This window comes from Patella vulgata, chromosome 4, assembly GCF_932274485.2.
Source record: "Patella vulgata chromosome 4, xgPatVulg1.2, whole genome shotgun sequence".
Lineage (NCBI taxonomy): Eukaryota > Metazoa > Mollusca > Gastropoda > Patellidae > Patella > Patella vulgata.
This window is the reverse complement of record NC_065882.2, coordinates 39,204,178-39,492,535: the sequence shown is the minus strand read 5'-3', so window position 1 is coordinate 39,492,535 and position 288,358 is coordinate 39,204,178. Positions and strand designations below refer to the sequence as shown.

The window sequence follows — 288,358 nt, the reverse complement described above, 5'->3', positions numbered from 1 at the left end:
ACCAAATATGAAATTCAAAACCCTGCCACGTTAGATTTAATGTGTGAAGCTTTGAATTACAGACATCTTGTTAAATTATTCCAATTTAATGTGTGGGCGACGTTTAATTGAAAATGTCATTTTTTGCATGGTTTTCAGACCATATATTTTTTTAGAATAAAGCTAGATATAGAGTTTATTGTCTTGTGGCACAAATGCTTCGGAGCAGATTTTAAATAAAAAATCTTGAAAAACTCTGGGCTCTAACGCGTTCACAAGGTTTACCGGAAAATCGCAAAGTGTGGAGATACGCCCACGCAACAAATTATTCGAAAGGAAAACTTGGTTGTTTAATAAATTGAATAAGGATCTAGCATTCATCAAGAAATTTAATCTTTATCGTGTTCACGTGCTTGTTATATCTCTGGGACAGAAAACGTTATATTGCTGAAAATTAACAGGGGTCAGTCATCTTTGTCGCGGAACACTGAATATCGAAAATCCGTTAAAAACGAGGTTTTCAAAGAATGGAGAGTATAACTCCGGAACGGAAGATCGCTAACCATTGAATATGAATGACCCCAAAACTTCACACAAAATTGTAAAAGCGAAGCCTCTATGACGTGAACAAGGCTTCCAGGGAGGTGAAGGGTGTGTGTGTGTGGGGGGGGGGGGGGTATATTACGGAACAGAAGGTCAAAGAATGCTGTATATCGACAGGGTTCTTCCTCTCATCGTCACATTTGAAAAAAATACGAACAAAGAGGGTAACTCTCGAACAGAAGTTTGCGAAGTACTGAAAATCGAAAGGTCCTAGTGCTTCACACCACATTTAAAAAACAAAATCAGTTAAAAACTTTAGCCTCTAATGGGTTAACATTTTTTTCGGAAAAGGTGGACAACTCCAGAACGACAAGGTGCGCTAGAAGCGACAGGGACCACCCTCTCATGGCACCAATACTTTACACTAAATTTGAAACAAATCCGTTAAAATCTGTAGGCTCTATCGTGCTATTAAGGTTTTTGGGAAAGTGATGGGGGGGGGGGGGGTAAACTACGAAACAGCTGGTTGTGGGGCACTGAGAATACGTTAAATCTACGCGCACGCATAAAAACACCCGAGATCTCGAGAAAATTTACATATGATGGCAAGATCCCGAGAAAGTTAACTCGAATTCTCGAGTTCGTTAACACAGGATGGGAGATTCTCGAGAAAATTATTAGGGGATTTCGAGAACATTAAGTTGAGATCTCGAGAAAGTATCACAGGATCGCAGGATCTCGAGGTCTTCTACAAAATTTTGCGTGACCCCTATACGCTTCCGTATCAGTTTGATTAAATACATTTCATTTCTAACCTGCAAAAATATTATTACAGGTATTTGCTTCCACCTCTGATAAAGCAGCGCCAAATCAAAGGCTTATCGATATGCATCGAGAGGACAAGGAAGCTATTTATTCTACAAATAATACTCTTGCTCCGGAAAGAATAATTTAAATTGTATCAGATGTACCCCATTTGTTGAAAACGCTAAGAAATAATCTTGCCAACTCAGGATCTGGACTGAAGACACGTTACCTTTGGGTTTGTACTTTTTGAATTATTATATTTGCTATTGAAATGTATAATCTTAAATAATTTGTAAAATAGAAACATTTTTTTATAATTATGGCAAACATCTTTTTTAAAATGATGGCAAACATCTTTTATGGTCTCATGTAAGACAAGTATTTATGGAAGATAGCAAAACAGAATTACGAAGAACAAAACTAACCCCTGCTCATGTAGATCTCAATTCCTATTCTAGAATGAAAGTTAATCTTGCTGCTCAGGTAAGAATATTTTATAACTTTTGTGATTAAAAGTATTGTGCAAGCAGAAATAAATTTCTATTGTTAGGGTGGCCCATGCACCTACAAAAATACAGTCAACCGCTGATAGTTCGAGACTACCACTGAAGCGTGCACATTCGCCGTGTCGCACGTGCAGTTCTCTACAAATCTATCAACTATTACAGCCGTAAAAAATTTATTGTTGACGATTTTGAATAGCAGTAAAATTAAGCTTCTTGGTTATTACAGCAGATTTAGAAATTACGTTCGTTTCATTTTTTAAATCGCTTTATCATTAACTGTACCGTTAAGAGCGGCATCTTTTGGTTTAGTACAAATACTATCTCTGAAACACTCGGGTTAGACAGGAACATGATACTAGCAGTAGTTTCATTTTACTTTTACAAGCTTCTTAAAACAATTGTTGAGCTAGCTAACGTGCTCATTTCTTAATTCAATTTCTTGTTCTAGCTTTCTGTTATGTTTCGTAAAAAAGTAGTCTTGATTATCCCGACCTGTCAATCAGCTTTAGAATGGTCGATAGACTGGTTAAGCGACTCTAATTTCAAAACAAGGTCACGTAACCTATCTTTTACTCAAAAGTGTCTGGATGTTATGGACGACACATGGAACCAGTTTTCAGTTTATTATTTATAGATGATTAATGATCATAGCTTATTAAGTACAACATGATCGTTTATTTAGTGACTATAATTGTGTGAAACTGATTTGAGGCTTGGCATATATATAAATATTGTGGCGAAATTGTCGAGATATATGGAGATATTTATTTATGGTGGGTCACCCTACTATTGTGAACTTTTATAGAGATTGCGATACTGAAGTGTTTTTTTCACTATTGAATGGAATAATACTTTAGTAAAATATATAGTAGATCGCTACCAAGTACTGGTATTTTTTATGACTTATTTATCAGGTAATGAGCAAAACGGTCCTTAGAGTTATGAAGGCATACATGACAGAAGATACCTGGGAGACAGCTAACTTTATAGAAATTGTTGACAGACTTTTTGATTGCCTTAATGTAAGATCAAAGTCAGAAGGTAACAGGGTTAAAAAAACTGATTTAATGCCATATACAGATGTTGAAGATAAAAGATTTGAGGCAATTATTTTTTTTTTTTTTTTTTTTTTTTTTTTTGTAGTGGGGGGGGGGGGGGGATCGCCTGCTGGTCTAGAGTGTTGCACATCTTGTCTGCATGTATCATCATAAGTACCGTCCTGTGTTTGTGTGATGTTCATAACTGATAACCATCTTTGGCAGCATATTTCTGCTTGGTTTTTTTTACAGTTTCTGTTAAATGATGCATTGGACTATTTCAAAAACTGGAAATTTTCTGTTGAAAATAGAGAAGGCTTCGGCACATCGGAAAAATCGAAAATGTTTTTTTCAGCGCAGACATATAAAGGCCTTTTTGTAACAAGTAAGCATAAAATATTGTTATCATTAATATACTTAAGAATTATTCTAACAAAATATCTATCTTACATAAATGAGCAAAATTAGTAAACCTCTGATCAAAGATGGCGGGTGTAACACCGCAAAAAATTGAACTTCTTACAAAAGTGAAATTCTTCCATCAATGAAAGGACGGATTAATCAAGTATAGAGAAATGGTTACAATTCTCTAGAAAAATTAACATTTGTAGAATGTTTTAATACAACACTATCTGGAAGATGTAAGGAAAGCTCCTTAAAGTACATAATAATACCACAATATAAAAAATATAATCTAATATTGACAAAATTGAATGTGACACAAATAGTAAATTACATGATGGAATGCTCTTTGCTCTTACACCATGTGATTCGGAATGCTCATTGCCCTTCCATTAAACTATATGGAATGCTCATTGCCCTTCCATCCTATAACCATGTCAACATATAAACAATTCTAACGTTCTAAATCTAATGGCAGAACAACAGAATTCGTAACATGTATGAAAATATGAGAGAAAGCTCTTGCCCTTCCCTCGGACAACCTAATCACATCGTGACTCACAAATCTAGGTTTAATGTGGAAATTCGAATATATTTTTGAAATGCATTAGATCTCCAACGCCCCATTTGCTGTATATTATGACTGTTCATGCCCATGCTTGCAGCAGTTGTTGCTGCTCCAATCCTGAAACTGTGACCTTTGTATTTAGATGTGTCTAGACCTGCCCATTGCAATGAATAGTGAAGATGTGTATAAAAGAAACGTTTAGAAACGGGTCGACCATCAAGAAAAGAAAACAGTTGACCTGGAAATAAACCACGCAAATAAAGGAAATCTACTATGGCTGTTACTGGACATAAACACGGGTTTGATTGGTTAGGATAAATAATTAATTTTGCACAATGTTTACCTGCACTATGTTTAAAATGAGCAATGTCAAGATGCAGAGACAAAGGCTGATTACGTTTATCTGACACAACAGTAATATCTTGAAATTGCAAAGCATGACTATCTTTTCCTGTTGAAACTATTTCTCCCACCAGCAATAAACCATAGAATGCTAATAAAAACATAGCTTTCAAAAGTGTTCTTACAAACACTGTGTATTGAAAATGATCAAGGGAGATAATCAATATTGGAAGAGTTATTGGCAGTCTCTGGTCAACTGTTTGTTTCAGCTTATAATATCCCTGCATCATTTTCCTAATAAGGAAATGAGAAGAAAATGGGGGAAACCCTTTCATCTGCTGAAAATAAGCAATAGCCGATAAAAAAGTAGAGACTGTAGAGGGAGACAGTTTGTTTAGGTGACAATGAGAGATGAACAGCAATATATGGTCAACCTGGAGAGGAATAATTGGGATTCCAGGAAACTGTGTATTTATGAAAGACGAATAATTATCAACAGCCCTTTGATAAAGAATTGATGATGATGGTGCCAGAGCAGCTTTAATGATAGAAGATGCCTGCTGTCTTAAAAGCTGATGCTGTGGATTGTGTGATGTAATGGCGTTGGATGGGTGTCTGCATTTGGACACATTTCTTGAAACTTGGAAACCTGCAAACGAGACAGTAAATCAGCAGCTGTATTTTGTATACCTGGAATATGCAAACAACGGAAACAGATATAGTATTTCAGCATTTTGCTAACCAAGCGCCGAACCAATTGCATAATAATTTTGTCTTTAGATGTTTGTTTGTTTACTATGTAAACAACTGAAAGATTGTCAGTGTAGAATTCAACACAAGAATTTTTAAGGCAGTCGGCATACAGTTCCACAGCTACTACTATGGGATAAAGTTCACGTACATTAATATGATGCTTCAAGTCAGCTTTCGACCAAGGGATGACAAACCAATGATTGTTTAAAATTCCTGCACAAGCTTTGTCGCTAGCATCTGTGTAAATAGTCAAAGACTCAGAAGTTTCCCAAATATCAGACAGTATCAAAGCACGTCCATTGAAATTATTCACGAAAATTGACCAGGCCTGTAAATCTGCTTTTGCATCCAAATTGAGACGTCGTCTATGATGCGGTTTCTTTAAACCAATTGTAAGGTCAATCAATCGCCTAAGAAAAGCTCTACCTGGGCAAACTACGTAGCATGCAAAATTCAACAGATCTATGAGTGATTGAAGCTCTTTGAGTGTAACTTTGGTTTTATGATAAAGAAACTCTTCTAACAAAGAACGTAATTTCAAAAGTTTGTCATTTGGGAGTCGGATCTCCATTGAAATTGTATCTAATTCCAGCCCCAAGAATGTAATCGTAGTCGTAGGATAAACCGTTTTTTCCTCTTTTATTGGGACACCTATATCTTGACAAAGTTTATAAAAATTATTCAAAGCAGTAGAACAAGAATCACTGTTGGGTTGGCCAACAAACAGAAAATCATCTAGGACATGGACGCAATATGGAGCTTCCAATTTATTGCTTAATATCCAATGTAATGCAGAACTAAAGTTTTCGAATAAGTTACAAGAGTAGCTCAGGCCCATTGGCAAGGTTTTATCAAAATAAAATTTTTCGTCTATTTGAAATCCTAATAACGAATAATCATAAGGATGAATTGGTATTAATTTATATGCGTGTTCGGTGTCTGTTTTGGCGAGTAATGTCCCTTTACCTAGTGTTCTGATAAAAGTCACTGCATTATCAATAGTTTGATATGTTACCGTAGAATAGTTTTCAGGAATAAACTCATTTATAGACTTCCCAGGGGGATACGACAAATGGTGAATAACATGCCAGGCATTCTATTCTTTCTTGGGAACTAGTCCCAACGGAGACACTTGCAAGGAAGGAATTGGAAGTTTATCATATGGTCCAGCCGCCCTACCTGTCTCTTACTCTTTTTTGATTTTATCTTTTAAAATTGAAATATTCTGTACAGCCGATCTTAAGTTTTTCGATGTACGGAAAGTCCTAGAACCAGTAAATGGAATTCTAAATCCATTAGAAAACCCATCCACCAAAAACGGTTGATCCGCATGACCCACTAACCATTTTGTTAAACTACATGAATTAATTGGTGTAACAATTTTTTCATTTAACAATTGCAAAGCATATTTATCTGAATCAGTTATAGCTTGGAAATTAAATGTAAGATTATTTCCTGAATGAGAATTTTGTTGGCATTGAAGCAGGGGACTTGTTTGTAATGGAATTTGTTGCGTTAGATGGCAAATAGTTTGAAATTTTTGCCGGCTGGGATGATCCACTAGACTGTCGAGTTGATCCACGGGCGACGATGGGGCATAATGACTTGCTATGTGGTCCTCGACAGCGTTGGCAACAATGTCTATAGGAACATGTTGGTCCCCAAGGACAGGCCCCTGTGTTATTGTATTGCCAACAGATCTTACCAATTTCCTCCTTTCTACTGGAGCCAAATTGAAAGGTATTTGAACGAAATGACGTTTTGTTTACTGAAAACCTAAGTTTATACTCTATGCCTGAAGCCAAAGCAACCTGGTAAATTCAGGATGAATGACATTCCATGGAGTTCTAGTTGTTTGCCTTTGACGTCTGAATGACTCGTCATATGCAATGGCGGCCTGTTCGCATGTTTGATTTTTTAAATCAAAATAAGTGAACCATATTTCATCAGACTTGGGGTTTCAGCTGGATATCGTTCAGAATATATGCTCACAAAAGTAAAAAATGCCCTAACCCACTAAGTCATTCCCTCCAATGGCTTAGTTCTCTCCTCTTCCCTACAGAACGTCAACCCTTCACCAGATTGCTTCATTACAAATTTTTGGGCTTCTTGTTTACCCAATAAAAGATTAAAATCCACGTATTCATTTGTCCAAATCTGGGCCTTAATTTTTGGAGTAATTATTTTGCCATGGGACAAAGACTGTGTCGTGACCTGTGGATTTGTATATGTGGAAGGGAGATCAGAATGATGTAACAAGGGAAAGCCTGGCATCTGACCAACTGCATGGGTAGTTGGAAAATATGAACCAGGATTAGCATTAAAAGCCTGGACATCATCAGTATTATCACTAGCCTGATCGACAGAATGTCCGTCATCTGACAAATGTTCATTAGCCCAAATACCTTCCTGAACCTCTTGATTGTGATCCTCGTTGTTTGGGGTCTTTTCATTCGTTGCCAAATGTTGTTTTACAGCATCAAGTACCGAACTTGTGATGTCGGGTACAATACCACGAACTGTTTGCATAATAAAATTCTTCATTTGTGTCTCTATTTGTTGAGCATGATGGTACTGGCGACGAACCCAATGGTGATGATATATTCGGATCAGATGCCTTAGTTAAACGTGTGGCTGATTTTTTTAGCTTGAAGGGTGTTTTTTCTGCGGAAGGATGTAACTGTCTTTTTTACAGTTGGAGTTGGCCGACTGTCAGCAGCTCTTTGTGTCGGTATTCTAATTCGTTTAGCTGGGCTGGGCTCCGAATTTGTTACACATTCCATATTATTCTGAAAAATAAAGCGGATAAGGACAGTGTACCATATTGAAACATCTGTATAATAAGCAAAGGGACCACTACCCGGTACCTAAAGAAGAGTCAGCCACCCAAATGGCAATTTATTACTATGCAAAGCTCGGATATATGTGAGTCACCCACTGTGCAAGTCAACCACCAAACTCGCTATATAGATGTAAGGCACCTACCATCACTCTTACTCTGCATATACGAATCAACCACCGAACTCGCTTGATATATGTGAAGTAAACACAATTTACTGTGCGAGTCAACCACCAAACTCGTTTTATATGTGAGTCACCCGCCACTTTGCTTTGTATTCGAGTCAACCACCAAACTCGCTTTATATTAAGCAATTTACTGTGCGAGTCAACCACCAAACTCGCTTTATATATGTGAGTAACCCACCACTTTGCTTTGTATACGAGTCAACCACCAAACTCGCTTTATATACAGAATTAACCACAATTTACTGTGACTCAACCACCAAACCCCTTTTTTATATGTGAATCAACCATCACTCTTGCTTTGCATGAGGGAACAATTCTAACAGGAAATTTACGTAGGATAACATTCAATAGATGCTTACCTAAGCTAACATGCGTAATATGGCTCCCCGAATACACCTATAATACAGCTTTAAGCCAATATCATTGAAATGAATTCCATCACAGAACAAATGATTGGGTGGGTGTTCAGCCGACACTCCACGCAATCTAGCCAAAGCCCAATTAGGAAATTCAGTAATGCGCTCCTTTAAATAAATATTGCATTCACGCACCATAGAATTGTAATATGATGCACTTCTCGTGGAACTACTTGAGTACTTCAAGACAGATAACTCTAACGGGACGGCACTAGACAAATGTATTTTATTGGCTAAAATTTTTATATTTATTGTTACTGCCATTTTCGAGAATTATTAAAAATTGTCTGTCTTTGTTCAATTAAATTCAAAATAAAAGTAGGACATTAAACCCCATTAAGTTTGTTCATTGGTTTCATTTACATTGTTAGGATATTGTTATTTAGTCCGTTCTTTATAATTTGATAGATACCAGGAAAACAAGATTAGACTTCAAAGAAACCTTTCTTCTCTCTTTCAATCTAATAAGGGAAATATTGAGAAAGAAAGTGGTTCCATTAAAATAAATGCACAACCTCTGAAAAAGAGGAAACTGTGGTGAGATGTTTGACTTTTTATGCAAATAAATTAGGAGTATCTACACTTGGTAAAATTGCAATATTACACTTCTATATATTTATGAAATATGTAAACGATATAATCAGTGAATACTGTCATTTTACTCAATTGAAATACTAAACATTTTGTTAGATTGGATGTATCTGTTACATTTTTGTTTCAGATATTTGCACGGAGGAGATTTAAATCGAAAATGTCGACAATTACTAAAAAAATATATTACATAAAAATACACACCACAAGCACTATATTGAAATGCTTGGTTATATGATAATGTTCAGACAATTTCATAATAAATAAATAAAGACTGCTGTTAAAAAAATTATGTCACATAATAAATAAATAAATAAGGTACTTCTCATAGAATACACATATAAATATGCTAAATTGTTGGATGATGACTCGAGTAGAATTTATAGTTTTTTTAATGTTTTTCTAAGACCTTTAGACTTCTTCAGTTTCAATTTTTCAATAATAATTTTACATCTATGATGTATTCTTATATTAAAAAATAATTTTACTATATCTATTAAAATTAGATGTTGGATTTTATCATCAATAATTGGTTTATCAAAACAGTTTTAAAAATCTTGTTTACATTCAAATGTGCATTTGTTAATGAATTCATCTTTATCTACTTTGGTCGATAAAGGTGTAAATATCCCTACAAAATTCTTTTCCAATCTAATTAATAATATAAGAAAATGGCCATTTATATATTTTAACCCCCCTCTGTCCTTTAATTTAGTTAATTTGATAAATGCAGCTTGCCCCCCATCCACATTGCATGCAAGCATATGAACACATTCTTTTTTTTCAGCTTGCACATATCTAGAAACAAGTTTATTAATAATCCACCCCCCCAATATACGCAATTATTTCATAGTCTTTTTGATCAAGGTTTGGTTGGAAAATCAAATTAGCTTCAGCGGATATAATAATTCTATTTAAGAAAAAAGAAAACATTTTTACAATAAAAAAAAGAAGTATTAGTTAGGTATGAACGAAATAGTTTTATGTTCTAAAATAGATAGGCCTAAATGATATTTCCTTCAGGAATCTTGTTTATTAATTGATTGGTAGGAGTTCAAAAAGGCAACTTCATCCTTGATATCTGAAACTGAAAAATACAAAGATAATATTATAATAAATATAGCAATTACTTGACAATTATCACAATTTTCATCTGGCCCAAAATCAAGTTAGTGCAAACTTTGTGCTTGGATTGGAACTCTCTGGATTTGTCTTCCTGGTGTTATAAGCTTTCCAAAAATGTATAGTTTGTTTATTAGGGAAGACCTTGTAGCGGAACTTCGCGCTAGAATTTTTGTGGCTGCAGGCCTATTTTCAACAGTATGGAGGCATACTTTTGGTTTTCAAATACATGTAAGTATTTTTATACGCCCACATTTCCATGTAGATTGTGGACATTTGAAAATAAAATGTTTAACTTGGTTACCTCTAGATTTCAGATGTAATATTGTTTTCTCGTCCATCATATTAAATTTTAAAATTTCATTCAAAGCATTAATAATGTCCGTATTGTTGATTACTTGTGTATCCTGTAATATAATTGGGCAATACAAAAAATATATATCCTGTGCCAATAATCTGGGTTTATTTTATTTTTGTGTTTTTATTTTGTGAAAGGATAACTACTGGACTAAATGACTTTTCATGGCCATTAAATTTTAAGGCACTACATGTAGATTTATCTCATCATATTGCTTATATAAATAGGACTATTTGATTACCCAGTATCATCAATAGCATTACATTTATGAGGTTTTCATACTTGACAAATTAACCAGTGGATCCATTAAAATATTTTCATAGAGTTACTTCCTGTAACTTGGGTAAAATATTTATGTGGTGTTGTCAACAAGGTCTTTTTAAGTGAGGAAGGATTATCGAAGAACCAGAATATTTTTTTTATATGCCCTAAATAAAATGTAACAGTTAAAGATGCATTATGTAAGAGGTAAATTTGGCCTCAAATGTTGTATAAACAAATCATTAATTAGACATTTATTCACATGCAAAGCCCATAATCAACTCTCTATATCATCAGATGGTTGTTATTTGCAACTGATTTAAACATGATTTCCATTTAATAATTTATTTAAAAAATGGATAATCATAACAAGGGTAGAAATGACAATCAAAACCACACTATTCATCAAACAGCCATAACTTCATTCAGAATGTAGTAACTTGATTGAAATTTTTAACATACCAGTATTCCCTTTTGATTATTTATTTTTTAACTATTATTATACTGAAAACAGTCATCTCTTTATCTAAATCTTAAATAATGCATCTTTAATTAACAATAATTTTACGATAAATAAATAATAATTGTGTTTTTAAATAAAGAGATCAATGTTAATGTTACGTAGTTAAATGAATAATTAGACTATTTTAAAAAGGCATCTTATTATTAGCTTCCACCAATGCTGACTCCTCCTCAAATTCTTCCTACAATTCATTAAATGATGAGACTAAATTATTTACATCAAAAACTTCAATAGCCTTATTTTATAATATATTATTAAAATTAAATTATTTAATTAAAACAAAAATGTAGTTTATATTTCTAATGGTTAGGCTAATTTACTTACATTGAACAGAAACGCCATATCTTTAAACACAAGGTCAATATCAGCATCATCCTCATCATTGATTTTACTTATACTTATATCATTATTACTACCACCAGTATCTTCTTCCTTCCAGATTGAAGAATTCTGCAAGTTGAACATACAAATGATAAAGAAAAAAAAATATTATTTTAAAAATTAATGAATTGAAAACTCTGTGTTGACGGTTTTTAAGAAGTACTAAAAGTAGGTCACGGTTGTCAAAATTTGTCTACTAGGCCTAATACGTACTACTAGAGTAGTACTAGAGAGAGTACTAAACTAGTCTCTAGATACAAGAGCAAATACCAAAAAAAAAAAATATTTATTCTTACCTCGAACATCGCTTCTATTCATTGGTTCCATAAACCAGAATGATGATGCCATACCGTTTTAAATAGTGTGACAGTATTAGTTCTTTAATCAGGTTCGGATGACAAGACTAGTTTAACATCTTAAAATACTTTTATTCTCTGCTTCTTCTAACATATTATATACAAAACTTAAAGACTCCATAACTAGCTTGTGTTGAGAGAGCCATGCCCTAGCTCGGCTAGGCACGAGTGTGCCAACTCCCAACTCTTACATTACATGGCCGTTGTCCGTCGTAACTCTAGACATGCGTGGCCTGCCCTGGCCGTACCTCTCTGAGATTTCGTTTGTTAATCTGGGTTTATAAACCATTCCAGACAAAGGAATCTTATTAAACATCTGGCTAATGTATCATATCAAGTTTAACATTCGATACATGCTAATCAGACAAAGAAAGTTTAAATAAAACATGCCAGCAAGTTTACATAATCATTACATAATCACATAGACCAAGGACTCCAGGCATGTCGATAACGAACAGGTGTCAAGTTGGCAGGAAGCGTCTTTAACATCAGATAATCTGATTATGTAACATACCTTCCCTTTTTTTTGAATAAAGTTATGAATTATATGAAATAACTTTTAAAGACTATTACAAAATTAAATATAAATGGAGTCGATGGTAACTACCCTAATTAATATATAAACAAAAATACGAAAAATAACTATAAGCTGATTAAAAGTTATATAAACAAAAAGAAAAAATGCAAATGGCAAAAGAATAAAACACTGGTTGAAAAGTAATAAGATACTGGTTGAAAAGTTCATACATATATACTACAGTGTTCATACACGCGAGACATTGAAATCACATAATTATGTCGCAGATAATTTTACTGTTCACACACACGAGTTCCTGGAATCGCATATATAATGAAAAATATTTGAATTTGCACACACGCGAGTTATTTGATATTTGAATCACTAATAATTGTAACAAAAAAAAAAAACACTGTAAAACTATAATATTCTAATGTTCGCACACAATCACTAAAAATTATAAAAAAAAACCCAAAACACTGTAACTATTCTAATGTTCGCACACACTCGAGAAGCGCGAAATACAATCCTTGAAGCCAACTGTAGGGAGAGACAAATTCATTTTTTTCTTCTTCCTTCATTCCGTCGTCTTCTTGTATAAGTTTCCCGTAATGGCAAGGAGTCGGTGTCTTCCGGTAGTCTTATCTTTTCCATACCGCCTGGCCGGGACGGTGCGACATGTGCTATGAAGAGTATTATAACTGCCACCCATGTGAAGTTTTTTTCATCTGTTTATCATATCATGGAGTGAACTTAATTAATAGTTAATCAAAATAGCAAGTGGAACAGACTTTAATTAGCTATCTAACGATATTTACATTATTATTTACATGGATAGAATTGAAATTAGGATGTCATATTGTTTTGTTTTTTTCTGAACACATTTTACAATCTTTAATAAGATATTTTGAAAGAACGTATCAAAATTAATAACGGTTTATTTCTATAATTTTTGAAACACAACACAAAACAAGACAATACGGTCGCTCGTAATTCTGAGCACGACCCTCTCCTGGGGTTAAACCAATCCCACCTGACTGGGGTTTCACATAAAAAATTTTCCCGTAACATATCGGGACCTCCCAATTTCATAGTATTGAGGTATCACAAAATTAAAAAAATAATAAAAATCTCTCCCGTACATATCGGGTCATCCCATTATTAATATTAGGGGTATCACAAAAAAACCTCCCTCCCGTAAATATCGGGGCATCCCATATTAACATTAGGGGTATCACAAATAAAATTCTCTCCCGTAAATATCGGGGCATCCCATTAACATTTGGGGTAATAGACACATATAGACAAAACAACAACAAAAAAAACCTTAGAGATAAACGCGTTAATACTTTGTGAATGTTATTGGGTTAAATTCCAAATTACGATACTGTTAACCCAATTCTAGTTAAACAATCACAAAACATTTTACTTTTCGATATTAACCTGTTACTACTACTTTTAAATGCCAAAATATGTGTTCAAAAACAAACAATTATCATTTATAATCTTTTAAAAACAACATGACCTATTGTAAAACAAACAATATATATACAATTTTGTTTTAGTCATTTTCCTACAAATAGTTAAGGACTGTTCCACTACTAGCTAAGTAACTACACCATGATATTTAATAAAGCGTGATGATAAACTGCTGATTTCCCAGTTAAATTATAATACATTATAGCACAATGTCATTATTAACCGTGGCCATGGTAGGATCAGAAAAAGACTTACCTGTGAATACTAATTGCTGTGGCCTGTGATCTTCTATCTAGTGGTAGGACTTCAAAACGTTGGTCTAGTCTACGGCACCAATTAATATGTGACAGTATTAGTTCTGTAATCAGGTTCGGATGACAAGACTAGTTTAACATCTTAAAATACTTTTATTCTCTGCTTCTTCTAACATATTATATACAAAACTTAAAGACTCCATAACTAGCTTGTGTTGAGAGAGCCATGCCCTAGCTCGGCTAGGCACGAGTGTGCCAACTCCCAACTCTTACATTACATGGCCGTTGTCCGTCGTAACTCTAGACCTGCGTGGCCTGCACTGGCCGTACCTCTCTGAGATTTCGTTTGTTAATCTGGGTTTATAAACCATTCCAGACAACGGAATCTTATTAAACATCTGGCTAATGTATCATATCAAGTTTAACATTCGATACATGCTAATCAGACAAAGAAAGTTTAAATAAAACATGCCAGCAAGTTTACATAATCATTACATAATCACATAGACCAAGGACTCCAGGCATGTCGATAACGAACAGGTGTCAAGTTGGCAGGAAGCGTCTTTAACATCAGATAATCTGATTATGTAACAATAGGTACCACAAGTGAATTTTTTAAAGTGTTTTTAGGTGACTTCTGATTGTTTTATCTTATTGGGGTTGTTGTTACGAGTCCAACGACACCTCATTTGCTAAAATCGGACAAGAAATAAGAAAATGGGAACATTTTTACTGTTTCCATGGTTATGGGCGTGACGGGGAAGTATAAGGTACCATTTTTGGGACCCCCCTATTCAATAAGAAAGCATCCAGGTTTAGTTCTAATGCTATTTTCTACTAATATTTACCCCAGAGAAAGGGCACAAAGAGTTTCAGAGGCATGGGTGGCTTACTTTTTCTGTAATTGACCAACAAAAATGCCAAAAAAATCAATTTTTCACTGTATTGCGGAGGTCCCCAATAGGATTGCTTGCCTATTTGACGGCCATTTTTGAAAAATTTATTGACCCAGAAAGTCATTATTTCACATTTTCTGTGTCTATGGGAAAGGTTCTACCTCTCCAATTTTTTCTGGTGGTAGCAAAAAGTTGTAACACAGGGAAATTTACCCCCAAAAAGGCTCCGGGGCCAAAATCGCCATTTGATAAAAAGTGCCAAAAAGAGCAAAAAATGACCCAATTTCAGAAACCCATATAAAAACAACCATACAACAGAATTGTATCAAATTTTCAGCATTTATTCATCTAATAAAGTTCATTATTAAAAAGTACAGCTTTTTTAATTTTAGTTAATCTGAAATATCTCGGTAAATGCAAAAGTTATGGCCAAAAACGAAAAATTCTGCCAAAATTGCAGGTCGAAAATTATGGTCGAAAACACATTTTTGGTCGTAACTTTTTTGTTTACCGAGATATCCCCACAATACTTGAAGAACTTAATAAAAATACACTAACAGATGCACATGCCAAGTTTTAGGCCATTTGGAGAATAACATTTTAGTTAATCTGAAATATCTCAGTAAACAAAAAAGTTATGGCCAAAAACGAAAAATTCTGCAAAAATTGCAGGTCGAAAAATATGGTCGAAAACACATTTTTGGTCGTAACTTTTTTGTTTACCGAGATATCTCCACAATACTTGGAGAACTTAATAAAAATACACTAACAGATGCACATGCCAATTTTTAGGCCATTTGGAGAATAACATTTTAGTTAATCTGAAATATCTCAGTAAACAAAAAAGTTATGGCCAAAAACGGAAAATTCTGCCAAAATTGCAGGTCGAAAACACATTTTTGGCCATAACTTTTTTGTTCACTGTGATATCTCCACAAAACTTGGGGAACTTACTAAAATAGATGATGAACTTTGTTCTACATGCTCATCAATATCCTCCACCACAGGCCACTCTCTATAGACAATCTGTCGCCATTTTCAGACGGGCTTATCGGAATGAGTACAAACAGTATCAACAGCAAATATGCTTCAATTATTAATGCCTTGATGCTACGTAAACACTTGATTGATGACAATGGAAATCTTACTTTTTGTAATAGTAAAGGCTCAAGTTTAATAGATTATTTATTAGTTGATTATAAAGCTATTGATATTATTGATCATTTTGAATCTGGCAATTTTAATGAATTCTCAGACCATTCCCCACTTGTTTTTAATATTTTTAAAGAAATACAATTTGATCTATTAGTGGAAGAGTCAACTAGTATCAAAACTATATCAAATGTTTCAGTGGATTGGAGTAATATTGATAAGATTGAACAAATTCGTGTTGTACTGAGAAATAATCAAGATTTGTTGTTGCAGTCATGTGAAACAAACGATTCTAACCAGGTCACTATCGACTATAGTGTCGAAAAGTTCTCACTAGTCTTACAAGATTTGATGTGTGATCACACTGTGACTACAGTGCGCACCAATCGTACTAACAAGCGATACAGAATAGACAAGCCATGGTTCACGGAGGCGTGTCGAGCTAAATACAAAGAATACAAATCAATACATAATCCTTATAACAAGAATAAAACAAAAGAAAATAGATTAGATTTAGTACAAGCAAAGTATAAATATAAGCAAACAGAAATTAAGTTGAAATATTTATATAAAAATAAAACGGGAAATCACTTTGAGTTTATTAGAAAATCGAACCCGAAAACTTTCCACAAATTGTTTAATAAACGCAAATCTAGGATTAACTCCAATTTAGATATAAATGCATTCTATACCCATTTCAAGAGGGTATCATCGTCTAATCCTGTCCCAAATGCTATCGTCGATAACTTCCTAGATAACTATGTGAATAATGACGTATCGGACCTAGATCAACCGATTACTGAGACTGAAATAAGAGAAAATATTAAACGGTTACATTTAAATAAAGCATCAGCTAGTGACAACATTAAAAACGAGATGCTAAAATATTTTGAGACGGAACTAATACCATGTGTACTTAAAATATTTAATAACATTCTTGATTCTGGATGTTACCCGACGTCTTGGGCCGCAGGGAATATCATACCTGTTTTCAAAAAAGGGGACCCGAATAACCCCGATAATTTTAGAGGAATTACAATTGTATCTTGTTTGGGTAAACTCTTTACTTCGATTTTAAATAACAGATTGTTACAATTTGATAAAAACAATAACAAAATAAGCACGTGCCAGTTTGGATTTCGTAAAAATCAGTCAACAGTGGATGCTATATTTATTTTACAGGCTCTCGTTAATAGAAGTTTAAAAAATAAAAGGAGATTGTATTGTTGTTTTATAGATTATAGAAAGGCATTCGACTATGTTAACAGATCTAACTTATGGTATAAATTAATTCATGAGGGCGTTAAAGGGAATATACTTGCAGTTATCAGATCATTATACGATAAAGTTAAATGTTGTGTAAAATATAATGGAGATCTATCTGAATATTTTGAAAGTACAAATGGATTATTTCAGGGCGAGGTTCTCTCTCCGCTTTTATTTTCATTCTTTGTTAACGATTGTGAGTCTCTATTCATATCTGATAATTGTCCTTCAGTTAATATCCAAACACTTAATTTATTCCTTTTAATGTATGCAGATGATAAGGTCATATTTTCGGAAACGGTTGAAGGACTTCAAAACCTTTTAAATTATCTATACAATTATACTCAGACATGGAATATGATCGTTAACACTGATAAGACCAAAATTATGATTTTTAGAAATGGGGGAAAGATCAAAACCACTGAGTCCTGGACCTTTAATAACGTTCATGTCGACATTGTAGATAATTTTAACTACCTCGGACTATTATTAAATTTCAATGGTAAATTCAGCTCCACACAACGGAAATTAGCAGACCAGGGTAGAAAAGCTTTATTTTCAGTCCTAAAAGTTTGTAATGATAATTATTTCAATATTTTAACCAAACTTTCTGTATTTGATACATACATAGGTACTATTTTATCCTTCGGTTCAAAGATATCGGGTTCTCACAAAGCTGGGGAGGTCGAAAAAATTCATACTAATTATCTTAAAAGAATTTTGTGGACACGTAATTCTACGAATACCTGTATGTTATATTTCGAACTGGGCAGGTACCCATTAGAAATTACTCGTAAAATTAAAATATTTAAATATTGGATCCGCTTATGTAATACAGAAAACAATTTACTTCGCCAGTGTTTTAAGGATATGATTATAAATGACGACCCGTGGGTAATAAATGTTAAAAATGAATTATTTAAATTAGGGCTTGGGTATATGTGGGAAAACTCATTTCATAAGATTTGTAAATCCGATATTTTCATCATTAAAGGGAGACTACTCGACATATTTAGACAAGAGTGCTACGGGCAAATAAGACAATCATCTAAGGGAGTTATATATAAACAAATCATTGATACATTTTCCCTGCAATATTACCTAACAAAACAAATAAATATTAAATATCGTAAAGAAATAACTAAAATAAGATTATCAAGCCATAATCTCAATATCGAAAAGGGAAGATATAATAAAATTAAAAGATGCGATAGAATTTGCACAAACTGCAATCTAGATGATATTGAAGATGAATATCATTTTATCTTAATCTGCCCATTATATACGGATCTTAGGATTAAATATATAAAAAAATACTTTTATACCAACCCCAGTATCTATAAGTTAATCCAACTATTAAATACTGATAAAGCTAATGAATTAAGTAATCTAGGGAAATTTCTATACTTGGCAAACAAACAACGTGAATAGAAAAACGTTTGCTCTCCTATATTTCTAATTATATATTCAAATATCTAACCCTGTTTGATATGTGTTTTATATATGTGTTTGATATTGTTTTTGTACATATTGTATTTATTTATTTGTTTGTACTGTATGTTATACCTGATGAGTCTTTGACTTAAAGGAATAAAGTACTTGAACTTGACAATAAAATATTGACTGCAGTACAAAGATTTTTGTTATACCTAAATCATATTGCATTAAATCAAAGGTGATTTATCACAAATAATGCAGGTGGGAAGTGATAAAACAATAGCATTCGACCAATCAAAGAATTAGTCCATACTGTAATAACGGAGGTGTATTCAAAATCATGGTTTCATATGGCACCCAGACATGTGATCACAGGTGGAAATTAATAAAACAATAGCATTCGACCAATCAAAAAATTAATCTATACTGTAATAACGGACATTTATGACTTCACTGTATATTTAAAATAATTTAATTAGTACTCGTACTGATAACACCTAGTGCATCAGAGCTCCAAAGCTATTGCTGAGTTTATCATAGATAAAGTAGCCTAGCCAGACTCCAAAAGACTCCTCAAACCCAGGATTACTAGATCCTCCAGTCCATAAGTAATTTTAAGGTTGTCTTTATTTTTATACCATCACAAGGTATAAGCTGTTCTCATTTTTTTTCTTTTCTATCTACCTTATTTTATTTTATTTTGCTCTTCCACTTTTTTTTTGCTTCTTTTCTCTTTGATTTATTGTTAGGATACTATTTTTTCTTTTTATATCAGATATAAGCTTATTTCCTTAATTCCTCCTTCTATTTATTTTCTACATTTTTCATCTACTTTATTTAATCTACTTTATTTAGTTACCTTCCCCTCACTCTGTTTTACTTTTTGTTATTTGTTTTTTCATTCTCCCTATATACCAACTTCTTAACTCCATTTATTTATTTATTTATTTTTCTTTCTCATCCTTTCCCTATTTCCATTATTTTCCTTATCAGACTCTTCATTTATTTAACTATTCTACTCTTCTTTCTATCATCTAATAACCAAGAAGCTTAGTGTACAAGCCAATCAACTGATTGAACTCGTCACAAACCTCTTAAAAGAACACCAACAAGCTAAATCTCTTTTATAATTACCAAACCTGATAACTGTTAAGTAAACTCATACAAGCAATAGGAACCCATAGTTAATTAGTATTAATAACACTGATTGACTAGTGGCTTTTTTGTGGAAAGGGTTAACGACAGTTATACCAGCCTAAAACAACACTAACAATCTAAATTATTATTATAGTTACCAAACCTCATAACTGTTAAGTAAACTCATACAAGCAATAGGAACCCATAGTTAATTAGTATTAATAACACTGATTGACTAGCGGCTTTTTGTGGAAAGGGTTAACAACAGTTATATCAGCTTACGGCATTAATTAACAACAGCATACAACCTTAATCAACACTGTTCAGTCACTCCTTTTGTTTTTGATTTTACTTTTCGGCAGCATAAGAACGATGGCGACAGAGGCTAGCTCACACATGTCAATGGCTGACGCTTTTAAAAGCAGCCCTCCACCAAAGTTCTTTCCTGCGACAAAAAGGAGAGAAGAACAGACCCACGTCGTACTTGTGAGGCCACTGGAAGGTAAGTCCTTCCAAGGAGCCAAACTTACGACCGTGGGCAAGGAATTGAAGAGTAAGTGGGGTATTATCAACATACCCGACATAAAGATCACAGTGCCGGGACATGTTAGACTTGCCCTAAAAAATAGGTCTGACATGGACCTAGCGCTGGCCCAGAACCTACTTCTCGGTATGACCGTGACGGTGTCCGAACCGTCCACTTTGTCAATAGACAAGGTGATTGTTCATGGGATACCGGCCGGATATACCGGGGACGAAATTCTGGAGGATCTAATAGAGAGGGGGTACCAAGCAACCGAGGTATATCGGTTTAAAGTGGCCGAGGGGAAGGACCAGGGAAGTGTCGCCCTAACCTTCAAGAAAGGTACAGCGCCCGAGGCACTTAAAATCGTCTACCTCAACCGACGTACTCACCCCTATGTACAGAGGGTAAGGCACTGCACCAACTGTCAGAAGCTGGGGCACACAGTCAAGTACTGCAAAGGAAAGACTGTGTGCGCCCAGTGTTGGGGGAGTCATGCGGCGACCGACTGCAGGGCGGGCATTCAAAAAAAATGTTCAAACTGCAAAGGCGGTCACGCAGCGAACTCTCCCGAATGCCCGAAAATCCAGAACACCAAGGAAACTCTAAAGATCCAGGTAAAAGAGAAAGTAAGTTTCAATGAAGCCTCATTGATGCTGTAATGATAATTATTTCAATATTTTAACCAAACTTTCTGTATTTGATACATACATAGGTACTATTTTATCCTTCGGTTCAAAGATATCGGGTTCTCACAAAGCTGGGGAGGTCGAAAAAATTCATACTAATTATCTTAAAAGAATTTTGTGGACACGTAATTCTACGAATACCTGTATGTTATATTTCGAACTGGGCAGGTACCCATTAGAAATTACTCGTAAAATTAAAATATTTAAATATTGGATCCGCTTATGTAATACAGAAAACAATTTACTTCGCCAGTGTTTTAAGGATATGATTATAAATGACGACCCGTGGGTAATAAATGTTAAAAATGAATTATTTAAATTAGGGCTTGGGTATATGTGGGAAAACTCATTTCATAAGATTTGTAAATCCGATATTTTCATCATTAAAGGGAGACTACTCGACATATTTAGACAAGAGTGCTACGGGCAAATAAGACAATCATCTAAGGGAGTTATATATAAACAAATCATTGATACATTTTCCCTGCAATATTACCTAACAAAACAAATAAATATTAAATATCGTAAAGAAATAACTAAAATAAGATTATCAAGCCATAATCTCAATATCGAAAAGGGAAGATATAATAAAATTAAAAGATGCGATAGAATTTGCACAAACTGCAATCTAGATGATATTGAAGATGAATATCATTTTATCTTAATCTGCCCATTATATACGGATCTTAGGATTAAATATATAAAAAAATACTTTTATACTAACCCCAGTATCTATAAGTTAATCCAACTATTAAATACTGATAAAGCTAATGAATTAATTAATCTAGGGAAATTTCTATACTTGGCAAACAAACAACGTGAATAGAAAAACGTTTGCTCTCCTATATTTCTAATTATATATTTAAATATCTAACCCTGTTTGATATGTGTTTTATATATGTGTTTGATATTGTTTTTGTACATATTGTATTTATTTATTTGTTTGTACTGTATGTTATACCTGATGAGTCTTTGACTTAAAGGAATAAAGAACTTGAACTTGACAATAAAATATTGACTGCAGTACAAAGATTTTTGTTATACCTAAATCATATTGCATTAAATCAAAGGTGATTTATCACAAATAATGCAGGTGGGAAGTGATAAAACAATAGCATTCGACCAATCAAAGAATTAGTCCATACTGTAATAACGGAGGTGTATTCAAAATCATGGTTTCATATGGCACCCAGACATGTGATCACAGGTGGAAATTAATAAAACAATAGCATTCGACCAATCAAAAAATTAATCTATACTGTAATAACGGACATTTATGACTTCACTGTATATTTAAAATAATTTAATTAGTACTCGTACTGATAACACCTAGTGCATCAGAGCTCCAAAGCTATTGCTGAGTTTATCATAGATAAAGTAGCCTAGCCAGACTCCAAAAGACTCCTCAAACCCAGGATTACTAGATCCTCCAGTCCATAAGTAATTTTAAGGTTGTCTTTATTTTTATACCATCACAAGGTATAAGCTGTTCTCATTTTTTTTCTTTTCTATCTACCTTATTTTATTTTATTTTGCTCTTCCACTTTTTTTTTGCTTCTTTTCTCTTTGATTTATTGTTAGGATACTATTTTTTCTTTTTATATCAGATATAAGCTTATTTCCTTAATTCCTCCTTCTATTTATTTTCTACATTTTTCATCTACTTTATTTAATCTACTTTATTTAGTTACCTTCCCCTCACTCTGTTTTACTTTTTGTTATTTGTTTTTTCATTCTCCCTATATACCAACTTCTTAACTCCATTTATTTATTTATTTATTTTTCTTTCTCATCCTTTCCCTATTTCCATTATTTTCCTTATCAGACTCTTCATTTATTTAACTATTCTACTCTTCTTTCTATCATCTAATAACCAAGAAGCTTAGTGTACAAGCCAATCAACTGATTGAACTCGTCACAAACCTCTTAAAAGAACACCAACAAGCTAAATCTCTTTTATAATTACCAAACCTGATAACTGTTAAGTAAACTCATACAAGCAATAGGAACCCATAGTTAATTAGTATTAATAACACTGATTGACTAGTGGCTTTTTTGTGGAAAGGGTTAACGACAGTTATACCAGCCTAAAACAACACTAACAATCTAAATTATTATTATAGTTACCAAACCTCATAACTGTTAAGTAAACTCATACAAGCAATAGGAACCCATAGTTAATTAGTATTAATAACACTGATTGACTAGCGGCTCTTTGTGGAAAGGGTTAACAACAGTTATATCAGCTTACGGCATTAATTAACAACAGCATACAACCTTAATCAACACTGTTCAGTCACTCCTTTTGTTTTTGATTTTACTTTTCGGCAGCATAAGAACGATGGCGACAGAGGCTAGCTCACACACGTCAATGGCTGACGCTTTTAAAAGCAGCCCTCCACCAAAGTTCTTTCCTGCGACAAAAAGGAGAGAAGAACAGACCCACGTCGTACTTGTGAGGCCACTGGAAGGTAAGTCCTTCCAAGGAGCCAAACTTACGACCGTGGGCAAGGAATTGAAGAGTAAGTGGGGTATTATCAACATACCCGACATAAAGATCACAGTGCCGGGACATGTTAGACTTGCCCTAAAAAATAGGTCTGACATGGACCTAGCGCTGGCCCAGAACCTACTTCTCGGTATGGCCGTGACGGTGTCCGAACCGTCCACTTTGTCAATAGACAAGGTGATTGTTCATGGGATACCGGCCGGATATACCGGGGACGAAATTCTGGAGGATCTAATAGAGAGGGGGTACCAAGCAACCGAGGTATATCGGTTTAAAGTGGCCGAGGGGAAGGACCAGGGAAGTGTCGCCCTAACCTTCAAGAAAGGTACAGCGCCCGAGGCACTTAAAATCGTCTACCTCAACCGACGTACTCACCCCTATGTACAGAGGGTAAGGCACTGCACCAACTGTCAGAAGCTGGGGCACACAGTCAAGTACTGCAAAGGAAAGACTGTGTGCGCCCAGTGTGGGGGGAGTCATGCGGCGACCGACTGCAGGGCGGGCATTCAAAAAAAATGTTCAAACTGCAAAGGCGGTCACGCAGCGAACTCTCCCGAATGCCCGAAAATCCAGAACACCAAGGAAACTCTAAAGATCCAGGTAAAAGAGAAAGTAAGTTTCAATGAAGCCTCATTGATGCTGAAAAAGAAGGAAGGGAAGACAAAAGATGTCAGGAATAGGGCTCCGGTTGCAAAACCAATTCCGGAGCCGATTCCATCGACATCCCAAAAAACGCCGAAAAAACCCACCACGGCACCAACCAAAAAGACAAACCAACACCAAAGAACAAGACCAAATTCAAGAAGGAAGAGAAACCGAAAACGAATGTTCATGAATCACACTTCATTCCTAAATTTAAAACGGAAAGTGGCTTCATGAACTTCATAATCGAGTTCCTCAGGGTGGCCGTGTCCAATGAGGACCAAACTACCCTAAAGACAAACCTAATCGGCAAAATAAGGACAAACATGGTCAACCCCGATGTCCCGTGCGTCATGATTAATTCAATCAACACGGTAAAAAAAGATCAAGAGAAGAAGACGACGACGAAGAAACCACAAAACGCGATCAAACGGCAAACCTCGCACTCCGTAGAAGGATATCTCATGTTCGTCACTACAGCACTGGCGATATGCCCAGTTGCTTGCCGGTTTTAACACCAAAGACGAACACTAATGAGGTACCTCCTATGGAATGTGAAACGCCAATTGACCAATAAATAGACAAGACAGAGAGGCATCCATCCGGACAGTCATCATGGCGGGCCAGGTAAAAGTTCTACAACTAAACGTTAATGTATTGGCCCCCAGATGTGCTGAGCTGAGAAAATACATCACCCGCAACCCCAAAGATGTAATATGCCTCCAAGAAACCAAGCTACTACCAACCAAGAACGACATCTACTTGCCCGGATACACTTGTCAGAGAAGGGACAGACCGGACAGCACGACACGTGGCGGTGGTCTTGCCATCTACGTAGAGGATCCTCTAGAAGCAATGGGCATAGCCATCACATTGAGCAATAATACAAAATTGACAATAGTGAATGTCTATGTACCCCCAGATGTCACGAGAAAACCAGTTCACTTCCAGTCACTTCTCGGCCAGCTTCCGCAGGGCGAATTTGTGTTTTGCGGGGATTTCAACGCAAAACACGTCCTGTGGGGGTCACCGAGGAATGACTGTCGGGGGATTAGCCTATGCTCAATAATAGAAGAGAACGACCTATGCGTACTGAACGACGAGAGCCCTACTTTTGTTGGAGGAAATGCCCCACCTTCACATCTGGATCTCACGCTCTGTACGCTTGGTATGGCAAACCACTGCGACTGGCAAGTACACGAAGATGAAACACTTGGCAGCGACCATCTACGGATAGAACTCTGCATCCAATGTGAAACAACCAGGGAAGTCTATAACGGGAAACCCAGTTGGAAAATAAAAGAGGCTGATTAGACAATCAAGGATTAGAAAACCTTGGTGGTCACCAGAATGTCAGAAGGCGGTTAACGAAAGAAAGAAGGCACTACGCCTACGGAAACGCCACCACAATGAAGTCAATCGCCAAAACTACCTGAAGTTGAAATACGCCGCAAGAGACACCATCCGGAAGGCACAAAGCGGACACTGGATGACATTCTGTAATGCGTTGAATCAAAACACGCAAACAGGTGCCGTCTGGAAGAAGCTGAACGCCATGAACGGGAAGCGCAGATCATTCAACATACCAAACCTAAAGAATGGAGATGAGTACGTTACCAACGGCAATGAAAAGGCAGATCTACTTGCAAAAGCTTTCGCTGACGCAAGCAGGGACGAAAACCAATCACCAGAGTTTCTGAAGAGAAAGGAAATCTTTTACTCACAGCACCCTTCATTAGAAATTGAAACTAATGAAGGGGCTAAACCAATCAATCTACCCTTCTCCGAGGAGGAGTTAAATAAGGCTCTTTCCCTCAAGAAGGATAGTGCGGCTGGTGAGGACAAAGTAAAGTACTCGATGCTCAAACATCTGCCTAGAAATGCCAAAAGGATACTACTAAACTTCTTCAACACATCCTGGCTGGCAGGAGAGGTACCTAAAGAATGGCGGAAAGCCAACGTCATCCCTCTTCCAAAACCAGGTAAAGAGAGAACAAAGGCAGAGTCCTATCGACCAGTAAGTTTGACATCCACACTGTGCAAAACCTTGGAAACAATGGTTAACATAAGACTACAGTTCTATCTGGAGAGCAACCGACTGATCGACGAAAATCAAAGCGGGTTCAGGAAAGGGCGTTCAACAATGGACCACTTGGTGAGACTACAGCAAGTCATGTCGCAGGCACTCCTCTCTGGGAACCTGTTATGTGTCGTGTTCGTAGATTTAACTAAGGTTTTCGATTTAGTCTGGCTAGACGGGCTGCTCTTCAAGTTAGGACGTATTGGTATAGCGGGCATAATGTTTCGGTGGATCAAAAGCTTTCTGAGCGATAGAAAGATACAGATGAATGTTGGCAGATTCCTGAGTGCCGAGCAAACATTAGAAAATGGCACGCCTCAGGGATCGGTTATCAGTCCCACTCTCTTCAATATCATGATCAACGACATACAGAAATCTTCCTACCTCGACGCCAAAACTGAGTTAGGTAAATTTGCTGATGACAGTACCATATGGAGGAAAGGGAGGAACTTCTGTGAACTACAAAAGAAAATGCAGAAGGCCTTAGACAAATTCATGGCATGGGCAAACGAATGGGGATTCAAAGTCTCGGAGAAGAAAACAGTCGGCATGCTTGTAAGCAGGGATAGAGGGATAACAGAATGACTCTGTGTATGAACGGGAAAACCATCGAGTTTAAAGACCAAACCAAGTTCCTTGGCGTAATCTTTGACCGAAGGCTGACCTGGAAACCGCACATCGACGAGACTGTAGAAAGATGCACCAAAATCCTAAACTTAATGAGGAAAATAACGGGCAGCACTTGGGGGGCCAACAGAGTCACATTAATGATAGGGTGACCCATGCACTCTACAGAAATACAGTCCACCGCTGATAGTTCGAGACCACCAGTGAAGCGTGCACATTCGCCGTGTCGAGAACAAATTTCTGACAGTATGATACTATAAATAGCCATGGCACGTGCAATTCTCTACAAATCTATCAACTATTACAGCCGTAAAAAATTTATTGTTGACGATTTTGAATAGCAGTAAAATTAAGCTTCTTGGTTATTACGTTTCATTTTTTAAATCGCTTTATCATTAACTGTACCGTTAAGAGCGGCATCTTTTGGTTTAGTACAAATAATATCTCTGAAACACTCGGGTTAGACATGAACATGATACTAGCAGTAGTTTCATTTTACTTTTACAAGCTTCTTAAAACAATTGTTGAGCTAGCTAACGTGCTTATTGCTAAATTCAATTTCTTGTTCTAGCTTTCTGTTATGTTTCGTAAAAAAGTAGTCTTGATTATCCCGACCTGTCAATCAGACGTAGAATGGTCGATAGACTGGTTAAGCGAGACTAATTTCAAAACAAGGGCACGTAACCTATCTTTTACTCAAAAGTGTCTGGGTGTTATGGACGACACTTGGAACCAGTTTTCAGTCTATTATTTATAGATGATTAATGGTCATAGCTTATTAAGTACAACATGATCGTTTATTTAGTGACTATAATTGTGTGAAACTGATTTGAGGCTTGGCATATATATAAATATTGTGGCGTAATTGTCGAGATATTTGGAGATATTTATTTATGGTGGGTCACCCTACTAATGATGGTGTATCGTGCTCTAATACGATCTGTATTAGACTACGGCTCTCTGGCCTTCATGAACTGCGCGCCATTACTCTTAAGGAAGCTTGACACCATCCAATACAAACCTCTATGTATTGCGACTGGCGTAGGGCAAGGGACTGGGAGAGAGGCACTACTGCAGGAAGTCGGGGAGTTGCCCCTATCCCTAAGAAGAAAAGAACTAGCGACAAGGTACTGGGCTAAGATCTCGCAACTGGGCGAAAGATCCCCAACCTTTGTCAGTCTACAAAATACAAGATATGTGAGAGATCCTAGAAAGAAAAGCTTCGGCCAGGGTATCAGGGAAACAATCTGGGGGAGCTCGTGATAAATGAACACGACCCCCCAGTGATCGCCCCTTGGACGCTCCCTATACCGCCGGTTAATCTAGATCTACTGCAGAAAACCGACAAGAAAAACAACCCCACTGCTGCACGTGCTTTCTCTCTAGAACACCTGGAAGACAACTGGCCGTCTGATGACTGGGACCATGTGTACACGGATGGCTCACGCAATCCTATAAGGGACACCAGCTCGTTTGGAATATACCTGCCAAACGGGGAACAGGGAATAAGCAGGAAACTACCCAATAACTGTTCGGTGTACACTGCAAAGCTTGTGGCCATTCGTGACGCTATATCATGGATTTCCCATCAAAAGACTAGTAAGTTCGTCATTCCAAGCGACTCTCTGAGCAGTCTGATTTCAATCCAAAATGACAACTCGGACCAGAAGTCATTTTGGAAATCAGGCAGCTGTACCAGATGGTTTTAGAGAAGGGAAGCAAAGTAGAACTCGTGTGGATTCCATCACATGTCAACATTAGAGGAAACGAGGAGGCAGATCGACTCGCCAATGAAGGTCTCAAGGACACAGCACCACTCCGCACCAAAGACTACAGCACCACGGAAATCTACAGTATGGTCAAAAGACACGTCTGGGAATTAAATCTCGTTGAACTTAACACATACAGATTCCGGCTGGATGACAAGATCTACACAAAGACAACACTCAATCACCCTAGAAGGGATATTTGTAGACTTATATCGAAGCTAAGGGTGAAAGAGCGGCTGCGAGACTACAAACACCAAGCCATCATCTGTGAGTGCGGAGAAGAATGTACCGCCAACCATGTCCTGGTAGACTGCGAGGTATACGAGGAGGAGAGAAGGGAACTAGTGAGAACAATGGAGACCAACAACATACCATTCCACACTAAGAACCTACTCTTCCCGAAACCAGATCTGAAACTGCAAATCTTCGAACAAATCCACGCCCTAATGGACACAGTTGGATTAAGTAGAATAGTGAAGTAAGAGGGGGTCACAGTTAGACGGGCCCGGCATCTAAACACTAAACTACATAGGGGATTTATACCAAACTGGCAGGATAGTGGAGTAATGGGGAGTCACGATCAGACGGACTCGGCATCTAAACACTATTCCACCAAAAACAGACACCAAACCTACAGAGTGGGATAGTGGAGTAAGGGGAGGTCACGATAAGACGGGCCTGGCACCTAAACACAAACCCCACAAAGATGACATCTACCAAACTAGCAGGATAGTGGAGTAAGGGGGAGTTACGGTCAGACGAACTTTGCACCTAAACACTATTCCGCAAATAAAACCGATACCAAACCCAGAGAGTGGGATAGTGGAGTAAGGGGAGGCCACGATAAGACGGGTCTGGCACCTAAACACTAACCCCAAACGATGACATCTACCAATCCAGAAGCTGACGAGATCATCTACCAAACGATATGTTTTATATTAAATAAAGGGAAGAACTTCCCACTAAACCAAATCCATGGCCTAGGGCCAAATGGAAAGATTGCAAAATCATATTCTAAAAAACAGGAATCAGCTTCGGCTCTCCTATGTCTTGTCTGCGATATCACTTATGTGGAAGCAGACGTTAAACACCAAGAACGAACGAACGAACGAACGAAAAGTGAATGGCTCACAATGCCGTTTACAGGCCCTTTCTGTAATTAATGTGTATGGGGATATAGAATAAGAGGAGATTAATGACTAATATGATAACCTTTTTTAAAAGACGACTTTCGCAACATAGAAGTTGTATTTTATTTAATTTCTGGCTTGGCCCTTCAACCACTGATTTAAACAATAGTTTATTCAAATAAGATAGATTTTGTATACATACACAGCCAAAAGGTAAGGATTCAAAAACAAGCCAAAGATTTATATTAATTTGGGTTATAAACATGCATTTCAAGTTTCATCAAAATCAGATGAAAATTGTGACCTCCAGAGGGTCCACAACCCAGACACACAATAGTTTGACACTATTTGCGAACGAGGGGCGGCCATTTTGTCCGTCAGTTTGGGTCCGATTTTTACGAAATTCACACTCAACCATCCTTAGGGTGTAACGGTGATATATTCAAACGGTTTTTAAATCGGATAAAAATTGTGACCTCTATAGGGTCCACAAGCTAACAACGCGATTTTCGTACAATCAGTGGCCATTATTCAGGAAGTTAAGGTTCGATATGCGCGAATATCGAAAGGAACCGATATATGTGGATTATAAACACATTTCAAGTTTAAACCGAATCGGATAAAAATTGTGACCTCTACAGTGTTCACAAGCTAAAAACGTGATTTTTAGTACAATAAGGGGCCATAATCCATGCAGTTACAGTCCGATACATGCCAATATCGAAAGGAACCGAGATCTTACGGTGATAAACCTATATTTCAAATTTCATTGAAATCGGATAAAAAGTGTGACCTGTAGAGTGTTCACAAACAATTGCGGACGGACGGACGGACAGTGGCGACGACAATATACGTCCACATGAAAATATGGGCGTATAAAAACACAAAAATTGGGCGTGGCTCTTGTTGTATAATAACCCTGTCACCCTTAATTGGAGTTATCTCCCGGATTCTCATCCGGGGAAAGGGAAGCGAATAAAGAGCGGTTCTATTGTTCTTGTGTTCATGTCAATGCTTAGCCATATCTAGCCTGGGGTATTCAAGTAGATACGGTCAAAAAAGTATCGAACATGGTGTCAGAAGTGGCGAATTAACGCTAGACCGTAATTCATGCTTTATCACAGAAAAAGACATTTCTGAAATTCACCCAGACGTCAACAGACAACTGCTTCGATCACGCACGTAAACAAAATGGCGGACTCCATTCCCTTCGTCAAGCCACCAGAGCCGTTAGAAATAAGCGGTGGAAACCCATCTTATGCATGGAACAAATGGAAACAGAGATTTGATATTTATCTCAAGGCCACAGGTATGTCAACACGACCTGATGCTATGAAAGTGGGTTTATTGCTGAATCACATAGGAGATCGTTGTCTCGAAATCTTCTCTAATTTTGTTTTTCTGCCAGAACAGGAAGGTGACGATGATGTAATTCCAGCCGAAGATGAAGAAAATTTTGATACAGTTATTCAGAAATTTGATGCGTATTTTACACGCCGTGATCCACAATTGATGTTGCGTGAGAAATTTTGGTTCCACTTAACACGAGATCCAGCTCAATCATTTGATTCTTGGGTTGTAACAGTCCGAGAACAGGCCTCGTTGTGCAAATTCCCAAATAACTTTCTCGAACAGGCTATTCGAGATAAAGGATGATAGTGTCAAATTAAAGTTGTATGACCAAGGTGCAGAACTTAGTCTTGAAAAGACAATTCAGATTCTTTCAATGAAAGAAGCCACACAACGTGAACTTATGAGACAAAATCAGCAATGGTGGATTTTCTTCGTCACAAGCCACCAGATAATCGTCATTGGTCACACTCACACCACGAGAGGAACAAGTTCAAGTCTCGCCAAATAGACAGCCAACAACAAAGTCAAAGTCAGAGACACGCCCCACATTCAGACCACACTTCCTGTTACTACTGTAATGGTATACACCCACCGGGAAAGACAAATTGCCCGGCTGCTCAAGCTGTATGTTATAAGTGCAAGAAAGTAGGCCATGTTTCCTCAGCATGCATGAAGAATAAACAATGTTCCAAATGTAGGAAAACCGGGCATTTAGCTTCAATCTGCAAAAGCTCACAAACTGCTGGTGTTCATCACATTGCAGATGATTCACATTCAGAGACTGCTACATGTGCTAGTACATTTATTGGCGGAATTAATAGCGACATACCTACCATTCCAGATCCAGGATTTCACATTAGGTTAAAAACCGGTGATCATCAAAAAGAGCTTACATGGACCATTGATACTGGTGCGCAAGTCTCCGTCATGCCGTTTCCAGTGTACAATAACTCCTTTGGAAAATTGGTTCCAACCGACCGAAAACTTGTAGGACCTGGTGATAAATCCCTTGATACAAAAGGCTATGTATCTATGACTCTTCAGAATGATTCAACACAGATCCAAGAACAGGTCTATATTGTGGACGGACCTAAACTTTTATTAGGTTTACCTGCAATTCACAGTTTTGGACTCATCCATAATATACCAGGGACGTACAGTGTCAAAGCCGTTAAAATAGATTCAGACAATTCCAATCCATATAAACTTCCTTCTCATCCTGTCTTCAAGTCAAGAGATGAAATTTTGAAGAGGTACAGTAAGCTTTTCAATGGCTTAGGAAAACTGGATGGCACACATAAAATATGCCTTAGTGACAATGTTAAACCCTTCTGTTTGACAAGAAGAATTCCCTTACCCTTGATGAAAAAGGTTAAAGACAACTTGAATCAACTCGTTTCACGTGAAGTTATTGAACCAGTCGACGAGCCTACAGATTGGTGTGCTCCCATCGTCGTAGTTCCCAAACCAAATGGTGATGTACGCATTTGCGTGGACTTAACAAAGCTCAATAAGAGTGTCAAAAGAGAAATTTATTCAATCCCAAAAGTGGAAGAGACTATGGCTAATATTGTCCAGGGATCGGTTTTCTCTAAACTGGATGCAAATTCAGGGTTCCATCAACTCCAGTTGGATGAAGAAAGTACCCGTCTGACATGTTTCATCACACCCTATGGCCGTTATAAATTCAAGCGTCTTCCTTATGGAATATCCTCAGCGCCCGAAATTTTCCAAAAGAGAATGGATCAGATCCCAGCCGGATTACCTGGTGTCCTTTGTCACATGGATGACATATTGATAATTGGGCGTAATCAATATGAACATGATAGACGTCTCCACAGTGTTCTAGATCGACTGCAAGCCAGTGGTCTTACACTAAACCCTGACAAGTGTTTGTTCTCCAAGTCTTCACTCCAGTACTTAGGTCAAGTCATAGAGAACGGGGTCATAAAGAAAGATCCAGCTAAAGTTACAGCCATCATCGCCATAGCAGCACCAAAGAATATTTCAGAACTACGCAGATTTTTGGGCATGGTCAATCAGCAGATGAAGTTTTGTAATAATTTAGCAGAAACTACGAAACCCCTTCGTGATCTCTTGAAAAAGGAATCGTCATGGGCATGGGGAAATGTTCACAATCAAGCATTCCAGACAATCAAAAATGAACTTCTGTCCGATCGTAGTTTAGCACTCTACAGCACAGAGAAAGAAACCGTCGTCTCCGCTGACGCTAGTAATTTTGGATTGGGTGCAGTTCTTATGCAGAAACAGTCGCCAGGACATCTGAAAGCCGTAGCTTATGCTAGCCGTGCCATGACAGGTACAGAGTGTCGTTATGCTCAAATCGAAAAAGAGGCCTTAGCTATCACATGGGCCATGGAACATTGGTCCGATCTTCTCACTGGATTGACAAACATTAGAATAGAAACAGATCACAAGCCACTTGTCCCTTTATTTTCTACCAAACTGATAGATGAGTTGCCTCTTCGTATACAACGATTCAGAATGAGATTGCTGAGATTCAATTTCGCCATTGTACATGTTCCAGGGAAAAATCTGTATACACGCAGATACTCTGTCACGCTTGCCAGTTTCTCGTTCATACAGTATTCCGGAACTCAACCAAGAAGTTGATTGTTATGTCAACAGTATTCTAGTTACTCTCCCAGCCAGTGATGCACGTCTTGAACAGATTCGCATGGAAATTGACAAGGACGATACCCTTAAAACAGTCAAGCAATATATACAAACTGGATGGCCTACCCACTTTAATAATGCAGTTCCTATGAGGCCATACTGGACAGAACGGGGTACACTTTCACTCCATGACAATTTACTCTTTACGGGTAAACTTCTAGTAATTCCGTCATCTTTACAGCCAAACATATTAACTTACCTACATTATGGTCACCAAGGTGTTACCAGAACCAGACAGAATGCTGCATCAAGTGTTTGGTGGCCGGGAATTACAAGAGACATTGAAAAAGTTGTCAGGAACTGTGCTGTTTGTGAAAAATACCGAAGACGAAAAATTGAACCAATGAAAGGTACAGAGTTTCCGTCGAGACCTTGGTCACGTGTAGCGACTGATTTCTTTCAGTACAAACATAGAATGTATCTTTTAGTGGTGGATTATTTCAGTCGAGACGTGGAAATATGTTTAGTGTCCAACAGTGTTAATACCACTGAGACAATTCTGAAGCTGAAGAAAGTATTTAGCCGACATGGTATTCCTGACATAGTGTTTTCAGATAATGGGCCTCAATATGCCTCCGAACAGTTTAAGTGTTTTGCTTCTACGTGGGGATTCCAGCATATTACATCTTCCAGCATATTACCCCCAATCCAACGGGGAAGCCGAACGTACTGTCCAGACAATAAAGAATATGTTACAGAAAAGTGATGATGAGTATCTTGCACTTCTCACATACCGGAACACACCTCTTCAACTGGTTATTCGCCTGCTGAACTCAGTATGTGTCGCAGACTGAAAACACGTATCCCAGTTCACCCAGATGAACTAAAACCCAGAATCCCTGATTTTGAAATTCTACGAAAGAGGGAAAAGGATTACAGAGATAAAATGAAGTTAACATATGACCGTCGACATAAAGTTGTATCCGGTGATGTTTATACTTCAGGAGATAGAGTTTGGATACCCGATCTCAAAACTGAAGGAACAGTGATCAGTGATCATGAATCTCCAAGATCATACATTGTTGAAACAAGACATGGAAATGTGAAATAAAATGAAATGAAATGAAATGGAGTTTAACGTCCTACTGTTCTGCTCCTAACCTGGGCTAATGAAGACGGGCATACGCCATACAGTGTGCAATGAGGGAAATTTTGCCCGGACAGCGGCACTACGGCCTACTCTTATATCGAATTCCAACTGCCAAGGGATCTTTTACGTGCACGCCAATGTGTACACGGGACCTCGGTTTTTCGTCCCATCCGAACGACTAGACAGCTTTCCTTGTCAGCCCCTCCGTCCTGCATCACTGACAAGGGAGAATCACGCCGGAAAATCTGGATGAACTTTCTCGGCCAATGCAGGGATCGAACACCCGACCTCCAGGCTAGCGAGCCATGGAAATGTGAGGCGAAATCGAACCATGACACGTAAACTACTTCCATCAAAGCCTCCGGTGTTATCGTCGGCATGCCGTCCTCTGATTTCCCCTATTCCGGAAGTACGGTTATCAGACGTAGGTGAGAATACTGATCGTGGCCAACCGAGATTAAGGAAACTTACCAGTATGTTGCCAGTGCCCGAAGAGCGTCGGTCCACTAGAGTTAGACAAAAGACAAAACGTTACATCGAACAGTGTTGAAGGACTGATGTAATTTTAGTTCCTAAATTGTTGTCCATTAGTGAACTCGGGTCATTTCACATATTATGTTTTTGTCTTCTTAGAAAGAGGGATGTTGTATAATAACCCTGTCACCCTTAATTGGAGTTATCTCCCGGATTCTCATCCGGGGAAAGGGAAGCGAATAAAGAGCGGTTCTATTGTTCTTGTGTTCATGCCAATGCTTAGCCTTATCTAGCCTGGGGTATTCAAGTAGATACGGTCACAAAAGTATCGAACAGCTCTGGCCCTGGGGGTTGGACATGGACCAATATATACTCTTCAAAAAAAAGTAGGGGATATTGAAATGCAAAGACCTATGCAGGTTGTGATATGATAAATAGTCATGGACACTTGCCATGCTTTGAGAGTATGTTCACAGATGAAGAACTTATCGCCTCAACAGAACCACCGAGATGCACATGCGACACGCAATAGCGCCACACACGTGGGAGGGGTTCATTGTCAAATTTGACACTTCAAGGAAGGTTTAATGAAAACTGCCGCGTGCTGGTTTATCTATCAATGTTAACATTCCTATCGGTTCTTGGATAAGATTTACTGTTTAGCGTATCTTTGCATTAGTGTGTTACGTTTATTTTCACCGGGAGACGTGTTCGTCGACGTCAACCGACAACACTGCAAGAATTGGCCGTGGCACTGCAAGGGGAGTGGGTCAGATTTCCCCAAATCGTGATTGGACGGTTGATTAGGAGCATGCCACGACGAACTGCTGAATGTCTGAGGATTGGTGGAGCAATTACTCATTATTAAGACAAAAATCAAAAAAACATCCATTTTCACTTTTGACGGTGTATCTCTTTGCGAGTGAAATGGGGTCGCCAGATAAGCCGCCCATATGAACTGTTTATGTTCATGTGTAGGCAATTGGCCGGTTATTAACATACACTGGTTACCTCTAATATCCCCTACTTTGATTGAAGAGTATGTATAGGTACAACCCTATGCTGGATCATTCCGAATTGGATCCAAATCTGTTAATAATTGCAACCCGTATATCATTTACAGACAAAATAGCAACAAGAAGTGGGTGCGGCACCACCGTAAGGACAGGGCGTGGTGTGGAAGAGGGTGTCGTGCACCAACATCAATAGTTGATGCCCTTAGGCTATAAGGAATACATATGCCAAGTACCATGATGATCTATTCAGAATTGCGGCCTGTAAATAGACCGGAGGCTCAGTGCGGGAGCCTGTTTCAAAAATACGTATTCTACGCAAAAATTTACTCTAGAAAAGTTGGGTCTGGTTTTGTGCCCATTTGATGGTCACCCCCGCCCCCCTTCAGACTAAAACGATAAACACAAAAAATTGGATGTGGCTCTGCCCCTGGGGGTCGGGACATGCAGTTGTCGTCCTTAGGCTATAAGGAATACATATTCCAAGTTCAAAGACGATCCATTAATAATCGTGTGTAGGTAACACACAGAGACACAAAGAAAAAATGATTGTGGCTCTGCCCCTGAGGGGTGGGCAATCACCAAAAAACAATAGGGGTCATCCTTAGGGTATACGGAATAGGTATGCAAAAGTTTCAAAAGGGTCTGTTAAGAATTGCGGCCTGTAGGCGAAACACAAGATACACAAACATTGGGCGTGGCTCTGTCCTAGGGGGTTGGGCATGCACCAAATATGATACGCTGAGAAATGCGGTCTGTAGATGACAAACAAATACAAGAAATGAGCGTGGCTCTGCCACTGGGGTGAGTAAGCACTAAAAACAATATGGATGTTCTTTAGGATAGAAGGAATAAGTATGTAAAGTGTCAAGATGATACGTTAAGAAATGTGGTCTGTAGATGACAAACAAATACAAGAAATGGGCGTGGCTCTGCTACTGGGGGTCGGGCATGCACCAAAAACAACATGGATCATCATTAGGGTATAAGGAATTCGTCTGAAATTTTTTTCAAGACAATCGATATGATATGATAAAAAAAGTAGAGGATATGGAAATGCAAATACCTATGCAGGTTGTGATATTATAAATAGTCACGGACACTTGACATGCTTTGAGTGTATGTTCACGGATGAAGAATTTATCGCCCCAACAGAATCACTGAGCTGCATGTGCGACACGAAATAGCGCCATACACGTGGGAGGGGTTCATTGTCAAATTTGACACTTCAAGGAAGGGTTGGTGAAAATTGCCGCTTGCCGGTTTATCCTATCCATGTTTGCTTTCCTATCGATTCTTGCATAAGATTTACTGTTTAGCGTATCTTTTGCTTTAGTGTGTTACGTTTAATTTCATCGGGAGGCGCGTTCGTCGACGTCAACGTCAACCGACAACACTGCAAGAACTGGCCGTGGCATTGCAAGAGGAGTGGGTCAGATTGCCCCAAATCATGATTGGGCGGTTGATTAGGAGCATTCCACGACGAATTGCTGAGTGTCTGAGGATTGGTGAAGCAATTACTCATTATTAAGACAAAAATCATAAACGTCCATTTTCTCTTTTGACGGTGTATCTCTTTGTGAGTGAAATGGGACCGTCAGATAAGCCGCCCATATCAACTGTTTATGTCCATGTGTAGGCAATTGGCCTGTTATTAACATACACTGGTTACCTCTAATAAAAACAGCAGTGCATTTCCGCAGTTTTGTATTGTTTCTGAATATTCCCTACTTTTTTTGAAGAGTATATAATATTATATTATACTATTCCCTGGGAGAAGGTTCATAATTTTTATAAATTGTCCTAATCCCTTTGTAAATTATTTGCAATAAAATATGCTTAAACCACTCAATACTTGGCATGGAATGGAAGACTGTTTATTCCTCTTACATGTTGCAACATAGATTGTTGTTTAAAATCCTCGACATAGTCTGAAATACGTCCGAAAAGCTCCCCCAACCCCACCCCCTTCACTCTTTCTTTGTGAACTGTGCTTTACCAAACGACCACTGATATTTCGTTTTCTTGAGCCACGCAATACTTAGCATTGAATGGAAGAGTGTTTATTCCTATTTCATGTGGCACCATAGAATATTCATGAAAGTCCTCGGCATAGCCAGAAATCCGTCCCCGTAAAGCGCTAACACCAACCCGTCTTTTTCGTCAATTCTGTTTCACCAAACGGCCGCTGCTATTTTATTTTCTTGTGCCACTCAATACATGGCATGGAATGAAAGAGTGTTTATCCCTCTTTCATGTGGTACCATAGATTATTCCTGAAAGCCCTCCACTCAGTCTTAAATCCGTCCCAGGAAAGCTGCCCACCCCCCTTCTTTTATGTCAATAATCTTACCAAACGTCTGTTGTTTCATGTTCTTGAGCCACTCAATACTTGGCATAGAACTGAAGACTGTTTATCCCTCTTTCATACTGCAACATAGATTATTCTTTAAAATCCTCGACATAGTCTGAAATACGTCCGAAAAGCTCCCACCCCCATCGACTACACTCTTTCTTTGTGAACTGTGCTTTACCAAACGACCACTTCTATTTCGTTTTCATAACCCTTAACCGGTCATTGTCTACTATAATCACCACAACGTTATACAGCTAAGTGGTCACGGTCAACTAAAGTCGACCACAGCAAGAATCTTTTTTATAAGCCGCATTTGAGTATTTAGTTTCGTATTTAATTGATATGGCAATGCATGCGTGTCAGGGAGAAACTTGTCTTGTCAAGGGCATTGAGAAAAACATGTCTTCGTTCAACATTTTTGGACAAAAAACGTAATTTAACGATGTCGGGAAGACTCTCAAAGTGGTTGAAATGCTTATGAATGATTCCGACTTGATTCTGAAGACGATATTTCTGATGAAAATGATTTAGAATGATTTGCAAATTATAGAACAACTTATCCCCTTCAACTTTTTTATTGGTGTCAAGAGTCTATCACTTATAATTATCCGGCAGTAGTCGATTGAAATAGGCATACAAAATATTCCACTTTAGCCTTTATTTAGCCTGACCACTTGACGTCATGACGTCAAAATGACATCGACCGGTTAAGGGTTAAGCCACGCAATACTTGGCATAGAATGAAAGAGTGGTTATCGCTCTATCATGTGGCACCATAGATTATTCTTGAAAGTCCTCAGCATAATCTGAAATCCGCCTAGGAAAGCAGTACCTCCCAGCCCCATCTTGTTTGTCAATTCTGTTGTGCCAAACGTCCACTGCTTTTTTATTTTCTTGAGCCACCCAATACATGGCATGGAATGAAAGTGTTTATTCCTCTTTCATGTGACACTATAGATTATTCCAGAAAGCCCCCGTTTTAGTCTGAAATCCGTCCGAGGAATGTTGTAACCCCGCCCCTATCTTTTATGTCAATAATCTTACCAAACGTCCGCTGCTGTTTCATTTTCTTGAGCAACTCAATACTTTGCATGGAATGGACGACTGTTATCCCTCTTTCGTGTTGCAACATAGATTATTTTTGAAAGTCATCGACATAGTCCCCGAAGCCCCCCCCCCCCGCACTCTTTTTTATTTGTAAATTGGGCTTTACCAAACGTCCGCTGCTAATTCAGTTTCTTGAGCCACGCAATACTTGGCACATGGAGTGAAAGAGTGTTTATCCCTCATTCATGTTGTACCATATCTTATTCTTTAAAGTCCTCAGCATAATCTGAAATCCGTCCCAGGAAAGCTACCCCAACCCCTTTCTTTATTGTTAATTAATTCTGTTTTACCCAACGTCCGCTACCATTTTATTTGAGCCACCCAATACATGGCATGGCTTGAAAGAGTACTAATCTTCGTTCATGTGGCATCATTGATTATTCCTGAAAGCCCTGACTTTGTCTGAAATCAGTGACCAAAAAGCATTGTCCTCTCGTTTATGTCAATTATGTTTTATCAAACGGCAGCTTCTGTTTGATTGAGTCACCCAATACAAGAGTGTTTATGCCTCTTTCAAGTGGCACCATAGATTATTCCTGAGTTACAATATTAACACCTGCATCACACCCCTTTTAATACCATATCTGACTAATACATCACATGGTTCATTGAAACATAATAACTTTCATTATACCCATAGTTTTTCTCGACTCTTTGATGAAAATGGGAGGGTATACACCGATACACGGCCACTTTTCACGGCCACTTTTGAAAAGTGGCCGTGTATCAGTTGAAAAGTGGCCGTGTATCAGTTGAAAAGGGACAAAAATAACAAAATCATAATTTACATATTTATTTGAACATCTACAACCCGTTTTGAACATGTTATGGTAAAAGAGTCATCATTTTCAACTGTCTCAGCACTTTTCGAATGTGCGTCACTCTCAGTCATATTCTTACATTTTGTCTCACATTTCTTTACATTTTGATATCTAGTCGCACTTTCACATTTTGTCGCACCTTCACATTTTGTCGCGGCTTATGCTCATCCGCAGCACATAATCCAAATATTTTACTATTATAAATTAATTTCTTGGCATTTTCAACACTAAAAACTTTCACATTTTGTCGCGGTTCAGGCTCATCCGCAGCACGTAATCCAAATATATTACTAGTATAAATTAATCCATTGGCATTTTCTACACTACAAACTTGAGAACTCTACAATTCCAACTCGTCTTCATTTAATGGCTGTTCTTGTTTTTGTCTGTCAGTGGATGTCAATACCTCGCGAAGTTAATGAATTGATCTGTGCGGAAATTAGCAAATGTACCTTGCTTATCAAAAAAGTTAAAATCCAATCTTTTGTACTGATCTCGAAGTGTCACCATATTCCTATGCAATTGGTATTTTTCCTCGTGTTTGGCAGAATTCGACTCATCTGCATGGCTTTAATTTCTTGTTCTGTGATTGTGAAGGATCGGGCTTCTAAATCGTCGCGATCATTGAAATCTCTTGCAGAACTGATATTCTCGGTCTTAGAAATATATATCTGTGACACTATAAAGTAGGATTCTTCGACGAATTCCCGCATTCATTGGGGGGGTTGGATGGCTGAATGGTTAGCGTGCGCGCGCTGTATCATAAAGTCTGTCATTGAGTCGACTGGCGTGGTTTCGAATCCCCGGTTGTACGTGGCAAGGAGTAGGGTTGCCTGTCCAACCTCGTGGGTTTTCTCCGGGGCCTCCGGTTTCCTCCCACTGCTAAAGACCCCTACGCGCAAGCGAATTATGTAAATAAAATTAAACCATATGTTAGTCCCGAAATGACCTAGTTTGTGTCGAGTGGAAGTTAAACCCCATTTCTCTCTCTCTCTCTCTCTCTCCCGCATTCATTTCTGCCATCCACTACAATCGACGCAGCCAGGATGTTGGCAAAACAACAAGAAATGGCTATTGTACAAAAGGATTGGATGACGTTTGCTTTTCTCAACCAATCAATATCCCAGTTATGAACATTTTCCCTGACCTGATTGAAACCGTGAAATGCACGTGCGGTGTACGGACATCATTTACCTGACTAGAAATAAGCGTTTGCGATGAGATAATTGGGGGACTCTAAATGGGAAACTTTGATAAATTTGTGAAATGAAAAATGCTTTTGAAATTGGGAAAATAGAAAAAATCTCTATTTCTCGAAAAAGTATTTAGTATAAGTCAGTTATATACCTTGTTTTCTCGGTGTATGGGTTAATACACTGTCACTTACATATTATATAATACATAGTCCATCTGACTCCCTCGTCACATGATATTTGTATAGTTGTTTTGAAGGATAATAGCCTGGCGCCATTCCCTTCTTTACAACAATAAAGACGGGTGGATTAACGGATCGGCCAGGGAAGGGCATATGCGAGGGTGGGGTGGGGGTCTAGGTCGTCCCCCGGAATCGATGTAGATGGGTTTTAAAGCACTTTCCTGTGGGTTTAGATACAAATGTATGTCCATAAACAGATTTATAAATCTTTATAAAACAATGTGAATAAATGAGAACAGACTAAACGACCTATAAAGTTGTGAATTCATTATTGGATCATAATGCTGAGCGGACTATTCTGCTGAACAATGATAATGACACTGAATTTGCAAATAGTCTGAAACTCGTCCTGATAAAGCACTATTTTACTAATTCTTTTTTCTTTGAATGCCTTGACGAAATTCATTTTCACCTGCAATTTCAGATTTTCAAATTTCGAAAATTCGTCGCTGTAATTTCGTCCCGGAAGTTTTGACCAATTTGACAACTTCTTTAATATTTGCACGATTTTCATGGAATTTGGAATGTAAGTAGATCTTACTGATGCGACTTGAACGATTGCATTAGAAATTTCCTAACTTATCTCCCCTTGACCAATTTGACAACTTCTTTAATATTTGCACGATTTTCATGGAATTTGGAATGTAAGTAGATCTTACTGATGCGACTTGAACGATTGCATTAGAAATTTCCTAACTTATCTCCCCTTGGAGAAATTAAGGATCAAATTTTCCAAAAAAAATCGACAAAAAGTAGGCCAGATTGCGCTCAAAATTTATACTAGCTAAGACATCACTGATGCGTACACAAAATATGAAGTCTATCGATCGAATCGGAAGTGCCACCATCTTGAAACGTGAAAATACCTAAGGCTATTTTTGTATAGTTGAAGTCCGTGCGATTCCAGCAATATAAGTTTCATTTAGAGTTATCGCCCTTTATTTTTCGAATTTTCTGTCCATTTTGTAAGCTTCATTTTTCGAAAACTACTGCGGTTTTTTTTTCAACTTCCTCTATCGAGAGTCCCTTTGGGGACAATGTGCATGAAGCAGTCCAATACGATGGCGATATCAGGAGAATTGGACGAAAATGGGACTGAAAATAGAAAAAAGGCGAAAAATCGTTAAATTTTGGAAAATGCGCCATTTGGTTTTTTTATTTTTACAGAATTTCGAAAAAAGGTTTATATATTTAGATAGCTGGTCTAATGACGGTTCTAATGATGTACATGTATAACATGTATTGGTAGCTGGCCTAATTACGATTCTAACGATGTATAATATGTATTGAGACATTTTTGCATTTTTGGCACTTTGAACATACGATTTCTCAGGGTGATTTCATCTGATCAGATAATGTAGTATATCATTATAGAGCCCTGCTACCATTCAAGTACCCAAACCCGTTGTCCAAACTATCCAAACAATAATTCGTATACCGAAAGTAGTGCAAAAAAAGGGGAAAAAAGGTAAAAAAAAGTTGGTGCTCATGCGAAAAACTTTGTTTCTCGGTCAGATGTCAGCGGATCAAAACAACTAAAGTGTCGTTTGATAGTCCCATGACTATCATATGACATCCAATTGATACGTATTCGATAGTTAGGAAATAAATTATGGTAGGTCGAAAATCTACTATTTTTCAATAATTTGGAGCCTTTTGGGACGCCTTTATCTCGAAAACTACGCCAATTTTATTTCTTAAAATTCTCTAACTGAGGGTCTTATCGGTGGCCTAGGGTGTGAATCCAAATGTAAAAGTCCTGGAGTGATATAAATGGTCAAAAAATCTGTGAAAGAAGTTGAAAAATCGTTAAATTACTGAAGATGCTTTTCTATATTTCTTTTTTTTTTTCTTTTCTAAACTGCTCAATGGATGTTTCTGACACTTCTGGTACAGGAAGCTAAGTGCCAACGCCACGTGTTACGTGTTAAAACTGTCCCGAAAATGACGCGTAAACCGGAAGCAGTCGATAAAATATCCGATATTTTGAAAAAAAATAGCCCGGTGAATGGACTCTCGTATGATTCCTTCCGGTCTGTTTCCTGAAAGCCAGTTTAGCACTGCCCTACAGGTCTAGTTAGGTATTCAGACTTTCGTCTGAAAGACTATTGTTATTCCTAAAATTATTAGGCTTTCAGACTTTCGTCTTTCGTCTGAAAGACTATTATTACTAAAATTATTAAGCTTTCATATTTCATATGAAAGCTTATTGTTTTTGTTAAAGGTTATTATTAAGCTTTTATATTTCATATGAAAGCTTATTGTTTTTGTTGAGATTATTATTATTAAGCTTTCATATTTCTTCTTCATCTTTTATATTTCTTCTTCTTTTTATTATTATTATTATTATTATTATTATTATTATTAAAGGAGCTAACTCGCTAATATTTTGGATCTATAAATTGACACAAATGGGTCGCAACGTATATAATAATGTAATGTGAATGTATATAAACTGATTAACATTCAACCGTTTCTGTTTTTACTGCAATTTCTAATCAGTTATATTCGGTGAAATACGCCAGAAGTCTCAATCTAATGGCAATCTCTAGCGGCTGGTTATTCCACTCTATACCGATAGTATTTATTGCGCATGCTCTCTAGATAAGAATATGATGTCACCGTTTGACATGACTTATCTAGCCTCTTTCTACGAGTCCCTTGTTAAAAATGGCGCTGAAATGCACCATGGTACACCGTTCGTGTACCAACGGTAAAATGTTTATTTTGTCTAAAGTATTGGATATCAGAAGCCCACCTTTTCCCCTTAAGATCACAACATCAATGTTGATTTAAATTCGTGTTTTCAATGTCGAAGATTTTGGATGATATTGAGTTAGAGACTTGGCTACTTTAAGCTTTCATATTTATACTATTGTTTTTATTCGGATTATTAGTTTTTATACTTTTTTATTCGGATTATTATTATTTTTTTTTTATACTACTACGTAGTTTAACAACCATTGGAGACTTTTGGCAAGCCGAATTTTTTCAACTGTGTTACGTATTCGTATCGTCACGTGATACGTTGCGACAATAGAGACTTTTGGCAAGCGTAAATTTCTGGCCCGTATCGCGTATCCGTATGGATTTTGCGTGTGACGTCATCAATGTGTGTGCATTTCTCATACGAGATACGTCAAACGGATACGGCAGCACGTATCGAACAGCTTTCAAACGGAAAAGGTCCGTATTACATTGTGTCCTTTTACCGATTTTTTTTACTACTTTTAGACGCGGAATTGTTGTATCGTAGCGTTTTTATGAATCTTTGTGTATTCTAGAACACGAAGGTGTATATTTGACGCGATGTTAACCATGATGGTTGATCTACGTGCTAAATTTAGGGAACGGAACATTGCAATTCTGTAAATGATTTTATTCTGTGGTAAAGGGGTATAAACTTTCTGAAATGATACATTAGTGAACCAAAAATTGCAGTCGAGTCGAAGTCGAAGATTTTTAATAAGATTCGACATTATTTTTTTTAATAGCTCAGCGACTGTCGGGCGATTTTATTTCCTCCGGGAAATTGTCGGCTCTAATAGGCACTTGACTAGTACTGATGGTGATCTTGGTAGATATCTGCCATCACGCTGTAATAGAACTAAGTTCAGCTGATCGACGCACACGTACGCGACGCGAAAATTTGCCAAAACTCTAAAACTACATTGACGCAACGTATCACGTATACGATACGGATACGTGACACGGGTGGGAAAATTCCGCTTGCCAAAAGTCTCTAATGTATTTTTAGAGTTTTGGTACGTATGAGTAACTGAGCTGAGCTTAGTTCTATTACAGCGTGATGGCAGTTATCTACCAGGATCACCATCAAGTGTCTAGCCTACAAATTCCTGGAGGGAGTAAAGTCGCCCGACAGTCGCTGGGCTATTAAAAATAAATTCAATGTCGAATCTTATTAAAAGCAATTTTTGGTTTCACTATGGTATCATTTCAGAAAGTTTATACCCCTTTACCATAGAATAAAATCATTTACTGATTTGCAAGGTCCCGCTTCCCTAAATTTAGAAAGAATATCAACCAGCATGCAGACGGGAAACATATGAAAATTCAGAGAAAAACTCGTGAAAAATAATGATTAAATTCAAGTCTTTATCATGGTTTAAATCACATCAAATATACAACTTCGTGTTCTAAGATACACATAGATTCATAAAAACGCTATGGCACAACATTTCAGCGTCTAAAAGTAGCAATGAGGACAGTAAAAAACGACGATGTTATACGGATCTTTTCCGTATGGAAGCTGTTCGATATGAGCTGTCGTATCCGTGTGCCATATCACGTATGAGAAATACACACACATCGGTGACGTCAAACACAAAATCGATGCGGATACTCGATACGTATGGAAGTATAACGTTGCCAATATTATTTCATTGTTCATGGTGCAAACTGCAAATGCCAGTAGTTTAAAAATACGTATTTTAGTTTTACAATTTCCATTGCTCAACAATACCAATGCCACGGTGTTAAAATACAGAATACACTTTTCAATAATACAAAATACAGTAGAATAGTTATTTTGCACATTACACTTTTGCATTCTGCATTATGCATAATAGACAAATGCATAATAGAACCTTGCATTGTAGAACATATACCTTATATGGGATCTACGACGAACGTCATTTGCATACGGAAATAAGTCCGGACTATGACGGAAATTAATGAATTACGCGATAAAGCCATAAGGTCGCCTGGATACGAAACGAAGTTAGCACATATTCCTAGCGCTAATAAAAACCTAGATATAATTATCACGAAGATAATTGTTACCTTTATATTAGAAAACGACATATTAATGCAAAGTATATATGTAATAGACCCCCCCCCCCCCCATGAAAAAAAAATATACTATTACCGTAAACATACTAAAATATCGCACACTAGGCTAACTGAGCACGCAGAAAAGGGGTACGTCCACGTTGCATCAAAACGCACTGCAACCAGCTTTGGTGGCAAAATGTTTTTTTGTTTCATGGAATCAAGGGATGAATAAACTACTAGAATACAAATTTTCAGAAGCTTCCTAAGCTGGCTTTTAGAGAAATATCACCGTAAACATACTAAAACCATGGGGGGGATCGGGTTAGAGTAGGCTCATCGCGCACGCAATAACTTAGAAAATAGCTTTGGTGGCTCCAAGATCTTTATTTCACCAAATCAACAGATGGATAAGATATGAACAGGCCAATTTTCATTTACTTTCTATTTTGGCGTATCGAGTTATACCACCGCAAAGTTCCCAGCACCTGGATTCGAGGCGGGGTTCGCGGGGTGCAATAAACAAGGGGTACGTCCACTAAAAAGCACTCCAAACTGGCCTTGGTGGCAAAATGTTTTGTATTTCACAGAGTCAAGGGATGAATAAACTACTAGAATACAAAACCCCAGAAGCCTCCTATGCTGGCTTTTAGAGATATATTACCGTATACGTACTAAATATGTGAGGGAATCGGGATAGGGTAGGCTCGCTGCGCACACAATAATTTCTAAATTAGCTTTGGTGGCTGCAATATCTTTATTTCACCAAATCGACAGATGCATAAGGTGTGAACATGCCAAATTTCATTAACCTTCTATGTTGGCGTATCGAGATATACCACCGCAAAGTACCTAGCACCCGGATTCGAGACGGGGTTCGTGGGTTCAATAAATAAGGGGTACGTCCACGCTGCATCAAAAAGCATCCAAACCAGCTTTGGCGGCAAACTGTTTTGTATTTCACAGAGTCAAGGGTTGAATAAACTACTAGAATACAAAAATCCAGAAGCCTCCCATGCTGGCTTTTTGAGATATATTACCGTAAAAATACTAAAAATATGGGGGAATCGTGTTAGGGTAGACTCACTGCGCACGCAATAACTTCTAAACTAGCTTTGGTGGCTCCAGGATCTTTATTTCTCCCAATTGACAGGTGCATAAGGTATGAACATGCCAAATTTCAATAACTTTCTATGTTGGCGTATCGAGTTATACCACCGAAAAGTTCCTTGCATCAGGATTCGAGGCGAGGTCCGTGGGTACAATAAACAAGGGGTACGCCCACGCTGCATCAAAAAGCCCCCAAACCAGCTTTAGTGGCAAAATGTTTTTTGTTTCACAGAATCAAGGGGTGAATAAACTACTAGACTGCACAATTTCAGAAACCTCCTATGTACTAAACGTACTAAATATGTGGGGGAATCGGGTTAGGGTTATTTCAGCAAATTTCTTTGGGAGGGGGGGGGGGGTCCTATTACATATTATTATATACTTTGCATTAATATGTCTTAAAATGTTATTTTCTAATATAAAGGTTACAATTATTTTCGTGATAATTATATCTAGGTTTTTATTGGCGCTAGGAATATGTGTGCTAACTTCATTTCGAATCCGAGTGCTGGACTACGGGAGAGAGATTCCGCTCGGTTACTATAAGATTCTTTAACCTTACCCAAAAAAAGGGTTTTAGAGACCTGTCATTTAAATAAGATATTCAATTTAATTTTTAACAAGAAATTGATTCACTTGAAATATCTGTTTTTTTACCGATGAGAACAAATAAGAATAGTCTCGAACTGATTACATTATAGAGCCTGGACGTTGAAGACTAACAAAATCGAGTACTGACCCCTTCTAATGACCTCGGCCTTATGGCTTTATCGCGTAAATCATTAATTTCCGTCATAGTCCGGATTTTTTTCCGTATGCAAATGACGTACGTCGTACATCCCATATAAGGTATATGTTCTACTATGCAAGGCTCTATTATGCAGAATGCAGAAGTGTAATGTGCAAAATAACTATTATACTGTATTTTGTATTATTGAAAAGTGTATTCTGTATTTTAACACTGTGACATTGGTATTGTTGAGCAATGGAAATTGTAAATTGTAAAACTAAAATACGTATTGTGAACTACTGACATTTGCAGTTTGCACCGTGAACAATGAAATAATATTGGCAACGTTATCCTTCCATAGATACGTACCAGGAATTTACGCTTGCCAAAAGTCTCTATTGTTTTTGTTAGGATTATTATTAGTTTTTATACTACTACTACTACTACTACTACTACTACGTAATATCGTCATATTTTTGGAAATTCGCAATCAATTGATCGTATTGGAATTTTGATATTTGACCTAGATTTATTTTAAAGTGACATCATAAAATTGAAGTTGTTTTTAAAAAGTTGTTTTGAAATCAGGTAAAATGTCAATGATAAACGATAAATAGAGTTGGTGCTTATTCTGCAAGTCTCATCAAAATCGGTTTGTAAATAAAGGTTCTACACATAAAACAACTGATCTAAATCGTTTAAAGGGATATCTAAAACCGCTTATCCGGACTTGGTAAGCGCGACTATAATCCGGTAAGCATTTTTTTTTCCATCCACCGCAACCAGGTGGTATGCGCATGACTCAAATTTGCGTGTTTTACTGGATCACGTGTTGAAAATATTGTGTATTACGTCACATACCATGTGCCAAAATTATTTTTAGACTTTCTCTCCCTTTTACTTTTCCCCCCTATTGCATGGCAATTTTTGTTGACTTTTTGGTGTAGAATATATTCTCTGCCAGGTTTTGGTAAATATTCATGATTTTGAGGCGGAAGGATACGCGAGTTGAGAGGTTAGGTTGAAATGTAGGGCCGAAAATTGCATGTTGACTTGTCTCTACTTCCAGCTTGTGTATCTCAAGTTTTTCATGAAGAAATCAACACGTTGCTCCATTTTTGGCAGAAATCGTTCTACCCAACGAAAATTTGGGAAAAAGCTAGAGCCGATCTAAGAGACGAGAATTAACATTAAAGTCAACGGGGAAATCATTAGTGATCTGTAGCCATCTCGTTGTGCGTAGGGTTCATCGATGAACTAATTCGCTCGAATGTAGTCGTTTTTATTATATTTTCGTAAAGGAAAACTGTCGAGAATTATCACTTATATAAACAGATAATATTAGTGTGTATTCGGGATTGTATAGAACGCGGTTGATATTTTTAAGAAGGGATAATGGAGCCGAGGGTACTCAACACAAACGTCGTTTCGGACTCAGTTTGGCGACTTTTCGGACTCGAACTAGCGACGTTTCGGACTCAATAACGGACTCAATAAAAGCTGAACAATTCTATGTATATATTTGTAATAACTGTTTATTCTTTCGTTTTAGGTGAGGCTGAAGACAGACCATTCACAATAATAAAGAAATTAAACATTGTTAGTTGGGTTTTATTTATCCCATACAGACCTTTTTTTTAGTTTATTTACAGATGATATAAGTATACAAATATACATTTAAAGTTAATATTATACAATGTGCAATATAAATATGATAAATTATTTTAAAACTATATAATTATAATATACACACAAAATGGAACAATAATAATAATAATAATAAACTAGATCTGCATAGCAGATATCAAAGCTTTCATATAAACTTCAAAAGGGGTTATTAGAATCTATGAATCATCAACCACTCTGACGGATGTAGAAAGGAATATATTGTTACTAAATCTGTTGTACTGTTTCTTGTTATGGTAAAGAAAACATGAATACAACTATGAGATTTGTATAGAATTGGCATTAATCAATATATTTATTGTTTAATACTACATGTATATTATAGATACAAAGTGAATTAAATGAACCCAATTACATGTACTTTATATAAGCAATGTTTTTTTATTCATCGTTACTTTGAAATCACATTATTTTCATTGATGATAAAAAGGTTGTATTTGTACCGAATCCAAAAAGTATGTTGTATGACATTGCATTATCTGTACCAATTATTTATTTGCAAACCAATATACAATGTTTATTTCTACTCCAATATATTTGTTTCAACCCATGATAGTTTATTCACTCTTCTCACTTAAATACAAGAATAACACACGATTAAATTACTGAAACAAGTAATGCTGGTAGATTATAATTTGATATTGTATACCATTTACTCTCTGTTAGATAAGGCGACGTGGTAATCTGTTAGATAAACATACATGGAAGTATATGTTAGATAACTACAATTTATGATATATTTTAAACCAAGGAAGTGGCCTTTCTAAAAATAAAAAAAAATAAAGGAAAATATATTTCATACAATTGTTATACTGTTACTGTTATCGTGAAGAAACATGATTGTTTATTTAATGTTGTTTATGACAAACATGTAATCATGTACATTTTTTAAATAAGAACAATTATGCTACATGTATGAATAACTCTCAAAAATTATGTTTTCATCAATCCAAATATTTTTTTATTTGTATTACTTGATTTATACTGAATAAAGATTACACAAACATACAAAATGGTGTTGGCTGTGTGACTGAATTCCTCGTTGAGAAGTGGTATCGGGTGTCCCATAGAGAAGAAGCAAACCCTCCTTGTGATACACTTGTGAACATTTTAAAAGACCCATTTCGCTGTGTTCCAGAAAAATCCCCATTATAGCTAGTGCATTACATGGTTGTTGTTGGGGGAAAGGTGGGTCTTTTCTATTGGCAATGATTTACTTTTTATAGGCCCACATTGAAATGTGGTCGTATATTGTCGTCGCCCCCCTTTTGCTGTTAATATCCGATTGACTTTAAATTTATACGCAGTGTTTAAGGTCATAAGACGAAGAAGCCTTTGATTTGCTCTGCCCAGGCAACGTTCCTGTGCTCCGATTGCCTTCAAATATGCACAGAATGTACCTTGGGATTCTAGCTATCACATATTAAAAATAGAAGAGTGTTGGATTCCGAGAACGTTCAAAATAAATTCAAAACCCGCCCCCAACAATCAAAGGTTTTTTGCTTAAAAAATTGCCGTATTTTATCGAATTTTTATTGTTCTTGATATCTGAGGATTTTTCTCAATTTAGTATGTGATAAATATCATCGCGGCGCAGCCAACCGCTAGAAATTCCAGAGATTTGGACCACCGGAATGATGCCTCAGCAGTCAAAAAAGGTCAAAATAGGCGATTTCGGTTTTTAGTGTCGATACATCGTTACGGTCATTTTAAAAAATTGTCTTTTAAGGATAATGTGTATAGTACCAGTACCTATCACATACGGAAGAGGCGATAAAATCTCTTTGCATTTGCAATTTCAAAATTAATTAAAACCAATATTAAATTCCGAAAATCGTTTTTTTGCTAAAACATTTTTTTTTTTTAATCGGATCAAAATGGGAGTAAGGCACAGAGTCCGGGGTGGTATTGGGCGTATTGTGTCCAAATTTCATGGTTTTCGGACAATCGGTGCCGGTGTCACGGCGAAATTCCACTTTTTTCCCCTCATGGAAGCCGTAAATTGACTTGAAGCCAGGGTCCTTGAAGTTGTACAGCTGCACCCGGTGACCGATATTTATTTAACGGGGAATAAGTGATAATTCATATTATAGCAGTAAATAATTAAAATATTTCATAGGGATTATAATAATATCTATATCTTGTCTGGGTACAGGGTTAAAACCAATATTAAATTCCGAAAATCGTTTTTTTGCTAAAACTCTTTTTTTTAATGGGATCAAAATGGGGGTAAGGCACAGAGTCCGGGGTGGTAATGGACGTATTGTGTCCAAATTTCATGGTTTTCGGACAATCGGTGCCGGTGTCACAGCGAAATTCCACTTTTTTCCCCTCATGGAAGCCGTAAATTGACTTAGAAAAAAAACGACGAAAGGCAGGTGACAAGAACAAACGACTTGAACGAATGCAGGTATCACCTTGAAATTTTCAGGGTACCTAGGTACCAACGTGAAAAGTTGCTCGCCGGAATTTAGTACTCATGGTACCTTTGGTTCCAGCGTAGCGCATGCGCGAAGTCAAATCCAGCTAAACTCGAAAACAACCTTGTCGGCACGGAAAACATCAAAGGAGAAATTCGAATAAAAAATGATACAATGATTTCACACAACAGGCCAGCTATTAGCCTCTCGATTGACAAGAGTTTCATCGCCCTCCATTCATTATAACCAATGTCATCGTGCCCTAAAGAATCAACAAATCAGCTTGCTTATCTCTACTTACCCTAGGCAAAAAATGCTCATCTTTGAACTCAATCATGACATTGACCTAGTGAACGCCTACACCAAGTTTGAACATTCTAGCTTAATTAGAAGGAGAGTTCTTGTGTTCCAAAGTCCCGGCCCTTCAAATTGCTTCTATTTTTCATTTTCAATTCAAAATGGTGACCATCACGTGACCGAAATCAAAATTCTGATCCGATAGATTTTTAGGTATTCCTTCCAGGATTCCGAAAATATGACGCCCGAGTCTGTAAGTAAAATAACAAAAAAGCCTTTTTGATTTTTCACGTTTAAAGATGGTGACACTTCCGGTTCGATCGACAAACTCCATATTTTGTGTACGAATCAGTAATTACTTGTCTAGTATCGAATTTTTTTTTTAGGTCATTCTGACCTATATTTCGACGATTTTTTTGAAAACTTTGATCCTTAATTTCACCAAGGGGAGATAATTTAGAAAATTTCCAAGGACATCATTGAAGTCGCATTGGCAAGATCTACTAACATTCTAAATTTCACGAAAATCGCACAACTATTAAAGAAGTTGTCAAATTGGTAATAACTTCCGGTTCGAAATGACAGCGACGAATTTTCGAAATGAAAAAATCCGAAATTGCAGATTTGAAGTAAATGTTTCAAGATACTCAAAGAAAAAAGAATTAGTAAAATAGGTCAAATAGTCACAGAGTTACAGCATTGTAGGTCAAATGCATTCCTTCGTAAAATTCGGTGATTTCGGATTCGTAAAACGTTTTGAAAATATATTTAATCAACAGCCACCACCAATTTTTGGGGGGATAGGTAAAAGTTTCAGAACGATCCTATGGTTAGATTCTGAGAAATCCGATTTGTGGACAAAACACAAAAAAAAAATAACAATAACTAGATCTGCATAGCAGATATCAAAGCTTTCATATAAACTTCAAAAGGGGTTATTAGAATCTATGAATCATCAACCACTCTGACGGATGTAGAAAGGAATATATTGTTACTAAATCTGTTGTACTGTTTCTTGTTATGGTAAAGAAAACATGAATACAACTATGAGATTTGTATAGAATTGGCATTAATCAATATATTTATTGTTTAATACTACATGTATATTATAGATACAAAGTGAATTAAATGAACCCAATTACATGTACTTTATATAAGCAATGTTTTTTTATTCATCGTTACTTTGAAATCACATTATTTTCATTGATGATAAAAAGGTTGTATTTGTACCGAATCCAAAAAGTATGTTGTATGACATTGCATTATCTGTACCAATTATTTATTTGCAAACCAATATATACTATTCAAAAAAAGTAGGGGATATTTGATTTTTAAGTTTTATTAAAGTCACCTAATGAAACTGACGAAGAAACAAATGACAAAATGAAATGAAGTTCACATTCATCGATTTATTCCAAATGATCGTTAGACTAAGTAAGGCACAGACTGACCATTATAAGGGTAAAATGATACCCGGGGTCAAACAGCAAAGTTACCACAGCATCACAACCAAGTCAGTAACGGGTAAATCCTCCTCTGTTTGCCAAACAAGCATTGATCCGACGTGGCATACTCCTAATGAGACGTCTAAGGTCATTTTGGTCCAGATTGTCCCATTCCTGTTGCAACGCAGCAGCAAGTTCTTGGACATTGGCAGGACGTTGTTGACGTTGACGTAACCTCTGTCCAAGCATGTCCCAGACATGCTCGATGGGGGAGAGGTCGGGACTCAGTGCTGGCCAAGGTAATGTGGTGATGTTCTGTTGTTGGAGGTAACCTGTAACGATCCTGGCCCTGTGACATCTTGCGTTGTCATCCTGGAAGATGAAACGGCGGCCATGACGTCGTGCGAACGGCACAACATGGACTGCCAAGATGTTGTCCCGGTAGTACTGGCCTGTAACACGCCCTGCAACAACATGTAAAGCCGTTCTTCCAGCAACAGTGATGCCTCCCCACACCATAACAGAACCACCCCCAAATCGATCATGTCTGATGACGTTAACGTCTTGGAAGCGCTCGTTTCGACGACGCCACACCCTCCTACGTCTGTCCAAAAAATCAACAGTGAACCTTGACTCATCTGAAAACATCACATTGCTCCAGCGTCGATTATCCCAGTGTTGACGATCCCTACACCAACGACGTCTTGCCTGAATGTGATGATCTCTCAAACAAGGGATCACGCGAGGACGTCGGGCGCGAAGGTGACCCCTATGCAGTCGATTCCGAATCGTCTGGCCACTCACTCTCACACCAGTGTCTGTTTGAAGACGAGCGCTGATCTGATTTGCTGTGATGACACGATTTCTCAAGGCCAAGGTACGGATAAATCGATCCTGGGCTTGAGTTGTCGCCCTTGGTCGACCTGAGCGTGGTCTGTCCTGTACAGATTGTGTATCACGGTATCTGGACCATAGCCTGCTTATGACAGACTGAGAAACATTCATCGTCCGCGCCACAACCGCCTGTGTTGTGCCGATCTGTAGCATGCCAAGGGCACGTAACCTTTCATTTTGGGTAAGCCGACGCATATCAAAATTTGTTTTCTGGTCACTAAAACAATTAAACTGATGTTTCCATCCTGGAATTCAATGCCACAATGACTGTAAGATTCAAAGTCAGAGTCGTGCAAATCTTGGGTTGGACCCCCATGATGATCCCAAGCATCACCTGCATTCCATGCGGTAGCTATTGGTGCGTTTGGGCGTCACATGTAACTGGAAATGTTTCTTCTGTTAGGTTCTATAGTGACTTTTTTCGTAGTCATTTGCATATTTTAGTATTATGCCCCCAAAATCAAATATCCCCTACTTTTTTTGAATAGTATACAATGTTTATTTCTACTCCAATATATTTGTTTCAACCCATGATAGTTTATTCACTCTTCTCACTTAAATACAAGAATAACACACGATTAAATTACTGAAACAAGTAATGCTGGTAGATTATAATTTGATATTGTATACCATTTACTCTCTGTTAGATAAGGCGACGTGGTAATCTGTTAGCTAAACATACATGGAAGTATATGTTAGATAACTACAATTTATGATATATTTTAAACCAAGGAAGTGGCCTTTCTAAAAATAAAAAAAAATAAAGGAAAATATATTTCATACAATTGTTATACTGTTACTGTTATCGTGAAGAAACATGATTGTTTATTTAATGTTGTTTATGACAAACATGTAATCATGTACATTTTTTAAATAAGAACAATTATGCTACATGTATGAATAACTCTCAAAAATTATGTTTTCATCAATCCAAGTATTTTTTTATTTGTATTACTTGATTTATACTGAATAAAGATTACACAAACATACAAAATGGTGTTGGCTGTGTGACTGAATTCCTCGTTGAGAAGTGGTATCGGGTGTCCCATAGAGAAGAAGCAAACCCTCCTTGTGATACACTTGTGAACATTTTAAAAGACCCATTTCGCTGTGTTCCAGAAAAATCCCCATTATAGCTAGTGCATTACATGGTTGTTGTTGGGGGAAAGGTGGGTCTTTTCTATTGGCAATGATTTACTTTTTATAGGCCCACATTGAAATGTGGTCGTATATTGTCGTCGCCCCCCTTTTGCTGTTAATATCCGATTGACTTTAAATTTATACGCAGTGTTTAAGGTCATAAGACGAAGAAGCCTTTGATTTGCTCTGCCCAGGCAACGTTCCTGTGCTCCGATTGCCTTCAAATATGCACAGAATGTACCTTGGGATTCTAGCTATCACATATTAAAAATAGAAGAGTGTTGGATTCCGAGAACGTTCAAAATAAATTCAAAACCCGCCCCCAACAATCAAAGGTTTTTTGCTTAAAAAATTGCCGTATTTTATCGAATTTTTATTGTTCTTGATATCTGAGGATTTTTCTCAATTTAGTATGTGATAAATATCATCGCGGCGCAGCCAACCGCTAGAAATTCCAGAGATTTGGACCACCGGAATGATGCCTCAGCAGTCAAAAAAGGTCAAAATAGGCGATTTCGGTTTCTAGTGTCGATACATCGTTACGGTCATTTTAAAAAATTGTCTTTTAAGGATAATGTGTATAGTACCAGTACCTATCACATACGGAAGAGGCGATAAAATCTCTTTGCATTTGCAATTTCAAAATTAATTAAAACCAATATTAAATTCCGAAAATCGTTTTTTTGCTAAAACTTTTTTTTTTTTAATCGGATCAAAATGGGAGTAAGGCACAGAGTCCGGGGTGGTAATGGGCGTATTGTGTCCAAATTTCATGGTTTTCGGACAATCGGTGCCGGTGTCACGGCGAAATTCCACTTTTTCCCCCTCATGGAAGCCGTAAATTGACTTGAAGCCAGGGTCCTTGAAGTTGTACAGCTGCACCCGGTGACCGATATTTATTTAACGGGGAATAAGTGATAATTCATATTATAGCAGTAAATAATTAAAATATTTCATAGGGATTATAATAATATCTATATCTTGTCTGGGTACAGGGTTAAAACCAATATTAAATTCCGAAAATCGTTTTTTTGCTAAAAACTCTTTTTTTTTAATGGGATCAAAATGGGGGTAAGGCACAGAGTCCGGGGTGGTAATGGACGTATTGTGTCCAAATTTCATGGTTTTCGGACAATCGGTGCCGGTGTCACGGCGAAATTCCACTTTTTTCCCCTCATGGAAGCCGTAAATTGACTTAGAAAAAAAACGACGAAAGGCAGGTGACAAGAACAAACGACTTGAACGAATGCAGGTATCACCTTGAAATTTTCAGGGTACCTAGGTACCAACGTGAAAAGTTGCTCGCCGGAATTTAGTACTCATGGTACCTTTGGTTCCAGCGTAGCGCATGCGCGAAGTCAAATCCAGCTAAACTCGAAAACAACCTTGTCGGCACGGAAAACATCAAAGGAGAAATTCGAATAAAAAATGATACAATGATTTCACACAACAGGCCAGCTATTAGCCTCTCGATTGACAAGAGTTTCATCGCCCTCCATTCATTATAACCAATGTCATCGTGCCCTAAAGAATCAACAAATCAGCTTGCTTATCTCTGCTTACCCTAGGCAAAAAATGCTCATCTTTGAACTCAATCATGACATTGACCTAGTGAACGCCTACACCAAGTTTGAACATTCTAGCTTAATTAGAAGGAGAGTTCTTGTGTTCCAAAGTCCCGGCCCTTCAAATTGCTTCTATTTTTCATTTTCAATTCAAAATGGTGACCATCACGTGACCGAAATCAAAATTCTGATCCGATAGATTTTTAGGTATTCCTTCCAGGATTCCAAAAATATGACGACCGAGTCTGTAAGTAAAATAGCAAAAAAGCCTTTTTGATTTTTCACGTTTAAAGATGGTGGCACTTCCGGTTCGATCGACAAACTCCATATTTTGTGTACGAATCAGTAATTACTTGTCTAGTATCGAATTTTTTTTTTAGGTCATTCTGACCTATATTTCGACGATTTTTTTGAAAACTTTGATCCTTAATTTCACCAAGGGGAGATAATTTAGAAAATTTCCAAGGACATCATTGAAGTCGCATTGGCAAGATCTACTAACATTCTAAATTTCACGAAAATCGCACAACTATTAAAGAAGTTGTCAAATTGGTAATAACTTCCGGTTCGAAATGACAGCGACGAATTTTCGAAATGCCAAAATCCGAAATTGCAGATTTGAAGTAAATGTTTCAAGATACTCAAAGAAAAAAGAATTAGTAAAATAGGTCAAATAGTCACAGAGTTACAGCATTGTAGGTCAAATGCATTCCTTCGTAAAATTCGGTGATTTCGGATTCGTAAAACGTTTTGAAAATATATTTAATCAACAGCCACCACCCATTTTTGGGGGGATAGGTAAAAGTTTCAGAACGATCCTATGGTTAGATTCTGAGAAATCCGATTTGTGGACAAAACACAAAAAAAAAATAACAATAATAATCTTAACAGAAACAATAAGCTTTCATATGTAATATGAAAGCTTAATAATCTTAACAGAAACAATAAGCTTTCATATGTAATATGAAAGCTTAATTATATGGTTTCATAAACTTTAGCGTCTGGTTGGTTGAGATATACAGATAGTTGTCCGTGTTGTTACTAATAGTAAGTGCAGGAGGACCGCACTACGCGTAAAACAAAAATTCTACAAGATAAACCTGCGGACAAGACAGAAAATAGACATTGCACCAAATAAACAAATATCAAATCAACTATTTGATAAATAGTTTCCTTTTTTTTATACATTAAACTTATTTATTTATTTTTATTTACAATCGTTATATACAAAAGTCAATATGAATTAATATATACAAATGTTGATATACTACAATATAATATTTACATTCCTACATTTACATTCCTATTTTGGGGTATAGACAGTTAAACATATACATTTTAAGTTTTCATCGGTTCATTCATAGGATAGAGTGAAATATTTCAGACCAGTATATAGTAAGTGAGATAACTAATGTTACTTTGTGATCAACTGTAGATAATGTATAACATTCATCGGATAGAGTGAAATATTTCAAACCAATATATGATAAGGGAGGTAATCTATAACAGATTTCAACAAGCATCTCAATCCTAATATAAGTATAGTTTGTGATCTACTAGAGTTAATGTAATGTAGTGTCACGGATAAGGTAGTTAGTCTATAGTTTAGTCTATAATTATTGATCAGAGTATAGTATACTATGTCAAACAAAATATTTGAGAAGATAAATTTAACAATAATTATTGATCAGCTATAGGTGATGCATGCTAATATCAAAGTATAAACATTTCAAGACAAGTATAAAAGATAAGTTTATCTTTGTCTGTTTAATCTGATATAGAAATTTAGTGTTTTATTTATTAATGGTAAATATTTTAAGATATTCATCAATAATATCATTTTGCTACCGAGCCAAATATATCAGATAAATGTATCTATACTTTGTGATCAACCGTACCTAATGTATAACATTCCTAGATTTGAGTGAAATACTTCAAACCAATATATGATAAGTGAGGTAATTTTTTTATACTTTGTGATCAACTGTAGATCATATATAATAGTATTCATAGAATTGAGTGAAATATTTCAAACCAATATAAGATAAGTGAGGTAATTTTTATATACTTTGTGATCAACTGTAGATCATATATAATAGTATTCATAGAATAGAGTGGGATATTTCAAACCAATATATGATAAGTGTGTTAATCAATCTATAATTTGTGATCAACTGTAGATCATATATAGTAGTATTCATAGGATAGAGTGAAATATTTCAAACCAATTTATAATAAGTGTGGTAATCAATCTATACTTTGTGATCAACTGTAGATCATATATAATAGTATTCATAGAATATAGTGAAATATTTCAAACCAATATGGTAAGTATGGTAATCAATCTATAACGAAAGAAAAAACAGTTTTTACAAATATATACATAGAATTTTTCAGATTTTATTGAGTACGAAACGTCGCCAGTCCGAGTCCGAAATGTCGAGGACATATTTTTGGGAGTCCGAAATGACGTAAGTCCGAAATGATGCGGGACCGAAATGACATGTATCACGTCAATTCGGTCCCTCGTCATTTCGGACTCAACACAAACGTCGTTTCGGACTCAGTCAGGTGACTTTTCGGACTTACTCAGCGACGTTTCGGACTCGGTCAGGCGACTTTTCGGACTCGGACTGACGGGGTTTCGGACTGAATAAAATCTGAAAAATTATATGTATATATTTGTAATAACTGTTTTTTCTTTCGTTTTAGGTGAGGCTGAAAACAGACCATTCACAATAATAAATAAATTAAACATTGTTAGTTGTGTTTTATTTATCCCATACATACCTTACGCACGTTATTTATCCCATTTGCCTTTTGTGTTTTGTTTTATTTAACTGATCGGCGAACATCACAATAATAAAGAAATTAATACTTGCCTTTTGTGTTTTATTTATCCCATACAAACCATACGCAATTGAACTTGAAGTAAAATCAATATTATTGCTTAATTTAAATGATCGGCGACCATCACAATAATAAAGAAATTAATACTTGCCTTTTGTGTTTTATTTATCCCATACAAACCATACGCAATTGAACTTGAAGTAAAACCAATATTATTGTTTAATTTAAATGATCGGCGATCATTGCATTAGATCTGTATTTTGATGAGTGAGTTTACATTATTGACGATAATTGATCGCCAAAACACCGCTACTTACCTTTTGTTGATTAGTTAAACCAAGCCGAGATTCTTTAATCTATATTTAATTGATCGGCGATTTTTGTATTTAATCGAGTGATTAATTAAACCATTGTTGTTTTAAGAAATAAAAACACTTCAACTTGTATTTAATACAGAAAATAACAATAAATTATTTAAACTACAGGTTCAACGACATTTCAATGTTCGCCTATAGATTTATGTCAATATTCCTCTATTTATATTTATATTTTATTATTTCAGACGGTTTTTAATGAAAAGGGGGATGTTTTTAACTACCTACGTAAACTAATGGGTCTCCCCTCCCTATCAGAAGAATATATTGCTGGCATGTTTGCCCATCTATACGAAGGTGCCCGGAACAACTACAACCAATCTTACAGTATGTAGGGGAAACGTGGATAACATCGCGTCTCTTCCCTATAGAAGATTGGTGTGTTTTCATGAAACCAGTTCGAACAAACAACGACGTCGAGGGCTGGCACAACAGGGCCCGACTAATCACCGGAATACACCGGAATTCATTTACAATCACCGGAATGCACCGGAATTCACTTCGAAAACCCCTGATTCCTCCCACAAAACTAATTTATTTTAAATGTATAATACATTATAATGTAACGAATTACTATTTTGATATCTCCACAGGCCAAATAAAGGCCCTGTGTGTGTATTTATTTGAAAGACTACCGGAATTCATTTCAAATATATACATGGTTATGATAACGTAGGGCGCGTCGTGTTACCCAATAGGCCGAACTCCAAAATAACACTAAAAAACAATTTGCGCCGAGTTACCCTATAACTCAAAAATAACAACCAATAACTTCAAAAATATTGACTGGAAACACAAAATAACAATTTAGTATGAGTATAAGAAGCGTTGTTATTTTCTGTATTAAATACAAGTTGAAGTGTTTTTATTTCTTAAAACAACAATGGTTTAATTAATCACTCGATTAAATACAAAAATTATATAAGAAGCGTGACTGGTTTTTGTCCAAATCGGAGGTTCACGGGAGATAACTTGTGTATGTGATTTTTGTAGACAAGAAACTTATGTATACTTTCGTTGCAATTCGTTGTATAACTATAATGTATTGTAATTAGAGATTGATTAGTAGTTTATTAAAACAGTAATTATATGCATGAAACATATGGTATATATAGTGCAATAAACAATTTAATATTATAGCTATATTTATTTATTTATACTTGCAAATTGTGTCGATTGTCACTTTCTGTCATCGACATCGTAACTTGTTTTGAAATAAATAAATGAAATCAATTTAAATAAGTTCTGCTGACAATTAATTGTCTTTGTTCAGAGTATTCTCATGTTATGATACTAGTTTATTATGTTGTGATTGCATGTGATTTGTCACTTTATACAATGACAATATTTACATTTAATATGATTTGTAAATCCGATATTTTGACCATTAAAGGGAGATTACTCGACATGTGTGGAGAAAATCTCGTAACTCGTCAAATTTGAGATGTTTTAAAACAATTATGTTTAGAACCTATTTGTAATTCATCAAAAAGCCTCTTTTATCAGCATTTCAGTCCTAATTTTAACTTACAATATTATTTGACTAAATCCATACACCGGAATTCACTATGGAAATATCAGAATTCGCCCGTACAATCTTCCTATTTACTTATATTTTCCATTAATATTAATGTTGAATTTAAAACACATAAAATCACCGGAATTCACATTGAAAACACATAAACACTGGAATTCACATTGAAAACATATAAACACCGGAATTCACTTTCAACATATCTGAATTCGCACTGAAGACCTTCGTATTTACTAATATTTTACATTAATAATAAATTACTTTAAATCACCGGGATTCACTTTGAAAACATATAAACATCGGAATTCACTTTCAACATATCGGAAATCGCACTTAAGACCTTCGTATTTACTAATATTTTACATTAATAATAAATTACTTTTAAACACTGAAAATCACCGGAATTCAAATTGAAAACATATAAACACCGGAATTCACTTTCAAATATCGGAATTCGCACTTCAGACCTTCGTACTCGATCACAAATAAAATAAAACCAAGTACGAACAATCCAAACCATAAGACAGAATTCAAAGTCCTAAAAACGTTATAGGCAAAATAGTGTATTCAAGCAAAATAGTGTAATCAGCAAATGGACTGCTCCTCATGTACAAAATACACGACAAACAGTGGTAACAGGTGTCTGGAAGAGTAAGCTTACCCTGCCTGGCGCCACACCCGCCATAGCTGCATCCAAACTATTAGGCGAAATGTCGGTAAACTAGCGTGATTGGCCAATGATCTATCGGTAATAATAAATTACTTTAAAACACCGGAATTCACTTACAAAATATCTGAATTCGCACTTTAGACCTTCGTATTTACTAATATTTTACATTAATAAAAAATGACTTTAAAACACCGGAATTCACTTTGAGAAAATCGGAATTCGCCCCAAGACAATTGTATTTACTTATATTTTGCATTAATATTAATACTAGAATGTATCTGCTGGCAAACGATATTTCCAGATGGTCAACTCGGGGAAACACAATAAAAACACAGCAGTAATCCATGTAAAATGTCAAACCGAACATTAGTAATAATCAGCCAATCAAATAATTATAAAGTCTCATCAATAATGGTTTGGATGTTTTCATAGATAATCCGTTGTAGCATGAAGCAGTCCAGATTAAATGAAGTGTAATTTTAATAATATGCCAATAGTAGGCATATAGAATGTTCACCAGTTAATTGTCATTGTAAAAGGTGACAAATCACATACAATCACACCTCCAAAAAACATAACAAACTATGATAACATGAGAATGAGAATTTATTTATTTCTAAACAAGTAACGATGTCGATGACCGAAAGTGACAAACGGCGCAATATGTAATTATAAATAAATAAATATCGCTATAATATTAAATTGTTTATTTTAATAAACTATTATCAATTTTTTATAACAATACATTACAACGAATTGCAACGAAAGTATACATTAGTTTCTTGTCAACAAAAATCACATACACGAGTTACCTCCCGTGAACCTCCGATTTGGGCACAAATCAGCGAGGCTTCTTAAATTCAACTAAATTGTTATATTGTGTTTCCACAGTCAACATTTTTGGGGTTATTGGCTGTTATTTTGGAGTTATTGGGTAATTCGACACAAATTCATATTATGTAATACGACGCGCCCTACGTTATCATAATCATGATGCATATAATTGAAATGAATTCCGGTAGTCTTTCAAATAAATTCACCTACAGCGCCTTTTTCTGGCCTGCGGAGAGATCAAAATGTATTATACATTTAAAATAAGTGGGAGGAATCGGGGATTTTAGAAGTGAATTCCGGTGATTGTAAATGAATTCCGGTGATTAGTCTACCCAGCACAACAGACCTAATTCACGGGTGAACGCCAGGGTCCGGTGCCTTTTTATCTATTGATATGCGAATTGTTTACGGAAGCAGAAAAGATAGCAAGGGCCAACTGTTTAAGTTATGGGAAGAATAAAACAACAAAGATAACAGTACCAGTCGACTGTTGAAAAAAATCAGCCATTTGTATGGCCCGCCTTCCCCTTAACGACAGTGAAAAACTAAAATAATTGGAAAACTGAAATGGAAAACTGAAAAAAAAAAAATTTCATAAAATAAATGAATACCCGACTGAAGCTATTATTTCATCAAATAAATATTCCCGTTGTTATAAATGGTTGTTATCGTTATCGTTTTATGCTATGTTACTTTTTCTAAATAAAATAAAATTGTTTATAAAGTAAATTGACGTCAGTGTTTTAGAACGGCCAAACAGTTTGGTCATAACGCCCAATAAAAACTTTAGTCGTAACGGCTAAACATTTTTAATTTAATGAAAAACAATATATTTAAACAAAACATCGATGTGGTGCTACATTTATGTAAATCATGTGTCCTGGAGACATAACAACCCAAGCCAAACCGGAAAATTACATGCTGTAAAGTATAATTGTAATTCAAAGGAAAGAGGTGACTACTAATTAATCAATTGATTGGATAATCCCTAATAAGGTTTTTCAGCCCCTCTGATCTGATTAGGTAATATATGAGATAAACATTAATCATTTATTTTTTTATCAACTAAAGGTAAAAGAAATGGCCATCTCCAATCCATTCAGAGAAAATCCAGAGAACCTAATCAGAGCAACTAACAGAATAAGAGAAAAAACCTGTAAGTTATTTATTATGTTGAAAGTTATAATTACAAATTAACAATATCATGTTACCATATTACAAAATTTTTAATATTACAAAATATATTTTAGGTTAAGCTATATTTACAAATATATTTATAGGTTAAGCTATATTTACAAGTATATTTTACAGGTAAATGAAGATGCAATACCTGATGATTTTTTTACGTGCCGATATAAAAGTTAAAGGAGAAAGACATTTGATGTTTTCAACCACAAGATAGTTGGCTTCGCTTGCTAAATCCGGGCAATGGTTTATTGGTGGGACTTTTAAAATCATGCAAAAGCCCTTTTATCAATACTGTAAATTATATATTTAGATATAAATTTTATAGTTTGTATGTTTTATACAATGTATTATGTATGTGAAATATTATAGTTTGTATTATGTTAAATGTCTATGTAAATTTACGTATTAAATTAATGTTTATGTAATGTATGTATTTATATACTATTCAAAAAAAGTAGGGGATATTTGATTTTTAAGTGTTATTAAAGTCACCTAATGAAACTGACGAAGAAACAAATGACAAAATGAAATGAAGTTCACATTCATCGATTTATTCCAAATGATCGTTAGACTAAGTAAGGCACAGACTGACCATTATAAGGGTAAAATGATACCCGGGGTCAAACAGCAAAGTTACCACAGCATCACAACCAAGTCAGTAACGGGTAAATCCTCCTCTGTTTGCCAAACAAGCATTGATCCGACGTGGCATACTCCTAATGAGACGTCTAAGGTCATTTTGGTCCAGATTGTCCCATTCCTGTTGCAACGCAGCAGCAAGTTCTTGGACATTGGCAGGACGTTGTTGACGTTGACGTAACCTCTGTCCAAGCATGTCCCAGACATGCTTGATGGGGGAGAGGTCGGGACTCAGTGCTGGCCAAGGTAATGTGGTGATGTTCTGTTGTTGGAGGTAACCTGTAACGATCCTGGCCCTGTGACATCTTGCGTTGTCATCCTGGAAGATGAAACGGCGTCCATGACGTCGTGCGAACGGCACAACATGGACTGCCAAGATGTTGTCCCGGTAGTACTGGCCTGTAACACGCCCTGCAACAACATGTAAAGCCGTTCTTCCAGCAACAGTGATGCCTCCCCACACCATAACAGAACCACCCCCAAATCGATCATGTCTGATGACGTTAACGTCTTGGAAGCGCTCGTTTCGACGACGCCACACCCTCCTACGTCTGTCCAAAAAATCAACAGTGAACCTTGACTCATCTGAAAACATCACATTGCTCCAGCGTCGATTATCCCAGTGTTGACGATCCCTACACCAACGACGTCTTGCCTGAATGTGATGATCCCTCAAACAAGGGATCACGCGAGGACGTCGGGCGCGAAGGTGACCCCTATGCAGTCGATTCCGAATCGTCTGGCCACTCACTCTCACACCAGTGTCTGTTTGAAGACGAGCGCTGATCTGATTTGCTGTGATGACACGATTTCTCAAGGCCAAGGTACGGATAAATCGATCCTGGGCTTGAGTTGTCGCCCTTGGTCGACCTGAGCGTGGTCTGTCCTGTACAGATTGTGTATCACGGTATCTGGACCATAGCCTGCTTATGACAGACTGAGAAACATTCATCGTCCGCGCCACAGCCGCCTGTATTGTGCCGATCTGTAGCCTGCCAAGGGCACGTAACCTTTCATTTTGGGTAAGCCGACGCATATCAAAATTTGTTTTCTGGTCACTAAAACAATTAAACTGATGTTTCCACCCTGGAATTCAATGCCACTATGACTGGAACATTCAAAGTCAAATCGTGCAAATCTTGGGTTGGACCCCCATGATGACCCCAAGCATCACCTGCATTCCATGCGGTAGCTATTGGTGCGTTTGGGCGTCACATGTAACTGGAATTGTTTCTTCTGTTAGGTTCTATAGTGACTTTTTTCGTAGTCATTTGCATATTTTAGTATTATGCCCCCAAAATCAAATATCCCCTACTTTTTTTGAATAGTATATTATGGTATTATCTATTATGCAATATTTATATGAATAAATATCATTTTGTACATGTAATAAATGGTATGGGTTTTTGGGGTTTTTTTTTTGCAGTTACGACCAATTGGTATGGCCGTTATGACCAATTTGTTTGGCCATTATGACCAATTTGTTTGGCCGTTATGACCCAATTTGTTTGGCCGTTATGACCAATCATTTTGGCCGCTATGACCAATCATTTTGGCCGTTATGACCAATTATTTTGGCCGTTATGTCTATAACCCGTTTATCCGATCGGTTCATTTTGATTACGATTATTTACATATGAAGTGCGAATAAAAAAAAGGTGAATATAAAAAAAATGCACACCCATCTAGATGTTCACCTTACCGTGGTCGTAAGTATTATTATCCATTAAAAATAGTAATTCCACCATTGACAAATACATCAAAAATCGGTAAATCACGTCCCAGGTAATTATATGATCGGAAATCGGTAAATCACATCCCAGGTATAATCACAAATGAATTAACGTAGTCTTCCACTTGTACCGTCGCCAAAAGTCAACCTCGCAAAGTAATGTGGCAGGGCGACAATCTCGTGAGACTTCTGCACTCTCACGAAAAAGTCGCTATCTGCTAATCTCTATAGACAAGCTGTCGCCCATAGGCGCACGGGCTCGATGACAGTTAGGGGGGCAGAACCCGAAATGGCCGAAAAAATTTCGGTGCCGGTCTTCCTCGAGATAGGAAGAAGCGGAGCTTACCTTGTATCCCCTCCCCCCCCAAAAGAAGATTTTGGAATATTTGACGGCTGCAAACACGTTTTCTTGCTATTTCAGTCCGTGAACAAGCAATTTCAATGTGGTCTAATATAGCCTAATTACAATGGCTGACTCGAATTCCAATTAAAAGATCAACCAACCATTGGGAGAAAATTTTGAAAATTTAACTGCCGCAAACGCGTTTTCCTGTTATTCCAGCCTGTGAATACAGCAACTTTAATTCGGTCCAATAATATAGCCTACCTGGCTGACCCGAATTCCAAACAACCAATCAATCGTTGCGGGGTATGGGGGTATCACACTCCCAGAGAAAATTTTGAAAATTTAACCACCGTAAATGCGTTTTCTGCTATTCTAGCAGCACCAAAATGTTTTAATCCATAGTCAACTCAGTACAAATTCGTTGTATTCAATTAAAAGAAAAGTAAAATTAGTGTTTTATTAGGGATCGATGACAGTTAGGAAAGCAAAACTAGAAATGCCCGAAAAAATTTCAGGTTTACAGACAGCGGCGCCGGTTTTCTTCGAGAGGCGAAGAAGCGGAGCTGACCTTGTATTAGATAACAAACCTTAAACATGCATTATGCAAGAGCTAAATCTGTCTATTGCAGGTCTTTCTTTAAGCCTGAAATGTTATCTAAATTATCAATTAGACATTAATTAACTTATCCAGACCATAATAAACTCTCGATGTCAAGGCTAGTCTTCGATGTTGGCTGGATTAGATTCCTATATGCCGCTAACGGCCGTTGATAATTAAATCAGAAAAAGTGGATAATCGAGACTATGCTGTTTATATTAATGATTTTAGTAATGATGACCGAGACTATGCAAAAATTTCACCCGCTTCTTTCTCGGCTCATAGTGGATCAATTTGACTGAAATTTTCAGCAAATTACCTTTACACTATCTAGTTTTTAACTATTATAGCGAGAACTGCCATCCCTTTATCTTATCTACCATAATGTATCTTTAATCTCTCAACCCTCCGTGTTTCGAGATAAGAGATGAGGCCATTGCCTTCAACGTAGCACATGCGCGAGCGATTCGCACCCGGCATTTGTAAACAAAATTGACAATATTTTTAATCAAGATAGGTTGCCAGGCAACTAAACATACGCCCACAGCAGCTAAATCGTCCGAGCGGTCGACAAGAGTTGTCGTATATTTGTTCTTTTGTAGGTAATTAGGGGGCATTTAATAGACAATTTCATACAGATGACATTATAATTTTCGTCGTTTGAGGGTTCACAAGGTTCTAAAAACTAAAACAAGGGCTGTAACTCTGGAAGTAATCTACAGAAATTCGACAGACTTTTTCGTTTTACTAATTCAAATAATACATATCAATTTCATACAGATCGGATGATAACTTTTCTCGTTCGAAGGTTCACAAGGTCCAACAATGTAAAACAAGGGCCATAAGTCTAGAAGTAATTGACAGAAACTGCTGACATTCAATAGACTTCTTCATTTCACTAATTTAAATGATGCATATGAATTTCATACAGATTGGGTGATAACTTTTGTCGTTCAAGCGTTCACAAAATTCAACAATGTGAAACAAGGGCCATAACTCTAGATGTAATTAACGGAAATTTGCTGAAACTCAATAGGCTTGTTCGATTTACTAATTTAAACAATACCTATAAATTTCATACAGATCGGATTTTAACTTTTGTCGTTAAAGCATTCACAAGGTACAAAGTGAAAAAAGGGCCATTACTCACGGTGTAATTAACGGAAATTGTTGAAATTCAATAGGCATCTTCGTTGCACTAATTTAAATGATGCATATCAATAATTTCAAACAGATCGGATGATAACTGTTGTCATTAGAGCGTTCAAAAGATTCAACAAAGTGAAACAAGGGCCATAACTCTAGATGTAATTACGGAAATTGCTGAAATTCAATAAGCTTCTTTGTTTTACTAATTTAAATGATGCATATAAATTTCATACAGATCGGATAATAACTTTTGTCATTAGAGCATAAACAAGGTACAACAAAGTGAAACAAGGGCCATAACTCACGGCGTAATTAAAGGAAATTGCTGAAATTCAATAGGATTCTTCGTTTCACTAATTTAAATGATGCATATCAATTTCAAACAGATCGGATGATAACTGTTGTCATTAGAGCGTTCACAAGATTCAACAAAGTGAAACAAGGGCCATAACTCTAGATTTAATAAACGGAAATTGCTGATATTCAATAGGCTTCTTTGTATAACTAATTTAAATGATGCATATAAATTTCATACAGATCCGTTGATAACTTTTGTTGTTAGAACGTTCACAAGAAGCAACAAAGTGAAACAAGGGCCATAACTCTAGATGTAATTAACGGAAATTGCTGAAATTCAATAAGCTTCTTTTTTTTACTAATCTAAATGATGCATATAAATTTCATACAGATCGGATAATAACTTTTGTCGTTAGAGCATTCACAAGGTACAACAAAGTGAAACAAGGGCCATAACTCACGGCGTAATAAACGAAAATTGCTCAAATTCAATAGGCTTCTTCATTTCACTAATTTAAATGATGCATATCAATTTCAAACAGATCGGATGATAACTGTTGTCATTAGAGCGTTCAAAAGATTCAACAAAGTGAAACAAGGGCCATAACTCTAGATGTAATTAACGGAAATTGCTGAAATTCAATAGGATTCTTTGTTTTACTATTTTAAATGATGCACATAAATTTCATACAGATCGGTTGATAACTTTTGTCGTTAGAGCGTTCACAAGGTGCAACAAAGTGAAACAAGGGCCATAACTCCAGACGAAATTAACAAAGTTATTGAAATTAAATAGGCTTCTTCATCTCACTAATGCAAACAACATATATCAATTTCAAAAGAATCAGATGATAAATGTAGACTGTAAAGTGTTCACAAGAAATTGTGGACGACGGACGGACCGACAGACGGGCGGACGAGGGCGACGGCAATATACGAGCACATTTCCATGTGGGCGTATAAAAACAATGATTGGTTATTGTTATTTATAATATTTCTGCCACACCCAACTACAATTAAGCATATAATCCTACCTGAAATGGGTACAAATCCCCTCTTTTTAAATCAAAGCGACAGTAGATAGCTTTTCCCGACATTTTAAATTTACGTCTGTACACACATAAAGGCGGGGCCTCGTGTGCAATAGCCAATCAAAGTACCCATCTGATCAGAGTTGTGCAGTAGGTATTACGGCGTAATTATGAACGTCTGAATCAATTATGATAAAAACAACGCTTGATTTACTTTATTGTTCATATTTGCTGATAAATGAATGTTGTTTCAGTAGATTGGACTGCGTATGTGTAATAAGTACTAATAGTATAAAATTAACTTATTTTCAAGATGGTACATACATTAATAAAGAAATTGAGTTTGCCACTTGGAACTAAAGGCATCCAATCGTAGCTAAAAACAAGCACATCAGTATATCTCAGCGTTTTTAGTTACGTTCTCGTAGCTAACCTTGTATGGACCCCAAAAAACTTTTTGGAATATTTGACTGTCTCAAGTGCGTTTTACTGCTATTCCAGCCAGTAAAATTAGTGTTTTATTAGATTTCGGGAACTTTATTTTGCCAAATAGATGAAATAAATTTTTTTTTCACTTTACCCGTCTGCCCGAAAAGTCAGCTTCCCCGAAAGTTAGGGGGGCAGCTGACCCCCCCCACTCCCCCCCTGGCTCGTACGGCTATGCTGTCGCCATTTTCAGACGGGGTTATCGGAATGAGTTCAAACAGTATCAACAGGAAATATGCTTCAATGATTACTGCCTTGATGCTACGTAAACACTTGATTGATGACAATAAAATATTGACTGCAGTACAAAGATTTTTGTTATACCTAAATCATATTGCATTAAATCAAAGGTGATTTATCACAAATAATGCAGGTGGGAAGTGATAAAACAATAGCATTCGACCAATCAAAGAATTAATCCATACTGTAATAACGGACGTGTATTCAAAATCATGGTTTCATGTGGCACCCAGACATGGAAATCTTACTTTTTGTAATAGTAAAGGCTCAAGTTTAATAGATTATTTATTAGTTGATTATTAAGCTATTGATATTATTGATCATTTTGAATCTGGCAATTTTAATGAATTCTCAGACCATTCTCCACTTGTTTTTAATATTTTTAAAGAAATACAATTTGATCTATTAGTGGAAGAGTCAACTAGTATCAAAACTATATCAAATGTTTCAGTGGATTGGAGTAATATTGATAAGATCGAACAAATTCTTCTTGTCCTGAGAAATAATCAAGACTTGTTGTTGCAGTCATGTGAAACAAACGATTCTAACCAGGTCACTATCGACTATAGTGTCGAAAAGTTCTCACTAGTCTTACAAGATTTGATGTGTGATTACACTGTGACAACAGTGCGCACCAATCGTACTAACAAGCGATACAGAATAGACAAGCCATGGTTCACTGAAGCGTGTCGAGCTAAATACAAAGAATATAAATCAATACTAAATCACTATAACAAGAATAAAACAAAAGAAAATAGATTAGATTTAGTACAAGCAAAGTATCAATATAAGCAAATAGAAATTAAGTTGAAATATGAATATAAAAATAAAACGGGAAATCACTTTGAGTTTATTAGAAAATCGAACCCGAAAACTTTCCATAAATTGTTTAATAAACGCAAATCCAGGATTAACTCCAATTTAGATATAAATGCATTTTATACCCATTTCAAGAGGGTATCATCGTCTAATCCTGTCCCAAATGGTATCGTCGATAACTTCCTAGATAACTATGTGAATAATGACGTATCGGACCTAGATCAACCGATTACTGAGACTGAAATAAGAGAAAATATTAAACGGTTACATTTAAATAAAGCATCAGCTAGTGACAACATTAAAAACGAGATGCTTAAATATTTTGAGACGGAACTAATACCATGTGTACTTAAAATATTTAATAACATTCTTAATTCTGGTTGTAACCAGACGTCTTGGGCCGCAGGGAATATCATACCTGTTTTCAAAAAAGGAGACCCGAATAACCCCGATAAATTTAGAGGAATTACAATTGTATTTTGTTTGGGTAAACTCTTTACTTCGATTTTAAATAACAGATTGTTACAATTTGATAAAAACAATAATAAAATAAGCACGTGCCAGTTTGGATTTCGTAAAAATCAGTCAACAGTGGATGCTATCTTTATTTTACAGGCTCTTGTTAATAGAAGTTTAAAAAAATAAAAGGAGATTGTATTGTTGTTTTATAGATTATAGAAAGGCATTCAACTATGTTAACAGATCTAACTTATGGTATAAACTAATTCATGAGGGCGTTAAAGGGAAGATACTTGCAATTATCAGATCATTATATGATAAAGTTAAATGTTGTTTAAAATATAATGGAGATCTATCCGAATATTTTGAAAGGACAAATGGATTATTTCAGGGCGAGGTTCTCTCTCCGCTTTTATTTTCATTCTTTGTTAACGATTGTGAGTCTCAATTCATATCTGATAATTGTCCTTCAGTTAATATCCAAACACTTAATTTATTCCTTTTAATGTATGCAGATGATAATGTCATATTTTCAGAAACGGTTGAAGGCCTCCAAAACCTTTTAAATTCTCTATACAATTATACTCAGACATGGAATATGATCGTTAACACTGATAAGACCAAAATTATGATTTTTAGAAATGGGGGAAAGATCAAAACCATTGAGTCCTGGACCTTTAATAACGTTCATGTCGACATTGTAGATAATTTTAACTACCTTGGGCTATTATTAAATTTCAATGGTAAATTCAGCTCCACACAACGGAAATTAGAAGACCAGGGTAGAAAAGCTTTATTTTCAGTTCAAAAAGTTTGTAATGATAATTATTTCAATATTTTAACCAAGCTTTCTGTATTTGATACATACATAGGTACTATTTTATCCTACGGTTCAGAGATATGGGGTTTTCACAAAGCTGGGGAGGTCGAAAAAATTCATACTAATTATCTTAAAAGAATTTTGTGTACACGTAATTATACGAATACCTGTATGTTATATTTCGAACTGGGCAGGTACCCATTAAAAATTACTCGTAAAATTAAAATATTTAAATATTGGATCCGTCTATGCAATACAGAAAACAATTTACTTCGCCAGTGTTTTAAGGATATGATTATAAATGACGACCCATGGGTAATAAATGTTAAAAATGAATTATTTAAATTAGAGCTTGGTTATATGTGGGAAAACTCATTTCATAAGTTTTGTAAATCCGATATTGTCATCATTAAAGGGAGACTACTCGACATATTTAGACAAGAGTGCTACGGGCAAATAAGACAATCATCTAAGGGAGTTATATATAAACAAATCATTGATACATTTTCCCTGCAATATTACCTAACAAAACAAATAAATATAAAATATCGTAAAGAAATAACTAAAATAAGATTATCTAGCCATAATCTCAATATAGAAAAGGGAAGATATAATAAAATTAAAAGATGCGATAGAATTTGGACAAACTGCAATTTAGATGATATTGAAGATGAATATCATTTTATCTTAAATCTGCCCATTATATACGGATCTTAGGATTAAATATATAAAAAAAAAAATACTTTTATACCAACCCCAGTATCTATAAGTTAATCCAACTATTAAATACTGATAAAACTAATGAATTAATTAATCTAGGGAAATTTCTATACTTGGCAACCAAACAATGTGAATAGAAAAACGTTTTGCTCTCCTATATTTCTAATTATATATTTAAATATCTAACCCTTTTCGATATGTGTTGTATATATGTGTTCGATACTGTTTTTGTACATATTGTATTTATTTATTTGTTTGTACTGTATGTTATACCTGATGAGTCTTTGACTTAAAGGAATAAAGAACTTGAACTTGACCGAACGGTTGAGTTTACGATTTAACACAGGTGGGAATTAATAAAACAATAACATTCGACCAATCAAAAAATTAATCTATACTGTAATAACGGACATTTATGACTTCACTGTATATTTAAAATAACGGTCGGTAAACTGAAAAGTGAATGGCTCACAATGCCGTGTACAGGCCCTTTCTGTAATTAATGTGTATGGGGATATAGATTAAGAGGAGATTAATGACTAATATGATAACCTTTTTTAAAAGACGACTTTCGCAACATAGAAGTTGTATTTTCTTTAATTAATAAAACGATAACTCTGGCTTTGCCCTTCAACCATTGATTTAAACAATATTTTATTCAAATAAGATACATACACAGTCAAAAGGTAAGGATTCTAAAACAACCCAAAGATTTGTATTAATTTGGGTTAAAACATGCATTTCAAGTTTCATCAAAATCAGACGAAAATTGTGACCTCCAGAGTGTTCACAACCCTGATACACTATAGTTTGACACTATTTGCAAACAAGGGGCAGCCATTTTGTCCGTCAGTTTTGGTCCGATTTTTACGAAATTCACACTCAACCATCCTTAGGGTGTAACGGTGATATATTCAAACGATGTTTTAAATCGGATAAAAATTGTGACCTCTATAGGGTCCACAAGCTAAAAAAGTGATTTTTCGTACAATCAGGGGACATAATTCAGGAAGTTAAAGTCCGATATGCGCGACTATCGAAAGGAACCAATATATGTGGATTACAAACATACATTTCAAGTTTAAACCAAATCTGATAAAAATTGTGACCTCTACAGTATTCACAAGCTAAAAACGTGATTTTTAGTACAATAAGGGGCCATAATCCATGAAGTTACAGTCCGATACATGCCAATATCGAAAGGAACCGAGATCTTAGGGTGATAAACCTATATTTCAAATTTCATTGAAAACGGATAAAAAGTGTGACCTGTAGAGTGTTCACAAACAATTGCGGACGGACGGACAGGGGCGACGACAATATACGTCTATATGAAAATATGGGCGTATAAAAACACAAAAATTGGGCGTGGCTTTGGCCCTGGGGGTTGGACATGGACCAATATATACTCTTCAAAAAAAGTAGGGGATATTGAAATGCAAATACCTATGCAGGTTGTGATATGATAAATAGTCATGGACACTTGACATGCTTTGAGAGTATGTTCACAGATGAAGAACTTATCGCCCCAACAGAACCACCGAGATGCACATGCGACACGCAATAGCGCCATACACGTGGGAGGGGTTCATTGTCAAATTTGACACTTCAAAGAAGGTTTGATGAAAACTGCCGCGTACTGGTTTATCTATCCATGTTAGCATTCCCATAGGTTCTTGCATAAGATTTACTGTTTAGCATATCTTTACTTTAGTGTGTTATTTTATTTTCATCAGGAGACGTGTTCGTCAACGTCAACCGACAACACTGCAAGAATTGGACGTGGCACTGCAAGGGGAGTGGGTCAGACTGCCCCAAATCGTGATTGGACAGTTGATTAGGAGCATGCCACGACGAATTGCTGTATGTCTGAGGAATGGTGGAGCAATTACTCATTATTAAGACAAAAATCAAAACGTCCATTTTCACTTTTGACGGTGTATCTCTTTGCGAGTGAAATGGGGCCGCCAGATAAGCCGCCCATATGAACTGTTTATGTTCATGTGTAGGCAATTGGCCTGTTATTAACATACACTGGTTACCTCTAATAAAGATAGGTTGATACTCTGTGTATCAATCTGAAGTCAATCGGATGATAACTTTAGCCTTTAGAGCACCACAAAGTGATCAAGGGCCATAACTTTGGCAGGAATTATCGGAAATCATTGAAAATCAATAGGATTCTTTGTCTCATGACCTTAAACACTGTGTATAAATTTAAAGTCAATCGGATATTAACTTTGGCCTCTAGAGTGTCCACAAGATTTTTCAAAGTGATTAAGGGCCGTAACTCTGGCAGTAATTATCGGGAATCGCTGAAACTCAATAGGCTTCTTAGTCTCATGACCTTAAACACTGTTTATAAATTTAATGTCAATCGGATATTAACATTGGCCTTTAGATCGTCCACAAGGTTTTTCAAAGTGACCAAGGGCCATAACTCTGGCAGTAATTATCGGAAATTGCTAGAAATCAATAGGCTTCTTCGTCTCATGACCTTAAACACTGTGTATGAATTTAAAGCCAATCGGATATTAACTTTGGCCTCTAGAGCATCAACAAGATTTTTTGAAGTGATCAAGGGCCATAACTCTGGCAGTAATTATCGGAAATCGCTGAAAATCAATAGGCTTCTTCGTCTCATGACCTTAAACACTGTGTATAAATTTAAAGTCAATCGGATATTAACTTGGGCTTCTAGAGCGTCCACAAGATTTTGCAAAGTGATCAAGGGCCATAACTCTGGTAGTTATTAGCTGAAATTGCTAAAAATCAATAGGCTTCTTCATCTCATGACCTTAAACACTATGTATGAATTTAAAGTCAATCGGATATTAACTTTGGCCTCTAGAGCGTCCACATGATTTTTCAAAGTGATCAAGGGTCATAACTCTGGCAGTAATTATCGGAAATCGCTGAAAATCAATAGGCTTCTTCGTCTCATGACCCTTTAACACTGTGTATAAATTTAAGATAAATCGGATAATAACTTTGGCCTCTAGAGCGTCCACAAGATTTTTTGAAGTGATCAAGGGCCATAACACTGGCAGTAATTATTGGAAATTGCTGAAAATCAATAGGCTTCTTCTTTTCAAGACCTTAAACACTGTGTATAAATTTAAAGTCAATCGGATATTAACTTTAGCCTCTAGAGCGTCCACAAGCAATTGTGGACTTACGCCGGCCGGCCGGCCGGACGGGGGCGACGACAATATACGACCACATTTAAATGTGGGCGTATAAAAAATGAGTGTGGCTCTGCCCCTGAGGGGTGGGCAATCACTAAAAAACAATAGGGGTCATTCTTAGGGTATACGAAATAGGTATCCAAAGTTTCAAAAGGATCTGTTAAGAATTGCGGCCTGTAGGCGAAACACAATCATTGGGCGTGGCTCTGTCCTAGGGGGTTTGGCATGCACGAAATATGATACGCTGAGAAATACGGTCTGTAGATGACAAACAAATACAAGAAATGGGCGTGGCTCTGCCACTGGGGTTCGGGCATGCACCAAAGACAATATGGATGTTCTTTAGGATAGAAGGAAAAAGTATGCAAAAGGTCAAGATGATACGTTAAGAAATGTGGTCTTTAGATGACAAACAAATACAAGAAATGGGCGTGGCTCTGCCACTGGGGGTCGGGCCTGCACCAAAAATAATATGGATCATCATTAGGGTATAAGGAATTCATATGAAATTGTTTTCAAGACAATTGATTAAGAACTGTGGCCTATAGGCAACACACAAACACACAAAAGAAAAAGGGCGTGGCTCTGCACCTGGGGGTTGGGCATGCCCCACAAACGATAGGAGTGTTCCTTAAGGTAAAAAAAATAAGTATGCAAAGTTTCAAGATGATATGTTAAGAAATGCGGCCTGTAGACGACAAACAAACAAATACAAGAAATGGTTGTGGCTCTGTCCATGGGAGTCGGGCATGCACCAAAATCAATAGGGATCATCCTTAGGGTATAAGAAATAAGTATACAAAGTTTGAAGAAAATCCAGTAAGAATTGCGCCCTGTGGGCGACCCACAGACACACATAAACACACACAGGGGCGACGGCATAATGTATTATGAATGTGGGCGTATAAAAAGTACCATATCAATCAATCAAAGCTCTTGTTTTATTTTTACAGATTTGCAAAAAAAGGTTAAATATTCAGATAGCTAACCTAATTACGATTCTAACGATGTTATCAAAATTTAATTTTCAACATTTTGACATTTTTGCATTTTTCGCACCTTTTCTTTGCCTAAGCAGAAAATGTTCAGCATTGAACTTTGTTAAAGGGACAATAACACTCTTGCTGGCTTAACAGCTCCAGAAAATAAAAAAATAGCCTTATTCTAAGTACTAGATGTGTTAGTGTCCCACCTGTTGTGTAAATTATCCATTAAATCCTATTTTAAATGCTCATCATCGAACATAGTCAAGGTATTGATGTGATGAAACTATACACCAAGTTTCATCACTTTCAATGTTATCATGTCCCAAAGCATCAACCAATCAAATTGCTTATCTCTGCTTACCCTAAGCAGAAAATGCTCATCTTTGAACTCCATCAAGGAATCCACATAATGAATGCCTAGAACAAGTTTGAACATTCTACCTCAATTAGAAGGAGAGTTATTGTGTTCCAAAGTCTCGACCAATCAAATTGCTTATCACCCTGCTTACCCTGAGCAGAAAATGCTCATTATCAAACTCAGTCAAGGTATTGATAAAATCAAAGTATACACTAAGTTTCATCACTCTCACTAAATTAGAACTTAAGTTCTCGTGTCTCAAAGGATCAACCCTTCAAATTGCTTATCTCTGCTTGGCCTACGCAGAAAATGCTCATCTTCGAAGGCCATCAAGGTATTCACCTAATAAACACCTACACCAAGTTTGAACATTCTAGCTCAATTAGAAGGAGAGTTATCGTGTCTCAAAATATGTGACAGACAGACAGGCAGAAAGACCCATTTTAATAGTTCCCTGCTTTCTTTGAAAGGCTGGGGACAAAAATTGTTATTGAGCAAATATCTTAGGATGAACATATCTGAAAAATTCTTGTTGGTAGTGTATCAATGAAATTATAATTGTATACATATAACTCCAGTTCTAATCAAATAAATGTGAAATACATATTTGTGTATACAAAATTATACGTGTCTAACCACTTAATAGGGGATACAGGACAACTGTTAAAAATGTGTTAATCAACCCATTTTTAAACATATTACATTAAACTGTAGTGATAAAGATACTAAACAACACGAATGAGATAAAAGAAAAAAAGGTCCCAAAGTTTAAGAAAATAAGCAAGCTTAAGATAGAATGATAAATATGATACATTTACATAAATAACCATTGTGCCATTGTGTAATCTTGTTAATAAAAATAAGCCATCAGTTAGGCTCATGTCCTCTGCCGAAATCCCAAAATAAACAGATGACACATTAATTAATTGCACATTTATGTTTTTCAAATCAAACTGATTATCTATGCTTAGTCTAAGGATAAAATGTTCACAATCAAACTGTTAGATTTCGAAGTAGCTGGTAGTGAAACTATACATTAAAGGAGCTAAATCACTAATGTTTGGGATCTAGAAATGGATACAAATGAGTCGCAACGCATTTAATAATGTAATATGAATGTATATAAACTGATTTACATTCAATCGTTTCTGTTTTACTGTAATTTCAAATCAGTTATGTTATCGAAATACGTCAGAAATCTCAATCTAATGGCAATTTCTAGCATCTGGTTATTCCAGTCTACATCGATAGTATTTATTGCGCATGCTCTACAGATAAGAATATGGCATCACCGTTTGACATGACCTGTTGAATATGCCTAGCCACGTTCTTTGAGTCCCTTGTTACAAATGGCGCTGAAACGTATTATGGTACACGATTCGTGTACCAATGGTAAAGTGTTTATTTTGTCTTAATTATTGGATATCAGAAGCCCATCTTTTCACAGTAAGATCACAACATCACTGATGATTAAAATTGACAAATAATTTGTGTTTTCAATGTCGAAGACTTTGGATGATATTGGGTTAAAGACTTAGCTACTTTAAGTTTCGCCACTCTCCATCAGTTAATTAGAATCAAAGTTAGTTATCTTGTCCCAAAGCATCGACCAATGAAATTACTTAGCTTTAGCCTGAAAAAATAATCATTGAACTCGGTCAAGACATTTGCCTAATGAACATCTGTATCTCAATTAAAAGCGGAGCTATTATGTTCCAAAGTCTTGACCAATCATATTGCTTATTGCTACTTGGACTAAGCAGAAATTTCTTATCATCGAACTTAGTCAATGTATTGATATAATGAATCTATACCCAAGACTGTGAATCGCTCTCACCCAATTAGAACCAAAATTATCGTGTTCCAAAGTCTCAACCAATCAAATTGCATATCTCTGCTTAGCCTTAGTGGAAAATGTGCATGATCGTACTCTGTCAAGGCATTCACCTAATAGACAACTACACCAATTTTGAACATTCTATCTCAATTAGAAGGAGAGTTATTGTGCTCGAAATTCTCCACTAATCAGCATCGAACTTTGTTAAGGTATTGATGTAATGAAACTATACACAAAGTTTCACCATCACTCTGCTTACCCTGAGCCGAAAATTTTGAACATTCTGTCTCAATTAGGGGGGTTGGATGGCTGAATGGTTAGCGTGCACGCGCTGTATCATAAAGTCTGTCATTGAGTCAACTGGCGTGGTTTCGAATCCCCGGTTGTACGTGACAAGGAGTAGGGTCGCCTGTCCAACCTCGTGGGTTTTCTCCGGGTCCTTCGGTTTCCTCCCACTGCTAAAGACCCCTACGCGCAAGCAAATTATTGAAATAAAATTAAACCTTATGTTAGTCCCGAAATGACCTAGTTTGTGTCGAGTGGACGTTAAACCCCATTTCTCTCTCTCTCTCTGTCTCAATTAGAAGGAGAGTTATTGTGCTCGAAATTCTCGACTAATCAGCATCGAACTTTGTTATGGTATTGATGTAATGAAACTATACCCTGAGCCGAAAATGCTCATTATCAAACTTAGTCAATGTATTGATGTGATGAAACTATACACAAAGTTTCACCAATCTCACTTAATTGGAACCAAAGTTATCGTGTCCCAAAGCATCAACCAATCAAATTGCTTATCTCTGCTTACCATAAGCAGAAAATGCCCATCTTTGAACCCCATCAAGGCATTCACCCAATGAACGTCTACACCAAGTTCGAACATTCTACCTCAGTTCGAAGGAGAGTTATTGTATTCCAAAGTCTCGACCAATCAAATTGCTTATCGCTCTACTCACCCTGAGCAGAAAATGCTCATTATCGAACTTAGTCAAGATATTGATGTAGTGAAACTATACACCAAGTTTCATCACTCTCACTTAATTAGTAAGTTATCGTGTCCCAAAGCATCAACCAATCAAATTGCTTATCTCTGCTTACCCTAAGCAGAAAATGCTCATCTTCGAACCCCATCAAGGCATTCACCTAATGAACGTCTACACCAAGTTCAAACATTCTACCTGTATTCGAAGGAAGAGTTATTGTTTTCCAAAGTCTCGACCAATCAAATTGATTATCACTCTGCTCACCCTGAACAGAAAATACTCATTATCGAACCGAGTCAAGATATTGATGTAGTGAAACTATACACCAAGTTTCATCACTCCCACTTAATTAGAACTAAAGTTAAACACCTACATCAAGTTTAAACATTCTAGCTCAATTAGAAGGGACGTTATTATGTCGCAAAAATTGTGACGGATGGACGGACAGACTGACATACCCATTTTAATAGTCCCCAACTTTCTTCGAAAGGCGGGGGACAAAAAAAAACCCAACATATCCATAAGATTAAATTGTAATTACAGTTCAGATACAAAATGTGGATCTCTTCAGATCAGACATTCGAAAATCCGTTAAGTTGAATTTTCATTGATAAATTAAGGAGTATACGGTGGAGGAGCAGGACTAGTAGACTCCATTTTAATGGCATCTTCATACTTTGGAGGAAGAAGCATCTGTTAAAAGAAAATTAAATATTTATTCATGACTTTGCTCTAAGTTTGACTGGGTCCACACACAATCATTTTTGCTAATTTCCATCAATATATTTCAGCAGGGCCCGTGAGAGGAGGGGGGGCAGCTGGGACACTTGCCAACAGGCTAGGAGCCTAGAGGAGCCCAGCGGTATGCCGAGTAATGTTTTTTTAAATGTTGGTATAATTTAATAAAAAAAAATATTGTTACTTGATTGTAAGGTAGAAGAAAATCGGTGACTTTTCTACGTCCTGCTTGAGGACTTCGCCATCGTCACGATATCTGGTCCCATTCCGTTTGAATCAGTTCAACATGATTTTGAGTATTGAAAAAAAATAAACGAATAGTTTATATGATATTTTGGCATCTCATGGTCACGATTTTTGTTTGTTTGCTTGCTTGCTTAAAATGTCCTGTCAAAATTGTGTTCATCTGATTATTACTCCATCAGAAAAACTAAAACGTAGTACATGTATTTGGTATGTCATATGTTGTGTTAAATCTCAGTTACCCAGGACATACGCCAAAATGACGCTAGAGACGATGTATCTTTCACAAATTTCGAGTCTGGGCAATGTTGCGTGTACCTGTCACGGGCCCTATATCCCAGTTACTTCTTTGAGGAATGTAGAGTAACTGAATACAGAACTACACTTACATAAATATTTTCTATCATATTTAAACATTAAACGGATGAATATTATAACATACTATCTATCACTGAAACAAAATAATACATGTTGCTGTGGATACTTTAATACTATTCTAACCTCAGAGTCAGCGCCCACAGTATATTCTCTTACTACACTGCGATTAGCTAGCTTCATTTGCAGATATTTGTTACATGCCCATACAACCCCAATCAAATAAGCCTACAATGAAAAAAGTAAACACATTTAGCTAAAAATCCCATCTTTAAATTAAAGTTTTCACTATAATCATTACATTGAAAACAATATATGTGACTCGGGCTGGAAAATTGAGTTGTAATCAGGATATTTTGAAAATTCACTTGTTATTTTCACATTCTCCACCTCAATACCTTCAAAATGATGTATTGTTGGTATGGATTGGGCAAAAATTGACTAATCTATATATATATATCCGTTCGAAGAGGCCCAAGTCTGAAAAAATAGTTTTGGGAAAAAGCAAGTTAAAGATGTTGGCATGTTCTAAAACAAAATCACATAGTAACCACGCCCATATATTTGTTATTTTGTCGTCAATATTATTTCTTTTTACAGGTTTTCGGGGGTGTTGAAAACGAAAATCATACTATAAAGTCGATCCGACAATGCCCGCCAAAATGACAAACTTTGGAGTTTTCGTCAGTTATGTGTTTATTAATACCATTTTATATGTGTTTAGGGTGCTGAGCATCATAGTTTTTCACAATATATTTGTAACTGTTTTTTGTAGGTTTTTAAGGGTACTGAATATGAATGTCGTAGCATACAGGGTCGATCCGGATATATAAACCATCTTAGTTTTTCACTGTATATCTGTTACCCTAGCGCGTAATATGTCATTTTAGAGGTTTTCCGGACCGTTGAATACGAAAATCGTAGTTTAGAATCGTTTCAACGAATATTTGTCAGTCTACAAAGTCATTCAAAATTTAAATCGCCTGGAAGTAAAATTATTATTATTTTTTTACCATTGAATAAGCATTGAAATGACAATGTTATAAAAATCTGTAACATCATATGTAACGGCATTTAAGCGACATAGTATATCAGAACTGTCATAACGAGGACATTGACAACAAACACCCGGGAGGGAATAGAGAGCTATAAACAAAGACTATTTACTGTGGAAATATTGCATTACTAGAAATAATTTATTATTTACTGGGAGTATGGGTGACTGTTTAAAGTTCTAGAATGGAAAAGGTCGATGCAAATGCATTGCCATGCACTGATGTCTGCGAAGGTATCGACAAGGACGCAGCCAGGGCTCACCATGAATTTCAGTTTTTTTCCGCCAAAGTGGATAATAATTTCTATATAAGATAGGTTGCCAGGAAACTAAACATACGCCCACAGCAGCTAAATCGTCCGAGCGGGCGACAAGAGAGAGAGAGAAATGGGGTTTAACGTCCACTTGACACAACTAGGTCATTTCGGGACTAACATATGGTTTAATTTTATTTCAATAATTCGCTTGCGCATAGGGTTCTTTAGCAGTAGGAGGAAACCAGAGGACCCGGAGAAAACCCACGAGGTTGGACAGGCGACCCTACTCCTTGTCACATACAACCGGGGATTCCGAGCGGTCGACAAGAGTTGTCGTATATTTGTTCTTTTGTAGGTAATTAGGGGGCATTTAATAGACAATTTCATACAGTTGACATTATAATTTTCGTCGTTTGAGGGTTCACAAGGTTCTAATCTACAGAAATTATTGAAATTCGACAGACTTTTTCGTTTTAATAATTCAAATAATACATATCAATTTCATACAGATCGGATGATAACTTTTGTCGTTCGAACGTTCACAAGATTCAACAAAGTAAAACAAGGGCCATAAGTCTAGAAGTAATTGACAGAAATTGCTGACATTCAATAGTCTTCTTCATTTCACTAATTTAAATGATGCATATGAATTTCATACAGATTGGGTGATAACTTTTCTCGTTCAAGCGTTCACAAGATTCAACAATGTGAAACAAGGGCCATAGCTATAGATGTAATTAACGGAAATTTGCTGAAACTCAATAGGCTTGTTCGTTTTACTAATTTAAACGATACCTTTAAATTTCATACAGATCGGATAATAACTTTTGTCGTTAAAGCATTCACAAGGTACAACAAAGTGAAAAAAGGGCCATTACTCACGGTGTAATTAACGGAAATTGTTGAAATTCAATAGGCATCATCGTTGCACTAATTTAAATGATGCATATCAATTTCAAACAGATCGGATGATAACTGTTGTCATTAGAGCGTTCAAAAGATTCAACAAAGTGAAACAAGGGCCATAACTGGCTGAAATTCAAAAGCTTCTTTGTTTTACTAATCTAAATGATGCAGAGAGAGAGAGAGAAATGGGATTTAACGTCCACTCGACACAAACTAGGTCATTTCGGGACTAACATATGGTTTTTAATTTTATTTACATAATTTGCTTGCGCGTAGGGGTCTTTAGCAGTGGGAGGAAACCGGAGGACACGGAGAAAACCCACGAGGTTGGACAGGCGACCCTACTCCTTGCCACGTACAACCAGGGATTCGAAACCACGCCAGTCGACTCAATGACAGACTTTATGATACAGCGCGCGCACGCTAACCATTCAGCCATCCAACCCCCCCTAAATGATGCATATAAATTTCATACAGATCGGATAATAATTTTTGTCGTTAGAGCATAAACAAGGTGCAACAAAGTGAAACAAGGGCCATAACTCACGGCGTAATTAAAGGAAATTGCTGAAATTCAATAGGATTCTTCGTTTCACTAATTTAAATGATGCATATCAATTTCAAACAGGTCGGATGATAACTGTTGTCATTAGAGCGTTCACAAGATTCAACAAAGTGAAACAAGGGCCATAACTCTAGATGTAATTAACGGAAATTGCTGAAATTCTATAGGCTTGTTTGTTTTACTAATTTAAATGATGCATATAAATTTCATACAGATCGGTTGATAACTTTTGTTGTTAGAGCGTTCACAAGAAACAACAAAGTGAAACAAGGGCCATAACTCTAGATGTAATTAACGGAAATTGCTGAAATTTAATAAGCTTCTCTGTTTCACTAATCTAAATAATGCATATAAATTTCACAAAGATCGAATATGATAACTTTTGTCGTTGGAGCGTTCACAAGGTTCAATAACATGAAACAAGGGCCATAACTCTAGATGTAATAAACGGAAATTGCTGAAATTCAATAGGCTTCTTCGTTTCACTAATTTAAATAATGCATGTAAATTTCAGAAAGATTGGATGATAACTTTTGGAGTTAGAGCGTTCACAAGGTTCAATAAAGTGAAACAAGGGCCATAACTCTAGACATAATAAACGGAAATCGCTGAAATTCAATAGGCTTCTTCATTTCACTAATTTAAATAATGCATGTAAATTTCAGAAAGATCAGATGATAACTTTTGGAGTAAGAGCGTTCACAAGGTTCAATAAAGTGAAACAAGGGCCATAACTCTAGACGTAATAAACAGAAATTGTTGAAATTCAATAGACTTCTTCGTTTCACTAACTTAAATATTGCATATAAATTTCACAAAGATCGTATGTTAACTTTTGGCATTAGAGCGTTCACAAGGTTCAACAAAGTGAAACAAGGGCCATAACTCTAGACGTAATAAACAGAAGTTATTGAAATTAAATAGGCTTCTTCATCTCACTAATGAAAACAACATATATCAATTTTAAAACAATTGGATGATAACTTTTGGCGTTAGAGCGTTCACAAGAAATTGTGGACGATGGACGGACGGACGGACGGACCGACAGACGGACGGGGACGACGGCAATATACTTCCACATTTCAATGTGGGCGTATAAAAACCAGCGGTTGCCTGGCAAGTTCAAATATGCCCACATTTGGAAAGAAAGCAAGCTAAACAAAAAAAATATATGATTTTTCGTACCATCAGGGGCCATAATCCATTTGCGTTAATATCGAAAGGGGCTGAAATCTTTGGGATATAGAGATATATTGTAAGTTTCATCAGAATCAGACCTCTAGTCTCCAGCGGGTCCACAAACTTGTATTACATACATTTACACTATTTGCGTTTGCGTTAAAGGAGCGACCATTTTGTCGGGCAATTTCAGTCCAATTTTTACGACATTCGAACTCAATCATCATCAGGGTGTAACGATGATACATTAAAACGATTTTTAAAATTGGATCAAAATTGTAACTTCTAGAGGGTCTACAAGCTAAAATCGCGATTTTTTTCGTACAATACAGGGCCATTTTGTATATAAGTTTCGGCCCGATTTTCCTGAAATTCAATCTTGACCATCATTATGGTGTTACGGTGATATATTAGAACGTTTTTTTTTTTTAAATCGGATAAAAATTGTGACCTCTAGAGGGACCACACGATAAAAAATGTGATTCTTCGTTCAATCAGGGGCCATAGTCCACGGAGTTACGGTCCGATATGCGAAAAAATCGAGATTTTTTGTTATAAACAAACATTTCAAGTTTCATCAAAATCAGATAAAACAATTGTTACCTCTAGAGTGTCCACAAGCTAAAAACGTGATTTTTCATACAATCAGAGGCCATACCACAATCCATGAAGTTATGGTCAAATACAAAGGAACCGAGATCTTTGGGAGATAAACCTATATTTCAAGTTTCGTCAAAATCGGATAAAAATTGGGGGTACTCGATTGAACGTTCCGGAATTGAATTCTCTCAATCACAAAAATAGTGACAATCGAGTGAAAAGGTAGATTTCGAACTACAACACATGCGTCGACTGAATAAGTAAATATCTCAACTCATAGGCTGACTTTTCGGGCAGACGGGTAAAGTGAAAAAAAAAATTATTTCATCTATTTGGCAAAATAAAGTTCCCGAAATCTAATAAAACACTAATTTTACTGGCTGGAATAGCAGTAAAACGAACTTGCGACCGTCAAATATTCCAAAAAGTTTTTGGGGGTCCATACAAGGTTAGCTATCAGAACGTAACTAAAAACGCTGAGATATACTGATGTGCTTGTTTTTAGCTACGATTGGATGCCTTTAGTTCCAAGTGGCAAACTCAATTTCTTTATTAATGTATGTACCATCTTAAAAATAAGTTAATTTTATACTATTAGTACTTATTACACATACGCAGTCCAATCTACTGAAACAACATTCATTTATCAGCAAATATTGACAAAGTAAATAAAGCGTTGTTTTTATCAGACGTTCACAATTACACCGAAATACCTACTGCGCAACTCTGATCAGATGGGTACTTTGATTGGCTATTGCACACGAGGCCCCGCCTTTATGTGTGTACAGACGTAAATTTAAAATGTCGGGAAAAGCGATCTACTGTCGCTTTGATTTAAAAAGAGGGGATTTGTACCCGTTTCAGGTAGGATTATATGCTTAATTGTAGTTGGGTGTGGCAGAAATATTATAAATAACAATAACCAATCGTTGTTTTGATTAAAAATATTGTCAATACTATGAGCCGAGAAAGAAGCGGGTGAAATTTTTGCATAGTCTCGGTCATCATTACTAAAATCATTAATATAAACAGCATAGTCTTGATTATCCACTTTTTCTGATTTAATTATCAACGGCCGTTAGCGGCATATAGGAATCTAATCCAGCCAACATCGAAGGCTAGCCTTGACATCAAGAGTTTATTATGGTCTGGATAAGTTAATTAATGTCTAATTGATAATTTAGATAACATTTCAGGCCTAAAGAAAGACCTGCAAATAGACAGATTTAGCACTTGCATAATGCATGTTTAAGGTTTGTTATCTAATACAAAGTCAGCTCCGCTTCTTCGCCTCTCGAAGAAAACCGGCGCCGCTGTCTGTAAACCTGAAATTTTTTCGGGCATTTCTAGTTTTGCTTTCCTAACTGTCATCGATCCCTAATAAAACACTAATTTTACTTTTCTTTTAATTGAATACAACGAATTTGTACTGAGTTGACTATGGATTAAAACATTTTGGTGCTGCTAGAATAGCAGAAAACCCATTTGCGGTGGTTAAATTCTGGTCAGCCAGGTAGACTATATTATTGGACCGAATTAAAGTTGCTGTATTCACAGGCTGGAATAACAGGAAAATGCGTTTGCGGCAGTTAAATTTTCAAAATTTTCTCCCAACGGTTGGTTGATCTTTTGATTGGAATTCGAGTCAGCAATTGTAATTAGGCTATATTAGACCACATTGAAATTGCTTGTTCACGGACTGAAATAGCAAGAAAACGTGTTTGCAGCCGTCAAATATTCCAAAATCTTCTTTTGGGGGGGGGGGGCATACAAGGTAAGCTCCGCTTCTTCCTATCTCGAGGAAGACCGGTACCAAAATTTTTTCGGGCATTTCGGGTTCTGCCCCCCTAACTGTCATCGGCAATGGAAAAGTGTCATTGTAGCATTCATCATTGCGGGACTTGAAATTAAGTCGCCTTTTCTCCTGCTGTTCTTTAATGCCCCGAAAGGCATCCGAGGAGAAATTGGATGATGAATTAAATGAAAATGTAGAGAATTAGCAATGTTAGGAATTGTTGTTAGGGTGGTATTATCAACATTTAGATGATTAACTGATAACGCACTACTTTTACCTTTAATCCTTTGAATCCTTTCCCATACCGATTTTGATGTTGTACGGGAATTGATCCTAGAGACGTTACCTTGCCATGAAGATTTCTTTGCTTGACGCATGGTTCTTCGGGCCTTCGCCCGGACCGTCCGGTATGCGGCAATATTCTCCATGGAAGGATGGTTCTTTAGTCGTCTTATGATACTATCACGCTCTTTTAGAGCGAATTTGCAATCGTCATTATACCATGGTTTATTGAAACGTTTTGGTTCAGTCGTGGTTTTTGGAATCGCCTGCTCAGCTACATCTTAGAGCGTTTTGGTTCAGTCGTGGTTTTTGGAATTGCCTGCTCAGCTACATCTTAGAGTGGATTTGCAATCATCATTATACCATGGTTAATTGAAACGTTTTGGTTCAGTCGTGGTTTTTGGAATCGCCTGCTCGCCTACATCTTAGAATGTTTTGGTTCAGTCGTGGTTTTTGGAATTGAAGTGAATAAGGCCATGGGCTAATCTGCATCTTCTAACTCCTTTGTATCAAAAGAGAAGTGGCACAATGAATCAAATAGAGCCCAATCAGCCTTATGCAACTTCCAACTCTGGCGTCTTTCGACCGGAGAGGGACCATTATTATCAATCAAGATAGGAAAGTGGTCACTACCACATAGATCTTCATTTACTCTCCATGTAAAATCCTGAAACAGGACCGGAGAACAAATGGTGAGATCTAGGGAAGAAAAAGAAGCTGTGGCAGGATGTAGATAAGTAGCCGAGTCATCATTTAATAAACACAAATTATTAAGGTTAATGAAGTCCGCTATTTGTTTACCTCTGTTGTTATCATCTTGACTACCCCAGAGTGAATGATGACCATTGAAATCTCCCGTAATAATAAACGGGAGAGGAAGTTGTGCAACAAGGTCATCAAGATCTCTGGGATTGAGATGTAAGCTTGGTGGAAGATATACAGAGCAGAGTGTTATAGGAATGTGCAACGTCACCCTAACTGCAACTGCCTGTAAAGGCGAGTTGATGGTGACCTGGCTCTGCGGGATATCTCCATTTAGAATAATAGAAACACCCCCATGAGCTCTACCATCACCAACTGAGTGATGATGGTAACCGACAAAATGTCTAAAAGACAAAGTGTCAGAATTCTTTAAGAAAGTTTCCTGTAAACAAATAGCTAAAGGATTGTGCTTTTGAATTAATATCAAGTTGAACTTCATTAAAATTTGGTTTTAGACCATGACAATTCCATTGAATAATGGAATTGAGCATTGTCAGGGAAATTTTATTTTTGGCAGCTTACTGAGTGGGTCCACATGGACATCCCCTACAGTAATGTCATCCATCAGATCATCACCATATTTATTGAAGAGAGTGATAGGGTTTTTTGAACCCTTTGTATTTTTCTCTCGAAATTTAAAAGATTTTGATGTTTTTTGGAATGCACTATTTTCTCCTTTTCAGATGGAGTACCCTTAAACTGCACCCCTGACCCAGTTGAGGGAGGAGCCTTCTTGCCATTTTGGGTTGGAGTATTGGGAATCGTCCCAATAACTCCAGATGGCAGCAAGGAGGACACAATCTCATCAGGGAGAGAGTTAGTGCATTGACTCAAGCTCTCAGTGGAACTCGAGACCCCTTTAACATGATCTGATTGTGTAGGCAAAGTCTTCGGTTTTTTTCTGGTTAAAAGGCCAGGTTACGTCTGTCTGAACAGATATTGATTTAGTAGATACTTTAACTACACTCGAAAAAGATTTCCCCTGTGGTGCAATGGGAATGAGTGAAGTAAAACAATTTCCCCTGTGGTGCAATGGGAATGAGTGAAGTAAGTTCTACTTGCTTCCTAGCATCAAAATAAGGAATCTTCCGTTCAGACATTACCTGCTGAATTCTTTTCTTTTTCTGCCATATTGGACATTCGCGAGAATAAGCAAAATGCTTACCCTTGCAATTAACGCAGCAAAACAAGCCTGGCAGGCAGCGCTCTCGTGGCCGTCATGACCACAGCGAGCGCGGGTGTCTTTGCTCCTGCAGACGGTCTTACTGTGTCCAAATTTCCGACATTTATAGCAGCGAAGAGGGTTGAAACATAAGAATCAACAGGTATATTTAAATAACCTGCCTTGATTGACTTTGGTATGTCGGGACGATTAAAAGTGAGGATATAGGTGCTTGTGGGAATCACCTTATCTCCTTGGCGTACACTAATTCGTTTGACTTGTTGGACGCCTTGAGAAGAAAGGTATTCAACCATTTCATCCTCACTGCTGCCTTCAAGGTCCCGACATCGAATAACACCTCTACTAGAATTTAATGATCTGTGTGGAGACACCTTGATAGGAATGTCCATCAAATTTGTTGATTTGAGAAGCATGGTAGCATGCTGCTCCTTGACACATTCTATCAAGAGTTCCATTTTTCATTTTTTTTAAATAGCTTTGGGTTCACCGGCCAAGCCCTTAGCTATCAAAAAGGGTGAGACTTTAGATAAGTCAGTAGAGGGGCTCTCAATCAAGAGAAACCTCGGCCATGACTTTGCCATTTTATTTTTAAATATATTAGAAACGTCATCTGGATTAGGACGTTTCTGTTTTCGTCGTTCATTTGTTGGTGGGGTGGGGAATCCATGAACTTATTTTTTTTAAATTCACCCCTCGTCGTCTCCCAGGGGGAGGTCTAGCACGGATAACCAGCGCGTGGCCTCGGGGCTCGACAAGGGGTATACTCAAGCCAGAAAGTAAAAGTACTACTCCAACCAAAGCCGCCGCTCGGTAGAATGACCCAAGCCGCCGCTCTGTAGAATGCACTAAGGACACAAAGGTAGGTAATTGCTGAGTGAATAAACAACAGAGCATTAAACTGGAAAAGGTACATTCTACAGAGCTAAAACGACCATAGCCGATTGATCAGAGTGGGCCACTCTGACCTCCCGTCTACGTGAACCATGAGCCAAAGTAATGTTTTGCAGAGAAAAGGCTCGCAAGCCAAATCCCCACTCAATTACCAGGATATCACTCTCCACCAACACGGGTCGCAACGCACGGCAAACACGTTGCCCCATTTCAGGGATCCTTTTAGTCGCCTTTTACGACACGCAGGACATACGAAGGGTATATTCTTATCACCCCCTACACCCCAGGGGGGAGCTCAATTAGAAGGAAACTATTTATCGGTCTGCTTACCCTGAGCAGAAAATGCTCATTATCGAACTTAGTCAAGGTATTGATGTAATGAAACCATACACCAAATTTCATCTTTCTCGCTTAATTAGAACTAAAGTTATCGTGTCCCAAAGCATCAACCAATCAAATTGCTTATCTTTGCTTACCCTAATCAGAAAATGCTATCTTCGATCTCCATCAAGGCATTGACCTAATAAACACCTACAGCAAGTTTTAATGTTCTAGCTCAATTAGAAGGAAAGTTATTATGTTCCAAAGTCTTGGCTAATCAAATTGCTTATCGCTCTGCTTAGCCTGAGCAGAAAATGCGCATTATCAAACTTAGTCAAGGTATTATTGTAATGAAACTATACACCACATTTCATCCTCTCACTTAATTAGAACTAAAGTTATCGTGTCCCAAAGCATCAACCATTTAAATTGCTTATCTCTGCTTACCCTAAGCAGAAAATGCTATCTTCGATCTCCATCAAGGCATTGACCCAATAAACACCTACACCAAGTTTGAACATTCTATCTCAATTAGAAGGAGAGTTTTTGTGTCCCAAAACGTGTGACGGACAGACAGACAGATGGATGGACAGACAGACGGGCGAACCCATTTCAATAGTCACGTGCTTTCTTCGAATCTGCTCATTTGCACTACATCAAGTTGTGCCAGGCGACTAGAAGCTAAGGTACGAGCTGCTGAGCAAAAGATAAATTGCCAGGCAACGAAACATACGCCCACAGCAGCTAAATCGTCTGGGCAGTCAACATGAGTTGTCGCATATTTTTACTTTTTGTTGGTAATGAATCATTTATAATACACTAAAATCTGATTAAAAGTAACAACTCATTAAGTCATTATCAGAAAATCATTAGAATTTGTTTGCCCCAGGCTAACTTTTAGTATACAAAACAATTAATACAATGGATTTAGCTGTTCAAGTTACCAAAAATCAATACATTTGTTCGTCTCAAAACCTTAAATTATATATATATATATATATATATATATCATAGTATAAAATATAAATATATATAATTGTTTCGATTGATACACATAGTTTAACTCATTGAACCCTAGACCTAATTAAGTAACTACCCCTTAATCTCCCTGAGCCAATTAACTAGACAATAGCTTATCTCCCTGGAGCTAATTAAAGGATTATCCATTAATCTCATATACTGTAGATTATACAAAATAACACAAAAACTATTACTCCAATCAAAAAATGTTTATATTATCAAATGCAGATATAAAATCAGGCATTACAATGGTATAAAATTTAATCAATAATACAAAATAACTACAGAGTTATTCTTTAATAAAAAACATATAAGTAAAAAAACAGTCACATTACAAGATTATAAATTTTGGCAAGTAAATAATGATTTCTAAAATGTCTTTTTTAAGTCAATAATTTGAAAAAAATAATTAGTCCAAATATATACATAATATTATTAAAGGTTTACAATGATTAGCACTAATGATTAGTAAGTTCATCAATCAAGATGTCAATGGCACTGTTCTGTTTATCACATTTGTTTAGACTAGAGCACTCACAATAGCACTGTTATATTTTTAAGATCCATAGTGTGCTCTGAATCATGTAGCACACAAATGTACCAAATAATTATCACAATTTATCCATTTAGTTCACAATAAATTATAATTGATTAGCACAGTTCAATAATCCTACTGTTCTATTTAGCACAATTTAGGGCACTCACAAGAGTCACAAACTCACAATAGCACTGTTATAAAAGTTTTTAGTTTTCATGGTAAGATCTAAAGCATGTAGCACACAAATATACCAAACAATTGTCACACTGTAAGTTCGTTTCGGCACATTTTTTGGATTTGCTGCACTGTCTGCATCTTGCTCTTTTGGCCATTCTCATTGGGTAGTGTCCACCTGGCACTGTGGGTACATCTTTTCCGGATTCAACCCGTTTTCTTTTTCTTCCGTTCCGTTTGTTTCCGATCATATTCTTAAATAAATTAATTCTAAATTCAAGCAATGATATTGGAAGAATCTTGCCGTTTTTAGTTTTTTTTACGTGGTTTTTTGATTCCTTATATATCCCAAAGGCATTGGAAATACACAAGTCAAATAAAAAATAAAACAAATAAAGCCACCATTTTTTTGACATTCTGTACGTTGGATATTCCATACGTAACTGATCTGACCTATCAACTCCAGCCATGTTTGAATTATATTCTTTGATGGCTACTGGGCACTTGACAGTTTTTACCGTACCATCTTTTTGCTTTCGTTGTACTTCGACTGTGGATAAAGGTGAATCGGCAGTCGACATAAAATTGACAATCCTCTTGTCTTTCCACATGCCGGCTGTCAAATTTGAGGCTTGCATTATCTTATATTCCCCACTTGGCCATTTTTTTACGTCTTTGTCCTTGGGTTTCAGATTTTTAGGCCAATTCTTTCTGTTAGTCCTGCACATTCCACGGGCGAATATACCAACGTTTTCTAATTCCCTAAATAAGTTTGCACTAGTATAAAAATTGTCGACATTTACAATCATATTCTGAAATTGAACTTTTCTTGTCAAGTCTAAAACAACCCGAGATGTTAGACCAATTTCTGCAGTCAGGTTTTCCTTGCCGGTGTACACTTGGAATTCATTTACAAAACCATTGTTCGGGTCCGCCCCCACCCACACTTTTATCCCATATTTCACTGGCTTTGCAGGCATATACTGTTTGAAGCCTATTCTTCCTCTAAACGCCACCATTGCTTCATCAATTGAAGTGTTCTGATGTGGATTATATCGTTTGGAACAATTGTCTAAAACATGATCTAAAATAGGTCTTACATGATGTAACTTATCGTGGTTTATTTCACCTCTGGCGGGAATGGTTGAATTGTCATTTGTGTGGAAATTTTCGGATATTTTGTCAAACCGATCCCTGGTCATTATATCAGCAATTTTGTAATTACCGAAATAATAGTCTCGCGACCAGTACATATTAGTTCTTGGCTGGGTTGATATACTCATGAACACACGTAGGGCCAAAAAATCTCGTATTTCTTCCGGGGTCACGTTTCTCCAATTTTTCTCTCCATTTTGATATTTAGCATCGTGGTACCGATTCGTTTCATCAGCAATTAACGTGTATAAATTTAATCCAAAAAAAAAACTAAAAAAATCAAACTCGTTCTTCCCCTCTTCTAATATATCTGTTGGCCCAGGCTCAGGTCCTAAAAATGATGGACTGGTCACTGGATTTAGTGTTGTTTGCCAAATAAACTCGTTACTGCAAGACGGTCCGCCATGCTGGTTCTCGTCGGCCGTTGTTACATCAATATCTTCGTCTTCTCCGCTCGAAATATCGGAAAAATCACTTCCCACGGCATTACTATTATCGATATCAACATCCAAAATATCTTCAGGTAAAAACCCTTCGAACTCCGAGTCCGTATCACTTTCCATAATGAAGATATTGTAAAGTATGCATTTTTTATGACCATTCGTTAGCTAAAACTATATTTGATTGGATTAACTACTTTAAGTTAGCCAATTGGCTTTAATTTAACAATTTATGGTTCGAGGAAACAATGCAACACAGAGACCGCGAATTTAAGTCTCTCGGGGATGCCACTATTAATCAGTGGACCGCATATTCAAGCTATCGGTATAGGAGAGGTGTTTAATTGGCCCGCATATTCAAGCTATCGGACCCGATGAGTTAAGGTTTTGAGATGAACAAGTATATTGATTTTTGGTAACTAGAACAGCTATTTTCATCGACTTCCGATAATTACTGTTAGAGTTATGGCCCTTGATTATTTTGGAAAATCTTGTGGATGCTTTAGAGACCATAGTTATCATAATATATATATATTTTCGAAAATGATCAAGGGCCATAACTCTGGCAGTAATTATCGGAAATCGTTGAAAATAGGTTTCTTCGTCTGATGATCTTAAACACTGTGTATAAATTTAAGGTCAATCGGATGTTAACTTTTGCCTCTAGAGCATCCACAAGATATTCCAAAGTAATCAAGGGCCATAAATCTTAGACATAATTAACGGAAATTGCTGAAATTCAATTGGATTCTTCGTTTCACTAATTTTAATAATGCATTCAAATTTTATAAAGATTGGATGATAACTTTTGTCGTTAGAGCATTCACAAGGTACAACAAAGTGAAACAAGGGCCATAACTCACGGCATAATTAACAGAAATTGCTGAAATTCAATAGGATTCTTCGTTTCACTAATTTAAATGATGCATATCAATTTCAAACAGATCGGATGATAACTGTTTTTCATTAGAGCGTTCACAAGATCTCAATAGGCTTGTTTGTTTTACTAATTTAAACGATAAATATAAATTTCATATAGATCGGTTGATAACAAGGGCCATAACTCCAGAAGAAATTAACGGAAGTTCTTGAAATTAAATAGGCTTCTTCATCTCACTAATGCAAACAACATATATCAATTTCAAAACAATCAGATGATAAATGTAGTCTGTAGAGTTCTCAAGAAATTGTGGACGACGGACGGATGGACGGACGTTTCCAGTTGTGACAGCACCTAATCTTTGTAGTCTTTCACTATACAATGTCTTGAGATCAGTGAGTTTGAAAATATGACTCTGGTCCAGACCCTATTGGCCATATTCCTCAATATATGAAACCACCTCAGCAAATGCAAGAGCGTCTACATTAATTTGGTGAAACTTCTCAGTCGAATATCTTTTTTGAGATCTATGTTTGTTATAAAATGATGTCAAGCACTTAAAGTGATACACAGCATCAATTGCAATCATGTCTTGGAGTACGGTAGCGATTATTCGGAACCAGGTATCGAAGGACATTGTTTCTGCTTTGTAAAATTTTCCCTTGGTTCCATCACAGAAATGACAAGCAGGTTGATGTGGCTCGTCTGTATCCATGGAACATGCTTAAGTGGTTGAACTATGTAGGGTTTTTTTATGCGGTGATTGGGTCGTGTTTATACAAGCCTTTTCTTGCAGCTTCTTGGCTCTCTCCACTTTTACTGTATTACACAGGACATAACAACTTTATGCTTTACCATCGGTTTTTTTTTCATGCTATCACTGTCATATGTAAGGGCACTTTGTGCAATTCATGAAAGGCAGATAAATTAGTGGCCAGAGACGAGTAACCTATTGTTGATGGGTTTATGAGTGTTCCACGGCCATGTTCGTGACACAGAGCACAAATGTCCCAGTTGGTCGGTTGAACAGATGTAACTGTAGCACATACGCGAGGAGCGGTTTAAGTCTTTTTGACATGGTGGGTGATTGACTAGATGATCATCACTTGTTTCTCAAAAATAGAATGATACTGATACCTTGTTAAATGTATTTTCACTGAAAATATCGGGTTTTTACAACACTATCGTGTGCATATATAACATGGTGATTGACATGAAATGTGGACTGTTTGTGTTTGATGAGTAATAGCTAGTTGCCACTGAAATGGAACATTATGAATTCTTGACATCCGTTTAGCAAAAAAGAAGGGGCAAATAATACATCCGCTTGATTAGAATTATGACCATAATAAAGTTAACAAACACATGATGTCAAGACAATCTGATGATTATCCTCCATTTTCTTCCTTTGTTGAACTCATGCATAACATTGCTTTGAAACAAAACAACCCAGTTATCGTCAAAATGCCTGGAGTTGACTACGAATCTACATCGAAACTACACATTTGAACTTCTATTCGAATAAAGCAGGACATACCAAGTCATTGAAAACGGATATCAAAACTTCTGAAGACATTACTCCGGAAGTAGACATATTATGCCCTATTCATCCTGAAAGTAAAGATCATCACACCTTGCTTACTTGTCGTGTATTTGCAGATAAAGAACCCAGAGAGCGGGAGCAGATCGTGAGGAATGTTAACATTTGTTTTCGATGCCTCACCAAAAAACATTTCTCTACAAAATGCAAATAAGATGTCAAATGTGATAGCTGCGGACGTAGACATCCAACACTTTTGCATTACAGCGCATCTAACTCTTCATATAACCCTTCTCAGTTCTCAGTCAACTGGAGAGAACGTTGGAACAGTTTGCATGAACATACGTGGATCACCAGGCATCAAAGGGAGGACCTGTGGAAAGTTCTCGCTCATTGACATTATCCGTGGAGATGATTTTAGCGTAGTATTCCGAACGTATGCCACTCTCGACGACCAGGGTAGTGGAGCTCTTTTCGATGACCTTGGCATCACAGGAGATAGACACCTGTACATACTTGAGACCTGTCATGGCAAAGAAACTTGTCTCGGGCGACGAGGCACAAACTTGTATGCCCGTACTTTGGACAGCAAGACATTCAAGCTTCCAACAATCATCGAATCAGATAATATACCGGAAGACAAATCTGAAATTCCTACGAAGGAAGCTATACAGCAAATCCCACATCTTCGGCATATAGCTAAATTTCTTCTACCCCACGAAGAAGCCACAGGAATAAATTTGATAATTGGAAGAGATGCTCCAGAGCTTCTTAAAATTCGCGAATCCATCAACAGCCCCGTAGGAGCACCATGGGCTCAACGTCTAGACATAGGCTGGACAGTGTATGGAGATATTTGTTTGAACCGTCTTGGAGGTAGCGTGCACCTTTCATGTCGTAGAACCTTAGTTGGAACAGAATATAATTTAGAGGCTTGTAAATATGAAATTCGTTGTAAAGAACATATAGCAAAACCGCTTGAAGCAAAGACAAGGGGTGAGCTGTACACATCTGTTATTTGTGAAAAGACATCAGTTGACCAGAAAGGTTTACTGAACAATATTACTCAAGATGGATTCTTTACTTCAGAACATGATTCAGACGTTGGAACATCTCCAGATGACCGTCACTTTTTGAAAATTATGGAGGAAGGATTCCACAAGAACTATTTAGGAAATTGGGAGGCACCCCTTCCATTTTGTGAGACTAAATTGAACTTGCCAAATAACCGAGCTCAAGCAGAGAAGCGGTTCGAAAGTCTTCTACGAAACTTCGCAAGAAATAATCAACTTTAAATTGACTATCTTGAATTTATGTCAAAGATTCTCCAAAGAGGCCACACTTCACAAGTTGATTCGTCTCAAGGTGATACCAAGGACAGAATGGTACCTTCCCCACTTTGCAGTGTGAGAGAGAGAGAGAAATGGGGTTTAACGTCCACTCGACACAAACTAGGTCATTTTGGGACTAACATATGGTTTAATTTTATATACATAATTCGCTTGCGCGTAGGGGTCTTTAGCAGTGGGAGGAAACCGGAGGACTCGGAGAAAACCCACGAGGTTGGACAGGCGACCCTACTCCTTGTCACGTACAACCGGGGATTCGAAACCACATCAGTCGACTCAATGACAGACTTTATGATACAGCGCGCACGCTAACCATTCAGCCATCCAACCCCCCACTTTGCAGTGTAGCATCCTAAAAAACCTACACAAGTTCGAGTTGTTTTTGATTCGTCAGTAGAATACCATGGAACATCCCTAAATAAAGAATTACTCCAAGGTCATGACTTGATGAATGTACTTATCGGAAGGCTGCTCCTTATAAGTCAAGATTAAGTTGCGATAATGTGCGACATTGAGTAAATGTTTCATAGCTTTTATGTCAATCCCGAACATCGATGTTTCTTACGCTTTCTTTGGTTTGAAGGTAATGATCCAAATGCTCCAGTTGTTGATTACCAGATGAATGTACATCTCTTCTGAAATGGACCAAGCCCTGCAGTGGCTACATTTGGACTTCGGAAATCAGCTGATGATGCTCGTCACAAGTATGGAAATTCTGCACATAAATTTATCCACGAAGACTTCTACGTTGATGATGGCGTGTATTCTTGTTCAAGCTCAGGGAAAGCTACTGAACTACTCAAGTCAGTTCAGTCCATGCTAGCAGATTCGAACTTGCGCCTTCATAAAGTTGTTTCTAATAAACCAGAAGTTATGAAAGCCTTTCCAAATCAAGATCTCGCTAAAGGGTTGACAGATCACGATCTTGATCACGATAAGCTACCGAGTCAACGCACTCTAGGAGTACATTGGGATCTTGAAAAAGATGTCTTTACCTTCCGGGTAACATACAAAGATAAACCTTATACAAGACGTGGAGTTCTGTCAATAATCCATTTGCTGTACGACCCTTAGGTTTCGCCGCGCCATTCATCATAGTTGGAAAGAAGGTCCTTCAAAATTTGATTCATCTTAGTACTACTGAAGGACAACACCTCGATTGGAACGACCCATTACCGCCCAATTTATGGTCTGAATGGCACACATGGCATGCTTACCTCAAGCCTATTTGCGAGGTTGAGGTAAAACGTTGTTTTAAACCTGAAGACTTCGGCGTAGTCACTAATATTGAAATCCAACATATACTATTGAAAAAAAGTAGGGGATATTTGATTTTTAAGTGTTATTAAAGTCACCTAATGAAACTGACGAAGAAACAAATGACAAAATGAAATGAAGTTCACATTCATCGATTTATTCCAAATGATCGTTAGACTAAGTAAGGCACAGACTGACCATTATAAGGGTAAAATGATACCCGGGGTCAAACAGCAAAGTTACCACAGCATCACAACCAAGTCAGTAACGGGTAAATCCTCCTCTGTTTGCCAAACAAGCATTGATCCGACGTGGCATACTCCTAATGAGAAGTCTAAGGTCATTTTGGTCCAGATTGTCCCATTCCTGTTGCAATGCAGCTGCAAGTTTTTGGACATTGGCAGGACGTTGTTGACGTTGACGTAACCTCTGTCCAAGCATGTCCCAGACATGCTCGATGGGGGAGAGGTCGGGACTCAGTGCTGGCCAAGGTAATGTGGTGATGTTCTGTTGTTGGAGGTAACCTGTAACGATCCTGGCCCTGTGACATCTTGCGTTGTCATCCTGGAAGATGAAACGGCGGCCATGACGTCGTGCGAACGGCACAACATGGACTGCCAAGATGTTGTCCCGGTAGTACTGGCCTGTAACACGCCCTGCAACAACATGTAAAGCCGTTCTTCCAGCAACAGTGATGCCTCCCCACACCATAACAGAACCACCCCCAAATCGATCATGTCTGATGACGTTAACGTCTTGGAAGCGCTCGTTTCGACGACGCCACACCCTCCTACGTCTGTCCAAAAAATCAACAGTGAACCTTGACTCATCTGAAAACATCACATTGCTCCAGCGTCGATTATCCCAGTGTTGACGATCCCTACACCAACGATGTCTTGCCTGAATGTGATGATCTCTCAAACAAGGGATCACGCGAGGACGTCGGGCGCGAAGGTGACCCCTATGCAGTCGATTCCGAATCGTCTGGCCACTCACTCTCACACCAGTGTCTGTTTGAAGACGAGCGCTGATCTGATTTGCTGTGATGACACGATTTCTCAAGGCCAAGGTACTGATAAATCGATCCTTGAGTTGTCGCCCTTGGTCGACCTGAGCGTGGTCTGTCCTGTACAGATTGTGTATCACGGTATCTGGACCATAGCCTGCTTATGACAGACTGAGAAACATTCATCGTCCGCGCCACAACCGCCTGTGTTGTGCCGATCTGTAGCATGCCAAGGGCACGTAACCTTTCATTTTGGGTAAGCCGACGCATATCAAAATTTGTTTTCTGGTCACTAAAACAATTAAACTGATGTTTCCACCCTGGAATTCAATGCCACAATGACTGTAACATTCAAAGTCAGAGTTGTGCAAATCTTGGGTTGGACCCCCATGATGATCCCAAGCATCACCTGCATTCCATGCGGTAGCTATTGGTGCGTTTGGGCGTCACATGTAACTGGAAATGTTTCTTCTGTTAGGTTCTATAGTGACTTTTTTCGTAGTCATTTGCATATTTTAGTATTATGCCCCCAAAATCAAATATCCCCTACTTTTTTTGAATAGTATATATAAAGGAAAAGGTACGAATCAATTTGAGGTACAAATCATGTGTGTATTTATAAATTTAGCGCAGCCATTGGATTTACGAAAAAGAACTAATCAATTTGAGGTACAAATCTCGTGCATATTCTAATTCTGGTTTGTCATATTCAATTTCTTTCAACAACATAGGAAAAGTTACGAATCAATTTGAGGTACGAAATGAGGTACGAATGAACTAAGTACGAAACAGCCTGCCGGTAGACTAATCACCGGAATTCATTTACAATCACCGGAATTCATTTACAATCACCGGAATTCACTTCTAAAATCCCCGATTCCTCCCACAAAACTCACTTATTTTAAATGTATAATACATTTTGATCTCTCCGCAGGCCAGAAATAGGCGCTGTAGGTGAATTTATTTGAAAGACTACCGGAATTCATTTCAAATATATGCATCATGATTATGATACCCAATAGGCCGAACTCCAAAATAACACATAATAACAATTTGCGTCGAATTACCCAATAACTCCAAAATAACAGCCAATAACCCCAAAAATGTTGACTGTGGAAACACAATATAACAATTTAGTTGAATTTAAGAAGCCTCGCCGATTTGTGACCAAATCAGAGATTCACGGGAGATAACTCGTGTATGTGATTTTTGTTGACAAGAAACTAATGTATACTTTCGTTGCAATTTGTTGTAATGTATTGTAATAAAAGATTGATAATAGTTTATTAAAATAAACAATTTAATATTATAGCTATATTTATTTATTCATAATTGCATATTGCGCCGTTTGTCACTTTCGGTCATCGACATCGAAACTTGTTTAGAAATAAATAAATTCTCATTCTCATGTTATCATAGTTTATGTTTTTTGGAGGTGTGATTGTATGTGATTTGTCACCTTTTACAATGACAATTAACTGGTGAACATTCTATATGCCTACTATTGGCATATTATTAAAATTACACTTCATTTAATCTGGACTGCTTCACGCTACAACGGATTATCTATGAAAACATCCAAACAAGTATTGATGAGACTTTATAATTATTTGATTGACTGATTATTACTAAGTTAATTTTTGAATAAACTTAGCTCATCTACATTCGAGAAATGTTCGGTTTGACATTTTACATGGATTACTGCTGTGTTTTTATTGTGTTTCCCCGAGTTGACCATCTGGAAATATCGTTTTACAGCAGATACATTCTAGTATTAATATTAATGCAAAATATAAGTAAATACAATTGTTTTGGAGTTATTGGGTAACTCGACGCAAATTGTTTTTTAGTGTTATTTTGGAGTTCGGCCTATTGGGTAACACGACGCGCCCTACGTTATCATAACCATGATGCATATATTTGAAATGAATTCCGGTAGTCTTTCAAATGGAGATATCAAAATAGTAATTCGTTACATTATAATGTATTATACATTTAAAATAAATTAGTTTTGTGGGAGGAATCGGGTGTTTTCGAAGTGAATTCCGGTGAATATATGTGAATTCCGGTGATTGTAAATGAATTCCGGTGATTAGTCGGGCCCACAGCCTGCACCCATATACTAGTATGTACCTTTTAATTTTGGATAGTGCATTTCTTTAAATAAATGTATATGTGAGGCGCAATCTTCACCACTCGCGCAGATTGCAATTTGCGCTGTCATCCTACGCAGATTGCACTCCGCGCGCGCAGATTAGTAACAAAGTCTTAGAGACCCGTATGTAGGTTCACAAAGTATGTCATGTAGACCTCTCGACGGAAACTGCTTTATAACTCAAAACCCCTTCTACTACTTCCTCTTTTCTGGTAGTCAAATGTGGTGATACTTTTCTTTCCGTATCGATTTGCTCCGATTTGCTCGACCAGTAAACTGACGGTCACAAAATTCATTAAAATGTAATCATTAAAATGACTAAAACTAACGCAATGATAGTGAATACCGAGTAAGATTAGGCGGATTATCATCGCGGTAATTCATTTTAGTCCGGACAAAGTTCACTTCGCGCGCGCAGATTACTCATCGGAAATTAGACGGAGATTCGCGCATGCACAGGAGTAATCTGTCCGAGGAGGATAATCTGCGCTCAACATATGTGAGGAGTAATCTGTCCGAGGAGGGTAATCAGCGCTCAACATATATATTTGACCCCTGTTAAAATATGTCTATTGTTGTTTAGAAACAAGTATAATTGGTGCATGTACAGAGGTAGATGTTAGGTGTATCTTTATTAATATTCTGTTGTATCATTCAGCTCAGGATGGTATTATTATTTTTGTCTTTTTCTCAAAATTATATATAATTATAATACCGAACCAGTATTTCAATCATGAAAAAAACGTTTTCATCTGTATATTATAGTCATATTTCTTTCGGATATTGTTTCATTTAAATAAAATTGAAAAAATACTTGTTTCCAGGAAATATCACATTCATTGATACAATTTTGCTTTTGACCATATTTATGCCACAAATTAGGGGCTAGCCGTGTTAGCAGTGTCAGCGCAACATTTATCTGATGTTATTGTTCCTTAGTCCAGCCATATTTGCAGAGAAATTCTCTTTGACAAATGTAAACAAACCAACGTGTTTCGTCTCGTAAAGGGTATTCCCTTGTCTATTTATGGCTATTGACCCATGACCCAATGACGTTGTTTGCTTTTATGGTTGCTGATTGGCTTAGAATTTGATTTTTTCACCACATTATGGCTACACTTGACAAATGTAGTCTGAGACGTAATTCGAGTGCTAGACTGATTGTGCAATGCATCGCAAAAGAAATTTGTACTACAGTGACAGCTTACTTGTTAACTTATTCAACAAAGCGTCAGATTTTCACCCGAAATTTGCTGGGACGAGATGAAACGATTTTCGGGGTTAAATCACAGCATATGAGATATGCACTCGGCAAACCTTGGCAGATTCCGGTACCCTACATCTAACCTCGGCTGTATGATAGTAATTGATATGTACCTACGCCCATACATTTGCGATGCGGCTACCGGTTTACTTTAACAGGAAAACGTGCCGCTTTTACAAAAAAGTCCCAAAATGGCGTCTTTTGTTGAGTGTATATAACTAAACGAGCAGAGATATTGTCTCAAGGCTGCTGGTTTGATATAATTCCCTGGTAATTTCCCAAACCCAATGCCAAAATTGACATTTGTTGATATAATACACTCTCCACAGTAATCTCCTGGGTGCAGCCATTCTTCATCCGGGACCTTTAAAATAGTTCCAATATGGCGGAATTCGTCATACAGTCGAGATTAGATGCGTAGAATCTGTCGAGGTTTGCCGAATGATGAGATATGCTCTGGAACAGAGTTTGCAGTCATGCATTTTTATCAAAATAAACGCAAATATTGATGGACGCTGTGTAATTTACACGCAGAAAATTTCCCTGACGTGAGAATAATTAGATTATTCTATGTCGTAGTTTAATTGTACACTACATCATCAATTTCTGTGCTTCACACAGCATTTACATACCGCTACTGTACGTAGTCTCCGTAGGTTTTTATATTTCCCCATTTTCGTTCATAATCTGTATGTTCATGGCCTAAAATAGGGTTGTACACATAACGATTTTACTTGCTTCTATTGAGTATTTTGAAAGTTTCAAAACCAGCGGCTGCCAGGCAGGATACGCCCAGATTTTCGAGAGATGGATAGAGAGAGAGAGAGAGAAATGGGGTTTAACGTCCACTCGACACAAACTAGGTCATTTCAGGACTAACATATTTTTTAATTTTATTTCAATAATTCGCTTGCGCGTAGGGGTCTTTAGCAGTGGGAGGAAACCGGAGGACCCAGAGAAAACCCACAAGGTTGGACAGGCGACCCTACTCCTTGTCACGTACAATCGGGGATTCGAAACCACGCCAGTTGACTCAATGACAGGCTTTATGATACAGCACGCACGTGCTAACCATTCGGCCATCCAACCCCCCGAGATGGATAGAGAACAAGCTAAAAATAAAGTGATTTTTCGTACAATCAGGGGCCATAATTTAGGAAGTTACGTTCCGTTATGCGCGAAAAACGAAAGAAACCGATATCTTTGGGTTATTAACTTACATTTCAAGTTTCAACAAAATCGGATAAAAATTGTGACCTCTGTAGGGTCCCCAACGTTGATATACCATATTTTTACGCTATTTGAGAACGAGAGGTGGCCATTTTGTCTGTCAGTTTTGCCCGATTTTCACAAAATTTGAACTCAGCCGTCCTTAGGGTGTAACGGTGTTATAATAATACGTTTTTTTAAATCAGATAAAAATTATGACCTCTATAGGGTTCATAAGCTAAAAACGCAATTTTTCGTACAATCAGGGGCCATAATTCAGGAAATTACGGTCCGATATGCGCGAATATCGAAAGGCACCAAGATCTTAGGGTTATAAACTTACATTTCAAGTTTCAACAAAATTGGATGACCAGCGGCTGCCAGGCAGGATACGCCCACATTTTCGAGAGATGGATAGAAAACAAGCTAAAACGAAAGTGATTTTTCCTACAATCAAGGGCCATAATTCAGGAAATTAAAATTCGATATGCGCAAATATCGAAAAGAACCAAGATCTTTGGGTTATAAACTTACATTTCAAGTTTCAACAAAATCGGATAAAAATTGGGACCTCTATAGGGTCCACAACCTTGATACACCATATTTTTACGCAATTTGAGAACGAGCGGGGGCCATTTTGTCTGTCAGTTTTGGGTCGATATTTCACGAAATCCGAACTTAGACATCCTTAGGGTTTAACGTTGATATAATACAACGGTTTTTTAAATCGAATAAAAATTATGACCTCCATAGGGTCCACAAGCTAAAAACGCGATTTTTTGTACAATAAGGGGTCATAATTCATGAAGTTACAGTCCGATATGTGCGAATATCGAAAGGAACTGAGATCTTTGTGTTATAAACTTATATTTCAAGTTTCAACAAAATCGGATAAAAATTGTGACCTCTATAGGGTCCACAACCTTGATATACCATATTTTTACGCTATTTGAGAACGAAGGGCGGCCATTTTGTCTGTCAGTTTTGGGCCGATTTTCACGAAATTCGAACTCAGCCGTCCTTAGGGTGTAATGGTGATATATTAACACGGTTTTATAAATCGGATAAAAATTATGACCTCTATAGGGTCCACAAGCCGAAAAACGCATTTTTGCGTACTATCAGGGGCCATAATTCAGGAAGTTACGGTCCGATATGCGCAAATATCGAAAGGAACCAAAATCTTTGGGTTATTAACTTACATTTCAAGTTTCAACAAAATCGGATAAAAATTGTGACCTCTATAGGGTCCACAACCTTGATATACCATATTTTTACACTATTTGAGAACGAAGGGCGGCCATTTTGTCTGTCAGTTTTGGGTCGATTTTCACGAAATTCGAACTCAGTCGTTCTTAGGGTGTAACGGTGATATAATAATACGTTTTTTTAAATCGGAGAAAAATTATGATCTCTATATATATGGTCCACAAGCTAAACAGGCGATTTTTCATTCAATCAGGGCCCATAATTCAGGAAGTTACGTTCCGATATGCACGAATATCGAAAGGAACCGAGATCTTTGGGTTATAATCATACATTTTAAGTTTAAACTAAATCAGTTAAAAATTGTGACCTCTACAGTGTTCACAAGCTAAAAACGTGATTTTTCGTACAATCAGGGGCCATATTCCATGAAGTTACAGTACGATACATGCCAATATCGAAAGGAACCGAGATCTTAGGGTGATAAACCTATATTTCAAGTTTCATTGAAATCGGATAAAAATTGTGACCTGTAGACTGTTCACAAACAATTGTGGACAGACGGACAGGGGCGACGACAATATACGTCCACACGAAAATGTGGGCGTATAAAAATATCTTGAACGGCTTAAATGAGATATGCTCCGGAGCCCATTCAGCGCGGGATAATAAGCAGTGCTCTTAAAAACAGGATGAAAGTGGATAAGAAAACTCTACTCCTTCACCTTGTGTGGAATCAAATTCTCAGTTTGCATCCCGGTAATAACACAATTCTATCCTGTAGAGGATTGTCTTGCATGATTTAGATACCCAAGTGAAGTTTAAAACTTCAAAACGTTAAAAATGTATTATACATTTGTACCTTGATGCAAAGAATGATAATAAAGAAGGTAACAAAGCCCAGCATTAGCCAATTATTGTCCATTTTCATTAGCGTGTTCCAGCCTGGTAGATTAGCCTGTAAAAAAAAAAAAAAAAACACCATTGGATAACCCTGAATATGGAAATGGGTGTTATATGTATGCAATGCAAATATAAGTCATTATAAATAAACAGAAGTGAGATAAAGGAGACTGGGAAGGTGTTCAATGACCAGCAAACCACATGGCGAAAGAAGACTATCTCAGCATGGTTTGCAATTCATGCGTCTTCAACGCTCCGTATGAATTCCAGGTACCAGTAGATGTCAAAATAATAACTAGATCATACATTGATGAATCCACTGACCTGTTGTTAGTTAAATTTAAATCTTCATTAAATATAATGTCCTGATAGAACACCGAATACACCGAGAAATAGTCATTAATAATATATTTTCCCCGACAGAATCTCCAATGCTGAATTCCAATGACACGTGACATATCGGTTGGAATTAGGTGAATACACCAGTTTACTGTTATAATTTTTTATTTTATACACATATATGCTGACAGAGGCTTAATTTTGAAAATATTGTCTCTCAATCATTGAGGAATGAATAAAAAAGATAGGTTGCCAGGTAACAAAACATACGCCCACAGTAGCTAAATCGTCCGAGCAGTCGACAAGGGTTGTGGCATATTTATTCTTTTGTAGGTAATTAGGGGAATTTAATAGACAATTTCTTACAGATGACATTATAATTTTCGTCGTTTGAGGGTTCACAAGGTTCTAAAAACCAAACCAAGGGCCGTAACTCTGGAAAATGAAATGAAATGAAATGGGGTTTAACGTCCTACTGTTCTGCTCCTAACCTGGGCTAATGAAGACGGGCATACGCCATACAGTGTGCTATGAGGGAAATTTTGCCCGGACAGCGGCACTACAGCCTAGTCTTATATCGAATTCCAACTGCCAAGGGATCTTTTACGTGCACGCCAATGTGTACACGGGACCTCGGTTTTTCGTCCCATCCGAACGACTAGACAGCTTTCCTTGTCAGCCCCTCCGTCCTGCATCACAGACAAGGGAGAACCACGCCCGAAAATCTGGATGAACTTTCTCGGCCAATGCAGGGATCGAACACCCGACCTCCAGGCTAGCGAGCTAGCGTCTTACCCACTTAGCCACGTGATCCCCCCGTAACTCTGGAAGTAATTGACAGAAGTTATTGAAATTAAATAGGCTTCTTCATTTCACTAATTTAAAGGTCACCGGGAAAGGTACACAATGTTTTTAAATAATGCAAGTAATTATATCAACATATCCTATCCTTAAGTATAACACGAACCCAACAGGTAAATTTCAACATTAGCAATTTCCGCCATTCTCTGTGGGTAGTCGTAACTTTCCGTAAAAAACTCTGGAAGTAATTGACGAAAGTTATTGAAATTAAATAGGCTTCTTCATTTCACTAATTTTATAGGTCACCGGAAAAAGTACATAAACGGCGGAAATTACTAATGTTGAAATTTACCTTTTGCAGGTAATATTGACATTCGGGTTCGGGTTATACTTATGGAAAGGACATCTCCCCCTCCTCTCCCCCCGAGAAAATTTTTAAAATTTAACTTTAAATCGTGCACTTTGAAGACATTTGGATGGTAAATGCCTTGATTAAAGATAGGTTGCCAGGCAACAAAACATACGCCCACAGCAGCTAAATCGTCCGAGCGGTCGACAAGGGTTGTCGCATATTGATTCTTTTGTAGGTAATTAGGGAAATTTAATAGACAATTTCATACCGATGACATTATAATTTTCGTCGTTTGAGGGTTCACAAGGTTCTAAAAACTAAAACAAGGGCCGTAATTCTGGAAGTAATCTACAGAAACTGTTCAAATTTGACAGGCTTTTTAGTTTTACTAATTCAAATAATGCATATAAATTTTATACAGATCGGATGATAACTTTTGTCGCTCGAACGTTCACAAGGTTCAACAAAGAAAAACAAGGGCCATAACTCTAGAAGTAAATGACGGAAATTGCTGACATTCAATAGGCTTCTTTATTTCACTAATTTAAATGATGCATATGAATTTCATACAGATTAGGTGATAACTTTTGTCGTTCAAGCGTTCACAAGATTCAACAAAGTGAAACAAGGGCCATAACTCTAGAAGTAATTGATGGAAATTGCTGACATTCAATAGGCTTCTTTATTTCACTAATTTAAATGATGCATATGAATTTCATACAGATTGGGTGATAACTGTTGTAATTAGAGCGTGCACAAGATTCAACAAAGTGAAACAAGGGCCATAACTCTAGATGTAATTAACGGAAATTTGCTGAAACTCAATGGGCTTGTTCGTTTTACTAATTTAAATGATACATATAAATTTCATACAGATCGGATAATAACTTTTGTCGTTAGAGCATTGACAAGGTTCAACAAAGTGAAACAAGGGCCATAATTCACGGCGTAATTAATGGAAATTGCTGAAATTCAATAGGATTCTTCGTTTCACTAATTTAAATGATGCATATCAATTTCAAACAGATCGGATGATAACTGTTGTCATTAGAGCGTTCACAAGATCTCAATAGGCTTGTTTGTTTTACTAATTTAAACGATAAATATAAATTTCATATAGATCAGTTGATAACTTTTGTTGTTAGAGCATTCACAAGGTGCAAAAAAGTGAAACAAGGGCCATAACTCCAGAAGAAATTAACGGAAGTTCTTGAAATTAAATAGGCTTCTTCATCTCACTAATACAAACAACATATATCAATTTCAATACAATCAGATGATATATGTTGTCTGTAGAGTGTTCACAAGAAATTGTGGACGACAGATGAACGGACGGGGGCGATGGCAATATTCGACCACATTTCCATGTCGGCATATAAAAATGAACCTGGTGCAGCAAATTCCAGCAAAAATTAAAAATACAAAACAAAAACAGATTTGTTTAAACACAGTCTGGCTTTTTTGAGGCAGACTGGAAAAGTTCCTTTGATTTTTTTTTAGTTAAGGCTTTCCTTTTTATTTCTATGTATTCTTTCTTTTCTTTGCTTTCTTCTTTTTTTTTTTCTTTAATTTCCATCCCCGTGTCACGAGTGCAGTAGCTGATGTCTTTTTCACATACAATGCAAAAAGCTTTTTCCTGGTTGACGCAACTTTCAGATAGATAATCCAATGGCCTTTCCATTCACCTCCTTCTCCACCCAGCTCAATTTCCATGGATTTTTTAAGTTGTCAATCGTTTTTATGTCGTGAATATCGTCGAGTTGAACAATATTTTTAACGGTCGCCATTTTCTATTTTTGTACAGAATGCCGGAATGTGCGTTTTACTTTCACTTTTTACTCGGAATAGTTCGTACCAAAATATTTATATGGATATTAAATACGGTCTTGATCGTATATTTTTTTTTTTATTTCAATTACCTAAAAGAAGTTAATATTTTTTTTTACATCACTGATGACCAAAAAATATTATTAGAGCCACAGAAAATGACAATATATAAATTATAATAGAAACTGTGCAGTTACAAATAAGTGTGACGGTTTTTATTTCATAGCTTACCGTTGATACGGAAGTTTTATCCGTATCCACCCACATTCCCTAGTCTTTCGTCACATTTTCCTTTTAATATATATTCATTTGTCCATCCATAATTTAAATACATGTACTTAATTTATCCGGTGATCTCGATGTTGATGTTATTCTACTTTCGATTTATTTATAAATATATGTGAGTCTCGCGGAAGGGTGCCAGTGAAGTCGTCCACAAGCAAAGTCGTCCACAGTGAAGTCGTCCACATCCATTGGTGGAGTCGTCCACAAGGCATTGGTGATGTCGTCCACAACTATTGGTGATGTCGTCCACAACTAAGAATAAGACTCATACACAATTTACTCGTACTCAACTATTGGTGATGTCGTCCACAACTAAGAATAAGACTTGTACACAATTTACTCGTACTCAACTATTGGTGATGTCGTCCGAAACTAAGAATAAGACTCGTACACAATTTACTCCTACTCAAAACGGCAATGTTATTGTTTGTTTTGTTAGTTTGTTGTTCACCGATGTTTTTGCAATGAAGTATACTTGTATTTTGTATTGTTTGTTAATTGCCATATGGTTTTAGCATTTTTGATTGATTGATTAGTATTAAAGATGTTTTTTTAATAAAGTATATTCGCTTTTAATTGACGTTATGATTGTAACATTTTTGATTATTATTAACGATGTTTTTGTAATAAAGTTTATTGTATTGTTTGTTAATTGGTGTTATGATTTTAGCATTTCTGTTTGTTTGATTAGTATTATCGAGGTTTTGGTAATATAGTATTGATTATTATTTGGTGTTATGATTATAGCCACGATTTGTCTGAAGTTTAAGCACGCCGCCCATTGAAGATTAGCTAAATGCAACTCACTGTCATAATAATTGTAAAACGGCTTCATCAGAAGTTGGGTATATATTGACCGTAAAATTTAACATTCATTACCTTCATTAGTTCTTACTGATTTATATCATAAGCTCTAATTATTTACTATGGCTAGTTTCTGTGTAGTATGCTCCAAGGACGTGCGTCCCCGACAAGAGGCATTGCAATGCGATAGTTGTGATCGCTGGCAACATCGCATTTGCAATACCGCAGTGAGTCGAGAGACGTATCGTCAGATCGTTCAGATCGTTCGTGGAGAGTGTCCAGTTTTATTGTCAAGATTGTCCAATAGAACTGCCCAACGCTCCATCCTTCACGAGTGATCTGGAGGCTGATGTCGAGGTGAGAGGGGAAGAAATGGATGATGTGGTTGACGGTGGTATGGAGATGGATGATGTGGTCGATGGTAATATGGAGATGGATCAGAGTGAAATGGATGGCATGGATGAAAGTGAGATGAATATTGATGTCGCGGCCGTCGAATATGCGAGACCAACCCCAATATTAGAAGAGTGAGTTACTGATTTTATATAATAATGTCTTCTTGTTTTCAGGTCTATAGGTGATCCCGTGGCAACTAGTATTTAATTGGTATTATTATATATGTAGGTGACCCCGTGGCAGCTAGTATTTAATTTTATGTAAGTTTATATCAATGTATTTTCAGGTATTTATATATGTAAGTTTATATCAATGTATTTTCAGGTCTTTAGGTGATCCCGTTGCAGTAGACGATACGGCTCGTTGCCTGGTGTATTTAGAATCTAATCATTTAAAAAGTTTAAAACAATTTCCATAAATAAATAATTAGGTCGGAAAAATATTTCATATATAAATATAATTTGGAGTGTAAATATAGACAGGATACACTGTAGATCTGGTACTGTTTAACCTTGCGTAAACAGCGTTAATTTCTCTTCTGTGTTTAAATATTCATAACTATAGTTCAATTTCAGCAAATAGTGTTCAATTTGCACTGGTATCCAATTTAAATCTCAGTGTTTAATTTTGATTACCAAGCGTCTAATTAACTAGTGTTTAGTTTGTCGACACGTTTAATTATAAGCGTCCCGCATAATTATCACGACCGTTCAATTTCTCGAGCCATGATTAAATTAGTCAAGGTGTCCAATTACGCAAGGTGTTCAATTTTGTTGTCAATTTCACGTGCGATGTTCAGATATTACGATGTGTTTAGTTGTGAGTCATCGTTCAGTTTTGCTGCCGAATGCCTATTTTGCCGCACGATGTTGAAATGCTCTAATAAGTTTTAGTACTGACCTGTTGCAATACGGTGAAATATTATTTTTCAGGATTCATACGACGGCAGGTATCTGTAATGCCTGTCATTATCCGGGGATTATTTTTCAAGATCACTACGGTGAAACAGATGTTGGATTTTTAATGGCGACGGGTCGGTTCCAAAGCAAAGCTTTCTTGAGATGCACATAACGTTTCGTCCACAATCATAAAACGTGTATCTATATATCCATTTAAAACAATATTTCCCATACTGACAACACATCCACGATTGATAAATCTCACGCATCTGATTTACATGTGTACATTTCGACTCCCTACCCTGATTAAATCCTTTTGTTTAAATGTCTTCGCAATTAAGACTAACAGCATGGGTATTGCACCAATCATATATTACATGATATGTGATCTATAGAAAGCATTTTGGGTTGAAGGGTAGTGCGATTATCTGGGGCAATAAACACAGAACGCTTGTAGAATTAATACACGTGTCAGAAGCTAACAATATGTCTATTGTGTAAGATAAAACGTGAAAATAAACTAATAATTCGATCTCTTTATTAGGGCCTCACATTGCGTAGCTTGTGTGAAACACTATTGTTTTTGTTAAGATTATTATTCTTCTTCTTATTAGGGTTTCACTTTTAGCTTGTGTGAAACACTATTGTTTTTGTTAAAATTATTATTCTTATTATTATTCTTATGGATGTTGACTTTGGAATACATTTTTTTGAAACGCTTTACAAATCTGAAATCACCAAATGTTAATGAATATTTAATTTAAATCTGCTATTTCTGAACTTCAAAAATTACGTCACTGACATATTATTTCGGAAGTAAAAACGAATATGACAACTTCTTTAATATTAGCACGACTTTCATGTAATTTAGAATAAAAGTAGACCTGATTTATTTAACTTAAACAATGTCTTTAGAAATTTTCTAACTTATCTCCCCTTGGAGAAATGAGGGATCAAAGCACGATTTTCATCATATTTGGAATGAAAGTAAATTGATTCATTTAACTGGAAAAGGCTATTTACGAGTGAAAATCTGCATTAACGGCTTGGAAATACTCGGAATAAGCCGCCGTTTCCTGAATTGGTTTCCTATTTTCGAAGGTTGATTGCATGACATTTTGAATTGAATACCTGGCGTAATTGGACACCTTGACTAATTTTAATCACAACTCGGGAAATTGAACGGTCCAACTAATTATTGAACAGTCGTGAAAATTAAGCGGGACGCTTATAATTACACACGTGTCGACAAACTAAACACTAGTTAATTAACGCTTGGTAATCAAAATTGCACGTTGAGATTTAAGTTGTATACAAGGACAAATTGAATGCTATTAGGCCAAATTCAATGCTATTTACCGGTATGAATAATTCTACATAGATTAGATAATAACGCTATTTACCCGAGATTCCACGGTACCAGTCGTATAGTGTAAGGTCATGAGACAAAGAATCATTTTCAAAAATTTCCGATAATTACTGCCAGAGTTATGACCCTAGGTTACTTTAAAATCTTGTGGATGATCTAGATGCTAAAGTGAATATTTGATAGACTTTAAATTCATTCACAGTGTTTAAGGCCATGAGACAAAGAATCCTATTGATTTTTCAACGATATCTAATAATTACTGCCAGAGGTATGGTCCTTTGGGTGATGATGGTATTCAAACAGGAAGCCAAATCAGTTTTTATTAAAAAAATAATTAATTTTTTTTTTTTTTTTTTCAGAGTTTGTCATCTTCAGTATGCGGATAGTGTAAGTATATCTGACTCACTCAATGGTGTATTTGCTGATTACAACATAAATACCAAGAAGCACTTTGTTGCAGCGGCTGCTGATGGAGCCAGCGTAAATTTTGGAACAAGGAACGGGTAATGACACGTTTGAAGACTGTGAACCCATGGCTAGTAGCTATTCACTGTATGGCTCATAAACTCGAGTTAGCACTGAAAAATGCATTTAAAGACTCCTACATTTCTGAGGTGAGGATAGCTAATCTGACTGTTGGGGCTTGAGTTATCTAGTATTTATTGAAATAACCATGTAGGCGTAATTGAAGATATTATGTAAGCCTCTGAGATACTATCAAATACTAATAAAAATATTCTATTAATTTATTCTGCTGCTCATCTTAAACCAATTCTTGAAAATTATAGTTTATCATAACATTGATTCAGAATTGTAGCACAAATTAGAAATTTCCTTGATTCTGATTGGTCGAAAAGGTTTGAGCTACAATACGAAACAGGAAGTCAGCTGACGGAACGTGTTTATCTCCTAAATATTGGTTTACTCTTTTCTTACATTTGGATTATTAATTGATTTTTCAGATTGAGGAAATTCTGCTCTCCATTTATTATTTTTACCGCAATTCTCCAAAGAGATGGAGAGAAAAACAGTCTTTAGGGGATATACTTAAGATTCCAGTAAGAAAGCCAATCAGGTCTTGTGGGACACGATGGATAGAACACAAGCTGAAAGCTCTGAACATTGTACTTCAAGATTACCCTGTAATTATTTCTCATTTGTCAGATATTTCATCAGGTGAAAGGAGAGACATTCATAAAGAAAATGTGGCAAAGTGTAATGGTTATTTGAGGAAAATTAAATCACATAAATTTTTACTGTATAGTGCATTTTTTAAGGAAGCTCTTGAACACCTCCGTGTGTCACCACGCATATAATAATGTAATATGAATGTATATAAACTGATTTACATTCAATCGGTTCTGTTTTTACTGTAATTTCTAATCAGTTCTGTTCGGCGAAAATGCGCCAAAGTCTCAATTAAATGACAATATTTAGTTTCTGGTTATTCCAGTTTACACCGATGGTATTTATTGCGCAAGCTCTCCAGATAAGAATATAGCGTCACCATTTGACATGACTTGTGGAATATGTCTAGCTTCGTTCTTTGAGTCCCTTGTTCCAAATGGCGCTGAAAAGCCCTATGGTACACAATTCGTGTACCAATGGTAAAATGTTTATTTTATTTTATTGTTAAAAAAAGAAGAATTCTGCTTTGGCATATTATTTTCTACTCAGAAAATAAAAACATTGACCAATAAAAAATTATTCTCTAAAGTGTTAAAATAGGTTAGGCCTACTCAGTTACTGATAGGCTATGGTAGTCATGTTATAAAGGCCTGGAAGCTACATTTTGAAAAAGATTTGTTTTGTTTTTACTTCACTTTTGAATATTTTTATTATTCCTTCAAATCGGTATGTAGCCTATTATTGAGCAACTTTCTTTTTATTTTGTATATTTTCATCAATGCAAATATAAATCATACATGGCAAATATAAATCATGCATGGCAACTAGGCCTAAAGTAAAAGTAGGCCTTACATACAAAGTTGGTTCTTTCAATTTTAACTGACCAACAAATATATTAATACTTGAGGTGTTAAATATATTTTCCTAAAAAAACAAAGAATTAAAATTATAATAACTAGTATGACTACTGTTATATAATGCTAAATTATTTAATAAAACATTTTGCGAAAATTGGGTACGGTGTCCGTATCGACATATTCATTGACATGACTGACCTAATTCTAAACTATAAATAATCTATGTCGTTTCCATCATCTCAAATTCAAACGAAATGTTGTAAATCGCCAACAGCAAATTCAGAAACTGAGCCATTTTAGCTAGCGTTAATTCTTTTGTTGGTCGAACTTTATTCAGGTATAATTCCTTTTTAAGTGGATAGAAATCGTAGCTATCGTCCCTCACATCTGCGGTCAGTAACGTAATGCCAAATGGCTCTCCGAGACTCATGTGGATATTTTATGATTTTATTTCCATTCGTGTGCACAGTAAATGCTTTAAAATTGGGCTTGAATTATTCAGCTAACAGCGAATTTATTATTTCAGAGCAATGAAATATTCGTCAATGTTACGGAACTCCAATTCTTGAAAAATGTTTGGTGTTATAAGTAGAGACGTCTGGTAGCTGGGAGGAAATTTCCCTTCGATTTTATATCCTGTCACGTGGTTATAAAACCGCACGAATATGAGTCATGTGATGTAAACACAGTCGGCCCTGTTAAACGCGTGAATAAAATGGAATTACTATACTTATTTATTTTCAGGCAAGTTCTTTATTTATATAACATAACGATTTCTTCATAAATAAACATCGAGTAGCATTTCGACCCAATTTACAACGAATATGAGTCACAGGAACTTGGAATAGATTTTTCTTCTCGTGTAAAAATGACGTCATAACAAGGCAAAACTACGCAATTTATTTTTGAAAAAATTGCCCATTGTATACAATTTTCAAATGCTCAGCGGCGGTTCTTAAAATGCTCCAATTTTGTTGATTTTAATAGCATTGAAACGACAATAAAACTAACTTTCGATCTGTCAGGGGTGCTATATTGACAAATTGCCTCAAAAAAAGATTACGTGAATTGAAGCGTTCAACTTACAAAAAATGCATGGTATTTCGAAATGCCGACAAAGCACCCCGACCGATCGAAAGATCGTTCAATTATCTTTCTAATGATATTAAAATGAAAAAATAATATAAAAAATAGGAACCGCCGCCGAGCACTTGAAGTGGGGTACCCTCGTTTCAAAACGTGACAAAAATTTTGTCAAAACACAGGAAATTGACGTTTTTCAACTTACGTTTATGAAATTAATAAAATAAACACATATATAAAAATTATATCAAACAAAAAAATTATTACAAAAGATTAAATAGCCAATGTTTGACGTTAAGTTAAAAAAGGGTTAAAAATCGGGAAAAAACGACTTTCTTCCAACGCGGTCAATGGAGCTGTGACACCTACTCATATACGTATATAATTTCGAGTTTTGATCGATTTTAATAATTCCTTTTCCTTGTTGAGATTCTTTATATAACCCATGACATGTGACAGAAATTGACTGTGAATATGAAAGCTTTCATATCTGCCTAGCAGATCTAGTTATTATTTTTTTTATTATTCAAATTCCATTTTGATTAGATCTGAGCAACTGCTTGTCGCATCGTTTCAATTTCTTCGGTTTTACTGGGAAAGTGGGTTGTGAGTTAGAGGATAAAGCTATTTTGAACGTTCTGCGACAATGCGAAATGTCTGAAATCACCGAAGCTATCGTTTTTAAAAATATTGCAGTAATTTTTAAAATAATCGTTGGATTTTATCTTTCGATACATTTTGGCATAGCCGGAGACAGGGCACATAGCTACGCTACTTTTGATTTTTGATTTTCGGCAAATCTTCGCAGATATTAGGCGCCAAATTGAGAAAATTTAAATTTTTACAAAAAAACTTTTTTATTTATGAATATTTTATAGTCGCATTTTACACAAAATTAACGAGTCATCTGACTTGGGCAAAAATGTGAAATTTTTTAATTATTTATTGTTCGATTTGTCACTTTTTTTGTTACCTATAGAGTTATCTGTTGGCACCAAAGTGGCGAAATTTTACCAAAAACTGATATAATTAAAAGAATGTGCCCTTTAAAGGCACAAATTTTTTAATTGAGCTCAGATTTTTTAATTTCGATTTCATTTTCGAGCAAATTCAATTAAGAGGTGAAAAAAGGTGTAAAATTGACCTATTTACAACCCATTCAAGGTTTTTCAGATTTTAAAATATTTCTACGTAACTTTTATAAACTTGTAGCTATAATCCATATGAAGAAAATGTATGTTAAAATTAGTTTGTAATAGAACTTATAAGCAGTTACCTAGAAATGGGCAGTTTTGCATAAGTCACTGTTTTCGTTATTTTGCCTGTAGAATAGTCAATTATTATTGGATTTTCATAAAAGTGACACCATTTGATTCAAAAAGCAAGTATGCGTCGTATCAAATTGATTACAATTTAAAATTGACACCGGAAGTGACGCCATTTTGTCAAAAAATGCATTTTTAACTTTTAAAATCAATATTTTTTTCAACCAAGAATTATTTAATATGTATTAATAATTTTAACTTTTGATTTACATTCACATATTAATAAAATTCATACGGTCATATAGATTTCACAAAATTGTTTCTAACTTGTTCAGTTGCGGAGAAATAGGCAATTTTCAACAGGTCGCTTTTCAAGGTTTTTGGTCCATAAAAGTGTCAATTATTATTTGATTTTCATAAAATTTTCACTGTGTGATACAAGTATTTAAGATTTTCATTATCACCGGAAGTAAACGTCATTTTGGCAAAAACTGTATTTTTAGCCTTCAAAACAGATATTTTATTCAAATGAGTCTGATTTGTAATGGTTTTAAAATTATGATATTTGATTCCAATCAACAAATAGATTGAACCCATATGACCATACAGATACCAGAAAATGGTTTCTAACTTGTATGGTTGGAGAGAATTAGACGGTTTTCTACAAGTCACTTTTCAAGGTTTTTGGTCTATAAAAGTGGCAATTATTATTCGATTTACATAAAATTTTAACCATGTGATGCCTTATGCCATTTCTGATTTCATAAAACTAATTGAACATTTTCATTATCACCGGAAGTACTGTACACTTACATGTAACAAATGTATAAAATGAATTGATATTGCTGGATTTGGTTGATTCAGCGTCCAATTTATTTGATGTGTGCAATGCTTATGTGGAAACCTGTTTAATGCTTTCATTGGTACCGGAAGTGACATATGTTTAGGGTAACGTGGCACCGGTGAAACCCCGTCATTAATGCATTGCAGTTTTAGTTATTATTATTCCAATTCCATTTTGATTAGATCTCAGCAACTGCTTGTCACATCGTTTCGATTTCTTCGGTTTTACTGGGAAAGTGGGTGTGACTTAGAGGATAAAGCTATTTTGAACGTTCTGCAACAATGCGAAATGTCCAAAATCCCCAAAGCTATCATTTTTAAAAATATTGCAGTAATTTTAAAGATAGGTTGCCAGGCAACAAAACATAAGCCCACAGCAGCTAAATCGTCCGGGCAGTCAACAAGAGTTGTCGCATATTTTTACTTTTTTCGATAATGAAACATTTATAATACACTAAAATCTGATTAAGAGCAACAACTCAGAAAACCATTAGAATTTGTTTGGTTTTTATGAAGTTCGGTCCCATGCTAACGTTTTTTATACAAAACATTTAATATCATGGATTTAGTTGTTCCAAGTCATAAAAATTCATTGAAAATCAATATACTTGTTCCTCTCAAGATCTTAAACTCTGTGTATCAATCTGAAGTCAATCGGATGATAACTTTAGCCTTTAGAGCATCACAAGATTTTGCAAGTGATCAAGGGCCATAACTTTGGCAGTAATTATCGGAAATCGTTGAAAATCAATAGGATTCTCCTTCTCATGATCTTAAATACTGTGTATAAATTTAAGGTCAATCGGATATTAACTTTAGTCTCTAGAGCATCCACAAGATTTTTTGAATCAAGGATCATAACTCTGGCAGTAATTATAGGAAATCGCTGAAAATAAATAGGCTTCTTCGTCTCATGACCTTGATATACTTAAATGTTTTTTTTAAATCAGATAAAAATTATGAGCTCTATAGGGTCCACAAGCTAAAATCGTGATTTTTCGTACAATCAGGGGCCATAATTCAGGAAGTTACATTCTGAAATGTGCGAATATCGAAAAGAACCGAGATCTTTGGGTTATAAACTTACATTTCAAGTTTCATCAAAATAGGATTAAAATTGTGACCTCTATAGGTTCCACAACCTTGATATACCATATTTTTACGTTATTTGAGAACGAACGGCGGCCATTTTGTCTGTCAGTTTTGGGCCGAGTTTCACGAAATTCGAACTCAGTCGTCCTTAGGGTGTAACGGTGATATAAAAATACATTTTTTTAAATCGGATAAAAATTATGACCTCTATAGGGTCCACAAGCTAAAAACACGATTTTTCGTACAATCAGGGGGCATAATTCAGGAAGTTACGGTTCGATATGCGCGAATATCGAAAGGAAGCACGATCTTTGGGTTATAAACTTACATTTCAAGTTTCAACAAAATTGGATAAAAATTGTGACCTCTATATGGTCCACAACCTTGATATACCATATTTTTACGCTATTTGAGAACGAAGGGTGGCCATTTTATCTGTCAGTTTTGGGCCGATTTTCACGAAATTCGAACTCAGTCGTCCTTAGGGTTTAACGGTGATATAATAATAAGGTTTTTTAAATCGGATAAAAATTATGACCTCTATAGGGTCCACAAGTTAAAAACGCAATTTTTCTTACAATCAGGGGCCATAATTCAGGAAGTTACGGTCCAATATGCACGAATATTGAAAGGAACCAAGATCTTTGGGTTATAAACTTACATTTCAAGTTTCAACAAAATCTGATAAAAATTGTGACCTCTATAGGGTCCACAACTTTGATATACCATATTTTTACGCTATTTGAGAACGAACAGCGGCCATTTTGTCTGTCAGTTTTGGGCCGATTTTTATGAAATTCGAACTCAGCCGTCCTTAGGGTTTAAGAATGCGTTTGCGAGAGAACCATGCAGGGACCGGCACATGGTGGGTGACCGATTTTCACCATTTTTTTTTATGTATGATGGGTAACCCCTCCAAACCCCACTACCACAATTTTAGATCAATCAAACTATTTCTAGAGTGTAGAAAATATTTTGAAATTTTAAGACCGAAAAAAGACAAAAAAATCATCATTTTAAGGCCACTTTTCAATTATGGAGTACAACTAAACTACGGCGAGTAGATTAATGAAACTTTATAGGGTAGCAGATATGGTTAGTGAGTATAGATTCTGAAAGTTTGATGGACTTTCATTGAGTGGTTTTTGGTATAGGGACCTTGTGCTGCAAGGTACCAAAATAGCTCAATTTAGGTATGTCATTTTATTCTATCTATATCTCACCCACTGCGGGTTTAAGTATGTTTTTGGAATGCTGACTGAAAAGGCAATGATCTATAGTATTAAGATCAAGAAAAAAATTGGGTGGCACTCGACCCGTTTAGTAGTAAATAATTTCCATTTTTGTCCAAAAATAACGATTTTCAACAAAAATGATGAAACATAAACCGCTTTTTTACACACTGAAAAGTGTAACATGGCACTGGAAACCAAATTAAAGTGGGTTCTAGTTCCATTAAGACGAGCCATAATAGAAATAGAAATAAACAAATAAATATAAACGCATTATATACTTTCATCAAACAATTCACGTTTAAAAAATGTTCCATTATCAAAACTACAAATACTTATTATCAATAAGTATTTCAAATTAAAAAATATCGCTATACTTTACTATCTACCTAATCATCTATCTATCTATCTATCTGTCTGTCTAATAAGTATCTATCACGAAAACTGAGCTCACAATTACACCGTTAAAATTTTGAAAAGCTTAATTTACTGTAAATGCCAAAAGAGCTGTTCTTGGTAAATACAATTAATCTCTCTAGACTATTTTTCAACATTTTATTAATTCAGCAATATAATCTCTAGTAGAAGGATGATGAATTTTTGAACAGCAAATCGTGAAAACTAAATAGTGTAGTAGTCATGTACATCTGTCTATACTTGACAAACGAATCAAGCGATATTTCAAAAAGATAAAGATAGGTTGCCAGGCAACGAAACATACGCCCACAGCAGCTAAGTCGTCCGAGGAGTCAACAAGTGTTGTGGCATATTTTTACTTTTTTCGGTAATGAAACATTTATAATACACTAAAATCTGATTAAGAGTAACAACTCATGAAGTAATTATCAGAAAACCATTAGAATTTGTTTGGTTTTTATAAAGTTATAAAGTTATAAACTCTGTATCAATCAGATAATAACTTTAGCCTCTAGAGCGTCACAAGATTTTTCAAAGTGATCAAGGGCCATAATTCTGACAGTAATTATCATAAATCGCTGAAAATAAATAGGCTTCTTCGTCTCCTGACCATTAACGCTTGTATAAATTTGAAGTCAATCGGATATTAACTTTGGCCTCTAGAGTGTCCACAAATTTTTTTGAAGTGATCAAGGGCCATTACTCTGGCAGTAATTATCGAAAATCGCTGAAAATCAATAGGCTTCTTCGCCTCATGACCTTAAACACTGTGTATAAATTTAAAGTCAATCGGATATTAACTTTGGCCTCTAGAGCATCCACAAAATTTTTTGAAGTGATCAAGGGCCATAACTCTGGTAGTAATTATCAGAAATAGCTGAAAATCAATAGGCTTCTTCGTCTCATGACCTTAAACACTGTGTATAAATAAAAAGTCTATCGGATATTAACTTTAGCCTCTAGAGCGTCCACAAGATTTTTTGAAGTGATCAAGGGCCATGACTCTGGCAGTAATTATCGAAAATCACTGAAAATCAATAAACTTCTTCATCTCATGACCTTAAACACTGTATATAAATTTAAAGTCAATCGGATATTAACTTAAGCCTCTAGAGCGTCCACAAGATTTTTTGAAGTGATCAAGGGCCATAACTCTGGCAGTAATTATCGGAAATCGCTGAAAATCAATAGGGTTCTTCGTCTCATGGCCTTAAACTGTATATAAATTTAAAGTCAATCGGATATTAACTTTAGCCACTAGAGCGTCCACAAGATTTTTCAAAGTGATCAAGGGCCATAACTCTGGCAGTAATTATCGGAAATCGCTGAAAATCAATAGGGTTCTTCGTCTCATGGCCTTAAACTGTATATAAATTTAAAGTCCATCGGATATTAACTTTAGCCTGTAGAGCGTCCACAAGCAATTGTGGACACCGGACCGACAGACGGGGGCGATGACAATATACGACCACATTTCAATGTGGGCGTATAAAAACAAATAGTATATGAGCGTAAGGTCACTGTTGTAGCATACTCCCTGTAGTGTTTTGTTTGATTAGACCTAATCGCACTCAACACTACCGTAATGAAAGCAAATTTCTGTTCAAAATTATGACTGGTCAATAGTCCGATTAACAACCAAAACCTAACTGCGTAACAATATCATTCGGGTTTAAACAGAGCTCCAAATATGTTTACATAACGTTACGTCATGATTCACGAAATTTATTATCCCCATTGACCAGTGCATAGCAGAATATTGCAGAAAAACTAATTGCGTGACAAACGAGGCTATAAAAACGGCTACAATGTAAACAATACTGTTTGGAGATGAATAATACTTTCACCGTTTTTAATACCTTAAATCACTCTCCAAAGTTTTAGGGAAGACCCCAGATTAAACGAAAGACTGTACTTAGGAGCGATTTGATTGAACGGAAAGAATAGACACACTCCTCCAAAAACGTAAGTATTAGAAGTCAATCCAGCAATGATCAGAGTGGTACTTCTCGGGTTATTGCTTTAGGAATATGCTATTGTAGTGTCTTTCAGATAACTGGCTACTAAACCGCATTTTATTTGTGCAAAAGACGGGAAAATGAACGCCTGATTACAGCCGCCATCTTGGATGCTGCAGTCCAAATCTGGTCTGCCCTCTGTTTGCCCCCCCAATAATTTTATAAAATAAAAAAAAGTATTTGTGATACGTTTCGGTAATCAATACCTTCTACGGTGAATAAATCCCACATCCCCACTCAGTCATAAACTTGCATGTTGTAGAGCATTTCCGACAGTCTATTTTTCAAAATTTTCTTTGCAAGGTCCCCAATGGACTCGCTACTTTGGCGCTCACAAGGGGAATTCGTTGAAGTTCGCAAGTCCGTTCGTTTGACATTTTGTTCTCTAGTCGGATATAAACTAGTGATCAGGTTAGATAAGTATATTTGAACTAAGCCATTCACACACTGATACGTCAAAGACAGACTTTTGAAGATGATTATTTCATGAATTGGCAGCTAATGGAGTGATTTCAGAACAGGAGTAATATGAGAGTATTTTGATGATCTGGTAAGAATTCGAGCTGCGGTATTTTGTACAAGTTGATTTATTTTTAAATATTGGCACTAGATGTTTCTACTAACATGCTGTTACAGTAGTCAATCCTTGAAAATACTAAAGAACATAAAAGTGTAGCAGCTGCTTCCTGGCCAATGTTCCTGGACCGAAGATAACAGTTTCGACAAATTTCACTAATGTGACTGTCCATGCTCAAATTGGACCCTAAGAGGACTTCACAGCGTCTCATGGTACAAATATTGCATCTCGTACAACCACATCATTTGAACTTGTATTTTTCAGATGTGTATTTGGACCACATAAAATACATTCTGATTTACATAATTCAATTTAATTTCAACATATTTCTTGTCATCCTATCTTTAATCTTAGAACTAGTATTCTAGTTCTATGTTTCAATGTCATGTGTACAATTAGGGGATGGAACAGTTTTTGAAAGGGAGTAATTTGCAATCAGCTGTATATCATCTGCATAGTTGTCCTAAATTCTTAGTATACATTACAGAAAAGACAGGTCCAAGGATTGATCCTTGTGGAACTCCGAATCATCTGGAAGTCGGGTGCTTGGGGCATTATCTGGCCTAATAATCCCGACAATGAATGATTTTATTGGAAAAATGATGTCAAAAATGAAGTCATATTCTTTAAGTTTGACCATCAAATTTAATATGAAAGAAATCCGTGCCAGTCATTTTGTCAAAACCAAATATTAGTATTAGTAGTCCCCAACTTCCATTATTAATAGAATTGTCCTCAGACCCGCAGTGGGTGAGATACAGATAGCATCATGAAATTTATATGTTTTAGCATATAGCAAAAACTACATCTCAAAATAAATTCCTCATATCCTCAAATGGTTTCGGAAAAATTTAATAGTCATATATATTGAAGTAGTAGACAAGATCATTCATAAAAAAAATAATTTAAAACTAGAACTGCGACGCAGTAATGACGGGTTTCACCGGTGCCCCGTTACCCTTGAACATATGTCACTTCCGGTACCGATGAAACCGTTAAACAGGTTTCCATATAAGCATTGCACACATCAAATAAAATGTACGCAGAATCAACCAAATCCAGCAATATCAATTCATTGTATACATTTGTTACATGTAAGTGATACTGACAAAATTACATTACTTCCGGTGATAATGAAAATGTTAAATTAGTTTTATGAAATCAGAAATGGCATAAGGCGTCACATGGAGAAAATTTTATGCAAATCGAATAATTATTGCCACTTTTATAGACCAAAAACCTTGAAAAGGGACTTGTAGAAAATCATCTATTTCTCTGCAACCGTACAAGTTAGAAACCATTGTTTGGTATCTGTATGATCGTATGGGTTCAATCTATTTGTTGATTGGAATCAAATATCATGATTTTAAAAACATTACAAATTAGACTCATTTGAATAAAATATGTTTTGAAGGCTAAAAATACAGTTTTTGCCAAAATGACATTACTTCCGGTGACAGTAAAAGTGTTAAATTACTTGTATGAAATCGTAAATGGCATTAGGTATCACACGGTGAAAATTTTATGAAAATCGAATAATAATTGACACTTTAATGGACCAAAAACCAAGCAATTGTGGACGGACGGGAGTGACGACAATATACGACCACATTTCAATTTGGGCGTATAAAAATGAAAATAATGCCAATGATTGGCTACTTACAAATCCCTGTTGTTCTATCCATAGTTTGATGTCTGGAGCATAAGTGAAAAATCCAACTACAGTGATACATTTCAAGCAAAAATCAAACACTTGCAGACAGAAGAAGGGAAGTAGATATCTTGGTCGAGTCTGCAATACAGAATAATGTAAAATAATTTCATGGGCAGATACATGTTTGTTATATTAATCTACAATTGAACCTTATTGGTTCATATCGTCGACTAGGAGTCAAAACCATGTAAGTCAAAAATGTCAAGTTTTCAGGAGAGACAACCAGCGGCTGCCAGGCAGGATACGCCCACATTTTCGAGAGATGGATAGAGAACAAGCTAAAAAGAAAGTGATTTTCCCTACAATCAAGGGCCATAATTCAGGAAATTACAATTTGATATGCGCAAATATCGAAATGAACCAAGATCTTTGGGTTATAAACTTACATTTCAAGTTTCAACAAAATTGGATAAAAATTGTGACTTCTATAGGGTCCAAAACCTTGATATACCATATTTTTACGCTATTTAAGAACGAACGGCGGCCATTTTGTCTAATAAAAATTGTGACCTCTATAACCTTGATATACCATATTTTTACGCTACTTGAGAACGAATGGCGACCATTTTGTCTGTCAATTTTGGACCGATTTTCACGAAATTTGAATTCAACCTCCCTTAGGGTGTAACGGTGATATAATAATACGGTTTTTTAAATCGGATAAAAATTATGACCTCTATAGGGTCCACAAGCTGAAAAACGCAATTTTTCGTACAATCAGAGGCCATAATTCAGGAAGTTACGGTCCGATATGCGCGAATATCGAAAGGAACCAAGATCTCTGGGTTATAAACTTACATTTCAACTTTCAACAAAATCGGATAAAAATTGTGACCTCTATAGGGTCCACAACCTTGATATACCATATTTTAACGTTATTTGAGAACGAACGGCAGCCATTTCGTCTGTCAATTTTGGGCCGATTTTCACGAAATTCGAACTCAGTTGTCCTTAGCGTGTAACGGTGATATAATAATACTTTTTTTTAAATCGGATAAAAATTATCACCTCTATAGGGTCCACAAGTTAAAAATGCGATTTTTCATACAATCAGGGGCCATAATTCAGGAAGTTAGGTCCAATATGCGCAAATATCGAAAGGCACCAAGATCTTTGGGTTATAAACTTACATTTGAAGTTTCAACAAAATCGGATAAAAATTGTGACCTCTATAGGGTCCACAAGCTAAAAACGTAATTTTTCGTACAAACAGGGCCCATAATCCATGAAGTTTCGATCCGATACATACCAATATCGAAAGCAGCAGAGATCTTTTGGAGATAAAGCTATATTTCAAGTTTCGTCAAAATTGGACAAGAATTGTGACCAGTAGAGTGTCCACAAACAAATTGTGGACGGGCGGACAGGGGCGACGACAATATACGTCCACATGAACATGTGGGCGTATAAAAAACTGTACAATTTCATTAAAAATATTAATTGGACGATCTAATTGGCACATTGGATAAAACTGTAAGTTGAGTTTCTGCTAAGGCTTGATTTCTTGCCTAGTTTCAGACTTACAAGATTTTGAGTTACGATTTTCAAGTGGTTGTCGAGCTATGAGGTTTTACCTAATGCAGAACTATATATATACGAGATTTTGGGGAGCCGCGGTGGCCCCGTGTGTAAGGCGCATGATCACTAACAAGGAAGTCCAGGGTTCGAATCTGGTGTTGGCCGAGAAACAACCACGGGATTTTCCAGTGTATTATTTTCCCCTTTCAGTGGAACACGACAAAGTTCCTGGTAAGGATATGTTTAGTCTTTCGGGAGGGACGAAAAACCGAAATGTTGTGTACACGTTGGCCTGGCAAGTGACAGTGTATAGTCTTTCTGATGCGACGAATAACTGAGGCCCAGTGTACAAATTGGCGTGCACGTTAAAGAACCCTTAACAGTTAACTCTCTGGTGTGTAAAGATAGAAAGCACAATTAAATCATCTTTATTTCATTCAGAACAAATGGTACACATGACATTGTAAATCAACCAAGATAATTATATTATTATGCTTTATAACTTAACTTGTAGTTTATTTGAAATAATATTTCTTATCTACCGACCAGTGAAATAACGCAATCATGTAATTGACAACGTTTTGTTTAGTCATGTTTAAGACTATCGTAAAATCCATGATAATCGCGGGGCATAACAGCTTTAAGTTCTGACAAATGTTTAAACTTTGAAGCTTTGATCTTTAGACCGAATGTGTATAATGGTTGTATTTGTAAATTAGCACTGGTACTTTGTGACGTCCTATACTTGCGCAGTGATGGCAAGGACTCAAACTCGTCGGAATACTTTGTTTTAAACTGAATTGTCCCGACTGGTGTATATCTAAGAATGCGCAAGTCTGCTACATTTTTATCCCCAACGTTCATCCCGGGTCAAATTGACTTGTAATTCAGATTGGAAAAATCTCTGAAAAACGTATGATCTAGATATTTGACTGTATAAGGATGCGATAGTCTGGCTCGTTTGATGGCATCAACATAATCAGCTCGAACAAAAATTGGTTTGCGACGGATGGTTCTTTCAATCGTAGAGTGGATGGAGTCACACTCCATCTGTGTGTGGCCCTTTTCAAGTATTTTCTGATATATGATTATACCTCTAGAAATCGCAATATAGAGGAGCGTGTTGGCCAATATGAAATTTTTGTTTTGGTACAAACACCCGTCACTATAAATGATAAGTCGTTAACCGGCAGTCAATAATGTTGTTAATATAATCAAAGAGGCACGATGCAAAATGATTTGCTTCCAGACCCCCTTCTCCCTCGTGCCAAAAAAAGCAACATACATTTCCAGATGCCAGATCATTAATTGTATAATTATGGCATGCAAGTTTTGTTTTATAGTACATTGAACTTGCTTGTAAAGATGGAGCTAACAAAACTGCCTGTAAATCTAACATGGTCACTTTACACTCATTCTGAACAACTCTTTCCTTATCTCTAATCTTTTCTTCTCTGGCTTGTGTCTTCTTTTCAATATGCTATAAATATACTTCTTCAGTGACATTACCAGTGTCATGGCCACAACAAACATCACATTGATCTTTTCGAGGATGGAAGATCGACACTTTTTCTTCATCTATAACCTAAAAATACTCTCATGGAAACACTGGAGACACTTTTATCGCCACAATACTCAATATACCGCTCATATAATTTGGCAATTGATGGTATATCTGGTTGCATGTATAATCTAGATGTAGATGACCTGCAGTAGTGAGAAGGCAATTTTGGAAGATCTCCTATAAAGTCCTTTACAAACTGTCGGTTAATTGCATTCTTCTCGTGTTTTCTATTGGGGGTGGTTTGTAGCAAAGATGAGGTTTGAGTGCCAACACCATCTGAAGATTCTCGAGTCCACTGTAGCAACTGCCATTCTCCAATTCCAGTTGTTGATAGGAGCATAGATTTGCAAATACGAATTCGGTTATCTTCTCTTTTGAGATGGTATGTGAGGGTTCGTTTTCTTCTGGACTGTTCTGCCATTGTCGTTATTTCTGCAGGTTTATCGGAGTCAACATTACTGGAAATAAAAACTCTTTTTTGGTTCTAATCCATTTTCCAAACACCATCAAAAATAATCTGTCGGTCTTTAATGATGACTCTTCCCATAGCTTAGCTAGGCTGTAAGTTCTCGTAACTAGAATTATAAGACTCCAAAAATACCCAAAACTCCTTTAGCTGTGACTCTTTGTCTATCGCTGTGTAAACTCTTCCTTTGGGTGTTTTGGGGTTTTCTCTAGCTAGACTTGGTAAACCACCTTGTGTGCTTTGTGTGGTATGTGCGATGTAGAATAACCCAGTCAGTGATCATATTTTCCAGCTGTTTATTGTAAAACTAGAATGCGAGTTACTTCTCCTGACTGTTGTGTAGAATGTGGGTATTGGCAGTAGCCTAGCTGTTTATGTGATTAAATATTTGATTGATTATATTTGTGAACATATATCTATATATGATGTCGTCTGATACTGTTTCACTGTTTACTAATAATAATACTTATCATATAATAATCATGTTTATATGTAGACTCTAAAACCGTGACAATGTTCATTCACAGTTCAGGCTCCAGTTCGGGTCGGGACGGCGACGGATTGGGTCGACACCTCAGCTCCAGAGCATCATCTCTACGACACCAGGGAGGCTATCGCAAGAAGGACTCATCTGCCTCATTCATCGACCCAACTTTAGCGACTGTCAGAGACTTGTACACTACCAGAAGATACCGCGAAATTGGCAAGGAGGTAAAAATAGCTCCGAATCCTGTCAACGTTGCCGAAACGGTGAATTCATCACACCGGGTCTGCTTGTTCTTTTTGCAGGATGGTTTACAACCTCGAGGTAAAATAGCCTTGGGTTGTTTGACCGTAGAATAAGTGTGTTTTCCCTCTGTGGTTTTCTTTATACCCTTATACAACTGACCCTGCATCCTTGCTAAATAATTTATTCGTCTTTGGCTAAGTTTTGTACTTGAATTGTAGACATTCAAGGGATCATCGTCAGTAGAGGATCAAGAAGCATTCTCTAAACAGGTCATTTCAATACTTGGTGATTGCGCAGGGATTGTTTCGAATGGGAGGGTCCATTTCGATGATTTGGCTTCTGGAACCCATTCCGAGTCTTCAGCATCAGATACATCTTCGGAATCACCAGAGTTGTTCGGACTATGATTGATAGTAAAACAGCGACATTTACTTGTCAAAGGATTAGGATCGCTGGCCAACGAATAAAGATTAGATGTCCTACTCTGTGGTTGAAAATCAGGGCAGATGGTTCTTTTGTTGTAATAGCCTGTTGTAGAGCCATCCGGACACATGCTCCGCCTCTGGTAAATGTCCAGTTGCTGAATTTATTTGAGATCATTGTGATTCTGAAATTAAAAAAAAAATATGATGTCAATTGTTATAATCTATTCTTTCATTTGATTTACCGCAGCCAAGGTGGGTCAGTGAGTAAGGCTCCATCTCACTAATAGTAAGTGCAGGGGGACTGCACCACACAAAATTTACACAAAAACAAATACACGGACAGGACATTATACTCAGGAAAACACAAACATAATGACAATTCAAAAAAAGTGAATGGATCCGGGGGCTAGCCGTAAGCGTCCACTGCGCTGTACAGTCCCGGGTGTGTAGTGACACAGACTTCACTCAAATTTGAAAACAATTAGGAATACAACCCAAAGAACCCATTGTGTAATGCCAGCATGAGTCATGATCTGCTATATGCTACACGAAATACGAATGTAAGCATATGTAGTAAAATTCAACTATACAAGTAACCACATAGGTGAAAAGTATAAAAAAAGTAGTCTAAACTCTTAAATTCTATAAAGAAACGCATCAGTATTTAATACATATAGGGTACATGTTCCATAGTCACAAAAAACAAAAACAAAACTGAATACAGAGAAGCAAGTAGGAAATGTAGACTGTCTCGAGGGACAGCCGTCTGCTGACTGAGAATGACATCATATCTTAGAAGGTGATAAAAAAATCACAATAATAAGGGAGATAATCCAGATAAAATAACGTTAAAAGCTTAAAAAAACATAAGTTCTAGTGACTAATCGGAATTATTAAGTTATGTAATTGTACAATATATAATTATATATTAATATAATACCCCACACAAGAAATGCAAAACAGGTATGTTGAAGAAATCGTACTATGTAAGTGTATTTATAAAGGCATAATTCAGACAGGGTTAGGTAACTACAGAAACTCTAAAATAAAATTTAAATGCCTGGGGTTCGATGGTCTAGTCGTTAGGATGGGACGAAAAACAGAGGCCTTGTTTATAGATTGGTGGGCACGTAAAAGAACCATTTACAGTTGGAATTCTATTGATGTCCGGGCAAAATTTCCCTCGTAGCACATTGCATGTCAGATGCCTGTCTTCATTAGCCGTGTTGGAACAAAAAGTAGGACGTTAAACCCATTTTCTTTCATTCATTCTTTCATTTGACTTGTCGAGTGATATGTGCAAAACCACGTAAGTCGATATAATTAAAACAAATTAGGAGAATGCAAAAACATGAAACTGCAATTCAGACTCAAAATAGGACGTTGGCAAAGCGTTTTCTATTAGATTGTTCTCATATAACACATTTTATAAGACACAATTTACTTCTGTCAGTCATACAATATGCCAAATTTGAAAATTCCAAAATCTGACACAATTGTCCTCATTAAACAAATTAGGTGAAAAGTTTAATTCGAAACCAATTCATATCACACCAGAAGTAATATTTATCTTAGTTTATGTTTAAAATATCAAGCATATAGTAATAAAACTTACCAAAATACACCATTTAACTCTATTTGGATTTCGTCTAAGCCTTCCTTAGGCTAACACGTGGTCGAATGCGAGGTACGTGGTTTTGGCGTGCATCAGTTCTAACCAATCGAAATACAAGGTTTTGCTCATGTGACTTTTACGCCAAATTTTATTGGTGTAGACGTACAAGTTTTTTAGGCAGTATGTATCACGGCGGGAATTGTCGATTTAAGCAAAAATACGAAAATCGCAAAAACCCAAGTTACGCGGTTTTGACTCCCGATCGACGATATGTAGCCTAAGCATAACTCAGTTTATGAGATATCTTGTCAAGGAGCGAACTAGGCCTCCAAACGTCGGACATGGTCCGAGGGTCCATCTATCCCGATTGGAGAAACAAAAATTAACACATTTTTTTTCAAAATAAATTAAATTCTTTCTATGAATATTAATTATTAACTAAGTAGGTCAATATTCAAGTAAGTTTCTCCTATTGAAATGCCCTTGATTTTACAGACAAATAATTAAAAATATACCTTCAATTTTTGATATTGTGTAGGGCTAAATTTTTAATAAAAGGTCATCTCAAGGTCACATGGGCCACAGGGTCAAGTTCAAGGTTAAAGTAAAGTTTGGGAGAGAGAGAGAAATGGGGTTTAACGTCCACTCGACACAAACTAGGTCATTTCGGGACTAACATATGGTTTAATTTTATTTACATGATTCGCTTGCGCATAGGGGTCTTTAGCAGTGAGAGGAAACCGGAGGACCCGGAGAAAACCCACGAGGTTGGACAGGCGACCCTACTCCTTGCCACGTACAACCGATGATTCGAAACCATGTCAGTCGACTCAATGACAGACTTTATGATACAGCGCGCGCACGCTAACCATTCAGCCATCCAACCCCCCAAGTTTTTTGGGTAAAAACATGTTACAGAAGATTAGTTTTTTAAAGGAGTGAGTCAATATCCAATAGGTTTCTCCTTAAAAAATAATATTTTTATGTTTTAGGTTTAATTTTAGTGTTTTTTTTTTTTTTTATAAACGCGGGGCATCAGTGTGTTAAAGTGTTAAAATGGACACAAAATTTATTTTTGAATTGAAATATATCCAAAAGCCTTTCCCATTAATGTTTTTGTATATTACTATTAGAGACAGTTATGTAGGTAGTCTTGCAATATCACAAAAGAAAACTATGGGATACCCAAGGCTTTGGGAGAAAATGACCATTGAAAAAGCTCAAAAATTCATTTTAGCGCACTTTTGAGCCACGACACTTTGGTAAGCCAAAGGTATCCCACAGGTTTTTCACTATTTTTCATCTCTACTTATAGCAGTTAACAAGAACCACCCAAATAACCTATGGGTAATCATGTACTTTGCTGTAATTTTTCAGTTAAAGTTCTCCAAAAGCCGTTTTTGAAAATTTGGGTCAATTTTCAAGCTCCCATATCTCGGCAACCGACAAAAAATAACGATTTCTTTTTTAGTATTGTGATTGTAGTACTAAATGGTACATTATGTGGTCACTTAAGGGCCTTGCCTGAATCTTACAGAAAGTGGCTATTAATATAAATTTATACACAGTGTTTAACCCGTTAAGCGTGACGTTTTTAAAACGTTAACTACCACCTATTGTGTAATTAATTTGACGAAGTGACGAAAAACTATGTACTATGTTCTAAGAATAGGTTGGGGAAAATACCTCCAAGGGGTTATATTACGCCCTACACACAGTGAGTGGCAGTTGTCCAGGAAGTAATATAACGTCCTACACATGCTGCGATCGTGGGGAAATTCCCAAGGGATTCCCCCAAGTGACGAACTATGTTCTAAGAATAGGTTGGGGAAAATACCTCCAAGGCGTTATATTACGCCTTACACACAGAGAGTTGCAGTTGTCCAGGACGCTATATAACGACCTACGCACTTAACGGGTTAAGGTCATGACACAAACAATCGAAACAAATTCTGATAATTACTTAATGGGTTGTTACTCGTAATCAGATTTTCGGGTGTTGTAAATGTTTTCATTACTGTCTGGAACTGCTCGGGGCGTATGTTTCATTGTCTGGCAACCTATCTTTTTTCTATTGTAAAATAAAGTTTTTGAATGAGCATATTTCTTACCCTTATAACACCATAAAGAAGTGATACAGTGATTAAAATAGAGGCAACTGTTAGTCCATAGGCAACGCACATGTCTTCTGAAAAGGAGAAGATAAAAAATAATAACATACAGGTCACAATTCTATGGAATACAATTACTACTTATTAGTAATATTACTGTGCGACGTTTCGACTAGGATTTTCTAGTCATTATCATGCAATAATAAAATATGAAATATAACAAGACAATATATACATGTAAATAACACTACATGATTAATGACCAACCAGAGACACCTTTCTAATTACCTTGAAGGAAACCTAACTTAAAGATAGGTTGCCAGGCAACGAAACATACACCCACAACAGCTAAATCGTCCGAGCGGTCGACAAGAGTTGTTGCATATTTATTCCTTTGTAGGTAATTGGGGCAGTGATGGGATTTCAAAATTTTTCTTGTTGGACATTTTTACCGAAAATAAAGGGACATAACTCTTATTGTTCTTTAAGCAGGCAGTTTTAGACCACACACAAAAATCACGTGTCAACAAAAATATTTAAATTCGTACGGAATAAAAAGATAGGTTGCCAGTCAACGAAACATACGCCCACAGCAGCTATATCGTCCGAGCAGTCAACAAGAGTTGTCGCATATTTTTACTTTTTTCGGTAATGAAACATTTATAATACATTAAAATCTGATTAAGAGTAACAACTCATTAAGTAATTATCAGAAAACCATTAGAATTTGTTTGGTTTTTATAAAGTTCTGCCCCATGCTAATGTTTAGTATACGAAACTTTTAACATCATGGATTTAGCTGTTCAAGTCATAAAGATTCATTGAAAATCAATATACTTCTCGTCTCAAGACCTTAAACACTATGTATCAATTTAAAGTCAATCGGATATTTACTTTAGCCTCTAGAGCGTCTACAAGATTTTTCAAAGTGATCAAGGGCCATAACTCTGGCAGTAATTATCGGAAATCGCTGAAAATCAATAGGATTCTTCGTCTCATGACCTCAAACACTGTGTATAAATTTAAAGTCAATTGAATATTAACTTTAGCCTCTAGAGCATCCACAAGATTTTTTGAAGTGATCATGGGCCATAACTCTGGCAGTAATTATCGGAAATCAGATTTTAACTTTAGCCTCTAGAGCGTCCACAATTGCTTATAAAAATGACATCTCGATATTTATTTGGCAGTAAACATCGCTCTACCACAACGAGCGAGTGACACCATCTGCCAAATAATCGCATTTGACTCTAGCACGCGCTATCATCTAAAACAATTAAGTACTTACACTATTCCAATCGACATATTTTTCAACATTTCCTAGCGTACTTATTTCTTTATTTAAAAACGTAACCCTCATTCAAAATATGATCATAAATCCGAGAATATGCCATCAAAATAGAATCTTTTCTTTAGCATTAGACGGTGAAATTTGTCACGTATTCATTTCATAGTTTCACGCGTCTTGCGAGATTTCTACTTCCGTTTCAGTTATCATACTATAACTGATCATAAACATAGTTAGCATTGTCTAGAATTTTTCGGATATGTGTTTGAAATAGCTTTATTTAAAGTTCACTTCCACCGAAGTGATATCTCAGACGAGTTTTCAGATACATATTGATTTGGGGTGTTATGTACTATTACTGGAAAAGGTGATTTTGAGATTATGATCATACATTTGATTTTATTAGTTTTTCAAGTAGATCTCATCATTCTTCTCACAAAACTTTTTACAGATTCAAAATCAGATTAATTTTCTTTTATGGAGGCTCAAAGTTGTGATTTTTTACTTTTGGCGGAAGACAAGTTTTTCAACGCTTTGAAAATTGAAAGATAGGTTGCCAGGCAACGAAACATACGCCCACAGCAGATAAATCGTCCGGGCAGTCAACAAGTGTTGTCGCATATTTTTACTTCTTTCAGTAATGAAACATTTATAATACACTCATGAATTAATTATCAGAAAACCATTAGAATTTGTTTGGTTTTTAATATCATGGATTTAGCTGTTCAAGTCATAAAAATTCATTGAAAATCAATATACTTGTTCGTCTCAAGCTCTTAAACTCTGTGTATCAATCTGAAGTCAATCGGATGATAACTTTAGCCTCTAGAGCGTCACAAGATTTTTCAAAGTGATCAAGGGCCATAACTGTGACAGTAATTATCGAAAATCACTGAAAATGAATAGACTTCTTTGTCTCATGACCATAAACACTGTGTATAAATTTAAAGTCAACCGGATATTAACTTTGACCTCTAGAGCATCCACAAGATTTTTCAAAGTGATCAAGGGCCATAACTCTGGCAGTAATTATCGGAAATCGCTGAAAATCAATAAGATTCTTCGTCTCATGACCTTAAACACTGTGTATAAATTTAAGATCAATCGGATATTAACTTTGGCCTCTATAGCGTGTACAAGATTTTTCAAAGTGATCAAGGGCCATAACTCTGGCAGTAATTATCGGAAATTGCTAAAAATCAATAGGCTTCTTTGTCGCACGACCTTAAACACTATGTATGAATTTAAAGTCAATTGGATATTAACTTTAACTTCTAGAGCGTCCACAAGATAATTTGAAGTGATCAAGGGCCATAACTCTGGCAGTAATTATTGGAAATTGCTGAAAATCAATAGGATTCTTCATCTCATGACCTTAAACACTGTGTATAAATTTAAGATCAATCGGATATTAACTTTGGCCTCTAGAGTGTCCACAAGATTTTTTGAAGTGATCAAGGGCCATAACTCTGGCAGTAATAATCGGAAATTGCTGAAAATCAATAGGCTTCTTCGTCTCAAGACCTTAAACACTGTGTATAAATTTAAAGTCAATCGGATAATAACTTTAGCCTCTAGAGCATCCACAAGCAATTGTGGACGCCGGACCGATGAACGGACAGAACGATGGGCCGACGGACGACAATATACGACCACATTTAAATGTGGGCGTATAAAAAGAATTCCCAGATTACTGACCTAATCCCAACCGATGTCACGTGTCATTGGGGGATTCGGCATTGGAGATTTTGTCGGAAAAATATATTATTAATGACTGTTTCTCGGTGTATTCGGTGTTCTATCCGAAGATAATATATATTCAACTAAGATTTAAATTTAACTAACAACTGGTCAGCGAAACCATTAAATGTACGATTCAATTATTATTTAAAAATCTACTGGTACCTGGAATTCATACGGAGCGTCAAAGATGCACAACGGAAGAAAATGTAAACATCCGAGTGGTGGATATGGTACCCAGAGTAGGTCCTATGCCGGGTGTTTTTATTTTAGGGACTATTGAGGGATTAAAAAAATTCAGTATTCCTGAAGAAAAAGAGCTCAGTCTACGTCGCGTCGTCTGCTACGAGTATAGTCCAGGAGATATACTCTAAATAAAGCCAGAACCTCAAACAAATTGCAAAAGAAATGTTTTTACCGTTAATATATTGTTTGGACTTTGTTGTTCATCCTATCAAAAGTCGCCACAGATCCCTTGATCCATAATGCAATTTTTCACCTGTCTAAGCTACTATATTTAGAACAACACCTGAGAGTTAAAAAAATGTGGGTGGGGATCTTGAAATTGCTTTTGATAAAATACTTGTAAATCGATTGTGTAAAAAAGACGGATCACGCATCCACTTATGAACATATTTGGTTTTTTATATCTTAATTAGGTCATTGTGCATAATTAGTGACGTTAATTAGGGCATTATGCATAATGACGTCATAAGATCATGACCTCAAAAATGTTGTTCTGAATTACATAAATCCATACATACAACTATTTATTTTTATCTTCGAACTTTGGGACAACGAAAATAAGGGACATTTTGTCAATTCAGTTTGGGCATAAAAAAGTTGTTTTCTAGGATTTTGATAAAAAAAAAGGAACACAATTAGGTGCAATAACAAATACAAATATTTAATTTGGTATAGCGCGTTTTAGGATAAAAATCATCAAAAGTGCTTTACAAGCAATGTAAACACAGAGAATGTCTGGGGAGGAGAATTTAAAATTGATCAAACAGTATTGTTTTTAATTTGATTTTATAAACATCTTCACTGTCTGTTTGATGATGTTTGGTAGTCTATTCCACCATATAGGTCCTTGAAAACTGAAAGAACGCTTCGCAAACGTTTTTTTCCGAATTGTTGGAACTTCAAGCTTTTAGTACATGCTGCTAGATCTGAGAGTTAGAGAGGGGTTGCTTAGAGTCAACATGGATCGTATGTATTCGGGGGGGTGTTGTGTAGTGCCTTGTATACCAGAACTCGAATTTTGAACTGTATTCGTAACTGAATTGGAAGCCAGTGCAGTTTCTTTAAACATTCTTTGTTCCGCAGACCCTCAGCTTCTCTACCCAGTACTACCCTTGCAACTATATGTTGAACTCTGTTCAATTTGGCGATGGCTGTCTGTGGGAGACCAATGAAGATGGCGTTGGCATAATCGAGATGTGAAATTACAATTCCTAATGCCAGTGTCTCTGCAGCATCTTTGGTAATGGTTGATCTGATAGACTTAATTCTATGGATCCCATACATCGCGGTTTTACATTTCTGTTTAATGTGGTGATTGAGTGTTAACTCTTCATCCAGAGTCACACCCAGGTACTTGATACTTGGTGATGGATGGACGGTGTTCCCGTTGACGTTGATAGATGAAGTTGTGCATTTCTGTAGCTGTTTCCTGTGACCAAATAATATATATTCAGTTTTAGATGAATTCATTTTTAACCGATTCGCATCCATCCATAGTTTAATAGAAGATGCATTGTCTTCAAGACTTTGTATCGCTATTCTTTCCTGATCTATGTTGCTTGTACAGAAAGATTTCCGAAGTGCATGGTCATCTGCGTATCCATGTATCTCTATGTCACCACTCACTTCCTTTTCCATTGTTGATGCATACGCTAGATACAGCACAGGGCCTGTACACGATCCCTGGGGAACAGAAAATGGGAGATCTCTTGTAATTGAGTACTGATCTCCGACATTTACAACACAGCTTCTAGGTCTTAGATAGCTGTCGAACCATTGTAGCGCGTCTGACTGGATTCCAAAGTTTACCTTGAGGACATCAAGTAGCACCTCATGATCCACTGTGTCGAATGCGGCACGGAGGTCCATCGCCATCAATGCAGTGACTTCCTGTTTTTCTTTGGCCCATAGCAGGTCGTTCTTAAGCTTGACCAGTGCAGTCTCACAACTGTATCCCGTTCTGTAAGCAGATTGGTAATCAGGCATTAGGGAGTGACTTTCACAGTGTCGTATGAACTGGATAAGTACAACTTTCTCCAGAACTTTAGAGAGAAAAGTGAGGTGGCTCACAGGTCTATAGTTACTGCAGATTAGGCCTAACCCTGATTTTTTAAGCATTGGACGGATGATTGCTTTTTTCCATGATGACACAAAAGCGCCCCGTCGAAGCGAGCAATTAACAATTTTGGTGATGATACATAACACAGAATCCAACACTTCTTTCAGAATCTTGGTTGGCATTACGTCGATTTCACATGATTTGGTTGACAGTGATGTGATGGTCTTCCGGACATCCTTTTCTGACAGCTCCTCCCAGTGATCTAAAATGGGGATATCTCTTTCGCTACTTGGTTGGTACAATGGAACGTTATTTAGATTGTCTCTTATTGTGTCGATTTTGTTCAGGAAAAAGTCTGCGAATTCATCCGCCTGTTCGTTGTCAGTCTTACCCTCCGGTAGAGGATTTAATTTAACAACTCCTGTAAGTTTATTGAATGTTTGGTAGAGCTTTTTGGTGTCACCTTTACATTTTGTAATAAGTTCAGATTGAATTTCTTTCTTCTTCTCTTTAAGTTTAAAGTTGTAGCTGTTCCTGACTTTCTTCAGTGCAGTCCATTGATGATCTTCTCGATAGTGTCTGTAAATCCTTTCTCTCCTTCTGACTCTCGATCTCCACTCTCTTAGTTCATCCGTGAACCAATCTTTGTTTTGCCTAATAGTGATAGTCCTGGTCTTCTCAGGAACAAGAACGTCTAAGGACTGTTTCACAACGGAGTTGAAATCTGACACTAGGGATTCAAGGTCCTCTGTATTGGAATCAAAAACAATCATTTAGCTCAAGGCATTTACATCTAGTTTCTCGTAGTTACAATTAGTGATGGTTTTTCTTCGCATGTTGTCCTTCTCTGCTTCCAGTGTTATTAAAACTAAACAATGGTCTGAAATGAAAGCACCGGTCTCACAGTTCTGAACTTTGATAGTACTCTGTGCTTCTGTCAGGATGTGATCCAGGATATGCCCTGCTTTATGAGTGGGCAATTCAGCATGTTGAGTGAGTCCCAAAGCCTCGCAGGTATCAGCATATATGTTGACGTCAGGATTATTAGTATTGTCATATTGAATATTAAAGTCACCGCAGATAATGATGTTTGTCATTGATGCAAGAACTATGGCCAAAAATTCTGTGAAATCATCCAGGAACTGGGGTATTGTTGCTGGGTGCTTTGCTGAGTAGGGTGGTCGATAAATGCCTATTGTGCATGTTGTTACATTATTTATTATTAATTGCCATATTTCAAATTCGAATGTCCGTGTTTGACCCTTTCAAATTTCCTTGACTTTCTTCACCTTCGTACAGATTGCTAGACCCCCTCCCTTGCGGTCTGTCCTTGGAGCCGAATAGAACGTCCACCCCTCATTGTTGAGTTCAGATTGATTAATCCAGTGATCATCGCCTTCATTTAGCCATGTTTCACTCAGGACGACAATGTCAGTTTTGAGGTGGTCAATATGTGTTCTCACCAGATGATCTTTGTTCTTGATTGATTGAACATTTATAGTTGTCATTTTAATGAGCTCAGTTGTTTTTGGTATGGTCCTATTAATTTGGATGTTCACTTTACACCGATTGTTGGGATTTATGCACAAGAAGAAATTTGATTTATTTTTAACGTGGCTTCCCCCTCTTGAGCCTCTTTTTCGCCGAGTTGTTTTGTATCTGTTGTTAAGTCTAAGTCGCCGAATTAGAGCACATGTCCACGGGTCAATAGTGTGTCTATTGTTCTTGCACTGAGCTTGGTTTCGTAACTCAATTAGTGCTTGCCTGCTATACACTATCAACAGTGACCTACTTCGCAGTTGAGCGATTTCAATGTCCACTGTAGTTTGGCAGTTGATAGAGATGAGATTTCTATCATTCTTCATTTCTCCAAGAATACACAGTAATCCGAGGAGTATGTTTAAGATTCCAATAGTCCAGATGTTCATTTTCCTGCTACACTATTTTAAAGGATCTTGCAACATGTAAAACACACACAAAAAGCCTGAAAGTTTAGAGCTGACTAGCAAGTGTCACTACATTCAGCGCCACCTATCCCAGCAAGCTTTTAGTGCTGAAGTGTTCTGATTTTGGAACACATAAATTGGTATTCACAACAGTAGTAAAATATAGTTTGTGGAATCGAATAGTCAATAGTTCAAATAAGTTCAATCATGACTAAAGTCAATTGCCGGTGAATTAGAGCAACTTAGTCCCTTGCATTCCTTACATGATATGGAGCATTCAAGTCTGTGTTTTCGGCAAGAAAACCGCTTACTGTCACAGTTCACTTTGCACTTACATCTTATTATAGAAAGAATGGCTGACGGTGCAGGATCAATGTCAGTTTGGGTGGGTAGATATAAATCGTTTTCAACTTTCCATCCCCATAAAGTTGCATCGATGACCGAGTCGCTTGTCCAATCTTTTATTTGAAGAAAAGCTCGCATACAGTGAAACTTCGCAGCAGACGAGGTTGGTGGCAGGGTATGGATTTCAACTGTTGAAGTATTACAAATGGACTTTTCCTTGAATAAACGATATCTTAGCTGATTGAGATTTTCGTCTCTTGATCCATTATATAGCTTTACAATAATATTTTCACCGAATCACGCCACATCATCAGAACTAAGACACTTTTGGAATTTGTCGAATTCACCTTGGGAGATAAACACTTGTTCGCACTTTCTTAAATACGTTAGCCTTTCCAACACCAAAGATTCTTGAGGTGGTATCACATCCTGTGAGCGCATGAACTGTGGGAAGAATTGAACAGATCTGTCGCCCAACAACATCTATTGTCTTTTGCATGCTCCAAACTTTAGCTTTATGAATTAAACCTGTACTTTTACCTGAACGGAACTTTAGTTCGTGACTATTTGGTATTGTACATGCATAATAACACAACAAGATTAATAAGTCTGTGTCTTCACCGATTAATGTTGTGGGGAAATTTACGGTAGATTCCACAGCAGTTTTAACTAAACACATCTGCATCGGAATTTGCCTGGATAACTTTGCAGCCTATACTTCAAGGGTTAAAGATAACATATCGATGAAGGATTGCTTGTTTAGAGAATTAGCTAGAAAGTGGTCCTTTTTCAAACGAAAGGGCATATCACCAGTAAATAATACATTTGTGCTCATTATGCCTTTAGATCAACGTTGGTGCGTTACATCCTTCGCTGAAGGGCTGGACATGTATCCGTCAAATGCAATAGTTGGATATATATATCTTGTATTAACATAGTTGGCATACAGTTGACAAATTTCAGAGAATGTCAATCCCCTAGACCAAGGAAGTTGATGTAAAAGTGAACCACCATCTACAACATACTTCATATCAGCGTCAGTTCTCTCATCCGCTGAACAATCACCCAAAGACCAGATAACATCTGCTAATGTAGACTTATGGGCTTCCCTCATACACCCACTGTTATCAAATAACGCAGAAGGAACAGAACTGAGTTCATATGAAAATACTTGGTGCATATCTTCAGTAACGCCTGTAGCAGCAACCAACAAGCGCTGTGTGCTAACTCGCACCGTTTCATTTTCTATTTTGAGAAAAGAATGTTGATCCATAGTAATAACTTGCCAAGTGAACATTTACATTGTCTTTAGCAGTTACCCCAGTCTCGATATTACGCAACATATCCATTTTTTTCAAATGGATTTCTCTCGTTCAAAAAGTCGAAAACTGTAATTAAATCTTCTCTGTCTCTTTTTTGTCTTGAACCAAACATTTCCTTGTGTTGTTCACTGGACGAAAATGAAATCACTGTGAGGGTTTGCATACTCGAATTAACTGCAGCACACATAGGCATAGTAAGCAACCATTGAACGCGTTGAGTCTCTGTCATTCCTTTGCCCCTCTTCATTCCACCTGTGGATTTTAAGCTTCGCATTAAAGTCTGCTCAATAGTTAGGTCTGTAGACAAACCTGCCCAGAACCGATCACTTCTGCACACTACATGATGTCCATCCATGAACTCCGTATATACTTTCGGGTGGTTCCTAGGAAGTTCATACATTTGTTGCAGATATAGATAGGCTGACTTTACGTATAAATTGTGACCTGTAGCTGCCAGGTAAGGAAGCATATCAGCAACTGTTTTGAGGTGTAACTCCCAATTTCCTGTTCTTTCGGCTTTAATAAACCTTCGTAATATGTCAACAGTTTCCATATATTGAATCCACATACCTGCAGTAGGATATTGCAGAAGTTCTCCTTTGCGTCTTTCAAGCTTCGATCTAACGTTGTCAAAGACAGGGTGACTGCTTATGTCCTCCATACCAATAGCCTTGCTCAACAGTTGATCGTACAAAGAAGCAATAACACCAACGTCTTTATCTACATGGTCTTGTGAATCTTCTAGTTCTCTGTCTTGGGGGGGGGGGGGGTAACAGATAAACCATATATATCTGAAACAATCAGCATATTTAGTGCTGAATCAACTAGAAAATGTCCTCGGACAGCTCGAGAGATTGCATTTCCACTAAACATGTGCTGTACAGCATTTGTAGCGTAAACTGTTTCCATTGCCTCTTGCAAGCCAGAAGACTGCATTAGATGCCCAACACTGCCAACAGTCTGCATAAAACCGGACCAAACGGGACACGTAGACTTGATAGGTCGAATTACTTTTAACATCAGTTCTAAGTTATCCGTTTTGTCAACTACTGGCTTGTGAATTAAACACTTGAACTTTAAAGATGGTTGTTCTTTTGGTGATTTGTAGAATTTTATGTTAATTCTACCCTAAGCTAATAGAAGGTCTGGAGAAACTGTTAGGTGTTCCAGTTTGGATTCTTCTGACAAACCAGGAGTTACTGTTGCGATAATCCTCATACCATGGAATGTGTTGTGACCATCTAATGTCCTGATATAATGATCCACATAGTCGGCGACGAATTGTACAGATTGGGTTTCATTTAACTTTGAAATGTGAGCACTGTTTCCAACAGCTGCACTACATTCAAACCGCATTACTTCTTTGTAATTAGAGCAAAATCCAAACTTATTAAGTGTGTCGATGAGGAATTGTGACGAAAATTGATTATGTAGTTGAACTGCAAGACCTAATTGGATGGGGGATAAAGATACTTTGGTTCTTACAGCTTGCATAATTGACTGTCCTAAAGAGGCAATTTTGACAGAATTTGTCTTTGGTGGACACATTAAAGAAAGAAAAGTCTTGAGTGACTGGGGTAGGTAATCTAGCTGACCTTGCACAGACGACAAATCATGTGGAGATGGATATTTGTCTTTACAGGCAGGAAGATCTTTGATGTCACTTTGAATAAGTTTAGCCGCTGCTTTAATTATAAACATTTTTGCCTCATTTTCATCTTGATTTTTAGGCTGATTGTAAATTTCATTCAGTATGGTAGAAGCAGTTGCTTTGAAGGTTACAACATTAGGGATGCCATTTAATTCAGTAATAATTATTTGATCTTTAAAATATTCCAATATTTTTTTCTTCATACATGTAGAACTGTATGTATCACTAGGGCACAAATCATCCATCCGTTTTACAAGATCACCTATAGTTATTTGTTCATCATCATTCTCTTGTAGAAACTTGGCGACGGCGATTTTTGATATATTTTAGATACATCCATACAGGGTTGAACAGCGCAAAATTTATTTCTTTTGCAATTTGTTTTGGGTAATTTAACTGATATCTCCTGGACTAGGAAGATACGAGCCATCATCGAGTGCTAGGCCTACTGCCTAGTGCTATATGTGACCCCCCATGGCATACTGAGTCGCAATGAGGAAATTTTGAAAATTGAGTTATTGTTATTTTCACATTCTCCGACTCATTACCTTCAATTTGATGTATAGTTTGTTTGCATCGGGTGAAAATTAACCGAGTTGTGACTGCTTAAAGCCACCCAACTCACCAAAGTAAGTTTTGAGAAAAATCAAGTTAAAGATTTGGTATGTTTCAAAACAAAATCCCATAGCAACCAAGCCATTTATTTGCTGTTTTGTTTTCTAGGGGTTTTCAGGGGTGCTGAAGACGAAAATTGTAGTAACAACTTGATCCGACAATTTCCGCCATCTTTTTTTTTCAAAATGGACGCCAAAATGACAAATTTTCGAGGTTTTCATAAGTTAGGTGTTTATTAATGTCATTGAATGGGGTTTTGGGGGTGCTACATCAAACAATTGCAGTATAAGAATAAATCCGATAATACCCGCCATTTTGTTTTTCATAATGGTGACCAAAATGATAATCGTAGTAGTAAAATTAATCCGTCAATATCAACCATTTTGTTTTATCAAAATGGGGACCAAAATGACAATTCTGGGGTTTTTTTATCACCGTATATTTGTAACCGTGTCATTTTATATGTTTTGTTAGGCATAAAGGTTGTAGCATCAGGGGTCGACTGGACTGTATCCTCCATCTTGTCTTTCAAAATGGCCACCAAAATGGCAATTATTGAAGTTCTTATACTTGGTACTCGTGTAATATATCATTTTAGAGGTTTTCTGGGGTGCTGAATACGAAAAACATGGTGTTGGGTCGATCCAACGAATATTTATCATTTTACATATTCGATGATTTTATTGTCATCCATCAGTTATGGTCACACTTTGCAGGCTAGGGTATACCAATGAAACGACGGTATTCAACACCTTATGCTATCAAGTATAAGAAAAGACAACAGTTTTCAAAAGACAACAGTATGCTAAAAACTCTCATAAATTTAATAAAATAATTATAATAACAAATTGTATTATAATACATCACAAATTACTAGTATTTTTTTTAATAAAATATAATAACAAATGGAATAATAATAGCACTTGAAATAGGATGATTTGTAAAAGAAAAGTAACTCAAGCACTGGAAATGTGGCCATTTAGATGAGCCAGTTCATTTTGCTACGATACGGTGGGGTGCGGAATCATTTAGCTATTGGGTGTTTTATATGATTACTAATTTAATGTTCCGCTGGTGGTGGAACAATATCACTATTCGTGGTTTGACCACGATTGCCGAGTTCTAATTAAAAGAGTTGGTACTAGGCCTTATGATCAAAGATACATTATTAACATGGTTTGACTATACACCTTAATTGAAACTAGTTTCGTTGTATATACTATGGAGTTTTCGTATGGCACGGTTACGATGCCAGTGTATAGAAAGCTGTAAACAAACGCTATTTACAGTGGATATAATTGCATTACGAGAATTTAATTTATTAATTCATCGGGCATGGGTTACTGTTTAACGTTCGAGAATGGAAAAGGGCGAGCTCTCAGTTGCAAATGCATTGAATGCACTGACATCTGCAGTTTTTAGAAAAAAGCAAGTTAAAGGTGTCGGTATGTTCTAAAACAATATCACACAGCAACCATGCCATTAAATCTTTCGTTATTTTGTCGTTTAATATTAATATTTTCTTCTTTAGGTTTTCAAGGGTGCCGATAACGAAAATCGTAGTAAATGCGCTCTTTTCATAGTAAAACATCCACAACACATGCGGCATATTCACATTTCCTATGATAGCGTTATAATTTAGAACAGTGTATACATTAGTAGTCTAAGTATGTATATTATAACTTTGGTGAGATTAACTTCAGTTCAGTTAATCTCATCAATTATTTAGCACCTTGGTGCCAGTGGTCAGAAGATTAAAGTTGTTGATTGGGTAATCAAGTTTAGTAGCCTATCTTAATCATCAAAGAAGCCGCCACAGCAGACGATAGAAATTAGATTTGGGCAATGTTATGGTGTATCTACATGCGATTCACTCTGAGAAGTGGCAGAAAACAACTGTTGTTGTTGTTGTTTATTAAAGATTTAACGTTCAATACAATGAATATGATATTATGGACAGGTTGATTTAATTAAATTATTTACGCTTGAAAACTGTTAAAAACACAAAATAAAAAGCTCCTCGGATACCAACAACTTAATTCTGATCATATATAGATAGCCGTTGAGTGTTAATCAAAACATTGTAAATCAATCAACAAGCCGTTTGTATCATTGAGTAATACTAATCTGTAATCACTTTTCACGGATTAATGATTAGTTGATTGATAATTAACAATGATAAGGCCACGACAATTCATTATTTACTCTGAATAACTAATCAAAGCGGCGATGATTTAATGTCTCGTTTGGTGTGTTAGAAAATAATTTATAGTCCTTAAATGGAAATAAACAAAATAGCCAATAATTTTCTTTCCGAAGAGAATTTTATTGATAGGTGAATTCCGTTTACTGTCGCTTCATACGGCATGCAAAGTTAAGAATGCATATTGGATATTATTATTGTTTAAAATTCTATTATCACCATGGGTCGGGAAAATGAGAACGACCAATGAGTCGAAACGCGACGATTATCGAGTGGGAAAAATAATCTGCCATTATTTAATTACACCGCTTCCAAAATGAACGTAAGCATTTCATGGAAATGAAATTGAGATTTCTATTCTATTATGGACTCATATTTTGATACCGTTACGGTACCTCAGGCTTAAATTAACAACAGACTTATTGTACACGCAAAATCTTAATTCAGGCATGCTGCTGTGGCTGCTTCTTTGATGATTAAGATAGGCTACTAAACTTGATTACCCAATCAACAACTTTAATCTTCTGACCACTGGCACCAAGGTGCTAAATAATTGATGAGATTAACTGAACTGAAGTTAATCTCACCAAAGTTATAATATACATACTTAGACTACTAATGTATACACTGTTCTAAATTATAACGCTATCATAGGAAATGTGAATATGCCGCATGTGTTGTGGATGTTTTACTATGAAAAGAGCGCATTTACTACGATTTTCGTTATCGGCACCCTTGAAAACCTAAAGAAGAAAATATTAATATTAAACGACAAAATAACGAAAGATTTAATGGCATGGTTGCTGTGTGATATTGTTTTAGAACATACCGACACCTTTAACTTGCTTTTTTCTAAAAACTGCAGATGTCAGTGCATTCAATGCATTTGCAACTGAGAGCTCGCCCTTTTCCATTCTCGAACGTTAAACAGTAACCCATGCCCGATGAATTAATAAATTAAATTCTCGTAATGCAATTATATCCACTGTAAATAGCGTTTGTTTACAGCTTTCTATACACTGGCATCGTAACCGTGCCATACGAAAACTCCATAGTATATACAACGAAACTAGTTTCAATTAAGGTGTATAGTCAAACCATGTTAATAATGTATCTTTGATCATAAGGCCTAGTACCAACTCTTTTAATTAGAACTCGGCAATCGTGGTCAAACCACGAACAGTGATATTGTTCCACCACCAGCGGAACATTAAATTAGTAATCATATAAAACACCCAATAGCTAAATGATTCCGCACCCCACCGTATCGTAGCAAAATGAACTGGCTCATCTAAATGGCCACATTTCCAGTGCTTGAGTTACTTTTCTTTTACAAATCATCCTATTTCAAGTGCTATTATTATTCCATTTGTTATTATATTTTATTAAAAAAAATACTAGTAATTTGTGATGTATTATAATACAATTTGTTATTATAATTATTTTATTAAATTTGCTGGATAGCCCCATTAATGGACTATCATATGACATCTGAATGATACGATTTAGATGGCTAGAAAATAAATTATGGTACGCCGAAAATCTAGTATTTTCCTTTTTGGAGCATTTTGAGAGGCCTTTTTCTCAAACACAACAACTACGTTTTTTCTTAAACTTTTTTTTACTCAGAGTCCTATGGGTGGACTATGGCGTGAGTCCAAAAATAAAAGCATTGAAATAACATAAGTTGTCCAAAAAGAGCCTCAATCTTGGAAAAAATGAAATGAAATGAAATGAAAAAGGGTTTAACGTCCTACTGTTCTGCTCCTATGCTGGGCTAATGAAGACGGGCATACGCCATACAGTGTGCTATGAGGGAAATTTTGCCCGGGCAACGGCACTATCGCCTACTCTTATATCGAATTCCAACTGCCAAGGGATCTTTTACGTGCATTCCAATGTATACACGGGACCTCGGTTTTTCGTTTCATCTGAAGGACTAGACAGCTGTCCTTGTCAGGCCCTCCGTCCTGCATCACTGACAAGGGCGAACCATGCCGGAAAATCTGGATGAACATCTTTGAAAAAAGTTGAAAAATCCTTAAATTACTGAAAATGATCTTCTAATTTTCTTTCTTTGGAAAACAGCTGAATGGATTATTCTGAAACTTCTTGTACAGAAGGTAAGGTAACCAACAACTTGTTAAAGCTATCCTGACAATGATCCAAAAACCGGAAGTAGTCGTAAAAATTTCCGATATTTTGAGAAAAAAAAAACGTAAAAAGTGAAAAAATGGTGATCTTGCGAAAAAAGTGATTACTACGCCAGATTTCACCGAATCAAAACAACTAAAGTGTCATTGGATAGTTCGAACAATGGATGATCTTATGACATCTAAATGGTAAAATTTCGCGGATTAGGCAATATATAATGGAACGCTGAAAATCTATTATTTTCCTTTTTGGAGCCTATTCAGACGCTTTTATATCGAAAACTTCTCTTATTTCCTTTCTTAAACTTCTGTTACTTAGAATCCTAACGGTGGTCTATGGTGTGAATCCAAATTTAAAAGCCTCAATATAGTATAAATGGTCCAAAAGGGCCACAATCTTTGAAAAAAGTCGAAAATCGTTATATATGTAAATCTGCTCCTAATGGTATAAGGGAGGTAAAACTGTCTAATGGATTTTTCTGAAACTTTTGGTACAGGAAGTTAAGTTCCCATACCACTTGTTAAATCTATCCCGATAATGATCCGTAAACAGGAAGTAGTCAAAAAAATATTTGATATTTTAAAAAAAAAAGACAGTATAAAAATCTGTGCCCTTCCAACAATCGGGATTTCACCGTCGGGTGTGACCGGATCAAAACATGATAAATGAGCTATTGTATGACACACTTCCTGTCTGATTACTGAAAGCCGGTTAAGTGCTGCCTGCAGGTCTAGTTATTATCATTATTATTATTCCAATTACTTTTTGATTAGATCTCAGCAACTGCTTGTCTGATCGTTATGATTTCTTCGGTTTTACTGGAAAAGTGGGTGTGACTTAGAGGATAAAGCTATTTTGAACGTTCTGCGACAATGCGAAATGTCCGAAATCACTGAAGCTATCGTTTTTAGAAATATTGCAGTAATTTTAACAATATTCATTGGATTTTAACTTTCGATACATTTTGGCATAGCCGGAGACAGGGCACATAGCTTTCGGCAAATCTTCGCAGATATTAGGCGCCAAATTTCGAAAATTAAAATTTTTACAAAAAACTTTTTTATTTATGAATATTTTTTACCAAAGTGTTTTACACAAAATTAACGAGTCATCTGACTTGAGCAAAAATGTGAATTTTTTTTGTCTCAGTTATTTTCCTTGGCTGCCATTTGCTAATTCAGTTTTTCAGTCCTAGATTAATTATTTATTGTTCGATTTGTATAAAACAAAATCGTATCTGGGTCATCTTCTTCTCCGTTTATAATCCCGGAAAAAACAATTTCACGAACACTATTAAAATTAATATTCACATCTAAAATACCCTTTGATAAAAATCCTACAAATTCTGATTCGGAATCACTTTCCATAGTGAAGAAATTATTAAAAGAGTGAGCGCTGGGATATTACAATTCGACGAAGAGTGGCTGCCATTTTTGGTACGCCGTATATCACGTATATCTTCTTCTCTGTTTCATATCTCAGAAAAATCACTTTCCCTGGAACATTTGTCATTACTGAGATTAATATTCACATGTAAATAAATATCCTTTGATAAAATTCCTTCAAATTCTGAATCGGGATCACTTTCCATAGCAAAGAAATTATTAGATGAACGAGCGAGAAAATATTAAACTTGCGTACAAAATGGCGCCCTATGACACAAATTTTCTCGAGAGTCCGCGACCTTATAACCCCGAAACCATTGATGTGACGTATATGTTTCATGATTTCAATCATTAGTTCAAACTATACGCTTATTGGATAACTACTTTTGGAAAGCCAATCGTCTTTTTTTATACTTTTATTGATCAATAAAACAATACATCAAAGATAGGTTGCCAGGCAAAGAAACATACGCCCACAGCAGCTATATCGTCCGGGCAGTCAACAAGAGTTGTCGCATATTTTTACTTTTTTCGGTAATGAAACATTTATAATACATTAAAATCTGATTAAGAGTAACAACTCATTAAGTAATTATCAGAAAACCATTAGAAATTTGTTTGGTTTTTATAAAATTCTGTCCCATGCTAATGTTTAGTATACAAAACTTTTAACATCATGGATTTAGCTGTTCAAGTCATAAAGATTCATTGAAAATCAATATACTTGTTCGTCTCAAGACCTTAAACTCTGTGTACCAATCTGAAGTCAATCGGATGATAACTTTAGCCTCTAAAGCGTCACAAGATTTTTCAAAGTGATCAAGGGCCATAACTCTGGCAGTAATTATCCAAAATCGTTGAAAATCAATATGATTCTTTATCTCATGACCTCAAACACTGTGTATAAATTTAAAGTCAACTGGATAATAATTTTAGCCTCTACAGCATCCGCAAGATTTTTCAAAGTGATCAAAGGTCATAACTCTGGCAGTAATTATCGGAAATCGCTGAAAATCAATAGGCTTCTTCGTCTCATGACCTTAAACACTGTATATAAATTTAATGTCAATCGGATATTAACTTTAGCCTCTAGAGCGTCCACAAGATTTTTTAAAGTGATCAAGGGCCATAACTCTGACAGTAACTATCGGAAATCGCTGAAAATCAATAGGCTTCTTCGTCTCATGACCTTAAACACTGTGTATAAATTTAAAGTCAATCGGATATTAACTTTAGCCTATAGAGCGTCCACCAGATTTTTCAAAGTGATCAAGGGCCATAACTCTTGTAATTGTGGACGCCGGACCGACGGACCGCGGCGACGACAATATACGACCACATTTCAATGTGGCCGTATAAAAAGGCTGGCAGCAGCCGTTGATAGGCAAATTGTCTTGCGAGTTTACGACCTTTATAACCCCTAAACCTTTGATGTGACCTACAAATTTTATGATTACAGTAATTAGTTCAAACTATATATTTATTGGATAACTACTTTTTGGAAGCCAATTAGCCTTTTTTGATAACTTTCTTGATCAATGAAACTTTACATCAAAGAGGCCGACAACAGTCGTCGTTAGGAAAAGTGACTAGACATTAGGCAGTCGACAAGTGGCGTAAGTCGGTGAAATTCAGTAGCTAATTAGGTGGACCGAATGAATTAAGTAAATCTACCTTGATGTCAAAAAGAATACTATGGGCAACAGGCAAGATTCTGAAAATACAACCTCTTAAACGACGTCGTATAACAGAACACGTGCGCAATTCAGTAACAAATTTTCTTTTTCGTCAAGATAATAGTCGTATACAACCTGGCAAGAAAGATGCAAAATCATCAGGTAATGGAGAGAAGCAGCAAATTTCCATATTGACTGATTACATGTCTAACCTTCACCAGAAATATCTCAGTGAGAATCCTGAAACAAAAATCTCTCTTTCGTCATTTTGTCGTATGAGACGAAAGTACATTTTACTGGCATCATTTCTCAGCAGAACGGCCTGTCTGTGTACGAAACATCAAAATATGGCTCTGAAGTTACATTGTTTAAAACGTTATGGATTTAATGTTTCAGAAAACCCTGAGTCTTTCTTGAAGAACAAGTCAGAAGCTTAAATGAAGTTTTGCCAGACACTGTGGAATATTCTTTGTGGAAGCGAGTTAACATTGACGACAAATTTAAAATGAAAATTGTTCAGGAGAAGGTTTCAACGGAGCAATTCATAGAAATTTTCAATGTCGAGTATACTAAAAGAGAGTCTTCCTGATGAAGAGATGATATTTTGTATGGATTTTTCTGAAAATTACACTTGTAAGAGCGTGAACGAGATCCAAAGCACATATTGGAATAAAAGTGCTGTAACCTTGCATCCTATAGTGGTATAGTAGAATCTGTATGAGCAGCCACTCCTATTCAGCGATATCTCCTTGTAAGCGGTCACGATAAATTCCCCCCGTAAAAATTCTATTGTTGATCTCTTTATTCAACGGTCACTCCTCTAACGCAGCCGGCGGTCACTATTATACTAATAAATTCAACAAAACATCGCCCATTCAACGGCCATTGTTGAATGATACCATCTTGTTGTTCTTTGTAACACCCCCGCTAATCCCGTGAGTAGTAGTTAATTAACTGGACCCCCACTGATCAGGTAAAAACAAATGTAAACATAACAATCAACCCGGGATTATCTATCTGTTAATTAATCTTTTGTTTTATTAAACGACTAACCTGATCATTGTTTTCAGGCGTAACGACACATTATTTGATACTGATTTAGTAAAATAAAAGTACCGAGTTTTGTCACGATCATCTAGTGTCTCTTTTCCATTGCCACGTTGTTGTAAAACAGACGTTTTAGCGCCTCCTATAATATTACATACAGAGTTACACCCCCTGTAAATAGGTAATAAAATCAGCGATGGTTTTTTGTTCATGTGCTTTTTTGATAAAATAAAATTAATTCATCGATTTTCTTCACAAAAATGGATAAATATTATCGAATGCATTACAATGGTAAACAGTAGTATCGAAGGTTGGTACAAAATGACAAGTTTACAGAAGTTACAGTATGTACGAGACTGGAGTAAAGAATTTTCGTTCGTCGCAAGATTTAGCGACGGTCAAATTTACCGATGCAAGTATTGATGTTCGGGTCCAATGCATCCAAGCGTAATATTTAATTTATTTCAGCACAAAAAGCACCAAGATTTTATAAAGAGGTCACTCCCATTAAGCGGTCAGTCGTGAAAACTCCCTTGGGTGGCTGCTTAATGCAGATTCTACTGTATATTATAGAGATTATCAAACCAAAACCCTACGTCATAGAAGCTACGTGGCAGTATCTGATGAATTAGCACATAATGCAGTCACCATTAAATCTATAATTGAAAAGCTGTACACTCAACTAGATTACATTGATCACATTAAGAGAACACACTACTGGACTGACAGCCCTACAAGCCAATACAGAAATAAATTTATATTTAACTTCATTGCAAATCACAAAACGAGTTTCAATTGCGAAGGAACATGAAGCTATTTTGAAGCGTGTCATGGCAAAGGGCCATGTGATGGGTTAGGTGGTACCTCAAAACGTATGGCAGATGATGCTGTTAGAACAGGCAAGGCAGTAATTCAGGATGCCGTGGACTTCTTTGATTGGGCTAAGAACTCCAGTATGAAAGCCGTTACATTTTTCTTCGTGTCTAAGACCGATTGTAAGAAACAGTAATCTTCACTGGAGATCAACCCAGTTAAAGGAACAATAAAGTTACATGCTGTTTCCTCCCGTGGGTGTCCGTCTGTCATATATACATGGGAAACATCATGCTATTGTCCTGAATGCTTGAGTGGACAGCACTGTGATACTCGGTCACGTGTACCTATCATTACTGCTAAGGCTAACCCTGATGCAAACCCTTCAGCTGCTACCGGTGAAAGTGTCAATGTTGACAGTGGTGCCAAGTTAGATGTTGATGACAATTTGCCTAACAAGGTGTTATCTTCCAGTGATTTTGTTGCAGCCATGTATGATTAGGATTGGTTCATAGGTCAAGTAATATCCGTAGATATAGAAGATGGCGAATATGAAGTATCATTCATGCAAAAGCGGAAGTCTCTATTTCAATGGTCAAATCCGCTCCATCAAAACTTATTCTTAATATTCGTATCAATTTCTTTCAAACGTTCATCCGATTCCTCACTTTGAATTATGGCTGCCATTTTCGCGCTTTAGTGAACTACCACAATCGTTGATGTACGACAACAATATGTAGAAGCTTAATGCCCATTCGGCAAACCTCGGCAGATTCTACGATATATCTAACTGTAGGGCATAGATATCCTATAAGATATCTATGCTGTAGGGTACCGGATGCTCCGAGGTCCGAATGGTTTAATGGCGAGAAGGCGGCACGTTGGGTAACCTCAGTCAAGCCTACTACGTATACTGTAGACTGGGGTAACAGATAGTTTGTTTACATTTTTACCGAGCGTACTGAAAACGATCGCTCGGCAGATTGTGAAATTTGAGACCTCACCCCCCTTGAAAATTTTTATTGCATTTTTGTATTGATCTCAAAATCAACCAAAATGAAAATAAAAACACGGAATTCCGCGATTCCGCGGAAAATTCTCATGCCTGTTTAACGTCCACTCGACACAAACTAGGTCATTTCGGGACTAACATATGGTTTAATTTTATTTCAATAATTCGCTTGCGCGTAGGGGTCTTTAGCAGTGGGAGGAAACCGGAGGACCCGGAGAAAACCCACGAGGTTGGACAGGCGACCCTACTCCTTGTCACGTACAACCGGGGATTCGAAACCACGCCAGTCGACTCAATGACAGACTTTATGATACAGCGCGCGCGCTAACCATTCAGCCATCCAACCCCCCACTGAATAATGTCAACACTTATGCCCAATATAATTTATAAGCATGGTAACGTATGTACAAAAAGATGAAATACTGACCTTACGAAAACCAACGTGAAAAAAATATCTTAAAAGTTAACTTGAAATCCTTTTTGACGGACAATCTGGACACATTGAACTATGATTTGAATGCATAATTAGTGGCTAATGAGAAGTTTAATTTTTAAATATTTCCATTTTTCAAAATGTACCCTTTTATTGAGAATAGGCGTATAATCAATGATGGGATTTCAAAATTTATCTTGTCGGACATTTTTTTCCCGAAAATAAAGGGGCATCACTCTTATCGTTATTTAAGCAGACGTTTTCAAACCACAATTAAGAATCATGTGTCAACAAAATATTCAAATTAATACGTAATAATAAAATATCTTCACCTCGTTATTTTTCATGCTTAATTCCCGTACGGTATTAAAATTTATGTCAATAATATTCTTAAAAAATTACATGACATCGTAATACCATAGAATGAAAGTGTGACGACTACTGTCGATCGGTACCTGTTTCAAATTCCCCCCAAATTACCGTATTTTTCGGGTCATATTTCGATACATTTTTCAGCAAAGACCGACATTCATCTCATACTCCGTTTCGATTTATATACGAAAGGAAAAATATGACATCCCGAAATTTATTTCGTAGTAAACGTCGCTCAAAAACTAGCAAGGGACACCTAACTGCAGCTAAATAATCGCATTCGTCTGTAGCACGCGCTATCGTCTAAAACAATTAACTAACCTTATTCCAATCGACATAGTCGTCAACATGAAGTTACAGTCCGATACATGCCAATATCGAAAGGAACCGAGATTATAAGGTGATAAACCTGTATTTCAAGTTTCATTGAAATCGTCAACTCAGATAAAAACTGTGACCTGTAGACTGTTCACAAACAATTGTGGACGGACGGACGGACGGACAGGGGCGACAACAATATACGTCCACATGAAAATGTGGGCGTATTAAAACAAGTTTTTGTACAAGCAGGGGTCATAATCCAGAAAATTGTGGTCTGAAATGTGCAAATATCAAAAGGGACTGAGATTTTTGGAATATAAAGATATGTTTTAAGTTCCATCAAAATTGGATAAAAATTGTGACCTCTAGAGGGTCCATAACCTTTGAATTACATACTTATTATACAATTTGCATACAAAGAGCGGCCATTTTGTCGGCAGTTTTATTTCGATTTTTCCAAAATTCCAATTCAACCTTCATTATGGTGGAATAGTGATCTTTGGGTTATAAACATGCATTTCAAGTTTGATTAAAATCGGATCAAAATTGTAACCTCTTGAAAGTCCTCAAGCTAAAAATGCGACTTTTTGTACAATCAGGGGCCATATCATGAAGTTTCGATCCAATATGCGTGAATATCAAAAACAACCAAGATCTTTGGGGTTATTAACATGCATTTCCAGTTTCATCAAAATCGGATTAAAATTGTGACCTCTACAGGGTCCACAACCTTGATACACCATATTTTTACACTATTCGATTACAAGCAGCGGCCATTTTGTCCGGCAGTTTTGGTCCGATTTTCAGGATATTTGAACTCTACCTTCATTACGATGTAACAGTGATATAATCAAACGTATTTTTAAATCGGATAATAATTGTAACCTCCAGAGGGACCACAAGCTAAAACGAGAGCATCACTTACGCTGCAATATACGTCCACATTCCAGCTATGATTGATATGGTACTTTTTAAGATGAAGAGAATAAAATATGAAATGGCTGCAACAGTGTTTAGAATTTACGTCGGTCCATCGCCGATAAATAACTGGACGGGCCGACATCTTTTTATTTTGAAGATGGTGGGTCGGCCCTGTGAGCCGACTTTTTTTGTCATGGATATTTTGTTCATGGTTCTATCAAATTCTTCTTTAAGAATATTTATATTGCCCCTATTTAAATCCGAAATATATTTCATCCAGATATTTAACAGTACTTCATTACCGGAAATAAAAATAAAATTGTCCACCGAAAGAAATTATCCTTGTAGGAGTGAGGTCGTGCTTGCAAATATCAGCACGCTCCCAGAGTTTGGGAGGATATTATTAAACCATTTTGATCAAGTGTTGAATAGATGAGTGTGTGTTCCGATGGTATGCCTTACTTACTGTCTTATTTGTCTATATCCGATATTGAATATAATCTGGCATATTATTCATTCCTTCAATGGAGAGATCCAAACACGTATGCTACTAAACTAGGTCAGTCCATCTAGTGTACTGTCATGAATTCAAGAATAAATATTCACGTGATATAAAACATTTGTCTTGTAAAAATAAAATTGTAAAACCATAGCTGAAAATTCCCTGAAAGCCTAACTACGGGTACATGTAACAATATAATTCCAGCGAGGTAAAACGAGTGACCTTTCCCGCCATTATTTCCAACTCTCGTGATTTAATAGCAGACTTGATTATCAAGTCTATTTCTTTAATGAAAATTTCACTACTGTACTGCAGACCCAAGTCTTCGAAATCAGGTACGTGCAATATGTCATAGGAAGAATAACAAAGAGTTTATCGTTCCATAAATATTGGCTATCCCAACGTGTGACATCAGGTCAGTTTTAATAATGAAAAACCAGCAGCTGCCAGGCAGGATACGCCCACGTTTTCGAGAGATGGATAGAGAACAAGCTAAAAAGAAAGTGATTTTTTCTACAATCAAGGGCCATAATTCAGGAAATTACAATTCGATATGCGCAAATATCGAAAGGAACAAACTTACATTTCAACAAAATCAGATAAAAATTGTGACCTCTATAGGGTCCAAAACATTGATATACCATATTTTCACGCTATTTGAGAACGAACAGTGGCCGTTTTGTCTGTCAATTTTGGGCCGATTTACACGAAATTCGAACTCAGCATTCCTTAGGGTGTAACGGTGATATAATAATACGTTTTTTAAATCGGATAAAAATTATGACTTCTATAAGGTCCACAAGCTAAAAACGCGATTTTTCGTACAATCAGGGGCCATAATTCAGGAAGTTACGGTCCAAACTGCGCGAATATCCAAAGGAACCAAGATCTTTGGGTTATAAACTTACATTTCAAGTTTCAACAAAATCGAATTAAAATTGTGACCTCTATAGGGTCCACAACCTTGATATACCATATTTTTACGCTATTTGAGAACGAACGGCAGCCATTTTGTCTGTCAATTTTGGGGCGATTTTCACGAAATTCGAACTCAACCGTCCTTAGGGTGTAACGGTGATATAATAATAGGTTTTTTTAAATCTGATAAAAATTATGACCTCTATAGGGTCCACAAGCTAAAAACGCGATTTTTCGTAAAATCAGGGGCCATAATTCAGGAAGTTACGGTCCGATATGTGCAAATATCAAAAGGAACTGAGATCTTTGGGTTATAAACTTACATTTCAAGTTTAAACAAAATCGGATAAAAATTGAGACCTCTATAGGGTCCACAACCTTGATATACCATATTTTTATGCTATTTGAGAACGAACGGCGGCCATTTTGTCTGTCATTTTTGGGCCGATTTTCACGAAAATCCAACTAAGCCATCCTTAGGGTGTAACGGTGATATAATAATATGGTTTTTTCAAATCGGATAAAAAGTATGACTTCTATAGGGTCCACAAGCTAGAAACACGATTTTTCGTACAAACAGGGGCCATAATTCAAAAAGTTACGGTCCGATATGCGTGAATATCAAAAGAAACCAAGATCTTTGGGTTATAAACTTACATTTCAATTTTCAACAAAATCGGATAAAAATTGTGACCTCTATAGGGTCCACAAGCTAAAAACATGATTTTTCGTACAATCAGGGGCCATAATCCATGAAGTTTCAATCTGATACATACCAATATCGAAAGCAGCCGAGATCTTTTGGGGATAAACCTATACAAGTTTCGTCAAAATCGGATAAGAATTGTGACCTGTAGAGAGTCCACAAACAATTGTGGACGGACGGACAGGGGCGACGGCATAATAGTAATAATACGTCCACATGAAAATGTGGGCGTATAAAAATTGTGACCTCTACAGGGTCCACAACTTTGATATACCTTATTTTAACACTATTCGGTAATGAAACATTTATAATACACTAAAATCTGATTAAGAGCAACAACTCATGAAGTAATTATCAGAAAACCATTAGAATTTGTTTGGTTTTTATAAAGTTATGCCTAATGCTAACGTTTTGTATACAAAACTTTTAATATGGATTTAGCTGGCAAGAAATAAAAATCAATATACTTGTTCGTCTCAAGATCTTAAACTCTGTATCAATCTGAAGTCAATCGGATGATAACTTTAGCCTTTAGAGCGTCACAAAGTGATCAAGGGCCATAACATAGGCAGTAATTATCGTGAATCTTTGAAAATCAATAGGATTCTTCGTCTCATGACCTTAAACACTGTGTATAAATTTAAGGTCAATCGGATATTAACTTTGGCCTCTCGAGCGTCCACGAGATTTTTCAAAGTGATCAAGGGCCAAAACTCTGGCAGTAATTATCGGAAATCGCTGAAAATCAATTAACTTCTTCGTCTCATGACCTTAAACACTGTGTATAAATTTAAAGTCAATCGGATATTAACTTTGGCCTCTAGAGCGTCCACAAGATTTTTCAAAGTGATCAAGGGCTATAACTCTGGCAGTAATCATCAGAAATCACTGAAAATCAATAGACTTCTTCGTCTCATGACCTTAAACACTGTGTGTAAATTTAAAGTCAATCGGATATTAACTTTGGCCTTTAGAGCGTCCACAAGATTTTTTGAAGTGATCAAGGGCCATAACTCTGGCAGTAATTATCAGAAATCGCTGAAAATCAGTAGGCTTCGTCTCATGGCCTTAAACACTGTATATAAATTTAAAGTCAATCGGATAATAACTTTAGCCTCTAGAGCATCCACAAGCAATTGTGGACGCCGGCTGGATGGACGGACGGGGGCGACAACAATATACAACCACTTTTCAATGTGGGCGTATAAAAATCACAGTGACCGAAACAACAGGGTGGAACTGTATTGTGTCCGACATATACATCTTTCATTAACCTGTACTTACTTTACAAAACACATCAAGAAATAAGACATCATAAATCGATAACGCCCAATGAAAACACATAAATATGTCCTTTCACAGTACCTAACAAAAAGAACGATTCTATGAAATCTGAAATAGATTATCATTAACAGTCAGTACAAACCTTTGCTGAATTTTCTACTGGCTAACACTGTGTATGTATCAATATGTGTTCCATCTTCATTTTCAGTCACAAATATCCCACCAGACATCATAGAGCTTCCAGGTTTAGGTACCAAGATATCTGGACGTATTGAAAACATGATCAGTAACCCGACACAGAATAACTGTACCAGCTGAAAATAAGATTTGGCCATTTATCAAATTACAGTATCGATGGTAGTCAGACAATGAATTTTAGTATTTGTTATAAACAATCTGACTGGACAGTGTCAATCGAGATCGATGTGAGAGCAGCGTATCCTCAAAGATTTGTAGAAGGTCTGAGAGTGAAAAAAGATTGTGAACCATTGCTGTATGGGCCAACATAATCATTGTTGTACTGTAGTGCAAACATTTAGTGCTCAATAACCTCTGTGACTAACTAAATAGAGACCAATTGGCAGCTTTAGAGGCATTTAGTCAATCTGTTTCACAGAGTTAATGCGAAAGCCTTCTTCGAACTAAGATGACTGACCTTTAAAAGTTCAAATGCATTCTACGTGTGATGGGGGGTCTATGACATTTTCTGTGGGATGAAATTCTATAGTGTTTTATATAATTTGGGGGGCCTGTAGGAAATAACGGCCGCAAATACTCTACAGTTTCTGAAGTGCAAATCCTATAATTTTTCCTGCAGATTTATGCAAAAATTTCTAAAGGAAAATACTCTAGTTCTATAGTTTTTTTATAGTGTTTTCTGTAGTCAATTTTACAGTTATCTTTTTGTCTTTAATCAGGTTTGGTGAACAGACTGCACAATTGTCCCACACTCCCACTGTCTTCAATTTCTTGTAAATACTAACTTCTATCTTCTATGAAGTTGTTATACATGTACATTGAATTTAACCAGCGGCTGCCACGCAAGATTTTGCAAAGGTGGATATAGAACAAGCTAAAAAAAAGAAACAAAACGATTTTTCGTACAATCAGGGGCCATAATCCAGGAAGTTATATTCTGAAATGTGCGAATATTGAAATGGATTGAGATATTTGGGATATAAAGATATCTTTCAAGTTTCATCAAAATCTGATAAAAATTGTGATTTCTAGAGGGTCCATAAGCTAAAAACGTGATTTATCGTACACTCAGGGGGCATAATCCAAGAAGTTATGGTCCGATATGCGCAAATACTGACAGGAACCAAGATCTTTGAATTATAATCATACATATCAAGTTTCATCAAAATCGGATACAAATTGTGACTTCTAGAGGGTCCACAACCTTGGTTTTACATACTTTTGCACTACAGTAGAATCTGTATGAGCAGCCACTCCTATTCAGCGACATCTCCTTGTAAGCGGTCACGATAAATTCCCCCCGTAGAAATTCTGTTGTTTCATCTCTTTATTCAACGGTCACTATATTACTAATAAATTCAACAAAACATCGCCCATTCAACGGCCATTGTTGAATGATACCATCTTGTCGTTCTTTGTAACACCCCCGCTAATCCCGTGAGTAGTAGTTAATTAACTGGACCCCCACTGATCAGGTAAAAAGAAATGTAAACATAACAATCAACCCGGGATTATCTGTTAATTAATCTTTTGTTTTATTAAACGACTAACCTGATCATTGTTTTCACGCGTAACGACACATTATTTGATACTGATTGAATAAAATAAAAGTACCGAGTTTTGTCACGATCATCTAGTATCTCTCTTAGCGCCTCCTATAATATTACATACAGAGTTACACCCCCTGTAAATAGGAGATAAAATTAGCGATGTTTTTGTTCATGTGCTTTTTTGATAAAATAAAATGAATTCATCGATTTTCTTCACAAAAATGGATAAATATTATCGAATGCATCACAATGGTAGACAGTAGTATCGAAGGTTGGTACAAAATGACAAGTTTACAGAAGTTATGTCCGAGATTTGAGTAAAGAATTTTCGTCCGGCGCAAGATTCAGCGACGGCCAAATTTACCGCTTCCAATGCATCCAAGCGTAATATTTAATTTATGTCGGCACAAAAAGCAACGAGATTTTATTAAGAGGCCACTCCCGTTAAGTTATGTCCGAGATTTGAGTAAAGAATTTTCGTTCGGCGCAAGATTCAGCGACGGCCAAATTTACCACTTCCAATGCATCCAAGAGTAATATTTAATTTATGTCGGCACAAAAAGCAACGAGATTTTATTAAGAGGCCACTCCCGTTAAGCGGTCAGTTGTGAAAATTCCCTTGGGTGGCTGCTTAATACAGATTCTACTGTATTTGCATACAAGGAGCAGCCATTTTGTCCAGCAGTTTTGGTCAGATTTTTACGGAATTTGAACTCAACCATCAGTAGAGTGTAATGGAGATATATTCAAACGTTTTTTTTTTTCAAATCTTTAAATCTAGTAAAAATTGTGAGCTCTAAAGGGACTACAAGCTAAAAACACGACTTTTCACAAGGACCATAATAAGGAAGTTACAATCTGATATGCGCTATTATCGAAAGGAACCAAGATCTTTGGGTTATAAACATGTATTTCAAGTTTCATCAAAATCAGATAAAAAATGTGGCCTCTAGAGGGTCCACAACCTTGATATACCATACATGTATATTTACACTATTTGCAAACAAGGGGCGGCCATTTTGTTCACGAAATTCTAACTCAACCATCATTACGGTGTAACGATGATATATTAAAATGGTTTTTTTTTAAATCGGATAACCAGCAGTTGCCAGGCAATATACGCCCACATTTTGCAAGAGATGGATAGAGAACAAGCTAAAAAAAAAAAAGGGAATTTTCGTACATTCAGACGCCATAATCCAGGAAATTATATTCTGAAATGCGCGAATATCGAAATGGACTGAGATATTTGGGACATAAACATTTATTTTAAGTTTCATCAAAATCGGATCAAAACTGTGTCCTCTACAGGGTCCACAACCTTGATGTACCATATATTTACAATATTTGCGTATGAGGGTCGGCCATTTTGTCTGGCAGTTTTGATCCGATTTTCAACCATCATAAGGGTGTAACGGTGATATATATTTTGGTCCCATTTTCACAAAATTCGACCTCAACCATCATTACGGTGTAACAGTGATATATTCAAACGATTTTAAAAAAACCGATAAAATTTTTTACCTCTAGAGGGACAACAAGCTAAAAATGAGATTTTTCTTACAATCAAGAGCCATAATTCAGGAAGTTACAATTTTATAAATGCTAATATCCAAAGGAAACTAGATCTTTTGGAGATAAACCTATATTTCAAGTTTCGTCAAAATCGGATAAGAATTGTGAACTGTAAAATGTCCACAAACAAATTGTGGATGGACAGACGGACAGGGGCGACAAAAATATACGTCCACATGAAAATGTGGGTGTATAAAAATTGTTATCTCTAGAGCGACCACATGCTAAAAACGTGATTTTTCGTACAATCAAGGGCCATAATTCAGGAAGTTACGATACGTTTGTTGGCAGTAAGATATAATTTGAGAAAAGAAATCTGATTGGATGTTTATTTTTAAACAACCAATTGCTATAATTTACCAGTACATCTGCCTAAAAAGTGAATCTTTCGGGTCAAATTGAAAGTTCAGAGTTTTATCTTGTTCAATTCATCATGGATAATTCTCAAAAGTGTCAAAGAGAGCAAATAGATACAGATACTGCAAAGAAACGAAGAAGAAAAGAGTATATGTGAGGTTACAGAGCACAGAAAATAGACGAATGTGTGTATTTATGCGGAGAAATAGCTAGATGGAAATTGGAATGATTTCAAAGCCAATTTTGATTGCAAGGATGGTGAAGTCATTGCCAAAATGTTACTTGAAGGTCGACAACCTTCGTATTACACACTTTTACACAACTTAAGTACAAAGAGCGGCCATTTTATTTTCTCAAGTTATCGCTTACCACCAACAATCAGACTCAGTCAAAACTCTCTATGGATTAAGTTTAGAATAGGTATCAAATATAGTCGCGCTTATCAAGTGGCCAACGAAAAGTTTGACCCGAACTATTTAAAGATAGGTTGCCAGGCAACGAAACATACGCCCACAGCAGCTAAATCGTCCGGGCAGTCAACAAGGGTTGTCGCATATTTTTACTTTTTTCGGTAATGAAACATTTATAAAACACTAAAATCTGATCAAGAGTATCAACTTATGAAGTAATTATCAGAAAACCATTAGAATGTGTTTGGTTTTTATGAAGTTCTGCCCCATGCTAACGTTTAGTATACAAAACTTTTAATATCATGGATTTAGCTGTTCAAGTCATGAAAATTCATTGAAACTCAATATATTTGTTCGTCTCAAGATCTTAAACTCTGTGTATCAATCTGAAGTCAATCGGATGGTAACTTTAGCCTCTAGAGCGTAACAAGATTTTTCAAAGCGATCAAGGGCCATAACTTTGACAGTAATTATCGAAAATCACTGAAAATGAATAGAATTCTTCGTCTCATGACTTTAAACACTGTGTATGAATTTAAAGTTAATCGGATATTAACTTTAGCCTCAAGAGCGTCCACAAGATATTTCTAAGTGATCAAGGGCCATAACTCTGACAGTAATTATCGTAAATCGCTGAAAATCAATAGGCTTCTTCATCTCATGACCTTAAGCACTGTGTATAAATTTAAAGTCAATCAGATATTAACTTTGGCCTCTAGGGCGTCCAGAAGATTTTTTGAAGTGATCAAGGGAAATAACTCTGGCAGTAATTATCGAAAATAACTGAAAATGAATAGACTTCTTCGTCTCATGACCTTAAAAACTGTGTATAAATTTAAAGTCAATCGGATATCAACTTTAGCCTCTAGAGCATCCACAAGATTTTTCAAAGTGATCAAGGGCCCTAACTCTGGCAGTAATTATCTGAAATCACTGAAAATCAAAAGGGTTCTTCGTCTCATGACCTTAAACACTGCGTATAAATTTAAAATCAATCGGATATTAACTTTGGCCTGTAGAGCGTCCACAAGATTTTTTGAAGTGATCAAGGGCCATAACTCTGGCAGTAATTATCGAAAATCGCTGAAAATCAATAGGCTTCTTCGTCTCATGGCCTTAAACACTGTATATAAATTTAAAGTCAATCGGATATTAACTTTGGCCTGTAGAGCGTCCACAAGATTTTTTGAAGTGATCAAGGGCCATAACTCTGGCAGTAATTATCGAAAATCACTGAAATTTAATAGACTTCTTTGTCACATGACCTTAAACACTATGTATAAATTTAAAGTCAATCGGATATTGACTTTAGCCTCTAGAGCGTCCACAAGATTTTTCAAAGTGATCAAGGGCCTTAACTCTGGCAGTAATTATCTGAAATCGCTGAAAATCAATAGGCTTCTTCTTCTCATGACCTTAAACACTGTGTATAAATTTAAAGTCAATCGGATATTAACTTTGGCCTGTAGAGCGTCCACAAGATGTTTTGAAGTGATCAAGGGCCATAACTCTGGCAGTTATTATCGGAAATCGCTGAAAATCAATAGGCTTCTTCGTTTCATGGCCTTAAACACTGTATATAAATTTAAAGTCAATCAGATATTAACTTTAGCCTCTAGAGCGTCCACAAGCAATTGTGGACGCCGGCCGGCCGGCCGGACGGGGGCGACGACCATATACAACCACATTTCAATGTGGGCGTATAAAAATGCTAGTGCCCAGATAAGCGGTTTTGACGTTCACGTCCAAACGACTCAATATTTTGAACTGAACTTTTCAGACAAGGTAAATACATAATTCCTCTATATTTTGGCGTTTAAAATTCATACATACACGAACTTGTAATTCTCAGATTCTATGAAATTCGGGAATATCCCTTTAATAGTCTTAAGTGATATTTTTGGTTTCCTGACTAGTTTTAGACTTTGTTTCGGGTATGGTTAATTACAGTCACTAATGAGTGACCTTTGAACCAGTCTTAAAGATACATTATGGGAGATTTTAATAGAGAGTTGGCCATTCTTGCTATAACAGTTCCAAAATAGATGATGAAAGAAGAATATATTGAAAATTTCAGTCAAATTACTTTATTCTGAACAAAGTTATCACCATTGTAATTTTTGACTAGAAATAGGAGTCAACTCTCTCTTTACCGTCTCCGAGAATGGCCGATCGTTTGATTGACAGGCGTTAACTCCACCTACATAATCTCGATTATCAAGTAATGTTTTCAATGGCTGTGGTACCGTTAGCCTGTTCGGTTTGAGACGGGGTTGCAATTCAATTTGTATCACATTTATTTTTAATACAAATTAAGACTTTTAATATATAGATAAGAAGCGAAAGTTTGAAAGGACTGGACCAAATCAATGAGGCATAATTATAGCCGACTTCTTCAATCTTGTTAGCCTGTGTGTACTCCCGAAGCAGACAAATATAGGAAACAGTGATCCAATGGGGCTGCAATTCAACTGGGGTGATGTTAGCTGCGATGTTTTTCAAGTGACAAAAGTGTGTATAATACTGACATCCAAACTCTCATTTTAACCACAACTAAACATAATATCAAGGCCGTATATATCGAACTTTCATTCAAATTGACTGACATGCGGTCTCGCTCAACAGCGGCCTCGCTTCGTACACTCTATCATTTAGCCTCGATCTAAAATTTTCAGGAGTATGACGTCAACGTAACAGTTAATCTCCGCTTACGACACCATTTAAAAATTTAATCAATCAATGAAATCCTGTTTAAAACCAAGCCGAATCCAAGCCATCCATGGGTCTACAGAGTTGATTTAGTGCTTGTTGTGTAAATAAAGATCTAATTTATAATTTCTATGACATCTGAAGCCTAAATAAAGACTTGCAATAATCAGATTTTTCTCTTGCATAATGTATGTTTAAGCAAGTGTAGTGTCCTATAACAAGAGGTCTATAAGTGAAGGTAATTCTGTAACCAGTGACTACTTCCGGTGAGTCACGGACCAAGCTCTTCGGACGAGCCAAAAGGTAATCTTCTCTTGCTCAAAATCGAACAACAACTTGTAATTTAAATTACTATATATCTATTCGTAAAGGACTTCTAAACTCAGGAGTCTTAGTTACAAATAATGTTGCTATGTTTTTTATACCTATACTCTAAATTTTAATTACAGTCATTAATTAGTGACCTTTGAAACAGTCTTAAGCAAGTGTAGCATCCTCTAACAAGAGGTCTATCAGTGAAGGTAATTCTGTCACCAGTCACTACTTCCGGGGAGTCACGGACCAGGCTCTTCGGACGAGCCAAAAGGTAATCTTCCCTTGCTCAAAAACGAACAACAATTTGTAATTTAAATTACGCCGTAGCGTAAACAAAGCCTGAAATTGCATGGCTACGGAATTTCCCGTAGCGTTTTTAACAGTTTGAATATACCGCGCATTTTGTTTAGATCAAAAACATTTGATAAAGCATTACATGTACTCAGTTTGTCTCAACATTTCTAAGCAAAATAAAATGTGAAACAAATTGACATTCTACCCAAATACCGTATACCATGGAAAAACGACCTTGGTTGATGCAGCACAAAATGCACAGTGCATACTTTCTTTTGGACATTAGCCTAGTATAATTAAATAAACACCTACGGCTACACCAAGTTTGAACATTCTAGCTCAATTAGATTTAGAAGGAGAGTTATTGTGTCACAAAAAGTGTGACGGACAGACAGACAGATGGGACGAACCCATTATAATAGTCCCCGGCTTTCTTCGAAAGGTGGGGGACAAAAAGGTACTATTTCAGTAACATACCTCTACCAGTTCCCATGATCGTTAGAGACTTGAAATTTTTAGGGGGTGTTCATGGGGCCTAGCCATGACCTCACACCAAATTTCAGCCGAATCGGTCAATAACTTTTTATTTTACCGTAGTTTAGCTTATAACGAGAGAAAGTTTATCCAATTTTGACGCCATTTTGTTTGTTGGCTATTTAGACTTGAATAACAAGACACTAAGACGGGTTCCGACATGACACGCATAAGGAGAACGCTAGATCGGAGACAGTCCTGTGCATTTTATGACGTCTTATGTGGATTATGGGTTAGGGTAAGGGTTAGGCTTCACCCAGGGTTAGGGTTAGGGCTATAGCCCTGTCTACATCTTGAGACTATGATGAAATCTACAGGTCCTAGCCCTTACCCTAACCCACATAATATGACGTCATTCGAGCCTAAATAGTCAACAAACAGAATGGCGTCAAAATCGGATAAACTTATCTCTTAGTTTACAGAAGCTAAACTACGGTAAAATAAAAAGTTATTGACCGATTCGGCTGAAATTTGGTGTGAGGTCATGGCTAGGCCCCATGAACACAAGTCTCTACGATCACAGGAACTGGTAGAGGTACGTTACTGAAATAGTACCGACAAAAATTAAGGAACACCATTACCATATTATAGGGCCTATAGGCCTAATAATAATATATAAACAAACACCGTAGGCCTACCAAGTAAAAAAGACCAAGAAACAGAGTTCCTGTTCGAACATGACAACAAATACAACATCTGTATGATTCCGGGTTGTGTACTTCAAACTTTAATCGGTTCATTTTTGCTGTTTATAATAAATTCAACGTCAACGTATTTAATATCTTCTCTGTGCCGATTTTGTTCAGCTCATAAATTAATGGCCGAATGTTGGAAACTAGACTTCCTGTTGTTGCTCATAAAAAAAAAATAATACGCCTCATCAAAACATATTATTTTGTTGATACCGTCGAAATCGAAATAATGTAATTTCAATAATGTAGCAAAATAAAATGTCACTGCGATATTTCTGGGATTATAACCATACATCACTACAAGAAGAGCAAAGTTCATAAAAAGGTTTATTTCTTCTGCGGATGAATAATTCCGGGTAAACTAATTCACTTACAATCACTGGAACACACTAACAAATATTGGAATTCACTTTGACTAAGAAATACCGGAATTAACTTTGAAGATATCAGAATTCACCGGAATTCAATTTGAAGATATCAGAATTCGCCCGTAAAATCTTTCTATTTACTTATATTTTACATTAATATTGAATTACTTTAAAACATACAAAATTACCGGAATTCACAATGAAAACATAACAATAATAATAACTAGAACTGCGAAGCAGTAATGACGGGTTTCACCGGTGCCACGTTACCCTTGAACTTATGTCACTTCCGGTACCAATGAAACCGTTAAACAAATTTCCACATAAGCATTGCACAAATGAAATAAAATGGACGCAGAAACAACCAAATCCAGCAATCAATTCATTTGCTACATGTCAGTGATCCTGTCAAAATTACATTACTTCCGGTGATAATGAAAATGTTAAATTGGTTTATGAAATCAGAAATAGCATCATCACATGGTGAAAATTTTATGTAAATCCTATAATAATTGCCACCTTTATAGACCAAAAACCTTGAAAAATGACTTGTAGAAAATCGCCTATTTCTCTGCAACCGTACAAGTTAGAAACCATTTTGAGGTATCTGTATGATCGAATGAGTTCATTCTATTTGTTGATTGGAATCAAATATCATAATTTTAAAAACATTACAAATCTGATTCATTTGAATAAAATATCTGTTTTGAAGGCTAAAAATACAGTTTTTGCCAAAATGACGTTACTTCCGGTGATAATGAAAATCTTAAATTACTTGTATGAAATCGTAAATGGCATTATGTATCACACAGTGAAAATTTCATGAAAATCGAACAATAATTGACACTTTTATTGACAAAAAACCTTAAAAAGTGACCTGTTGAAAATTGCCTATTTCTCCGCAACTGAACAAGTTAGAAACCATTTTGTGATATCTATATGATCGTAAGGGTTCATTGTATTAGTTGATTTGAATCAAATATCAAAATTTTAAACAAATAACAAATATGACTCATTTGAATAAATTACTGGTTTCGAAGGCTATAAATACAATTTTTGCCCAAATGACGTCATTTCCGGTGATATTGAAAATGTTAAATTGGTTTGACCTAGTTAAAATTGACATTACACATCAAATGGTGTCACTTTTATGAAAATCGAATAATAATTGACTCTTTTACAGGCAAACTAGCGTAAAAAGTGACTCATGCAAAATTGCCCATTTCTCGGCAACTGCGCATATTACAAATTAATTTTCACATACATTCTCTCCGTATAGATTATTGCTACGAGTTTATGAAAGTTACGAAGTAATATTTTAAAATATGAAAACGCTGGATGGGTTGTAAATAGCTTAATTTTACACCTTTTTTCACCTTTTAATCGAAATAGCCCGAAAACGGAATCGAAATTAAAAAAAATGGTCCCAACATTTTGTGCGCCTTTAAAGGGCGCACAATTTCAGTTATACCAGATTTGAAAAAAATAATATTTGCTTTCGAAAAATGGTACCTAACTGTCAAAATTGTAGTTTTTTGTCAATTTACGCCACTTCCGGTGCCGACAGATAACACTATTGGTAATAAAAAAAATGACAATTGAGACAACGCAGCATATGAACTTTGTTTTATACAAATCGAACAATAAATAATTAATCTTGGACTGAAAAACTGAATTAGCCAATAGCGGCCAAGCAAAATTACTGAGACAAAGAAAATCAGATTTTTGCTCAAGTCAGATGACTCGTCAATTTTGTGTAAAACACAACTAAAAAATATTCATCAATAAAAAAGTTTTTTGTAAAAATTTACATTATCTAAATTTGGCGCCTAATATCTGCGAAGATTTGCCGAAAATCAAAAATCAAAAGTAGCGTAGCTAGGTGCCCTGTCTCCGGCTATGCCAAAATGTATCGAAAGTTAAAATCCAATGATTATTGTTAAAATTGCTGCAATATTTCTAAAAACGATAGCTTCGGTGATTTCGGACATTTCGCATTGTCGCAGAACGTTCAAAATAGCTTTATCCTCTAAGTCACACCCACTTTTCCGATAAAACCGAAGAAATCGTAACGATCCGACAAGCAGTTGCTGAGATCTACTCAAAACAAAAGAAGAATAATATTAACTAGAACTGCGAAGCAGTAATGACGGGTTTCACCGGTGCCACGTTACCCTTGAACTTATGTCACTTCCGGTGCCAATGAAACCGTTAAACAGGTTTCCACATAAGCATTGCACACATGAAATAAAATGGACGCAGAAACAACCAAATCCAGCAATCAATTCATTTGCTACATGTCAGTGATCCTGTCAAAATTACATTACTTCCGGTGATAATGAAAATGTTAAATTGGTTTATGAAATCAGAAATAGCATCATCACATGGTGAAAATTTTATGTAAATCCTATAATAATTGCCACCTTTATAGACCAAAAACCTTGAAAAATGACTTGTAGAAAATCGCCTATTTCTCTGCAACCGTACAAGTTAGAAACCATTTTGAGGTATCTGTATGATCGAATGAGTTCATTCTATTTGTTGATTGGAATCAAATATCATAATTTTAAAAACATTACAAATCTGATTCATTTGAATAAAATATCTGTTTTGAAGGCTAAAAATACAGTTTTTGCCAAAATGACGTTACTTCCGGTGATAATGAAAATCTTAAATTACTTGTATGAAATCGTAAATGACATTATGTATCACACAGTGAAAATTTCATGAAAATCGAATAATAATTGACACTTTTATTGACAAAAAAACCTTAAAAAGTGACCTGTTGAAAATTGCCTATTTCTCCGCAACTGAACAAGTTAGAAACCATTTTGTGATATCTATATGATCGTAAGGGTTCATTGTATTAGTTGATTTGAATCAAATATCAAAATTTTAAACAAAAAACAAATATGACTCATTTGAATAAATTACTGGTTTCGAAGGCTATAAATACAATTTTTGCCCAAATTACGTCATTTCCGGTGATATTGAAAATGTTAAATTGGTTTGATCTAGTTAAAATTGACATTACACATCAAATGGTGTCACTTTTATGAAAATCGAATAATAATTGACTCTTTTACAGGCAAACTAGCGTAAAAAGTGACTCATGCAAAATTGCCCATTTCTCGGCAACTGCGCATATTACAAATTAATTTTCACATACATTCTCTCCGTATAGATTATTGCTACGAGTTTATGAAAGTTACGAAGTAATATTTTAAAATATGAAAACGCTGGATGGGTTGTAAATAGCTTAATTTCACACCTTTTTTCACCTTTTAATCGAAATAGCCCGAAAACGGAATCGAAATTAAAAAAAATGGTCCCAACATTTTGTGCGCCTTTAAAGGGCGCACAATTTCAGTTATACCAGATTTGAAAAAAATAATATTTGCTTTCGAAAAATGGTACCTAACTGTCAAAATTGTAGTTTTTTGTCAATTTACGCCACTTCCGGTGCCGACAGATAACACTATTGGTAACAAAAAAAATGACAATTGAGACAACGGGGCATATGAACTTTGTTTTATACAAATCGAACAATAAATAATTAATCTAGGACTGAAAAACTGAATTAGCCAATGGGGACCAAGGAAAATTACCGAGACAAAAAATTTTCACATTTTTGCCCAAGTCAGAGGACTCGTTATATTTGTGTAAAACACGACTAAAAAATATTCATAAATAAAAAAGTTTTTTGTAAAAATTTAAATTTTCTAAATTTAGCGCCTAATATCTGCGAAGATTTGCCGAAAATCAAAAATCAAAAGTAGCGTAGCTATGTGCCCCGTCTCCGGCTATGCCAAAATGCATCGAAAGTTAAAATCCAATGATTATTGTTAAAATTACTGCAATATTTCTAAAAACGATAGCTTCGGTGATTTCGGACATTTCGCATTGTCGCAGAACGTTCAAAATAGCTTTATCCTCTAAGTCACACCCACTTTTCCGATAAAACCGAAGAAATCGTAACGATCCGACAATCAGTTGCTGAGATCTACTCAAAACAAAAGAAGAATAATAATAATAATAAGAACTAGAACTGCGAAGCAGTAATGACGGGTTTCACCGGTGCCACGTTACCCTTGAACTTATGTCACTTCCGGTACCAATGAAACCGTTAAACAGGTTTCCACATAAGCATTGCACACATGAAATAAAATGGACACAGAAACAACCAAATCCAGCAACCAATTCATTTGCTACATGTCAGTGATCCTGTCAAAATTACATTACTTCCGGTGATAATGAAAATGTTAAATTGGTTTATGAAATCAGAAATAGCATCATCACATGTTGAAAATTTTATGTAAATCCTATAATAATTGCCACCTTTATAGACCAAAAACCTTGAAAAATGACTTGTAGAAAATCGCCTATTTCTCTGCAACCGTACAAGTTAGAAACCATTTTGAGGTATCTGTATGATCGAATGAGTTCATTCTATTTGTTGATTGGAATCAAATATCATAATTTTAAAAACATTACAAATCTGATTCATTTGAATAAAATATCTGTTTTGAAGGCTAAAAATACAGTTTTTGCCAAAATGACGTTACTTCCGGTGATAATGAAAATCTTAAATTACTTGTATGAAATCGTAAATGGCATTATGTATCACACAGTGAAAATTTCATGAAAATCGAATAATAATTGACACTTTTATTGACAAAAAAACCTTAAAAAGTGACCTGTTGAAAATTGCCTATTTCTCCGCAACTGAACAAGTTAGAAACCATTTTGTGATATCTATATGATCGTAAGGGTTCATTGTATTAGTTGATTTGAATCAAATATCAAAATTTTAAACAAATAACAAATATGACTCATTTGAATAAATTACTGGTTTCGAAGGCTATAAATACAATTTTTGCCCAAATTACGTCATTTCCGGTGATATTGAAAATGTTAAATTGGTTTGACCTAGTTAAAATTGACATTACACATCAAATGGTGTCACTTTTATGAAAATCGAATAATAATTGACTCTTTTACAGGCAAACTAGCGTAAAAAGTGACTCATGCAAAATTGCCCATTTCTCGGCAACTGCGCATATTACAAATTAATTTTCACATACATTCTCTCCGTATAGATTATTGCTACGAGTTTATGAAAGTTACGAAGTAATATTTTAAAATATGAAAACGCTGGATGGGTTGTAAATAGCTTAATTTTACACCTTTTTTCACCTTTTAATCGAAATAGCCCGAAAACGGAATCGAAATTAAAAAACATGGTCCCAACATTTTGTGCGCCTTTAAAAGGCGCACAATTTCAGTTATACCAGATTTGAAAAAAATAATATTTGCTTTCGAAAAATGGTACCTAACTGTCAAAATTGTAGTTTTTTGTCAATTTACGCCACTTCCGGTGCCGACAGATAACACTATTGGTAACAAAAAAAATGACAATTGAGACAACGGGGCATATGAACTTTGTTTTATACAAATCGAACAATAAATAATTAATCTAGGACTGAAAAACTGAATTAGCCAATGGGGGCCAAGGAAAATTACCGAGACAAAAAATTTTCACATTTTTGCCCAAGTCAGAGGACTCGTTATATTTGTGTAAAACACGATTAAAAAATATTCATAAATAAAAAAGTTTTTTGTAAAAATTTAAATTTTCTAAATTTAGCGCCTAATATCTGCGAAGATTTGCCGAAAATCAAAAATCAAAAGTAGCGTAGCTATGTGCCCCGTCTCCGGCTATGCCAAAATGCATCGAAAGTTAAAATCCAATGATTATTGTTAAAATTACTGCAATATTTCTAAAAACGATAGCTTCGGTGATTTCGGACATTTCGCATTGTCGCAGAACGTTCAAAATAGCTTTATCCTCTAAGTCACACCCACTTTTCCGATAAAACCGAAGAAATCGTAACGATCCGACAATCAGTTGCTGAGATCTACTCAAAACAAAAGAAGAATAATAATAATAATAAGAACTAGAACTGCGATGCAGTAATGACGGGTTTCACCGGTGCCACGTTACCCTAAACATGTTACTTCCCGTACCAATGAAACCATTAAACAGGTTTCCACATAAGCATTGCACACATCAAATAAAATGGACGCCGAATCAACAAAATCCAGCAATATCAATTCATTTTATACATTTGTTACATGTAAGTGTACTGTACTTCCGGTGATAATGAAAATGTTCAATTACTTTTATGAAATCAGAAATGACATAGGGCATCACATGGTGAAAATTGTATGTAAATCGAATAACAATTGCCACTTTTATAGACCAAAAACCTTGAAAAGTGACTTGTAGAAAATCGCCTATTTCTCTGCAACCGTACAAGTTAGAAACCATTTTCTGGTATCTGTATGATCGTATGGGTTCAATCTATTTGCTGATTGGAATCAAATATCATAATTTTAAAAACAATACAAATAAGACTCATTTGAAAAAAATATCTGTTTTGAAGGCTAAAAATACAGTTTTTGCCAAAATGACGTTACTTCCGGTGATAATGAAAATGTTAAATTAGTTCTATGAAATCATAAATGACACAAGATATCATATGGTGAAAATTTTATGAAAATCGAATAATAACTGACACTTTTATAGACCAAAAACCTTGAAAAGTGACTTAAGGAAAATCGCCCATTTCTCTGCAACCGTACAAGTTAGAAACCATTTTGTGGTATCTGTATGATCGTATGGGTTCAATCTATTTGATCAATAGAATCAAATATCATAATTTGAAAAAAATAACAAATACGAATCATTTGAATAAAATATTGTTTTTTGAAGGCTAAAATTTAAGTTTTGAGCAAATGACGTCATTTCCGGTGGCAGCGCAAGGGGTAAAATGGTTTGACATAGTCCACTATGGCATTAGGCATCCAATGGCGAAAGAAAATTGAAAATCGAATAATAATTGATTCTTTTACAGCCAAAATTACGTGAAAAGTGACTCATGCAAAATTGCCTATTTCTCGGCAACTGCTTATATTACAAACTAATTTTCACATACATTCTCTTCGTGTGGATTATAGCTACAAGTTTATAAAAGTTACGTAAAAATATTTTAAAATCTGAAAAGCCTGAATGAGTTGTAAATAGGTCAATTTTACGCCTTTTTTCACCTCTTAATCCAATTTGCTAGAAAATGAAAAAGAAATTAAAAAAACTGCTTCCGACATTTTTTGCGCCTTTAAAGGACACACTCTTTGAGTCATATAATTTTTCAAAAAAATAATATTTGTTTTCAAAAAATGGTACCTAACTGTCAAAATTGTAGTTTTTGGTAAAATTATGCCACTTCCGGTGCCGACAGATAACACTTTTGGTAATAAAAAAAATGACAATTGAGACAACGAAGCATATGAAATTTGTTTTATACAAATCGAACAATAAAAAATTAAGCTAGGACTGAAAAACTGAATTAGCCAATGGAGGCCAAGGAAAATTACTGAGACAAAAAATTTTAACATTTTTGCGCAAGTCAGATGACTCTTTAATTCTGTGCACAACACGAGTAAAAAATATTCATCAATAAAAAAGTTTTTTGTAAAATTTTAAATTTCCGAAATTTGGCGCCTAATATCTTCGAATTTTTGCTGAAAATCAAAAATCGAAAGTAGCGCAGCTATGTGCCCTGTCTCCAGCTATGCCAAAATGTATCGAAAGTTAAAATCCCATGATTATTGTTAAAATTACCGCAATATTTGTAAAAACGATAACTTCGGTGATTTCGGACATTTCGCATTGTCGCAGAACGTTCAAAATAGCTTTATCCTCTAAGTCACACCCACTTTCCCAGTAAAACCGAAGAAATCGTAACGATGCGACAAGTAGTTGCTGAGATCTACTCAAAACAAAAGAAGAATAATAATAATAATAAGAACTAGAACTGCGAAGCAGTAATGACGGGTTTCACCGGTGCCACGTTACCCTTGAACTTATGTCACTTCCGGTACCAATGAAACCGTTAAACAGGTTTCCACATAAGCATTGCACACATGAAATAAAATGGACGCAGAAACAACCAAATCCAGCAATCAATTCATTTGCTACATGTCAGTGATCCTGTCAAAATTACATTACTTCCGGTGATAATGAAAATGTTAAATTGGTTTATGAAATCAGAAATAGCATCATCACATGTTGAAAATTTTATGTAAATCCTATAATAATTGCCACCTTTATAGACCAAAAACCTTGAAAAATGACTTGTAGAAAATCGCCTATTTCTCTGCAACCGTACAAGTTAGAAACCATTTTGAGGTATCTGTATGATCGAATGAGTTCATTCTATTTGTTGATTGGAATCAAATATCATAATTTTAAAAACATTACAAATCTGATTCATTTGAATAAAATATCTGTTTTGAAGGCTAAAAATACAGTTTTTGCCAAAATGACGTTACTTCCGGTGATAATGAAAATCTTAAATTACTTGTATGATATCGTAAATGGCATTATGTATCACACAGTGAAAATTTCATGAAAATCGAATAATAATTGACACTTTTTTTGACAAAAAAACCTTAAAAAGTGACCTGTTGAAAATTGCCTATTTCTCCGCAACTGAACAAGTTAGAAACCATTTTGTGATATCTATATGATCGTAAGGGTTCATTGTATTAGTTGATTTGAATCAAATATCAAAATTTTAAACAAATAACAAATATGACTCATTTGAATAAATTACTGGTTTCGAAGGCTATAAATACAATTTTTGCCCAAATTACGTCATTTCCGGTGATATTGAAAATGTTAAATTGGTTTGACCTAGTTAAAATTGACATTACACATCAAATGGTGTCACTTTTATGAAAATCGAATAATAATTGACTCTTTTACAGGCAAACTAGCGTAAAAAGTGACTCATGCAAAATTGCCCATTTCTCGGCAACTGCGCATATTACAAATTAATTTTCACATACATTCTCTCCGTATAGATTATTGCTACGAGTTTATGAAAGTTACGAAGTAATATTTTAAAATATGAAAACGCTGAATGGGTTGTAAATAGCTTAATTTTACACCTTTTTTCACCTTTTAATCGAAATAGCCCGAAAACGGAATCGAAATTAAAAAAAATGGTCCCAACATTTTGTGCGCCTTTAAAGGGCGCACAATTTCAGTTATACCAGATTTGAAAAAAATAATATTTGCTTTCGAAAAATGGTACCTAACTGTCAAAATTGTAGTTTTTTGTCAATTTACGCCACTTCCGGTGCCGACAGATAACACTATTGGTAACAAAAAAAATGACAATTGAGACAACGGGGCATATGAACTTTGTTTTATACAAATCGAACAATAAATAATTAATCTAGGACTGAAAAACTGAATTAGCCAATGGGGGCCAAGGAAAATTACCGAGACAAAAAATTTTCACATTTTTGCCCAAGTCAGAGGACTCGTTATATTTGTGTAAAACACGATTAAAAAATATTCATAAATAAAAAAGTTTTTTGTAAAAATTTAAATTTTCTAAATTTAGCGCCTAATATCTGCGAAGATTTGCCGAAAATCAAAAATCAAAAGTAGCGTAGCTATGTGCCCCGTCTCCGGCTATGCCAAAATGCATCGAAAGTTAAAATCCAATGATTATTGTTAAAATTACTGCAATATTTCTAAAAACGATAGCTTCGGTGATTTCGGACATTTCGCATTGTCGCAGAACGTTCAAAATAGCTTTATCCTCTAAGTCACAACCACTTTTCCGATAAAACCGAAGAAATCGTAACGATCCGACAATCAGTTGCTGAGATCTACTCAAAACAAAAGAAGAATAATAATAATAAGAATAATAATTTTAACAAAAACAATAGTGTTTCACACAAGCTACGCAGTGTGAAACCCTAATAATTTTAACAAAAACAATAGTGTTTCACACAAGCTACGCAGTGTGAAACCCTAATAATAATTTTAACAAAAACAATAGTGTTTCACACAAGCTACGCAGTGTGAAACCCTAATAATAATTTTAACAAAAACAATAGTGTTTCACACAAGCTACGCAGTGTGAAACCCTAATAATTTTAACAAAAACAATAGTGTTTCACACAAGCTACGCAGTGTGAAACCCTAATAATAATAATAATAATAAGAACTAGAACTGCGAAGCAGTAATGACGGGTTTCACCGGTGCCACGTTACCCTTGAACTTATGTCACTTCCGGTACCAATGAAACCGTTAAACAGGTTTCCACATAAGCATTGCACACATGAAATAAAATGGACGCAGAAACAACCAAATCCAGCAATCAATTCATTTGCTACATGTCAGTGATCCTGTCAAAATTACATTACTTCCGGTGATAATGAAAATGTTAAATTGGTTTATGAAATCAGAAATAGCATCATCACATGTTGAAAATTTTATGTAAATCCTATAATAATTGCCACCTTTATAGACCAAAAACCTTGAAAAATGACTTGTAGAAAATCGCCTATTTCTCTGCAACCGTACAAGTTAGAAACCATTTTGAGGTATCTGTATGATCGAATGAGTTCATTCTATTTGTTGATTGGAATCAAATATCATAATTTTAAAAACATTACAAATCTGATTCATTTGAATAAAATATCTGTTTTGAAGGCTAAAAATACAGTTTTTGCCAAAATGACGTTACTTCCGGTGATAATGAAAATCTTAAATTACTTGTATGATATCGTAAATGGCATTATGTATCACACAGTGAAAATTTCATGAAAATCGAATAATAATTGACACTTTTATTGACAAAAAAACCTTAAAAAGTGACCTGTTGAAAATTGCCTATTTCTCCGCAACTGAACAAGTTAGAAACCATTTTGTGATATCTATATGATCGTAAGGGTTCATTGTATTAGTTGATTTGAATCAAATATCAAAATTTTAAACAAATAACAAATATGACTCATTTGAATAAATTACTGGTTTCGAAGGCTATAAATACAATTTTTGCCCAAATTACGTCATTTCCGGTGATATTGAAAATGTTAAATTGGTTTGACCTAGTTAAAATTGACATTACACATCAAATGGTGTCACTTTTATGAAAATCGAATAATAATTGACTCTTTTACAGGCAAACTAGCGTAAAAAGTGACTCATGCAAAATTGCCCATTTCTCGGCAACTGCGCATATTACAAATTAATTTTCACATACATTCTCTCCGTATAGATTATTGCTACGAGTTTATGAAAGTTACGAAGTAATATTTTAAAATATGAAAACGCTGGATGGGTTGTAAATAGCTTAATTTTACACCTTTTTTCACCTTTTAATCGAAATAGCCCGAAAACGGAATCGAAATTAAAAAAAATGGTCCCAACATTTTGTGCGCCTTTAAAGGGCGCACAATTTCAGTTATACCAGATTTGAAAAAAATAATATTTGCTTTCGAAAAATGGTACCTAACTGTCAAAATTGTAGTTTTTTGTCAATTTACGCCACTTCCGGTGCCGACAGATAACACTATTGGTAACAAAAAAAATGACAATTGAGACAACGGGGCATATGAACTTTGTTTTATACAAATCGAACAATAAATAATTAATCTAGGACTGAAAAACTGAATTAGCCAATGGGGGCCAAGGAAAATTACCGAGACAAAAATTTTTCACATTTTTGCCCAAGTCAGAGGACTCGTTATATTTGTGTAAAACACGATTAAAAAATATTCATAAATAAAAAAGTTTTTTGTAAAAATTTAAATTTTCTAAATTTAGCGCCTAATATCTGCGAAGATTTGCCGAAAATCAAAAATCAAAAGTAGCGTAGCTATGTGCCCCGTCTCCGGCTATGCCAAAATGCATCGAAAGTTAAAATCCAATGATTATTGTTAAAATTACTGCAATATTTCTAAAAACGATAGCTTCGGTGATTTCGGACATTTCGCATTGTCGCAGAACGTTCAAAATAGCTTTATCCTCTAAGTCACACCCACTTTTCCGATAAAACCGAAGAAATCCTAACGATCCGACAATCAGTTGCTGAGATCTACTCAAAACAAAAGAAGAATAATAATAATAAGAATAATAATTTTAACAAAAACAATAGTGTTTCACACAAGCTACGCAGTGTGAAACCCTAATAATAATTTTAACAAAAACAATAGTGTTTCACACAAGCTTCGCAGTGTGAAACCCTAACTAGAACTGCGAAGCAGTAATGACGGGTTTCACCGGTGCCACGTTACCCTTGAACTTATGTCACTTCCGGTACCAATGAAACCGTTAAACAGGTTTCCACATAAGCATTGCACACATGAAATAAAATGGACGCAGAAACAACCAAATCCAGCAATCAATTCATTTGCTACATGTCAGTGATCCTGTCAAAATTACATTACTTCCGGTGATAATGAAAATGTTAAATTGGTTTATGAAATCAGAAATAGCATCATCACATGTTGAAAATTTTATGTAAATCCTATAATAATTGCCACCTTTATAGACCAAAAACCTTGAAAAATGACTTGTAGAAAATCGCCTATTTCTCTGCAACCGTACAAGTTAGAAACCATTTTGAGGTATCTGTATGATCGAATGAGTTCATTCTATTTGTTGATTGGAATCAAATATCATAATTTTAAAAACATTACAAATCTGATTCATTTGAATAAAATATCTGTTTTGAAGGCTAAAAATACAGTTTTTGCCAAAATGACGTTACTTCCGGTGATAATGAAAATCTTAAATTACTTGTATGATATCGTAAATGGCATTATGTATCACACAGTGAAAATTTCATGAAAATCGAATAATAATTGACACTTTTTTTGACAAAAAAACCTTAAAAAGTGACCTGTTGAAAATTGCCTATTTCTCCGCAACTGAACAAGTTAGAAACCATTTTGTGATATCTATATGATCGTAAGGGTTCATTGTATTAGTTGATTTGAATCAAATATCAAAATTTTAAACAAATAACAAATATGACTCATTTGAATAAATTACTGGTTTCGAAGGCTATAAATACAATTTTTGCCCAAATTACGTCATTTCCGGTGATATTGAAAATGTTAAATTGGTTTGACCTAGTTAAAATTGACATTACACATCAAATGGTGTCACTTTTATGAAAATCGAATAATAATTGACTCTTTTACAGGCAAACTAGCGTAAAAAGTGACTCATGCAAAATTGCCCATTTCTCGGCAACTGCGCATATTACAAATTAATTTTCACATACATTCTCTCCGTATAGATTATTGCTACGAGTTTATGAAAGTTACGAAGTAATATTTTAAAATATGAAAACGCTGAATGGGTTGTAAATAGCTTAATTTTACACCTTTTTTCACCTTTTAATCGAAATAGCCCGAAAACGGAATCGAAATTAAAAAAAATGGTCCCAACATTTTGTGCGCCTTTAAAGGGCGCACAATTTCAGTTATACCAGATTTGAAAAAAATAATATTTGCTTTCGAAAAATGGTACCTAACTGTCAAAATTGTAGTTTTTTGTCAATTTACGCCACTTCCGGTGCCGACAGATAACACTATTGGTAACAAAAAAAATGACAATTGAGACAACGGGGCATATGAACTTTGTTTTATACAAATCGAACAATAAATAATTAATCTAGGACTGAAAAACTGAATTAGCCAATGGGGGCCAAGGAAAATTACCGAGACAAAAAATTTTCACATTTTTGCCCAAGTCAGAGGACTCGTTATATTTGTGTAAAACACGATTAAAAAATATTTATAAATAAAAAAGTTTTTTGTAAAAATTTAAATTTTCTAAATTTAGCGCCTAATATCTGCGAAGATTTGCCGAAAATCAAAAATCAAAAGTAGCGTAGCTATGTGCCCCGTCTCCGGCTATGCCAAAATGCATCGAAAGTTAAAATCCAATGATTATTGTTAAAATTACTGCAATATTTCTAAAAACGATAGCTTCGGTGATTTCGGACATTTCGCATTGTCGCAGAACGTTCAAAATAGCTTTATCCTCTAAGTCACACCCACTTTTCCGCTAAAACCGAAGAAATCGTAACGATCCGACAATCAGTTGCTGAGATCTACTCAAAACAAAAGAAGAATAATAATAATAAGAACTAGAACTGCGATGCAGTAATGACGGGTTTCACCGGTGCCACTTTACCCTAAACATGTTACTTCCCGTACCAATGAAACCATTAAACAGGTTTCCACATAAGCATTGCACACATCAAATAAAATGGACGCCGAATCAACAAAATCCAGCAATCAATTCATTTGCTACATGTCAGTGATCCTGTCAAAATTACATTACTTCCGGTGATAATGAAAATGTTAAATTGGTTTATGAAATCAGAAATAGCATCATCACATGGTGAAAATTTTATGTAAATCCTATAATAATTGCCACCTTTATAGACCAAAAACCTTGAAAAATGACTTGTAGAAAATCGCCTATTTCTCTGCAACCGTACAAGTTAGAAACCATTTTGAGGTATCTGTATGATCGAATGAGTTCATTCTATTTGTTGATTGGAATCAAATATCATAATTTTAAAAACATTACAAATCTGATTCATTCGAATAAAATATCTGTTTTGAAGGCTAAAAATACAGTTTTTGCCAAAATGACGTTACTTCCGGTGATAATGAAAATCTTAAATTAATTGTATGAAATCGTAAATGGCATTATGTATCACACAGTGAAAATTTCATGAAAATCGAATAATAATTGACACTTTTATTGACAAAAAACCTTAAAAAGTGACCTGTTGAAAATTGCCTATTTCTCCGCAACTGAACAAGTTAGAAACCATTTTGTGATATCTATATGATCGTAAGGGTTCATTGTATTAGTTGATTTGAATCAAATATCAAAATTTTAAACAAATAACAAATATGACTCATTTGAATAAATTACTGGTTTCGAAGGCTATAAATACAATTTTTGCCCAAATTACGTCATTTCCGGTGATATTGAAAATGTTAAATTGGTTTGACCTAGTTAAAATTGACATTACACATCAAATGGTGTCACTTTTATGAAAATCGAATAATAATTGACTCTTTTACAGGCAAACTAGCGTAAAAAGTGACTCATGCATAATTGCCCATTTCTCGGCAACTGCGCATATTACAAATTAATTTTCAAATACATTCTCTTCGTATAGATTATTGCTACGAGTTTATGAAAGTTATGAAGTAATATTTTAAAATATGAAAACGCTGGATGGGTTGTAAATAGCTTAATTTTACACCTTTTTTCACCTTTTAATCGAAATAGCCCGAAAACGGAATCGAAATTAAAAAAACTGGTCCCAACATTTTGTGCGCCTTTAAAGGGCGCACAATTTCAGTTATACCAGATTTGAAAAAAATAATATTTGCTTTCGAAAAATGGTACCTAACTGTCAAAATTGTAGTTTTTTGTCAATTTACGCCACTTCCGGTGCCGACAGATAACACTATTGGTAACCAAAAAAATGACAATTGAGACAACGGAGCATATGAACTTTGTTTTATACAAATCGAACAATAAATAATTAATCTAGGACTGAAAAACTGAATTAGCCAATGGGGGCCAAGGAAAATTACCGAGACAAAAATTTTTCACATTTTTGCCCAAGTCAGAGGACTCGTTATATTTGTGTAAAACACGACTAAAAAATATTCATAAATAAAAAAGTTTTTTGTAAAAATTTAAATTTTCTAAATTTAGCGCCTAATATCTGCGAAGATTTGCCGAAAATCAAAAATCAAAAGTAGCGTAGCTATGTGCCCCGTCTCCGGCTATGCCAAAATGCATCGAAAGTTAAAATCCAATGATTATTGTTAAAATTACTGCAATATTTCTAAAAACGATAGCTTCGGTGATTTCGGACATTTCGCATTGTCGCAGAACGTTCAAAATAGCTTTATCCTCTAAGTCACACCCACTTTTCCGCTAAAACCGAAGAAATCGTAACGATCCGACAATCAGTTGCTGAGATCTACTCAAAACAAAAGAAGAATAATAATAATAAGAACTAGAACTGCGATGCAGTAATGACGGGTTTCACCGGTGCCACTTTACCCTAAACATGTTACTTCCCGTACCAATGAAACCATTAAACAGGTTTCCACATAAGCATTGCACACATCAAATAAAATGGACGCCGAATCAACAAAATCCAGCAATATCAATTCATTTTATACATTTGTTACATGTAAGTGTACTGTACTTCCGGTGATAATGAAAATGTTCAATTACTTTTATGAAATCAGAAATGACATAGGGCATCACATGGTGAAAATTGTATGTAAATCGAATAACAATTGCCACTTTTATAGACCAAAAACCTTGAAAAGTGACTTGTAGAAAATCGCCTATTTCTCTGCAACCGTACAAGTTAGAAACCATTTTCTGGTATCTGTATGATCGTATGGGTTCAATCTATTTGCTGATTGGAATCAAATATCATAATTTTAAAAACAATACAAATAAGACTCATTTGAAAAAAATATCTGTTTTGAAGGCTAAAAATACAGTTTTTGCCAAAATGACGTTACTTCCGGTGATAATGAAAATGTTAAATTAGTTCTATGAAATCATAAATGACACAAGATATCATATGGTGAAAATTTTATGAAAATCGAATAATAACTGACACTTTTATAGACCAAAAACCTTGAAAAGTGACTTAAGGAAAATCGCCCATTTCTCTGCAACCGTACAAGTTAGAAACCATTTTGTGGTATCTGTATGATCGTATGGGTTCAATCTATTTGATCAATAGAATCAAATATCATAATTTGAAAAAAATAACAAATACGAATCATTTGAATAAAATATTGTTTTTTGAAGGCTAAAATTTAAGTTTTGAGCAAATGACGTCATTTCCGGTGGCAGCGCAAGGGGTAAAATGGTTTGACATAGTCCACTATGGCATTAGGCATCCAATGGCGAAAGAAAATTGAAAATCGAATAATAATTGATTCTTTTACAGCCAAAATTACGTGAAAAGTGACTCATGCAAAATTGCCTATTTCTCGGCAACTGCTTATATTACAAACTAATTTTCACATACATTCTCTTCGTATGGATTATAGCTACAAGTTTATAAAAGTTACGTAAAAATATTTTGAAATCTGAAAAGCCTGAATGAGTTGTAAATAGGTCAATTTTACGCCTTTTTTCACCTCTTAATCCAATTTGCTAGAAAATGAAAAAGAAATTAAAAAAACTGCTTCCGACATTTTTTGCGCCTTTAAAGGACACACTCTTTGAGTCATATAATTTTTCAAAAAAATAATATTTGTTTTCAAAAAATGGTACCTAACTGTCAAAATTGTAGTTTTTGGTAAAATTATGCCACTTCCGGTGCCGACAGATAACACTTTTGGTAATAAAAAAAATGACAATTGAGACAACGAAGCATATGAACTTTGTTTTATACAAATCGAACAATAAAAAATTAAGCTAGGACTGAAAAACTGAATTAGCCAATGGAGGCCAAGGAAAATTACTGAGACAAAAAATTTTAACATTTTTGCGCAAGTCAGATGACTCTTTAATTCTGTGCACAACACGAGTAAAAAATATTCATCAATAAAAAAGTTTTTTGTAAAATTTTAAATTTCCGAAATTTGGCGCCTAATATCTTCGAATTTTTGCTGAAAATCAAAAATCGAAAGTAGCGCAGCTATGTGCCCTGTCCCCAGCTATGCCAAAATGTATCGAAAGTTAAAATCCCATGATTATTGTTAAAATTACCGCAATATTTGTAAAAACGATAACTTCGGTGATTTCGGACATTTCGCATTGTCGCAGAACGTTCAAAATAGCTTTATCCTCTAAGTCACACCCACTTTCCCAGTAAAACCGAAGAAATCGTAACGATGCGACAAGTAGTTGCTGAGATCTACTCAAAACAAAAGAAGAACTAGAACTGCGAAGCAGTAATGACGGGTTTCACCGGTGCCACGTTACCCTTGAACTTATGTCACTTCCGGTACCAATGAAACCGTTAAACAGGTTTCCACATAAGCATTGCACACATGAAATAAAATGGACGCAGAAACAACCAAATCCAGCAATCAATTCATTTGCTACATGTCAGTGATCCTGTCAAAATTACATTACTTCCGGTGATAATGAAAATGTTAAATTGGTTTATGAAATCAGAAATAGCATCATCACATGGTGAAAATTTTATGTAAATCCTATAATAATTGCCACCTTTATAGACCAAAAACCTTGAAAAATGACTTGTAGAAAATCGCCTATTTCTCTGCAACCGTACAAGTTAGAAACCATTTTGAGGTATCTGTATGATCGAATGAGTTCATTCTATTTGTTGATTGGAATCAAATATCATAATTTTAAAAACATTACAAATCTGATTCATTTGAATAAAATATCTGTTTTGAAGGCTAAAAATACAGTTTTTGCCAAAATGACGTTACTTCCGGTGATAATGAAAATCTTAAATTACTTGTATGATATCGTAAATGGCATTATGTATCACACAGTGAAAATTTCATGAAAATCGAATAATAATTGACACTTTTATTGACAAAAAAACCTTAAAAAGTGACCTGTTGAAAATTGCCTATTTCTCCGCAACTGAACAAGTTAGAAACCATTTTGTGATATCTATATGATCGTAAGGGTTCATTGTATTAGTTGATTTGAATCAAATATCAAAATTTTAAACAAATAACAAATATGACTCATTTGAATAAATTACTGGTTTCGAAGGCTATAAATACAATTTTTGCCCAAATTACGTCATTTCCGGTGATATTGAAAATGTTAAATTGGTTTGACCTAGTTAAAATTGACATTACACATCAAATGGTGTCACTTTTATGAAAATCGAATAATAATTGATTCTTTTACAGGCAAACTAGCGTAAAAAGTGACTCATGCAAAATTGCCCATTTCTCGGCAACTGCGCATATTACAAATTAATTTTCACATACATTCTCTCCGTATAGATTATTGCTACGAGTTTAAGAAAGTTACGAAGTAATATTTTAAAATATGAAAACGCTGGATGGGTTGTAAATAGCTTAATTTTACACCTTTTTTCACCTTTTAATCTAAATAGCCCGAAAACGGAATCGAAATTAAAAAAACTGGTCCCAACATTTTGTGCGCCTTTAAAGGGCGCACAATTTCAGTTATACCAGATTTGAAAACAATAATATTTGCTTTCGAAAAATGGTACCTAACTGTCAAAATTGTAGTTTTTTGTCAATTTACGCCACTTCCGGTGCCGACAGATAACACTATTGGTAACAAAAAAAATGACAATTGAGACAACGGAGCATATGAACTTTGTTTTATACAAATCGAACAATAAATAATTAATCTAGGACTGAAAAACTGAATTAGCCAATTGGGGCCAAGGAAAATTACCGAGACAAAAATTTTTCACATTTTTGCCCAAGTCAGAGGACTCGTTATATTTGTGTAAAACACGACTAAAAAATATTCATAAATAAAAAAGTTTTTTGTAAAAATTTAAATTTTCTAAATTTAGCGCCTAATATCTGCGAAGATTTGCCGAAAATCAAAAATCAAAAGTAGCGTAGCTATGTGCCCCGTCTCCGGCTATGCCAAAATGCATCGAAAGTTAAAATCCAATGATTATTGTTAAAATTACTGCAATATTTCCAAAAACGATAGCTTCGGTGATTTCGGACATTTCGCATTGTCGCAGAACGTTCAAAATAGCTTTATCCTCTAAGTCACACCCACTTTTCCGATAAAACCGAAGAAATCGTAACGATCCGACAATCAGTTGCTGAGATCTACTCAAAACAAAAGAAGAATAATAATAATAAGAATAATAATTTTAACAAAAACAATAGTGTTTCACACAAGCTACGCAGTGTGAAACCCTAATAATAATAATAAGAACTAGAACTGCGAAGCAGTAATGACGGGTTTCACCGGTGCCACGTTACCCTTGAACTTATGTCACTTCCGGTACCAAAATTACATTACTTCCGGTGATAATGAAAATGTTAAATTGGTTTATGAAATCAGAAATAGCATCATCACATGGTGAAAATTTTATGTAAATCCTATAATAGTTGCCACCTTTATAGACCAAAAACCTTGAAAAATGACTTGTAGAAAATCGCCTATTTCTCTGCAACCGTACAAGTTAGAAACCATTTTGAGGTATCTGTATGATCGAATGAGTTCATTCTATTTGTTGATTGGAATCAAATATCATAATTTTAAAAACATTAAAAATCTGATTCATTCGAATAAAATATCTGTTTTGAAGGCTAAAAATACAGTTTTTGCCAAAATGACGTTACTTCCGGTGATAATGAAAATCTTAAATTACTTGTATGAAATCGTAAATGGCAATAGGTATCACACAATGAAAATTTCATGAAAATCGAATAATAATTGACACTTTTATTGACAAAAAACCTTAAAAAGTGACCTGTTGAAAATTGCCTATTTCTCCGCAACTGAACAAGTTAGAAACCATTTTGTGATATCTATATGATCGTAAGGGTTCATTGTATTAGTTCATTTGAATCAAATATCAAAATTTTAAACAAATAACAAATATGACTCATTTGAATAAATTACTGGTTTCGAAGGCTATAAATACAATTTTTGCCCAAATTACGTCATTTCCGGTGATATTGAAAATGTTAAATTGGTTTGACCTAGTTAAAATTGACATTACACATCAAATGGTGTCACTTTTATGAAAATCGAATAATAATTGACTCTTTTACAGGCAAACTAGCGTAAAAAGTGACTCATGCAAAATTGCCCATTTCTCGGCAACTGCGCATATTACAAATTAATTTTCACATACATTCTCTCCGTATAGATTATTGCTACGAGTTTATGAAAGTTACGAAGTAATATTTTAATATATGAAAACGCTGGATGGGTTGTAAATAGCTTAATTTTACACCTTTTTTCACCTTTTAATCGAAATAGCCCGAAAACGGAATCGAAATTAAAAAAACTGGTCCCAACATTTTGTGCGCCTTTAAAGGGCGCACAATTTCAGTTATACCAGATTTGAAAAAAATAATATTTGCTTTCGAAAAATGGTACCTAACTGTCAAAATTGTAGTTTTTTGTCAATTTACGCCACTTCCGGTGCCGACAGATAACACTATTGGTAACAAAAAAAATGACAATTGAGACAACGGAGCATATGAACTTTGTTTTATACAAATCGAACAATAAATAATTAATCTAGGACTGAAAAACTGAATTAGCCAATTGGGGCCAAGGAAAATTACCGAGACAAAAATTTTTCACATTTTTGCCCAAGTCAGAGGACTCGTTATATTTGTGTAAAACACGACTAAAAAATATTCATAAATAAAAAAGTTTTTTGTAAAAATTTAAATTTTCTAAATTTAGCGCCTAATATCTGCGAAGATTTGCCGAAAATCAAAAATCAAAAGTAGCGTAGCTATGTGCCCCGTCTCCGGCTATGCCAAAATGCATCGAAAGTTAAAATCCAATGATTATTGTTAAAATTACTGCAATATTTCTAAAAACGATAGCTTCGGTGATTTCGGACATTTCGCATTGTCGCAGAACGTTCAAAATAGCTTTATCCTCTAAGTCACACCCACTTTTTCAGTAAAACTGAAGAAATCGTAACGATCCGACAATCAGTTGCTGAGATCTACTCAAAACAAAAGAATAATAATAATAATAATAAGAACTAGAACTGCGAAGCAGTAATGACGGGTTTCACCGGTGCCACGTTACCCTTGAACTTATGTCACTTCCGGTACCAATGAAACCGTTAAACAGGTTTCCACATAAGCATTGCACACATGAAATAAAATGGACACAGAAACAACCAAATCCAGCAACCAATTCATTTGCTACATGTCAGTGATCCTGTCAAAATTACATTACTTCCAGTGATAATGAAAATGTTAAATTGGTTTATGAAATCAGAAATAGCATCATCACATGTTGAAAATTTTATGTAAATCCTATAATAATTGCCACCTTTATAGACCAAAAACCTTGAAAAATGACTTGTAGAAAATCGCCTATTTCTCTGCAACCGTACAAGTTAGAAACCATTTTGAGGTATCTGTATGATCGAATGAGTTCATTCTATTTGTTGATTGGAATCAAATATCATAATTTTAAAAACATTACAAATCTGATTCATTTGAATAAAATATCTGTTTTGAAGGCTAAAAATACAGTTTTTGCCAAAATGACGTTACTTCCGGTGATAATGAAAATCTTAAATTACTTGTATGAAATCGTAAATGGCATTATGTATCACACAGTGAAAATTTCATGAAAATCGAATAATAATTGACACTTTTATTGACAAAAAAACCTTAAAAAGTGACCTGTTGAAAATTGCCTATTTCTCCGCAACTGAACAAGTTAGAAACCATTTTGTGATATCTATATGATCGTAAGGGTTCATTGTATTAGTTGATTTGAATCAAATATCAAAATTTTAAACAAATAACAAATATGACTCATTTGAATAAATTACTGGTTTCGAAGGCTATAAATACAATTTTTGCCCAAATTACGTCATTTCCGGTGATATTGAAAATGTTAAATTGGTTTGACCTAGTTAAAATTGACATTACACATCAAATGGTGTCACTTTTATGAAAATCGAATAATAATTGACTCTTTTACAGGCAAACTAGCGTAAAAAGTGACTCATGCAAAATTGCCCATTTCTCGGCAACTGCGCATATTACAAATTAATTTTCACATACATTCTCTCCGTATAGATTATTGCTACGAGTTTATGAAAGTTACGAAGTAATATTTTAAAATATGAAAACGCTGGATGGGTTGTAAATAGCTTAATTTTACACCTTTTTTCACCTTTTAATCGAAATAGCCCGAAAACGGAATCGAAATTAAAAAACATGGTCCCAACATTTTGTGCGCCTTTAAAAGGCGCACAATTTCAGTTATACCAGATTTGAAAAAAATAATATTTGCTTTCGAAAAATGGTACCTAACTGTCAAAATTGTAGTTTTTTGTCAATTTACGCCACTTCCGGTGCCGACAGATAACACTATTGGTAACAAAAAAAATGACAATTGAGACAACGGGGCATATGAACTTTGTTTTATACAAATCGAACAATAAATAATTAATCTAGGACTGAAAAACTGAATTAGCCAATGGGGGCCAAGGAAAATTACCGAGACAAAAATTTTTCACATTTTTGCCCAAGTCAGAGGACTCGTTATATTTGTGTAAAACACGATTAAAAAATATTCATAAATAAAAAAGTTTTTTGTAAAAATTTAAATTTTCTAAATTTAGCGCCTAATATCTGCGAAGATTTGCCGAAAATAAAAAATCAAAAGTAGCGTAGCTATGTGCCCCGTCTCCGGCTATGCCAAAATGCATCGAAAGTTAAAATCCAATGATTATTGTTAAAATTACTGCAATATTTCTAAAAACGATAGCTTCGGTGATTTCGGACATTTCGCATTGTCGCAGAACGTTCAAAATAGCTTTATCCTCTAAGTCACACCCACTTTTTCAGTAAAACTGAAGAAATCGTAACGATCCGACAATCAGTTGCTGAGATCTACTCAAAACAAAAGAATAATAATAATAATAATAAGAACTAGAACTGCGAAGCAGTAATGACGGGTTTCACCGGTGCCACGTTACCCTTGAACTTATGTCACTTCCGGTACCAATGAAACCGTTAAACAGGTTTCCACATAAGCATTGCACACATGAAATAAAATGGACACAGAAACAACCAAATCCAGCAACCAATTCATTTGCTACATGTCAGTGATCCTGTCAAAATTACATTACTTCCAGTGATAATGAAAATGTTAAATTGGTTGATGAAATCAGAAATAGCATCATCACATGTTGAAAATTTTATGTAAATCCTATAATAATTGCCACCTTTATAGACCAAAAACCTTGAAAAATGACTTGTAGAAAATCGCCTATTTCTCTGCAACCGTACAAGTTAGAAACCATTTTGAGGTATCTGTATGATCGAATGAGTTCATTCTATTTGTTGATTGGAATCAAATATCATAATTTTAAAAACATTACAAATCTGATTCATTTGAATAAAATATCTGTTTTGAAGGCTAAAAATACAGTTTTTGCCAAAATGACGTTACTTCCGGTGATAATGAAAATCTTAAATTACTTGTATGAAATCGTAAATGGCATTATGTATCACACAGTGAAAATTTCATGAAAATCGAATAATAATTGACACTTTTATTGACAAAAAAACCTTAAAAAGTGACCTGTTGAAAATTGCCTATTTCTCCGCAACTGAACAAGTTAGAAACCATTTTGTGATATCTATATGATCGTAAGGGTTCATTGTATTAGTTGATTTGAATCAAATATCAAAATTTTAAACAAATAACAAATATGACTCATTTGAATAAATTACTGGTTTCGAAGGCTATAAATACAATTTTTGCCCAAATTACGTCATTTCCGGTGATATTGAAAATGTTAAATTGGTTTGACCTAGTTAAAATTGACATTACACATCAAATGGTGTCACTTTTATGAAAATCGAATAATAATTGACTCTTTTACAGGCAAACTAGCGTAAAAAGTGACTCATGCAAAATTGCCCATTTCTCGGCAACTGCGCATATTACAAATTAATTTTCACATACATTCTCTCCGTATAGATTATTGCTACGAGTTTATGAAAGTTACGAAGTAATATTTTAAAATATGAAAACGCTGGATGGGTTGTAAATAGCTTAATTTTACACCTTTTTTCACCTTTTAATCGAAATAGCCCGAAAACGGAATCGAAATTAAAAAACATGGTCCCAACATTTTGTGCGCCTTTAAAAGGCGCACAATTTCAGTTATACCAGATTTGAAAAAAATAATATTTGCTTTCGAAAAATGGTACCTAACTGTCAAAATTGTAGTTTTTTGTCAATTTACGCCACTTCCGGTGCCGACAGATAACACTATTGGTAACAAAAAAAATGACAATTGAGACAACGGGGCATATGAACTTTGTTTTATACAAATCGAACAATAAATAATTAATCTAGGACTGAAAAACTGAATTAGCCAATGGGGGCCAAGGAAAATTACCGAGACAAAAATTTTTCACATTTTTGCCCAAGTCAGAGGACTCGTTATATTTGTGTAAAACACGATTAAAAAATATTCATAAATAAAAAAGTTTTTTGTAAAAATTTAAATTTTCTAAATTTAGCGCCTAATATCTGCGAAGATTTGCCGAAAATAAAAAATCAAAAGTAGCGTAGCTATGTGCCCCGTCTCCGGCTATGCCAAAATGCATCGAAAGTTAAAATCCAATGATTATTGTTAAAATTACTGCAATATTTCTAAAAACGATAGCTTCGGTGATTTCGGACATTTCGCATTGTCGCAGAACGTTCAAAATAGCTTTATCCTCTAAGTCACACCCACTTTTCCGATAAAACCGAAGAAATCGTAACGATCCGACAATCAGTTGCTGAGATCTACTCAAAACAAAAGAAGAACTAGAACTGCGAAGCAGTAATGACGGGTTTCACCGGTGCCACGTTACCCTTGAACTTATGTCACTTCCGGTACCAAAATTACATTACTTCCGGTGATAATGAAAATGTTAAATTGGTTTATGAAATCAGAAATAGCATCATCACATGGTGAAAATTTTATGTAAATCCTATAATAGTTGCCACCTTTATAGACCAAAAACCTTGAAAAATGACTTGTAGAAAATCGCCTATTTCTCTGCAACCGTACAAGTTAGAAACCATTTTGAGGTATCTGTATGATCGAATGAGTTCATTCTATTTGTTGATTGGAATCAAATATCATAATTTTAAAAACATTACAAATCTGATTCATTTGAATAAAATATCTGTTTTGAAGGCTAAAAATACAGTTTTTGCCAAAATGACGTTACTTCCGGTGATAATGAAAATCTTAAATTACTTGTATGAAATCGTAAATGGCATTAGGTATCACACAATGAAAATTTCATGAAAATCGAATAATAATTGACACTTTTATTGACAAAAAACCTTAAAAAGTGACCTGTTGAAAATTGCCTATTTCTCCGCAACTGAACAAGTTAGAAACCATTTTGTGATATCTATATGATCGTAAGGGTTCATTGTATTAGTTCATTTGAATCAAATATCAAAATTTTAAACAAATAACAAATATGACTCATTTGAATAAATTACTGGTTTCGAAGGCTATAAATACAATTTTTGCCCAAATTACGTCATTTCCGGTGATATTGAAAATGTTAAATTGGTTTGACCTAGTTAAAATTGACATTACACATCAAATGGTGTCACTTTTATGAAAATCGAATAATAATTGACTCTTTTACAGGCAAACTAGCGTAAAAAGTGACTCATGCAAAATTGCCCATTTCTCGGCAACTGCGCATATTACAAATTAATTTTCACATACATTCTCTCCGTATAGATTATTGCTACGAGTTTATGAAAGTTACGAAGTAATATTTTAAAATATGAAAACGCTGGATGGGTTGTAAATAGCTTAATTTTACACCTTTTTTCACCTTTTAATCGAAATAGCCCGAAAACGGAATCGAAATTAAAAAAACTGGTTCCAACATTTTGTGCGCCTTTAAAGGGCGCACAATTTCAGTTATACCAGATTTGAAAAAAATAATATTTGCTTTCGAAAAATGGTACCTAACTGTCAAAATTGTAGTTTTTTGTCAATTTACGCCACTTCCGGTGCCGACAGATAACACTATTGGTAACAAAAAAAATGACAATTGAGACAACGGAGCATATGAACTTTGTTTTATACAAATCGAACAATAAATAATTAATCTAGGACTGAAAAACTGAATTAGCCAATTGGGGCCAAGGAAAATTACCGAGACAAAAATTTTTCACATTTTTGCCCAAGTCAGAGGACTCGTTATATTTGTGTAAAACACGACTAAAAAATATTCATAAATAAAAAAGTTTTTTGTAAAAATTTAAATTTTCTAAATTTAGCGCCTAATATCTGCGAAGATTTGCCGAAAATCAAAAATCAAAAGTAGCGTAGCTATGTGCCCCGTCTCCGGCTATGCCAAAATGCATCGAAAGTTAAAATCCAATGATTATTGTTAAAATTACTGCAATATTTCTAAAAACGATAGCTTCGGTGATTTCGGACATTTCGCATTGTCGCAGAACGTTCAAAATAGCTTTATCCTCTAAGTCACACCCACTTTTTCAGTAAAACTGAAGAAATCGTAACGATCCGACAATCAGTTGCTGAGATCTACTCAAAACAAAAGAAGAATAATAATAATAATAAGAATAATAATTTTAACAAAAACAATAGTGTTTCACACAAGCTTCGCAGTGTGAAACCCTAATAATAATAATAATAAGAACTAGAACTGCGAAGCAGTAATGACGGGTTTCACCGGTGCCACGTTACCCTTGAACTTATGTCACTTCCGGTACCAATGAAACCGTTAAACAGGTTTCCACATAAGCATTGCACACATGAAATAAAATGGACGCAGAAACAACCAAATCCAGCAATCAATTCATTTGCTACATGTCAGTGATCCTGTCAAAATTACATTACTTCCGGTGATAATGAAAATGTTAAATTGGTTTATGAAATCAGAAATAGCATCATCACATGTTGAAAATTTTATGTAAATCCTATAATAATTGCCACCTTTATAGACCAAAAACCTTGAAAAATGACTTGTAGAAAATCGCCTATTTCTCTGCAACCGTACAAGTTAGAAACCATTTTGAGGTATCTGTATGATCGAATGAGTTCATTCTATTTGTTGATTGGAATCAAATATCATAATTTTAAAAACATTACAAATCTGATTCATTTGAATAAAATATCTGTTTTGAAGGCTAAAAATACAGTTTTTGCCAAAATGACGTTACTTCCGGTGATAATGAAAATCTAAAATTACTTGTATGATATCGTAAATGGCATTATGTATCACACAGTGAAAATTTCATGAAAATCGAATAATAATTGACACTTTTATTGACAAAAAAACCTTAAAAAGTGACCTGTTGAAAATTGCCTATTTCTCCGCAACTGAACAAGTTAGAAACCATTTTGTGATATCTATATGATCGTAAGGGTTCATTGTATTAGTTGATTTGAATCAAATATCAAAATTTTAAACAAATAACAAATATGACTCATTTGAATAAATTACTGGTTTCGAAGGCTATAAATACAATTTTTGCCCAAACTACGTCATTTCCGGTGATATTGAAAATGTTAAATTGGTTTGACCTAGTTAAAATTGACATTACACATCAAATGGTGTCACTTTTATGAAAATCGAATAATAATTGACTCTTTTACAGGCAAACTAGCGTAAAAAGTGACTCATGCAAAATTGCCCATTTCTCGGCAACTGCGCATATTACAAATTAATTTTCACATACATTCTCTCCGTATAGATTATTGCTACGAGTTTATGAAAGTTACGAAGTAATATTTTAAAATATGAAAACGCTGGATGGGTTGTAAATAGCTTAATTTTACACCTTTTTTCACCTTTTAATCGAAATAGCCCGAAAACGGAATCGAAATTAAAAAAAATGGTCCCAACATTTTGTGCGCCTTTAAAGGGCGCACAATTTCAGTTATACCAGATTTGAAAAAAATAATATTTGCTTTCGAAAAATGGTACCTAACTGTCAAAATTGTAGTTTTTTGTCAATTTACGCCACTTCCGGTGCCGACAGATAACACTATTGGTAACAAAAAAAATGACAATTGAGACAACGGGGCATATGAACTTTGTTTTATACAAATCGAACAATAAATAATTAATCTAGGACTGAAAAACTGAATTAGCCAATGGGGGCCAAGGAAAATTACCGAGACAAAAAATTTTCACATTTTTGCCCAAGTCAGAGGACTCGTTATATTTGTGTAAAACACGATTAAAAAATATTCATAAATAAAAAAGTTTTTTGTAAAAATTTAAATTTTCTAAATTTAGCGCCTAATATCTGCGAAGATTTGCCGAAAATCAAAAATCAAAAGTAGCGTAGCTATGTGCCCCGTCTCCGGCTATGCCAAAATGCATCGAAAGTTAAAATCCAATGATTATTGTTAAAATTACTGCAATATTTCTAAAAACGATAGCTTCGGTGATTTCGGACATTTCGCATTGTCGCAGAACGTTCAAAATAGCTTTATCCTCTAAGTCACACCCACTTTTCCGATAAAACCGAAGAAATCGTAACGATCCGACAATCAGTTGCTGAGATCTACTCAAAACAAAAGAAGAATAATAATAATAAGAATAATAATTTTAACAAAAACAATAGTGTTTCACACAAGCTACGCAGTGTGAAACCCTAATAAGAACTAGAACTGCGAAGCAGTAATGACGGGTTTCACCGGTGCCACGTTACCCTTGAACTTATGTCACTTCCGGTACCAATGAAACCGTTAAACAGGTTTCCACATAAGCATTGCGCACATGAAATAAAATGGACGCAGAAACAACCAAATCCAGCAATCAATTCATTTGCTACATGTCAGTGATCCTGTCAAAATTACATTACTTCCGGTGATAATGAAAATGTTAAATTGGTTTATGAAATCAGAAATAGCATGATCACATGGTGAAAATTTTATGTAAATCCTATAATAATTGCCACCTTTATAGACCAAAAACCTTGAAAAATGACTTGTAGAAAATCGCCTATTTCTCTGCAACCGTACAAGTTAGAAACCATTTTGAGGTATCTGTATGATCGAAGGAGTTCATTCTATTTGTTGATTGGAATCAAATATCATAATTTTAAAAACATTACAAATCTGATTCATTTGAATAAAATATCTGTTTTGAAGGCTAAAAATACAGTTTTTGCCAAAATGACGTTACTTCCGGTGATAATGAAAATCTGAAATTACTTGTATGAAATCGTTAATGGCATTATGTATCACACAGTGAAAATTTCATGAAAATCGAATAATAATTGAGACTTTTATTGACAAAAAACCTTAAAAAGTGACCTGTTGAAAATTGCTTATTTCTCCGCAACTGAACAAGTTAGAAACCATTTTGTGATATCTATATGATCGTAAGGGGTCATTGTATTAGTTGATTTGAATCAAATATCAAAATTTTAAACAAATAACAAATATGACTCATTTGAATAAATTACTGGTTTCGAAGGCTATAAATACAATTTTTGCCCAAATTACGTCATTTCCGGTGATATTGAAAGTGTTAATTTGGTTTGACCTAGTTAAAATTGACATTACACATCAAATGGTGTCACTTTTATGAAAATCGAATAATAATTGTCTCTTTTACAGGCAAACTAGCGTAAAAAGTGACTCATGCAAAATTGCCCATTTCTCGGCAACTGCGCATATTACAAATTAATTTTCACATACATTCTCTCCGTATAGATTATTGCTACGAGTTTATGAAAGTTACGAAGTAATATTTTAAAATATGAAAACGCTGGATGGGTTGTAAATAGCTTAATTTTACACCTTTTTTCACCTTTTAATCGAAATAGCCCGAAAACGGAATCGAAATTAAAAAACATGGTCCCAACATTTTGTGCGCCTTTAAAAGGCGCACAATTTCAGTTATACCAGATTTGAAAAAAATAATATTTGCTTTCGAAAAATGGTACCTAACTGTCAAAATTGTAGTTTTTTGTCAATTTACGCCACTTCCGGTGCCGACAGATAACACTATTGGTAACAAAAAAAATGACAATTGAGACAACGGGGCATATGAACTTTGTTTTATACAAATCGAACAATAAATAATTAATCTAGGACTGAAAAACTGAATTAGCCAATGGGGGCCAAGGAAAATTACCGAGACAAAAAATTTTCACATTTTTGCCCAAGTCAGAGGACTCGTTATATTTGTGTAAAACACGATTAAAAAATATTCATAAATAAAAAAGTTTTTTGTAAAAATTTAAATTTTCTAAATTTAGCGCCTAATATCTGCGAAGATTTGCCGAAAATCAAAAATCAAAAGTAGCGTAGCTATGTGCCCCGTCTCCGGCTATGCCAAAATGCATCGAAAGTTAAAATCCAATGATTATTGTTAAAATTACTGCAATATTTCTAAAAACGATAGCTTCGGTGATTTCGGACATTTCGCATTGTCGCAGAACGTTCAAAATAGCTTTATCCTCTAAGTCACACCCACTTTTCCGATAAAACCGAAGAAATCGTAACGATCCGACAATCAGTTGCTGAGATCTACTCAAAACAAAAGAAGAATAATAATAATAACTAGAACTGCGAAGCAGTAATGACGGGTTTCACCGGTGCCACGTTACCCTTGAACTTATGTCACTTCCGGTACCAAAGAAACCGTTAAACAGGTTTCCACATAAGCATTGCACACATGAAATAAAATGGACGCAGAAACAACCAAATCCAGCAATCAATTCATTTGCTACATGTCAGTGATGCTGTCAAAATTACATTACTTCCGGTGATAATGAAAATGTTAAATTGGTTTATGAAATCAGAAATAGCATCATCACATGTTGAAAATTGTATGTAAATCCTATAATAATTGCCACCTTTATAGACCAAAAACCTTGAAAAATGACTTGTAGAAAATCGCCTATTTCTCTGCAACCGTACAAGTTAGAAACCATTTTGAGGTATCTGTATGATCGAATGAGTTCATTCTATTTGTTGATTGGAATCAAATATCATAATTTTAAAAACATTACAAATCTGATTCATTTGAATAAAATATCTGTTTTGAAGGCTAAAAATACAGTTTTTGCCAAAATGACGTTACTTCCGGTGATAATGAAAATCTTAAATTACTTGTATGATATCGTAAATGGCATTATGTATCACACAGTGAAAATTTCATGAAAATCGAATAATAATTGACACTTTTATTGACAAAAAAACCTTAAAAAGTGACCTGTTGAAAATTGCCTATTTCTCCGCAACTGAACAAGTTAGAAACCATTTTGTGATATCTATATGATCGTAAGGGTTCATTGTATTAGTTGATTTGAATCAAATATCAAAATTTTAAACAAATAACAAATATGACTCATTTGAATAAATTACTGGTTTCGAAGGCTATAAATACAATTTTTGCCCAAATTACGTCATTTCCGGTGATATTGAAAATGTTAAATTGGTTTGACCTAGTTAAAATTGACATTACACATCAAATGGTGTCACTTTTATGAAAATCGAATAATAATTGACTCTTTTACAGGCAAACTAGCGTAAAAAGTGACTCATGCAAAATTGCCCATTTCTCGGCAACTGCGCATATTACAAATTAATTTTCACATACATTCTCTCCGTATAGATTATTGCTACGAGTTTATGAAAGTTACGAAGTAATATTTTAAAATATGAAAACGCTGGATGGGTTGTAAATAGCTTAATTTTACACCTTTTTTCACCTTTTAATCGAAATAGCCCGAAAACGGAATCGAAATTAAAAAAAATGGTCCCAACATTTTGTGCGCCTTTAAAGGGCGCACAATTTCAGTTATACCAGATTTGAAAAAAATAATATTTGCTTTCGAAAAATGGTACCTAACTGTCAAAATTGTAGTTTTTTGTCAATTTACGCCACTTCCGGTGCCGACAGATAACACTATTGGTAACAAAAAAAATGACAATTGAGACAACAGGGCATATGAACTTTGTTTTATACAAATCGAACAATAAATAATTAATCTAGGACTGAAAAACTGAATTAGCCAATGGGGGCCAAGGAAAATTACCGAGACAAAAAATTTTCACATTTTTGCCCAAGTCAGAGGACTCGTTATATTTGTGTAAAACACGATTAAAAAATATTCATAAATAAAAAAGTTTTTTGTAAAAATTTAAATTTTCTAAATTTAGCGTCTAATATCTGCGAAGATTTGCCGAAAATCAAAAATCAAAAGTAGCGTAGCTATGTGCCCCGTCTCCGGCTATGCCAAAATGCATCGAAAGTTAAAATCCAATGATTATTGTTAAAATTACTGCAATATTTCTAAAAACGATAGCTTCGGTGATTTCGGACATTTCGCATTGTCGCAGAACGTTCAAAATAGCTTTATCCTCTAAGTCACACCCACTTTTCCGATAAAACCGAAGAAATCGTAACGATCCGACAATCAGTTGCTGAGATCTACTCAAAACAAAAGAAGAACTAGAACTGCGAAGCAGTAATGACGGGTTTCACCGGTGCCACGTTACCCTTGAACTTATGTCACTTCCGGTACCAATGAAACCGTTAAACAGGTTTCCACATAAGCATTGCACACATGAAATAAAATGGACGCAGAAACAACCAAATCCAGCAATCAATTCATTTGCTACATGTCAGTGATCCTGTCAAAATTACATTACTTCCGGTGATAATGAAAATGTTAAATTGGTTTATGAAATCAGAAATAGCATCATCACATGTTGAAAATTTTATGTAAATCCTATAATAATTGCCACCTTTATAGACCAAAAGCCTTGAAAAATGACTTGTAGAAAATCGCCTATTTCTCTGCAACCGTACAAGTTAGAAACCATTTTGAGGTATCTGTATGATCGAATGAGTTCATTCTATTTGTTGATTGGAATCAAATATCATAATTTTAAAAACATTACAAATCTGATTCATTTGAATAAAATATCTGTTTTGAAGGCTAAAAATACAGTTTTTGCCAAAATGACGTTACTTCCGGTGATAATGAAAATCTTAAATTACTTGTATGATATCGTAAATGGCATTATGTATCACACAGTGAAAATTTCATGAAAATCGAATAATAATTGACACTTTTTTTGACAAAAAAACCTTAAAAAGTGACCTGTTGAAAATTGCCTATTTCTCCGCAACTGAACAAGTTAGAAACCATTTTGTGATATCTATATGATCGTAAGGGTTCATTGTATTAGTTGATTTGAATCAAATATCAAAATTTTAAACAAATAACAAATATGACTCATTTGAATAAATTACTGGTTTCGAAGGCTATAAATACAATTTTTGCCCAAATTACGTCATTTCCGGTGATATTGAAAATGTTAAATTGGTTTGACCTAGTTAAAATTGACATTACACATCAAATGGTGTCACTTTTATGAAAATCGAATAATAATTGACTCTTTTACAGGCAAACTAGCGTAAAAAGTGACTCATGCAAAATTGCCCATTTCTCGGCAACTGCGCATATTACAAATTAATTTTCACATACATTCTCTCCGTATAGATTATTGCTACGAGTTTATGAAAGTTACGAAGTAATATTTTAAAATATGAAAACGCTGAATGGGTTGTAAATAGCTTAATTTTACACCTTTTTTCACCTTTTAATCGAAATAGCCCGAAAACGGAATCGAAATTAAAAAAACTGGTCCCAACATTTTGTGCGCCTTTAAAGAGCGCACAATTTCAGTTATACCAGATTTGAAAAAAAAAAAATTTGCTTTCGAAAAATGGTACCTAACTGTCAAAATTGTAGTTTTTTGTCAATTTACGCCACTTCCGGTGCCGACAGATAACACTATTGGTAACAAAAAAAATGGCAATTGAGACAACGGAGCATATGAACTTTGTTTTATACAAATCGAACAATAAATAATTAATCTAGGACTGAAAAACTGAATTAGCCAATGGGGGCCAAGGAAAATTACCGAGACAAAATTTTTTCACATTTTTGCCCAAGTCAGAGGACTCGTTATATTTGTGTAAAACACGACCAAAAAATATTCATAAATAAAAAAGTTTTTTGTAAAAATTTAAATTTTCTAAATTTAGCGCCTAATATCTGCGAAGATTTGCCGAAAATTATAAATCAAAAGTAGCGTAGCTATGTGCCCCGTCTCCGGCTATGCCAAAATGCATCCAAAGTTAAAATCCAATGATTATTGTTAAAATTACTGCAATATTTCTAAAAACGATAGCTTCGGTGATTTCGGACATTTCGCATTGTCGCAGAACGTTCAAAATAGCTTTATCCTCTAAGTCACACCCACTTTTCCGATAAAACCGAAGAAATCGTAACGATCCGACAATCAATTGCTGAGATCTACTCAAAACAAAAGAAGAATAATAATAATAAGAACTAGAACTGCGAAGCAGTAATGACGGGTTTCACCGGTGCCACGTTACCCTTGAACTTATGTCACTTCCGGTACCAAAATTACATTACTTCCGGTGATAATGAAAATGTTAAATTGGTTTATGAAATCAGAAATAGCATCATCACATGGTGAAAATTTTATGTAAATCCTATAATAGTTGCCACCTTTATAGACCAAAAACCTTGAAAAATGACTTGTAGAAAATCGCCTATTTCTCTGCAACCGTACAAGTTAGAAACCATTTTGAGGTATCTGTATGATCGAATGAGTTCATTCTATTTGTTGATTGGAATCAAATATCATAATTTTAAAAACATTACAAATCTGATTCATTTGAATAAAATATCTGTTTTGAAGGCTAAAAATACAGTTTTTGCCAAAATGACGTTACTTCCGGTGATAATGAAAATCTTAAATTACTTGTATGAAATCGTAAATGGCATTAGGTATCACACAATGAAAATTTCATGAAAATCGAATAATAATTGACACTTTTATTGACAAAAAACCTTAAAAAGTGACCTGTTGAAAATTGCCTATTTCTCCGCAACTGAACAAGTTAGAAACCATTTTGTGATATCTATATGATCGTAAGGGTTCATTGTATTAGTTCATTTGAATCAAATATCAAAATTTTAAACAAATAACAAATATGACTCATTTGAATAAATTACTGGTTTCGAAGGCTATAAATACAATTTTTGCCCAAATTACGTCATTTCCGGTGATATTGAAAATGTTAAATTGGTTTGACCTAGTTAAAATTGACATTACACATCAAATGGTGTCACTTTTATGAAAATCGAATAATAATTGACTCTTTTACAGGCAAACTAGCGTAAAAAGTGACTCATGCAAAATTGCCCATTTCTCGGCAACTGCGCATATTACAAATTAATTTTCACATACATTCTCTCCGTATAGATTATTGCTACGAGTTTATGAAAGTTACGAAGTAATATTTTAAAATATGAAAACGCTGGATGGGTTGTAAATAGCTTAATTTTACACCTTTTTTCACCTTTTAATCAAAATAGCCCGAAAACGGAATCGAAATTTAAAAAACTGGTTCCAACATTTTGTGCGCCTTTAAAGGGCGCACAATTTCAGTTATACCAGATTTGAAAAAAATAATATTTGCTTTCGAAAAATGGTACCTAACTGTCAAAATTGTAGTTTTTTGTCAATTTACGCCACTTCCGGTGCCGACAGATAACACTATTGGTAACAAAAAAAATGACAATTGAGACAACGGAGCATATGAACTTTGTTTTATACAAATCGAACAATAAATAATTAATCTAGGACTGAAAAACTGAATTAGCCAATTGGGGCCAAGGAAAATTACCGAGACAAAAATTTTTCACATTTTTGCCCAAGTCAGAGGACTCGTTATATTTGTGTAAAACACGACTAAAAAATATTCATAAATAAAAAAGTTTTTTGTAAAAATTTAAATTTTCTAAATTTAGCGCCTAATATCTGCGAAGATTTGCCAAAAATCAAAAATCAAAAGTAGCGTAGCTATGTGCCCCGTCTCCGGCTATGCCAAAATGCATCGAAAGTTAAAATCCAATGATTATTGTTAAAATTACTGCAATATTTCTAAAAACGATAGCTTCGGTGATTTCGGACATTTCGCATTGTCGCAGAACGTTCAAAATAGCTTTATCCTCTAAGTCACACCCACTTTTTCAGTAAAACTGAAGAAATCGTAACGATCCGACAATCAGTTGCTGAGATCTACTCAAAACAAAAGAAGAATAATAATAATAATAAGAATAACTAGAACTGCGAAGCAGTAATGACGGGTTTCACCGGTGCCACGTTACCCTTGAACTTATGTCACTTCCGGTACCAATGAAACCGTTAAACAGGTTTCCACATAAGCATTGCACACATGAAATAAAATGGACGCAGAAACAACCAAATCCAGCAATCAATTCATTTGCTACATGTCAGTGATCCTGTCAAAATTACATTACTTCCGGTGATAATGAAAATGTTAAATTGGTTTATGAAATCAGAAATAGCATCATCACATGGTGAAAATTTTATGTAAATCCTATAATAATTGCCACCTTTATAGACCAAAAACCTTGAAAAATGACTTGTAGAAAATCGCCTATTTCTCTGCAACCGTACAAGTTAGAAACCATTTTGAGGTATCTGTATGATCGAATGAGTTCATTCTATTTGTTGATTGGAATCAAATATCATAATTTTAAAAACATTACAAATCTGATTCAGTTGAATAAAATATATGTTTTGAAGGCTAAAAATACAGTTTTTGCCAAAATGACGTTACTTCCGGTGATAATGAAAATCTTAAATTACTTGTATGAAATCGTAAATGGCATTATGTATCACACAGTGAAAATTTCATGAAAATCGAATAATAATTGACACTTTTATTGACAAAAAACCTTAAAAAGTGACCTGTTGAAAATTGCCTATTTCTCCGCAACTGAACAAGTTAGAAACTATTTTGTGATATCTATATGATCGTAAGGGTTCATTGTATTAGTTGATTTGAATCAAATATCAAAATTTTAAACAAATAACAAATATGACTCATTTGAATAAATTACTGGTTTCGAAGGCTATAAATACAATTTTTGCCCAAATTACGTCATTTCCGGTGATATTGAAAATGTTAAATTGGTTTGACCTAGTTAAAATTGACATTACACATCAAATGGTGTCACTTTTATGAAAATCGAATAATAATTGACTCTTTTACAGGCAAACTAGCGTAAAAAGTGACTCATGCATAATTGCCCATTTCTCGGCAACTGCGCATATAACAAATTAATTTTCAAATACATTCTCTCCGTATAGATTATTGCTAGGAGTTTATGAAAGTTACGAAGTAATATTTTAAAATATGAAAACGCTGGATGGGTTGTAAATAGCTTAATTTTACACCTTTTTTCACCTTTTAATCGAAATAGCCCGAAAACGGAATCGAAATTAAAAAAACTGGTCCCAACATTTTGTACGCCTTTAAAGGGCGCACAATTTCAGTTATACCAGATTTGAAAAAAATAATATTTGCTTTCGAAAAATGGTACCTAACTGTCAAAATTGTAGTTTTTTGTCAATTTACGCCACTTCCGGTGCCGACAGATAACACTATTGGTAACAAAAAAAAAGACAATTGAGACAACGGAGCATATGAACTTTGTTTTATACAAATTGAACAATAAATAATTAATCTAGGACTGAAAAACTGAATTAGCAAATGGGGGCCAAGGAAAATTACCGAGACAAATTTTTTTCACATTTTTGCCCAAGTCAGAGGACTCGTTATATTTGTGTAAAACACGACTAAAAAATATTCATAAATAAAAAAGTTTTTTGTAAAAATTTAAATTTTCTAAATTTAGCGCCTAATATCTGCGAAGATTTGCCGAAAATCAAAAATCAAAAGTAGCGTAGCTATGTGCCCCGTCTCCGGCTATGCCAAAATGCATCGAAAGTTAAAATCCAATGATTATTGTTAAAATTACTGCAATATTTCTAAAAACGATAGCTTCGGTGATTTCGGACATTTCGCATTGTCGCAGAACGTTCAAAATAGCTTTATCCTCTAAGTCACACCCACTTTTCGGATAAAACCGAAGAAATCGTAACGATCCGACAATCAGTTGCTGAGATCTACTCAAAACAAAAGAAGAATAATAATAATAAGAATAATAATTTTAACAAAAACAATAGTGTTTCACACAAGCTACGCAGTGTGAAACCCTAATAATTTTAACAAAAACAATAGTGTTTCACACAAGCTACGCAGTGTGAAACCCTAATAATAATTTTAACAAAAACAATAGTGTTTCACACAAGCTACGCAGTGTGAAACCCTAACTAGAACTGCGATGCAGTAATGACGGGTTTCACCGGTGCCACTTTACCCTAAACATGTTACTTCCCGTACCAATGAAACCATTAAACAGGTTTCCACATAAGCATTGCACACATCAAATAAAATGGACGCCGAATCAACAAAATCCAGCAATATCAATTCATTTTATACATTTGTTACATGTAAGTGTACTGTACTTCCGGTGATAATGAAAATGTTCAATTACTTTTATGAAATCAGAAATGACATAGGGCATCACATGGTGAAAATTGTATGTAAATCGAATAACAATTGCCACTTTTATAGAGCAAAAACCTTGAAAAGTGACTTGTAGAAAATCGCCTATTTCTCTGCAACCGTACAAGTTAGAAACCATTTTCTGGTATCTGTATGATCGTATGGGTTCAATCTATTTGCTGATTGGAATCAAATATCATAATTTTAAAAACAATACAAATAAGACTCATTTGAAAAAAATATCTGTTTTGAAGGCTAAAAATACAGTTTTTGCCAAAATGACGTTACTTCCGGTGATAATGAAAATGTTAAATTAGTTCTATGAAATCATAAATGACACAAGATATCATATGGTGAAAATTTTATGAAAATCGAATAATAACTGACACTTTTATAGACCAAAAACCTTGAAAAGTGACTTAAGGAAAATCGCCCATTTCTCTGCAACCGTACAAGTTAGAAACCATTTTGTGGTGTCTGTATGATCGTATGGGTTCAATCTATTTGATCAATAGAATCAAATATCATAATTTGAAAAAAATAACAAATACGAATCATTTGAATAAAATATTGTTTTTTGAAGGCTAAAATTTAAGTTTTGAGCAAATGACGTCATTTCCGGTGGCAGCGCAAGGGGTAAAATGGTTTGACATAGTCCACTATGGCATTAGGCATCCAATGGCGAAAGAAAATTGAAAATCGAATAATAATTGATTCTTTTACAGCCAAAATTACGTGAAAAGTGACTCATGCAAAATTGCCTATTTCTCGGCAACTGCTTATATTACAAACTAATTTTCACATACATTCTCTTCGTATGGATTATAGCTACAAGTTTATAAAAGTTACGTAAAAATATTTTAAAATCTGAAAAGCCTGAATGAGTTGTAAATAGGTCAATTTTACGCCTTTTTTCACCTCTTAATCCAATTTGCTAGAAAATGAAAAAGAAATTAAAAAAACTGCTTCCGACATTTTTGGCGCCTTTAAAGGACACACTCTTTGAGTCATATAATTTTTCAAAAAAATAATATTTGTTTTCAAAAAATGGTACCTAACTGTCAAAATTGTAGTTTTTGGTAAAATTATGCCACTTCCGGTGCCGACAGATAACACTTTTGGTAATAAAAAAAATGACAATTGAGACAACGAAGCATATGAACTTTGTTTTATACAAATCGAACAATAAAAAATTAAGCTAGGACTGAAAAACTGAATTAGCCAATGGAGGCCAAGGAAAATTACTGAGACAAAAAATTTTAACATTTTTGCGCAAGTCAGATGACTCTTTAATTCTGTGCACAACACGAGTAAAAAATATTCATCAATAAAAAAGTTTTTTGTAAAATTTTAAATTTCCGAAATTTGGCGCCTAATATCTTCGAATTTTTGCTGAAAATCAAAAATCGAAAGTAGCGCAGCTATGTGCCCTGTCTCCAGCTATGCCAAAATGTATCGAAAGTTAAAATCCCATGATTATTGTTAAAATTACCGCAATATTTGTAAAAACGATAACTTCGGTGATTTCGGACATTTCGCATTGTCGCAGAACGTTCAAAATAGCTTTATCCTCTAAGTCACACCCACTTTCCCAGTAAAACCGAAGAAATCGTAACGATGCGACAAGTAGTTGCTGAGATCTACTCAAAACAAAAGAAGAATAATAATAATAATAAGAATAATAATTTTAACAAAAACAATAGTGTTTCACACAAGCTTCGCAGTGTGAAACCCTAATAATAATTTTAACAAAAACAATAGTGTTTCACACAAGCTACGCAGTGTGAAACCCTAATAACTAGAACTGCGAAGCAGTAATGACGGGTTTCACCGGTGCCACGTTACCCTTGAACTTATGTCACTTCCGGTACCAATGAAACCGTTAAACAGGTTTCCACATAAGCATTGCACACATGAAATAAAATGGACGCAGAAACAACCAAATCCAGCAATCAATTCATTTGCTACATGTCAGTGATCCTGTCAAAATTACATTACTTCCGGTGATAATGAAAATGTTAAATTGGTTTATGAAATCAGAAATAGCATCATCACATGGTGAAAATTTTATGTAAATCCTATAATAATTGCCACCTTTATAGACCAAAAACCTTGAAAAATGACTTGTAGAAAATCGCCTATTTCTCTGCAACCGTACAAGTTAGAAACCATTTTGAGGTATCTGTATGATCGAATGAGTTCATTCTATTTGTTGATTGGAATCAAATATCATAATTTTAAAAACATTACAAATCTGATTCATTCGAATATAATATCTGTTTTGAAGGCTAAAAATACAGTTTTTGCCAAAATGACGTTACTTCCGGTGATAATGAAAATCTTAAATTACTTGTATGAAATCGTAAATGGCATTATGTATCACACAGTGAAAATTTCATGAAAATCGAATAAAAATTGACACTTTTATTGACAAAAAACCTTAAAAAGTGACCTGTTGAAAATTGCCTATTTCTCCGCAACTGAACAAGTTAGAAACCATTTTGTGATATCTATATGATCGTAAGGGTTCATTGTATTAGTTGATTTGAATCAAATATCAAAATTTTAAACAAATAACAAATATGACTCATTTGAATAAATTACTGGTTTCGAAGGCTATAAATACAATTTTTGCCCAAATTACGTCATTTCCGGTGATATTGAAAATGTTAAATTGGTTTGACCTAGTTAAAATTGACATTACACATCAAATGGTGTCACTTTTATGAAAATCGAATAATAATTGACTCTTTTACAGGCAAACTAGCGTAAAAAGTGACTCATGCATAATTGCCCATTTCTCGGGAACTGCGCATATTACAAATTAATTTTCAAATACATTCTCTTCGTATAGATTATTGCTACGAGTTTATGAAAGTTATGAAGTAATATTTTAAAATATGAAAACGCTGGATGGGTTGTAAATAGCTTAATTTTACACCTTTTTTCACCTTTTAATCGAAATAGCCCGAAAACGGAATCGAAATTAAAAAAACTGGTCCCAACATTTTGTGCGCCTTTAAAGGGCGCACAATTTCAGTTATACCAGATTTGAAAAAAATAATATTTGCTTTCGAAAAATGGTACCTAACTGTCAAAATTGTAGTTTTTTGTCAATTTACGCCACTTCCGGTGCCGACAGATAACACTATTGGTAACCAAAAAAATGACAATTGAGACAACGGAGCATATGAACTTTGTTTTATACAAATCGAACAATAAATAATTAATCTAGGACTGAAAAACTGAATTAGCCAATGGGGGCCAAGGAAAATTACCGAGACAAAAATTTTTCACATTTTTGCCCAAGTCAGAGGACTCGTTATATTTGTGTAAAACACGACTAAAAAATATTCATAAATAAAAAAGTTTTTTGTAAAAATTTAAATTTTCTAAATTTAGCGCCTAATATCTGCGAAGATTTGCCGAAAATCAAAAATCAAAAGTAGCGTAGCTATGTGCCCCGTCTCCGGCTATGCCAAAATGCATCGAAAGTTAAAATCCAATGATTATTGTTAAAATTACTGCAATATTTCTAAAAACGATAGCTTCGGTGATTTCGGACATTTCGCATTGTCGCAGAACGTTCAAAATAGCTTTATCCTCTAAGTCACACCCACTTTTCCGCTAAAACCGAAGAAATCGTAACGATCCGACAATCAGTTGCTGAGATCTACTCAAAACAAAAGAAGAACTAGAACTGCGAAGCAGTAATGACGGGTTTCACCGGTGCCACGTTACCCTTGAACTTATGTCACTTCCTGTACCAATGAAACCGTTAAACAGGTTTCCACATAAGCATTGCACACATGAAATAAAATGGACGCAGAAACAACCAAATCCAGCAATCAATTCATTTGCTACATGTCAGTGATCCTGTCAAAATTACATTACTTCCGGTGATAATGAAAATGTTAAATTGGTTTATGAAATCAGAAATAGCATCATCACATGGTGAAAATTTTATGTAAATCCTATAATAATTGCCACCTTTATAGACCAAAAACCTTGAAAAATGACTTGTAGAAAATCGCCTATTTCTCTGCAACCGTACAAGTTAGAAACCATTTTGAGGTATCTGTATGATCGAATGAGTTCATTCTATTTGTTGATTGGAATCAAATATCATAATTTTAAAAACATTACAAATCTGATTCATTTGAATAAAATATCTGTTTTGAAGGCTAAAAATACAGTTTTTGCCAAAATGACGTTACTTCCGGTGATAATGAAAATCTTAAATTACTTGTATGAAATCGTAAATGGCATTATGTATCACACAGTGAAAATTTCATGAAAATCGAATAATAATTGACACTTTTATTGACAAAAAACCTTAAAAAGTGACCTGTTGAAAATTGCCTATTTCTCCGCAACTGAACAAGTTAGAAACCATTTTGTGATATCTATATGATCGTAAGGGTTCATTGTATTAGTTGATTTGAATCAAATATCAAAATTTTAAACAAATAACAAATATGACTCATTTGAATAAATTACTGGTTTCGAAGGCTATAAATACAATTTTTGCCCAAATTACGTCATTTCCGGTGATATTGAAAATGTTAAATTGGTTTGACCTAGTTAAAATTGACATTACACATCAAATGGTGTCACTTTTATGAAAATCGAATAATAATTGACTCTTTTACAGGCAAACTAGCGTAAAAAGTGACTCATGCAAAATTGCCCATTTCTCGGCAACTGCGCATATTACAAATTAATTTTCACATACATTCTCTCCGTACAGATTATTGCTACGAGTTTATGAAAGTTACGAAGTAATATTTTAAAATATGAAAACGCTGGATGGGTTGTAAATAGCTTAATTTTACACCTTTTTTCACCTTTTAATCGAAATAGCCCGAAAACGGAATCGAAATTAAAAAAACTGGTTCCAACATTTTGTGCGCCTTTAAAGGGCGCACAATTTCAGTTATACCAGATTTGAAAAAAATAATATTTGCTTTCGAAAAATGGTACCTAACTGTCAAAATTGTAGTTTTTTGTCAATTTACGCCACTTCCGGTGCCGACAGATAACACTATTGGTAATAAACAAAATGACAATTGAGACAACGGAGCATATGAACTTTGTTTTATACAAATCGAACAATAAATAATTAATCTAGGACTGAAAAACTGAATTAGCCAATGGGGGCCAAGGAAAATTACCGAAACAAAAAATTTTCACATTTTTGCCCAAGTCAGATGACTCGTTATATTTGTGTAAAACACGATTAAAGAATATTCATAAATAAAAAAGTTTTTTGTAAAAATTTAAATTTTCTAAATTTAGCGCCTAATATCTGCGAAGATTTGCCGAAAATCAAAAATCAAAAGTAGCGTAGCTATGTGCCCCGTCTCCGGCTATGCCAAAATGCATCGAAAGTTAAAATCCAATGATTATTGTTAAAATTACTGCAATATTTCTAAAAACGATAGCTTCGGTGATTTCGGACATTTCGCATTGTCGCAGAACGTTCAAAATAGCTTTATCCTCTAAGTCACACCCACTTTTCCGATAAAACCGAAGAAATCGTAACGATCCGACAATCAGTTGCTGAGATCTACTCAAAACAAAAGAAGAATAATAATAATAAGAACTAGAACTGCGAAGCAGTAATGACGGGTTTCACCGGTGCCACGTTACCCTTGAACTTATGTCACTTCCGGTACCAATGAAACCGTTAAACAGGTTTCCACATAAGCATTGCACACATGAAATAAAATGGACGCAGAAACAACCAAATCCAGCAATCAATTCATTTGCTACATGTCAGTGATCCTGTCAAAATTACATTACTTCCGGTGATAATGAAAATGTTAAATTGGTTTATGAAATCAGAAATAGCATCATCACATGTTGAAAATTTTATGTAAATCCTATAATAATTGCCACCTTTATAGACCAAAAACCTTGAAAAATGACATGTAGAAAATCGCCTATTTCTCTGCAACCGTACAAGTTAGAAACCATTTTGAGGTATCTGTATGATCGAATGAGTTCATTCTATTTGTTGATTGGAATCAAATATCATAATTTTAAAAACTTTACAAATCTGATTCATTTGAATAAAATATCTGTTTTGAAGGCTAAAAATACAGTTTTTGCCAAAATGACGTTACTTCCGGTGATAATGAAAATCTTAAATTACTTGTATGATATCGTAAATGGCATTATGTATCACACAGTGAAAATTTCATGAAAATCGAATAATAATTGACACTTTTTTTGACAAAAAAACCTTAAAAAGTGACCTGTTGAAAATTGCCTATTTCTCCGCAACTGAACAAGTTAGAAACCATTTTGTGATATCTATATGATCGTAAGGGTTCATTGTATTAGTTGATTTGAATCAAATATCAAAATTTTAAACAAATAACAAATATGACTCATTTGAATAAATTACTGGTTTCGAAAGCTATAAATACAATTTTTGCCCAAATTACGTCATTTCCGGTGATATTGAAAATGTTAAATTGGTTTGACCTAGTTAAAATTGACATTACACATCAAATGGTGTCACTTTTATGAAAATCGAATAATAATTGACTCTTTTACAGGCAAACTAGCGTAAAAAGTGACTCATGCAAAATTGCCCATTTCTCGGCAACTGCGCATATTACAAATTAATTTTCACATACATTCTCTCCGTATAGATTATTGCTACGAGTTTATGAAAGTTACGAAGTAATATTTTAAAATATGAAAACGCTGAATGGGTTGTAAATAGCTTAATTTTACACCTTTTTTCACCTTTTAATCGAAATAGCCCGAAAACGGAATCGAAATTAAAAAAAATGGTCCCAACATTTTGTGCGCCTTTAAAGGGCGCACAATTTCAGTTATACCAGATTTGAAAAAAATAATATTTGCTTTCGAAAAATGGTACCTAACTGTCAAAATTGTAGTTTTTTGTCAATTTACGCCACTTCCGGTGCCGACAGATAACACTATTGGTAACAAAAAAAATGACAATTGAGACAACGGGGCATATGAACTTTGTTTTATACAAATCGAACAATAAATAATTAATCTAGGACTGAAAAACTGAATTAGCCAATGGGGGCCAAGGAAAATTACCGAGACAAAAAATTTTCACATTTTTGCCCAAGTCAGAGGACTCGTTATATTTGTGTAAAACACGATTAAAAAATATTTATAAATAAAAAAGTTTTTTGTAAAAATTTAAATTTTCTAAATTTAGCGCCTAATATCTGCGAAGATTTGCCGAAAATCAAAAATCAAAAGTAGCGTAGCTATGTGCCCCGTCTCCGGCTATGCCAAAATGCATCGAAAGTTAAAATCCAATGATTATTGTTAAAATTACTGCAATATTTCTAAAAACGATAGCTTCGGTGATTTCGGACATTTCGCATTGTCGCAGAACGTTCAAAATAGCTTTATCCTCTAAGTCACACCCACTTTTCCGATAAAACCGAAGAAATCGTAACGATCCGACAATCAGTTGCTGAGATCTACTCAAAACAAAAGAAGAATAATAATAATAAGAACTAGAACTGCGAAGCAGTAATGACGGCTTTCACCGGTGCCACGTTACCCTTGAACTTATGTCACTTCCGGTACCAATGAAACCGTTAAACAGGTTTCCACATAAGCATTGCACACATGAAATAAAATGGACGCAGAAACAACCAAATCCAGCAATCAATTCATTTGCTACATGTCAGTGATCCTGTCAAAATTACATTACTTCCGGTGATAATGAAAATGTTAAATTGGTTTATGAAATCAGAAATAGCATCATCACATGGTGAAAATTTTATGTAAATCCTATAATCATTGCCACCTTTATAGACCAAAAACCTTGAAAAATGACTTGTAGAAAATCGCCTATTTCTCTGCAACCGTACAAGTTAGAAACCATTTTGAGGTATCTGTATGATCGAATGAGTTCATACTATTTGTTGATTGGAATCAAATATCATAATTTTAAAAACATTACAAATCTGATTCATTTGAATAAAATATCTGTTTTGAAGGCTAAAAATACAGTTTTTGCCAAAATGACGTTACTTCCGGTGATAATGAAAATCTTAAATTACTTGTATGAAATCGTAAATGGCATTATGTATCACACAGTGAAAATTTCATGAAAATCGAATAATAATTGACACTTTTATTGACAAAAAACCTTAAAAAGTGACCTGTTGAAAATTGCCTATTTATCCGCAACTGAACAAGTTAGAAACCATTTTGTGATATCTATATGATCGTAAGGGTTCATTGTATTAGTTGATTTGAATCAAATATCAAAATTTTAAACAAATAACAAATATGACTCATTTGAATAAATTACTGGTTTCGAAGGCTATAAATACAATTTTTGCCCAAATTACGTCATTTCCGGTGATATTGAAAATGTTAAATTGGTTTGACCTAGTTAAAATTGACATTACACATCAAATGGTGTCACTTTTATGAAAATCGAATAATAATTGACTCTTTTACAGGCAAAGTAGCGTAAAAAGTGACTCATGCATAATTGCCCATTTCTCGGCAACTGCGCATATTACAAATTAATTTTCACATACATTCTCTCCGTATAGATTATTGCTACGAGTTTATGAAAGTTACGAAGTAATATTTTAAAATATGAAAACGCTGGATGGGTTGTAAATAGCTTAATTTTACACCTTTTTTCACCTTTTAATCGAAATAGCCCGAAAACGGAATCGAAATTAAAAAAACTGGTCCCAACATTTTGTGCGCCTTTAAAGGGCGCACAATTTCAGTTATACCAGATTTGAAAAAAATAATATTTGCTTTCGAAAAATGGTACCTAACTGTCAAAATTGTAGTTTTTTGTCAATTTACGCCACTTCCGGTGCCGACAGATAACACTATTGGTAACAAAAAAAATGACAATTGAGACAACGGACATATGAACTTTGTTTTATACAAATCGAACAATAAATAATTAATCTAGGACTGAAAAACTGAATTAGCCAATGGGGGCCAAGGAAAATTACCGAGACAAAAAAATTTCACATTTTTGCCCAAGTCAGAGGACTCGTTATATTTGTGTAAAACACGACTAAAAAATATTCATAAATAAAAAAGTTTTTTGTAAAAATTTAAATTTTCTAAATTTAGCGCCTAATATCTGCGAAGATTTGCCGAAAATCAAAAATCAAAAGTAGCGTAGCTATGTGCCCCGTTCCCGGCTATGCCAAAATGCATCGAAAGTTAAAATCCAATGATTATTGTTAAAATTACTGCAATATTTCTAAAAACGATAGCTTCGGTGATTTCGGACATTTCGCATTGTCGCAGAACGTTCAAAATAGCTTTATCCTCTAAGTCACACCCACTTTTCCGATAAAACCGAAGAAATCGTAACGATCCGACAATCAGTTGCTGAGATCTACTCAAAACAAAAGAAGAACTAGAACTGCGAAGCAGTAATGACGGGTTTCACCGGTGCCACGTTACCCTTGAACTTATGTCACTTCCGGTACCAATGAAACCGTTAAACAGGTTTCCACATAAGCATTGCACACATGAAATAAAATGGACGCAGAAACAACCAAATCCAGCAATCAATTCATTTGCTACATGTCAGTGATCCTGTCAAAATTACATTACTTCCGGTGATAATGAAAATGTTAAATTGGTTTATGAAATCAGAAATAGCATGATCACATGGTGAAAATTTTATGTAAATCCTATAATAATTGCCACCTTTATAGACCAAAAACCTTGAAAAATGACTTGTAGAAAATCGCCTATTTCTCTGCAACCGTACAAGTTAGAAGGAGTTCATTCTATTTGTTGATTGGAATCAAATATCATAATTTTAAAAACATTACAAATCTGATTCATTTGAATAAAATATCTGTTTTGAAGGCTAAAAATACAGTTTTTGCCAAAATGACGTTACTTCCGGTGATAATGAAAATCTGAAATTACTTGTATGAAATCGTAAATGGCATTATGTATCACACAGTGAAAATTTCATGAAAATCGAATAATAATTGAGACTTTTATTGACAAAAAACCTTAAAAAGTGACCTGTTGAAAATTGCTTATTTCTCCGCAACTGAACAAGTTAGAAACCATTTTGTGATATCTATATGATCGTAAGGGGTCATTGTATTAGTTGATTTGAATCAAATATCAAAATTTTAAACAAATAACAAATATGACTCATTTGAATAAATTACTGGTTTCGAAGGCTATAAATACAATTTTTGCCCAAATTACGTCATTTCCGGTGATATTGAAAGGGTTAATTTGGTTTGACCTAGTTAAAATTGACATTACACATCAAATGGTGTCACTTTTATGAAAATCGAATAATAATTGACTCTTTTACAGGCAAACTAGCGTAAAAAGTGACTCATGCAAAATTGCCCATTTCTCGGCAACTGCGCATATTACAAATTAATTTTCACATACATTCTCTCCGTATAGATTATTGCTACGAGTTTATGAAAGTTACGAAGTAATATTTTAAAATATGAAAACGCTGGATGGGTTGTAAATAGCTTAATTTTACACCTTTTTTCACCTTTTAATCGAAATAGCCCGAAAACGGAATCGAAATTAAAAAAACTGGTCCCAACATTTTGTGCGCCTTTAAAGGGCGCACAATTTCAGTTATACCAGATTTGAAAACAATAATATTTGCTTTCGAAAAATGGTACCTAACTGTCAAAATTGTAGTTTTTTGTCAATTTACGCCACTTCCGGTGCCGACAGATAACACTATTGGTAACAAAAAAAATGACAATTGAGACAACGGAGCATATGAACTTTGTTTTATACAAATCGAACAATAAATAATTAATCTAGGACTGAAAAACTGAATTAGCCAATGGGGGCCAAGGAAAATTACCGAGACAAAAAATTTTCACATTTTTGCCCAAGTCAGAGGGCTCGTTATATTTGTGTAAAACACGACTAAAAAATATTCATAAATAAAAAAGTTTTTTGTAAAAATTTAAATTTTCTAAATTTAGCGCCTAATATCTGCGAAGATTTGCCGAAAATCAAAAATCAAAAGTAGCGCAGCTATGTGCCCTGTCTCCAGCTATGCCAAAATGTATCGAAAGTTAAAATCCCATGATTATTGTTAAAATTACCGCAATATTTGTAAAAACGATAACTTCGGTGATTTCGGACATTTCGCATTGTCGCAGAACGTTCAAAATAGCTTTATCCTCTAAGTCACACCCACTTTCCCAGTAAAACCGAAGAAATCGTAACGATGCGACAAGTAGTTGCTGAGATCTACTCAAAACAAAAGAAGAATAATAATAATAATAAGAACTAGAACTGCGAAGCAGTAATGACGGGTTTCACCGGTGCCACGTTACCCTTGAACTTATGTCACTTCCGGTACCAATGAAACCGTTAAACAGATTTCCACATAAGCATTGCACACATGAAATAAAATGGACGCAGAAACAACCAAATCCAGCAATCAATTCATTTGCTACATGTCAGTGATCCTGTCAAAATTACATTACTTCCGGTGATAATGAAAATGTTAAATTGGTTTATGAAATCAGAAATAGCATCATCACATGTTGAAAATTTTATGTAAATCCTATAATAATTGCCACCTTTATAGACCAAAAACCTTGAAAAATGACTTGTAGAAAATCGCCTATTTCTCTGCAACCGTACAAGTTAGAAACCATTTTGAGGTATCTGTATGATCGAATGAGTTCATTCTATTTGTTGATTGGAATCAAATATCATAATTTTAAAAACATTACAAATCTGATTCATTTGAATAAAATATCTGTTTTGAAGGCTAAAAATACAGTTTTTGCCAAAATGACGTTACTTCCGGTGATAATGAAAATCTTAAATTACTTGTATGATATCGTAAATGGCATTATGTATCACACAGTGAAAATTTCATGAAAATCGAATAATAATTGACACTTTTATTGACAAAAAAACCTTAAAAAGTGACCTGTTGAAAATTGCCTATTTCTCCGCAACTGAACAAGTTAGAAACCATTTTGTGATATCTATATGATCGTAAGGGTTCATTGTATTAGTTGATTTGAATCAAATATCAAAATTTTAAACAAATAACAAATATGACTCATTTGAATAAATTACTGGTTTCGAAGGCTATAAATACAATTTTTGCCCAAATTACGTCATTTCCGGTGATATTGAAAATGTTAAATTGGTTTGACCTAGTTAAAATTGACATTACACATCAAATGGTGTCACTTTTATGAAAATCGAATAATAATTGACTCTTTTACAGGCAAACTAGCGTAAAAAGTGACTCATGCAAAATTGCCCATTTCTCGGCAACTGCGCATATTACAAATTAATTTTCACATACATTCTCTCCGTATAGATTATTGCTACGAGTTTATGAAAGTTACGAAGTAATATTTTAAAATATGAAAACGCTGGATGGGTTGTAAATAGCTTAATTTTACACCTTTTTTCACCTTTTAATCGAAATAGCCCGAAAACGGAATCGAAATTAAAAAAAATGGTCCCAACATTTTGTGCGCCTTTAAAGGGCGCACAATTTCAGTTATACCAGATTTGAAAAAAATAATATTTGCTTTCGAAAAATGGTACCTAACTGTCAAAATTGTATTTTTTTGTCAATTTACGCCACTTCCGGTGCCGACAGATAACACTATTGGTAACAAAAAAAATGACAATTGAGACAACGGGGCATATGAACTTTGTTTTATACAAATCGAACAATAAATAATTAATCTAGGACTGAAAAACTGAATTAGCCAATGGGGGCCAAGGAAAATTACCGAGACAAAAAATTTTCACATTTTTGCCCAAGTCAGAGGACTCGTTATATTTGTGTAAAACACGATTAAAAAATATTCATAAATAAAAAAGTTTTTTGTAAAAATTTAAATTTTCTAAATTTAGCGCCTAATATCTGCGAAGATTTGCCGAAAATCAAAAATCAAAAGTAGCGTAGCTATGTGCCCCGTCTCCGGCTATGCCAAAATGCATCGAAAGTTAAAATCCAATGATTATTGTTAAAATTACTGCAATATTTCTAAAAACGATAGCTTCGGTGATTTCGGACATTTCGCATTGTCGCAGAACGTTCAAAATAGCTTTATCCTCTAAGTCACACCCACTTTTCCGATAAAACCGAAGAAATCGTAACGATCCGACAATCAGTTGCTGAGATCTACTCAAAACAAAAGAAGAATAATAATAATAATAAGAATAATAATTTTAACAAAAACAATAGTGTTTCACACAAGCTACGCAGTGTGAAACCCTAACTAGAACTGCGAAGCAGTAATGACGGGTTTCACCGGTGCCACGTTACCCTTGAACTTATGTCACTTCCGGTACCAATGAAACCGTTAAACAGGTTTCCACATAAGCATTGCACACATGAAATAAAATGGACGCAGAAACAACCAAATCCAGCAATCAATTCATTTGCTACATGTCAGTGATCCTGTCAAAATTACATTACTTCCGGTGATAATGAAAATGTTAAATTGGTTTATGAAATCAGAAATAGCATCATCACATGTTGAAAATTTTATGTAAATCCTATAATAATTGCCACCTTTATAGACCAAAAACCTTGAAAAATGACTTGTAGAAAATCGCCTATTTCTCTGCAACCGTACAAGTTAGAAACCATTTTGAGGTATCTGTATGATCGAATGAGTTCATTCTATTTGTTGATTGGAATCAAATATCATAATTTTAAAAACATTACAAATCTGATTCATTTGAATAAAATATCTGTTTTGAAGGCTAAAAATACAGTTTTTGCCAAAATGACGTTACTTCCGGTGATGATGAAAATCTTAAATTACTTGTATGATATCGTAAATGGCATTATGTATCACACAGTGAAAATTTCATGAAAATCGAATAATAATTGACACTTTTATTGACAAAAAAACCTTAAAAAGTGACCTGTTGAAAATTGCCTATTTCTCCGCAACTGAACAAGTTAGAAACCATTTTGTGATATCTATATGATCGTAAGGGTTCATTGTATTAGTTGATTTGAATCAAATATCAAAATTTTAAACAAATAACAAATATGACTCATTTGAATAAATTACTGGTTTCGAAGGCTATAAATACAATTTTTGCCCAAATTACGTCATTTCCGGTGATATTGAAAATGTTAAATTGGTTTGACCTAGTTAAAATTGACATTACACATCAAATGGTGTCACTTTTATGAAAATCGAATAATAATTGACTCTTTTACAGGCAAACTAGCGTAAAAAGTGACTCATGCAAAATTGCCCATTTCTCGGCAACTGCGCATATTACAAATTAATTTTCACATACATTCTCTCCGTATAGATTATTGCTACGAGTTTATGAAAGTTACGAAGTAATATTTTAAAATATGAAAACGCTGGATGGGTTGTAAATAGCTTAATTTTACACCTTTTTTCACCTTTTAATCGAAATAGCCCGAAAACGGAATCGAAATTAAAAAAAATGGTCCCAACATTTTGTGCGCCTTTAAAGGGCGCACAATTTCAGTTATACCAGATTTGAAAAAAATAATATTTGCTTTCGAAAAATGGTACCTAACTGTCAAAATTGTAGTTTTTTGTCAATTTACGCCACTTCCGGTGCCGACAGATAACACTATTGGTAACAAAAAAAATGACAATTGAGACAACGGGGCATATGAACTTTGTTTTATACAAATCGAACAATAAATAATTAATCTAGGACTGAAAAACTGAATTAGCCAATGGGGGCCAAGGAAAATTACCGAGACAAAAAATTTTCACATTTTTGCCCAAGTCAGAGGACTCGTTATATTTGTGTAAAACACGATTAAAAAATATTCATAAATAAAAAAGTTTTTTGTAAAAATTTAAATTTTCTAAATTTAGCGCCTAATATCTGCGAAGATTTGCCGAAAATCAAAAATCAAAAGTAGCGTAGCTATGTGCCCCGTCTCCGGCTATGCCAAAATGCATCGAAAGTTAAAATCCAATGATTATTGTTAAAATTACTGCAATATTTCTAAAAACGATAGCTTCGGTGATTTCGGACATTTCGCATTGTCGCAGAACGTTCAAAATAGCTTTATCCTCTAAGTCACACCCACTTTTCCGATAAAACCGAAGAAATCGTAACGATCCGACAATCAGTTGCTGAGATCTACTCAAAACAAAAGAAGAATAATAATAATAAGAATAACTAGAACTGCGAAGCAGTAATGACGGGTTTCACCGGTGCCACGTTACCCTTGAACTTATGTCACTTCCGGTACCAATGAAACCGTTAAACAGGTTTCCACATAAGCATTGCACACATGAAATAAAATGGACACAGAAACAACCAAATCCAGCAACCAATTCATTTGCTACATGTCAGTGATCCTGTCAAAATTACATTACTTCCGGTGATAATGAAAATTTTAATTTGTTTATGAAATCAGAAATAGCATCATCACATGGTGAAAATTTTATGTAAATCCTATAATAGTTGCCACCTTTATAGACCAAAAACCTTGAAAAATGACTTGTAGAAAATCGCCTATTTCTCTGCAACCGTACAAGTTAGAAACCATTTTGAGGTATCTGTATGATCGAATGAGTTCATTCTATTTGTTGATTGGAATCAAATATCATAATTTTAAAAACATTACAAATCTGATTCATTTGAATAAAATATCTGTTTTGAAGGCTAAAAATACAGTTTTTGCCAAAATGACGTTACTTCCGGTGATAATGAAAATCTTAAATTACTTGTATGAAATCGTAAATGGCATTAGGTATCACACAATGAAAATTTCATGAAAATCGAATAATAATTGACACTTTTATTGACAAAAAACCTTAAAAAGTGACCTGTTGAAAATTGCCTATTTCTCCGCAACTGAACAAGTTAGAAACCATTTTGTGATATCTATATGATCGTAAGGGTTCATTGTATTAGTTGATTTGAATCAAATATCAAAATTTTAAACAAATAACAAATATGACTCATTTGAATAAATTACTGGTTTCGAAGGCTATAAATACAATTTTTGCCCAAATTACGTCATTTCCGGTGATATTGAAAATGTTAAATTGGTTTGACCTAGTTAAAATTGACATTACACATCAAATGGTGTCACTTTTATGAAAATCGAATAATAATTGACTCTTTTACAGGCAAACTAGCGTAAAAAGTGACTCATGCAAAATTGCCCATTTCTCGGCAACTGCGCATATTACAAATTAATTTTCACATACATTCTCTCCGTATAGATTATTGCTACGAGTTTATGAAAGTTACGAAGTAATATTTTAAAATATGAAAACGCTGGATGGGTTGTAAATAGCTTAATTTTACACCTTTTTTCACCTTTTAATCGAAATAGCCCGAAAACGGAATCGAAATTAAAAAAAATGGTCCCAACATTTTGTGCGCCTTTAAAGGGCGCACAATTTCAGTTATACCAGATTTGAAAAAAATAATATTTGCTTTCGAAAAATGGTACCTAACTGTCAAAATTGTAGTTTTTTGTCAATTTACGCCACTTCCGGTGCCGACAGATAACACTATTGGTAACAAAAAAAATGACAATTGAGACAACGGGGCATATGAACTTTGTTTTATACAAATCGAACAATAAATAATTAATCTAGGACTGAAAAACTGAATTAGCCAATGGGGGCCAAGGAAAATTACCGAGACAAAAATTTTTCACATTTTTGCCCAAGTCAGAGGACTCGTTATATTTGTGTAAAACACGATTAAAAAATATTCATAAATAAAAAAGTTTTTTGTAAAAATTTAAATTTTCTAAATTTAGCGCCTAATATCTGCGAAGATTTGCCGAAAATCAAAAATCAAAAGTAGCGTAGCTATGTGCCCCGTCTCCGGCTATGCCAAAATGCATCGAAAGTTAAAATCCAATGATTATTGTTAAAATTACTGCAATATTTCTAAAAACGATAGCTTCGGTGATTTCGGACATTTCGCATTGTCGCAGAACGTTCAAAATAGCTTTATCCTCTAAGTCACACCAACTTTTCCGATAAAACCGAAGAAATCGTAACGATCCGACAATCAGTTGCTGAGATCTACTCAAAACAAAAGAAGAATAATAATAATAAGAATAATAATTTTAACAAAAACAATAGTGTTTCACACAAGCTACGCAGTGTGAAACCCTAATAATAATTTTAACAAAAACAATAGTGTTTCACACAAGCTACGCAGTGTGAAACCCTAATAATAATTTTAACAAAAACAATAGTGTTTCACACAAGCTACGCAGTGTGAAACCCTAATAATAATAATAAGAACTAGAACTGCGAAGCAGTAATGACGGGTTTCACCGGTGCCACGTTACCCTTGAACTTATGTCACTTCCGGTACCAATGAAACCGTTAAACAGGTTTCCACATAAGCATTGCACACATGAAATAAAATGGACACAGAAACAACCAAATCCAGCAACCAATTCATTTGCTACATGTCAGTGATCCTGTCAAAATTACATTACTTCCGGTGATAATGAAAATGTTAAATTGGTTTATGAAATCAGAAATAGCATCATCACATGTTGAAAATTTTATGTAAATCCTATAATAATTGCCACCTTTATAGACCAAAAACCTTGAAAAATGACTTGTAGAAAATCGCCTATTTCTCTGCAACCGTACAAGTTAGAAACCATTTTGAGGTATCTGTATGATCGAATGAGTTCATTCTATTTGTTGATTGGAATCAAATATCATAATTTTAAAAACATTACAAATCTGATTCATTTGAATAAAATATCTGTTTTGAAGGCTAAAAATACAGTTTTTGCCAAAATGACGTTACTTCCGGTGATAATGAAAATCTTAAATTACTTGTATGAAATCGTAAATGGCATTATGTATCACACAGTGAAAATTTCATGAAAATCGAATAATAATTGACACTTTTATTGACAAAAAAACCTTAAAAAGTGACCTGTTGAAAATTGCCTATTTCTCCGCAACTGAACAAGTTAGAAACCATTTTGTGATATCTATATGATCGTAAGGGTTCATTGTATTAGTTGATTTGAATCAAATATCAAAATTTTAAACAAATAACAAATATGACTCATTTGAATAAATTACTGGTTTCGAAGGCTATAAATACAATTTTTGCCCAAATTACGTCATTTCCGGTGATATTGAAAATGTTAAATTGGTTTGACCTAGTTAAAATTGACATTACACATCAAATGGTGTCACTTTTATGAAAATCGAATAATAATTGACTCTTTTACAGGCAAACTAGCGTAAAAAGTGACTCATGCAAAATTGCCCATTTCTCGGCAACTGCGCATATTACAAATTAATTTTCACATACATTCTCTCCGTATAGATTATTGCTACGAGTTTATGAAAGTTACGAAGTAATATTTTAAAATATGAAAACGCTGGATGGGTTGTAAATAGCTTAATTTTACACCTTTTTTCACCTTTTAATCGAAATAGCCCGAAAACGGAATCGAAATTAAAAAACATGGTCCCAACATTTTGTGCGCCTTTAAAAGGCGCACAATTTCAGTTATACCAGATTTGAAAAAAATAATATTTGCTTTCGAAAAATGGTACCTAACTGTCAAAATTGTAGTTTTTTGTCAATTTACGCCACTTCCGGTGCCGACAGATAACACTATTGGTAACAAAAAAAATGACAATTGAGACAACGGGGCATATGAACTTTGTTTTATACAAATCGAACTATAAATAATTAATCTAGGACTGAAAAACTGAATTAGCCAATGGGGGCCAAGGAAAATTACCGAGACAAAAAATTTTCACATTTTTGCCCAAGTCAGAGGACTCGTTATATTTGTGTAAAACACGATTAAAAAATATTCATAAATAAAAAAGTTTTTTGTAAAAATTTAAATTTTCTAAATTTAGCGCCTAATATCTGCGAAGATTTGCCGAAAATCAAAAATCAAAAGTAGCGTAGCTATGTGCCCCGTCTCCGGCTATGCCAAAATGCATCGAAAGTTAAAATCCAATGATTATTGTTAAAATTACTGCAATATTTCTAAAAACGATAGCTTCGGTGATTTCGGACATTTCGCATTGTCGCAGAACGTTCAAAATACTTTATCCTCTAAGTCACACCCACTTTTCCGATAAAACCGAAGAAATCGTAACGATCCGACAATCAATTGCTGAGATCTACTCAAAACAAAAGAAGAATAATAATAATAAGAATAATAATTTTAACAAAAACAATAGTGTTTCACACAAGCTACCCAGTGTGAAACCCTAATAATAATTTTAACAAAAACAATAGTGTTTCACACAAGCTACGCAGTGTGAAACCCTAATAATAATTTTAACAAAAACAATAGTGTTTCACACAAGCTACGCAGTGTGAAACCCTAATAAGAACTAGAACTGCGAAGCAGTAATGACGGGTTTCACCGGTGCCACGTTACCCTTGAACTTATGTCACTTCCGGTACCAAAATTACATTACTTCCGGTGATAATGAAAATGTTAAATTGGTTTATGAAATCAGAAATAGCATCATCACATGGTGAAAATTTTATGTAAATCCTATAATAGTTGCCACCTTTATAGACCAAAAACCTTGAAAAATGACTTGTAGAAAATCGCCTATTTCTCTGCAACCGTACAAGTTAGAAACCATTTTGAGGTATCTGTATGATCGAATGAGTTCATTCTATTTGTTGATTGGAATCAAATATCATAATTTTAAAAACATTACAAATCTGATTCATTTGAATAAAATATCTGTTTTGAAGGCTAAAAATACAGTTTTTGCCAAAATGACGTTACTTCCGGTGATAATGAAAATCTTAAATTACTTGTATGAAATCGTAAATGGCATTAGGTATCACACAATGAAAATTTCATGAAAATCGAATAATAATTGACACTTTTATTGACAAAAAACCTTAAAAAGTGACCTGTTGAAAATTGCCTATTTCTCCGCAACTGAACAAGTTAGAAACCATTTTGTGATATCTATATGATCGTAAGGGTTCATTGTATTAGTTCATTTGAATCAAATATCAAAATTTTAAACAAATAACAAATATGACTCATTTGAATAAATTACTGGTTTCGAAGGCTATAAATACAATTTTTGCCCAAATTACGTCATTTCCGGTGATATTGAAAATGTTAAATTGGTTTGACCTAGTTAAAATTGACATTACACATCAAATGGTGTCACTTTTATGAAAATCGAATAATAATTGACTCTTTTACAGGCAAACTAGCGTAAAAAGTGACTCATGCAAAATTGCCCATTTCTCGGCAACTGCGTATATAACAAATTAATTTTCACATACATTCTCTCCGTATAGATTATTGCTACGAGTTTATGAAAGTTACGAAGTAATATTTTAAAATATGAAAACGCTGGATGGGTTGTAAATAGCTTAATTTTACACCTTTTTTCACCTTTTAATCGAAATAGCCCGAAAACGGAATCGAAATTAAAAAAACTGGTTCCAACATTTTGTGCGCCTTTAAAGGGCGCACAATTTCAGTTATACCAGATTTGAAAAAAATAATATTTGCTTTCGAAAAATGGTACCTAACTGTCAAAATTGTAGTTTTTTGTCAATTTACGCCACTTCCGGTGCCGACAGATAACACTATTGGTAACAAAAAAAAATGACAATTGAGACAACGGAGCATATGAACTTTGTTTTATACAAATCGAACAATAAATAATTAATCTAGGACTGAAAAACTGAATTAGCCAATTGGGGCCAAGGAAAATTACCGAGACAAAAATTTTTCACATTTTTGCCCAAGTCAGAGGACTCGTTATATTTGTGTAAAACACGACTAAAAAATATTCATAAATAAAAAAGTTTTTTGTAAAAATTTAAATTTTCTAAATTTAGCGCCTAATATCTGCGAAGATTTGCCGAAAATCAAAAATCAAAAGTAGCGTAGCTATGTGCCCCGTCTCCGGCTATGCCAAAATGCATCGAAAGTTAAAATCCAATGATTATTGTTAAAATTACTGCAATATTTCTAAAAACGATAGCTTCGGTGATTTCGGACATTTCGCATTGTCGCAGAACGTTCAAAATAGCTTTATCCTCTAAGTCACACCCACTTTTTCAGTAAAACTGAAGAAATCGTAACGATCCGACAATCAGTTGCTGAGATCTACTCAAAACAAAAGAAGAATAATAATAATAATAAGAACTAGAACTGCGAAGCAGTAATGACGGGTTTCACCGGTGCCACGTTACCCTTGAACTTATGTCACTTCCGGTACCAATGAAACCGTTAAACAGGTTTCCACATAAGCATTGCACACATGAAATAAAATGGACGCAGAAACAACCAAATCCAGCAATCAATTCATTTGCTACATGTCAGTGATCCTGTCAAAATTACATTACTTCCGGTGATAATGAAAATGTTAAATTGGTTTATGAAATCAGAAATAGCATCATCACATGGTGAAAATTTTATGTAAATCCTATAATAATTGCCACCTTTATAGACCAAAAACCTTGAAAAATGACTTGTAGAAAATCGCCTATTTCTCTGCAACCGTACAAGTTAGAAACCATTTTGAGGTATCTGTATGATCGAATGAGTTCATTCTATTTGTTGATTGGAATCAAATATCATAATTTTAAAAACATTACAAATCTGATTCATTTGAATAAAATATCTGTTTTGAAGGCTAAAAATACAGTTTTTGCCAAAATGACGTTACTTCCGGTGATAATGAAAATCTTAAATTACTTGTATGATATCGTAAATGGCATTATGTATCACACAGTGAAAATTTCATGAAAATCGAATAATAATTGACACTTTTTTTGACAAAAAAACCTTAAAAAGTGACCTGTTGAAAATTGCCTATTTCTCCGCAACTGAACAAGTTAGAAACCATTTTGTGATATCTATATGATCGTAAGGGTTCATTGTATTAGTTGATTTGAATCAAATATCAAAATTTTAAACAAATAACAAATATGACTCATTTGAATAAATTACTGGTTTCGAAGGCTATAAATACAATTTTTGCCCAAATTACGTCATTTCCGGTGATATTGAAAATGTTAAATTGGTTTGACCTAGTTAAAATTGACATTACACATCAAATGGTGTCACTTTTATGAAAATCGAATAATAATTGACTCTTTTACAGGCAAACTAGCGTAAAAAGTGACTCATGCAAAATTGCCCATTTCTCGGCAACTGCGCATATTACAAATTAATTTTCACATACATTCTCTCCGTATAGATTATTGCTACGAGTTTATGAAAGTTACGAAGTAATATTTGAAAATATGAAAACGCTGGATGGGTTGTAAATAGCTTAATTTTACACCTTTTTTCACCTTTTAATCGAAATAGCCCGAAAACGGAATCGAAATTAAAAAAACTGGTCCCAACATTTTGTGCGCCTTTAAAGAGCGCACAATTTCAGTTATACCAGATTTGAAAAAAAAAAAATTTGCTTTCGAAAAATGGTACCTAACTGTCAAAATTGTAGTTTTTTGTCAATTTACGCCACTTCCGGTGCCGACAGATAACACTATTGGTAACAAAAAAAATGGCAATTGAGACAACGGAGCATATGAACTTTGTTTTATACAAATCGAACAATAAATAATTAATCTAGGACTGAAAAACTGAATTAGCCAATGGGGGCCAAGGAAAATTACCGAGACAAAATTTTTTCACATTTTTGCCCAAGTCAGAGGACTCGTTATATTTGTGTAAAACACGACCAAAAAATATTCATAAATAAAAAAGTTTTTTGTAAAAATTTCAATTTTCTAAATTTAGCGCCTAATATCTGCGAAGATTTGCCGAAAATTATAAATCAAAAGTAGCGTAGCTATGTGCCCCGTCTCCGGCTATGCCAAAATGCATCCAAAGTTAAAATCCAATGATTATTGTTAAAATTACTGCAATATTTCTAAAAACGATAGCTTCGGTGATTTCGGACATTTCGCATTGTCGCAGAACGTTCAAAATAGCTTTATCCTCTAAGTCACACCCACTTTTCCGATAAAACCGAAGAAATCGTAACGATCCGACAATCAATTGCTGAGATCTACTCAAAACAAAAGAAGAATAATAATAATAAGAATAACTAGAACTGCGAAGCAGTAATGACGGGTTTCACCGGTGCCACGTTACCCTTGAACTTATGTCACTTCCGGTACCAAAATTACATTACTTCCGGTGATAATGAAAATGTTAAATTGGTTTATGAAATCAGAAATAGCATCATCACATGGTGAAAATTTTATGTAAATCCTATAATAGTTGCCACCTTTATAGACCAAAAACCTTGAAAAATGACTTGTAGAAAATCGCCTATTTCTCTGCAACCGTACAAGTTAGAAACCATTTTGAGGTATCTGTATGATCGAATGAGTTCATTCTATTTGTTGATTGGAATCAAATATCATAATTTTAAAAACATTACAAATCTGATTCATTTGAATAAAATATCTGTTTTGAAGGCTAAAAATACAGTTTTTGCCAAAATGACGTTACTTCCGGTGATAATGAAAATCTTAAATTACTTGTATGAAATCGTAAATGGCATTAGGTATCACACAATGAAAATTTCATGAAAATCGAATAATAATTGACACTTTTATTGACAAAAAACCTTAAAAAGTGACCTGTTGAAAATTGCCTATTTCTCCGCAACTGAACAAGTTAGAAACCATTTTGTGATATCTATATGATCGTAAGGGTTCATTGTATTAGTTCATTTGAATCAAATATCAAAATTTTAAACAAATAACAAATATGACTCATTTGAATAAATTACTGGTTTCGAAGGCTATAAATACAATTTTTGCCCAAATTACGTCATTTCCGGTGATATTGAAAATGTTAAATTGGTTTGACCTAGTTAAAATTGACATTACACATCAAATGGTGTCACTTTTATGAAAATCGAATAATAATTGACTCTTTTACAGGCAAACTAGCGTAAAAAGTGACTCATGCAAAATTGCCCATTTCTCGGCAACTGCGCATATTACAAATTAATTTTCACATACATTCTCTCCGTATAGATTATTGCTACGAGTTTATGAAAGTTACGAAGTAATATTTTAAAATATGAAAACGCTGGATGGGTTGTAAATAGCTTAATTTTACACCTTTTTTCACCTTTTAATCGAAATAGCCCGAAAACGGAATCGAAATTAAAAAAACTGGTTCCAACATTTTGTGCGCCTTTAAAGGGCGCACAATTTCAGTTATACCAGATTTGAAAAAAATAATATTTGCTTTCGAAAAATGGTACCTAACTGTCAAAATTGTAGTTTTTTGTCAATTTACGCCACTTCCGGTGCCGACAGATAACACTATTGGTAACAAAAAAAATGACAATTGAGACAACGGAGCATATGAACTTTGTTTTATACAAATCGAACAATAAATAATTAATCTAGGACTGAAAAACTGAATTAGCCAATTGGGGCCAAGGAAAATTACCGAGACAAAATTTTTTCACATTTTTGCCCAAGTCAGAGGACTCGTTATATTTGTGTAAAACACGACTAAAAAATATTCATAAATAAAAAAGTTTTTTGTAAAAATTTAAATTTTCTAAATTTAGCGCCTAATATCTGCGAAGATTTGCCGAAAATCAAAAATCAAAAGTAGCGTAGCTATGTGCCCCGTCTCCGGCTATGCCAAAATGCATCGAAAGTTAAAATCCAATGATTATTGTTAAAATTACTGCAATATTTCTAAAAACGATAGCTTCGGTGATTTCGGACATTTCGCATTGTCGCAGAACGTTCAAAATAGCTTTATCCTCTAAGTCACACCCACTTTTTCAGTAAAACTGAAGAAATCGTAACGATCCGACAATCAGTTGCTGAGATCTACTCAAAACAAAAGAAGAATAATAATAATAATAAGAACTAGAACTGCGAAGCAGTAATGACGGGTTTCACCGGTGCCACGTTACCCTTGAACTTATGTCACTTCCGGTACCAATGAAACCGTTAAACAGGTTTCCACATAAGCATTGCACACATGAAATAAAATGGACGCAGAAACAACCAAATCCAGCAATCAATTCATTTGCTACATGTCAGTGATCCTGTCAAAATTACATTACTTCCGGTGATAATGAAAATGTTAAATTGGTTTATGAAATCAGAAATAGCATCATCACATGTTGAAAATTTTATGTAAATCCTATAATAATTGCCACCTTTATAGACCAAAAACCTTGAAAAATGACTTGTAGAAAATCGCCTATTTCTCTGCAACCGTACAAGTTAGAAACCATTTTGAGGTATCTGTATGATCGAATGAGTTCATTCTATTTGTTGATTGGAATCAAATATCATAATTTTAAAAACATTACAAATCTGATTCATTTGAATAAAATATCTGTTTTGAAGGCTAAAAATACAGTTTTTGCCAAAATGACGTTACTTCCGGTGATAATGAAAATCTTAAATTACTTGTATGATATCGTAAATGGCATTATGTATCACACAGTGAAAATTTCATGAAAATCGAATAATAATTGACACTTTTATTGACAAAAAAACCTTAAAAAGTGACCTGTTGAAAATTGCCTATTTCTCCGCAACTGAACAAGTTAGAAACCATTTTGTGATATCTATATGATCGTAAGGGTTCATTGTATTAGTTGATTTGAATCAAATATCAAAATTTTAAACAAATAACAAATATGACTCATTTGAATAAATTACTGGTTTCGAAGGCTATAAATACAATTTTTGCCCAAATTACGTCATTTCCGGTGATATTGAAAATGTTAAATTGGTTTGACCTAGTTAAAATTGACATTACACATCAAATGGTGTCACTTTTATGAAAATCGAATAATAATTGACTCTTTTACAGGCAAACTAGCGTAAAAAGTGACTCATGCAAAATTGTCCATTTCTCGGCAACTGCGCATATTACAAATTAATTTTTACATACATTCTCTCCGTATAGATTATTGCTACGAGTTTATGAAAGTTACGAAGTAATATTTTAAAATATGAAAACGCTGAATGGGTTGTAAATAGCTTAATTTTACACCTTTTTTCACCTTTTAATCGAAATAGCCCGAAAACGGAATCGAAATTAAAAAAAATGGTCCCAACATTTTGTGCGCCTTTAAAGGGCGCACAATTTCAGTTATACCAGATTTGAAAAAAATAATATTTGCTTTCGAAAAATGGTACCTAACTGTCAAAATTGTAGTTTTTTGTCAATTTACGCCACTTCCGGTGCCGACAGATAACACTATTGGTAACAAAAAAAATGACAATTGAGACAACGGGGCATATGAATTTTGTTTTATACAAATCGAACAATAAATAATTAATCTAGGACTGAAAAACTGAATTAGCCAATGGGGGCCAAGGAAAATTACCGAGACAAAAAATTTTCACATTTTTGCCCAAGTCAGAGGACTCGTTATATTTGTGTAAAACACGATTAAAAAATATTCATAAATAAAAAAGTTTTTTGTAAAAATTTAAATTTTCTAAATTTAGCGCCTAATATCTGCGAAGATTTGCCGAAAATCAAAAATCAAAAGTAGCGTAGCTATGTGCCCCGTCTCCGGCTATGCCAAAATGCATCGAAAGTTAAAATCCAATGATTATTGTTAAAATTACTGCAATATTTCTAAAAACGATAGCTTCGGTGATTTCGGACATTTCGCATTGTCGCAGAACGTTCAAAATAGCTTTATCCTCTAAGTCACACCCACTTTTCCGATAAAACCGAAGAAATCGTAACGATCCGACAATCAGTTGCTGAGATCTACTCAAAACAAAAGAAGAATAATAATAACTAGAACTGCGAAGCAGTAATGACGGGTTTCACCGGTGCCACGTTACCCTTGAACTTATGTCACTTCCGGTACCAATGAAACCGTTAAACAGGTTTCCACATAAGCATTGCACACATGAAATAAAATGGACGCAGAAACAACCAAATCCAGCAATCAATTCATTTGCTACATGTCAGTGATCCTGTCAAAATTACATTACTTCCGGTGATAATGAAAATGTTAAATTGGTTTATGAAATCAGAAATAGCATCATCACATGTTGAAAATTTTATGTAAATCCTATAATAATTGCCACCTTTATAGACCAAAAACCTTGAAAAATGACTTGTAGAAAATCGCCTATTTCTCTGCAACCGTACAAGTTAGAAACCATTTTGAGGTATCTGTATGATCGAATGAGTTCATTCTATTTGTTGATTGGAATCAAATATCATAATTTTAAAAACATTACAAATCTGATTCATTTGAATAAAATATCTGTTTTGAAGGCTAAAAATACAGTTTTTGCCAAAATGACGTTACTTCCGGTGATAATGAAAATCTTAAATTACTTGTATGATATCGTAAATGGCATTATGTATCACACAGTGAAAATTTCATGAAAATCGAATAATAATTGACACTTTTATTGACAAAAAAACCTTAAAAAGTGACCTGTTGAAAATTGCCTATTTCTCCGCAACTGAACAAGTTAAAAACCATTTTGTGATATCTATATGATCGTAAGGGTTCATTGTATTAGTTGATTTGAATCAAATATCAAAATTTTAAACAAATAACAAATATGACTCATTTGAATAAATTACTGGTTTCGAAGGCTATAAATACAATTTTTGCCCAAATTACGTCATTTCCGGTGATATTGAAAATGTTAAATTGGTTTGACCTAGTTAAAATTGACATTACACATCAAATGGTGTCACTTTTATGAAAATCGAATAATAATTGACTCTTTTACAGGCAAACTAGCGTAAAAAGTGACTCATGCAAAATTGCCCATTTCTCGGCAACTGCGCATATTACAAATTAATTTTCACATACATTCTCTCCGTATAGATTATTGCTACGAGTTTATGAAAGTTACGAAGTAATATTTTAAAATATGAAAACGCTGGATGGGTTGTAAATAGCTTAATTTTACACCTTTTTTCACCTTTTAATCGAAATAGCCCGAAAACGGAATCGAAATTAAAAAAAATGGTCCCAACATTTTGTGCGCCTTTAAAGGGCGCACAATTTCAGTTATACCAGATTTGAAAAAAATAATATTTGCTTTCGAAAAATGGTACCTAACTGTCAAAATTGTAGTTTTTTGTCAATTTACGCCACTTCCGGTGCCGACAGATAACACTATTGGTAACAAAAAAAATGACAATTGAGACAACGGGGCATATGAACTTTGTTTTATACAAATCGAACAATAAATAATTAATCTAGGACTGAAAAACTGAATTAGCCAATGGGGGCCAAGGAAAATTACCGAGACAAAAATTTTTCACATTTTTGCCCAAGTCAGAGGACTCGTTATATTTGTGTAAAACACGATTAAAAAATATTCATAAATAAAAAAGTTTTTTGTAAAAATTTAAATTTTCTAAATTTAGCGCCTAATATCTGCGAAGATTTGCCGAAAATCAAAAATCAAAAGTAGCGTAGCTATGTGCCCCGTCTCCGGCTATGCCAAAATGCATCGAAAGTTAAAATCCAATGATTATTGTTAAAATTACTGCAATATTTCTAAAAACGATAGCTTCGGTGATTCCGGACATTTCGCATTGTCGCAGAACGTTCAAAATAGCTTTATCCTCTAAGTCACACCCACTTTTCCGATAAAACCGAAGAAATCGTAACGATCCGACAATCAGTTGCTGAGATCTACTCAAAACAAAAGAAGAATAATAATAATAAGAACTAGAACTGCGAAGCAGTAATGACGGGTTTCACTGGTGCCACGTTACCCTTGAACTTATGTCACTTCCGGTACCAATGAAACCGTTAAACAGGTTTCCACATAAGCATTGCACACATGAAATAAAATGGACGCAGAAACAACCAAATCCAGCAATCAATTCATTTGCTACATGTCAGTGATCCTGTCAAAATTACATTACTTCCGGTGATAATGAAAATGTTAAATTGGTTTATGAAATCAGAAATAGCATCATCACATGGTGAAAATTTTATGTAAATCCTATAATAATTGCCACCTTTATAGACCAAAAACCTTGAAAAATGACTTGTAGAAAATCGCCTATTTCTCTGCAACCGTACAAGTTAGAAACCATTTTGAGGTATCTGTATGATCGAATGAGTTCATTCTATTTGTTGATTGGAATCAAATATCATAATTTTAAAAACATTACAAATCTGATTCATTTGAATAAAATATCTGTTTTGAAGGCTAAAAATACAGTTTTTGCCAAAATGACGTTACTTCAGGTGATAATGAAAATCTTAAATTACTTGTATGAAATCGTAAATGGCATTATGTATCACACAGTGAAAATTTCATGAAAATCGAATAATAATTGACACTTTTATGGACAAAAAACCTTAAAAAGTGACCTGTTGAAAATTGCCTATTTCTCCGCAACTGAACAAGTTAGAAACCATTTTGTGATATCTATATGATCGTAAGGGTTCATTGTATTAGTTGATTTGAATCAAATATCACAATTTTAAACAAATAACAAATATGACTCATTTGAATAAATTACTGGTTTCGAAGGCTATAAATACAATTTTTGCCCAAATTACGTCATTTCCGGTGATATTGAAAATGTTAAATTGGTTTGACCTAGTTAAAATTGACATTACACATCAAATGGTGTCACTTTTATGAAAATCGAATAATAATTGACTCTTTTACAGGCAAACTAGCGTAAAAAGTGACTCATGCAAAATTGCCCATTTCTCGGCAACTGCGCATATTACAAATTAATTTTCACATACATTCTCTCCGTATAGATTATTGCTACGAGTTTATGAAAGTTACGAAGTAATATTTGAAAATATGAAAACGCTGGATGGGTTGTAAATAGCTTAATTTTACACCTTTTTTCACCTTTTAATCGAAATAGCCCGAAAACGGAATCGAAATTAAAAAAACTGGTCCCAACATTTTGTGCGCCTTTAAAGAGCGCACAATTTCAGTTATACCAGATTTGAAAAAAAAAAAATTTGCTTTCGAAAAATGGTACCTAACTGTCAAAATTGTAGTTTTTTGTCAATTTACGCCACTTCCGGTGCCGACAGATAACACTATTGGTAACAAAAAAAATGGCAATTGAGACAACGGAGCATATGAACTTTGTTTTATACAAATCGAACAATAAATAATTAATCTAGGACTGAAAAACTGAATTAGCCAATGGGGGCCAAGGAAAATTACCGAGACAAAATTTTTTCACATTTTTGCCCAAGTCAGAGGACTCGTTATATTTGTGTAAAACACGACCAAAAAATATTCATAAATAAAAAAGTTTTTTGTAAAAATTTCAATTTTCTAAATTTAGCGCCTAATATCTGCGAAGATTTGCCGAAAATTATAAATCAAAAGTAGCGTAGCTATGTGCCCCGTCTCCGGCTATGCCAAAATGCATCCAAAGTTAAAATCCAATGATTATTGTTAAAATTACTGCAATATTTCTAAAAACGATAGCTTCGGTGATTTCGGACATTTCGCATTGTCGCAGAACGTTCAAAATAGCTTTATCCTCTAAGTCACACCCACTTTTCCGATAAAACCGAAGAAATCGTAACGATCCGACAATCAATTGCTGAGATCTACTCAAAACAAAAGAAGAATAATAATAATAAGAATAACTAGAACTGCGAAGCAGTAATGACGGGTTTCACCGGTGCCACGTTACCCTTGAACTTATGTCACTTCCGGTACCAAAATTACATTACTTCCGGTGATAATGAAAATGTTAAATTGGTTTATGAAATCAGAAATAGCATCATCACATGGTGAAAATTTTATGTAAATCCTATAATAGTTGCCACCTTTATAGACCAAAAACCTTGAAAAATGACTTGTAGAAAATCGCCTATTTCTCTGCAACCGTACAAGTTAGAAACCATTTTGAGGTATCTGTATGATCGAATGAGTTCATTCTATTTGTTGATTGGAATCAAATATCATAATTTTAAAAACATTACAAATCTGATTCATTTGAATAAAATATCTGTTTTGAAGGCTAAAAATACAGTTTTTGCCAAAATGACGTTACTTCCGGTGATAATGAAAATCTTAAATTACTTGTATGAAATCGTAAATGGCATTAGGTATCACACAATGAAAATTTCATGAAAATCGAATAATAATTGACACTTTTATTGACAAAAAACCTTAAAAAGTGACCTGTTGAAAATTGCCTATTTCTCCGCAACTGAACAAGTTAGAAACCATTTTGTGATATCTATATGATCGTAAGGGTTCATTGTATTAGTTCATTTGAATCAAATATCAAAATTTTAAACAAATAACAAATATGACTCATTTGAATAAATTACTGGTTTCGAAGGCTATAAATACAATTTTTGCCCAAATTACGTCATTTCCGGTGATATTGAAAATGTTAAATTGGTTTGACCTAGTTAAAATTGACATTACACATCAAATGGTGTCACTTTTATGAAAATCGAATAATAATTGACTCTTTTACAGGCAAACTAGCGTAAAAAGTGACTCATGCAAAATTGCCCATTTCTCGGCAACTGCGCATATTACAAATTAATTTTCACATACATTCTCTCCGTATAGATTATTGCTACGAGTTTATGAAAGTTACGAAGTAATATTTTAAAATATGAAAACGCTGGATGGGTTGTAAATAGCTTAATTTTACACCTTTTTTCACCTTTTAATCGAAATAGCCCGAAAACGGAATCGAAATTAAAAAAACTGGTTCCAACATTTTGTGCGCCTTTAAAGGGCGCACAATTTCAGTTATACCAGATTTGAAAAAAATAATATTTGCTTTCGAAAAATGGTACCTAACTGTCAAAATTGTAGTTTTTTGTCAATTTACGCCACTTCCGGTGCCGACAGATAACACTATTGGTAACAAAAAAAATGACAATTGAGACAACGGAGCATATGAACTTTGTTTTATACAAATCGAACAATAAATAATTAATCTAGGACTGAAAAACTGAATTAGCCAATTGGGGCCAAGGAAAATTACCGAGACAAAATTTTTTCACATTTTTGCCCAAGTCAGAGGACTCGTTATATTTGTGTAAAACACGACTAAAAAATATTCATAAATAAAAAAGTTTTTTGTAAAAATTTAAATTTTCTAAATTTAGCGCCTAATATCTGCGAAGATTTGCCGAAAATCAAAAATCAAAAGTAGCGTAGCTATGTGCCCCGTCTCCGGCTATGCCAAAATGCATCGAAAGTTAAAATCCAATGATTATTGTTAAAATTACTGCAATATTTCTAAAAACGATAGCTTCGGTGATTTCGGACATTTCGCATTGTCGCAGAACGTTCAAAATAGCTTTATCCTCTAAGTCACACCCACTTTTTCAGTAAAACTGAAGAAATCGTAACGATCCGACAATCAGTTGCTGAGATCTACTCAAAACAAAAGAAGAATAATAATAATAATAAGAACTAGAACTGCGAAGCAGTAATGACGGGTTTCACCGGTGCCACGTTACCCTTGAACTTATGTCACTTCCGGTACCAATGAAACCGTTAAACAGGTTTCCACATAAGCATTGCACACATGAAATAAAATGGACGCAGAAACAACCAAATCCAGCAATCAATTCATTTGCTACATGTCAGTGATCCTGTCAAAATTACATTACTTCCGGTGATAATGAAAATGTTAAATTGGTTTATGAAATCAGAAATAGCATCATCACATGTTGAAAATTTTATGTAAATCCTATAATAATTGCCACCTTTATAGACCAAAAACCTTGAAAAATGACTTGTAGAAAATCGCCTATTTCTCTGCAACCGTACAAGTTAGAAACCATTTTGAGGTATCTGTATGATCGAATGAGTTCATTCTATTTGTTGATTGGAATCAAATATCATAATTTTAAAAACATTACAAATCTGATTCATTTGAATAAAATATCTGTTTTGAAGGCTAAAAATACAGTTTTTGCCAAAATGACGTTACTTCCGGTGATAATGAAAATCTTAAATTACTTGTATGATATCGTAAATGGCATTATGTATCACACAGTGAAAATTTCATGAAAATCGAATAATAATTGACACTTTTATTGACAAAAAAACCTTAAAAAGTGACCTGTTGAAAATTGCCTATTTCTCCGCAACTGAACAAGTTAGAAACCATTTTGTGATATCTATATGATCGTAAGGGTTCATTGTATTAGTTGATTTGAATCAAATATCAAAATTTTAAACAAATAACAAATATGACTCATTTGAATAAATTACTGGTTTCGAAGGCTATAAATACAATTTTTGCCCAAATTACGTCATTTCCGGTGATATTGAAAATGTTAAATTGGTTTGACCTAGTTAAAATTGACATTACACATCAAATGGTGTCACTTTTATGAAAATCGAATAATAATTGACTCTTTTACAGGCAAACTAGCGTAAAAAGTGACTCATGCAAAATTGTCCATTTCTCGGCAACTGCGCATATTACAAATTAATTTTTACATACATTCTCTCCGTATAGATTATTGCTACGAGTTTATGAAAGTTACGAAGTAATATTTTAAAATATGAAAACGCTGAATGGGTTGTAAATAGCTTAATTTTACACCTTTTTTCACCTTTTAATCGAAATAGCCCGAAAACGGAATCGAAATTAAAAAAAATGGTCCCAACATTTTGTGCGCCTTTAAAGGGCGCACAATTTCAGTTATACCAGATTTGAAAAAAATAATATTTGCTTTCGAAAAATGGTACCTAACTGTCAAAATTGTAGTTTTTTGTCAATTTACGCCACTTCCGGTGCCGACAGATAACACTATTGGTAACAAAAAAAATGACAATTGAGACAACGGGGCATATGAACTTTGTTTTATACAAATCGAACAATAAATAATTAATCTAGGACTGAAAAACTGAATTAGCCAATGGGGGCCAAGGAAAATTACCGAGACAAAAAATTTTCACATTTTTGCCCAAGTCAGAGGACTCGTTATATTTGTGTAAAACACGATTAAAAAATATTCATAAATAAAAAAGTTTTTTGTAAAAATTTAAATTTTCTAAATTTAGCGCCTAATATCTGCGAAGATTTGCCGAAAATCAAAAATCAAAAGTAGCGTAGCTATGTGCCCCGTCTCCGGCTATGCCAAAATGCATCGAAAGTTAAAATCCAATGATTATTGTTAAAATTACTGCAATATTTCTAAAAACGATAGCTTCGGTGATTTCGGACATTTCGCATTGTCGCAGAACGTTCAAAATAGCTTTATCCTCTAAGTCACACCCACTTTTCCGATAAAACCGAAGAAATCGTAACGATCCGACAATCAGTTGCTGAGATCTACTCAAAACAAAAGAAGAACTAGAACTGCGAAGCAGTAATGACGGGTTTCACCGGTGCCACGTTACCCTTGAACTTATGTCACTTCCGGTACCAATGAAACCGTTAAACAGGTTTCCACATAAGCATTGCACACATGAAATAAAATGGACACAGAAACAACCAAATCCAGCAACCAATTCATTTGCTACATGTCAGTGATCCTGTCAAAATTACATTACTTCCGGTGATAATGAAAATGTTAAATTGGTTTATGAAATCAGAAATAGCATCATCACATGGTGAAAATTTTATGTAAATCCTATAATAATTGCCACCTTTATAGACCAAAAACCTTGAAAAATGACTTGTAGAAAATCGCCTATTTCTCTGCAACCGTACAAGTTAGAAACCATTTTGAGGTATCTGTATGATCGAATGAGTTCATTCTATTTGTTGATTGGAATCAAATATCATAATTTTAAAAACATTACAAATTTGATTCAGTTGAATAAAATATATATTTTGATGGCTAAAAATACAGTTTTTGCCAAAATGACGTTACTTCCGGTGATAATGAAAATCTTAAATTACTTGTATGAAATCGTAAATGGCATTATGTATCACACAGTGAAAATTTCATGAAAATCGAATAATAATTGACACTTTTATTGACAAAAAACCTTAAAAAGTGACCTGTTGAAAATTGCCTATTTCTCCGCAACTGAACAAGTTAGAAACTATTTTGTGATATCTATATGATCGTAAGGGTTCATTGTATTAGTTGATTTGAATCAAATATCAAAATTTTAAACAAATAACAAATATGACTCATTTGAATAAATTACTGGTTTCGAAGGCTATAAATACAATTTTTGCCCAAATTACGTCATTTCCGGTGATATTGAAAATGTTAAATTGGTTTGACCTAGTTAAAATTGACATTACACATCAAATGGTGTCACTTTTATGAAAATCGAATAATAATTGACTCTTTTACAGGCAAACTAGCGTAAAAAGTGACTCATGCATAATTGCCCATTTCTCGGCAACTGCGCATATAACAAATTAATTTTCAAATACATTCTCTCCGTATAGATTATTGCTAGGAGTTTATGAAAGTTACGAAGTAATATTTTAAAATATGAAAACGCTGGATGGGTTGTAAATAGCTTAATTTTACACCTTTTTTCACCTTTTAATCGAAATAGCCCGAAAACGGAATCGAAATTAAAAAAACTGGTCCCAACATTTTGTACGCCTTTAAAGGGCGCACAATTTCAGTTATACCAGATTTGAAAAAAATAATATTTGCTTTCGAAAAATGGTACCTAACTGTCAAAATTGTAGTTTTTTGTCAATTTACGCCACTTCCGGTGCCGACAGATAACACTATTGGTAACAAAAAAAAAGACAATTGAGACAACGGAGCATATGAACTTTGTTTTATACAAATTGAACAATAAATAATTAATCTAGGACTGAAAAACTGAATTAGCAAATGGGGGCCAAGGAAAATTACCGAGACAAATTTTTTTCACATTTTTGCCCAAGTCAGAGGACTCGTTATATTTGTGTAAAACACGACTAAAAAATATTCATAAATAAAAAAGTTTTTTGTAAAAATTTAAATTTTCTAAATTTAGCGCCTAATATCTGCGAAGATTTGCCGAAAATCAAAAATCAAAAGTAGCGTAGCTATGTGCCCCGTCTCCGGCTATGCCAAAATGCATCGAAAGTTAAAATCCAATGATTATTGTTAAAATTACTGCAATATTTCTAAAAACGATAGCTTCGGTGATTTCGGACATTTCGCATTGTCGCAGAACGTTCAAAATAGCTTTATCCTCTAAGTCACACCCACTTTTTCAGTAAAACTGAAGAAATCGTAACGATCCGACAATCAGTTGCTGAGATCTACTCAAAACAAAAGAAGAATAATAATAATAACTAGAACTGCGATGCAGTAATGACGGGTTTCACCGGTGCCACTTTACCCTAAACATGTTACTTCCCGTACCAATGAAACCATTAAACAGGTTTCCACATAAGCATTGCACACATCAAATAAAATGGACGCCGAATCAACAAAATCCAGCAATATCAATTCATTTTATACATTTGTTACATGTAAGTGTACTGTACTTCCGGTGATAATGAAAATGTTCAATTACTTTTATGAAATCAGAAATGACATAGGGCATCACATGGTGAAAATTGTATGTAACTTAAGGAAAATCGCCCATTTCTCTGCAACCGTACAAGTTAGAAACCATTTTGTGGTATCTGTATGATCGTATGGGTTCAATCTATTTGATCAATAGAATCAAATATCATAATTTGAAAAAAATAACAAATACGAATCATTTGAATAAAATATTGTTTTTTGAAGGCTAAAATTTAAGTTTTGAGCAAATGACGTCATTTCCGGTGGCAGCGCAAGGGGTAAAATGGTTTGACATAGTCCACTATGGCATTAGGCATCCAATGGCGAAAGAAAATTGAAAATCGAATAATAATTGATTCTTTTACAGCCAAAATTACGTGAAAAGTGACTCATGCAAAATTGCCTATTTCTCGGCAACTGCTTATATTACAAACTAATTTTCACATACATTCTCTTCGTATGGATTATAGCTACAAGTTTATAAAAGTTACGTAAAAATATTTTAAAATCTGAAAAGCCTGAATGAGTTGTAAATAGGTCAATTTTACGCCTTTTTTCACCTCTTAATCCAATTTGCTAGAAAATGAAAAAGAAATTAAAAAAACTGCTTCCGACATTTTTTGCGCCTTTAAAGGACACACTCTTTGAGTCATATAATTTTTCAAAAAAATAATATTTGTTTTCAAAAAATGGTACCTAACTGTCAAAATTGTAGTTTTTGGTAAAATTATGCCACTTCCGGTGCCGACAGATAACACTTTTGGTAATAAAAAAAATGACAATTGAGACAACGAAGCATATGAACTTTGTTTTATACAAATCGAACAATAAAAAATTAAGCTAGGACTGAAAAACTGAATTAGCCAATGGAGGCCAAGGAAAATTACTGAGACAAAAATTTTTAACATTTTTGCGCAAGTCAGATGACTCTTTAATTCTGTGCACAACACGAGTAAAAAATATTCATCAATAAAAAAGTTTTTTGTAAAATTTTAAATTTCCGAAATTTGGCGCCTAATATCTTCGAATTTTTGCTGAAAATCAAAAATCGAAAGTAGCGCAGCTATGTGCCCTGTCTCCAGCTATGCCAAAATGTATCGAAAGTTAAAATCCCATGATTATTGTTAAAATTACCGCAATATTTGTAAAAACGATAACTTCGGTGATTTCGGACATTTCGCATTGTCGCAGAACGTTCAAAATAGCTTTATCCTCTAAGTCACACCCACTTTCCCAGTAAAACCGAAGAAATCGTAACGATGCGACAAGTAGTTGCTGAGATCTACTCAAAACAAAAGAAGAATAATAATAATAATAACTAGAACTGCGAAGCAGTAATGACGGGTTTCACCGGTGCCACGTTACCCTAGAACTTATGTCACTTCCGGTACAAATGAAACCGTTAAACAGGTTTCCACATAAGCATTGCACACATGAAATAAAATGGACGCAGAAACAACCAAATCCAGCAATCAATTCATTTGCTACATGTCAGTAATCCTGTCAAAATTACATTACTTCCGGTGATAATGAAAATGTTAAATTGGTTTATGAAATCAGAAATAGCATCATCACATGGTGAAAATTTTATGTAAATCCTATAATAATTGCCACCTTTATAGACCAAAAACCTTGAAAAATGACTTGTAGAAAATCGCCTATTTCTCTGCAACCGTACAAGTTAGAAACCATTTTGAGGTATCTGTATGATCGAATGAGTTCATTCTATTTGTTGATTGGAATCAAATATCTTAATTTTAAAAACATTACAAATCTGATTCATTGGAATAAAATATCTGTTTTGAAGGCTAAAAATACAGTTTTTGCCAAAATGACGTTACTTCCGGTGATAATAAAAATCTTAAATTACTTGTATGAAATCGTAAATGGCATTATGTATCACACAGTGAAAATTTCATGAAAATCGAATAATAATTGACACTTTTATTGACAAAAAACCTTAAAAAGTGACCTGTTGAAAATTGCCTATTTCTCCGCAACTGAACAAGTTAGAAACCATTTTGTGATATCTATATGATCGTAAGGGTTCATTGTATTAGTTGATTTGAATCAAATATCAAAATTTTAAACAAATAACAAATATGACTCATTTGAATAAATTACTGGTTTCGAAGGCTATAAATACAATTTTTGCCCAAATTACGTCATTTCCGGTGATATTGAAAATGTTAAATTGGTTTGACCTAGTTAAAATTGACATTACACATCAAATGGTGTCACTTTTATGAAAATCGAATAATAATTGACTCTTTTACAGGCAAACTAGCGTAAAAAGTGACTCATGCAAAATTGCCCATTTCTCGGCAACTGCGCATATTACAAATTAATTTTCACATACATTCTCTCCGTATAGATTATTGCTACGAGTTTATGGAAGTTACGACGTAATATTTTAAAATATGAAAACGCTGGATGGGTTGTAAATAGCTTAATTTTACACCTTTTTTCACCTTTTAATCGAAATAGCCAGAAAACGGAATCGAAATTAAAAAAACTGGTCCCAACATTTTGTGCGCCTTTCAAGGGCGCACAATTTCAGTTATACCAGATTTGAAAAAAATAATATTTGCTTTCGAAAAATGGTACCTAACTGTCAAAATTGTAGTTTTTTGTCAATTTACGCCACTTCCGGTGCCGACAGATAACACTATTGGTAACAAAAAAAATGACAATTGAGACAACGGAGCATATGAACTTTGTTTTATACAAATCGAACAATAAATAATTAATCTAGGACTGAAAAACTGAATTAGCCAATGGGGGCCAAGGAAAATTACCGAGACAAAAATTTTTCACATTTTTGCCCAAGTCAGAGGACTCGTTATATTTGTGTAAAACACGACTAAAAAATATTCATAAATAAAAAAGTTTTTTGTAAAAATTTAAATTTTCTAAATTTAGCGCCTAATATCTGCAAAGATTTGCCGAAAATCAAAAATCAAAAGTAGCGTAGCTATGTGCCCCGTCTCCGGCTATGCCAAAATGCATCGAAAGTTAAAATCCAATGATTATTGTTAAAATTACTGCAATATTTCTAAAAACGATAGCTTCGGTGATTTCGGACATTTCGCATTGTCGCAGAACGTTCAAAATAGCTTTATCCTCTAAGTCACACACACATTTCCGATAAAACCGAAGAAATCGTAACGATCCGACAATCAGTTGCTGAGATCTACTCAAAACAAAAGAAGAACTAGAACTGCGAAGCAGTAATGACGGGTTTCACCGGTGCCACGTTACCCTTGAACTTATGTCACTTCCGGTACCAAAATTACATTACTTCCGGTGATAATGAAAATGTTAAATTGGTTTATGAAATCAGAAATAGCATCATCACATGGTGAAAATTTTATGTAAATCCTATAATAGTTGCCACCTTTATAGACCAAAAACCTTGAAAAATGACTTGTAGAAAATCGCCTATTTCTCTGCAACCGTACAAGTTAGAAACCATTTTGAGGTATCTGTATGATCGAATGAGTTCATTCTATTTGTTGATTGGAATCAAATATCATAATTTTAAAAACATTACAAATCTGATTCATTTGAATAAAATATCTGTTTTGAAGGCTAAAAATACAGTTTTTGCCAAAATGACGTTACTTCCGGTGATAATGAAAATCTTAAATTACTTGTATGAAATCGTAAATGGCATTAGGTATCACACAATGAAAATTTCATGAAAATCGAATAATAATTGACACTTTTATTGACAAAAAACCTTAAAAAGTGACCTGTTGAAAATTGCCTATTTCTCCGCAACTGAACAAGTTAGAAACCATTTTGTGATATCTATATGATCGTAAGGGTTCATTGTATTAGTTCATTTGAATCAAATATCAAAATTTTAAACAAATAACAAATATGACTCATTTGAATAAATTACTGGTTTCGAAGGCTATAAATACAATTTTTGCCCAAATTACGTCATTTCCGGTGATATTGAAAATGTTAAATTGGTTTGACCTAGTTAAAATTGACATTACACATCAAATGGTGTCACTTTTATGAAAATCGAATAATAATTGACTCTTTTACAGGCAAACTAGCGTAAAAAGTGACTCATGCAAAATTGCCCATTTCTCGGCAACTGCGCATATTACAAATTAATTTTCACATACATTCTCTCCGTATAGATTATTGCTACGAGTTTATGAAAGTTACGAAGTAATATTTTAAAATATGAAAACGCTGGATGGGTTGTAAATAGCTTAATTTTACACCTTTTTTCACCTTTTAATCAAAATAGCCCGAAAACGGAATCGAAATTAAAAAAACTGGTTCCAACATTTTGTGCGCCTTTAAAGGGCGCACAATTTCAGTTATACCAGATTTGAAAAAAATAATATTTGCTTTCGAAAAATGGTACCTAACTGTCAAAATTGTAGTTTTTTGTCAATTTACGCCACTTCCGGTGCCGACAGATAACACTATTGGTAACAAAAAAAATGACAATTGAGACAACGGAGCATATGAACTTTGTTTTATACAAATCGAACAATAAATAATTAATCTAGGACTGAAAAACTGAATTAGCCAATTGGGGCCAAGGAAAATTACCGAGACAAAAATTTTTCACATTTTTGCCCAAGTCAGAGGACTCGTTATATTTGTGTAAAACACGACTAAAAAATATTCATAAATAAAAAAGTTTTTTGTAAAAATTTAAATTTTCTAAATTTAGCGCCTAATATCTGCGAAGATTTGCCGAAAATCAAAAATCAAAAGTAGCGTAGCTATGTGCCCCGTCTCCGGCTATGCCAAAATGCATCGAAAGTTAAAATCCAATGATTATTGTTAAAATTACTGCAATATTTCTAAAAATAATAGCTTCGGTGATTTCGGACATTTCGCATTGTCGCAGAACGTTCAAAATAGCTTTATCCTCTAAGTCACACCCACTTTTTCAGTAAAACTGAAGAAATCGTAACGATCCGACAATCAGTTGCTGAGATCTACTCAAAACAAAAGAAGAATAATAATAATAATAAGAACTAGAACTGCGAAGCAGTAATGACGGGTTTCACCGGTGCCACGTTACCCTTGAACTTATGTCACTTCCGGTACCAATGAAACCGTTAAACAGGTTTCCACATAAGCATTGCACACATGAAATAAAATGGACACAGAAACAACCAAATCCAGCAACCAATTCATTTGCTACATGTCAGTGATCCTGTCAAAATTACATTACTTCCGGTGATAATGAAAATGTTAAATTGGTTTATGAAATCAGAAATAGCATCATCACATGTTGAAAATTTTATGTAAATCCTATAATAATTGCCACCTTTATAGACCAAAAACCTTGAAAAATGACTTGTAGAAAATCGCCTATTTCTCTGCAACCGTACAAGTTAGAAACCATTTTGAGGTATCTGTATGATCGAATGAGTTCATTCTATTTGTTGATTGGAATCAAATATCATAATTTTAAAAACATTACAAATCTGATTCATTTGAATAAAATATCTGTTTTGAAGGCTAAAAATACAGTTTTTGCCAAAATGACGTTACTTCCGGTGATAATGAAAATCTTAAATTACCTGTATGAAATCGTAAATGGCATTATGTATCACACAGTGAAAATTTCATGAAAATCGAATAATAATTGACACTTTTATTGACAAAAAAACCTTAAAAAGTGACCTGTTGAAAATTGCCTATTTCTCCGCAACTGAACAAGTTAGAAACCATTTTGTGATATCTATATGATCGTAAGGGTTCATTGTATTAGTTGATTTGAATCAAATATCAAAATTTTAAACAAATAACAAATATGACTCATTTGAATAAATTACTGGTTTCGAAGGCTATAAATACAATTTTTGCCCAAATTACGTCATTTCCGGTGATATTGAAAATGTTAAATTGGTTTGACCTAGTTAAAATTGACATTACACATCAAATGGTGTCACTTTTATGAAAATCGAATAATAATTGACTCTTTTACAGGCAAACTAGCGTAAAAAGTGACTCATGCAAAATTGCCCATTTCTCGGCAACTGCGCATATTACAAATTAATTTTCACATACATTCTCTCCGTATAGATTATTGCTACGAGTTTATGAAAGTTACGAAGTAATATTTTAAAATATGAAAACGCTGGATGGGTTGTAAATAGCTTAATTTTACACCTTTTTTCACCTTTTAATCGAAATAGCCCGAAAACGGAATCGAAATTAAAAAACATGGTCCCAACATTTTGTGCGCCTTTAAAAGGCGCACAATTTCAGTTATACCAGATTTGAAAAAAATAATATTTGCTTTCGAAAAATGGTACCTAACTGTCAAAATTGTAGTTTTTTGTCAATTTACGCCACTTCCGGTGCCGACAGATAACACTATTGGTAACAAAAAAAATGACAATTGAGACAACGGGGCATATGAACTTTGTTTTATACAAATCGAACAATAAATAATTAATCTAGGACTGAAAAACTGAATTAGCCAATGGGGGCCAAGGAAAATTACCGAGACAAAAAATTTTCACATTTTTGCCCAAGTCAGAGGACTCGTTATATTTGTGTAAAACACGATTAAAAAATATTCATAAATAAAAAAGTTTTTTGTAAAAATTTAAATTTTCTAAATTTAGCGCCTAATATCTGCGAAGATTTGCCGAAAATCAAAAATCAAAAGTAGCGTAGCTATGTGCCCCGTCTCCGGCTATGCCAAAATGCATCGAAAGTTAAAATCCAATGATTATTGTTAAAATTACTGCAATATTTCTAAAAACGATAGCTTCGGTGATTTCGGACATTTCGCATTGTCGCAGAACGTTCAAAATAGCTTTATCCTCTAAGTCACACCCACTTTTCCGATAAAACCGAAGAAATCGTAACGATCCGACAATCAGTTGCTGAGATCTACTCAAAACAAAAGAAGAATAATAATAATAACTAGAACTGCGAAGCAGTAATGACGGGTTTCACCGGTGCCACGTTACCCTTGAACTTATGTCACTTCCGGTACCAATGAAACCGTTAAACAGGTTTCCACATAAGCATTGCACACATGAAATAAAATGGACGCAGAAACAACCAAATCCAGCAATCAATTCATTTGCTACATGTCAGTGATCCTGTCAAAATTACATTACTTCCGGTGATAATGAAAATGTTAAATTGGTTTATGAAATCAGAAATAGCATCATCACATGGTGAAAATTTTATGTAAATCCTATAATAATTGCCACCTTTATAGACCAAAAACCTTGAAAAATGACTTGTAGAAAATCGCCTATTTCTCTGCAACCGTACAAGTTAGAAACCATTTTGAGGTATATGTATGATCGAAGGAGTTCATTCTATTTGTTGATTGGAATCAAATATCATAATTTTAAAAACATTACAAATCTGATTCATTTGAATAAAATATCTGTTTTGAAGGCTAAAAATACAGTTTTTGCCAAAATGACGTTACTTCCGGTGATAATGAAAATCTGAAATTACTTGTATGAAATCGTAAATGGCATTATGTATCACACAGTGAAAATTTCATGAAAATCGAATAATAATTGAGACTTTTATTGACAAAAAACCTTAAAAAGTGACCTGTTGAAAATTGCTTATTTCTCCGCAACTGAACAAGTTAGAAACCATTTTGTGATATCTATATGATCGTAAGGGGTCATTGTATTAGTTGATTTGAATCAAATATCAAAATTTTAAACAAATAACAAATATGACTCATTTGAATAAATTACTGGTTTCGAAGGCTATAAATACAATTTTTGCCCAAATTACGTCATTTCCGGTGATATTGAAAGGGTTAATTTGGTTTGACCTAGTTAAAATTGACATTACACATCAAATGGTGTCACTTTTATGAAAATCGAATAATAATTGACTCTTTTACAGGCAAACTAGCGTAAAAAGTGACTCATGCAAAATTGCCCATTTCTCGGCAACTGCGCATATTACAAATTAATTTTCACATACATTCTCTCCGTATAGATTATTGCTACGAGTTTATGAAAGTTACGAAGTAATATTTTAAAATATGAAAACGCTGGATGGGTTGTAAATAGCTTAATTTTACACCTTTTTTCACCTTTTAATCGAAATAGCCCGAAAACGGAATCGAAATTAAAAAAACTGGTCCCAACATTTTGTGCGCCTTTAAAGGGCGCACAATTTCAGTTATACCAGATTTGAAAACAATAATATTTGCTTTCGAAAAATGGTACCTAACTGTCAAAATTGTAGTTTTTTGTCAATTTACGCCACTTCCGGTGCCGACAGATAACACTATTGGTAACAAAAAAAATGACAATTGAGACAACGGAGCATATGAACTTTGTTTTATACAAATCGAACAATAAATAATTAATCTAGGACTGAAAAACTGAATTAGCCAATGGGGGCCAAGGAAAATTACCGAGACAAAAATTTTTCACATTTTTGCCCAAGTCAGAGGGCTCGTTATATTTGTGTAAAACACGACTAAAAAATATTCATAAATAAAAAAGTTTTTTGTAAAAATTTAAATTTTCTAAATTTAGCGCCTAATATCTGCGAAGATTTGCCGAAAATCAAAAATCAAAAGTAGCGCAGCTATGTGCCCTGTCTCCAGCTATGCCAAAATGTATCGAAAGTTAAAATCCCATGATTATTGTTAAAATTACCGCAATATTTGTAAAAACGATAACTTCGGTGATTTCGGACATTTCGCATTGTCGCAGAACGTTCAAAATAGCTTTATCCTCTAAGTCACACCCACTTTCCCAGTAAAACCGAAGAAATCGTAACGATGCGACAAGTAGTTGCTGAGATCTACTCAAAACAAAAGAAGAATAATAATAATAATAAGAACTAGAACTGCGAAGCAGTAATGACGGGTTTCACCGGTGCCACGTTACCCTTGAACTTATGTCACTTCCGGTACCAAAATTACATTACTTCCGGTGATAATGAAAATGTTAAATTGGTTTATGAAATCAGAAATAGCATCATCACATGGTGAAAATTTTATGTAAATCCTATAATAGTTGCCACCTTTATAGACCAAAAACCTTGAAAAATGACTTGTAGAAAATCGCCTATTTCTCTGCAACCGTACAAGTTAGAAACCATTTTGAGGTATCTGTATGATCGAATGAGTTCATTCTATTTGTTGATTGGAATCAAATATCATAATTTTAAAAACATTACAAATCTGATTCATTTGAATAAAATATCTGTTTTGAAGGCTAAAAATACAGTTTTTGCCAAAATGACGTTACTTCCGGTGATAATGAAAATCTTAAATTACTTGTATGAAATCGTAAATGGCATTAGGTATCACACAATGAAAATTTCATGAAAATCGAATAATAATTGACACTTTTATTGACAAAAAACCTTAAAAAGTGACCTGTTGAAAATTGCCTATTTCTCCGCAACTGAACAAGTTAGAAACCATTTTGTGATATCTATATGATCGTAAGGGTTCATTGTATTAGTTCATTTGAATCAAATATCAAAATTTTAAACAAATAACAAATATGACTCATTTGAATAAATTACTGGTTTCGAAGGCTATAAATACAATTTTTGCCCAAATTACGTCATTTCCGGTGATATTGAAAATGTTAAATTGGTTTGACCTAGTTAAAATTGACATTACACATCAAATGGTGTCACTTTTATGAAAATCGAATAATAATTGACACTTTTACAGGCAAACTAGCGTAAAAAGTGACTCATGCAAAATTGCCCATTTCTCGGCAACTGCGCATATTACAAATTAATTTTCACATACATTCTCTCCGTATAGATTATTGCTACGAGTTTATGAAAGTTACGAAGTAATATTTTAAAATATGAAAACGCTGGATGGGTTGTAAATAGCTTAATTTTACACCTTTTTTCACCTTTTAATCGAAATAGCCCGAAAACGGAATCGAAATTAAAAAAACTGGTTCCAACATTTTGTGCGCCTTTAAAGGGCGCACAATTTCAGTTATACCAGATTTGAAAAAAATAATATTTGCTTTCGAAAAATGGTACCTAACTGTCAAAATTGTAGTTTTTTGTCAATTTACGCCACTTCCGGTGCCGACAGATAACACTATTGGTAACAAAAAAAATGACAATTGAGACAACGGAGCATATGAACTTTGTTTTATACAAATCGAACAATAAATAATTAATCTAGGACTGAAAAACTGAATTAGCCAATTGGGGCCAAGGAAAATTACCGAGACAAAATTTTTTCACATTTTTGCCCAAGTCAGAGGACTCGTTATATTTGTGTAAAACACGACTAAAAAATATTCATAAATAAAAAAGTTTTTTGTAAAAATTTAAATTTTCTAAATTTAGCGCCTAATATCTGCGAAGATTTGCCGAAAATCAAAAATCAAAAGTAGCGTAGCTATGTGCCCCGTCTCCGGCTATGCCAAAATGCATCGAAAGTTAAAATCCAATGATTATTGTTAAAATTACTGCAATATTTCTAAAAACGATAGCTTCGGTGATTTCGGACATTTCGCATTGTCGCAGAACGTTCAAAATAGCTTTATCCTCTAAGTCACACCCACTTTTTCAGTAAAACTGAAGAAATCGTAACGATCCGACAATCAGTTGCTGAGATCTACTCAAAACAAAAGAAGAATAATAATAATAATAAGAATAATAATTTTAACAAAAACAATAGTGTTTCACACAAGCTACGCAGTGTGAAACCCTAATAATAATTTTAACAAAAACAATAGTGTTTTACACAAGCTTCGCAGTGTGAAACCCTAACTAGAACTGCGAAGCAGTAATGACGGGTTTCACTGGTGCCACGTTACCCTTGAACTTATGTCACTTCCGGTACCAATGAAACCGTTAAACAGGTTTCCACATAAGCATTGCACACATGAAATAAAATGGACGCAGAAACAACCAAATCCAGCAATCAATTCATTTGCTACATGTCAGTGATCCTGTCAAAATTACATTACTTCCGGTGATAATGAAAATGTTAAATTGGTTTATGAAATCAGAAATAGCATCATCACATGGTGAAAATTTTATGTAAATCCTATAATAATTGCCACCTTTATAGACCAAAAACCTTGAAAAATGACTTGTAGAAAATCGCCTATTTCTCTGCAACCGTACAAGTTAGAAACCATTTTGAGGTATCTGTATGATCGAATGAGTTCATTCTATTTGTTGATTGGAATCAAATATCATAATTTTAAAAACATTACAAATCTGATTCATTTGAATAAAATATCTGTTTTGAAGGCTAAAAATACAGTTTTTGCCAAAATGACGTTACTTCCGGTGATAATGAAAATCTTAAATTACTTGTATGAAATCGTAAATGGCATTAGGTATCACACAATGAAAATTTCATGAAAATCGAATAATAATTGACACTTTTATTGACAAAAAACCTTAAAAAGTGACCTGTTGAAAATTGCCTATTTCTCCGCAACTGAACAAGTTAGAAACCATTTTGTGATATCTATATGATCGTAAGGGTTTATTGTATTAGTTCATTTGAATCAAATATCAAAATTTTAAACAAATAACAAATATGACTCATTTGAATAAATTACTGGTTTCGAAGGCTATAAATACAATTTTTGCCCAAATTACGTCATTTCCGGTGATATTGAAAATGTTAAATTGGTTTGACCTAGTTAAAATTGACATTACACATCAAATGGTGTCACTTTTATGAAAATCGAATAATAATTGACTCTTTTACAGGCAAACTAGCGTAAAAAGTGACTCATGCAAAATTGCCCATTTCTCGGCAACTGCGCATATTACAAATTAATTTTCACATACATTCTCTCCGTATAGATTATTGCTACGAGTTTATGAAAGTTACGAAGTAATATTTTAAAATATGAAAACGCTGGATGGGTTGTAAATAGCTTAATTTTACACCTTTTTTCACCTTTTAATCGAAATAGCCCGAAAACGGAATCGAAATTAAAAAAACTGGTCCCAACATTTTGTGCGCCTTTAAAGGGCGCACAATTTCAGTTATACCAGATTTGAAAAAAATAATATTTGCTTTCGAAAAATGGTACCTAACTGTCAAAATTGTAGTTTTTTGTCAATTTACGCCACTTCCGGTGCCGACAGATAACACTATTGGTAACAAAAAAAATGACAATTGAGACAACGGAGCATATGAACTTTGTTTTATACAAATCGAACAATAAATAATTAATCTAGGACTGAAAAACTGAATTAGCCAATTGGGGCCAAGGAAAATTACCGAGACAAAAATTTTTCACATTTTTGCCCAAGTCAGAGGACTCGTTATATTTGTGTAAAACACGACTAAAAAATATTCATCAATAAAAAAGTTTTTTGTAAAAATTTAAATTTTCTAAATTTAGCGCCTAATATCTGCGAAGATTTGCCGAAAATCAAAAATCAAAAGTAGCGTAGCTATGTGCCCCGTCTCCGGCTATGCCAAAATGCATCGAAAGTTAAAATCCAATGATTATTGTTAAAATTACTGCAATATTTCTAAAAACGATAGCTTCGGTGATTTCGGACATTTCGCATTGTCGCAGAACGTTCAAAATAGCTTTATCCTCTAAGTCACACCCACTTTTTCAGTAAAACTGAAGAAATCGTAACGATCCGACAATCAGTTGCTGAGATCTACTCAAAACAAAAGAAGAATAATAATAATAATAAGAACTAGAACTGCGAAGCAGTAATGACGGGTTTCACCGGTGCCACGTTACCCTTGAACTTATGTCACTTCCGGTACCAATGAAACCGTTAAACAGGTTTCCACATAAGCATTGCACACATGAAATAAAATGGACGCAGAAACAACCAAATCCAGCAATCAATTCATTTGCTACATGTCAGTGATCCTGTCAAAATTACATTACTTCCGGTGATAATGAAAATGTTAAATTGGTTTATGAAATCAGAAATAGCATGATCACATGGTGAAAATTTTATGTAAATCCTATAATAATTGCCACCTTTATAGACCAAAAACCTTGAAAAATGACTTGTAGAAAATCGCCTATTTCTCTGCAACCGTACAAGTTAGAAACCATTTTGAGGTATCTGTATGATCGAAGGAGTTCATTCTATTTGTTGATTGGAATCAAATATCATAATTTTAAAAACATTACAAATCTGATTCATTTGAATAAAATATCTGTTTTGAAGGCTAAAAATACAGTTTTTGCCAAAATGACGTTACTTCCGGTGATAATGAAAATCTGAAATTACTTGTATGAAATCGTAAATGGCATTATGTATCACACAGTGAAAATTTCATGAAAATCGAATAATAATTGAGACTTTTATTGACAAAAAACCTTAAAAAGTGACCTGTTGAAAATTGCTTATTTCTCCGCAACTGAACAAGTTAGAAACCATTTTGTGATATCTATATGATCGTAAGGGGTCATTGTATTAGTTGATTTGAATCAAATATCAAAATTTTAAACATATAACAAATATGACTCATTTGAATAAATTACTGGTTTCGAAGGCTATAAATACAATTTTTGCCCAAATTACGTCATTTCCGGTGATATTGAAAGGGTTAATTTGGTTTGACCTAGTTAAAATTGACATTACACATCAAATGGTGTCACTTTTATGAAAATCGAATAATAATTGACTCTTTTACAGGCAAACTAGCGTAAAAAGTGACTCATGCAAAATTGCCCATTTCTCGGCAACTGCGCATATTACAAATTAATTTTCACATACATTCTCTCCGTATAGATTATTGCTACGAGTTTATGAAAGTTACGAAGTAATATTTTAAAATATGAAAACGCTGGATGGGTTGTAAATAGCTTAATTTTACACCTTTTTTCACCTTTTAATCGAAATAGCCCGAAAACGGAATCGAAATTAAAAAAACTGGTCCCAACATTTTGTGCGCCTTTAAAGGGCGCACAATTTCAGTTATACCAGATTTGAAAACAATAATATTTGCTTTCGAAAAATGGTACCTAACTGTCAAAATTGTAGTTTTTTGTCAATTTACGCCACTTCCGGTGCCGACAGATAACACTATTGGTAACAAAAAAAATGACAATTGAGACAACGGAGCATATGAACTTTGTTTTATACAAATCGAACAATAAATAATTAATCTAGGACTGAAAAACTGAATTAGCCAATGGGGGCCAAGGAAAATTACCGAGACAAAATTTTTTCACATTTTTGCCCAAGTCAGAGGGCTCGTTATATTTGTGTAAAACACGACTAAAAAATATTCATAAATAAAAAAGTTTTTTGTAAAAATTTAAATTTTCTAAATTTAGCGCCTAATATCTGCGAAGATTTGCCGAAAATCAAAAATCAAAAGTAGCGCAGCTATGTGCCCTGTCTCCAGCTATGCCAAAATGTATCGAAAGTTAAAATCCCATGATTATTGTTAAAATTACCGCAATATTTGTAAAAACGATAACTTTGGTGATTTCGGACATTTCGCATTGTCGCAGAACGTTCAAAATAGCTTTATCCTCTAAGTCACACCCACTTTCCCAGTAAAACCGAAGAAATCGTAACGATGCGACAAGTAGTTGCTGAGATCTACTCAAAACAAAAGAAGAACTAGAACTGCGAAGCAGTAATGACGGGTTTCACCGGTGCCACGTTACCCTTGAACTTATGTCACTTCCGGTACCAATGAAACCGTTAAACAGGTTTCCACATAAGCATTGCACACATGAAATAAAATGGACACAGAAACAACCAAATCCAGCAACCAATTCATTTGCTACATGTCAGTGATCCTGTCAAAATTACATTACTTCCGGTGATAATGAAAATGTTAAATTGGTTTATGAAATCAGAAATAGCATCATCACATGGTGAAAATTTTATGTAAATCCTATAATAATTGCCACCTTTATAGACCAAAAACCTTGAAAAATGACTTGTAGAAAATCGCCTATTTCTCTGCAACCGTACAAGTTAGAAACCATTTTGAGGTATCTGTATGATCGAATGAGTTCATTCTATTTGTTGATTGGAATCAAATATCATAATTTTAAAAACATTACAAATCTGATTCATTTGAATAAAATAACTGTTTTGAAGGCTAAAAATACAGTTTTTGCCAAAATGACGTTACTTCCAGTGATAATGAAAATCTTAAATTACTTGTATGAAATCGTAAATGGCATTATGTATCACACAGTGAAAATTTCATGAAAATCGAATAATAATTGACACTTTTATTGACAAAAAAACCTTAAAAAGTGACCTGTTGAAAATTGCCTATTTCTCCGCAACTGAACAAGTTAGAAACCATTTTGTGATATCTATATGATCGTAAGGGTTCATTGTATTAGTTCATTTGAATCAAATATCAAAATTTTAAACAAATAACAAATATGACTCATTTGAATAAATTACTGGTTTCGAAGGCTATAAATACAATTTTTGCCCAAATTACGTCATTTCCGGTGATATTGAAAATGTTAAATTGGTTTGACCTAGTTAAAATTGACATTACACATCAAATGGTGTCACTTTTATGAAAATCGAATAATAATTGACTCTTTTACAGGCAAACTAGCGTAAAAAGTGACTCATGCAAAATTGCCCATTTCTCGGCAACTGCGCATATTACAAATTAATTTTCACATACATTCTCTCCGTATAGATTATTGCTACGAGTTTATGAAAGTTACGAAGTAATATTTTAAAATATGAAAACGCTGGATGGGTTGTAAATAGCTTAATTTCACACCTTTTTTCACCTTTTTTCACCTTTTAATCGAAATAGCCCGAAAACGGAATCGAAATTAAAAAAAATGGTCCCAACATTTTGTGCGCCTTTAAAGGGCGCACAATTTCAGTTATACCAGATTTGAAAAAAATAATATTTGCTTTCGAAAAATGGTACCTAACTGTCAAAATTGTAGTTTTTTGTCAATTTACGCCACTTCCGGTGCCGACAGATAACACTATTGGTAACAAAAAAAATGACAATTGAGACAACGGGGCATATGAACTTTGTTTTATACAAATCGAACAATAAATAATTAATCTAGGACTGAAAAACTGAATTAGCCAATGGGGGCCAAGGAAAATTACCGAGACAAAAAAATTTCACATTTTTGCCCAAGTCAGAGGACTCGTTATATTTGTGTAAAACACGATTAAAAAATATTCATAAATAAAAAAGTTTTTTGTAAAAATTTAAATTTTCTAAATTTAGCGCCTAATATCTGCGAAGATTTGCCGAAAATCAAAAATCAAAAGTAACGTAGCTATGTGCCCCGTCTCCGGCTATGCCAAAATGCATCGAAAGTTAAAATCCAATGATTATTGTTAAAATTACTGCAATATTTCTAAAAACGATAGCTTCGGTGATTTCGGACATTTCGCATTGTCGCAGAACGTTCAAAATAGCTTTATCCTCTAAGTCACACCCACTTTTCCGATAAAACCGAAGAAATCGTAACGATCCGACAATCAGTTGCTGAGATCTACTCAAAACAAAAGAATAATAATAATAATAATAAGAACTAGAACTGCGATGCAGTAATGACGGGTTTCACCGGTGCCACTTTACCCTAAACATGTTACTTCCCGTACCAATGAAACCATTAAACAGGTTTCCACATAAGCATTGCACACATCAAATAAAATGGACGCCGAATCAACAAAATCCAGCAATATCAATTCATTTTATACATTTGTTACATGTAAGTGTACTGTACTTCCGGTGATAATGAAAATGTTCAATTACTTTTATGAAATCAGAAATGACATAGGGCATCACATGGTGAAAATTGTATGTAAATCGAATAACAATTGCCACTTTTATAGACCAAAAACCTTGAAAAGTGACTTGTAGAAAATCGCCTATTTCTCTGCAACCGTACAAGTTAGAAACCATTTTCTGGTATCTGTATGATCGTATGGGTTCAATCTATTTGCTGATTGGAATCAAATATCATAATTTTAAAAACAATACAAATAAGACTCATTTGAAAAAAATATCTGTTTTGAAGGCTAAAAATACAGTTTTTGCCAAAATGACGTTACTTCCGGTGATAATGAAAATGTTAAATTAGTTCTATGAAATCATAAATGACACAAGATATCATATGGTGAAAATTTTATGAAAATCGAATAATAACTGACACTTTTATAGACCAAAAACCTTGAAAAGTGACTTAAGGAAAATCGCCCATTTCTCTGCAACCGTACAAGTTAGAAACCATTTTGTGGTATCTGTATGATCGTATGGGTTCAATCTATTTGATCAATAGAATCAAATATCATAATTTGAAAAAAATAACAAATACGAATCATTTGAATAAAATATTGTTTTTTGAAGGCTAAAATTTAAGTTTTGAGCAAATGACGTCATTTCCGGTGGCAGCGCAAGGGGTAAAATGGTTTGACATAGTCCACTATGGCATTAGGCATCCAATGGCGAAAGAAAATTGAAAATCGAATAATAATTGATTCTTTTACAGCCAAAATTACGTGAAAAGTGACTCATGCAAAATTGCCTATTTCTCGGCAACTGCTTATATTACAAACTAATTTTCACATACATTCTCTTCGTATGGATTATAGCTACAAGTTTATAAAAGTTACGTAAAAATATTTTAAAATCTGAAAAGCCTGAATGAGTTGTAAATAGGTCAATTTTACGCCTTTTTTCACCTCTTAATCCAATTTGCTAGAAAATGAAAAAGAAATTAAAAAAACTGCTTCCGACATTTTTTGCGCCTTTAAAGGACACACTCTTTGAGTCATATAATTTTTCAAAAAAATAATATTTGTTTTCAAAAAATGGTACCTAACTGTCAAAATTGTAGTTTTTGGTAAAATTATGCCACTTCCGGTGCCGACAGATAACACTTTTGGTAATAAAAAAAATGACAATTGAGACAACGAAGCATATGAACTTTGTTTTATACAAATCGAACAATAAAAAATTAAGCTAGGACTGAAAAACTGAATTAGCCAATGGAGGCCAAGGAAAATTACTGAGACAAAAAATTTTAACATTTTTGCGCAAGTCAGATGACTCTTTAATTCTGTGCACAACACGAGTAAAAAATATTCATCAATAAAAAAGTTTTTTGTAAAATTTTAAATTTCCGAAATTTGGCGCCTAATATCTTCGAATTTTTGCTGAAAATCAAAAATCGAAAGTAGCGCAGCTATGTGCCCTGTCTCCAGCTATGCCAAAATGTATCGAAAGTTAAAATCCCATGATTATTGTTAAAATTACCGCAATATTTGTAAAAACGATAACTTCGGTGATTTCGGACATTTCGCATTGTCGCAGAACGTTCAAAATAGCTTTATCCTCTAAGTCACACCCACTTTCCCAGTAAAACCGAAGAAATCGTAACGATGCGACAAGTAGTTGCTGAGATCTACTCAAAACAAAAGAAGAATAATAATAATAATAATAATAAGAATAATAATTTTAACAAAAACAATAGTGTTTCACACAAGCTTCGCAGTGTGAAACCCTAATAATAATTTTAACAAAAACAATAGTGTTTCACACAAGCTTCGCAGTGTGAAACCCTAATAATTTTAACAAAAACAATAGTGTTTCACACAAGCTTCGCAGTGTGAAACCCTAATAATAATTTTAACAAAAACAATAGTGTTTCACACAAGCTACGCAGTGTGAAACCCTAATAAGAATAATAATTTTAACAAAAACAATAGTGTTTCACACAAGCTTCGCAGTGTGAAACCCTAATAATAATAATAATAATAACTAGACCTGCAAGCAGCACTGAACCGGCTTTCAGGAATCAGACAGGAAGTGTGTCATAGAATAGCCTATTTATCGAGCTACCAAACGATACTTTAGATGTTTTGATCCCGTCACACCCGACGGTGAAATTCTGATTGTTCCAAGAGCACCGATTTTTTTACTGTCCTTTTTTTTAAAATATCGAATATTTTTTTGACTACTTCCTGTTTACGGATCATTATCGGGATAGATTTAACAAGTGGTATGGGAACTTAACTTCCTGTACCAGAAGTTTCAGGAAGATCCATTGGACAGTTTTACCTCCCTTATACCACTAGAAGCAGATTTACAGATATAACGATTTTTCGACTTTTTTAAAATATTGTATCCCTTTTGGACCATTTATACTATATTAAGGCTTTTAAATTTGGATTCACACCCCAGACCAGCTTTAGGACTCTAAGTAACAGAAGTTTAAGAAAGGAAATAAGAGTAATTTTCGAGATAAAAGCGTCTGAATAGGCTCCAAAAAGGAAAATACTAGATTTTCAGCATCTCATAATATATTACGTAACCAGCGATTTTTTACCATTGAGATGTCATAAGATCGCCCATTGTTTGGGCTATCCAATGACACTTTAGTTGTTTTGATTCGTTGAAATATGGCGTTGTAATCACTTTTTTCGCAATATCACCATTTTTTACTTTTTAAGTTGTTTTTTTCAAAATATCGGATATTTTTTCGACTACTTCCGGTTTTTGGATCATTGTCGAGATAGTTTTAACATGTTGTTTGAATAGGTAACTTTCTCATTTCTGCTCAAGTAGGATGATATTTTAACCCTGTGTAAAATACCATCAAAAAATATTCATAAATAAAAAAGGTTTTCGTAAAAAAAAATTAAAAAGGTTTTCGTAAAAAAAAATTTCTTTTTCAAAATATCGGACATTTTTTCGACTACTTCCGGGTTTACGATCATTGTCGTGATAGCTTTATGAAGTTCTTTGGATACTTAACTTTCTGTACCAGAAGTGTCAGAAACATCCAATGAGTAGTTTTGGAAAAAGAGATAAATCAAAGAGCGTTTCCAAAAATTTAACGATTTTTCAATTTTTTTCAAAATTTGAGGCCATTTTTGGACCACCTATATTATTTCAATGCTTTTCATTTTGGATTCACTATATAGACAACCGATAGGACTTTGAGTAAGAAAAGTTTAAGAAAAATCGTAGGCGTCGTTTTCGAGAAAATGGCGTCTCAGAATGTTAAAAAATCGGAAAATACTAGATTTTTCTTCATACAATAATTTATTTCCTTACCATCAAAATCGTATTATTTAGATACCATATGATGGTCCATTAATAGGGCTATCCAACGACACTTTAGTTCTTTTGGTCCGCTATTACCTAAGGGAGAAATCAATTTTTTCGCAAGTGCGACAATGTTTTTAACCTTTTTTTTTTTCATTTTTTGAATACTTCCGGTATGGTTATTATTGTCGGAATAGTTTTAATAGCCGGTTTGGGCACAAAAATAGCCACAGGGCTCTGTAATGATATATTACATTATCTGATCAGATAAAATGCCCCTGAGAAATCCTATGTTCAAAAGTGCCAACAATGCAAAAAAATTAAAATATCGAAAATTAAATTTCAATAACTACATACATATTATACATCGTTAGAATCGTAATTAGGTCAGCTATAAGAATATACAACCTTTTTTTGAAAATCTCTTAAAATAAAAAAATAGTAGAGCATTTTCCAAAATTTCACGATTTTTCGACTTTTTTCGATTTTCAGTCCGTTATTTCAGCTATTCCAGATATTTCAAAGTCGTAATGGAATGCTTCGTACACAAGACTACCACAAGGTCTCTCGATAGAGAAAGTTTCATAAAAATCGCTGGCGTAGTTTTTGAGATACAGGCGTCCAAAAATGCTAAAAAACAGAAAATACTTGATTTTCAGCGTGCCATATTTTGCTGCCTGATCATAGTATCCGCAGGAATTGGGTATCATTCAGTGGTCCAATCACCGCCCGACCAAATGATACCTTAATTTGTTTAATCCGTTGATATCGGACGGAGAAATCGTGTTTTTACCCAAAACACCAATTTTTCACGTTTTTTTTCAAAATATCGCATATTATTTCGACTACTTCCGGTTTAAGGATTCTTGTCGAAATTGCTTTATAAGTTGGTATTGGACTATAACTTCATGTTCCAGAAGTTTCAGAAACGTCAATTCTGCCATAAAACGAAACCCGAGCTCACAAAATGGGAAGAAAATTCGAAAAAAATCGAAAAATAAAGGGCGATAACACTGAATAAAACTTATATTACTGGAATCGGATGGACTTCAGGTATCCCAAAATGTAAGTCAAATTTGAAAATTTTGAAAAATAACAAAAATTGTCTCGTAAACAACATGTTTTCAATTTTCGAACGATAAAAGTCATAGACGAATGTTCGAAATTGAAAAATGTGAGATAGCCATTGTCTATGTAATTTGCTTGAAAATGGATAAAGAATTGACGAAACTATGGCCAATTTTCAATTTTTAGACAACGTACAAAGTTCGGTCACTTCCGGTATGCGCAGAAATTTCAAAAATATTTTATCAAGTAGCCACCACATGGTTTCCCGATAGAAAATCTAATTCCAGATCGATATCTGTTTTCGATCATGGAGATCTAGGCTCCCGCGGTAAATAATAATAATAATAATAACTAGATCTGCTAAGCAGATATTAAAGCTTTCATATTCACAGTCACTGTCACATGTCATAGAAATAATATGAACAGAAAAAAAAAAATCATTATAATGAGTAAAAATTTGGTGAAGTTAATTCGATTTTTCACTGGTAAATAATTAAATAGACAAGTGGCATAACTTGACCCGCATCCCATCAGCTATCCTGAAAAATGCTGGAAAAATTAAACAAGTAAATTGTGTTTAGTACTGGGTTAATTAAGACAGGCATATGCCTTTGCTATACAGGATGACATGAGGGAAATTTAGCTTGGGAGGTGTAGGCCTGCAGCCAAAATTTCTAGCTAGCTTAGAAACACAACTCCGCTACACGGTCTTCCATAAAAGAAAAACTATACATTTTTGGAAAGCTTATGATGCCAGGAAGACAAAATCTGGGAGTTCCAAGCAAAATGTTTGCAATTTATTGATTTAGGGCCAGATGAAATTCGTCAAAATTGTCAAATAAATGCTATTTGTGTATTAACAATTCTGAAGTTGACATAAAATTAAATAGTTGGTAAAACACCTCATGCCTTCATCCTTGGCAATGAACAGTTTATTGGACAGATTTTGATGTAAATAAAAATGCTCAAAACACAAATGTCATGGGTGAATAAAGAATTGTTGAAATCCATTAACGGTAAAAAAGAATTATCTCCCTTTCTGTCAAATGCCTGTAATTGATAGACTATCAGGTCTTGTATGAATCATAAGACCAGGTATGGGCAAACAAGCCCAATAATTATTTTGTTTGTTGGATCTCAAGGGCCTGTTAGGGTTGGTTGTTGGATGTTTGCTCAGAAATTATCGCTTGTATGGAACATGCTAGAGTCGATTTGTAGCATATTCTAGCCAGGGGATATGTTTGACAGTAGTTGAGTGATATGCTTTTGAAATAATGGAGATCAGTAGCACTTTATAAGCATTGAACCACATGATTTTTTTCCACTAAGATAAACATTCTAAACCCACATACATGTTCCCTTTCAATTAGCCACTACAGTATTTTTACAACTGTACATGTAGCTGTGAACTACTATTTCGGATATGATTAATGGTCAAATTACAAACATACATGTAGATATAAGTTAAAAAAAATAATTGTGTATCTGGGCTGGAATGAAGGGAAAGGTTAGAAAACAGGATGAACAGTTGTGAAATTATTTATTAAAGTGAAACAATCATTGAAAATCAAAATTAAACAGTTACTCTGCACATCAAATGTCATCAAAGTTAATCTTCATTATCATCATCACTGTCACTAAATGTATTAACATCAAATTCGGTCTCTTTAACAGTTTTTTTTTCATTTTCACATTGACTACACATGCACAGGTCTGTACAAGAAAGGGGGGTTGTGATGGCCTAGAGTGCCGCGCTTCGACCTCTAGCTGGTCGGTCACCTCTGGCTTGTGGCTGTGGCTTTGATCCCAGGTGTGAGCGTATGTGGCATGGAGATAGAGGCGAATTATTGAAATAAAATTGAAACCGTATGTTAGTCCCAAAATGACCTAGTTTGTGTTGAGTGGACGTTAAACCCCATTTCTCTCTCTCTCTCTCTGTACAAGACAACTTTGCTGGCCATTTATGATTCTTTCTCTTATGACATCTTCACAGAATATATTGTATGTGGTTTAATATTCGACGGAGGGCTAGTCATCTTTGCTGAAAAATATATATAAACATATACATGTACACAATTAAAACAAAATTCTGGAGCTTGGTTTACTCTCATTAATTTCGTACAACAGAGGAAAAAGACACTTACACAGGGGTTAACATCTTATTTTCATGCAGAAACCAGCTAATGAAGACAGGAAGGCATTAGCAGTACAAGGAGAGATAGAGAGGAGAATTGCGGTTTAACGTCCACTGGACAAAAACATAGTAATTTCAGGACTCACCCATGGTTCAGTTTTATTTGAATAATACCAGTGGCAAGAAGGCGGAGAATACAAATAAAAAAAACATCACAAATATTTACCTTTCTGATAACTGTCTAAGAAATTCAGTACATGTATATTGCCTATAACATTTTTGGTGATATCTGACCTCAATGGCCACACAATCTTGCCCTCTGATATGCCTTAAAATATTGATTGCTCGATACTTTTGAAAAAAATATGAAAGTGCGATTAATTAATGTGTCATCTTTTACTTTGGGGTTTTGGCGGGAGACATCAGCCATACTGTTTGCTTGTTTAATATCCCCTATACAATATACGCTCGACCTCATTACCCGAACTGGGGTAGAAAAGTGGGATCTTTGACAATGAGGCAATGAACTTGTACATTCTTTTGCAGCTGCACAAGAGGGAACATCAACGCCGGATTAACCATGGTGGTGGGGAGGGGGGCTGATACCGACCGTGAAGCCCCGCAAGGGGGTCGGGTCAGGGGGTTCTCCCGCTAAGAAATTTTAATTGGAGGCCGAAAACGTGATTTCATGGCATTTCAGGCACTTGTGTCGGAGCCATTTAGAAGTACCTCCCCCAGAAAAATAAAATTCTGCCACAAAATTAGACACAATCCATGCGGGTGCTGTGAAATTTCTAGAGGAGGGAGCTGGAACCCATGAGCCCGTTAAATTCGCCACTGTAAATGAGCACAGCTACATCAAACCTAATTTTGAGTCCCTCAGTGATAAATAACTTGATTCAAAATCGTATTATAGCCCCAACGACGATTTGATGAATGGAGACCGTAACGTTACGACAAAGTCTAACACTGTAAGTACCAAATAGTCATACGAGATATGTGCATCTCATCAAATTCAGCTTATACCATACCCACAATAATGTTACGGAGTCAGTGAGTTCAAGTTAGACAATACGCTGACCTTCCACTGACCATGCTTATAATATAAAATCTGTCAATGACAGCTGATTCATTGTTTAGTTTTTTATATGATATATTTAATATCAATAATATATGTATATGCATGCTTTATTTTACTTTACACGACCTCTAAAAATGCCCCAAATCGTAAAAATACGACTTTTTGGATTTCGATCTCCTTTTTTCGGCTACCCCGGACATTTTCAAAAAATGATACAATGATTTCACACAACAGGCCAGCTATTAGCCTCTCGATTGACAAGAGTTTCATCGCCCTCCATTCATTATAACCAATGTCATCGTGCCCTAAAGAATCAACAAATCAGCTTGCTTATCTCTGCTTACCCTAGGCAAAAAATGCTCATCTTTGAACTCAATCATGACATTGACCTAGTGAACGCCTACACCAAGTTTGAACATTCTAGCTTAATTAGAAGGAGAGTTCTTGTGTTCCAAAGTCCCGGCCCTTCAAATTGCTTCTATTTTTCATTTTCAATTCAAAATGGTGACCATCACGTGACCGAAATCAAAATTCTGATCTGATAGATTTTTAGGCATTCCTTCCAGGATTCCGAAAATATGACGCCCGAGTCTGTAAGTAAAATAGCAAAAAAGCCTTTTTGATTTTTCACGTTTAAAGATGGTGGCACTTCCGGTTCGATCGACAAACTCCATATTTTGTGTACGAATCAGTAATTACTTGTCTAGTATCGAATTTTTTTTTAGGTCATTCTGACCTATATTTCGACGATTTTTTTGAAAACTTTGATCCTTAATTTCACCAAGGGGAGATAATTTAGAAAATTTCCAAGGACATCATTGAAGTCGCATTGGCAAGATCTACTAACATTCTAAATTTCACGAAAATCGCACAACTATTAAAGAAGTTGTCAAATTGGTAATAACTTCCGGTTCGAAATGACAGGGACGAATTTTCGAAATGCCAAAATCTGAAATTGCAGATTTGAAGTAAATGTTTCAAGATACTCAAAGAAAAAAGAATTAGTAAAATAGGTCAAATAGTCACAAAGTTACAGCATTGTAGGTCAAATGCATTCCTTCGTAAAATTCGGTGATTTCGGATTCGTAAAACGTTTTGAAAATATATTTAATCAACAGCCACCACCCATTTTTGGGGGATAGGTAAAAGTTTCAGAACGATCCTATGGTTAGATTCTGAGAAATCCGATTTGTGGACAAAACACAAAAAAAAATAGATCTGCATAGCAGATATCAAAGCTTTCATATAAACTTCAAAAGGGGTTATTAGAATCTATGAATCAACAACCACTCTGACGGAAGATATTCTCTGGGCTAAAAAATCTTTTTTCTCTCAGCTACGAGAGATACGTAGAATTAAACCGGCCCAGAGCCGACCGTGTTGATACGAAGCCGCTTATTTGACATTGACACATAACTGAAGGTGAATAGGCCTACCCGTCCAGTTAATACAATGGGCAATCTCACATTGGTCCACTAAAGAGAGGCACATGCTAGTCGCCCCCTACTTCCCCAAGACATTTAGTCCAAACCTTGACTCTCATACATATAAACCATTTGGTACTACATGTACATGTATTTCGTACTTATATCATATTAAACCCCTCGGCCGCCATGTTGAATCACACAGTATTTAACGTTCTATATCCTAACATCTTTATGAAATCAACGACAAATCTAAACTTGGGCACTCCAACCATTTTTATTTTTACATCATTCAGTTTTTTTTAAAACAGTAATTCTATCACAAATTATAGTGAAGACTGGACCACTAAACTAGTTACCCATCAGTTTTTCTTTGTGTTAATGCGTTCTACATTTTCAAAGCAATGATTCTTATAATGTGCGAGCCGCCATGACACCGGCGGATATTATAACTTCGATAGGCGAGAAACTTCAGGTAGCAGTTGGGTTTCATCAAATCATATAATTATGCGGTACGGCTTCACCTTTATTTCAATGGGAATTGGTTTATTATATGTGCAGTGCAGTTTTAGGTCAGTTTATGTGTAAATTAAGGGAGCTATACATAGGCCAGTAACCCTTTTGTAGTCATTTGACTAAAAAAAACTTGCGGAAAGGAACTCCGTAGGACAAGCCACTACTGTGGCAGGAGTAAGGCGGAAGACATCAGTAGTGGAACCATTTCTAAGTTAATCCCGAAGTGCGTTGCTATTGTAAGAATATATAAAATCGGGTTTCCGATCCGCTTTTTTTTTGCTGTAGTTTGAGTAATGAGTTAGAGCGTATATTTTGTAGTCAAAAAATCATTGCAAATAGAAGACCTCATCCCCACCACCACCAACCTGTAATACACTAGCTAGCTTGTGTATTTCCATATTCCATTTCCGAGAGATAGATAGAGAACACGCGAAATATAAAGTGATTTTTCTTACAATCAGGGACCATAATTCATGAAGTTACGATTCGATATGCGCAAATATCGAAAGGAACCATATCTTTGGGTTATAAACATGCATGTCAAGTTTCATCAAAATCTTTCACTGTGAAAAACCGGGGCTAAGTCATCTGAAATCAAACAAATTTTACAATGTAGGTAGTGAAAACAAAATGTTATGTTAAGCGTTGTTCGAGGGTGGGGTGGGTGCATAAAATTCCAAATGCAAAGGGTTATTTTTTGTGCACGCCAATATGCACACAGGATTTCGATTTTTCGTCCTACCTAAAAAACTGCACGCAAAGTTAGTTGTCGGGCCTTTGGTCAAGAACCACAGACAAAGGGAGAGAACGGGGACCTCTGTTTTGCATACCATCCAAGCGACTAGGCACTAATCCTTGTACCATGGACGAGGGGACGGGCGTTTTTCGTCCCATCGAAACGACTAGACACAGATCCTTGCTAGGACTTCCATACTTCACCACTGCCAACGGGGAACCACTTTGACCTCGGGTTTTCGTACCATCCAAACGACTAGACACTAATCCTTGCAAGGCCTTCCGTTCTGCAGCAAATGAGCCACGCTGGCCTCGTTTTGTCGTAACATACAAACGACTAGACAATGTTTCATAATTTAGTCATGTTCGCGTGGGTGGGTTGGCAGCAGAATTGATGTGTACATGATAGTGACACGAGGAGGGGGGGGGGAGCGGGGTGTACACAAATCACACAAATCAGAGCTTTGTAATACACGCATATACTTGATATACTAAATACACAAATGGCTGAATTTCGAGACATTTCTGGCACTCTTTTATCACATAATGAGAACACTGCATTAATTTCTATATATCAATAAAATATGCCTCAGACCCATTGTTTATTTTTAAATTTGAATTAGACTCGTAACAAAATATATTTTCTGGCAACAAATAGCATATAAATAAAACTAGATTTACTTTCTGATTATTTTTTTTAAATGAAATCATTCCAGGGCTTTTATTGACATTTCAGAAAATGTAGAGTTGGTCCCATGCACTTGAGGCCCAAGGTCCTTGAAGTTGTACAGCTGCACCCGGTGACCGATATTTATTTAACGGGGAATAAGTGATAATTCATATTATAACAGTAAATAATTAAAATATCCCATAGGGATTATAATAATATGTATATCATTGACTTGAGGCCAGTGTCCTTTAAGTTGTACAGCGGCACCAGGTGACCGATATTTATTTAACGGGGAATAAGTGATAATTCATATTATAGCAGTAAATAATTAAAATATTTCATAGGGATTATAATAATATATCATGTCTGGGTATTACAGGGTTAAAACAAATATTAAATTCCGAAAATCGTTTTTTTGCTAAAACTCTTTTTTTTTAATGGGATCAAAATGGGGGTAAAGCACAGAGTCCGGGGTGGTAATGGGCGTATTGTGTCCAAATTTCATGGTTTTCGGACAATCGGTGCCGGTGTCACGGCGAAATTCCACTTTTTTCCCCTCATGGAAGCCGTAAATTGACTTAGAAAAAAAAAACGACGAAAGGCAGGTGACAAGAACAAACGACTTGAACGAATGCAGGTATCACCTTGAAATTTTCAGGGTGCCTAGGTACCAACGTGAAAAGTTGCTCGCCGGAATTTAGTACTCATGGTACCGTTGGTTCCTGTGTAGCGCATGCGCGAAATCAAAACCAGCTAAACTCGAAAACAACCTTGTCGGCACGGAAAACATCAAAGGAGAAATTCGAATTTTTGAAATATTCAAATACCAAACATTCGACCATGATCCAGGCTATCCTCAAATGTATTAATTTCGGTAATAGGAGACAGATTCTCTAAGCCACGACCAATTGTGTATGTTTTCAAGCCCATAAATGTGGATTTTTCACTAATTTTCATTTTCATTTCAAAATGGCGTCCATCAGTTGACCTAAATCAAAATTCTAAACCGATAGATTTTTAGGCTTTCCTTCAAGCATTCAGAAAATGTAACTCTTATGTCTTTAAGTAAAATATTGCAAAAGCCGTATGGACTTTTCACATTTTGAGATGGTGGCACTTCCGGTTTGCTCGACAAACTCCATATTTTGTGTACTCATCAGTACTGTCTTAGCTAGTACAGAAAAAAAATTTCAAGGCAATCTGACCTATATTTCGTCGATTTTTTTGAAAACTTTGATCCTTAATTTCACCAAGGGGAGATAATTTAGAAAAATTCCAAGGACATCATTGAAGACGCATTGGCAAGATCTACTAACATTCTAAATTTCACGAAAATCGCACAACTATTAAAGAAGTTGTCAAATTGGTAATAACTTCCGGTTCGAAATGACAGCGACGAATTTTCGAAATGCCAAAATCCGAAATTGCAGATTTGAAGTAAATGTTTCAAGATACTCAAAGAAAAAAGAATTAGTAAAATAGGTCAAATAGTCACAGAGTTACAGCATTGTAGGTCAAATGCATTCCTTCGTAAAATTCGGTGATTTCGGATTCGTAAAACGTTTTGAAAATATATTTAATCAACAGCCACCACCCATTTTTGGGGGGATAGGTAAAAGTTTCAGAACGATCCTATGGTTAGATTCTGAGAAATCCGATTTGTGGACAAAACACAAAAAAAAAATAACAATAACTAGATCTGCATAGCAGATATCAAAGCTTTCATATAAACTTCAAAAGGGGTTATTAGAATCTATGAATCAACAACCACTCTGACGGAAGATATTCTCTGGGCTAAAAAATCTTTTTTCTCTCAGCTACGAGAGATACGTAGAATTAAACCGGCCCAGAGCCGACCGTGTTGATACGAAGCCGCTTATTTGACTTTGACACATAACTGAAGGTGAATAGGCCTACCCGTCCAGTTAATACAATGGGCAATCTCACATCGGTCCACTAAAGAGAGGCACATGCTAGTCGCCCCCTACTTCCCCAAGACATTTAGTCCAAACCTTGACTCTCATACATATAAACCATTTGGTACTACATGTACATGTATTTCGTACTTATATCATATTAAACCCCTCGGCCGCCATGTTGAATCACACAGTATTTAACGTTCTATATCCTAACATCTTTATGAAATCAACGACAAATCTAAACTTGGGCACTCCAACCATTTTTATTTTTACATCATTCAGTTTTTTTTAAATAAGTAATTCTATCACAAATTATAGTGAAGACTGGACCACTAAACTAGTTACCCATCAGTTTTTCTTTGTGTTAATGCGTTCTACATTTTCAAAGCAATGATTCTTATAATGTGCGAGCCGCCATGACACCGGCGGATATTATAACTTCGATAGGCGAGAAACTTCAGGTAGCAGTTGGGTTTCATCAAATCATATAATTATGCGGTACGGCTTCACCTTTATTTCAATGGGAATTGGTTTATTATATGTGCAGTGCAGTTTTAGGTCAGTTTATGCGTAAATTAAGGGAGCTATACATAGGCCAGTAACCTTTTTGTAGTCATTTGACTAAAAAAAACTTGCGGAAAGGAACTCCGTAGGACAAGCCACTACTGTGGCAGGAGTAAGGCGGAAGACATCAGTAGTGGAACCATTTCTAAGTTAATCCCGAAGTGCGTTGCTATTGTAAGAATATATAAAATCGGGTTTCCGTTCCGCTTTTTTTTTGCTGTAGTTTGAGTAATGAGTTAGAGCGTATATTTTGTAGTCAAAAAATCATTGCAAATAGAAGACCTCATCCCCACCACCACCAACCTGTAATACACTAGCTAGCTTGTGTATTTCCATATTCCATTTCCGAGAGATAGATAGAGAACACGCGAAATATAAAGTGATTTTTCTTACAATCAGGGACCATAATTCATGAAGTTACGATTCGATATGCGCAAATATCGAAAGGAACCATATCTTTGGGTTATAAACATGCATGTCAAGTTTCATCAAAATCTTTCACTGTGAAAAACCGGGGCTAAGTCATCTGAAATCAAACAAATTTTACAATGTAGGTAGTGAAAACAAAATGTTATGTTAAGCGTTGTTCGAGGGTGGGGTGGGTGCATAAAATTCCAAATGCAAAGGGTTATTTTTCGTGCACGCCAATATGCACACAGGATTTCGATTTTTCGTCCTACCTAAAAAAACTGCACGCAAAGTTAGTTGTCGGGCCTTCGGTCAAGAACCACAGACAAAGGGAGAGAACGGGGACCTCTGTTTTGTATTCCATCCAAGCGACTAGGCACTAATCCTTGTACCATGGACGAGGGGACGGGCGTTTTTCGTCCCATCGAAACGACTAGACACAGATCCTTGCTAGGCCTTCCATACTTCACCACTGCCAACGGGGAACCACTTTGACCTCGGGTTTTCGTACCATCCAAACGACTAGACACTAATCCTTGCAAGGCCTTCCGTTCTGCAGCAAATGAGCCACGCTGGCCTCGTTTTGTCGTAACATACAAACGACTAGACAATGTTTCATAATTTAGTCATGTTCGCGTGGGTGGGTTGGCAGCAGAATTGATATGTAGATGATAGTGACACGAGGAGGGGGGGGGGGGGCGGGGTGTACACAAATCACACAAATCAGAGCTTTGTAATACACGCATATACTTGATATACTAAATACACAAATGGCTGAATTTCGAGACATTTCTGGCACTCTTTTATCACATAATGAGAACACTGCATTAATTTCTATATATCAATAAAATATGCCTCAGACCCATTGTTTATTTTTAAATTTGAATTAGACTTGTAACAAAATATATTTTCTGGCAACAAATAGCATATAAATAAAACTAGATTTACTTTCTGATTATTTTTTTTAAATGAAATCATTCCAGGGCTTTTATTGACATTTCAGAAAATGTAGAGTTGGTCCCATGCACTTGAGGCCAAGGTCCTTGAAGTTGTACAGCTGCACCCGGTGACCGATATTTATTTAACGGGGAATAAGTGATAATTCATATTATAACAGTAAATAATTAAAATATCCCATAGGGATTATAATAATATGTATATCATGTAGGTGTGCATGTAGGTTAAAATTGTGACCTCTGTAAATAGGCCCGTTCCTTGCATTTAGTTTTAGAGTTAGGAGTGCTAAAATTGAGAGAGCGAAATGGGGTTGATCGACCACTCGACACAAACTAGGTCATTTCGGGACTAACGTATGGTTCAATTTTATTTCAATAATTCGCTTGCGCGTAGGGGTCTAGCAGTGGGGGGAAACCGGGTGATCCTGAAAAAATACACAGGTTGGACGGGCGACCTACTCCTTGTCACGTACGGAAAGATACCCCAGCAGTCAAAATAGGTCAAAATAGGCGATTTCGGTTTCTAGTGTCGATGCATCGTTACGGTCAGTTTAAAAAATTGTCTTTTAAGGATAATGTGTATAGTACCAATACCTATCACATACGGAAGAGGCGATAAAATCTCTTTGCATTTCCAATTTCAAAATTAATTAAAACCAATATTAAATTCCGAAAATCGTTTTTTTGCTAAAACTCTTTTCTTTTTAATGTGATCAAAATGGGGGTAAAGCACAGAGTCAGGGGTGGTAATGGGCGTATTGTGTCCTAATTTCATGGTTTTCGGACAATCGGTGCCGGTGTCACGGCGAAATTCCACTTTTTTCCCCTCATGGAAGCCGTAAATTGACGCAAGGAGTAGGGTCGCCTGTCCAACCTTGTGGGTTTTCTCCGGGTCCTCCGGTTTCCTCCCACTGCTAAAGACCCCTACGCGCAAGCGAATTATTGAAATAAAATTAAACCATATGTTGGTCCCGAAATGACCTAGTTTGTGTCGAGTGGACGTTAAACCCCATTTCTCTCTCTCTCTCTCTCTCTCTCTCTCTCTCCGTAAATTGACTTGAGGCCAGTGTCCTTTAAGTTGTACAGCGGCACCATGTGACCGATATTTATTTAACGGGGAATAAGTGATAATTCATATTATCGCAGTAAATAATTAAAATATTTCATAGGGATTATAATAATATATCATGTCTGGGTATTACAGGGTTAAAACCAATATTAAATTCCGAAAATCGTTTTTTTGCTAAAACTCTTTTTTTTTAATGGGATCAAAATGGGGGTAAAGCACAGAGTCCGGGGTGGTAATGGGCGTATTGTGTCCAAATTTCATGGTTTTCGGACAATCGGTGCCGGTGTCACGGCGAAATTCCACTTTTTTCCCCTCATGGAAGCCGTAAATTGACTTTGAAAAAAAAACGACGAAAGGCAGGTGACAAGAACAAACGACTTGAACGAATGCAGGTATCACCTTAAAATTTTCAGGGTTCCTAGGTACCAACGTGAAAAGTTGCTCGCCGGAATTTAGTACTCATGGTACCGTTGGTTCCTGTGTAGCGCATGCGCGAAATCAAAACCAGCTAAACTCGAAAACAACCTTGTCGGCACGGAAAACATCAAAGGAGAAATTCGAATTTTTAAAATATTCAAATACCAAACATTTGACCATGATCCAGGCTATCCTGAAATGTATTAATTTCGGTAATAGGAGACAGATTCTCTAAGCCACGACCAATTGTGTATGTTTTCAAGCCCATAAATGTGGATTTTTCACTAATTTTCATTTTCATTTCAAAATGGCGTCCATCAGTTGACCTAAATCAAAATTCTAAACCGATAGATTTTTAGGCTTTCCTTCAAGCATTCAGAAAATGTAACTCTTATGTCTTTAAGTAAAATATTGCAAAAGCCGTATGGACTTTTCACATTTTGAGATGGTGGCACTTCCGGTTTGCTCGACAAACTCCATATTTTGTGTACTCATCAGTACTGTCTTAGCTAGTACAGAAAAAAAATTTCAAGGCAATCTGACCTATATTTCGTCGATTTTTTTGAAAACTTTGATCCTTAATTTCACCAAGGGGAGATAATTTAGAAATTTTCCAAGGACATCATTGAAGTCGCATTGGCAAGATCTACTAACATTCTAAATTTCACGAAAATCGCACAACTATTAAAGAAGTTGTCAAATTGGTAATAACTTCCGGTTCGAAATGACAGCGACGAATTTTCGAAATGCCAAAATCCGAAATTGCAGATTTGAAGTAAATGTTTCAAGATACTCAAAGAAAAAAGAATTAGTAAAATAGGTCAAATAGTCACAGAGTTACAGCATTGTAGGTCAAATGCATTCCTTTGTAAAATTCGGTGATTTCGGATTCGTAAAACGTTTTGAAAATATATTTAATCAACAGCCACCACCCATTTCTGGGGGGATAGGTAAAAGTTTCAGAACGATCCTATGGTTAGATTCTGAGAAATCCGATTTGTGGACAAAACACAAAAAAAAAATAACAATAACTAGATCTGCATAGCAGATATCAAAGCTTTCATATAAACTTCAAAAGGGGTTATTAGAATCTATGAATCATCAACCACTCTGACGGATGTAGAAAGGAATATATTGTTACTAAATCTGTTGTACTGTTTCTTGTTATGGTAAAGAAAACATGAATACAACTATGAGATTTGTATAGAATTGGCATTAATCAATATATTTATTGTTTAATACTACATGTATATTATAGATACAAAGTGAATTAAATGAACCCAATTACATGTACTTTATATAAGCAATGTTTTTTTATTCATCGTTACTTTGAAATCACATTATTTTCATTGATGATAAAAAGGTTGTATTTGTACCGAATCCAAAAAGTATGTTGTATGACATTGCATTATCTGTACCAATTATTTATTTGCAAACCAATATACAATGTTTATTTCTACTCCAATATATTTGTTTCAACCCATGATAGTTTATTCACTCTTCTCACTTAAATACAAGAATAACACACGATTAAATTACTGAAACAAGTAATGCTGGTAGATTATAATTTGATATTGTATACCATTTACTCTCTGTTAGATAAGGCGACGTGGTAATCTGTTAGATAAACATACATGGAAGTATATGTTAGATAACTACAATTTATGATATATTTTAAACCAAGGAAGTGGCCTTTCTAAAAATAAAAAAAAATAAAGGAAAATATATTTCATACAATTGTTATACTGTTACTGTTATCGTGAAGAAACATGATTGTTTATTTAATGTTGTTTATGACAAACATGTAATCATGTACATTTTTTAAATAAGAACAATTATGCTACATGTATGAATAACTCTCAAAAATTATGTTTTCATCAATCCAAGTATTTTTTTTATTTGTATTACTTGATTTATACTGAATAAAGATTACACAAACATACAAAATGGTGTTGGCTGTGTGACTGAATTCCTCGTTGAGAAGTGGTATCGGGTGTCCCATAGAGAAGAAGCAAACCCTCCTTGTGATACAATTGTGAACATTTTAAAAGACCCATTTCGCTGTGTTCCAGAAAAATCCCCATTATAGCTAGTGCATTACATGGTTGTTGTTGGGGGAAAGGTGGGTCTTTTCTATTGGCAATGATTTACTTTTTATAGGCCCACATTGAAATGTGGTCGTATATTGTCGTCGCCCCCCTTTTGCTGTTAATATCCGATTGACTTTAAATTTATACGCAGTGTTTAAGGTCATAAGACGAAGAAGCCTTTGATTTGCTCTGCCCAGGCAACGTTCCTGTGCTCCGATTGCCTTCAAATATGCACAGAATGTACCTTGGGATTCTAGCTATCACATATTAAAAATAGAAGAGTGTTGGATTCCGAGAACGTTCAAAATAAATTCAAAACCCGCCCCCAACAATCAAAGGTTTTTTGCTTAAAAAATTGCCGTATTTTATCGAATTTTTATTGTTCTTGATATCTGAGGATTTTTCTCAATTTAGTATGTGATAAATATCATCGCGGCGCAGCCAACCGCTAGAAATTCCAGAGATTTGGACCACCGGAATGATGCCTCAGCAGTCAAAAAAGGTCAAAATAGGCGATTTCGGTTTCTAGTGTCGATACATCGTTACGGTCATTTTAAAAAATTGTCTTTTAAGGATAATGTGTATAGTACCAGTACCTATCACATACGGAAGAGGCGATAAAATCTCTTTGCATTTGCAATTTCAAAATTAATTAAAACCAATATTAAATTCCGAAAATCGTTTTTTTGCTAAAACTTTTTTTTTTTTAATCGGATCAAAATGGGAGTAAGGCACAGAGTCCGGGGTGGTAATGGGCGTATTGTGTCCAAATTTCATGGTTTTCGGACAATCGGTGCCGGTGTCACGGCGAAATTCCACTTTTTTCCCCTCATGGAAGCCGTAAATTGACTTGAAGCCAGGGTCCTTGAAGTTGTACAGCTGCACCCGGTGACCGATATTTATTTAACGGGGAATAAGTGATAATTCATATTATAGCAGTAAATAATTAAAATATTTCATAGGGATTATAATAATATCTATATCTTGTCTGGGTACAGGGTTAAAACCAATATTAAATTCCGAAAATCGTTTTTTTGCTAAAACTCTTTTTTTTTAATGGGATCAAAATGGGGGTAAGGCACAGAGTCCGGGGTGGTAATGGACGTATTGTGTCCAAATTTCATGGTTTTCGGACAATCGGTGCCGGTGTCACGGCGAAATTCCACTTTTTTCCCCTCATGGAAGCCGTAAATTGACTTAGAAAAAAAACGACGAAAGGCAGGTGACAAGAACAAACGACTTGAACGAATGCAGGTATCACCTTGAAATTTTCAGGGTACCTAGGTACCAACGTGAAAAGTTGCTCGCCGGAATTTAGTACTCATGGTACTTTTGGTTCCAGCGTAGCGCATGCGCGAAGTCAAATCCAGCTAAACTCGAAAACAACCTTGTCGGCACGGAAAACATCAAAGGAGAAATTCGAATAAAAAATGATACAATGATTTCACACAACAGGCCAGCTATTAACCTCTCGATTGACAAGAGTTTCATCGCCCTCCATTCATTATAACCAATGTCATCGTGCCCTAAAGAATCAACAAATCAGCTTGCTTATCTCTGCTTACCCTAGGCAAAAAATGCTCATCTTTGAACTCAATCATGACATTGGCCTAGTGAACGCCTACACCAAGTTTGAACATTCTAGCTTAATTAGAAGGAGAGTTCTTGTGTTCCAAAGTCCCGGCCCTTCAAATTGCTTCTATTTTTCATTTTCAATTCAAAATGGTGACCATCACGTGACCGAAATCAAAATTCTGATCCGATAGATCTTTAGGTATTCCTTCCAGGATTCCAAAAATATGACGACCGAGTCTGTAAGTAAAATAGCAAAAAAGCCTTTTTGATTTTTCACGTTTAAAGATGGTGGCACTTCCGGTTCGATCGACAAACTCCATATTTTGTGTACGAATCAGTAATTACTTGTCTAGTATCGAATTTTTTTTTTAGGTCATTCTGACCTATATTTCGACGATTTTTTTGAAAACTTTGATCCTTAATTTCACCAAGGGGAGATAATTTAGAAAATTTCCAAGGACATCATTGAAGTCGCATTGGCAAGATCTACTAACATTCTAAATTTCACGAAAATCGCACAACTATTAAAGAAGTTGTCAAATTGGTAATAACTTCCGGTTCGAAATGACAGCGACGAATTTTCGAAATGCCAAAATCCGAAATTGCAGATTTGAAGTAAATGTTTCAAGATACTCAAAGAAAAAAGAATTAGTAAAATAGGTCAAATAGTCACAGAGTTACAGCATTGTAGGTCAAATGCATTCCTTCGTAAAATTCGGTGATTTCGGATTCGTAAAACGTTTTGAAAATATATTTAATCAACAGCCACCACCCATTTTTGGGGGGATAGGTAAAAGTTTCAGAACGATCCTATGGTTAGATTCTGAGAAATCCGATTTGTGGACAAAACACAAAAAAAAAATAACAATAACTAGATCTGCTAAGCAGATATTAAAGCTTTCATATTCACAGTCACTGTCACATGTCATAGAAATAATATGAACAGAAAAAAAAAATCATTATAATGAGTAAAAATTTGGTGAAGTTAATTCGATTTTTAACTGGTAAATAATTAAATAGACAAGTGGCATAACTTGACCCGCATCCCATCAGCTATCCTGAAAAATGCTGGAAAAATGAAACAAGTAAATTGTGTTTAGTACTGGGTTAATTAAGACAGTCATATGCCTTTGCTATACAGGATGACATGAGGGAAATTTAGCTTGGGAGGTGTAGGCCTGCAGCCAAAATTTCTAGCTAGCTTAGAAACACAACTCCGCTACACGGTCTTCCATAAAAGAAAAACTATACATTTTTGGAAAGCTTATGATGCCAGGAAGACAAAATCTGGGAGTTCCAAGCAAAATGTTTGCAATTTATTGATTTAGGGCCAGATGAAATTCGTCAAAATTGTCAAATAAATGCTATTTGTGTACTAACAATTCTGAAGTTGACATAAAATTAAATAGTTGGTAAAACACCTCATGCCTTCATCCTTGGCAATGAACAGTTTATTGGACAGATTTTGATGTAAATAAAAATGCTCAAAACACAAATGTCATGGGTGAATAAAGAATTGTGGAAATCCATTAACGGTAAAAAAGAATTATCTCCCTTTCTGTCAAATGCCTGTAATTGATAGACTATCAGGTCTTGTATGAATCATAAGACCAGGTGTGGGCAAACAAGCCCAATAATTATTTTGTTTGTTGGATCTCAAGGGCCTGTTAGGGTTGGTTGTTGGATGTTTGCTCAGAAATTATCGCTTGTATGGAACATGCTAGAGTCGATTTGTAGCATATTCTAGCCAGGGGATATGTTTGACAGTAGTTGAGTGATATGCTTTTGAAATAATGGAGATCAGTAGCACTTTATAAGCATTGAACCACATGATTTTTTTCCACTAAGATAAACATTCTAAACCCACATACATGTTCCCTTTCAATTAGCCACTACAGTATTTTTACAACTGTACATGTAGCTGTGAACTACTATTTCGGATATGATTAATGGTCAAATTACAAACATACATGTAGATATAAGTTAAAAAAAATAATTGTGTATCTGGGCTGGAATGAAGGGAAAGGTTAGAAAACAGGATGAACAGTTGTGAAATTATTTATTAAAGTGAAACAATCATTGAAAATCAAAATTAAACAGTTACTCTGCACATCAAATGTCATCAAAGTTAATCTTCATTATCATCATCACTGTCACTAAATGTATTAACATCAAATTCGGTCTCTTTAACAGTTTTTTTTTTCATTTTCACATTGACTACACATGCACAGGTCTGTACAAGAAAGGGGGGTTGGGATGGCCTAGAGTGCCGCGCTTCGACCTCTAGCTGGTCGGTCACCTCTGGCTTGTGGCTGTGGCTTTGATCCCAGGTGTGAGCGTATGTGGCATGGAGATAGAGGCGTCTTCTCAACCTCGTGGGTTTCCTCCGGGCACTCCGGTTTCCTCTCACTGCTAAAGACCCATACGGGCAAGCGAATTATTGAAATAAAATTGAAACCGTATGTTAGTCCCAAACTGACCTAGTTCGTGTTGAGTGGACGTTAAACCCCATTTCTCTCTCTCTCTCTCTGTACAAGACAACTTTGCTGGCCATTTATGATTCTTTCTCTTATGA

At 35.0% G+C, this 288,358-nt stretch overlaps 3 long non-coding RNA genes across 3 annotated transcripts in view; all 3 read right to left on the bottom strand.

Moving 5' to 3' along the window:
* Nucleotides 1-137,615: 137,615 nt before the first annotated feature.
* LOC126818841 (uncharacterized) lies at nucleotides 137,616-274,986 on the bottom strand. Its single transcript, XR_007679347.2, has 4 exons — nucleotides 274,972-274,986; nucleotides 173,155-173,505; nucleotides 164,717-164,888; nucleotides 137,616-137,692 (listed from the first exon to the last, which is right to left on the bottom strand). It is a non-coding gene; the product is annotated as an uncharacterized LOC126818841 (long non-coding RNA).
* On the bottom strand, nucleotides 271,749-273,118 carry LOC130012525 (uncharacterized). Its single transcript, XR_008787965.1, has 2 exons — nucleotides 272,586-273,118; nucleotides 271,749-272,266 (listed from the first exon to the last, which is right to left on the bottom strand). It is a non-coding gene; the product is annotated as an uncharacterized LOC130012525 (long non-coding RNA).
* A 12,760-nt stretch (nucleotides 274,987-287,746) lies between the features above and the next one.
* LOC126818847 (uncharacterized) overlaps nucleotides 287,747-288,358 on the bottom strand; it is a 2,468-nt gene continuing 1,856 nt past the window's right edge. Inside the window, exon 3 of the long non-coding RNA XR_007679361.2 lies at nucleotides 287,747-288,358. This exon is cut by the window's right edge and continues 59 nt beyond it. This is a non-coding gene — a long non-coding RNA (uncharacterized LOC126818847).